The sequence below is a fragment of the Python bivittatus genome, unplaced genomic scaffold (assembly GCF_059951505.1).
Source record: "Python bivittatus isolate LINGU-HERP-01145 unplaced genomic scaffold, Pbiv_v1 ctg000020_np1212, whole genome shotgun sequence".
Lineage (NCBI taxonomy): Eukaryota > Metazoa > Chordata > Lepidosauria > Squamata > Pythonidae > Python > Python bivittatus.
Window position 1 is genome coordinate 50,010,143 of NW_028277030.1, and position 288,358 is coordinate 50,298,500.

The 288,358-nt window shown below is 39.4% G+C and overlaps 1 protein-coding gene and 1 long non-coding RNA gene across 5 annotated transcripts; one reads left to right on the forward strand and one right to left on the reverse strand.

Annotated features, from left to right (window-relative positions):
* Positions 1-14,823: 14,823 nt before the first annotated feature.
* BACH2 (BACH transcriptional regulator 2) lies at positions 14,824-202,141 on the reverse strand. 4 transcript variants are annotated; one of them, XM_088138550.1, is made up of 6 exons: positions 201,476-202,141; positions 98,639-98,781; positions 66,222-66,476; positions 34,710-36,257; positions 22,551-22,757; positions 14,824-21,900 (listed from the first exon to the last, which is right to left on the reverse strand). In XM_088138550.1, exons 3-6 carry the CDS (start codon positions 66,462-66,464, stop codon positions 21,421-21,423), a joined length of 2,478 nt encoding a protein of 825 aa, XP_087994676.1. In that variant the 5' UTR covers positions 66,465-66,476; positions 98,639-98,781; positions 201,476-202,141; the 3' UTR covers positions 14,824-21,420. The 4 variants fall into 4 exon arrangements, with proteins under 4 accessions (XP_087994676.1, XP_087994680.1, XP_087994670.1 ...); XM_088138554.1 differs by lacking the exon at positions 201,476-202,141 and adding an exon at positions 200,977-201,101; XM_088138544.1 differs by lacking the exon at positions 201,476-202,141 and adding an exon at positions 169,787-169,925.
* Positions 202,142-213,869: 11,728 nt separating this feature from the next.
* LOC112541677 (uncharacterized) lies at positions 213,870-220,408 on the forward strand. The gene is made up of 4 exons (XR_015797915.1): positions 213,870-214,023; positions 216,725-217,089; positions 217,326-217,556; positions 220,183-220,408. It is a non-coding gene; the product is annotated as an uncharacterized LOC112541677 (long non-coding RNA).
* Positions 220,409-288,358: the final 67,950 nt, after the last annotated feature.

The window sequence follows — 288,358 nt, forward strand, 5'->3', positions numbered from 1 at the left end:
AAAATTCCAAGTGAGCTCCATGGGTCCAAGAGCTGAAGACCCTTTAAACTAACCAGAATATTATGTTTGGCTGTGTTGGTTAGCAGGTAGCTTTGCACAGAGGAAATAATGCATGTAGAAACACTAGAATATAAATTTAATTTAAAAAGTATTGAGACTAGTGCTTGCATAGAAGAGAATAAATTGTATTTAGGAAGTAAGATAGTAGTAAGAGAGTCTGTAGTTACAGAGAGAAAACAAGTTAGGTGAGAACCAGAACTGCACAGGTCAGAGTCAGGAGGAGAAAACTGAATTGAGGAAGGAAGGAAGTGATGACAACCCTGGGAGTACCTGTCTAACCAAGAAGAGGCATATTACAAAGAGGCATGTAAAGGAAGACAAGGAAAGGAGATACAACTGGAGACTCCCTCTGCTAAATATCTCTACATCTATTACCCCTACTGGTCAAGAGGTTTACGGGCATAGAAAGTTGGTGTATTCAAAGTTGAATTCCAATGAGATTCATGAAATGTTCGTTTATACCAGGACATGGACTGCATCTAATCTTCAGTGCCCAAAGCTTGTTACCCCGTAGCTGCAGAAGAGGAAGAGAATGGATGCAAGTGTAGGACACAAAGGCTTGTCTCGGTTCATTCCTATAGCAATTGCACATTTTAGCTACATAGTTGAATCAGGCCCTAAAACTAAATACAATAAAACCAAGCATTTCTAGAGTATGACTGCTGTGTTTCATTGGGAGTGGGTTAGAAACAATTACATTTCAACCGGCTGTTTAGCCTTTCCCAGAATGATAGCATTAAAATGCATCAAATGACATTAGCAAGCCCATTTTGAGTTGGGGGAGCATAAAGCATGATTCAGCCCTAGTTAAGGGCTTTGTCTTTAATGCTTATAGATTTTAGTGGGAGAGTTATAAACATTTACCTAATGGTCCCATTGAAATCAATAGAGATGTGAAAGCATCTAGCTATGGATGAATTGTGTTCTGATTTTTTTTTTAATGCATGGCTGACCTATTAAATTTCCAGTCTGCAGAAGTAAGCTAATGTTCTAGCTAATTTTGTAAAACTATGCCATTTTTATAATACAGGAAGCTAGTTAAGATGGCCCCCATATACAAGGTAATAAGCAGAACATTCAGTTTGCTTTTGTGTTGGCTGAGCATCACAACAAGAATGCCAATTTGCTTTCAGGTACTGTACAAATAAGGTATGGATATTTCTGCATAGATCTATTATGTTCTGACCTTTTTGAGAAAATAAGTTCTGTTTTTCAAATAAGATTGAGTAAGCAATACTTAGGTTTGATTTGTGCAGCATGCTAAGTCAGAGAGCAGTTTACTTGGTTTTCCGTAGTGAGATGTGGGAACAAAGCAATTGTACAAGATAAACCACAATTTATAGCTTAGTGTTATGGAGAAATCAAGTCACTGTGACTTATTCAACAAACCACAATGAAATCCTATCCAATATAAGCAAACCCATGAAAATCATGAACTTTATTTAGATTGTCATGCTCTATGCTTCACCCACTTTCTATGTGAAAAGAATTCCTGGAGTTGCCTGTAAGCCAAGAATGCCTGGGCTACTGATTTTCTTCTCTAATTGAAGAAGTCGTGTAGTTTATCAGCTCAATTTGCTCAACTTGTTTAATCAGCCAGTGAGCAAACTATTGACTAGCATCACTACAACTGAAAAACCACTGATTGGGGACTGGAGCAGTACAAAGTTACTCAGAAATTCCCTACTTCTCTTTTAAACTATCATTATACAGTATATCAGCAGTCTTTGGTTCTTTCCACATAATTCTAGAACTCAGACTCATCCAACTAAACTCATCTGATGAACGATTCAATATTGATGAAAGCGCGTGTTATTAATAATTGCATGATTAATTTGTCAGAGCCACAAGATAGCAAATGGCCTCTAGCTTAGCTAGCTTCAAAAGGCAAGTTAACAACATCCTGGGATCCATCAACACCATGGATCAATTGTGACTCAACGGAACGATCATATACAGGTCCAAAACGTGACTGAGTACTGCTTGTTGGGAAGCAAACAGCAGGAGAGTGCCAGTACATGCATCTGGTCACTATGAGGAATAGGAAACTGAGCTAGAATAACCTTGGTTTGATCAAGCAGATTGCTTCATCTTCTAAGAAAGAAGAAAGGAAGACCAGTTTTTGCAAACGGGTAACTGACTAAAATAATCTTCAAAGCTATTTAGCTTTAACCACTGATTGCACTGGAGTTCGTGTTTGTCCTAGAAGCTGACTCAGGCTCTCCCTGTTTTCTCTTTCAGAATGTGCTCTTAGAACTCTCTTCCATCATGAAAAAGTGATAGTTTAACCACAATGTCACAGAACAGCAAGAATCTCTCTTGCCATTAGCACATCATTGCCAATATGAAGAAGCTGAGCATTTTATTTCCTTTTTCTCCTCCGCTCTGACAAGCAATCAGCTGAAGGCAGATACTTAAGAACTCAACAGCTACTGTTTTCTGGACAGTCTGTGCTTCAGTGCAACTGCTTGGCAGCCGGCAGTGAGCCATAACCGTCTCTTTCTAGCTGCACCGCTTTCTCTCCAGCATAAGTAGCAGAAGCTACCATTGCCACAAAAGAGCTTTCTTTCCTCGGTGAAGACCGTGGAAGGGAGGGATAGTTTGATTTATAGCACTGCCACTGCCTCGCTATCCAGCTCAATATGCAACTTCGAGGCTCCGCTAAGACACAAAACTTCGGTACAGATGGGGGAGGAAGAGGAGGCTGCTTCCTTTCTACCCACCACTGGAGCTGCTGAATAAAAAATGAAAGTGTCCTCACTAGATCTGTCCACCCCTGTGTTGCATGTTAACAAAGATGTCTAAATCCATCCTGGCTACGTGCAGCTGTCCTCTGTTTCCAGATCCTTCAATGTGCCAATCTTACAATTTTCAAAGGGCTGTTCGCATTACTTTGCTTCTTGGCAGCTTCCCAATATATAAATAAATATGGGTTGAACGGTTTTAATTTTTTTTTAAAGAGGAAATACTCCTTCTGATTGAGGGGAGGGGATGTTGTTTATTCCTCCTACAAGATTTCTGAAGCAGCAATTTAAACGTTTCTACTTTGGCCACTTCCGGGGTAAGCATTTTCACAGCCTTTTTTGCTGCTGCCTCCAAAATGATTGGGTTTCTAGGTGCCCAGGATGGTCCTGGTCCTTTCAACCCAGAGCTGTTCCTGTTCCCAGTAATGTATGGGAAAACAAGGCCGGAGGGTGGGGATAGCCTTGCAGTAAAATAAACTAACAAAAATGCACCCCAAGGGGAGGGATTAATTTCCTGGGGAGGGGGCTACCTTACACTGTAGGTAGTAGAGCTGCATTCCAGACAAGCAGAATTAAAGGCAAATAAATTCACAAAGTGACGTTGCAAAGGGGTGTTATATATATCCCTTCTTACTGGAAAGGTGAAAACGTTGCCGGCTAGGGAGGTAAACAGGAAGGCTGCTCCTAATAAGGGGCTAAGCCCAAATCACCTGAGGAGCATCACTTAAGGAAAGGGCCTCTAATGCCAGAAAGAAAACATTCCTTATAAGCTAGCCTTTTCCTTTATCTTACTGGCTTTCTTTTCTGTGCACCTCTTTTTTTTTTTTTTAACCATACTCTCCCTTTCCTGAATTCCCTTTCTCCTTCTCAGTGTTTGCTCCGTGGCACTCTTCTCTCTTCCCCTCAGGTATCTGCCCTCATCTTTTCCTCCAGTTTTTCCCTCAGTCTCTTACACGCTTATTTTCAGCCCCTAGCTCTAGCCTTTGTACCGAGTCTGATGCCTACAAGGCTACCAGGTAGTGTGGACGGTTGTGGGCTAGAAGACGACCTGGTAGACGGAAACTGCTATTGGGTACCTCTGAATCCAAGACCCTGACAAATGTCATGGGCTTTCACCAGGGTTCAAATATGGTCATGGAAAGAAAGGGAAAGGGAAAGGCAGCAAACTCAGAATTTCCCACAGGGTTAGGATCAGAGAGGCACAGAGGTGAGCAGTTACTCTTCTATGCCTTGGCTTGAGGAGCCTCCTTGAAAAACAAAGCATAAAACCTTGAAAGTAACTCTCCCTCTTTTAAATAAGTAGTTCTGAGGCCAGCCATGACCACAGTGCAACTAATTCTGAAGTGAAGGTCTTCATGCTGGCAGCCATGCCCACAAACAGAATTCATACTCATGTATCCAAATTATTTAGGTCCTCCTCTTCTGTCGTTTATACACCTATTGATTAGCTGAAGGCAGCCATATCTCTGTTTTCAATGTCTGCATTTTGTAACAGTATTTTTAATGCTTAAAAACCCCTCCTCACAATTAAGCTTACAGGACTGCAATTTTATGTCTGGTTACCTGGGATTAAGCTGATTTCCTGTATGTCAGGTTCGGTCAGCACGAGGCTTCAGGGAAGCACGGGGCTGCAGGGAAGCTCGCAGCCAGACCACGCGGAATCCACCGGCAGTAGCTAGCGGGGAAAAGAGGAACCGAAAGCGACGCTAATTAACGGGCCACCTGCGCCCAGCCAAACAGGAAAACCGCAGCGGAAGTTTTTAACTATAAACTGATAACGGCGCGAGCCAGCAAGGAACGGGGCCGCAGGCAGCGAAACAAGATCGCAACGCAGCACAGTACCCGCGGGCTTGCACGTAGCGGGGATGAACCAACCCAGCCGGAGGGGGACTGGAGATCAAGGACAATGGACTCTGACCGATCCTGCCATCATGAACAATCAAGGGGGATTATTGGGGGGCCAATAATCCGCAGCTGCAACGTAATCGCGGGGCGGGAAAAAGCGCGGGAAGGGGGGAATATAACAAGTGATGCAATTGTACTAAGCCAGTCCTGGCTTTGCTTGTGACTACTACGTTACGCATGAGTAAACCTTCTTTGTGAACCACACGTGTCACGAGAGTTTCTCTGTCGAACGGGGCAAACCTCACATAAAGCCAGGACTCACCGTTAGCGCTACCCGGTACCACCGAGGAGCGTTTCTTTTCTCAATACAGGCATGACCAGCGACGAGGAATCCGGGGGTCAACTGGAGCGCGAGGAACCCAGGCTCGAGGAGGGGCGGTCAGAGCCACCCGGGAGCGACGGGGCAGCAACCAGGGCCGGGCGTCCTCCATCCGAGCGGCGGTTGATGGGCGTGAACCAAGGGCCAGACGGTTCAGGTGTCACAATGACCCGAGGTTCCGGGTTCCGGAACTGCAAGTGGAGTGAGAAGTTGGCCCGACTAGAGGAGAGAGTCGAGCGGCGCCTAGACGCCATGGAAGCGATGCTCCAGACCCTGCTACAGAGAGTGGGACCACCGACGGTGAGCGATGGGGCGAGCAACAGGGGTGGCGGTCCGGCACCCCTGCCGGCACCACCCACGGCGCCCCGGTCGGAGGACCAACGGGCGGCAGATGCCCTGAGACTTCGAGGTATCACGGGGAAGTTCTCAGGGGACCCCGAACAGCTGCCGCACTTTCTGACGCACGTCAGGGGGTTCATGCAGAGGGGTGGTCACCTATTCGCTAGAGACGAGGACAGAGTATCCTACATGGCCGAGCTGCTAGATGGCCAAGCAGCTAGCTGGGTGATCGGACTGTACGATGCCAACGCAGCGGAGCTACGGAGTTTCCCGGACTTAATGCAGGCGCTCCGGGACAGATTCGAGGACACATTGAGCGCCAAGCGGGCGGAGGACGACATCCTGCAGTTCAGACAGCGGGGCAAATCGGTATCGGAGTATGCCCTGGAGTTCCGGAGATTGGCAGAGAAGCTCACGGACTGGCCGGAGTCCCTGAAGGTGAAGGCTCAACCCAGAGATCCTGGAGCGGGCACTGGGACGGGACGACCCGCCCACAGTGAAGGATTGGATCTGGCTGGCCGGAACGGCGGAATCGGCATGGCGGCAGATCCAACAGAGCGCGAGACGACGGGACCAGACGAGGGACCAGCCGAGGGAGAGAACCCCCGAGAAGAGGCGGAGCAGTCGGTGGCAGTCCACCGGGGGGCGAGAGGCGACCAGAGCCCCAAACCTGTGCTTCCGGTGCGGAGGCAGAGGCCACCGAGCGGCGCAGTGCCCGACGGAGCGGGAAGGAGCCCCACCACGGCCCGAAGTCAAGCCCCCGCGTGTGACCGGGAAAAGGACCGGCGACCGACCGCGGAAGGGGGCAGTGGCGGCAGTGACCGAGAAAGGACGCGGGGGGTGGTCGACCCCGGAGACGGCGTCCTCCGGAGAGGACTCGGAGCCGGCGGGAAACGAGGTGCGCTCGCACTGAACGGCGTCCCAGTGCAAGCAGGGGAGTCGAGACGCGCAGACCCAATAGGAGATGAGGACTGCCCACCGTTCCGGGTGAGAATACACATCCGGGGGGTGAGATCCGGAGGGGAGGCACAGCTGCGGGCGCTACTGGATTCAGGCTGCACCCACTGCTTGATGCACCCAGCGGTGGTCTCGGGGCTCGGACTACAGCTGAGGCGCCTCCGGGACCCCATTTCATTCAGCCAGCTAGATGGCACGCTGGCAGGGGGGGGGCCAGCTCAGTATTACACCGAGCCGGTCCAGATGACGATCGGGAGCCACCGGGAAGAACTGAGATTTGTGGTGGTCCCGGTGGCCGACTACACGGTGGTACTCGGCTTGGCGTGGCTGCGGCGGCGGAACCCACGAGTCGACTGGACGGCGGAGGCAGTGCGGTTCGGGGTCGACAGACCGGCGAGGTGCGAGAGCAGAGGGGACCGAGCCGTGGAGACGGAGGTGGCCGCAACCACCGGCGGGCAAGTGGAGGGTCCGGTACACCGGGAGACGGGGCGAGAGCAGATGGAGCCTGAGACCCGGGCGGCAACGGCAGCAGCGGCAGTGCCGGGACCCCGGAGACCCGCCACGATCCCGAGGCGTGGGGAGGCGGCGGCGACTGACGAGACGACCGCAAAGCGAGAGGCCGGGCCCGGGGAACCCACGACGGGCGGCGGAATCCCGAGGCAGTATCGAGACCTGGCGGCAGCGTTCGGGGAGAAGGAGTCCGACCAGCTCCCACCACACCGGCCCAGTGATTGCGCCATCGAGTTAGAGCCAGGAGCGACCCTGCCTAAGCCGAAAATGTACTCCCTGTCAAGGAGGGAGATGGGGGCCTTGCGGGAGTTCATAGACAAGAACCTAGCGCGGGGATTCATCCAACCCGCGAAGTCACCATTAGCGGCCCCGGTGCTATTCCGGGAGAAGAAGGATGGCTCGCTCCGAATGTGCGTGGACTACCGGGGGCTGAACGCAATCAGCACGGAATACAAATACCCCCTCCCCCTGATGAAGGACTTGATGTCGCATCTATCTAAGGGGAGGGTGTTCACAAAACTGGACTTGCGCGAAGCTTACTTCAGAGTCAGGATCCGCGCAAAAGATGAGTGGAAGACGGCGTTCAACACGCCGCTCGGAAGCTACCAGTTTTCTGTGATGCCATTCGGATTAAAAGGGGCCCCGGGGGTATTCATGCAGCTAATAAATGAGGTGCTGCACGACCTACTCTACCGGGGCGTCCTGGTCTACCTGGACGACATCCTCATCTACACCGAAACCCTGGCGGAGCACGTGAGCCTGGTGCGCACGGTGCTCCAGAGATTGCTGAAGGCACAGCTGTACGCAAAGCTATCGGAATGCGAGTTCCATCGAGAGCAACTAGACTACCTCGGCTACCGAATATCCAGCCGGGGAATCGAGATGGACCCGGCGAAAGTAAGGGATGTCCTGGGCTGGGAAGCGCCGCGAACCCGGAGGCAACTCCAAAGCTTCCTAGGGTTTGCGAACTTCTATAGACAGTTTATCCCGAACTTCGCCCAAATTGCCCTTCCCCTAACCGACCTGCTAAAAACCAAGGGCACTGGGAAACCCCCCAAGCCCAGCATGGCACTTGCGTGGACTGCAGAATGCCAGGGGGCGTTTGAGGAGCTAAAACGGCGGTTCACAGCGGAGCCGATCCTGCGCCATCCCGACCCGGACCGGCAGTTTATAATCCAAGTAGATGCGTCAGACGTGGCAACGGGGGCAGTCCTGCTCCAGCCCAGCCCGGAGGGGCCCATCCACCCATGCGCCTACGCCTCCCGCAAATTCACCGAGACGGAGAGGAGGTGGATGGTGTGGGAGAAAGAGGCGTACGCGGTCAAGTGGGCACTGGCCACGTGGAGGCATCTACTGGAGGGGGCAGCTGAACCGTTCGAGGTGTGGACGGACCATAAGAACCTCGAGGCCCTGAAGACCCCACGTAAGCTATCCCCCAAACAGGCGCGGTGGTCCCAATTCTTCGGGAGGTTCAGGTTCACCCTAAAACACATCCCCGGGAAGCGCAACTTCCTAGCAGATGGACTGTCTCGCATGCCCCAGCACGCCAGCCTACGGGAGGAGATCGTGGACTCCATCATCCCGGCCAGCAGACTGGCTGCAAAGGCGGTGACCCGAAGCCAGACCAAGGGGGAGCGACGGGACGCGGCGCCTGAAGTAAGGCAAGGGTTCGCGGAGGCGGTGGAGCGGGACGCTTGGCTCAAGCAGAACCGAGAGGCGCTAACCAGCCAAGAGGGGTTGTGGTGGTACGAAGGAAAGCTGTACGTGCCCGAGGGTTGCCGACGGGAGGTCATGGAAAGAGCCCACGACAGTCGGAGCGCGGGGCATTACGGCTTCGTGAAGACGCTCCACTTAATCCGGCGGCAGTTTTGGTGGCCCACACTCCGGAAGGACGTGGAGGCGTACTCGGGGGGTTGCCCGGTGTGCGCGACGGCGAAAGGGGCTAAAGGCAAACCTAGAGGGCTACTCCAGTCGGTAGCGGAACCCGACGGCCCATGGCAAGAGGTCGCCATGGACTTCATAGTGGAGCTCCCGGAGAGTAAGGGGAAGACCGCCATTTGGGTGGTTACAGACTTATTCTCCAAACAAGCGCACTTTGTAGCGTGCCGGCGAGTCCCCACGGCCGAGGGGTTGGCGAGACTGTTCGTGCAACATGTTTACCGACTACACGGCGCGCCCCGACGAATCGTCAGCGATTGGGGCGGCAACTTCATCGCGCGGTTCTGGAGGGAGTTCCTGAAGCGGGTGGGGACGAAACAAGCCCTTTCTTCCGCGGCGCATCCGCAGACGGACGGAGCCACGGAACGCCTGAACGGGGGGCTCGAACAGTACCTGCGCTGCTACGTGGGGCACCAACAGGACGATTGGGCGGAGCTACTACCATTCGCGGAAGTGGCATACAACAACGCCGTCCACAAGAGTACCGGGTTCTCTCCGTTCAAAGTAGCCACCGGGAGAGACTTCATCCCCATGCCGGAGTTGCCTCAGCCGGAATCCCAGATCAACTCCCTGGACGCCTGGTTCGCCCAAATCGACGTGACCCGGCGAGCGGCGCACGCGGCATTGCAAAGAGCCAAAGCCGACTACAAGAAACACGCGGACCGCAAGAGGCTCCCCGAGGAGAAATGGAAAGTGGGGGACCAGGTGTATCTGTCAACCAAAAACCTAAAGACGCACCAGGCATCGAAAAAACTCAGCCCGAGGTTTGTGGGGCCGTTCCCCATTGCAGAGATCATCAATCCGGTGACCGTCAGGCTGACGCTCCCGAAAAGCCTCGGGAAGATCCACCCGGTGTTCCATTGCAGCCTGCTAAAGCTGCACCAGCCGGGGAACGCCTGGCACAAGGCAGAGGGAGTGCCACCACCCATCATGGTCGGGGGGGAGCAGCACTTCGAGATCAACCAGATACTGGACGCCCGGAGGCACAAGGGGCAGACCCAGCTCCTAGTGCAATGGAAACATTTCCCCAAGTCCCACAGCGAATGGGTGAGTAAAACCCACATAAGGGCGCCGGACCTAGTGCGGGACTTTTACAATAAATACCCCGGGAAGCCGAAGTAGAGCCGGGGGGGGGGAGTTGTCTTCAGGGGGGCGGCATGTCAGGTTCGGTCAGCATGAGGCTTCAGGGAAGCACGGGGCTGCAGGGAAGCTCGCAGCCAGACCACGCAGAATCCACCGGCGGTAGCTAGCGGGGAAAAGAGGAACTGAAAGCGCCGCTAATTAACGGGCCACCTGCGCCCAGCCAAACAGGAAAACCGCAGCGGAAGTTTTTAACTATAAACTGATAACGGCGCGAGCCAGCAAGGAACGGGGCCGCAGGCAGCGAAACAAGATCGCAACGCAGCACAGTACCCGCGGGCTTGCACGTAGCGGGGATGAACCAACCCAGCCGGAGGGGGACTGGAGATCAAGGACAATGGACTCTGACCGATCCTGCCATCATGAACAATCAAGGGGGATTATTGGGGGGCCAATAATCCGCAGCTGCAACGTGATCGCGGGGCGGGAAAAAGTGCGGGAAGGGGGGAATATAACAAGTGATGCAATTGTACCAAGCCAGTCCTGGCTTTGCTTGTGACTACTACGTTACGCATGAGTAAACCTTCTTTGTGAACCACATGTGTCACGAGAGTTTCTCTGTCGAACGGGGCAAACCTCACACTGTAAACGATATCAAATTATTATGAAAGATTTTCAGCTGAAATGCAGCCTGCACCTTTTAATTAGAAGTTGTAAAGAAGTGTTACTTGTGAACTGCTCAGTAAAGTGGGAGGCATACCCTTCTGATTTTTCTCATTCTCTAAGTAATGTTATACTTAACAGGAAAACCTGAATGCCTGGTTATTCATACATTCAGTTGCCAGACCAAAGTCCCTCAATTATTTTGTATGCCAGCAGATAATAGCACTCTTACTACTGTAAAACAGGCCCCAGGATTCTCTTCCATTATGGTGTTGAGAATAATAGGTTAATTTTTTAAAAAATAGGAACTTGATTAATAAAATCAAGTCTGTTGAACTTTTTTATCAAGTAACTGCAATTCAAAAATCTACAGCAAAATGTATTGCCTGATTATCCACTATGGAGGAATGAAGGTTAGATGAGAAGCAGCGGAAGACCATTTTTGTTTAAACAATTTAGAAATCAGTATGCAGCTTGGTCCTATTAATATTTGCTTGAAAATAGTTCAGCGGGAATTACTTCCAAATGAAGTGTGCATAGAATCACAAAGTATTTGTTCTGTTTGCTAAAGTAATGTTAGAAAATAACACAATTCTATGACATAAAAAATAAAGTTTCCTTTGAAATGAACTCACCTCCTGAGCATGGAATTTTCTGGGCAGTATTAACTGAAGTTAATGCCATTGCCTTCTTTCTGACTTCCCAGTCTAGTTCCTCAGCCCTCGTTTTCCTAGGAGTGCCCTCATACAAGTACTATTCAGGGCCAACCCTAATTAGCTTCTCAGATCAGCTAAGATTGGCTAGGTACAGCCACCAATTGTGGCACAGAGCCTGTTCAAGATGAGTGCTGCCATAAGCTTAGCCCTACTCTTCGTAGGTGGTTGTTACAAACATCCTCTTTGGGGACACAGCAGCAAGGTGTGGAGGGAGAGATCTGTACTCAGGGCCATCTGCCCTACCAATGAAGTAGCCTGCTGCCTTTGGCTATGGTGAAAGACGTTATTCCCTTGCTGGTATTGCAGGAAAGGTCCATGTACCAATCTAGTTGGCTTTTGGGGTGTGGAATATTTCAAATTTGAATCCTTGAACATTCTATTTTGAATTGAAACAGGCTGTTTTGCAAGAGTTTTGAGCATGAAATACTTCCAAAAGGATCAAAACAGTTCATTTTGAATGTGAAACAGCTGATTCAAACTCAAAAACTTGAGGCTTCTTGGAGCCACACAGAGCAGCTCCCATAGCTGCTGGGATCCTGCTGGTGAGAAGAGGGGAGCTCCCAGGAGAATGAGCAGCAGAGCCTGGAGTCCTCACTGGCCTTGGAGATTGCTTTGGGCACTGGTACCAGAGTTGGCAGAGCTGCGAGCTGGCAGACCAGTGATATGCTAGTCACTGTGCTTAGAACAGCTGAAGTGTTCCTAGCCAGACTGCTGCAGCAGAGATCAGCAAGAGGTGGAGGATGCCATGGAGGTAGCTGGAGATGGCGTGGCCCCTGGACTGGCTGAATGGAGTGGGGCTGCTGATCAGTTTGGCAAGACTGACAGCTGGTGGGACTGGTGGCTAAGGAGGCAAAGCCAACTCTGGCAGGACTGGTAGCCAAGGAAGGCCTAGTATGGATAAGGACTCAGCAGCACCTCCTTTGGTGGAGGTGGATATAACTGGCATCTCCTGGGGTGCTTTTGACCTGAGGCTGAGGAGCTGGGAGATGTTGTTCCCATGACCCCTCAACCGTGGAGTGCCTCAGGGTCCATACGCTTGACTACCTGTCTACAGGTAGTCTTCAGGTTATGACCATTCATTCAGCAGTTGTTCAAAGTTACAACAGTGCTAAATGAGGGGGACCTACAACTGTTCCTTGGATTTCCAGCCGTTGCAGTATCCCTGTGGTCACATGATCGTGATCCAAGCACTTGGTGCCCAGCTCGCCATTACAATGTTGCAGCAAGCCGCAGTCACATGATTGTGATTTCTGATGTTCCCTGCTGGCTTCCCACAAGCGAAGTCAATGGGGAAGCCAGCAGGAAGTCGGAAGTCACTCCTGTTCCTGCCGCTTTTTCACCCACCCGTGCTCCGTAGCGCCTGCTCGTGGCACCCCACCACCCTGGGGCACCCGCACACCTGCCCGCACTCTGGAGCACCTGCCTGTGGCATCCCCCACTCACCTATCAGTAGCTCTCACCTGCCAGCCTGCTTGCCTGGGACTCCCACCTCTTCCACTTAATGATTCATGTGTTCCTGGGGTTATGATGGCAACCAGGACTGCAGGATTGCCATTGCTAAGAGATGTGGTCATGTGACATTGCATCTTATGCCTGCATTGCTTAGTGATGGAAATTCCAGTCCCAATTGCCATCGTAACCTGAGGAGTACCTGTACATGAAACCACTGAGGTCCTTCATCAATTCGGAATCCGGTATTAGTATGCTGATGATACCCAATTGTACATCTCAACTCCAGGCTGCACAGGTATAGCTGTCAATGTACTGATCCAGCATCTGCAGGCTATTTGGGTCTGAATGGGAAGGAAAAGACTCAGGCTCAGTTCTGACAAGGTTGAGTGGCTGTGGATGCTTGGGCCCTCTAGGTCTGGGACGTTTTCACCTTTGGTCTTGGGTGGGGTTGCACTTCCCCATTCAAGACTATTATGTGATTTGGAGATCAGGTGGCAATGTGAGCAGGAGAGCCTTTGCACAGGTTTATCTTGTGCACCAATTGCACTTTTTCACCCACTAGCAGGCCCTTCAGACAGTTACACCCTAATCATTTCATGTTGCAAAGCACTCTTTGTGGGCTGCCCTTGACAAAGATCTGGAAACAACAGCTTGTTCAAATGCAGTGCTGCAAACAGTAATGGGCACTTCCTCTCTGCACATTTGTCATTGCTGGTGTGGGTGCAATTCAAGTGTTGGGTAGAGTGAAGCTGGGGCCCAGTACAGCTGAATGTGGATGAGTGGGGCAGTGTTGCCTTTGGGGCACTGGGGATTTCTGTTATGGTTTTTTGTTTTTATTGTTGTTCTGTGAGCCACCCAGGGTTATGGTACATAAGATGGGTGGCTATATAAGTCTTTTAAATAAATAAAATAAAGGTGCTGTCACTTATAAAGCCCTACAGGGCATAGGGCCTGGTTATTTTGGGGACCGCCTGTCAATTGTTTCTGCCAGTCCTGCACAATAGAGCGGAGGGGGTGAGTTCTGGGTCCCTTAAGTACTGTCATCTTGCAGGACTGAGAAAGTGTTTTTTCTCTGTTGTGGCACCTGCCTTCTGCTACAGCATCCCCCACAAAGATACATACAGACCCCACCCTTCAAAAGTTCCGGAAGTCTAAAGACCTGGCTCCCTGGTGATTTTTTGGTAAATATTTGTGTAGTTCTGTTTGGGTGGTCTTTTTTTTTTTTTTAAAATGGAGTTGGGCAGCCTTGAAATCCAATAAATAAACAAACAAACAAAAACAAATAGCAAAAAAAAAAAATATTTTAAATGCAAAACAATTTGAACTTGGATTTTTTTTTTTTTGGCATCTCTCTCATTAGATATTAGTTTTATGGTATTGCATTAGGATGAAAAATAATTCATTTATTTTGTAGTCTTCCCTGCAATCTCTTGTGAAGTCAGAAAATGTTCAAAAGAATAAATTGGAATATCACTGGGGAAAAAAAAGTAACTTGATTTCTGTATTTGTCTGTAGGTTTTACACAAGGTGTGTGTGTGTGGGGAAGAGTGATAAAAGATGGCAATTTTGATTGCTTTTTTAACCCCTCCCATGCAGATGCTCCTGTGGGTCAGAGCTATCACAGATCATAGGCAAAGCTTTCATATTATGCTACATCTGAGACGATGTGTTTCAAAAGAGAAGTTTACTTGCTCATCACACTGTGACTTGTGGCTTAACAAAGTATACTCATGTGGGCACTTACCCACACAACTAACTGGAGAATATCTAAACTTACATGCTATCTTAAGAGTGTTAGGCAAGGAAAAATATTGCATGTTTCAGGTTGGTTGTTCTTCAAGCCAATATTTAGTCTCTATGAAGTCTCAGCAGGTGCCAATACCTTGCATGGGCTAAGCATGTTTTGGTCTGCTAAGTACTGGGATGGGAAACTACAAGGGATTAAATACCAGGGCTGAAAACTAGACTAGGAAAATTAGAAACATTGCAGAAAAAGGCAATAATAATAGCAAGCCATTTCCACATTACTGCCAACTATTACTGCATGGTTATGTCCATATAATTGCCAGGACATGACCTTGACTTGAGGCTGATTTTAATTTTTTCCAACAACATTAAATTCAGATGCCAGAGACACTGCTACAATACATATTGGTATGTCTTTATTTCATCAACAGAAATGGTGTCTAGACAAAATTCAGTTAACACTATCAATTCAAATGAATGGAAAATTTTTTTTTTGCACGATACTGTATTTACAATGAGTAACTGAAGTCTTAAATGTATTAGTTCATAGCAATGCTGTTTTTCCAAAAAGGTAAAAATTCTTAGTAACAAGGAATAAGCATCAACAGCCATTTCATTTATACAATAAAAATCACAAGAAACCACAGTCACCTAGAAAAAAATAATAATAGACAAGCTTAAGAACTAGTACAATAAAATGATGCATTGAATTAAGTTCCATTAATCACATAGAATCTGTGTAAAAAGTATATAGAAAAACACCTGATGCGACTTGTTACAGTCATTGACCAGTTATGAGAGGTACAGAAGATTATACAGGTAGATATGTGTGAGAACTGTCCATACTGTCTGACCTGGGGAGGAGGAGGAGGAGGAGGAGGAGGAGGAGAGGGGTTGCATCCCCTTGCATACACTGATAAAAACCCTGTTTTGAATATGGCCTCTGAAGTTTGTAAGGCATAGATAGTAGAGGTGCACTTGTATCCCACTGGTTCTGGAACAAACTCTTGGGGGTCTCTTCACCCTTGTAATCAAAGATGAGCCTTGAACTGAATGGCAAAAATCAGCATCCAAAGATCTCCAAAGTACTGGGTGTAATTTCTGCTGATTGGAGGAGTCCAGATATTTTTATTCATAACACAAGTATTAAGTATCAGTTTTTGAAGAAGGCCTTATCCTTTTCATAACTGTAAATGCACAAGAACTCATATACTCATTTTCAACAGAGCACTGAGTTCTAAGAGCGTGTGGAACAACACAGATATTCAGTCTGGCTCCTCAAATTTGAATTAACCTGTTAAGACAGAAAACAGGGAAATCCTAGGCTAAATTTCTAATCCCAACTGCCTTCAAAATTAAATGGATCACTGACTCCAAAATCACTTGAACCACTTCAAGTTTTGAGTGATGACAGAAATGGATTTTCGTCAAACTCTGAAGTTTTTTTTTTAATTATAAGGCTGCAATCCTATGCACACTTATCCGGGTAGAAGCTCCATTGAACTCAGTGAGACTTACTTTCGAGTAAACATGCATAGGGTCAAGCTGAACAAACTTTCATATAATTTATTTTATTACACTGCATAGGTGTTTAAACATTATGTAAACTGGACCTATATATAAAAGAGCTGATATTAGTGAGGCATCTGATAATAAAAAGTTATTATCTATTTTTTTTCAGTTTGAAGAAATTTGAATAATTACTCCCCACTAGAAAAAGTGGCTTTCATTACAACAATGGTAGAACCACATGAGCATTATAATTTAAAAACAAATACATATCACTAGTTTTATTTTGATATCTCTATACCTATCTATCTATCTATCTATATATAATATTGGTGGAGTGTAGGAAAATACTGTAATTCTTTTACACGGCAAGCAATGACATTCTAACTTCCAGAGAAAATTATAATAATTTATTAGTAGCCTACAATCCACCAAACTATAGATTTTTAATATACATAAAATTGTTCGAATGAATTTAACATATGTACAACTGTATTCTGCAGCATTATTTGATGCCTGTGTCACAAAATAATTCAATTATAAATATACATAATATAAACAAGCAAAATTACACATACTGATTTTATATTGTAGATAGAAATTAGCTACCACATTTTTTTTAGCAGAGCTTTCCTAAGGCTACATCAAGTAACATCCTTTCTTATCTTTCTTCACTAACTCAAACTTTTTAAATGTACACATTTAAAGAGATGGCAGTGAAATAAGAGATCAAACAAACACAAATCCTGATCTTCTGTGTGCGTGCGAAAACTGCCTCTTGGAGTCATTGGTCTGAGCTAGATTGTTGAGAATTTCATGCTTGCATAGGCTTGACAAAACTACTCACTAGGCCTGCTGCTCAAAGGATACCGTAGCCGTGTAGGCTAAACCTGTCTGTTAGTTGGTTTTGAAAGACGAACATACAAGAGTCATGGGTCACCAGTAAAAGAAAAAGACCCACCGGCTTCAGGATTAGATTAACCTATATTAAAGGCCATAAAGACTGACTGGCACGCCAAGGTTAAAAAACAAATTTAACCAGTTGCTGGGAGGGTTATCATATTCTATTTAGGGAAGAGATTAAGGAAGAAATCAATTTCCCTTGAGAGAGCTGGGAAAAAAACCACACCCCTGACATTCCACTCATGCAGCTTTTCACACCACAGTGATGCATAAATGGAAATAACTACAATGATTGAATATTGCAGTATTTCTGAGCTCTCAAAAACCTCTGAACACTTTTCTTTAGAACTTCCTATAATAATATTCTTTTAGATTTTGTGGAATTTTGTGATATTGCCCATTTTGCAGTAAGCCGAATGTAATATTCAGCCGCTATGTTGTCAGCAGCTGAATTGATTTTAAGCTTGCTTAGCTCCTACTCTCTTTTCCAGAGACAGAAATGGGAACACTGATCACAGTGGCTTGTGTAGTCCATTTTTTTTTTTCAATTTTTACTTCCTTGGGAATAAAAATAGATGGATTAGATCCAAAAAAAGTGCATCTTTAAAAAGCAGCATATATTTCTTAGAAAGACTTCAAATAATTTACTGTGTAATATATAAAATAATAGTTTTATACTACAGCATCAAAGTCTGATGCTTGAGTCATCGAATATTAGGCCTAGGACATAAATATTAGGATATCTTGTGAATCTGACTGAATCCTTTTTTAAAAACTAGCCTTTTGTTCCAGAATCAGGTTTCAACGAACTTCAACTTTATTCAAGGCACCCCCTAAAGAACGTAAATATTTTATGTAAGTGTAATACTCACCTGACAAAAGCATAATGTGCCTAAATGAAATGAGGTCTTCTGGCAATAGAAAGTACAGCAAAGACAAATAAAAAGGAGGAGAAGAGGCAGACTGGACAGGTCTAAATGCACACTCCTTGCACACTCCTTGCATCAGTGCAAAAGCAGCTGCTGACTAGCACGGGAACGTAAAGCCAAGACCTCACGTTAATTCTCTCATGACTTAACAGCCACCAACAGTATTGTTCTCTGCTGCTGAACAATGCACACTTACTTTTATCTAAAAACAGAATTTTTGGTCAGTTCTTTTTTTCTAATCTTCCTTTAGCCTAATGCAGTTCAAATGTGCCAATTTGTATCCAGTTCTGAAACTAATTCTCCTAATTGTCTCCCTTGAAGTTAACCAAGAGTCACATGTAGTTATGAAAAACCATACACAATAGAGAGTCCAATGAAGCCAATATACACATCGGTCACTTCTAAACGGTGAAGAGCCAAACATAAAGAATCTAAAAAGGTTGAAACAACAGAGCAGTGGATTTTAAAACAATTCAGAAAGGGAGGAGGAGCAGGAGGAGGTAGAGGAGGAGGAGGTAGAGAAGGAGAAGGAGAAGAAAAGGCTCCGAATCAGTGAGAGAGCCAGGTCAATACAATAACTGTAGAACATGTTTTGTCGGTTACACGTAAACCAATAGAATGAAGTCAAAAGTACCATTTGCACATGAGTTGGTATAATGGTAAATCTTCACATCAAGTGGTTAGAATCTAATGTGAGATGCTGCCAGATGAGGATTTTATTTTGCAATTATTTAGCCCTACTTATGAATTTTTATTTGAAGTAAGGGATCTATACAATCATGCTTTCCATTTCTTCCTTTTTCCCCTACCACTTTTTTCATTGTTCAGAAGGAAAATTAAAATAGCTAGATAATGATTGATAGTAAAAGGAGTTCTCCATCTGGAACATCCTGAATTGTATATCCACAAGAAACACAACTAGGAATAGGAGGTCACTTACAGATATTAAAACTGAAAAGTATTTGAACAATACTGCCAACTGGATAAAAATAAAATATTCTCACTTGCCTACTTGGCTGTGAAAATATAATGAAATTCACATGTTGCTTGAAATCCTAGCTTCCATCACTGACTGTATCGCTGAAGTTAAGTTCTCCGAGAAAGCAGCGAAGGGTTCTGCAACGTCAACTGATTACAAGGCACACCCTTCGTATCTACATAACCCCTCACCCCAAAGAATTTATTGGTCAGCTTCTAATATAAAGTTGTATTTTCAAAGTAAGTTAAGGACTTCCCACCTAAAACATCACTCTACAGTTTGAACTAGTATCCATATGACCTAGATAAATATATGGAGAGTTAGTAATAAGTATATTCATTTTACACATATGCTTAATATTTAAATAATATTTATTTAAAAATATAGTATTTCCATCCTACACAGGGATGCCCCTCCCTTTTCAGTCAATAAACGTGGCATGTGCAGTGTGTCTACTTCCTAGCTGGCAGGAAGGGTGCAGTGAATGTGGTGTCTACTGTGGAAACAGGACTGGTTAGTTGTCTGCATAACCCCCCATTTGAAAAAGATGCTGATTCCTCTAATAGAAAAACAAGGCTGCTTTGCTGAGCGCCGACTGCTCAATGTAAACATTATCATGGAGGAATGCATTGCCGTGGTTAGCAGAAAAGCTGTCTGCATCCACAATGTGTATGGTAACCCAATACAGTCTGATATACAGTAAAGGTAAATGGTACCAATCTGTAAATGATAAACGCCACCTTAAAATACAGCCCAGAGAATGTCATTGTAAAAGTAGAAAGTAACCTCTAGAAATTACAGAAGGACCGAATCCACCAGGAGGAAATATCCTGCATAAATCTTGTTAGCATGCATGAAAATTACGTAAAAGCTCCTTTCAGATAATTTCCATTTATAGTACTTCAGTAGGACAAATGTTTTTCTGAGTATGAATAGTAGTTATTATGTTTGGAAGTAATTTTGCATAATCATTGTAAGAGGCAAATCAGCTAGAGTTGAGTGAATTTTTTTATAGTTTCAAAGTTTTGTCTGTTCTATGCTGATCAGAATTTTGTGAACTAAGGGGAAATTACAGCATTCTATTTTGGACATGGGGGTATATTTTTAAAGATTTGTGATTGCACTAAATAAGGTTCTCTGTACACTGCTATTGTAGGTCTAGTTCTATGAATGGACACAGCTTTTAATTTCTCAGAGCAGCTGAATCAGCAGATTGAGCTGATGCCAGTATAGGTCAGAATAGTACATCCTCATATATCACTGCAATTAACACCTGTATTAAGGCAGTATTAAGTGGAATTATACAGTGAGACCAGTAGAACCATTGTAGAAGTTACAGACATTACTAATACAAATAAGATCTGGAGTGGAGACCTTAATTCAAACTTTACTGATAGATATGAAACCATGTTCACTGAATCTAACCATTTTTGCCTTACACCATCCTTCTCCAACTTGGTATCCTTCAGATGCATTGTGATACAACTTCCAGAATTCCCAATCACCATGTCCAACTTGGGGAAAGCTGCCTTAGTTCTCAGTGTTAGTAATATACACTGGCCAAGTTACCATTATGCTTAATTTGGAAAAAAAAAATTTTTTTTAAAAAAAGATAAAAAAGGATAAATACAGAAAATGCCCAATTCACACTATCAGAGGAATTCCATATTTGGCAAGACTAATAATTCATTACATAATCAACTCCTGAGGTTTCCCCTCCTCATTTTACTGAATTTTAAAAAATGAAAAAAACGATGAGTACAATATGTGAAATATACTGAAGTCACAACTTCATTTATGAAATGAGGTTTGATCCAAAACTCAGTGCAAGTGGCAAAGTTGACCATTGCTATACAGTATCTGTGAGAAAGATCAGAGTAAAATCCACTTTGCTCAAATGGGCATAAAAAGTTAGGTGTGCCCCAAACACTGTCCCACATTAAAATTTCAAATAAGTTTCCAACACTGAAACTTTATAAATAAAGTACAAACTAGATGATATTGCTGAACAGTGAACTGAGTGGCAGGGGAAAATATTAAAACATATACAAACTACTTCTAGCATAGACCAAGAAAGGAATGTTGGAATTTTTTATACAATAGAAATTTAAAATTCCAGTTGTTTTCATGAGAAAATTCCGAGCCATGCAGGTTTTTTTTTTGCATATGGATATATATTTTTATATATACTATATATATATATATATATATATATATATATGTACAGTTTAGCTATAAAACTTTGATGTGTAAAGAAGCTGTCTTCAATGAAAAATTGAACATTCAGAGGAAATTCCTGAGTTAGGGTTTTGTGACATGGGCCACTGAGAAAAAGCTGTGTTTGGGTCCTCAGAGGTGTTATGTCCATCCCTGTTGAATATTGAAATTAAAATACAGTAACAACAACAACAACAACAACAACAACAAAAACAATAAAAAAGAATCAGACAGTGTTGCCACTGCTTTGTTCCCCTGCCTGAGCAAGGGATAGCACCATAGTGAAGAAGTTAAACTCCTGCTTGTAGAGAGGATGGAATACTTAAAAACAGTATTGCTGCTAAGACCACTGTAGTGTGCACCAAGTATGTTCTTCAATATAGACAACAAATTATCGTGGCCACTGACTGACTGAAGAGACCTTGCTAGGTGTGATGTAAAAGGGATACCCACACTAGGTGTACTCCTTCCTAGGCTGCTCATCTGTGGTACACTTATCAGTCATTTCCTGACAGAAATCCACTGTCACTGCTTGGTTGCTCTGCTCTGGAGGGAGCTCCTGCTCAGAGTAAGTAACTTGGTCAGCTCCATCCAACCTTCTTGTGGTACATTTGTCAGAAATGTTGTTGGGCAGCCAATGGGCTCCCAGCTGCTGCACTGGGCTTTGTTCTGAACAGCACTGCAAGCCTTCTCCAATGCACTGGGATGTCACTACATTTTGTTCCACTCCACCTGGTGAAGGGTTGATACTAGCTGTTGTTGGAAGATCCATAGGCCTGAGCACAGGGCAGTATCGGTGAAGGTCTTGGATCTGTTCAGAGCTCTGCATATCTCTGCATACTTCTTGAGAAAGGCAGGAGAAATTATCTAATAACTCTCCCATGCATGCTTTCAGCTGGTTCCTTTCTGACAAAAGTTTCTCTTTCTCGCAAACCTGGAAAATACAGAAGAGTGTTAATTTTTAAAGAGAGAGTTGGCACATCAGGCTTCAGTTTTCAACATCAGGTCTTAGCTGACTGGCACATTATCCAGAATGAGATGCTAGAAGTCTGAATTGTACCATTAGCAAGGACAGAAAGAAGGCAGACACCTTCAAATTAATAGGAGAATTGTGGATTGGAAAAACTAACCCTGAACAAAATAAAGACCCACTGTTCTCTTGAGGCAACGATCAGCAAGCAGAAACACACATGTGATATGAGCAGATGATGCATGAGGATCAGGGAAACAGAAGAAGCCAAGACAACAGATAAGATTTTGGGGCATGGCGGAATTGTCTTTAGAAAAGCTATGGATTATTAGCAGAGAGAGGCTGAGATGGGAAGCATTTATCCATACAGTTTTAAGGGGCTGACCTTGACTCAATCACACTTAACTATGATCAGAAGGTAGTTGATGCATTTTGCTTAAGTTAAGCAGATCTAGCGTGTACCTGGCTAGAGCATGCTTAATAAGCCTTAGTATTTAGTATTCATTACAAAGGCAAGGCAAGATAAATAAATTGTATTAAATTTGGTTAATGACCAGTATAAGGTAAGATATTCAATGAATAAATAATAGTATTTAATATTTCTTTAGGCTTACCAATTTGCGGATTTCACATTCTAAATTCTGAATACAGTCCAGTTTTCTCTTGCGGCAGCGCTGTGCTGCAATTCTATTTTTACTGCGCCGCCGAACATCATGGATAAATTCCAATTGCTCTGAGGTTAATTTGTGCATCTTTATCATCATCTGGAAATCATTCCTTGGAAGATCTGTGATTTGATCTACAGGAAATGGAAGTTTCACCTGGGGTAAAACAAAGGAAGACTGTTTACTTAACAAAGTGTTTAACAGGTTCCTTGGGATAATACTCTTTTATTCAAATAACAATACTTCAATATTGTTCAAATATTAACTCCTGCATTGTAGGCAACTTTAAGAAGTAGCCACCCTAACAGTGTAAATGATACAATAAAATTAGCAATACTATCTCTAGCTTAGTGCAGATGAATGAGATTTTTCACATTCTCCTCAAAGTACAAGCTCCAATTCAAAGAACAGACAATATTTAAAAGTATAAAGAATAACACTTGGGCCATAAATACTAAAATAAAAACTATCTTCTTCTCTTAACTGAGGCTATATATCTGTCATGCAAACTGTTGAATTTAATTGCATTCCTTTCTACATCAATGAAACCATACATAATCCATTTTGACAGCCAGTAAGTAAATCCTCAGAATAAGATGTAAAGGGTTCCATGGCAGGTTCAGATGCTGGTGCAAATGCTCAGGATTTGTTTTGTTTAGGCAGTCATACTCTCCTTTGCTGTGATAAAATTTATTTATCTGGTTATTAACAAGATTTTTTCTACCGCCACAATCAGATGACTCTGGGTGGTAAGGAAGCTCAAGGCAGCTTCTACAATAAAAGAATGATTCATAAAAAAATTAAAAACCAAGCCTAATAAAATATTAAAATCTTATTTTATTGCTCTCATTGCTTTTCATAAAGGAGAAAATACTTTCTGTTGTTAGTAATACATGTTTTCATAAAGAAAATATGCTGCTATTACTCTGAAACAGCCTTATTGAAACTGGGTGCCCTGATACTTCAAAGGCTCAGATTTAGAGGAGCATTAAAAGCATTCAGAAGCAAGAACCTAAATATGTGATGGACACTTAGAAGATGGCAGATCAACACAACAGATATTTACGTTCTCTTAGAGATTGCTCTGGAAAAAAACGTTGGGAATATAGACAAATATCTGATTAAAAATGTCAGCTGAATGTGTAGTATTGATGAACAAGTAAATGACAAAATAGAACATTTTGAAAAAGGACATGAAATTAGGTGGCATTGTGGGAATACGTATTTGGAATACTGTTTATGCATTGGGTTACCCCACACCACAAAAATACGTGTAGGGAAAGAGAGAAAGATACAGAAAAGCCCAACTAGTATGATCAACAAAAGGTTGCAATCATTGCACTAGCTTACATACCAATCGGAGACATGTAAAGGTCTTAAAATAATGAGGTGAATCACCCTACAATGTCTGACCAACCAAGATAATTGACTGATAGCAATCTGAGGGTATAATTAAGTTTTATTACATGATATAATGATGGTTTATAGCTTAGATATTTTTTAAACAAAATAGAACTGGACAAATTCAGGGAGGAATAAGCTTCTTAATGGCGATCAACCATAACAATTGGCTTTTGAATACCTAACAGTAGAAAGTTATCTTGAAGCTTTATTTTTGAGATTCACAGAGGAATTTACTTTGCAAATGTTGTAGAAGGGACATTAGATTGGCATGACTTCGGTTTCAACCTTCAGGGCTGTTATTCTGGCCTCTGATCCTATTACAAAGAGCCAATTAATTTTCAGTGTCTCAGTATATCATAGGTACATGTTGTTGTTTGTATTGATGTGACCAGTAGGTGGCACCATGTGTTGCAAGATTCACACTGACAGAAGGACTATATTCAGATATGGCTCACACACGCCTTTGCTAATTCAGTTCCCAAGAGAAGACTCCTTTGATATATGGGAATAGATCCTGATACCTTGTACACAAGTCTGCCCCTTACACAGTGATGAAAATTATTGGTATATGACCAACTCTCACAACCAATAAAAAATCTTTTTGCCTGGTTTTGTGTAGTAAATAATGCACAAGGCCATCTAGCTTGGCATTCATTCATTCCCTTCTCCACACAAGAGTTATATTATTATGCTTCTTTGCCCATGATATATATGATTTCCATACTTCTCTAACCCACAATCCCATGAATATCTTACCTCTTTTCACACTGCCTTTCAGTGGACCTTTACCCTCTTGTCCCACCTGTGAAACTCAACTATATAAACACAAACACACACCACACAGGTCACCTTACTATGGCATGAATGACCAGAATAGGCTGTCCCCAAACTAAACAGCGTTTTGCTTAAATATACAAAGACTGACCTTAGATATGGTGATGTGGCCCATTACGCTTACAGGCTGCTATGAGAGGAAGACTGCCTGATTTCCTTCTCCATACATTTTAGACCCTGACTAACTACATGCCTGTTGAACATGACATGCTCCCTCCCAATCCTATGGTGATTTAGTGCAGAAATCATGTGCCATTGCATCTATGGTGTCACTTGGTTTCCTTCACAAGACCTCTGATATTTAGAAAAGTCTGTAGACAAGATGCTAATTAGTTTAAAATGTCAGGTAGGGGATTTCTACTGTAATCCCGTGAATGCTCAAGATGCAAGACTACTTTTACTAATTAAATAACTTCTATGAATAGTGAACATATTTCCAAGGACTGGTTATTATGTACCTCAAAGACTGTCATTTAGGCACAGGAAGGACTCATTGGCAGCCTTGGTTTTCAGTAGTACAAAATAGGACTCACACCCTGCAGCTCAAGTCAATCCTTTGTCTGTGTTAACAGGTCTAGCTAAGTGCAAACTTCAATGTTTATGCAGTTCGTTATGCTTTTATTACATATCAAAAACAGCTATGCCTGGGATTAATTTCTGAACAGACCAGCCACGTAATTCACTCTGATTTGGTAAATCGTAATATGGTTTGTTTTGGCCTAATCTTGGGGGAGCCCAGTTACTATGGCCTGTAAGCCACGGTATATGGTTTAGCAGGTTGTTTATGTATAGCCAGTTGTGGTTTATTCAACAAATCAAGGTTGTACAAACCATGGCTTAATGTAATATGTAGACAAGGTCACTAACTAGTGCAGGGTGGGTTATGTAGTTTACTGCAATGTTCTGGGATTCTTTAGAGAAATTAGAGCCTTACGCTGACCTGAAATTACATAGTTTTGGAACAGCCCAAAGCACGTGGATGGATGTTTGTATTTACATATTGCAGATTAGTTTTAAAAAGCAGTATGTAACAATGCCACATTATTATATCCCTCTTGCAGTCTTGAGGTGGGATGGGGTCTCTTCTGAGAGAGAGTAGCTTTCCATGCCCTTGTAATGCTGGTACTGCAGGTAAGAGTTGGGTCTTTGATTCCTTGTAAAAATTTCCATATGTCTCTGACTGAAATAAAGATCAAATTTTGTAACCTGCACCCTCCGTCTTATTTCCACACCAAATCCAGAAATCAGCTGATCGCAGAAGCCTCAAGCTACAGTAACTAGTTGCACTTTTGAATATCTGAACATTATGTACATTTCACACACAAGGTAAGAATCAAATAAGAGCAGATATGCTTTTCTTTTATGGTAATGTTTGTTTTTTCCAGTCCTATCAGTTATGAGCTCTGGTAACATATATATAGCACTACAGCATATGGGATTCTGCTTAAGAAATCCATTTCAATTATCTAGGATAGTATTAAATAACGCAAAGTGAATAAGAGAGCCATCTTGATGTAGTGGTTAAGGTACTAGGCTAGAAACTGGGAGACTATGAGTTCTAGTCGTCCCTTAGGCACAAAGCCAGCTGAGGGTGACCTTGGGCCAGTCCCTCTCGCTTAGCCCTAGGAAGCAGGCAATGGCAAACCACTTCTGAAAAACCTTGCCAAGAAAACTGCAGGGACTAGTGCAGGCAGTTGCCAGGAGCCAACAATGACTTGAAGGCATCAAATAAATAAAAGTGAATAAGGCCAATCATAAATTTGTAATAAAAAAGGAAAACTTATTTATTCCAAAGTTTGCATCCTATTCTTCTCTTAAAAAAGAAAAGCTTTGCACTCAGTTCAATTGTGTTTCTGCTGTTATATTTTGATCAGCAGTAGATCAATTCCTCTTGTTTGTACATGTTATTTATACAATCTGGCTTAATTTTGTATTTTAAAGAAGCTGTCAAACATTAAAAGACCTTGAAGTAAGGTGCATGTAATCTAAATAAAGAGCATGTTTGAAAAATAGAAAATAAACTTTGGTCAATTTGAGCAAGAGATTTGTGATGTGTCAAGCTGGAAAGTGGTGAGGGCTAAAAAAAGCAACAGATCTTCATGGCATGATAAGCACTACCAACGAATCAGAGAAAAGAGCTTTTTAAATGTTTTATATTTAAGCGTCTCCCTTTATATCCTTTTTAAGGAAGGCACAAAAGTATTTCCCAGATACATTATATTTTCAAATTCTCAGCTGCATGTACTCCTCCTTGGGAGAATGTTCCTAACCAATATTTCAAGTCAGGCAAGGTATTTTGTCTTCCTGCTTCTAGTATCACAGCTATTCACACTGCACAGTGGGTGACATACTACAATGACAAACAGCTAGCTAAACCTTTACAATCAATAGATTAAAAAATGAAATTGAATAGATACAAGATCTGGTGGTTTCCTCTCTTGGGACACTGCTATACAAGAGGTGGCCCAGAACTTTGTGAAATATATAAGTGGCATTTCCAAATAGCGATGAGCAGGATTCAACCACTCATTTGTTATGCAGGTGTCTTCCCTTAGCTCCCCAAACCAGATAGCCTTTGGGTGGCATCACCTCTAAAAACCAGCAATTCCTATTTCTTATTACTTAATTAGTTAATGCTACATAATGCATTACAAATGGTACCCTGAAATGTTGGATACAGGTTTAGCTTTGTGTAAGTCTGCTGATGGCCCTTCAGCTATTCTGAGAATAAGGGCTTTTGTCTTTAGATATTACAACATATATACAGGTGGCTAATTGTAATTCTAGTTGACACAAATGCCCTTGGATTGTCATTCAAGAGATCATGGTTGGTCTTCATTCTGACAGGCTAACTGAATGCTTTTGGAGTAGTCCCTTGGATCTCTTTTGTAAAAAAAAACTTTCCAGCCTCAGAGAAGCAAGTCCCTTGAATTTTAACAGTTTTTGGAGGACAATCTGCTAATGCTTTCTGCCGTTCCTTAAAGTTCTCTATAAAGCCTTTGCTTTTAAACTGTCTGAATTCACTACAGGGAATTTAATAAAAATATACCCCTCCCCTTTTGGTTGCTTTAAAGCTACAAAAAAGGCATTTAAGAGAAAAAAATAAAAAAGTGGGTAAGAAAAAAACAATTAATTCCCATTTTGCACTCATTTGTAACTAAACTTTTGTCTTCAAAGTATAAATTATTTTATTTTAAAAAAGTGGTTAAAGCATGTAACAAGTTGGATTGCTGAATCTGAAATTTAAAGTGTATTTTTCTTTTAACCTCTTATTCCTACTTGTATAGAAAGCCATGTTTAACTCAGATGACAAAAGTAAGTGCAATGTACACCCCTTTCCAAAATCTTTCGTCCTCTGAAGCTGTGGTTCTCATTTCCCAATTGCAAATATAATTAACAATTTGTTTTAACTGTTTTTTTTTTAATTGTGTGCAAATTTTGCTGTGAGGATCTGCTTTTCTTTATGTTCTAGAGAAGTTGAGTCTACTCATATACCATTATTTTACTGGATTTGGAGGAAAAGGTGGACTGTACAACAGCTCTGTATATACCTAAATTTACTCTATGGTCAATAAAAAGCTACATGGAAAAATAATCCTACAATTTTGTAAGTTTGTTTTATAACACAAACTCTGAAGAAAAACATTAAGAGTCTCGTTCATGTCTTTTGATATTGGTTATATACACCAGTTTTATGACATGTTTCTGTAGTGTGTTGATTCAGCATAAACTTTAAGCAAAAATGAAACCTTTCACCTATTTCACAATGTGCCAATTCACACAGCATCACCGTGCTCAGAAATGGGCAATGTTTACTGAGTACTACTAGTATCTGGGACTCAATCCAAAAATTTAAAAAGCTCAAAAATCAGGTTGTGTTATTTAAAAAAAGAGCTTTGTTTATTTTGTACTAGTGGGTGATAGTTATATTAGTATTAGTATCTAGTTAATTCCCCCCCTCAAGTCCTGCTGTGTTGCCTCATCGTGGCAGGGGGTATTCCTGGGAGGGATGAGTGAAGAAAGTCAGGAGTGCATGCCAAGAGTATATACCCCCAGCAGGGTCACTCAAGGTGCGAAGGTCATCCTAAAGCAAGCAGGCACCTAGATTGGGCAGCAGCGATACAGGAAGATGCTAGAAGCAGATGATCACTTTAGTGACAGTGGCAAAGGTATCAATTCATACTGCATAGGAGAAGGCAATGGTAAACCACTCCTGTATTTTTACCAAGAAAACCACATGAATAGAAAATATAAAATGATTGACAATAAAGTGCCAGATGATGGGCTCCTCAGGTCAGATGGCACTCAACATGCTACTGAGGAACAGCTGAAGGTCTTTTGAAGTATTAATGGTGTTTATGATGTGGCTAGATTAAAGATTAAATCCTGATGTCTAGTCGCTGATGCTGCCATACAGGAAAAGAAAATCCTAAGCTGCAAAGACAGAATTACAGTAGGAACGTGGAACGTAGGAAGCATGACCAAAGGAAAGCTCAACACAACGAAAGATGAATTGAAACAACTACATACTGATATCTTAGACATCAGCGAATTGAGATGGACTGGGAACTGACACTTTCAGTCAGAAGATCACACTGTTTATTGCACAGGGCATGAAAAACAAAGAAAAAACAGTGTTGCTTTTATAGTTAAGAAGGGTATAGCAAGAACAGTACAATGCAATCAATGACCAAATAATATCAATTAGCTTCGTGGACAACCCTTTAATATGACAATCATTCAGGTTTATGCTCCAACCACTGATGCAGAAGAAGAGGCGGTTGATGACTTCTGTGATCAAGTTCAATCTGAAATCAATGGAACATGCAAGCAAGATGTGCTGCTTGTGATTGGAGATTGGAATGCCTAAGTTGGAAACTGTTGGAATAAAATGCTTGCTTATCAGAAACTTGATTCAGGCTTCTGCAGTGTGGCCAGGCCAGTGGCTGACACACGAACCAGAAACCTAGGATGAGGGAAGGTACCATATAATAAAAGCACCTAAAAGCACGATAAGGCGATCACTGCTTGAAAAATACCTTGCTACGTAAGCAAGTAGGGAAACGTATAACCATGACAGGCTATACAGGAAACATAGAATAAACCAATAGTGTTGCTTAAAGCTGTTGCATGACTATAAAAGGCTATATGCCCCCACAACCTGCCCCCACCACCTGCTTCCTGATTTGTAATACCCAATAAAAGAGTAGTTCAGAACACGCTCTGGGCTCACTCACCTCGAGGAAAACCTGCGTGTTTGTCTTCACTCTCGCCTGTCGAGACCCCATGAGTGGCCCACCCTGATGCGGACAGCAAAACCGCAGGAAACATGTAAGAGGAAAATGTATTTGGACTATATGGCTTAGGAAACTGAAATGAAAAGACTGACTTATCAATTTCTGCCACTCCAATTATTTCTTCATAGCTAACACTGTCTTCAAACAACCAAAACGATGCCTCTGTACATGGACATCACCAGATGGAATATATAGAAATCAATTCGACTATATTATTGCTAAAAAGAGGTGAGAAGCTCAATTATAGCATCAAAGACATGGTCAGGTGCTGACTACAGAACAGATCATGAACTGTTCATGTGCAAGCTCCAAGTTAAGCTAAAGAAGAAGAAAACCAGTCAGTTTCCACAATATGATCTTGAACATATATCCACCATCTTCAATGAGAACATCAGGAATCGCTTTAAAGTCCTGAACTTCATTGACAGAGAACCAAAGGAATTATGGAATGAACTTAAAGAAGTTGTTAAGGATTAATGTGAAAAGAGACTGCCAAAAATGAAGAAAGAGAAGAAAGCAAACTGGCTGTCAGAACAAACTGTGAAAATTGCCAAGAACAGAAGAAAAGCCAAAGCCAAGAAAGACAAACATCTCAGAAAGGAAAGAGTTTCACAGAGCTGTTAAAATAGTCTAGAAGCAGTATTACAACAACATCTGTAAAGACACTGAAGATGGACAGAGACATGGAAAAACAAGGTAAGTCTTTCAAAAGATCTCTGAACTCAGGTGGTTACAACCTTGAATTGGTATGCTAAAGGATGCAATGGATAGTTACCAATTCAAAGGAGATCAAAGGAAGATGGGAGGAGTATACTGAAACACTGTACAGCAGAGATGTCAACTTCCAAGATTCTTTAGAAGATATTCCTTACTTATAAGAACCTCTACTAATAGAAGTTAGATCAGCAATCCAGTCATCACCAAGTCAGAAGTGATGGAATACCAAATGAAATATGGCAAACAACAGAAGAAGAATCAGTCAAAGTTCTAATCAAGCTATCCCAGCAAATCTGGAGAACACCACAGTGGCCAACTGATTGGAAGACGTCAATCTATGTTCCAATACCAAAAAAAGGAGACTTAACAGAGTGTGCAAACTATTGTACAATATCCTTAATTTCACATGTTAGAAATAATGCTTAAGATCATCCAACGCAGATTAGAGCCCTACATGGAAAAAGAGATGTCAGATGTTCAAGCTGGTTTTACAAAAGGCCAAGGAACACAAGACATTATTGCTGATGCCCACTGGATAATTGAGAAAGCCAAAGAATACCAAAAAGAAGTCAGCATGTGCTTCATCGATTATAGAAAAGCCTTCAATTGTGTTGATCACATCAAGCTATAGAAAGTGCTCAGAAAAATGGGAATCCCAGAATGCTTCATGTCCTCATGAAACTTATATATAAGTCAGGAAGCCACAGTATGGACAGAACATGGTGAAACAGACTGGCTTCAGGTTGGCAAAGGAGCATGGCAAGGCTGCATACTCTCCCTTTATTTATTCAATCTATATGCTGAATATATATTAAGGGAAGCTGGATTGGAAGAAGATGAACATGGTTTTAAAACTGGAGGAAGAAACTTCAGTAACTTGCACTATCCTGATTATACTACCCTGATAGCCAAAAGTGCAAAGGAGCTGCAAACCTTAAGTCAAAGAGCACAGTGAAAAAATGGGACTAAAATTAAATATAAAGAAGAGACCAAACTAATGTCAACAGGTAGAACAACCAACCTTAGAACTGACAATGAAGATATCTAAGTGGTAGATAGCTTCTGCCTTTTAGGATCAACCATCAGCAGCAAAGGAACAAGTAGTCAAGAAATATGCCACAGACTAGCACTTGGTAGAGCAGCCATGAAGCCCTTGGAAAAGATATTCAAATGGTGTGATATGTCTATATCTACAAAGATCAGAATCACGTAAGCCATGGTATTCCCTGTGACACTTTATAAAGTGAAAGTGGGCCTTTAAAGGGAAGAGTATTGATGCCTTTGAACTTTGGTATTGGAGAAGACTCCTGAAAATACTGTGGACAGCCAAGAAAACAAATTGATGGATCATTGAAGAAATTAACCCAGAGTTCTCACTCAAGGCACAGATGACCAGGCTCAAATTATCCTATTTTGGACACATTATATGAAGACCCAGGTCTCTGGAAAGGGCTATAATGCTGGGAAAGGTGGAAGGAAAGAGAAGAGGACAACCAGCAGCAAGGTGGCTGGACTGAGTTACAGTGGCAATGAGTGCACTGTTGGGAGACTTGAAAGAACAGGTTAGGGATAGATTATTATGGAGAAAATCTATCTATATGGTCGCTAGGAGTCAAAAACAACTTGATGGCACATAATCAATCAATCAATCTAGTTTATTTGTACCACACGCTAGAAAATTCATGTATGTGTATTGTGCTATGTTAAATCTTGCATAGATGAGCTCCACCATACGCCAGAGTGGTCATGACACATTTTCTCCAAGATTTTGATACTGCAAATTCTTATGGTTCCAAATTTTGCAAGTGAGATAAACAAAATCCTTCAATACCCACATATACTGTGCTTCATACATTCTAAAACATGTAAGTATATGATTGTTATTACCACTGCTACAGGAATTAGTTGGTGAGAAATAGAGGAACCACATATATAAAAATGCTACATTTTCTGAAGCCAAATTTGTAACAGTTTTGTATATTGTGATCAAAATGACATGGCAGACCAATAACTGTTTCATCAATTGAGCCCGCAAAGCAGATAATTAATGGTATCTAAATGTGCTTTACAGTATCAGCAGCATAAGTTCTAAAATATGCAATAATTCAAGTATACTTGAGGGAGATTCACTGTCTCACAATGAACGAGCAGTAACTGCACATTTATTCCTCAATGAATTGACTGAAAGAATGGGTTTCACGCTGATAAGAATAATAGCAGACTGGCTAACACATCTGTGCACATATTATCAGTTTTGTATCTGTCCCTTATGGCTTTTTTCCCACCCGACTCTCACTCAGTTTCTCTCTAGTGGCTTATTAACCCTTTTAAGAGCTTTTCACTGGTTGCAGTATCAAAGGTACTGATGAAAAGCTTAATTGGTTAACTGTTAGAGAATCATATGGCTTTAGGATACAACAGAGATCAAAGATATGATTTAATAAGGTGTAAGATCAATTCTTTGGGGATTTGGATTCATGTTCTATGTCTTACGTGACCTTTCTTTATTTAGTCTCATTTTCCTTTCTCTGAACAGACTCTACAGCAAAATACAGAGTAACACATGTAAAACAAAGATAACCATCAACTCAGATAAACATACTTCTTGTTGTACCCAGAGCAGAATACTGCTCTCTTTTCCCTTCCTTGCCTTGCACGGACATTCTCTTCTACAGTAATGGTATGTGGGAATAACCTTGGGAGACGGGGGGAAGGGAATGATGCAGGGGGAGCCCGAAGCTGCATAATTGGCAAAGAAAGAAACTCAGAAAAGATCCTCCCTAACTTATCAGGCTGTAAAAAGAGACAGCAGGAGATCTGTACTTTCAGACTTGCAAGATTATGTTAATGTAGCCTTACAATAAAGTAGAATTAGCTCAACTGGTCATGTTTTCTGTCTGGTCTACCTGGGAAGGCTGACATCTACTGATGTTTTGGGGTTCATTCTGATCAGTATTACTTTTGTTCCAACATTCTGCAAATTACAGCTAGTACAGGTAGTCCTTGCTTAATGACCACAATAGGGACCGAAAAATTCATTGTTAAACGGGGCAGTCATTAAGCAAAACATGTGACAGCATCTGATTCTATTACATTTTTTGCGGCGGTCATTAAGCAAATCACATAGTCATTAAGAGATCACATGGTTCCCCATTGATTTTGCTTGCCAGAAGCCTACTGGGAAGGTCACAAATGGCAATCACATGACCCTGGGACGCTGCAACCATCATAAATGTGAGCTGGTTGCCAAATGCCTGGATCACGATCATGTGACTGTGGGGGAGGAGCTGAGACAGTCATAAGTATGAGGACTGGTCGTAAGTAGATTTTTAAAGCACCGTCGTAACTTCGAACGGTTGCTAAGTGAATGGTTGTTAGGTGAGGACTACCTGTACCCAATCAGCATACTGAATTGGTTGATAAACTCGTTTGAATTAAATACTGTTAGCAAAAAAGTCAGTGCAATGCCTAATGCTAATGCTAATGACAATAGGTCCAAAACTGAAAGGGAGAGGGATATTTTCATGCCTCAATGGGATGGCGGGGGGCAGTGGAGGGGGGCAGGGAGAGAAGCAAACCTGCTATGAGGTATTCCCTATCTCTGCAATTACAGTTACAATTAAGAGATCAAGCAGCTTTAAGCCTGTCTGGAACCTTTTTATATGATGGCTTCTTATTCTCTCAGACATATTTCCGGTAATGTTTTTTCAATTAGCCTGACTCCATCATCAATAGAATACTGGACAAAAGTGACTATTCTCTGTATTTTGTATACAAAGAAGGCCATTAGGTTAATAATGACTTTCTGAATGGGTCACAAGAAGTGTTAGCAGGTGTACTTATCACAGTTCCCTACCTCATGTCCTCTGTCTTGCACAGGACATGACTCACTGTCTGCTTCAGAGAACGATCCAGACTCATCGCTAGAGTTTGTTCCATAGGATGGCTCACATTTTATCTGGGGTCTGACTTGGCTGTATATTCCATCTCCCATCATGCTCGGCTCCTGATGCTCAGTGGCCAGGAATCGAGCTCCTTGAGAACAGGGGGAAGATGAAAACTCACACAGAGGGAGGCTACAGGGAGAACCACCGCTGCCATCCTCTGCATAAGAGTAGGAGGAACATGAGCTGGAGGTCCTTGTTCTGGTTTCCAGAGGAGGAGACCGAGGACAAACTTTAATTGGCACTGGGCAGCTGGTGTTGGGCCGCATCCGTCCTGGGAAGTGGTCAGCTGTCTGTCCAATATGAGCATAGGTCTGGCAACTGGGAAGAGATTGGCTGCTTCCTGCCCACAGACCTTTTGGCACAGTCTCGGTGAGATCTTTATCCAAGCTGCTCATGCCAGAATATGAATGCACCGAAGGGTTTACTTGGTCACAAACATTTGAAGAGAATATAACAGTCCTCCTGTCCACCTCACCTTCCTGCTTACAGAGACCTTCAACAAAGCCAGGACCTCTGAGAGGCGATCCCACTGTAAAACTGGAAGCATCCTTCTGAACAGCTTGGGAGAGCCCATAACTGCCCGTGAAAGGGACATAATCAGCTTTATGGTCACCCTGAGTTGTCCCCTTGTCAAAAGGGCATGCTGGATTTCTGGCAAAGTGCTGTTGGGAAGTACTTGGGAAGCCATCTAAGTCTATGGTTTTTGTTCGGTTGAAGAAAGATCTTAGGCAGGAAGGAGAGGAACTGCTTTTAGACCTACCAGCTCCATTGGGACTTGGTTGCTTTCGGTCCATTTCAACATCTCCCTCTTTATCCCTGGCACCAGTCTCATCTCCAGAGAGGCAAAGTGTGATGTTTTCTTCATCATTTTCCTCATTCCTAGGCTCACTTTTAATTTGCCCGACAGCAAGTTCTGGTTTGAGGTCATCACTCGAAACTTTTTCATTGAATGTGCTTGTGAAACCTGAGGTACTAACATGTGATGCGTTGTAGACATTCTTGGTACAAGCCAGCTGGTACTTCTTATACCTGGGGTACCGTGTTACTACTTCTTTATCCAAACTATCCTTGCCATCATCTAGTATTTCTGAGTCTGGCAGCATCCCTTCCTCTTTACTGGCTCCAGAAGTGGCCGATTCAAAGTCAAAGGGCTCTGGGTGCATTCTCTCTCTTGAGCACGATATCTTTGAAGTCTCCGACTCCATAGTCTCTTCCTCTTCTCCCTCCGAGTTCTCATCTTCATGCATCCGCTGATAGGTGAGATCCTTTTTGCAAAGGAACAGGCCATCTTCGTTGTTTAGCAGCTGGGTCTGAAGGAAGCTGAAGCAGGAATCCTCCAGGTTGTGCATGCGTAGAAATTCTGCACAGTGGATGACCTCTTGTATGTTTTCTCTGCTGAGTAATAGCTTAGCAGTGTAGGCAAACTGCAACAACGGACCAAATCCCTTGGCAGTGACCTGCAATGAAAAACAAAACAAAAAATAGGGAAATTGCCAGCACTACCATCAGCATTGCTATTTTCCAAGCCCCTCTGCTATAGTAGTCAGCACTGGAAAATGCCTCCAATAATTAATTCTTTTGTTTTGTATTTTCATGTAGTAGGATGATCCAAACAATCCATCCAACAAATGATTCAAGGACAATGAGATCTCTAGCACTTGCCAAATGGTATTTGGTCTCTAGGAACCTCATGGATGTCAAGTGTTTAATGAGTGCATAACTCTACCAATTTTGCAATGTTTCTCTAAAGTAGACTTTGCAATTAGAATAAAGTATGTCAGCTATTAATAAATTTATTCTTTGAAAAACTATACTTTTTAATAGAAATTGTGTATACAATATTTAATGTTTATTCAGTTTAGCTGGGTCAAGATCTCCACTGCTGGAAAAACTTTTATTAAGTGGCACTTCAAAAAAGTAGAGATCCTTGGGAAGCATATGGAATTTAATCTGTAAGCAACTTATAATAATTCTCATTTTGCCTGTGGTATTTAATCATGTGTTTAAATAGATAATTTGGAGATCAATTTCTCCATCTGCAATATGACTAGCTGCCACAACCATTATTAAATAACTCTGAAGATACAGCAACCATTTAGCAGTCTGAATAAACTAGTCAAGTTTGTAATGTCAACTGCCCCTTGATAAAATTATTTCATTCGTGTTCCCTATGGAGTTTTATCTCCTGAGAATAAAAAATTGTCTTACACTTACAGAACATACCCACTAGGTGGAAGAACTGCAAAAGAAGTAAGCTGTCCTCTAACGTATTTTTAAACAGTACAGTACTTTCTCTTGATGAGGTCTACGCAAAATACATTTCACTGACTCAGAACATTCCACTGTACATTTTTGCTCAAGCTGAGTCAAGGCTTTCGGGCCCCCAAAACTGCAGCATTCCAGACATCTGCTACTCGTGTCTTGCTCCAGAGGCTTTTGCATACAATCTCTCTTGGAGGAACTGACACACCATCACAGACACAGTTGCTTGCTCTTACACGAGACAAAAATCTGGAGGGGGGGGGGAGTTGGGAGCTAATTCGCCTACAAGAGGCACTAGGTATGAATATTATTATTTTGAAGCCTTACAAGAGGAATATTTGCTGCAACAATTCTTTCTCTTCTTTATAAAAAGGACACGTTGGTGTAACCTTGGCATATGTGTGTGTGTGTGTGTGTGTGTGTGTGTGTATATATATATTTGCATTTTGTATTCTTAGTAGAAGATTTTAAAAATTGTCATGTACATTATCAGCTCTTTAGTAAAAGTGACAGACGGATGCGTCTGGCACTTCCAAATACAGGGCTGCTTATATGCAAACTTTATCAAGTAATTTTTGCAGATTCCAGTTAAATTGTTTGTTTTTAACAAACATGGGACGTTTATATCCAGAGGGAAAGAACACATGAAATTTATGAAGATGAAGAAGCTATTTAGGAAAGAATTTCTTCATTAGGATAGAACAGTTAATGTTAACTTTTAAATTATGTAACTCTAACTACATTAGCATCAGTCCCAGTATCTTTTGGCACAGAGTATGACCACCACTTTTTGCATACTTATAGATCACTTTCCTGAACCCATGCTCTCCAAGATTTGTTGGGACTGCAATTCCCAGAATTCCCATTAGCACTGGCCATGACAGTTGAGAATTCTGGGTGCTGCAATGCCAATACTTCTGGAATAGTTTGGGGAAGGTAAGTATGCTAAAATCAGTGATAAGAAGCACATCAAGCATGACCAAATCAACAGCATTTCTTTCTCCTAAATTCAGAGGACAGTAAGGTAGTCAGGGAAGTTAGGAAAGTCAGCAAGTCCAGATGGATCTCAAGGGCTTATACTTTGGAATAAGTTCATAGTACTGTTTTTTAACTTTTAATGCCTAAACAGCAGGAGGGCTGACTATCAGAAGGAATACATAATTTGATAAGAACTTTTCTGGGCATTAAAGATCTGAAATAACAGCCTGTTGGTTGGGTGCAGAGGAGGAAGCACCCAACCAACAGGCTGTTATTTCAGATCTTATGAAGTACAGCCCCTTTTGAGCCCCAAGCTTGCCTATCTTCAGAAACAAATGTCAAGACCTTCTTCAGGGAGGTTTTCTAAGCTGATTGGTAATATCTCCAGCTGCTTTTACTGGATTTAATGGTTTACATTTTAGATTTTACTAATAGCCACCTTAAGTACTCTGTAAGTAGAATGAAAGACAATAAACTGAAAAGTAAATGAATAAAGAAGTCTGCAGACTAATTTCTCATAATACACTCTTGCTTCCCCAGTGTGCTACTTTTCCTTTTCCTTTTCCTTCTGCTTAATTTAAATTCCAAGGACTGGAGCCCTTCTGTAATAAAATCTAAATAAATAATTTTCAAAGAAGCTAAGAATATTACGTAGATGGAGTAACAACCAAGATAAGAACTGTGATGCGTGTCACTTGCTATAAAGGAATATCCAATAGCTGGTCATGAATTTTACTAAGAACAATCCACTTAGTTGGTCCAACAGCTGCATATGTGCCACACTGGGAAGTATTGTGTATTAGCCAGGGTAAAACAGGACATTAGAACACTAGAAAATTCAATATAACAACAGTCATGTTGAGGGAAACTACAAATAAACAAACAAATTAACTTTTATTGGGTAACTATCCAGGTTCTCCCTATACACCCCTCAACATCTTGTGTAGATAGACCATTTGTTTTCATGTTAATCTTACTTTTATCAGCAAAGTTGTCTCAGTGGTTTATGTAAATACTTTGACAACTCATTGAAAAATGCATTGTTTTGTTGTGAAATTAGGTCTTCCAATGAAGAGTTCTCTAGTCAGTGTCTGCTGGAAAATGTTGCTTGAATAGTCTGGGTGATATAGATTTTGTGCTGAGTTTTAGGGAAAAAAACTACTCTTTGTATCATCCCTATCATAGCAAGCATATCAAACAGGGAGGTAAAAACAGAATAAATACAGAGATGATTAGGAAATGTGCACCTATGAAAACTTTACTGAAGATTTTAAAATAAACTTGTTCTTTTGATCTTAAGAATGTTATCAATGTTGAATTTAACATTTTAAACAGTGGCAGACATGCCCTGCTACTGTACTGTAACACAGAGAAGATTATTAAAAAGCTTATAAAACACAGCAACATTCCAAGCCCTGAGAAATTCATCTGGACTACAGAAATAAAATACTGTCAGAAAATGTTTTAATGTTTCACTTCACCAGATAACAAAGTGGTCAAAGTAATTAACTGGCTGTAACCTTATATAAATGATCTGCCTTCCTTCAGATCCTTCTATCATCTAAAGCAGAAATTATCAATAAATTCCAAATTCTATTTAACTTGGGGGAAAATGGGAAAATCAGATTTCTTAGCTACAAGCCCTCCCCAACCATGGATTTGGCATATATTGCCTTTTGCTCTTAGATTTCTTGCACTGATGTGGCTTGCTTTTCCATTTATTCTTGATAGGCACACCATCAGTACTGGGTTTTTGAGAAGGAGGGAGTTCTTTACATGGTGCATCTTAAACCAAGGACTAAATCCCAGAATGGCAGGTTAAGCAAAGGGAGTATTAGTTGACCAAAACATACTAGCACCCAATGGACCATTAGTCTCTTCTGTATTACGTGTTCCTGACACAGAATTAAATTTAGAGACAACTGACATTAAACTGATGGGTTAACATAGCAGCCTGCTTTCCCGATATATATGTGTATAGTTACTTATATCTTAAGAATAATTTTTAAAGGTTCTGTTAGTTTTAAGGCATTCTATAACCATTTGTAGAGAAGAACATTATAAAACATTGAGTGCCTTTGGCCAGTTATGTCTGGAGATACCACAACAAAATGCTAATGCCCCATTTGCATTTTTGTAGAACACGTTTTGCTGACCAGGCACTATATTCATGCTGTTAACTGTATACATACTGCAGAGACAAACAAATACAAAATTAAGCATGGTGAAACACACCAGTTGGATTTTAAGTTCATAGAAGGAGAATTACAGTGCATTTGGAAAGTATTCAGACCCCCTTCACTTTTTTCAATTTTGTTATGTTGCAGCCTGATACTACAATCGTTCAAATTCATTTTTTTCTCATTAGTCTACACTCAGTACCCCATAATGACAAAGTGAAAACAGAATTGTAGAAATGTCTGTAAATTTATTAAAAAGGAAAAACTGAAATATCACATTGGCATAAGTATTCAGACCCTTTGCAACAACGCTTGAAATTTAGCTCAGGTGCCTTCCATTTCTCTTGATCATTGCTGAGCTCTTTCTACACCTTGATTGGAGTCCACCTGTGATAAATTAAATTGATTGGACATGATTTGGAAAGGCATACACCTCTCTATAGAAGGCCTCACAGCTGGCAATGCATACTGTACCAAAGCAAAAGCCATGAGATCAAAGGAACTACCTGCAGAGCTCAGAGACAGGATTACTGCAAGGCACAGATCTGGGGAAGGCTACAAAAAAGTTCTGCTGCACTGAAGGTTCCCAAGAGCACAGTGGCCTCCATAATTCTCAAATGGCACAACCAGGACTCTTCCAAGAGCTGGTCACCCAGCCAAACTGAGCAATTGGGGGAGAAGAGCCATAGTAAGAGAGGTGACCAAGAACCCGATGGTCACTCTGACTGAGCTCCAGAGATCCTCTGTGGAGATGGGACAAAGGTCCAGAAGGACAGCCATCGCTGCAGCCCTCCACCAATCTGGGCTTTATGGCAGAGTGACTAGACGGAAGCCTCTCCTCAGTGCAAAACAAATGAAAACCTGCTTGGAGTTTGCAAAAAAACACCTGAAGGACTCTCAGACTGTGAGGAACAAGATTCTCTGGTCTGATGAAACCAAGATTGAACTGTTTGGCCTCAATTCTAAATGTTATGTCTGGAGGAAACCAGGTACTGCTCATCACCTGCCCAATACCATCTCAACAGTGAAGCATGGTGGTGGCAGCATCATGCTGTGGGGGTGTTTTTCAGCAGCAAGAACTGGGAGACTGGTCAGGGTTGAGGGAAAGCTGAATGGAGCAAAAGACAGAGATATCCTCAAGGAAAACCTGTTCCACAGCACTCAGGACCTCAGACTGGGCCAAAGGTTCACCTTCCAACATGACAATGATCCTAAGCACACAGCCAAGACAACACAGGAATGGCTTAGGGACAACTCTGTGAATGTCCTAGAGTGGCCCAGCCAGAGCCCTGACTTGAACCCTATTGAACTCTGGAGAGACCTGAAAATGGCTGTCCACCGACAGTCCCCATCCAACCTGATTGAGCTTGAGAGGATTTGCAAAGAAGGATGGCAGAAAATCCCCCAATCCAGGTGTGCAAAGCTTGTCGCATCAGACCGAAAAAGTCTCGAGGCTGTAATTACTGCCAAAGGTGCTTCAACAAAGTACTGAGTAAAGGGTCTGAATACTTATGCCAATGTGATATTTCAGTTTTTCCTTTTTAATAAATTTACAGGCATTTTTAAAATTCTGTTTTCACTTTGTCATTATGGGGTACTGAGTGTAGATTAATGAGAGAGAAAAAATGAATTTAAACGATTGGAGTATCAGGCTGCGACATAACAAAATTGAAAAAAGTGAAGGGGGTCTGAATACTTTCCGAATGCACTGTATACTTATAAAACCATGTTCTATTGAGAAGGGAAAAGTTCATTAGTAGAAGCAACTGTAAATAATATTAAAAAAAAAACCCTTTTATGAATTGAAGCTGTTTCTGTGCAGTAGGCAAAAGAGACTGTGGCATTGTGTAAAATGGTGTAAAATCAATCCATGTTGTATATGGATTTTACTCAAACTTGACCAATCATAATCAAGATCATCTGGATGCTTGGGGTTGAGGCAGGTCCAACCAAGGCCTTGGTTGCTGCTTGGAATGGGGAGGTGACTAGAGCTTTGGAATGGGTTGTGTCTGCACAGGTTCTCTCTGTTTGTGGATCCTGGTCTACAGAATGCTTCCAGAAGATGAAGTGGCAGAAGAAACGTTTAAAGTGTCGCTGGAAAAAGACAAAGAATGACTCTTGCCAAGCAAAGGGAAGAGCCTTTCTTAAGGATTATCTTGTGGCAAAAAGAGCAATGAAACACATGTGGACACAATAAATATGGTTTCTCCATACTTATTGTGTCTGCTGCCTGGTGGCCTTATTTAGGGTAAACTGGTCCCTCTTAGATAAGGAAAAGCTGAGGGAGCACTTACAGGGCTGTTGTGATGAATATTCTCAGTATCTGGTAGATAAAGGCACTTGGCTTCATACTGAGTTGGACCAGTTGGGCAGGTCCTATGGAGGTGAGTGAGGCAGAATCTGGCCCAGGTATCTGGGACGAATTTGAACCTGATGAAGTCAACAAGATCCCTGGGGATGTTGGAGTGACTACTTGTATGTTAGATCCAGGGCCCTCCTGGTTGGTTAGGAAGCCTCCAAGATTGGACTAGACTCTGCCTCATTTCCTTCTTTCCCATGTAGTTTGATCCAGGTGATAGTAAATTCATCCTTGAGGAAAGGGGCAGTCTGCCCCCTCCTCCAGAAACCATTGCTGGATCCAACTAAACTGGACAATTTTTGTTATGGTGCCTGCCTTATGGAAAGATCTCTCCCCCCACACCACCCCTACTTGACTGGCTCTGACCTTGTTAGACTTCAGGAAGATTTTGAAGACCTGGATGTTTCCTTAGTACTGGGGCCAGGATGTTAAGTGAGCTCATTCTGGAACACAGTACATACAGATGAAACTCGAAAAATTAGAATATCGTGCAAATGTTCATTTATGTCAGGCAACTCAAAAGGTGAAACCAATATATGAGATAGACGCATTACATGCAAAGCGAGATATGTCAAGCCTTACTTTGGTATAATTGTGATGATTATGGCGTACAGCTCATGAAAACCCCAAATTCACAATCTCAGAAAATTAGAATAGTGTGAAAAGGTTCAATATTCTAGGCTCAAAGTGTCCCACTCTAATCAGCTGATGAATCCATAACACCTGCAAAGGGTTCCTGAGCCTTTAAATGGTCTCTCAGGCTGGTTCAGTAGGAATCACAAGCATGGGAAAGACTGCTGACCTGACAGTTGTGCAGAAAACCATCATTGACACCCTCCATAAGGAGGGAAAGCCCCAAAAGGTAATTGCAAAAGAAGTTGGATGTTCCCAAAGTGCTGTATCAAAGCACATCAATAGAAGGTTATGTGGAAGGGAAAAGTGTGGTAGAAAAAGGTGCACAAGCAGCAGGGATGACCGCAGCCTGGAGAGGATTGTCAGGAAAAGGCCATTCAAAAGTGTTGGGGACTTTCACAAGGAGTGGACTGAGGCTGGAGTTAGTGCATCAAGAGCCACCACACACAGACGGATCCTGGACATGGGCTTCAAATGTCGTATTCCTCTTGTCAAGCCGCTCCTGAACAACAAACAACGTCAGAAGCGTCTTACCTGGGCTACAGAAAAAAAGAACTGGTCTGTTGCCCAGTGGTCCAAAGTCCTCTTTTCTGATGAGAGCAACTTTTGCATCTCATTTGGGAACCAAGGACCCAGAGTCTGGAGGAAGAATGGAGAGGCACACAATGCACGATGCTTGAAGTCCAGTGTGAAGTTTCCACAGTCTGTGTTGATTTGGGGAGCCATGTCATCTGCTAGTGTTGGTCCACTGTGCTTCATTAAGTCCAGGGTCAACGCAGCCGTCTACCAGGAGGTTTTGGAGGACTTCATGCTTCCTTCCGCAGACGAGCTTTATGGGGATGCTGACTTCATTTTCCAGCAGGACTTGGCACCTGCCCACACTGCCAAAAGTACCAAAACCTGGTTCAATGACCATGGGATTACTGTGCTTGATTGGCCAGCAAACTTGCCTGACCTGAACCCCATAGAGAATCTATGGGGCATTGCCAAGAGAAAGATGAGGGACATGAGACCGAACAATGCAGCGGAGCTGAAGGCCGCTACTGAAGCATCCTGGTCTTCCATAACACCTCAGCAGTGCCACAGGCTGATAGCATCCATGCCACGCTGCATTGCGGCAGTCATTGCCGCAAAAGGGGCCCAAACCAAGTACTGAGTACATATGCATGCTTATACTTTGCAGAGGTCCGATATTGTTCTATTTCCAATCCTTGTGTTATTGATGTCATGTAATATTCTAATTTTCTGAGATTGTGAATTTGGGGTTTTCATAAGCTGTACGCCATAATCATCACAATTATACCAAAGTAAGGCTTGACATGTCTCGCTTTGCATGTAATGCGACTATCTCATATATTGGTTTCACCTTTTGAGTTGCCTTACTGACATAAATGAACATTTGCACGATATTCTAATTTTTTGAGTTTCACCTGTACATGTAGTTCTCATTTAACAACCATAATTGGAACCTCAGTTTTTAAGTGAAGTGGTGGCTAAGTGAAACTATGACTGTGCTTATGATCTTACTTCAACTTTTCTTTGCTTTTCAGACCTGCAAAGGTCATAAATGCAAGGATTGGTCGCAAATTTACTTCTTTATCACCATCATAACTGCAAACAGTCACTGTATGAGGTAGTTGCTAAACAAGGACTACCTGTATTGGTGCACCCCAACGGTGGGTTTTGCTTTTGTTGGATTATTGTGATTTGTTTTTATGGTTTTATGATGTCCAGAGTCACATTTTTGTGAGTTGGGCAGCCATATAAATTTTTACATAAATAAATGTTCCTTGGGAAACCCTTTGCCTTTCATCTTGCATGTCAATGTATTTTTTAAATCTAATGTTCTTTAATCCTGACCTACTGGGTGGTAAACAGCTAAAAAGGATAAAAAGTACATAAGCAAACAAAAAACCCCCCAACAAAATACATCTAAAACTCACTGCCACTAGATTTATCTCTTGCATGGAAACATTCAGAAAGTTCTAGATCCTCCATTCGATTAATTCTAAATGTTAATTTTGTTTTTTATAATTCTATGATAGTACATTATACACAGTTAATAGCAACTGCATCATATTAAAGCATTAGCTGATTATTACTGGAAAGAGCATCATTTTGCTTTAGCTGAGTTTTGCATCAACCAAGTGAGACAATACCCAGGGCTCGCATCTGTGGAGATGGCTGGTGGGGTGATGGGTTCTGGCTCCCCCCCCCCCCGCATCTTGAAGGTGTTAGTGCTAAAATACACAGGGGGTTTTTAGGACATTTTTAATGTATGTTTGTATTTTAATTATTTACGGATTTTAGCCACTGTTGGAGGGATTGGTGTGTTTTTTCTTTTTTGTTATTGTGAGCTGCCCAGAGTCACCTGTTGGGGGAGATGGGTGGCATACAAGCTAAATAAATAAATAAATAAATAAATACATAAATAAATAAATACTGTTCTGATAAAGGGCAGCAAGTGTACAAGAATGTATGTGTGCGCAAACTCAGGCTTCATCTGCCTTGTGAAGACTGTGCCCATTTTGAATTTATATTTACAGTAGATTATTGCCACAGTACAGTGAATCTCAAAAAAAGGCTACAGTTCTGGCACCCAGCATCATTACAGCTGCTCATCCTATTAACAGCATAAATAAACTTTTAGAGACATTCAAGGAAAATAACTGCAATTAGTGCTGACTGAATGAAATAATGAACAACAAAATGTTATTCTGATTCATTTACTTCCATATGATAGAAACATAACCTTCGGCATGATGAATCATTTTATGTTTAGTAATTAGAAAATTAATATCATGATTTAGTGCCTCTTAAATAGGATGAGATCCTCATTTTGCAAATTTAATAGCTTCATAATTTATTTTCCTCTTACTTTCAAATACCCTTTATTTTCCAAAAAAAAAAAAAAAGAGTATGCATCAAGCTATATGTTCCCTGACACAGCAGGTGATGTCATGAAATATTTAAGTCATCCTCAGGAGAAAATTACTGCAAATCCAGTGAAAAAACATCCCGTCTGTATACACTCAGCTACATCTACAAACTAATTTCACCAGGCTAGATACACAGGGTAGGGAGAGAGAGAGATTCATGTCCAACTATTCAGTACTAGGTCACAGAGTACAGGCAATGCACATTTGACTTGCTGAGTATCCTTCTCTATTCCCTATAATCAAAGCCTTTCTGGTTAATTTTTCCCTGCTTCTTTGGCAAATAGCTAGCTCCTCTCTTAAGTGAGCATCTTTTTCCTTCCTAGACAGCTCCAGGAAAAATTGGCTCTTGTTTTTATGAACATAATTTATCATCTTGCTATTTATGTCAGAGGCAAGCATCATTTTTCTCCTTGTTTCTGTCATTCAGAGAAGAAAAAGAATCAAGAAAGGACTAAAATTTAACAAATATGTTTTCAAGCAGTCTTTCTATAGTGGTGCACAGAATCTGGACATGCAAGCTGAAGTAAATGCCAGGATGAGTTCACTTCATTTTTAAGAACTTCTGAGGATTCTGGTAAGCCACACGAAACTCAATAATTTAACTAAAGTTAATTTTTATCCTCTCTCATAGTTTTAATAAACATTGTTCACATAAAATTCGTTAAATGCTTGTATGGGGGAATATTTTGGTGGCATGGTAATTGAAGCAGCAAAATGTAGGGGGATCTTGAATCGTGGTTCATGAAACAAGTTGGTTCATTTTAAATTTAGATGTTTGCTTTTTTAACAGAGATAATATGAGTCCCGGGGTATTTACCCCTGGACTGAATCTGAAAAGGAAAACAAACTCTTTATTGAACAACGGCTGACCTGTGTGGAAGTGCAGGCTGTTGAGGAACAATTGCAGGCCCCTGGGCTGCCTCCCTCCCCTCCTGTTTGAGCCTTCTCCCCAGCGTCAGCATGGCAGAGCTGCTTATAAAACTTGCAACCTTGAAACAGGTGAGGGAGGAGGCGTGTGTGTTTTGGAAGGGCAGCCACCGCCAGAGAAAAAAGAAGAGGCACAGCCAAGCCCAATGTTGGAAAGGTGCAAGTGCTTTACATGCTGCCCATTAAGGAAGAAGAAAACATAATAGAAGAAATCCAAGAGAGAGAGAGAGGAAGGGAGAGAGGGAGGGAGGGAGGGAGGATTTAAAGACAGACCAGGGTCTGTAAGAGGAAAACACTGTTGTATACTAGTAAGAGTAGTAGTATAATAGCAATAGTAATAGTGTAATAGTAATAATATAGCATAGAAACAGAAGTAATAGTATATAGTATAGTAACAGTAGTAGAATATAGTATAGAGAAAATTGTATAGTATCATTAGTAATAGAAATAGAGTGTAGGATAAGATAATAGCCATAGAAAGAATTCACACATATATGTTTGTATATTTCACTTTTGTATCTTGGATAGTTTTTTTCAAAATAAAACATCTCCCCAACCCTTATAGGGAGATATAAAAATCCAACAGTCTAGGGTCCAGTGCTTTGGTGGATCTTTTGAGGCTGAATCAATCAAACTGGGTATACAGGTAGTCTCTGAGGTTAAGGATGCCTGGTTTACAGAACACCCATAGTTAAGAACGGAGCCTACTGTAGCAAAATTTGAGTTAAATACACAATGATTTGAGTACGATACACAATGGCTTGAGTTCATTACACAATACAACTTATACAGCATTATACAATAATACTGTTCCAGCTTTCATACAAATTCGACTTAAGGACAGACCTTGGGAACAGAACTCGTTCTTAAACTGGGAACTACAGTGGTACCTCGGGATACGAACTTAATGCATTCCGTGACTCTGGGCGTATCCCGAGTTGGTCGTAACCCGACGCAAATTTCCCCATAGGGTTCAATGTAAACCCGGTTAATCTGTTCCACCCTCCGAATTTGGTCACACCCTGAAGCAAATTTTCCCATAAGATTCAATGTAATTACCGTTAATCCGTTCTGGCGTCCGCGGACCACACGTCAGGGGCGGGAGAATGGCCCGGCCCGGCGTGGCGTGAGAACGGCTGGGCGTGGCGCGGTGCGGCAGGAGAACGGCCGGGCGCGGCGCAGCGGGAGAACGGCTGGGTGCAGCGTGGCGGGAGAACGGCCACGGACCACGTGTCAGGGGCGGAAAAATGGCCGCGGACCACGTGTCAGGGCGGAAAAATGACCGTACCCCGAGGCGGAGTTCGCACATCGAGGTAAATTTTTCCGGCCGGAGCTGGACGTAACCCGAAAAGTTCGTTAGTAGAGGCGTTCGTATCCCGAGGTACCACTGTACCTGTAGTTTAAAAAGAACTCATGACAATGTGATACATGTTTGATGAGCAAAACCAGATATAACTCTTTTAAAATGTGATCACAGAAAGCTTAGGTTATTTTAGACACTGACAACAGATCAGTGGGGATAGCAACTTGAGGTGCTTCCAGACTGACAGTCTCTAGCACTATCAAAATAAAGCCATTCTTCGGCTATTTACCCCCCTGCTTTTCTTTACCAGAAAAGTCAGAAGAAGAAATGGGAAAAACACAGGAATCTCTCCTCCCTGCTGCCCCCAATTCTGTGAAAGACACATGATGATGTTATATGAGACTTCACTGAAAACATCCTTAGGCTGGAGAAATTAGTTATATTCCCTCTAAATACTTGTGAAAACCTATCAGTGCCATGCTTCAGAGAAATTACACTTAACCAGAACCATTCAACTTCCAGACAATGTGAGGCACCACAGAACAAAAAGTTTTCCAAAATAGTGACCGAAAGCAGCAAAATGCATGCAGAGCTGACTTAACCTTTTTTTCTTCTTAAAAGTCCTCCCCCCATTTGCTCTATTGTTTTCTCACAATTCCTTCCTCTTATTTAAGACAGTGAATTCTCCTCTCCTCTACTGCTTTTGCCATTTTTTTTTTTTTTTTACAATTGTTGTACCTTCCTGTCTAATCCCAAATTAGGGATTGAAAAAATCTCTAGTTTTTTCCACCACATGCTTATAAAAGACCATGATGAAGATGATATAATCTGAGAAAAAAGGCCAAAATAGACTTTAATTTAGTTGGCCCAGGCTGATTATACGGTAATATTTCATTGTGAATTAGGATGAAAGTCAACTTCTTTTAAACTCTCACTGCTGAAATGTAGCATTTTCTGCACAGAAAGCCACTGAATTTTCCACAATCCATGTGAATGTCACTTTTTTTTTTTTAAACTCCCTTCACTTTCAATCTCTTTGTCAGCATAAGTAGGTCAGATATAGCTCATTCTGAAGAGCTCATTGTTCCAGAGTCATACTTGGGTTCAGCTCCAGCTCTGTGGCTTGCAGTTTTATTCCATGTGAGAAGTGACTATGTCACCAGTATAGATATTTCTAACTTTAGAATGCTAAAATGCACTGCAGGTATATTTCTATTGGAAATGCAATGTATTTTCAACGTGAATACAGAGGAACTCTAAAGTTATCTTTTTTCTCCATCATAGTCATTTCACCTGAGACCTTCTGCATGTGGAGTAGAAGCTAAGGTCTTTCCTCAAATCTGGGAAGAATTTTTTTTTAAAGGCCAAAAGAGGCAGAATTTTAGAAATTGCAAACATTTATTTCTATCATGATTCCTTTCCTTTCTTTTTGCCTGTGGTTTCATTATAACCATTGATCTTGTCATGTGAAAGATGATACTATAAAACCAAAATGAATGGAATTCAAATGTTTAAGTGATAATTCACTTAACAGTGATAATTCTGTGCTGCAGTGAGGGCTGATGCACCAAATTCTATGCAACATCCTTTCATGTTTGAATGCTAGGCTAGCTACTTTCAATGGCATCTCCCTCTCCATGGAATCGTTCAGGCCCAGGTACGCAAGGATAACCTCCCAGCAGGAGAAATACTTTCAGAAGTGCTGCAAAAGCACCCAAAGGAATGGCTTGCAATGCGAGCACTTCCAGCCGCAATTTTGCATAGCTAATCCAATCTCAGCAAAGCAGATCTATCAGAATTACAGTAGTTCATAGCGTTCAGACAAGAATGTTTATGCATCCTGGAAGTCAGATCCAGAGATCTAACTTCCATTTCCTCTCTGAAAGAATGTGTATAATGAGTTACTTTTAAAAGTATATTTATTCATAACCTTACTTGTTCTACATGCATTATCAAGGCAACGGAAACAGTTAACCTCACCACTTTCCAGTATGTAGTGAAAAAAACCCTGTACAAAAAAAAGGAAAACAATATGCACTTCCTTTAATGATTAAACAAGATGAGGTGGGAAGGAGTCCAGCAGTTATTTCAAAAAATTAAAAATAGAGACAAGAGCATGGGGAGGGGGCAGGGGGAAAAATAAACCGAGGTGACTATGGCGCTGTACAAGCCTTTCAATTTGAATTTTTTTCCTTGACAGAAATCACACTCAGAGATTCTATGGGAGAAAACATATAGGTAGTATTAGCATACAGGTATCTGGAGATACCATCACAAAAAAAGATACTAACAAAATACTTTATTTAAGAAAGGCTCTAGACAACTTCTGCTTGGGAACAGGATAGATGTTTACATGGAAGGAAAGATAACACGAGTGTAGGCTGGGCCAGATCATTTGATAGTACATTAATGCAGTTTAAATCTACTGGAATGAATTTCTAATCAAATAATGTCCGATGTGAAAAGCAGAATGAGAGAAGCTGTATTGACTTAAGAAAGAGCTGGGGAGAAACTAGAGTTCATTTTAAATCAGCATACTGTGTCCAAATGCTGCCTTACAAATAGAACAACTGCATTTAAACTTAAATCTGCCTAGTTCCACTTGTTCAAATGGAGCCTGTCATTTCTTTACTTAATAAATCAGGGTGGTATTACAACTGTGCTAGGTGAAGCCACTCCTTTGGTATGAACAGAAGGAGCAAATAATTTTAAAAAATCACACAGCGGTCAGTATATAGAGCAAAGTCATTGCTCTGAAAGACAAAAAGTCTTCTTACTAAATGAGAATCCAAGCTGTCTAACACCAAGACTGTTACCAATAAATAAAAGACCTTTGGGAAGAGTGCTGAGCATATACCAGATCTATTTTCAGCCTGCATCAGCAGCTGCTACCCCTGGATCACATCTTTATTCATACCCCAACACTATACGTAATCATTCGAGTGCTGCAACCAGTAAGATAATGAAAGAGCCCAGCATAAATCTGTTCTTGAGTGGAATGCTAAATGAGAAAAATAATACAAAAGGGGGGGAAATAAACCACATTTTCAAGTCATTAAGAAGAAAGACTTTGACATATGAAGTGTTGCAGCCATTAATAGCACTTATCATATAGAGTGGAGACAAAGAGACAAATTAATCAAACTGACAGAACCGGGACATTTTATGCTAATGTGGTCTCCTGGGTTTTTGTCTGTATTCCTCTGTGCCAGAAAAACTGATACCATTACAGGGGAGGAAACTGCAAAACCAACATGCAACAGATCATAAAAATTCATATGACCCATAACAGTACTAAAAGTACTGAAAAAGCAAGGTCAGGGACCAGGGAAGAGGAACCCCCTAGTGCTAATGGACACAAATAGGGTCAGGAATACTTCCTGTTCATGCATAACAACCAGTTACTGTCATTCCACGTCTGAACCCCTGAAAGGGCAAAGGAAGCCTAGGGGTTTGCTGGTCAAACAAGATTTACTGGGAGGAAGGGATAAGACAATTTTGCTTATATCTATCATCACATACTGTATAATAAAGGAAACTTGTTAAAGAGTTTTGTTGTTGTTGTTTTGAGAGCTGAAGAAGGCCACGACCGAGAGGGAAAGCATTTCCTTTGCGTACAAGAAGTGCCAAGCTCCAGTCCCACTGTCTTGGAATCTAGTAAAGACTTCTGCCAAAAATCTCAGAAAGTGGCTGTCAGAAAGAGCCAACAACACCAAGCTAGCTGAATCAATAATTTGATTTTGCATAAGGCAGCTTTCTCTGTAGTTTGTAGTTCAAAAGACAAGAAAGGAAGTAAAAAGCAGAGCCAACAACTATCTGATATCACAGAGTAATAGTATCTGAAACAGTCAATTTACTGTCCTCTAAAACTTTTGGACTGCAATCCCCATAATCCCTTGTCATTGTCCAAGTTGGTGAGGGGACACTGGGAACTGAATTCTAAAATATCTTGAGGGGAACAGATTGCTCCCACTTGACCACATCAGTGTGACTTTAGACCATGTATTCCATTTGCTTTTTTAAAAAAAGGTATAGTTGGACTTACTTTTGGGCAACAAAATCAGCAATATTGACACTCATGGGCCCCTACTGATTTCTGTTGCATGTCATACTTATTTGAGAATTGGACAAAACAAAATATACACCTTCAGAGAGTTGAGCTTTATTGCTTTCACCTGAAGTATTGATGGAGGCAAACGCAAAGGGGAAGGCAAGTAAAAGCAAGAACAAGCACCTGTCAAGTTAGTAGTAGTGCAAACAATTTGTGAGGATCTCAGTGAGCAACTGCTGCAGGCACGTGATGAAATTATATTCTGTTAAGTCTATAAACTCAGCATCTAGCTGTAGCCAGTAACTACAGTAAGCTACCTAAATGAGTGAACTGTGGCCTCAAGACCCATGTGGCTTCCAGCTCTCTGGACTATATAAGTGTATTTGTTCTGATCACAGGCAAAAATAGGTGACATAATTCCCCACTATGGAGAGATGGAAAGTACATGAAATTTGTACTGTAAATCCTATAATAATTTAGCATACTTTAAAAAAAAAATCTCCCAAAACTAATTCCAGACACTTTGCATCATGGCCCTCATATGGGTTCTTCACAAAACATGTGTTTGTAGAATATGAATATAGCAAAACATGTTTTCCCAATCATGCTTTGCATGTTCAGGATTCAAATGCTGGAATTAAAAAGATTTTAAAGAATACAGAGCAATGAGACTCAGGAAAGTCACTGCCAATCAGAGTACATAATACTTCTGTGTAGAAAGAGAATGAAGTTCTTATGTCCTGTTTAGCTTTACTGTAAAAAATGTATCTGAGACTATGCTATAGGGCTTCCTAATTTACATTTAGCCTTCTGCCTTCCCCATTTTCCTAACGTTTCCTGTCTTCCAGTGCATTTCTAATATCTTGAAATTAGGATTCATAGCTGCCCTATGGACAATTGATTTGCTTTAATTCAGTTAGCAGCTGAGTCAAAGCAGCTTAAGCTGAGCTGGCAGCTTAAGTGCAGTCTTTTCTATCACTGCATTCTCACACTGACAACATCTTTATCTAAGGACTGCTAATGCTTGTAACAGAAATTGAGCTGTTATTTCTCTTTCCCAAGCATGTTTCATCTCTGCCCTGGATATAAGTTGTGTTTCCCTGCGTGTATATCACAGGGAGTCTTGCTGAAGTATGGAAAGAAGAGTGGATATGAGTGGACAGATTAGATATACCAGGTTGGTGAGCATTGTTCAGCATCAGCTGGTATATTATTAGTTCTTAAGGCTTGGTACTTTAAATGAGTAGGCGGAACTGTGGCAGACCATGCAGATTTCCATCTTGTCCAGACTGTGGAAATCCATAGAATATGAAAACTAAAACCTGTTCCTTTGATTGCTGTCCAGTGTGTGATACTGAGAGACATGCCTTGTAATTCACAATGAAACACTCAGTTTGTGGAAAAAGTACTTTTTCTATCCTGAATCAAATGTCAATTAATTTCACAGAATGAATATGAGCCTGATGATGAAAGAGATTAGAGGGAGTGAATGTTGTGATTCAGAGCAGGATTTAGCAAAGAATTTGGCAGAATTGCTTCACATCACTATCTAAAGACCAGAGCTGGAAAAGGTGGGACATTCCCTTAGCATCATCAAATGCAAAGTCTAAAATTAGTGAATTGCACTAAAACCATTGAATACACAGTCTCAAGCAGCCTTCCCCAAGCTTGGGGCCCCTTCACATGTATGGACTCCATCTCTCTGGATTGTCAGTAATGGCCCTGCTGGGTGGCTGAGGGGTTCTACACTACACTGCTACATTTTTCCTATCTCATGCACGATTATAAACCTGTACTCTATTGTAACCCCCAAACTGTGTTATTTTCTAAATCAAATAGCTTTTCCCAATAGATGAACTCCAACACTGTGATTATTATATTGATAAACCACTATTTTAATATATATTATTTTGGTTTTCATATGCTGAATTCCTAGCTTTCATGAAGCTGAACTTCTGCCTGCTATGACGTTCTTAAATGAAGAATGGAACTGTGAAACTATGCATGACAATTCTGTTTAAAATAATGTCTTATAGAGAGACTAGTGCATTCTGCCTTTGATTTTTTTCCCGCATCAAATCATATTTTGCTGGCTAAAAAGATATATTTCCTCTCTTAGGTCAATAGGTGATATGAATGGTTAACATTATACTATAATAGGTTACATTACCAGTTAACATTAATAGCTGCAAGGATTTCTCATTGCTACTACTTAAAAAAGATAATGATACTGCCTTTATTTCATCCTACCATGCTGCTTAATGGATGAGCTTCCAAACTTATGCAAAACATTTTTCTATCAGGCACTCCGCCATGCACAAATATTACACATGCTAAAGAAGAAAATACACAAACCAATACGGAAAAAAGGAGTGTACTGGGAACCAAGAGTTATCAAACAAAGGTGGTATATTTCATAATGGGTCTCAAATTAATATTGGATTAAATTTATATCCTGCAAAATCTAAAACAGAGTAAAACACCATTCAAAACATTAAAAAGAAGACTATAGCCAAGCAATTAAAAACAGAATTAGCAGTTAATTCAGGCAGATATGCACCCAAAGATCTGCCTGAACAAACTGTTGCCTGGTGACAGAAGTAGTAGCTCGGCCCTTGTTGGCAGGAAGTTCCAAAACAGCCACAGAGCAGTCGAGGACTTTCACATGTGAGGAATATCCTGTTTCTGGGGCAGATCAACTCCAGGAATCTCTGGCTATTGCTCACTGTAAGCCAATCCCTGGCAACCTGCACTTACATGCATGTCTCTAGCTGTTGTTTTCTCCTGAAAGAGTAACTCGTTGCCATGTTTCTTCCCTTTCAACTTACAGATTGAAAGCTAAAGCAACATTCTCTATTTGATATGTCTTGCAAACCTATTGATTTTCAAGTGAAAGGGATCCCTACGTAAGCTTCTCACCAAATGTGTATCCATTTCTAGTGGACTGAGAAAGGCCTTCTCTTGCATGTCATAGAACCTTTGTAGGCTTTTAAAGGAGAATATAGTCTTTTAGATGTCACAGCAGGTAACATCACTTAGCTAACTTTGGCTGATCTTGAAAAAGCTAAACAGGGTCAGACATGGATATTATTTGGAGGGGAGACTATCAGAAAATCCCAGTGTTGTATATTACAGTTGGACAATCCCTGAGAGAAGACAATGGCAAATAATTTCTATCATTTCTGTATTGTTGCCAAGAAAAATAATCAAACCCATTGATTATATCCATGAAGATATAATCACCTCTTATATGGCCGTTCAGGTAATAGCGGCCCAGAACGATAGTAAAGTGCATAGGTGGTATATGGTGCATTCACTCTATATTTAAGCATCAGCACAGAAGACAAATATATTAGAAACATTAAGATGTTGAAAGAAAGAAAGATGACTCCTGTAAAGGGAAACCTATCATTTAACATAATTTAAGGCTAGTCAGGCTGGTTCAGACAAAAATAACTATATTTATTTCAGCATTTTGTTTCCTCCGCATTTATCCTAATAGGTTGTTTAAACCTGATAATGCCCCCTTCTTCCACACTTCAGAAGCTGAATTGGCAATTTAAATTCATTACAACCCTGGTGACAAAACAGTGTTGACTACCACAACTTAGAAAAGAGGAAATAGAGTACTCTAGGAGACGTATCTCTGTCCTCCGGGACTTTACTACCTTTCCTGAAATCTCTGACATTGCCTGCCTGAGAAGTTGCCTCACTCTGTGTGATGCGGTCAACCTTGGATCTGCTAGGAAGGGCAATCTAGGGCAAGCCCATAAATGGCACAGAGCGGCAATTTCTTGCTTGCATTTTCCAGCATCTAGTATTGGGCTGCATAATACCTATGATACGGAGCTGTATAAGCTCAGTATCTATACTACCTATGATTTAGAGCTGTATGGTAAGTGGTCATTATCTAAAACCTTGTAAAAGACAAGAACAGTAATAGCATATTCTATGGCAGCATGTCTAAACTGTATTCTGCAGAATACAAGTGTCCCCCAAACAACTGCAAACTGATCTTCTGCAAACTGGTTCCAAGATCTAAGAAAAGGATTTTGGATCCATTCACTTCATTAGCCAAATAATTACCCTGTCAGTGAATGAAGAAGAGATGTTGACAGCTCTCTTCTCAATTGCTACATTAAAACAAATACAAAGAAGATCACTAGAAGACTGTTAAATGACAGTTCACAGAGAAAATGAAGTTTTAAGTGAAAAGGCATGGGTAGTCTCACCACCTTTTTTTCAACATATCTTAGTGAAAGTTGATTTTCAGTACCCACAAACAAGACTAAATATCAACACTGAATGATACAACCTAAGACTTTATTTAAAAAATGTCACTCCAAACACTGTTGAAATACACCATAATGTGCAATTCATTCATCCCACTGATTTATAATTAATGTACTAAAAAGGGACATAAAGCAAACTGACATGTTTTAGAGGTAGTCTTGCTTACTGACTGCCTCATTTAATGACCGTTCAATGTTACAACAGTCTTAAAAAAAAAAGCTTTGCGACTAATCCTCACATTTACAACTGTTGCAGCATCCTGTGGTCATGTGATCACCATTCAGGCATTTTGCAACAGGTGCACATTTATGATTTGTTGCAGTTCCTGTGGTCATGTGATCACCATTTGTGTGCTTCACAACCAGCTTCTGAGAAGCAGAGTTAATGGAGAATGCATAAATAAAATCACAAGTCGTGGTCACATGATCTTCGCTTAATGACTGACAGGGAAATGAGGTCGTAAGCCCATTACGGTCACATGATTTTCTGCTTATTGACCATGGTCCCAATTGTGGTAGCTAAGCAAGGACTACATGTATTTAAATATTCCTGTATTTCTTGTTTTAAAATGTTGCTTGGTGTTCCATGGTATAATATAGTGTGCTATGGAGTACTGACTTTTGTCTGTTCTGAATCTCTCACAATTCAGTTTCACTGAATGATTGTGGATTTATTTTTTTTATAATAATAATAATAATAATAATAATAATTGTTTGCTGCCCATCTCCACCCAGCAGGAGACTCTGGGCGGCTCACAATTAAAATCAGAAACCCCATCAACAATTAAAAATCCCCCCATAAACAGTTAAATAAATAATCCATTAAAAATCAAATCTAAACAACAAACCATGTACATAAATACTAAAAATATTCAAGATGACGGGCAGGGGGCAAGGTCAATCACCCCACAAGCCACCTCCTCTGGTGTGAGCCCCCATCCGGCCCGCAGGCCTTCTGGCATAGCCAGGATTTCACCCCTTTCCTGAAGGCCATGAGAGTGGGGGCACACCAGACCTCGGGAGGCAGATTGTTCCATGGGGGGGAGCACAGCAGAAAAGGCCCTCTGCCTAGACCCCACCAGTCGAAATTCCTTGACCGGTGGGGTCTGCAACATGCCCTTTCTGCTGGACCGAGTGGGTGGGCTGAAATAACTGGGGTGAGATGGCTCCTCAGATAACCTGGTCCTGTGCCATAAAGGGCTTTAAAGGTGATGACCAACACCTTGAACTGGACCTGGAAACAGACTGGCAACCAATGCAGCTCGCGTAACAGCGGTGTTATATGTGCCCTCCTAGGGGCATTCAGAACTGTCTGCGCCACTGCATTCTGCACCAGCTGTAGCCTCTGGATACTCTTCAAGGGTAGCCCCACGTAGAGCGTGTTACAGTAATCCAACCGGGAGGTGACCAGGGCATGAGTGACCATGCAGAGGGCCTGATTGAGGAAGGGGTGTAACTGCCATACAACACGAAGTTGCGCAAAGGCCAATTATTACATTGAGAAGAGACAGAACTCCTTGTTTTCTTTATCATGCCCTGAAGTACTTACTTTTTGCTAATCTAAAATCCCCAATAATTGTAACTATTACAATTATAGTTAATTGTAACTATTCCTTAAAAGACAGCTTTAACTACTCTCTCCTGCATCTTTTCTAGTTGTATAATACTGGTTTTGATGCAGAATTACCAGAATGTCTAAAACGAATTGACAATTTAAAAATAAATAAATAAATCCCCAGGTCCAGACAATATAGGATTCTTAAAGAATCAAAATCTGAAACTACTGTTCTTCTAACAAAAGAGTGCAACTTTTCTTTAAGGTAGGGATCTGTTCCAAAGACTGGATTGGAAATAGTCTACATGACTTCGTTTTTAAAAAAAGTAATTGAGGGAGGATAGAGGAAATTACACCATTCCTGGTAAAATGTTCGATATTAGAATAATTGAATATATAAAACAAGTTAGTGAAAAGGAAATAATCTGATTTATGCACTCACTTCGCTAATCTTCAAAACTTTTTAGAGTGTCAATAGGCATAGAGTGATCCAATAAATGCTATATATTTGGACTTTTATAAAGTCTATCAAAAAGCCCTTCACTGTAGACTTTTGAGCAAATTCAGCACATACTGTATAAGAAAAGAGGACAGGCATTCTTGTAGACTGATAACTAGCTAACAAATAGGAAACAGGAATAAATGGACAATTTCATATTGGAGAGATGTTCACAGTGGAATCCCTCAGACACAGGTACTGATATTTTTTAAATTTATTCGTAAACTATCTGTAAATATGAGTAAGCAGTAAAGAATAGCCAAGTTTCAGATTGGTAAACTCAAAAAGAAATTGTGAAGTGCTTGAAAAGGATTTCTGCAAACTGGCTGAGAAGATGTCATAATGGCAAATGCAGTCCAAGTGCACAATGGTGCATGATGTCAGGAAAAAAAAATCTCAAAGTTAATGTAACTATTAATGTTTGATCAGGATCTATTAATGCATATCTATTTCCTGCTTGATCAGGACTACAGTGTCTAAGGTCTTAATGCTTGGAACAAAGGCAGGTAATACTGTATGAGATATGACAGAAGTATATACAGTTGGACATGGAATTTCATATATGAAGGAAGAGTTTTTCTTCCTTTCTCACAATATTAGAACTCTGGGTCAATCATTAAACTAAAGGTGGGATGATTCAGGTCTGATTTAAAAAATAGGTAAATTATGGAACTGACTGTAATTAGATGTGGTGATGACCACCAATTTAGACTTTTTCAAAAGGCAATTGGACAAATTCAGCCTATGAATGGCTATTTGTTTTGACTGCTTTTTAAATATCTTTAGGATCACATGCATATTTTAAATACCAGTGCTAGGAAACAATGAAATGACTTATGACTCTCTTGTCCATGTTTGTAAAATCCAAAATGGATTGGGTTGACCATTGTGGAACACATGCTACGGTACATAAACTGTTAATCTGATCCAACAGGCATTCATGTTTAGAATTCTATTATGTAGCAGATTTATATAAAGACATTAAGACGTTCTATTTTCATTTTCCCCTAAAGATCCTCAGCACAAAACATGATTTTTTTAAAACCTCAGATGCATCCTAGTTCAATTAGTATTTTCATGAAGTTTTCTATCAATGTCCCAAGGTTCCATTGATGATGCATCACTATCAGCTCAGCCCTTGCAGTATATATCTGTAGACAGGATGTTTTGCCCAAATTCTTCTTACTTTACATTCACTGTCATATTGCCTCTTGCTTCTTCCTGAAGTTAAAAATATCTAACTCATTCAACTTTTCCACAGAGCAGATGATTATCCAGGTCTCTCATCATCTGTGTCATCATCACCTTTGGGTAATTTCGAGCTGTCTGATATCCTTCTCAAATTGCAGCAACTCTAACTGGATGCACTACTCTAGGTGAGGTCTGACTGAGGCAGAATCAAGGGGAATTATCACCGTCTTCAGGTACTATAATGATATGGCCCTGCCTGCATTCAGGAGAAGGGACAAGTGCCTAAGCTTTCCTTGTGTCATCCTCATACAGAGTGAATGACTCACTCTAGAGGAATGCTTCTTTGATTGACAAAGGCTCTTCAAGAGACAATGATGGAAAATCAAGGTTCTTAACTTCATGAAGAGCCTTCGAGGATCAAGTTCTCCACTGCAGACAGTTTGGCAAGGCAAAAAGATAGTGGTTAGTGCTTATCATAAGTATCACTACAATTGAATAGGGTTTATTACTTCTCATTATCTGGACTCTATATGTCTGCTGACACAATCTAAAGCAGACATTTACTAAACCTCCTGGAACTTTTTTCTCATTCACTATTGTCAAGCCAGGGGTCATTCATCCTGTATTAATGTGATTGAGTTTTCCTCCTAAATGCACTTCCATCTGATAGGGTTTATATTGTTTCATTTGGGCATTTTTCCATACTGTCAAGTTTATTTGGAATCTGACTTTTATTATGTATAGGGACCACATACTGTACGCACACCTTAAACTCTCACAAAGTAGTCTGAAACTGATTTATCATCCTCACTTCTGTAGATCTGAAATCACCAAGATGCAAAGAACACCAAAAGCCAGTTAGTGTTTCCTCTATATGCCTCACAGGGAGAGCACAAAGGATGCTATTTAATCAGTTTTCCTGCTCCAAACTACCGTAGATCCTAAAGCAACAAAAATTCTCTCAACCTCCAGCTCGATACAAAAAGGAAGTAGATTCTATTTTATAGTGGCTTATCTACAGTATGTGTTTGGTACACGTTTTATACATTTATCTGGTCCCTTGCAAAACAAAACAAAACAAAAACTCCTGATTGGGCACCATGAGGGGAAGCAAAACTGCTGGTATGCAATTATTTCACCATTACAGCTTGCATGAAATTTTAAATGCAGAAGGAATGTAGTGGCACGCCAGCAGTTTTGCAACCAGATGCTTCTCCCAATACGTGTAACCCTGATTACATATTGTGCAATGACTGAAGTAGGATAGGGAGCAGATGCATCCCAAACAACGCCTATAAACTGGCATTAGGAACAGTGAAGTCCTATATCAGGAGAGGGAAAAATAATAGTGGCTGTCTTGAGTCCAGGAGCAAGAGTTCTCAGCAGTAGGAAAATGGACTTTACAAAGCTTTGCATTTCAAAGAAAACAGCAGCTTTGTTTTGATTTGAAATAAACCTCAGCAGAGCTCCTGCCCCCCCCAAAATTTCAGCTCCCAAATTCAGCTGATAATTTGCTATTAGATAAGTTGAGAGCTGGCACAAATGCCTTAAGCAGAGATGAATAATCTCACCTAGTAGGAAATGGTTGAAGTGTTTCAGCAGCCTGCCCCAGAGATGTTTGAACCGTTATACTATCATCCTTATTGTTCTTGAAGAGCCATGAGACATGGGTCTTCAGAAGGGCATCTGGGGACAGATGATCATAATATCCTGAATGGGTTGGTTGTAATTAGCTGTTATTTAATTCTTAGGAAGTTGTATACTGCTCAGTTACTTGACTGGAGCAACATATAAATCTAAGTAAGTATATAAATAAATACACATGAAAAGGTCCCTGAAAACTTCAGGATTATCCCTTCCATTCCTTTACCTGAGCTTTTTATAAATATACTGAACAATGAAAACTGAGCCAAAATCCTATGATCCATTTGTCACTTGGGATACAGATTATTAGTCAGTTTCAGTTCCACTTAACAGCAGCATAAACTATAATGCCTTGTAATTTTAATTATCATCAATTATCTTGGAAGTTACTTAATATTTGTTTAGGATACATTATTAAATTGTTCTATTATATTTTAATTGGTATTTATCTTTTCTGTAAACCGCCCAGAGTCGTTTTTTAATGAGATGGGCGGTGACAAATTTGATATCTAAATAAATAAATAACCAACAAGATCAAGCTTTATCATGGTATCACTTATTTGGCTTGCTCATCATCCTACAGGTATCTTAAATGCAATCTGGATCTCCTCTCCTGGCCCCTGGTCAACCTTACCATCTATGGCTCTAATCTGTGTTCTTTTGTGGTGAAAAGTCAAATGGGAGGTAAGTATATGATAGTGCTTTCTCTTGACAACAGACACACTGGAGAGAAAGAGATTGTCAAGCCGCTGGTGTTTTGGGCTGCCTGCAATAAGCTGTTGCCAGATTGCAGGCAGTGGTGTGAGAGATGGATATAACTCCCGAAATAGATATGAGGTAGAGTTCCCCTGCATGTGGTAGGCCGCACTGTAAGGGATTCTATGAAAAAAAAACCTTGTGAAATCTCAGGATGACATGTCATGTTAGTTCTTAGGAAGTGGTGCTTTCCCTCCCAAATGCTTATAGAGCAACTGCTTCATAATTCCTTTCTAGAACCATGCTTGGTAGCCATAGCCTCTGGTTAATTAGCAGCTCCTTTTTTCCCCGCTTTCTGAAATCAGGAGGTCTGCCTTCTTCCAGTCTCAGAGCACTTCATTTCTGCTCCTCTACAATGAGCCACTTTTATGCAGACAGTGGTTTATTAGCCTGATGCTGAATGGCCCAAGACTATTACTTGCAATCGAACTAATTCCTTTTGTTCAAATCTGTCAAGAGCAGGGGGAAATAAACTCAGTGTTTTCCTTCCACTCAGCTTTCAGCTTCAGATATGACTAATGCAGCTTTGCTTTAATTGGCAAAGGGAAGGCAATCCTATGACTCAGACACCACTATAAACAGTACTGACTATTTCTAAAGTAAAAGTACCACGGCACCACAAATGACTCAATCATTTCCTAAGAGTTATTACTTATAGTGATGAAGCCACGTTAATTAGATAATGGCTGGCTGCCAGCTAATATTGGCATGACCTACTATACCCTTGGCTCACAGCCATGCATATCTTTCTGTCACATTTTTTCCCCTTTAGTAATCTAGATGGGAAGTGGGAAATATTCCCAATTGCTATTTAAATTCTTATCATGAATTAAAAGATTAATTAAAATGTCTTGTCAAAAAGGACTGGGTTTTACAAGTAAATAAAGAAAAGTGAAAAGGAATATAGATCAAACCAAGCCTATAATTTTAACCTCTTTCTTGGAAAATAACCGATTTGAATTTAACAGGGCCCGTTTTCAACATGTATTTAGAAAAGGATTCCTCTTTTTCCATGTGTACAATGTGTCGTAAAGCCTGAATCCAATTCAGGAGAAGGAAATAGACCAAAACACCCACCACGTATTTTTAATATACAAGATTAGGATTTGTGAGAGTCTTAGGTTGCAATCCTATCCACGCTTCCATGCAAATCCCATAGAATTAAATGCTTTATAGAATAGCTGCATTTGATATGCATCCTATAGTGTAACTGAGTCAGCATTTAACTAGCAAGACTAGCATAAAATGCTACTGATATTAATTTATTGCATGTCCTTAAGGATTAATGCATTTAGTATCTCTTACCACTTTTGTATTACAACAGTCTTATGACTTTCAGTTTTATTCTGTAGCTGAGACAGTAAATCTTGTCAAGAAATGTCAAGGAGTTGAATTCATTGACTGAGATCATCTTTATCAACTTGAAGGGGACATGGCTTTGCTAGTAATAATACTTCTGATTACCAGTTTATGACTTGTTTAAAGTGACAATTCATATCTTAACTGGGATATGAAAAGGGTACAACTCCCACCAATCCAGTTTCATTGGCTAGGACTCAAAGGAGCTCTACTGAAAACATTTTGAAGTCACCAAAAAAATGAGCTTCCTACCCATTATGATCATAAAAGGCAAAGTAACAGAGGACTATTAGCTGAATAAGAAAGGAAAAACAAGGGATGAATTTAAAAAAATGAGAAGAACAAAACAATCCATACATGCTCCAAACCCTAATCACTGGAAGCCTTGCTGAATGCCTTCTCCTCTTTTCTAGGCCTTCTAGAAGGAAATGCCTACACTGTCACCGACAGCAGGTGTAGACTGTTTGCACCCTTCTAACTCCAGGTCATATTGCCAAAATTCAGAAGATGCCATTATGGAAATGCATTTTTTAAAATTAGTAAAATAGATATGGCAAATCTTATGCTAAATAACTTTAGTACCATTTATTATAATATTATGCATGTCCACAAATGCACACAGAGAGAGGCTTCCCTTACTTTATGCTAAGATTACATTCCCTGAAAACTTCACAGGAAGCAAATCTGCAGAGACACTGAAACAAGGGAAAAAAGGGGGATGGCAGAATATGGTGTTAAATTCTGTAACACAAATGTATCGACAAATGTGCTCGTAAATGTTTAAAGCCTAACTGTAAAGCACTACATTATTTAAACATGTTTTGTTCTTTGTTTCATGTTCTATGTATAGTGAAGGCATTTTTCTCCATCTTTTCTATAGTTGGATTTTTAATGCATGTGGTGTCATGGCAGAGAAAGAAGTACATAGAATGGATCATGGCATCACACATTTTATTGCACAAAGTAGATTTCCCCCCGGTTAAAACTCATCTTAGGGCTGAGGATCTTTCACCAGTTTTTGTGTGACATAATATGTCCAACTTTGATTCTAGAATTAGAGAGGTCCTTTTTGACTTTGGGCAAGATGCGATTTTGACCCTATAGTAACAGTAGTAACTATTGCAAGTACAGAACTAAGTGGGAGGCAGGAGGTACAATGCATGACTGAGGACAGAAAGGAGTTATGGTGGGAAAATGGTCAGGTGGTTTTGGTGGAAAGAAATCTTGTCATATTTCAAGATCTTTAGTATAAATCGACTATGTTGACACAAATTGCATAATAACATTTTTTTCCGCATAAAGCAAATTCTTGGATAAACATAATCAATTGCATAATACTGAGCTTACATAATTTACGTATATGGTGACACCCTATTATGTGTACAATTTTAAAAATTAGATGCAATGTATATCATGACATAAAACACATTCTTAATTAATTGGGGGTTTGATAATATACTGATCTTTAGTGTGCCGGGCCTGTTTAATTACTGAATCTGTCAACACTTTAAGCTTATTTGGAGGCATATAAAAGATACCTTACATTATGTACTTTTCAAGCAAAGAAGCTTAAGCGAATGCTCTTTCAAATATTTTCAAGTATTACGCAATTACTTATAGCCGTGCAAAAGTGTCCTAATGACCCTCTCTTAACCTGGCAAATCTGGGCTTGGAAGCTGTTTTCCTTGACAAAGTACCGAACTTGGAAAAAGATTTGCTGAGCACCCTGCTCTCTTTGGTGTTTTATGTTAAATGTATTCCCTTTTTCCTGATTCATTTTCTCCAGTCTGGGAAGTTACTTTTCAATGCGGAATTTACAAAGCAGTGGACGCTTTCACTTGCACAATAGCCAATTCCAACCCCAAATTCCAGCTAGTCACCTCTTCTTTTCTGTAGCAATGCACCCAGGTATAAAAAACATCCCAAGGAATCCCAGCACTTTGCTAGGGTAAAAGCGGAGGTGTTTTCGTGTGTTTAAGTCCCACTGAGGTCTTTTGAACAAAACCTGAACTAGCGAAGCAGAATTAATCATCCCGCTTCTGGTTTAGCTTTGAGATGTTTACTTCTCTAAAGTGCACTGCAATTTGGCTTAGGGTGGTCATGTTTTTACAAGTTCTTTTTAAAGCACTGGATGAGGGATTCACTAGGTCCATTGTGCTGTTAGGACCCCTTCCTGCTTTTCCTCTTCCTTCCTTCTCATTTGATGCTTCCTTGCTCCCGGCAGGCTGTTTCCTTTGCATTTGCTCTCTAACCCTGCAGATCAGAGGGTGCCTGTTTCAGCATCACATCCTACTATCATTCTCAGGATTAACACACCCTCCAGCAGAGTCTGATCTGAGAACATGCAGAGCTTTGGGAATTACATTTAAAACCTTCAGGTTTATCTGATTCCTAAGCAGTTGGGCACAAAAAGAGAGGAGATTGTTTTCTTTCCTAGCTGCCATGTTTGAAAGGCTGCTTTTTAAGTGGCACGTGAACAATGGCATACTATACCTCTTCTGGCAGGCTGACAACCAGGTCATTTTCTGTCTGCCCGACTAACACCTGCAAGAAGTATTCGCTGCATGCAGCCAGCACAGCCCGGTGGGCTCGGAACTCTTTGCCCTCCACAATCAAAGTCACGTCACAGAGAATATCCTGCTTCCGCTGGTCATTGAGGCATAGGAGGATATTGGTACAATGGACTGTTGACTCATACACATACATGGGGGATTCAGTCTTCTCATCCACAGACATTCCGTTCACACCCTAAAATAGAAGCAACAAACAATAAGGGAGAGATAGAGGGCCAAAGAGAGTTATTACAGTGCTTGCAAAAAAAGGAAGATTACATCATGATTTCTGCACCCTGCATAGTTTAGCCAGCTCTCTGCAGAACTGCTGATCAGCACTTTAATTCTTAGCTACAACAAAGAATTCAAGAAATCTCTCTCTCTGGAAAGACAACTGCACTATAAGCTTTTTACTCAACCCACTTAGTTGGCTTTTTCTTCTCCACAATGCTGAATGAGAGGGATGGATTTTAAGAAATGTTGAAGGCTATTATTAAACACTGTTTTAATAGTATAAGCTGCCTGGAGAAAAGGGGATAGAATAAAATATTTGAGACAATCTTTGTAAAACGGACTATTCAACCTATGGTTTTTAGGTATTTTAGAATTACTGGTGCTTATTGGCACTACAGGGAACTGTAGTTGACATTCTCAATATTACTGTAGGTCTCCAATTTCAAGGACAAGTTCTTATCCTTATTGGCTGAGGATTTTTACATGCAAGGCACATATTATATCACTTTAAAATGACACATGAGCAGCGTATATCTTACTATACTGGTTTAGATATTATGATAGCAGAAGCCAGCAGAATTATGACATAGCTATGCTTAAAATCCTAAAACAGAACTTGCAAAGATTGTCTCAGTTATCTTATATAAAATCTGAAAAGTAGAGCTGCAATTACTCAGTGGGGCTAATGGAGGAGGCCTGAAGGTTAGTGGTTTGCCGAACTACATCTTGAAAGTTCATAGGAGATGGAACTTGAATTAGGAACTACCTGGCCCAGAGCTAATGCACTTAGGCACTGCACTGAAACACATACTGACATGGAAATAAGTTTCCCTGGAATTCTATGAGATTTAGGTTGAGGTAGACCTGAAATGTACTTCTAAATGCAGTGCTTTACTTTCTTCAATAGAAATAAATACCAGTAATTGAATACAAACTTATAAGTATGATATGACAAGGGAACAAAATAACAGGAGACAGACCCTAAGAAGGAGACAAGACTGTAGTATAGCAACATACTTAACATTTAAAAGCTTCGCAAAACTCAAAAGAAATACAGCAAAGGAATTAATAATTCAAGTACATGTATCAGGAATCACCTAATGCGGTAAAATGTTACATTTAAAAAATGGTGAAAACAAAATGTGGGCATCTGCCAGGGGAGTGAATAAATGTGTCATGATACAATCTCTACCCTTTTAATACTTGCATTGTGACACTACATGCACACACATAAGAACTGGAGCTCGCATTACATCATTTCACACAATGAAATCTCAGTTTGCTGTGGACACCTGTGAAACACAATTGTGTTCTTGAATGTATAATTGCACTTTGTCTATGCAAAATAATATAAGGTAAGAAGGTTTTCCCCAAAGAAACATTAGACAGAAAAATGGAACAGAACCTCTTTACTGCATTCTTAACTCCTGTCCTCCCATCCCCGTTTTAAAAATGAATTATTTGGAGAAAGAAGTCTTTATGAAGCTGATACCAACTAGGCCAAAGATCTTACCCTAACTGAAGAAGCAAAGGTAAGATGTCAGAGAAACTACTATTTGTTTAAATTAAAAACTACAAATTGGATACAGACTGGAAAAACTAGGCTTATTTTTTATTACTCTTATTGCTCCATTTGCCTTTTATACAATGGTATTAAAATGTATCCTGCCTTTAAAAATGGAGTAAGACTTAAAAACGATTGCCTCATCCTTGTGATTGTTTTCTTCAGTGTCTCTGAAGAAAAATAAACAAACATTAGACTTTCAAGTTTCCAAGCTTTCTGGGCTGGGTGATACATTTGGAGTATTTTGCACCCCAGCAAAATGATTGTGGTGGAAGGAAGCTTGCCCATTTGCGAGATGAAAGACAGAACCAGTTACAAGTAATGCTTTACCAGAATGCTACTGACACCTCTTCTAATTGTCCTTCTTTCTTGCAGGAAACTCCGAACTCCCTGCTTCCTAGCTTTGTCTTTTTCCTGGGAAGATAGCCTGGAAAATATCAGGCTGCAGCTATTCATCATTTTTATTTTCAAAGAAATAATTTAGGGCCCATACCATTCTTAGAAGTAAAAGTAATGCTGAAGGCTAGCAACATGCTAGCTTCCTTAAAAAAAAAAAAAAAGATTAATGGCTTGGATAAAGAAGTGGAAGGAATGCTTATCAAACTTGCAGATGATATAAAACTGGGTAGGATAGCAAATACCTTAGAAAACAGAAGTAACGTTCAAAACTGTTAGAAAAATGGGCTGAAAGTAACAGAATGAAATTTAGTTGAGACAGATGGGAAGTCCTTAACTTGTGAAATAAAACACAAATGTGTATAATAGGGATTTGGCTTTGTAATAGCAAGGTCCTGGACTTGTAGTTGATTGCAAATTAAATATAAGACAATCAAGTGATAATTTTAGGCCTCAATCAACAGAGGTATAATTTCCAAATCTGAGAAAAATAATCATTCCACCTTATTTTACTTTGGTCAAACTTCATGCTAAGAATGGTGTTCAGAAACTGGCAGTTTCAGAGAAAGTAACAAGAGGAGGTTTGGGGATTAGAAGCTGGGTCCTATGAAGAGAGATGGATAGAGCTGGTTTTCAGCCTTGATTAAAGACTACTGGTGGTGGACATGACAGCACTCTTCAAACATCTGAAAGGATGTCACCATCTTTAAGAGCTGTTTATTTTTGTTCTAGAAGACAGGATAAAGAATGGATTTTAGTTATGGAAAGGCAGATTCTGACTGTCAGAAAGTTCCCAACAGTAAGAGGAGTGTGAGAATGAATCCATTTACCATTTACCTCTCTTTAATTAGATATACTCAAGAGGAGAATAGGCTGCCATTCCTGCACTAATCAGGGGGTTGGATTCAGTCGCTTAAATGACTCCTTCCAAACTGCTGATTCTATGATTCTAATAGGAAGACAACTTAAATGCATCATTTGGATTTATTCATGCTTTTCAAGCCATATAAAATTAGATACAGAACTAAAAGATGTAACTCAAAAAAGGCAGTGAAAGTTATTACAAATTGACAGGATGAAGACTGACTACCAAAGAGGAATATGCTCTAAGAAGAACAATAAGATATGACATCATTCTATAACTAATAGATAACACTGGAAATGTCCTTTTTCAGTGAATGAAAAGCTGCTCCCTTCTTTGAAAGTAAACAGTAAGAAAATGGGCACAAGGGTTAAAATCAAGGACTCATGATATGTAGTTGTCACAGCACCAAAGATATCTATTTCTCAGGTCATCTTCTAGTCCCCTATCTAATTCCACCTCTTGCTAAGAAGTGTTATTGTGGCTGTTTCCAAAATATCCAGGGGATCCAAACTGGGCAATGCTTCAGAGCAACAGTGAGGGCTTCCAGAAAGCAGCACATTGAACAAAAGACATCTCCATATTTCTGGCTGTCACCAAGACTGAAACACAGATATCAGGCAGCACCTCATTTGTCTCCATAGCGAGGCTGCCCTAAGAACTTTGAAGTGCAACCAGAGAAGAAGAATCTACCCTTCTCTGTGCTAATGACAGTGGGTTCTGGGTAGGTCAGGGGCAATGGCAACCACATATAAATGTTTGATTAGTAATGCAAGCTGAAATCTATGGACCAAAGGGATTGTGGGAAATTAAAACACAGCCTCCCTTCCCATGGGAAGGCCTAAGCAAAGGAGTATGCTGAAACACTGACAAGCTGGCTCAGAATGCCAAGTGCTGATAGTACCTGAACCAGAGCACCATATCAGGATGCATTAGCTAGCAGGCCCTGTTGGCATGAAGCCTGATCAGATAACAGCACCAGGCTGACTTTGGCTACCTCAAAAAAGCTCTGCAGGGTGGACCTGGTTAGTGCTTGGATGGGGACCCCAGGAAATCCTGGGCTGCCAGGAAAACATCCCAGAAGGCAGCTGTTGCAAATTACTTCTGTACCTTCCACAAAACTAGCCAGATGTGTCCAGGTAGTTGACAGGAGTAGTTGAGAGACTTGTTCACTTCACTGTTCACTTACATACTGGCACAGGAGAGTCAGTATATAATGGGATATAAATGGAGAGAGTGAATGAGGGGACATTTACTTATGGTGGCTGTAGAAAGACCTTCCATACAAAACAGCTGGAGATTGAAGAACATGTTAGAGGAATGTCATACATGATATCATGAATTAAATAGTATGTTCTGTGAAATACTTCTGTCACAGTTATGTATGTTTATATAGATTATTTTTAAAGGAAATATTAAGCCTATAAAATAGGTATTGGAGAAATAAGGGTTTATCTAATATACAAAGGAACTATATTTTTCTAATTCCATAATATGTTAACTTTGCAGCTCTGTTAATGTCTTTAAGGCAGAAACAGGACAGTGGAAATAACCAAGGATAACGCAATCTCTAATCAGATTCATTCATTTATATTGCTGCCCCACAACCTACTAAAAGCATGTAAATAATCTAATTGCAGGAAAAAAGTTCCCACAATTAGAGCTATTCACACACAGGTCAGTATATTAATCTGTTTCAAAAGTCTAAATTATAAGCAGACTCCACTGCAGAATCAACACAGTTAGCTTCTCAAATATAAATGGAATTAAGAATCACTAAAGTTTGTTACATAGCTAACTAGTTAAGCAGAGTTCCTCCTCTCAAAGCTATAAAATCTCCTATATAAAATATACTAATGCTGCCATATTCATTTATTTACTTACTTAATTTGCATATATACAGTGCTTCCCTGTATATAAATCTGAGTTAACTTACATATTTTTTAACTGATTTGTAATAGAGAATTTTTTTTAATAATATTTTATTGAAATTTTAAAGTTACAAAGTTAAAAGTTAGAAATGAAAAAGAAAATTGGAAATACAAATTATAAAGAAAAGGAAGAGAAAAAGTGAGATAAAGTAAAAGAAAAAGAAAAAAGATATGAAAAATAGATAACTTCCAATCTATCTCTGGTCTTAGGAATAATAAGACTATCATAGGTGCTAGTTTTTAATACATTAAGTAGGAATAATTCTTTGTCAAAACATATCCCATTACATTTATAATCTAATCTTCAAATCCCCATGTAAGCTTCACACCCCACCTGCCTTTTGCAAATAGTCCATCAATGGTTTCCATTCTTTAAGGTAATAGTTATTTGAGTTTTCTTTTAATAAGCAAGTCAGTTTATCATTTTCTGCCATTTCCTTCAGTTTTAACAACCATTCTTGTATTGTTGGTAGTGTCTGGGTTTTCCAAAATTGTGCTTAAAGAAGTCTTGCTGCGGTAATCATGTATTGAGTAATTCTAATAATAGAGAAATTTTTAAAGGCTTAAAATCTTTTAAAATCTAGACAGCTATGTGCAAATAGTGGTGGTGGGGAGCCATGGGGAGATCCAGGCAAAGCAAGCTATAGTTTTAATCATAACAAGACTATCAGTACTGTAGTTCCTGGCAAATCTTAGTCATATACCAAAATGCTTACATTGAGCAATTTTGTTCCTATCTTCAGAAAAGGAAATTGTAAATTTGAAAACGATCTTTTTCTGTTGCTTTTTAAAAATCAGTAATTCCTGTGGGACAGAAGCATCCACTTGACTACAAGAATGTGATTTAAAGTTACAATTGTTCAGAGATATGCTCTGGCTCAGCCTTCTCCAGCTACAGAGGTGTTAGGATTGAAAAGCAGGATTCTTGGGTTGGAAAAGGTTGTCCCAGTTAATTTGTCCTGTACCATACCATTGGGGCGTCCTTCTGTTTTCCAGAGGCTTCTCACCTCATTTATTGTGTGGTACTGTCCTGAAATTCATTACAAGCCAAGTAACATGAAGATTAAGTAGGGTGCTGAAAATCACTAAATGTTGAACCACAATGTAATTTATAACCATGTGAATATTTGGGAGTACTAAAAGCAAAAACAAAATGAATTACCGATTACAACATCCAAAAACACAAACAAAAAGATAGAAATAATGAAATGTAATCATATATTATTATGATTCCTTAGCTGTTGCAAATATACAAGAATGATCTAGATTAATAATTCATTCAGCAATAAAGTATCAGAAAGAGATAATTATATAGTACCACAATTCTCACGCTGATTTCTGTAATTACAGATTACAACAGTATTAGCAATTTAAAAAAAGGTTAGGGAGTGGCAGTAATTTGCCATGTCATCCTCAGCTGCATAAATCACTCTTGCCTGGAGAACAAGGGATAACTGGAAATACAGTAATTGGCCAAGGAGGACTGTATGGCCGTCATTTTATGTTTACTGGCAAATGCATGCAGACATACATTAGCAGCCAGCAGTCATAATCCATTCAAGCTGTTTACCTAACTTTTATAGGCTGCATCAATGATGAGTATCAGTGGGATTAAAGATAAGGGAAATATTAGGAATAAAGAGATTCTAACTCAAAAGGACAATTGGACATGATAGCCATCACTGAAACTTGGTGGGATGATACTCATGATTAGCACATCTCAATTAATGGTTACAACTTGTTCGAAAGGAACAGCCTCAACAGAAACAGTGGAGATTTTGCACTCTAAATACATAAAGAAAAAAAAAGATAATTGGACAGAACAGGAATTGAAGCATGGAAATCCTATTCAAAGTATATGGATAAGTATAAAAGAGAACAAAAGGGATGTCACTGTGGGAGTTTATTACAGACTGGTCAGAAAGATGCAGTTGAGGACTTTCAGTGTCAGGTGACCGAAGTTTCAAAGAGGCATGCAAAAGTGTTAATGGGAGATTCCAATTATTTTGACATCTGCCTAGAGTCAGAGATCCAACACGTTCTTGTCTTCTCTTGCTGACAAGTTCATTTGATCAGAAGGTAGAAGAAAGAATTAAAGAGTTTGCTATACTAGACATAAATCTTACCAACAGGGAGGAATGGGTTGAAGAAGTCAGGGTAACTAATACTTTTGAGAGAAAAGAGATCATGTTATTCTTGAATTCATGATATCCAGCAGAAGATGAACTGAGAAAAATCAGATCTGCATGCTAGACTTCAGAAGAGTGGATTCTGATTAACTCTGAGGGAGGACAGGATCCAATGATCTGAAATCTTAAAGGAGAAAAGTGTCCTATGAAATGAAATAGAATAGGAAACAATTCCTCCAAGAAAGAAAAATGGGAAATATTTGAAAATACCAAAATGAATATACACAGGGTTCTCTAAAATGCTGAAGAGCAAAATGAAATGTTATAGAAAATGGAATGAAGGACTCATGAACATAGAATACAAGGATCTCCAGAAACTGTAGGAACTGTGTCAGAAAAGCTAAAGCTCTTATTGACCTGAGGCTTGCAAGAGATATCAAAAACAACAACAGCAAAAAGGTTATTTGGGTATATTAGAAACAAAACAAAAGCCAAAGAGAGTATAGGTCCATTAAGTGGAGAAAGTGGTGAATAGCTAATGGATGATGGGAAAAGGTAAATCTTTTTGCTGCCTATTCTGCATCTGTCTTGTCTCAGAAGAGAGACGTTAGCTACTTTAAGTGAATTCAATCCTCCAGGATGAGATGGATTACATCCTTAATACTGACAAAACTAGTAGAGATGATTATAGAAACACTCTTGATTGTATCTGAGAACTCCTGGTGGACTGGTGATGTCCTAGAAGGCTAGAGGAGAGCAAATGTCATTCTCATCTTCAAAAAAAGGAGCGTGGAGGACTTTGGAAATTACAGACCTTGACATCTCTAATTCTGAAACAGATTATTAAACAGCATGTTTGTGAGCACTTGGATAGGCATACTACAATTAAGAGGAGCTACCATGGGCTTATTGAATAGATCATAGCAGGCTAACCTTTAACTTTGTGACTGGGGGGAATGACACATATATAGTATACCAAGATCTCAGCAATGCCTCCAACAAAATTTCTCACAAAATTTTCATTAATAAAATGGTAAAATAAAGGCTAGAAAATACTACTGTTAGACTGACTCTCAGTTCTGCACCAAAGAGTGCTCATTAATGACTGTGCTTCAGTTTGGAGGGAACTGTCAAGTAGAATATCATGGGGTTAGTTTAGATGACCCCAAAGATCAATTCCAACCCTGTGATTCTGTGATAACTAAAATAATAATGATTCAAAACAGAGATAAAATGGTTCTATTAATTTAATTGTTCTGATTGAAGCCTATGCTTAATTCTTCACTGAAATCAAAAGGACATAGTTCTCTTTTTCCTTGCACTCTGCTTTCCATGCCTTCTCTTGTATGCTAGAGCATAGTGTGGAGAACACAAGGAGAGAGTGAATCAAGTACACAAAGAGATGTAATATTACATAGTGGAAATATTATTAGGGAATTCCTAATTGCACAACCCTAGTATACTTTTTAACCAACACAACTTTACATAGTTTTTAACCAGCGCAACTTTACATGAAAATTAACAGAATCAATAACGACAACAAGCAAAAAGAACCAATGTGGTGTAGGGACAGTAATAATTAAACCTTGGCATCATGAGCTTCTCTATCCTTGGAACTTCCAAAGAAATGGGGATATCATGGATCAGTTCACAAGGCAAATCGTAGTTTAAGATGTTCTCTGAAAAATGGAAAGTCAAAGGCTGGTCATGATACCTCAAATGGAAGAGGTGTCTTCCAGATTCTCTACTCTACACCAGCAAGCGTTATTTTTTTAACAGTAATTTTATTAAAAATTACATTTAAAACAATAAACTAATACAACCAAAAAAGAAAAAAGAAAAAGAAAAAATAGGTGCAGTAAAGAAAAAAAGAAACAAAAATAGAAAAGAAAGAAAAATAAGAATATAATAAAGAAAAAAAAAGAAATATATAAAGAAATGATTCCCCCCAATACAATAAATTATCTCTTCTTCCTAAATCCCATCTGTTATCTATAAACAAATCTATAAAATTTCATTTCAGTCCTAATGTCAGCAAAAGTCCATTAAGGGTACCAGAGATAACAACATATCTATTTTAACCTTGATCAAATAAACCAACTTTACATTCCTTCCTTCTACTTCTAAGAATCTTGATCTTTAGTCCCTTCAAATAATGACCTAGAACTTGATTTCTTTTCATTTTTTCTTTGTCCCTTCTCACAAAATTCTTCAAAACTTTAACAAGCCTATTGTCAGGTTCAGCCCAAAGAACTCCACGAGACAGTACAAATACAGTTCTATTGCATTTATTAGCTTCCACCTCAAAGACAGAATCTCTCCAGACTGAATCTAAACTTCCCAAGCCAGCAAGCCAAAACACCGTGAATTCCTTAGGGTGGTGCCAGTCTCATCTTCTTAACCTTCCCACACTCCTGCTGGCGGCTAAGGAAATGCTTATCTCCCTGAGTGCGGCCTTCATCAAACCATTCCATCCCATCTATTTTGTAAATCAATATAGGAAAATTATCCAGGTCATTCTCTTGGTTTGTTATTTGCTTATCCTTTTTAATTATTAAGACATCAGCCAGTTTCTTTTGTATGTCCAGTGTAACATATTTTTCCATGTCATTCTTGTAGCCTGTCATTTTTAAATCCACTTTCAAATCAGTCTCAATCTTGTCAGGTAATACTTGTTCCTCTTCCACAACATCTTTTAACACAGTCTATCTATAGAGGCAGATACTCTTAAAATTAACTTCTGGGTCCATTGTTAAAATATTCATGCCCAATGTTAAAATATTTTGCTTCATTCTGTACTTGTAAGTCGAGTTTGAGTGTTCTTCTCCTTTAATTGCAATCCTTAGTTCCTTCTGGTTCCCTCTAGTGTCCAATTTTTTAAATCTTTTTTTTTTAATTCAAAACGAAAGCATTTTCCCATGGGAAGGATCCTTTATAATTAATTCCAAAAACTTATTTCAAATTTATCTGGATCCTTAGACCATTTGTAACTTTCTAAAATCAAAGTTTTAATCACCTTTTTGCTGTTTATTCCCAAAGAAAAAAATTTAAGTCCTTAAACTTGGATTTAAAACTTCTTTTGCTAAGGGTTGGAAGAAACTCACCCAGTTCTGTAAAACTTGTCAATCCAAAGGTTTCTAATAGCTGAAAAGCAGTTAACAAGCAATTTCTGAAAGTGATTAGAAAAGGAAGTATGCCAGTGTTCTTTCAAAGGCGCTGACCGTGGTTTGAACAATATGGCTATTCTCTCATCTCCCAGAGTTCTAAACCTGCTGGAGACTGTCTTGCAGTCTCCTCATGAGGAGCAACTGTCTGGAGCGTTTGTGGGGTGATCTCAAGTCTTCTCCTTGTTGGGAGAGGAATTATTGAAGAGCTGGTCTACTTGCTGGCTCTTCATTCTGCCACAGTCATCAGCTCTGCTTTTTGCAGAACCATCTTCAGTCCGCCATTTCTTCTTGAAAGTCCACCAGCAAAACTATTTGGCGGAGCTGGGATGGGGGTGGTGAATCCATCCTAGTGGTCCTTCACCTCTCAGCAGCTTTCACTACTGCTGATCATGGTGTCTTTTTGGACCGGCTGTGGGGATCAGGAGTGGAGGGCAACAGGTTACGGTGGTTCTCCTTTTTCTGTGGTTAATTCCAGTTGGCATTGACAAGGGAAGAGATCTTGCCCACATCCCTCACTTGTGGGGTGCCTCAGGACTCAACACACTTATCCATTCTATTTAACAAGTACATGGGTAAGGTCATCCATCAGTTCAGGGTCCAGTATCATCAATATGCTGATGATAACTAATTGTACAATTGTGGCCAAGAGGGCATTCTCACAGATATATCTAGGGTGCCAGCATCACCCATTCCTTGATCAAGAAGTCCTTCAGTCACTCATGCTCTAATCATCTAATGATTGGACTACTGTGATATACTCTACATGGGTCTATCCTTGAAGACCACCAAGAAGCTACCACTGGTCCAGAATGTGGCAACACAGGCAGTAATGGGCATGCTGCAGTATGCTAGTGTGATACATTTGCTCCATGGGCTGTACTGATTGCCAGTTGGCTTCTGGATGCAATTCCAGGTGCTGGTTATGATCTATAAGCCCTTCATGGCACAAGGTATGGCTGTTCAGGGACTACCTATTTTTGATAGCATCTGCTTGTCCTGTAAGATCAGGCAGAATGGGTGTATGCCAAGTCCTTTTGATCAAACAGTGTCATCTATCAGGACCTAGGAAGCAAGCCTTTTCTGTCATGTCATCTGTACTCTGGAACAGCATCCCTCAGAGATCCCTATGGCTCCCACCCTGACGGCATTCAGAAAATCACTGAAGACCTGGTTATTCTACTAGGTTTTAGGCTAGAGTGTGTGGTGAGCCCCTGCAAGATTTTTTTTAAAAAAACAGTTATGTATTGATTCCTTCTGGATGGGTATGGTATTTACTGTTGTTTTATTATTTCTTGTTTTTAAAGTTGTAAACTGCCCACGGTCATGTGGAATCAGGTGGCCCCTAAATTGTATTTAGTATATAAATACACTGTATCCCTGAGTGTCTCTAACAGAAAGCAAGTAAATTGACTGATTGATTATGGAAATAAAGCCTTATGGTGGAGGTAATTTACTTTTACTGGATTTTGATTCCCAACATCCTTGTCCATTGGCTGCATTGTCTTGGAACTAACTGGAGTTAGAGTCCAAAAGTAACTAGAGAATCCATCTCTGCAAGGTATACTCTTGAAAATAAGGTAGAAAATCTATATAACATGCCATGCTCTGTAATATGAGACAACAACTTGACAACAAAGCAAAACCACTTTTCTAAAAGATCTGTTTCAGGGATTTAGAAAATTCCATTACAGTTCAGCAAGAAAAAAACAGACTTTTTTCACTCATAGAACAGAAATAAACCTAGTGTTTGAATTTTCATTCTGAAAAGGTGCAATGACCATCTTCCCATAAAGGCAACTTTTCAAGTAAAAATATGAGGCTGGCTGTAAATACATGAGCACACTATTACCGTTCTTACTATTACCTTATTACAATGACATCCAGCTCTAAAAATGTCTGCCACGTGAACACTGCTAATTATTTAATACTTCATAAACTTCAGTTGCTTGACAAAGCAATGGATATCTTTGTTAAACATAACTCATGAACTCTACATATTTTTATTAATGTTCTTTCACAGTAAGATGTGCAATTAATCACCTGCCTTTTTCACTATCTTTTAACTCTGACAGCTGGAAAATGCATATTTGGGCTTCTGTGCAGCTATTTTCAATTACTATTTAGTGTTTTGGAAATCTGAAGCAGCCAGCATAAAACGCTTTCTAGCTAGAATGAGGCACTGGATCACATTATCAGACAGAGGACAGAATGCTGCTGCTATGGTTAATATGACAAGATTTATTCACGAGGGAAGCAAGTTAATATAGCTGCTTAAAAATGTATTGATCTCTGCTATTCAGAGCAAATACTTCGGCTGTTTTTTTTTCTTTTTTTTGAAAAGAGAAGGTTCACCATTCCATGCTCATGATGGCAACTGTAAAGATGAGAGGATATTTGTTTTTCTGTAAGCAGGAGAGGACCATGCTTCCCACGTTAATGCTTTTGGAGGACCATGGTTCCCATTTTGAACAAAATAGGTTAGAGGACTTTATATGGTAGCAGTGAAAAGCCTCAATAATCACATTATAATAGAACTACCTATTTGTTTATTTACCAAACTTACATCAGCTGCAATCACCAGACTCTAGGCCATTTACAAATGGATCTCTTTTATTTGAATATGCCCAAAGCCTTGCCCAATTCCTTTCACAACTATTTTCCCATGAGGCTCAAGCTTGTTTGGATGAACTTCCTTTGTTTACACTCACTCTTTGAATCCAATCCTTTCTCTCTAAGCCCAACACCCATCTGTGTTTCTCTTTGCTGCTGCCTGTTTTCTAATGAAGTAAATACTATTTTAAATAGTCATTTTTGGTTCCAGATTGTGTCTTGGGGGTTGTAAGCTGGTTACGCAGCTCAGATAGTTTCTGTAAACTATCAGTCGGTGGGTTTAAATTGCCCTTGATGTTTTCTTTTCTTAGTAGAAAGAGGAAGGGATTTCCCTTCTTTAAGTCTTGCTCCTATCTTCCTGGTAGGAGGGGAAGAAAGAAGGTGATGAAAGTGAGCACCAGTGAAAGCAATTACTACTACATTCACTGGGCTGTCCTTCTTGGGTGGAGTAGGCCTAGTGGTAAGATGAGTAACAGCTCCCTTACAAAGGTTTTGAATGTAGCTCACAAGAACCCATTTAAAATGCAGTGATAACAAGTACAGGTAGTCCTTGCTTACCAACAGTAATTGGGACCAGGAACTCTGTTGCTAAGTGACATGGTCATAAGGTGCGGCGTCATGTGACCACACCAACTTATGACGGCAGTTCTGGCAGTCCCAGATGCTGTTGTTAGGTGAATCCTGCGCAGTCACAGCATCCTGCGGTCACGTGATCACCATTTGTGACCTGCCAGCTTCTCCAATGACTTTGTTTGTTGGAAGTTGGCAGTGAAGGTCACAAATGGCAATCACGTGACTGTGGGATGCTGCGACATTGTAATTGCGAGCCAGTTGCCAAGTGCCCAAATTGTGATCACTTGACTGTGGGGATGCTGCAACAGCTGCAACTACGAGGGCCGGTCTTAAGTCCCCCTTGTTCAGCGCCATTGTAACTTCAAACAGTTGTTGAATGAGTGAAAGTTAAATGAAGACTACCTGCATGTTTTAACCGCTAGCTTCATAGAATTAAGATATCGTTTAAAAAACAGAAATGCTCTCAGTTCCTAATAGCAGCTGATGGGCTTCTGGCCAGGGATAGAACGCCAAATGCCTTCCTTTATGACAACCTACTGCATTTGACAATTGCCAAAAACTGTATGGGATCACATTTTTAAAAACAGCACCAGGGTTCTTGTTTTTAGGGCTAAGGAGGAATGTCCTTGCAACACTGCTGCAGTGTCATAATTCTAAAACCTATGTGGAAACAGCTGGCAAAACAAGTTTTATGATGCAGTCATTAATATGTAAAACGCTGTCATCTATTCTGCCCTCAACAGCCAACTTAAGGGCATTTTTCTGACATTATCCTAGGCTGGGAAGTTTGTGGCCCTCCAGACTTTTCTGAACTACAATTCCCAGGAGTCTCATTTACCTGGGATATGGCAAGCTGCTGTTGAATACCTGGGGATTTACAAGTTCCTCACCCTTACATTATGCCACTCCAACTTACACACGTTTCAAAACGAATGTCAAAAAGCAGTGAGAAAATAAATAAGACAACTTGGTAACTATGGGATGATCATACGGCTAAGTAAAATAGGGAAACATTTGTGAGACTAACATGATGCTCATTACTGTGGGATTAAAGATATTAAATCTGATCATGCCCATAGGCACATCTTACTGAAGAGAAATATAAAGAATATAGGTTATCCAAATGGTACAATTCTGCTGCAACAAGTGTAGAAAAAATATGATTTAAAATATATTATTTAGAATGTTTTAATCTGGCTTCAAGCCTGGGTGAAGCAATTAACATTTTAGCTGCCCTGACTGATAACCTTTATCAGGAAAGAGATAAGGGAGTAGTACCAGGTTGATTCTCCTGGATTTCAGTGGTTTTTGACATCAGTAATTGCTAAAATGGCCCAGTGAGCTGGGAACTGGAGATCTTGAGTTACAGATATTCCATTGCTACCACCACTGGACAGTGGCAATGGGAGATTTTAGTTCAGCTCCACAGTTTTGTTTTTGTTTTTTTGCTGTGGTGTCCCACTGGTTTTATTCTTTCTTCTCAGTTGCTGAATAATTACACCAAGCTATTGTAGCTATGAGGAATCTGCTTCATTATGAACTCTCTCCTCTCCTGCAGAGATGCCCGGAAGGAATGAGGTAGTGGATGAGGGTTGATAAACTGAAGTGAGTCCACATAAGATGAGGTGTTGTGGGAAGGTGGTTCTCAGGCCCAGGAATTAGGAAGGTGGTCTGTACCAGGCCTGTGTGATGCAGCTTTGATTGGCTTTAATGTGGTGATGCAATTTGCCCTGAGGCAGCATACAGCATTGCCACACTGCCTCCTTGTAACACTGGCCAGCACTGGCAGAAGCTAGAAGATGGTTCTGCATGAGATGAAGTGAAGGAGCCACACCACTTCTCAAAGCAGACTTAAGGAGGTGCTTTGCTCAAGATTTTACTGAAACAAAACACCCTCTCAATGATCTGCACAGCCCCTTACTGGTCACACTTCTTTTGATAGTATTTTATTAATAAGTTTTAACATGGCTGCATACAGGAATAGTTGCTCTTCTTTCCTGTCAAGTAGTAACAGGAGTAATTTTAGTTATCGTACACTAATAACAGACATAGGATAATACAACTAATACCACAATCAGTTATAACATCACAATCTAAATTAAAAGATCAATCTCATTCTGTAGAAGCAATCTTGGTATCATTCTGGAAAGTGAAGTCTGGCTTCAGTGATCCATGCCGCAATAACCTCATGATTAGATTAGTGCCATGTGAACTCTGAGTGCTCTTTGAAGACCGTGTGGAAGCTACAACTGGTGCATGACTGAACCTAAGGACATAATGCTAATTCTTAAATCAGTGCCAGCTTACTGGCTCTAATTCATGAGGTTGACTTTAGTCTATAAAAACTAAAATGACTTTTGACTGAACAACTCAATATATCACTACTTTCAATCCAAGCATTCAGATCAGCTGGAGAGGCTCTCTATGTGCTCCCAACTTTGGGTTTTGCTCATAGTATGGTGACCAGGAATACAGCTTTTTTGGTAGTGGTGCCTTGATGACAGAACTCTCTTCAAGTACAGCTGGACTCTATTATTTTTAAACAAGATAAAATGTATTTGTTCAACCAGGCAGCAGGCTAGAAACTGGGAGGCCGTGAGTTCTAGTCCTGCCTCAGGCACAAAGCCAGCTGGGTGGTCTTGGGCCAGTCACTCGCTCTCAGCCCTGGAAGCCAGCAAGGGCAGACCACTTCCAAAAAAAACTTGGCAAGAAAACTGCAGGAACTTGTCCAGGCAGCGACTTGAAGGCACCCTAACCAAACCAAACCAAGCCAAACCAAACCAAACAACCCTGCTCCAGGACCAGATTTCTTTTTAAAGAGGTTCTGTGCTGTGATTCAACTACATATTGTGCTTTTACTGTTTCTTAGTGTCTAGGCTTATAATTTTTTCTGCACAATGCTTCAGATTCTTCTGGAATAAAGATAAAATAAGCAATTATAACAGTCATATTCTAAAACATTACAATATATTCAAACTATACAAACTTTGGAGGAAATAAAATATAGTTTCTTATGTACTAATGGAGGCATGTTAATTAAATTATAAGAAGTTAGGTCTTTACTAAAGGAAATAGCTAACAATTCATAATCTTCAAAAATAAAAATATGTAAACAACATAGTTACAGGATCAGCAATTTCAATCCCTCATTTGAATTGGTGTAAAGGAATGAGAGAACAAACCTGTTAAAGTTATTTAGCACTCTCATGTGAGTATTAAATTCATGAAGGACAAGATCAAGAATACTAGAAAAACTGGGATAAATGCCACTGAGCAGAATTACAGTATAGTCTTTTAGCCACAGAAAGCTATTTATTTGGAAACTATTCTCATTTCCTGTTGCAAGCAATTCTGAATCAACTCATAAACCTGATTTAATTATAATTTCATTTCTAGAAACTGGGAAATTGAGCCTGAGACATAGCAAGTTGCTTGGAGCAATTTATAATAAACATGGAGCCCTGGCCTGAAATTAGAGGTTATCTCAAGGACTGATCAAACACTTTTCAAATTTTACAGGTCACTTAGAGACTTTGTGCTCTTGCTTCCCCTTCCTATTTAATATATCTTTCTTATAAAGCTTGACAGGAGAGAAAAGATACAATTCCTAATTGCAGTCATGTTAAGTCTTATTAAGAAAGTAAAACTGAAGTAGCTTGGTCACCAAATGCCAGCCATAGCAGTTTCTTTAGACAAGTGCTTTAGTAAGAGTAGTTTACATTAATGGATTTTTAAAGGTAGACACTGATGTAGGGGAAAATGTTATTCTCCCCCTTCTAAGATGGAAATGGAAAAAATATTGTTAAAGAGTGTTTTGGAAAATTAAATACAACAGTAAGTTTTGTATACCAATATCAGTTTAACAATACAATAATAATTCAATATTTACCAACCCCCCCCCAAAAAACCCATGATATAATGGTATACAGGTAGTCTCCAGTTTAAGAACGAGTTCTGTTCCCAAGATCCGTCCTTAAGTTGAATTTGTATGTAAGCTGGAACAGTATTATTGTATAATACTGTATAAGTAGTATTGTGTAATGAACTCAAACCAGTGTGTATTTAACTCAAATCATTGTGTATCATACTCAAGTCACTGTGTATTTAACTCAGATTTTGCTATAATAGGCTCCGTTCTTAACCATGGGTCATCCATAAATTGGACATTCTTAACCTCAGAGACTACCTGTCTACCCAATTTGACTGATTCAGCCTCAAAAGAGCCACCAAAAGCACCGGACTCTAGATACTTGGATTTTTATCTCTCTCTATAAGGGTAAGTGTTCATCCTATTTTCAATTCTTTTTTGGGTTCTTGTAACGTCACTTAAAACTATGTGACGATGTCTTGTGCCTAAAAAGGTTGCTGATCTGTGATTTAATTAATTATTTTACATTTCATTCAGGTTGCCTAAATATACCGGCAATAGTTAGCATTTGTGCACACACTTGGAAAAATAAAATGTTACACATAGGAAAAAAATTGAAATTATTTTCTTAGCCAAATGTTGTGATGTTAGATCTGGAGTAATTATAGCCCACTGTGCATGGAGCTTCTGATCCCCTTTCATTCGTGTTAAACATAATGGCACTGTAACACCACCTCAGGGCTTCACATCATGCAAAACTAGTAATATTATTGGAATGCCCCTTGTGAAGACTGGGGAGAAATCAACAATTCCTTTAAGTCAAAGAAGTTGTCTAGCTCTGCCTTACAGAGTACAGTTTTATCAAATGTGCTGGAAATAGTTTGGTGTGACATGTTCATTCAAGACAGTGTAGGCACAAAGAGACAACTGAGAGAACAACATTTCTCACCCAAGTGGAAAATAGCCCCTCCCCACAGCATTCCAGTAGACCTCCCATAGAAGCCTCTGTAAAATTCTGTTATTCCATCTTTCCTAAAGCATTTTACCCACCCAAATTCCCTCCCTCATTAATATCCCTACTTTTGTTCCCATCTTAATAATTCAGACTGTGTTGATCTCAAAACAACTATTATGGCTTCAGCAGCATTTCTCAAGTAAGCAAACACTCCACAAAAAGGAAAAGATACCATGGACATTTTTATTTTAGCACTGTAATGCTGATAAGGATTTTCTTGGGATCCCTTAGTATGCTAAGTTCAAAAATGTGTATATTGCAATGGCTAAAAAAAATAAAACAGGAAGTCCCTGGTTCAGTCGTACCTTTGCATTGCTCTTCCCCTTACGGCAATATCAAACACAAGACTCAGAATGGGGGAAAACCTCACTCATCCCTGCCCAAAATGAGTCCTAACAAATGAATGCTCAATATGATTAAAACAATGAGACATAGCAGGCACCACAGTGGGTTCCTAGACTTCCGTAACACCTACATTTGATAGATTAAAACTTCCCAATTAATTCAAGTGATATAAGCATTAAAAATATTACAGTAAAGAGAGAATACTATAATAGGCTCTATCCAGTGAAGAGTTTGCACTAGGAGAATGCAGTTCCAATCAAGAAAGGTAGGACACCTCCCATCCCCACTAAGTCCTTTTGTATATAAAGCTACATGTGATAGGAGACTGTAGAGCATGACACACAGCTATTTTGGGGGCAAGTGCCACACTTAGCTTTTGAATGCTAAGGCAGGGGCCATATTCCCCAAAGTAGGCAGTGCATAACACAACTTATTAATTGATTTAATATAACTTACATTTAAATTAAGTTGAAATTCAATAAATATTATTACAACTCACATATTTCACATATTTAAAAATTTCAAAGTTAAAAATTACAATTTAGTGGGAAATTTGGAGCAACTCTCAGGATTGCACTCAAGACTTTTAAGAGCCAAATGACGATCTGGTGCTTCAAACTGTGCATCACTTCAACACAATGTATAGCCCCAAAGATTATGGTAGGCAGATGATAAAAGCTGTGTTGTCTTGCTCACACAAGGGAAGGTTAGTTTCATTAAGGCAAAGCAGTAACTGGATGCAACTTTATGTCATCTCTGTATCTCCCATGAGAAAGAGAAAACTTTTGGGTAATTAGGCAGGCCTCTGATAAGAATCTCCAATGGGCAAGTTTTCTACCTTCCTTACCTTAACCTCTCACAATGTGGGGAAAACTTTTAAATGGCATTGCCTTGCATTTTATTTATCGAATTTATTTATCGAATTTGTCACTGCTCATTTCGTTGAACGAACGTAAGAAATTTTATTCTTACATCTGCAGGTACTCTGAATACTAAAGGATGATGCCATCATTTGTGCCACTGTTTGGTTGGAAAACAGCATACTTTATTTATTTATCTATCTATCTATCTATCTATCTATCTATCTATCTATCTATCTATCTATCTATCTATCTATCTCCACCCATCTCCTCTTAATGGGGGACTCTGGGCAGCTCACACAATCCATTAAAACAATAAATATATATAAAATCACAAACAACATAAAAACTATACAAAGTATTACCAAAAAAGAAAAAGTCCAAGAGGCTGATGGTTTCCAGAGCTGCAGACAAAAGGCTTCTAAGGGACTAGCCATCCCCACACTTGTTGTCTTCCCTCCCCACCCCAGCCCAAGTGGCAGAGCCAGGGCTTCAAATCCCTCTGGAAGGCCAGGAGCGAAGGGGCCAATCTCAGCTCCGGGGGCAGATATTCCAAAGGGCGGGGGCTACAGCAGAGAAGGTCCGCCTTCTGGACCCCACTAATCTGAGCTCTTTTACCAAGGGGGTACAAAGCATGCCCTCCCTGTGTGATCGGGTGGGACGGGTTGAAGTCATGGGGAAGAGGCGGTCCCTTAGGTAACCTGGTCCAATGCCATGTAGGGCTTTAAAGGTGATAACCAACACCTTGAATTGGACCCGGAAGCAAACTGGTACCTAATGCAGCTCGCGGAGCAATGGTGTTACATGGGAACTTCTTGGGGCTCCAAAAATAGCCTGCGCGGCTGCATTCTGGACCAGCTGTAGCTTCCGGATACTCTTCAAGGGTAGCCCCATGCAGAGCGCATTGCAGTAGTCTATCTGGGAGATAAGGGCATGAATGACTGTTCGAAGGGCATCCCATATTTGAGAGTAGAAGACTTTTAGGAAAAAGATGACAAGATTTAGGGCAGGTAGGTGGGATGGATATGAGAAGGCAGGGAAGACTGCAGGTGAATGAAAATGAAGGAAGGAAATGGAACCAAAGAAAGAACCCCTTCTGCCTCCATTGTAATTTCCTGTTGGTTTCCAGTTGTGTATTTGGGACCTTACTAATTTTGATAAAACCAAAATATAGATAAACATCTAGCACAAAATTCTCCCTCTTTTAATCTGGATTTAACAAAATGGTATGCACTGGCATCTATACTTTATATGGATGAAAATAAATAATTATTTGTAATTGAAACAATTAAATGGAATATGACACATGCAAATTCCACCCATAAAAAAAAAATCCTGCGTAGAATCCCCTAAAAAGCCTTAACATGATTAACCTTAGCAATACATGCAGTTCTCAACCCTACAGCCAGTTGTTCTGAAATAATTTCTGGTTTATGCTGACAAATTCTTTTTTGCCCCCTCCGCTCATTCACACACAATACCTTCAGGTCTGCCTAAGTAATGTAATTCAGTGGAGTGGAATTCCCTTGATAGCTGCTGTACTCAGTGACAATATCATTTATACTCTACACTGTCATGCCATGACACTGATACATTGGCTTTCATCCTTCATTCGCTGAAGAGTGTGCAGTTTCACCTTCCACTGTGCCCTTTTGCAGCACATGTGTACACATTTACTCCATTCATCCCCAATTACAGAGCTCTGTTGAAATGCCCTTGTTCCATTTATATTCCAAATTCCAAATGTCAGCCTTATTTGAGAATTCCAATTATGTGCAAGATGCATCTATTAGCAATAAGTGCTACACAGCATTCCTCAAATGAACATCCTACTAGGCAACAAGAAATACACAGCAAAATGCATTGTTAAATTGTACGGCTAGGGATAAATGCTGTATATTATTCAGTTTGAGCCACAATGACTGTCTTGAGCTACAAACATCAAGTGTTATTCTGAGATTAGGTCATCTCCCATAAGTAGGCTGCATTTATAAGCCCATGCAGTTCTGCATACTGATGTGTGAAAGGACTGCAAATGTAATATAATCTTTTGCTGCCTCTTTCTGTTATTGTCCTTCATAGATTCTAAACTGACATACAGTCATGTGAAAAAGAAAGTACATCCTCTTTGAGTTCTATGGTTTTACGTATCAGGACATAATAAAATTCATCTGCTCCTTAGCAGTTCTCAGAAGTAGGTAAATACAACCTTAGATGAACAACAACACGATATATTACACCATGTCATCATTTATTTTACAAAAAGAAAACCAAAATGGAGAAGCCATGTGTGAAAAACTAAGTACACCCTTACCGTTTCCATAGGTATGAAGAGGCTAAGTAGCAACCGGGTGATGCTAATCAAATGCCCTTGGTCAACTGATCATCAGCAAGTGTGACTACCTCTATAAAAGCCAACGTTTTAGGAGTTTGCTGGTCTCAAGCATTGAGGTATGTGTTAACACAATGCCAAAGAGTAATGACATCAGCAATGCTCTTAGAGAAGCAATTGTTGCTGCCCATCAATCTGGGAAGGGTTATAAGGCCATTTCCAAACAATTTAAAGTCCATCATTCTACAGTGAGGAAGATTATTCACAAGTGGAAAACATTCAAGACAGTTGCCAATCTTCCCAGGAGTGGACGTCCCAGCAAATTCACCCCAAGGTCAGACTGTGCAATGGTCAGAGAAATTGCAAAAAATCCAAGAGTTACATATCAGACTCTACAGGCCTTAGCATGTTAAATGTTAAAGTTCATGACAGTACAATTAGAAAAAGACTGAACAAATATGGTTTGTTTGGAAGGGTTGCCAGGAGAAAACCTCTTCTCTCTAAAAAGAACATGGCAGCGCAGCTTAGGTTTGCAAAGTTGCATCTGAACCAATCACAAGACTTCTGGAACACTGTCCTTTGGACAGACGAGACCAAAGTGGAGATGTCTGGCCATAATGCACAGCACGACGTTTGGGGAAAATCAAACATAGCATATCAGTACAAACATCTCATACCAACCGTCAAGCACGGTGGTGGAGGGGTGATGATTTGAGCTTGTTTTGCAGCCACAGGACCTGGGCACCTTGCAGCCATTGAGTCAACCATGAACTCCTCTGTATACCAAAGTATTCTAGAGTCAAATGTGAGGCCATCTGCCCAACAGCTAAAGCTTGGCTGACATTGGGTCATGCAACAGGACAATGATCCCAAGCACACCAGCAAATCTACAACAGAACGGCTGAAAAAGAAAAGAATCAAGGTGTTGCAATGGCCCAGTCAAAGTCCAGACCTCAACCCGATTAAAATGCTGTGGCGGGACCTCAAGAGAGCTGTGCATAAACAAATGCCTGCAAACCTCAATGAACTGAAACAAAGTTGTTTAGAAGAGTGTGCCAAAATTCCTCCACAACATGTGAGAGACTGATAAAGTCATACAGAAAATGATTACTTCAAGTTATTGCTGCTAAAGGTGGTTCTACAAGCTATTGAATCATAAGGTGTACTTAGTTTTTCACACATGGCTTCTCCATTTTGGCTTTCTTTTTGTAAAATAAATGATGACATGGTGTAATATGTCATGTGTTGTTGTTCATCTGAGGTTATATTTACCTACTTTTGAGAACTGCTAAGGAGCAGATGATTTTTATTATGTCCTGATACATAAAACGATAGAACTCAAAGAGGGTGTACTTTCTTTTTCACACGACTGTATATTTTATGTTGTGTACTGCCTAGAATAATTCAAGAGATAAAGCAGAAAGGAAGGGCATAAGTTTCTTAAATAAGAAGAGACTAAGTTGTAATCATGTATATGCTGTTATCTCCTTTGTGTCTCTCCATCTCATTGGATAAATACAGTGGTACCTCGGTTCACGAACTTAATTCGTTCCGTGACTCTGGTCGTGACCCGAATTGGTCGCGACCCGAATCAAATTTTCCCATAAGGTTCAATGTAATTATGGTTAATCCGTTCTGAACCATATGTATTTTTTTTTTTAAACCACAAAAATATGACACAAAGTACAGTACGAAGAGAGAGAACGCTAACCTTACTCGACGCGACTTCTGGCGTGGAGGACAGGAAGGAGGGTGGGGAGGCGGTTACTGCTTGGAGGGAGAGTCCCCCTCCCTACAGGAAGCCACGACCACGTGTCATGGGAGGGAAAATGGCCACGGTTCCTGTTCGTCACCCGATCCGGTGTTCGCGAACGGAAGCAAAATTTTGTGAACGGTGCTGTTCGTGACTCGAATTGGTCGTGAACAGAAGCGTTCATGACCCGAGGTACCACTGTACTTGGCACAGTATTGTATTAATCTGGACCCCAATGGAACTTTCCTAACTTGGCTGTCATTGGATAAATACACAGATGAACCTACTATTGCATTAGACCAGGTGATTCATTAGCCAGAAATGTAAGGTTCTCCACTTAGGTAGAAAAAAACAAATGCACAGATAGAAGACAGTCAGTACTCAGCTTGGCAATGTGACTTATGAAAAGGATCTGGGTGTCCTAGTAGACCATACTTTAAACGTGAGCCAGCAGTGTGCTGCACCTGTCAACACAGCCAATACAATCTTGGCATGCATCAACAGAAGTAAATTGTGGAGATTATACGTAACTGTGATACCTGCCCTCTGAAACAGTATCACCCCAGATACTCCCACCCTGATGATGTTCTGAGAGGCAATGAAACCTTGGCTATTCTCCCACTCTTGAGGTAGCTGGTAAACCCTTATAAGATTTTGCATTGTTTTGACTCCCCCCCCCCCGATATATATATAATCTCCCTCTCTATTGTATTGTTCTGGAGTAAGGAATTCTTTAAATCTATGTAAATAAATACATAATACATACTAAGCTCTATGTTGCACTGATAACACTACGACTGCAATACTATGTCTACTTCTGGTCACCACAATACAAGAAGAATGCTGAAGAACTGAAAACAGTGCAGAAAAGAGTGAGATCCTATAAAGAACATTAAAAGAAGTGGATATGCTTAACTTAAAGAAGAGAAGGCCAAGGGGAGACATGTAGCAGTGTGGATTTATTTTCCATCATGCCCCTTCCAACTCTATGAGTCTATGATTCTTAGGGAAGATCTGATACAAGGAAGCATGTCAGTTCAACATTAGTTTAATCCAATTCGGAAAAGAATACCTTGACTAAGTCCATATTAATTCCAAATAAATGGCACAACAATATTCAATTACAGCTGTACCCAGAAGTAAAATCTGTATATGTATTATGCATATGTGTGTAAAGAGAAAAAGAGGATGATTAGCAGTAAGGTGGATGGACTCAACTACGGTGATGAGGGTGCACTGTTGGAAGACCTGAAAGACCAGGTTAGGGACAGATTGTCATGGAGAAAATCTATCTATGTGGTTAAGAGTCAGCACTGACATGATGGCACAGAATCATAATCAATCATCAGGTATGGAACTAACAGCCAGAATTATGGTGTGGCCACTCAAAAAAGCCAGAATTTGTAATACAATAAACCAGTATGCAGCACTTTCAGGGAACTTTTGTCTTAGGGATGAATGTGCCTGTCATGCAAGCACAGGGATGGGATTAAAAATTATCACCAATATTATTACACAGAAATGTCAAGATCTTCAGAATAGCTTGTTCTGTTCACACAACTATACAGTAATATTTTAACCAAGCCATACATAAAATACTACACCTAATTCTGTGTTGGGTCCAAAACTGGTTTTATTTAAGAACTATTAGCGTGATTTCCTGAATGTCTTGATCAGACAAGGAGATAAATGCAGGAATGAGGTGAAAAACATTTACTTACACAATTCAATGCCAAACAAACCAAACCAAAACATATCCAACACATATTTGAATTCACTATTTTCTATTTTAACAGACTGCCCATTTCACATAAGTGAAACTGCCTTACAAGTCTTCTTTTTCTTAGTCAACTCATCCGTCAAAACTTTCTGTCACCCAACTCAAATCTCTTTCACCTTCACCTATTGTGAAAGTTTCTCTTATCCCCCACCCCATCCCTTTGGCAATGATGTTCTCTCCGTTTATAGCTCCCCATGACCCATTCATTCAGTCCTGTCTTTCTCTCCTAGTCTTGGCATTCCTCTCTTTCCTGCTGCACTCTGCATCTTCTCTCTATTTCTATTTCTTCAAACAAAACACAAGCACAGCTCAGCTTTTATCATCAACCAATCCAAGGGCCAAAGCTGACCAACAAGAGCAGACTGAACATATGCATGGAAGGCCCAGCAGCAAGAGAAGGCTACTGCATCCATGGGTAAGTTTAGCATACATAAACAATTCTGGGAACAATGCAACATTCCTAGTCAGCTTTCTCCTATAAGAAAGATCTTAATTCCTTTTTGCCAATGGAAATTCACACTGTACTATACAAGATTGCAATGGTAGCCTAATTTGCTTCAAATATGACAGTGAGAAACAAGTAAGCTCTGATAAAAAATTAGGCTTTTCTTTTACAAATCCTCAAATATGTAAACATCTGAAACAAAATTAAGAAGACAGAGCTTCTGATAGGAGCTTCCATACTAGTTTGGAGCATTTCCTAGCCCTCTGAAACATTTTTTTTTAAGGTAAAGAGGATATTGGACTGATATGGTAAAGCAACATTTCTCTCCAAATCCATGTTTCAGCATAATGATGTTTTGAGATGACAGATCTTTTACTAATTTTTAAGCGAGATTCCCCCCCAACAAAAACCTGTTAATTGTAACAAGTTACTTACAATGGACACAATTTCCTTTTTCCAATTTTCAACAAGTTCCAGTATTTTGTTTTATACAGGGTTATTCATTTGACATCTTCTTCCTATTTTTTTTTAAAATAACTTCCACAATAGGTTCCAAATCCCAAACAGATCTTACCAGACCAACAGAAGGAAGACTAGAGAGCAATGAAAACTGGCTGTGCTTCGTCTGTAGCCCTAGATTATATGAGTATTAATTTTCAGTTGTATAAGAAAGGGCAATAGATGGAAAGTCTTATTAACACTATTTTTTTTCTTGTACGCCTACACTCCCAACATCTACAAATGCAAAGGTTACAGACAGAAAAAAAAAAATCCCAGAATGATAGTTCATTCTAATTCAAACCTGCAAAAGCCTTTTCCTCTCTTGCTGCCTTCACCACCCCAAACGTTTTGTTTTTTGAGGAATGCATGCAGAAAAAGAAAGTGTGTAGAACTCAAATTGGAACTGCATACAGTCTTGAAACTAACTTGGCAAGAGAGGGCCATGAATGAACAAGGCAGAATCTATTGATTCCTGGGCTTTGTCTCTTGGGAATTTCTCCTCCTGGGCTCTTTTCTCCATCTCCAGTAGCAAAACAAGAAGGGAATCCCACTGAATTCTGCATTTTTTCACTTGCACACTTCTTTTGTTCCTTATATTAGATCTCCGTCTCCCTCTCTTATTGCTGTGGTCAACTCTGATTAAATCAATCTGATCTGCTTCTTCTATGTGAATCAGAATGCAGTTAACATTTTGGAGTTCAGTGTTCTAGGAGTTTTACTATTCTGTCCCTTATAAAGTGATCTATATAAAATGTATTTAACAATAAACTATCAGATAGTCCTCGTTTAGTGACCACAATTGGTACTGGCAACTTGGTTGTTAAGTGAAGTGGCTATACTTAAGATCTTACTTCAGCTTTCCTTTGCTTTACAGACCTGTGAAGGTTATAAATGTGAGGACTGGTCATAATGTTACTTTTGCATTACTGTTGTAACTGTGAACTGTCGCTAAATGAGGACTATCTGTACTTACAAAAGCATATTCTGAGATTCAAATCGCTCAAGATGCCTATTTATCACAGATTAATACAAAAAAGAGGATGGAACAAATACACATAAATCTAACACAGACAGGACATTTCCACTGGTTAGCTGAAAAAGTCTTTCAGCCCTAATATGCTCAGACTCAAAGTAAGTACAGCATCATCAAGCCAAATCTATGCAAAATTAAATAGAGAATCATCAAAATTAACTGTAATGAACATCAGTGGCTGTAATTTAAGGACACACTTAATGTTACCACTACAATTAACAGGATGTCAAAGTGCCTATTTCTGGCTATATCATGCACAGATTAAGTAATTAATGAAGGAGTTGCCCCTTCAAGTCACTGCTGGCTGGGATTAATTATGGGAAATTATACGAACATTCTATCCAGAAAAAGGCAGACAAAAATGCCTTATAGATATAGGCTGGCTGCTTCTCCATCTAAGCAGTTTGACAAAACTCTGCAGTTTCAGACAAGTATATTTCCCGTTATCTACTACCTAATCCTTTTTCTCTGCAATTGAACCTATGACCTTATGTAAGTAAAATGGGTGCTGTACCTTGAGCAGTCACCCCTTCCATGAAGTTGGCTACAATGAAAAGAAAAATTCCACCAGTCATAATCATTTCATAAGATACCAAAACAATGTACAGTCAAGCATGATACAGGGACTCAACATTGCACTTCGGAAATTGCTTGGCCAATTAGTCTGATTTTCTTATATATCTACATGTGACACACCACTCTTTCCCCACATACTGGGCTCATGCATACCTAATTTTTTTTCTTTCCGTAAAACCATACATGCATTTTAGAGCAATGGTATTTTAATCTACACATGACTAACTCCAAATCCACCTTGAGATTAATGACACAGCTGTCCAGAAAACCAGCTTCCTCTTTTCATTAAAGCTATTTTTGAAATTCCTATAGTTAGGCCATTAACAGAACATGGCATCCCATGTAAGTCCAACATAAGAGCGCTTAGCAAGAAAACTGGGATTTGGAAATGATGGAGAAAGGGGTCGAAGTTTTATCAGGCACACCTAGAGTACATCAGCGGCTGTTTTCCTGAGTGTTTTTTCTTCAGTGCTTGTTTTTGTAACAGTGAGGTAAAGAATATCACTGCTTTCCTTTTCTTCCACATTCTGCCTTTTGTCAGTGCATTGGCTTTAGGGGGTGGGTACCCACACTATCCTACCAAGATAGGAGCTGTTGCAATGCCATGGTTTCTTGAGATGCAAGGATAATGGAAAAACCCTGAATAAGATATCAGAAGCCCTATTATGGTTCTTCTTTCCTTTAAGATAAAGTCTCCTTCAAGTTGAGGTTGATCCTGGGCAATTTTTTTGGCAACAATACAGAAGTAATTTGCTGTTGCTTCCTTATGGAAGTTTCTTCAACTTCCCAGCCTGCAGTCCTTGTATTTCCAGTTGGTTTCCCATTCAAGTACCATTCAGGTCTTAATCTTCTTAGTTAGGCCTTCTCTGCATTAGGACCAAATTATCTAAAAACTGAGATAAGAAGGAGAAGTGGGGAAGAACAAATCTCACAGATTTCTCCTTACATGGCCAGGGTTGAGTCATCCTAGAGGTAGAAGGAAAAGTAGTGCCTCTGAAGTTCACCCACTATTAGAAAGACTTTCAGAAACATTGCTTCTCCATATGTTTTCCGTACTGCTTCTATCTATTTCTTGGGCTCTGCCTTCCAGATTTTATTTATTGATTGCATTTATACCCTGCCACAATCCAATTACCTCTCAGCAGTCAACTTTGCAGATCTTCAGTTTTTCCATCAGAATTCTAGAGTTGGAAGAGGCCCTTCAAGCCACTGACTGCAACTCAGAGCTCACATATCTGAATTAATGCATCTCCAACAGATGTCTGTCTGAACATATCCAATGAGGGGAAGCCCATCATCTCTCTAGATAATTGCTTCAACTATATGCCTGCCTTACTGTTAGGAAGGGTTTTTAAAAATACTCATTTGAAATCTTCCTTCCTTCCTGTCACTTAAACTCATTTTGCTGTATCCTGGATTCCGCAATAATAGAGAAGAGGTCTTCACCTTCTTGACCCCCTCCCTCCAGTTTTTATCAACCTACCAGATTTAGATGGACAGAAAGCAGAGAGAACATCTCTCTTTTTCTCTCCTTATCTATAAAAAAGAACTAAAATGCCTTCTCATCATATGGATTCTGCTGAAGGGTAGGATGAGGGGAATAACAAAACTATTATTGTGAAAGTCCTTAAAAAGAAAAACAACATTTTTTTAAAAGATGATTTGCAAAAATTCTAAATTATTTGGCCTTTGAAGCTTGTAAAAAGGCGCTATGAAATATGGGACACGTACTACTCAGTTGCAACCACAATGCCCTCAGATCAGTTACTAAATGACTGTACATTATGGGCTAGCACAGACAGAAGTACTGAAACTGAAGTAAAACTAAAACTTATGTGGTAAGAAGAATTTTAGTTTCACTGGCTAAGGTTAGGGAAAGTGGATTTCACTAATACTGTCATTTGAGTAATCTGACTTTGGTATCTTGAAATAAATGACTAGCACTTGGCACATGAAATATTCTATTGGAAACTTTATGGTCTGTAAAAGATGGCGACTGACTTAGAGGGAAATATATGTTATCAGGGTGTAACTTCCCCTTATGAGAACTATCTCTGGTGAGGCACAAAACAAGCCAGCTCCATGAAACAATTTAAAAATGTATTTTACTTTTTTGCTGTGGCATTTTAACCTTGACGATAGTAAGGGCTGGGTTTTGCTATAACTCTTGGCTCCTTCTGTCTCCCCTTTATGCTTTGCATGCCTCTTCCCAATAATGAAAAATCAAATGACTCTCCTGTTAGCTGCCCCTTAATTTTGTGGAATATAAAATAATGGTTTCTGAATGTGGATTCAAATGCTGGCACAAATTATGTGTTAAAGTTAGGCTATGACTTATTTAGCTTCAAGCAAAAGTTGTATTTACTCTACTAGTTAATGTTATAAAAGGCATCTGTAAATCTGAATACAACTGACCATTAAAACAACCTACAGTGAGAAGTTGAGTCTGATGTGCAAGAAGCACATTTGCTCCAAAATCAGACACCGACTGTTAGGTATTCAGAATCTTGAATCAACAGTACCTCCTTTTTATCTATACTATAGTTCAGATTTTGTACCTGCAACAACTTCAAAATTGCCTTAAAATGATAAATGGCAGGTTATAGAACCCTTGATGTGCCTTTTCTTTTAAAAAGAAAAAGCGAAGTTACAAAACAAGAAAGGAGTTTTTGACATGTTTCCACTAAATGGAAAATGATCAGATTTTTAAAAGGAAATTTAATAAACCCTCAAAGTACTTGGAGGTGATAAAAACTCAAATGTAAAAGTAATGTTTTAATATAAAAATGTTTTGATTTATACCTCTGAAAATAGAAATATAACATTTTGCAATTTTTGGTACATGTGTGTCTGTATACACTATAGTTATAGTGTGTATATGCATGTGTGCGTGTGTGTAAATGTAAATGTAACCTTGAAGCAATCTTCAAAGAAATTATCCATTAAACACTTCCTGAGCCAGGTAATCAAAGGCAAAATGCATTATGTGAAGTTTTGTAGCTTCCATTCTTGGGACTTTTACATTTATTTTCTATCCAGCTAATAATCTGAGTTTTTCATCTACAAGCATTATCAATTGTGTTACACTCCTACAATAAAGCACAATAACCAAGCTATAGTGTTCATTACAGTATTTTGATGGCTTGATTTGATATAAAGCAGGTTCAACATATTCACTGTTTAGAAATTACTCTTGGCTGGTGATAGCAGAAAACATCTAAGGCCATATAATTTGGGGATAAACAGGGACACATTCTCATCCAATCTGACTGTAAAAGCTTTAAAAAATCCTAATTATATTAAGACAGTTGAGTTAGATGAGATGGCTATAGTTCCACAACCTGAAGAAAAATCAAAAGTGCTTGTAAAGACCAGTTGCAAGCAATGAAGATGTCACTAGAAGAAGGTTTTTGCATTTTGTTTTGTTTTGTTTTCCCTCTACCTATTTCCTATCCAGTTGGGGACATTCTTATATTGGAACTATGGATGACATGTCTGATGGTCCCTGTCATTTCATTAAATGAAACATTCATCCTTCACATTTTGGGGGGCACCCAAGGCCAGCTAGATTGAGGACTTTCCTTTGTGAATTGACAGCTTCAGATCCTCCTGTGATATTCCAAGAAATAATAAAGGGGGATATAAATCTAACAAATGAAGTCTCAATGTGGGGGGGGGGGGGAGACTCCCACTTGAATTTTAAAATGAGGTTATTTATCCAAATATATTAAGGATGCAACCCATTAAAGATGTTTTCCTTTTTTTAAAACATACATGAATTCATGTTTTAAAACACATGAATGTCTGCCAAATAATAGCCAAAAATGTAATCTAATAAGCTCTTAGTTACCATGCTGTTGAAAAATTCAAAACCTGATTTTCTTAAAATGCTAATGACTTAAGGACTCCACTGTTGATGAAACTGTAAGAAACATCGTCCTCTGAACCAACGAAATCTATAACCTAATGTGGAAAAGTTTATAAAGAAATATATTGGACAAGCTAAGAATTCCATATCTGACTATGCCACATTAAAAAAAAATCTCTACAGTAATTTAGCATGTTTTTTAGAAACATATTTAGTGCTGTTAATAAAGTTCCTTGTTCTAAGCTTTGCTGTCAGAAAAATAAAAGTACTCAGGAACCTCACAAAATGACAAAATTACTCCATTTTGTCTTCACTCTATTTCAAAGAGACAGTAATAGTACTTCAGGATCAATTTATTCAAGGCTTAATGCTAACTGATAAATTACAGCTTTCAGAATGCTTTCACAGGAACTACAAAGATTATTGAGTTCCCTTCCCCCCGCCCTCCAAGAAAAAGAAACCTCTTTTTATAACCCTTTTCTTTGTAATGAAACAGAAATCAAAAGCAGGACTTACATGTAACTTTCCCAGAATCTGTGCTGGCTAATACTCTCACGAAACAGAGAAGTGGATGTATGGAGAAATTAATTGATTACAGCAATCCATGAAGATACGAACACCGAAAGATTCACAGGGTAATCTTCTGGCTGCTCAGCAATCTAAAATACAACACAACATCACAGTATTGAGAAAAATGAGTTTTCTCTGGCTTTACTTTCCCCAGAGTCATATTAAATTAATATCCTATAATGAGTTAAAACTAAACTTTGTATTCACACTTGTAGTTTCATTAAAGAGATTATTCAGTGAACTTCCATTTACAGGATATGTTAATGGGAGCAAAAGCTAGTCTTTTCAATAAAATGCTCAAGAATTCCTAACTTATCTTTAATAAAGAAATGGGTTGCCTGTTAGCCATGTGTGATCTGCAAAAGCTGAGTCTGTAGTTTAGCAATAGCAGATTCTAAAATGCTGCTCTGTACAGGCACAGAACATAAAGGTAAAAACGGAGAGACACCATGAAAAAAATTAAATAGCCAGGCTGCCTTTTGATATCCTGTCCAAGCATCTCATAGTGATGTTTACAAGTATATGGAAACATACATAGATTTTAACATACTTTGAAATATATTTCAATAACCTTAATAATATATTATTATTAATAATATATTTCAACATATCTAATTCACATAACTATTTTTTCCATGTCACTGTTGGCCATCTAACTACTGGAAAACTCGGGATGCACTGATGTAGCACATCTTATCCACATTATGATTTCTCATTATGCAATGTTTACCAAATGAATTGTGAATTGAAGTCTATTGAAAATCTTAATAGTTAAGGTGCAATTGACGCTTTCTCTGTTACAACTCATTCATACATAATATTGTTACTTGAAGCTACAGAATCAGCAGACACATGTTCATGAACCACCACAGCATTCAGTGTCTTACGTATAGCTTAGATATAAGAATATTCTGGTAGAAGATTGCTGTGAATCTGTATGACAAGAAGAGAAACCTTGGGTTCAGCTTAATATTTTAAAACCAAATAATCATATTTGAGCTGAAATTACTTGGCATTTTTCAGAAAATATTTATGAACAATAACTCTCTTGTTCTCAATTTTTTTTTATTTCATTGAGAAATTATTCACCTTTCATTCCCATTTCTTTTCAGCTGATTTCACCTTTTTCTTTGCTCTCACCATGTAAGTAAACCTGAATTGCTGGATATTATCCCCCTTCACTTAGTTCACCATAATCAGCCAGGATCACTCATGAAAGGAGCAGCGGTCAGAGGATGGAAAGTGACAGAGAAATAACCAAGGAGCAATAGAGTGAGCATCTGTAGGGAGGCTGGATTTAAGGATAGAAAGGATATGTTTGTCATAATGCAAATGAATAATTTTTATGCTTGCATCAAATTTTGTGATGCAAGCATTACGTCTTTTGCATGATGACAACCTGATATGTGTGTGGTCATTCTGACATCACTGTGGCTTGTTACAGATGCTGTTGAGCAGTGGAACTGAACAGAAAGAGAAAAAAAATGTGATTGAGAGAAAAATAATTCTACAGCAGCAAAACCATTACGTTTGTCTAAAAAATTAAGACTGGGAAATATTAAATAGAATCATTTCTATGAAAAGCACAGCTTGGTTTTGTCCTTCCAAGAATGAATGCCTGTTTAATTTACAAATAAATTATAGGAAAAGAAGCTGGACATGGAATAGGAAAATTCTGCCATAAAGAGGAATGGGGATAGGGATAACAGAAATAAAGGCTGCAGAAACTGCTTTGGAAAGAGTTCTGTCTGTATAGCTCTTCTAACAATGGTAAAAACAACACATCTGCAAAATATTAAGTATTTTGTTAAAAAAAAAAGACATCTAAAATGTTTAATTAAATGTTTAAAAAAAGGACTAGGAGATTTTAAACACAGCTCCATTTGTTTTCAGCAGTAAAAATAAAGCTTCTAAGGACTAACAATTGTTCCAAAATGTTGAAAGAATGAAAGAGGGGAGGTAATTAGGAAGTGATAAGCATCTACAGTATAGCAGCATTGGGCTAAAACTCCCAGCCAGCACTGGGCATACTGACTGTGAATTCTGGAAGCTGCTGTTCCACACATCTGGAAGGCATCAGGCCAGGGAAGGCTTGTCCACCGCATGGTAGTCACAGATGTGGTGAGCCTGCATCCTAACTGTACACATGCAGCCAAGTTCATATGCACAGACATACTGTCTAGTAGTTTGAGGCCACTGTCATTTTTTTCCTCTCTAAAAATCAAGCCATACATGGGGATTTTGATTGTAATGCAGATAGAAAATGAAAAACAACAACAACCTTCTATTACCGTAACTGTGTTCAATTAAGAACGAGCCTTTAAAAAAAAAAAATCTGTTCAACTGTGCCCAATTCTCAGAGACAGCCCTACACAAGTCCCTGCAGTTTTCTTGGCAAGATTTTTTTTTTTCCAGAAGTGGTTTGCCATTGTCTCCTTCCTAGGGCTGAGAGAGAGTGACTGGCCCAAGGTCACCCAGCTGGCTTTGTGCCTAGGTGGGACTAGAACTCACAGTCTCCTGGTCTCTAGCATGATGCCTTAACCACTACACCAAACTGGCTCTCAAGAGTGAGCCTACCACATTCCTATGCAGACCACCAGGAGGCACTAAAAAAACCTCACAGGATATATATTGTGGATATATATACTGTGTAACAATAGAGAAATTCTCCCCTCCTCCCTCCAAGAGAGGTGATGGAAGTCAGGTAAAACCTTGTACACAGGGTTATGACATAATGTAACTTCTGTATCTGAGAGCTTAAGGGAAGGTAGGCTATATGTACCATTTTGATACAGCAGATCTGTGGTTACCTGTTCAAAAGACTTAGTTATATGTTATGCAGCCTCTAAATGCCATGGAGAGAGAGATTCAAGCCATGCTTCTCTCTATTCCATGGATTGCCCCTTTCTCTTTTTTATAAAACAGGAGACCATTTTACAACATGAGACAGATAATATGAAGCGGGAGGTTTACCACCTGAGAACTAACCCTACAATGTTCTTGGAAGGAGTGATTGATGTTCACTGGTGTAAGGCCTGAGATTGAATCCCAAACATTGCATTCCCTTTTTGCAAATGTTTCACTGTCTAGTTCTCTCCCTGTATCCCCTAGATATCTTTGCACTGCACTGAGTAAGCCAATGCATATCAAATTTAACACATGATCAATAAAATGGAAGCTGGAATTCTCTGCTCAAGAGGTCACGCTAGGGTAAATTGTAACTTAACCAAGCCCTAATGCATAGCTCAACAGTGGTGTCTCCTCTAAGCTGATTCCATGTTTCTATTTTATACAGTTATTCTTATTCTGAAATGTGAGAATAACTGATATAAAACACTTCTTTATCATGGTAAAAATAAAGTACCAATTACAGAATGCAGAATACAGAATATTTTAATGGCCAAGTATAAAATATATACAAGGAATTTGTCTTCGGTGCCGAACAGCAAGAGCAACAGCGCATTTGGATAGCAGCAGAAAAAGGAATGTAATAAACAATAACACTACACAGTAAAATAACTTTTTCAAAGGGAGAAGCCACTGTCCAGCACATATCGTTATATTATTATGAGAATATAGTTCCAGTACTGTGAGAAATATAATTCTGGCCAAGTGCAAACCTGTCAATACAAGTGAAAAATGCTATCTATCAGACAAACACTCATGGAAAGCAGTTCCTTACTTCACATTTCAAGAGAAAGAGACTATGGAAGAGGTCAGCTTTCTGCAAAAGTCTATGACTTCCTTAAAATCAACAGTTCCCAATCAGGTGCCCAGCAAATATATTTGAAACACAGCACAAAACGAAGGTAAGCTGGGGTGACAGTCAAGTGAAAGTAGTAGAGACAGCTTCACCAATTTTCTTTTTATAAAATGGGGAGTTTGTGATCGGACAGCCTGATTTTGTGAAAAATAATCCCATCATATGGCAGCCATTGCCTGACAGCATTCATGACAAAACTCTCAATGCATCCACCTGTTCATAAAGGTTGCCTATACATTTCCTTCTCAGGTTAGAAAGAGTTTCATTAATATTGGAAGGCTGCTCCTGTTGGGGGGAACTTTTCTTGGTCAAAATCCACCTATGTTATGCCCAGATTCTCCACATTTTGAAAAATGGGTACAATCATAGTAGCTTCTGTTTTTCTTCCCTCCGTCTCTAATCTTTAAAGAATTGCAGCTGCACTGAACTAGCCCACAGGGCAGATTTTCAAGTAGTTTTTGAGTTTTAGAAGTATGAAATCTGTGCAATCCCTATACTTTGGCTGAGTTTTTGTGTAATTACTTTATAATGCATGCTATGAGCTGTCTCTTAGACCATGGTGAGTAACAGCTCTTCCCTATCACTACTCATAGCTCTACTTGTATTACACAGGATAGCAGAAAGCATTTGTTTATAAATGGATCCTTTTTAGTTTAACTGGGTGACCTAGGATCTGCATGCAACCCAAATCCTGTTCGTGCTCCCCAGAATACTCAGGACTATGGAACAATTCAGTGGGAAATCACTAAATGTTAATAATGTGATTTCTGGAAGGAAAACAAAATTGAAAGCCTCTTAAGCCTCGGATAGGCTTGAGCAGCTTCAGCTGCCAATGCTCACCAAATTGCCTACCCACTAGCATCACATCACTCAAATACCAAAAATTGGGGGGCAGGGGGGTGGGATTCACTCTCTTGCCATAAAATTTTACCTGCTCATGGCTAATTGTTTCCTGAGCTTCATCAAACAAGTTTAAGGATTGAAAAGATCTCTTTCCCATCAAGACTTTAAAACTTCCCCAAGCTGCTCCCTATAGGCAAAAGTGTTAAAATTAGCCTACAGAACTAGTCCTGCAGTTCCCAAAGTTCTTCAGAACTTTAAGAACAACTTCTAGTAGGATTTATTTAAACTATAACTGATGCTCAGGCTTAGATGAGCAGCAAATAAAATTTATTACACAATCACTGACTAATGATCCTCTGGTACAAACATGCCAATTTCAACAGGACAAAGCGAAGGAAACCCTATCTCTGTTCTGTTCCTTTCAGGGTTTAATAGAGGAGTTTCTTTGAAATCGCTCCCTCTGCGTAATGCAGTACTGCAAGTCACAGGGGTTTTACTACTGCATGTAATATTTAGAAGAGTGGATAAAGGCATGTTTATAGCAGACCATTATGTATCTCTACATTTATTTAAAGAGAATTCTCACATAGGGTTTAGATAACAGGAAAATGTTTTAGCAACATACCTAACGGGATCTTGCTAAGAACTTAATAATTTAATTTCAATCAATTTTATGGTAATACCTCCATGTTTGGTACATAGCATTTCTTTGTTCAATCACACCTGACAAAGGAACATTAAAAACAGAATGAATAACTTACTAGTCATGACTGTAAAGAGGTTAAAAAACTGTAGGTTAAGCATAGCTATGCTATTGTCATTCTGTGGAATCATGCTATTTCAACATTCCTATATTAGGAAATATTATCTGACAATTATTCTGAATGTTAACAGAAATGGATTAGTCTTTTACGTTTCACAACCTGAACATTTAAGTTACCCTTTCAAAGAACTGGTATCTCCACCTGTTGAATCCAGTTAAAAACCAAATAATGTACAATAATCCCTTTAAGGTGCTTAAAGAAAAAATGGCTTACTTCATTCATAAAATATGAAGTTGCTTCAGAAATAACAGGATTAGCTGCTAAGTAATGTTTCACAAAAATATCCCAGCATACCTGTAACATCCTGCTATACATGTGACACACTGGTCATCAGCAGATTTGTGTTAACAAGCAAAGACGTTTTTAATGTTCTTCAGTTTCCCAACATTTCTACTTGAGTATTAATGCAGTAATTTTTTCCACACCATTTGGCAATACGTTTATATACAATCTTTTGGTATATTGGCTCAATGGGAACAAATAAAATTTATCATATTGTTCTAATTAAAAACATTAACTGGATTGTATTTGTTAATTCATACACCCCCTCCTCCATTCTTACCAATATATAATAAATCTTCACAATGCAAATTTTAGGGAGATGAAGCAGAGTATCAAATACTAGTATAACAGAAGATGATTACAAATATTGCCCACAAATATATTGTGTATTTATATAACATCTCACAGGAGAACCATACAGTATTGAAAACTGAAGATCCATTTGACAAACAGAAAAGTTCCTTTTCCAAAATGAAACAACAAAAACCCTTTACCCAAGCTGTACAACTTGACAGATCTGTGCAAGCAGGGCTTGAGCTGAACTTCTAGATGGATCTCATGGAACTACCATCCCTGGTCAGGATACCCTTCAGATATTTGGATTTCATCTCTCAAGTTTCTCGGCAATGGCGATACTGACTGGGAATGGTAGGAATTGTCGTCCACTTAACTGAAAAGCTCTCAGATTAGGAAACGGGCTTGTAGAAACTTGGTTGAACTTTGATATTAGTTCTTGCCCAACATCCTTTCGCTGATATACTATGTTTCTTAGTTAATGGCTTTCAAAGTATATTTCTGGTTGTCCTTATTACATCTTCATGTGGCATAACCTGATTTGCTTTGCAACTTCTATAAGGAAGTATTCCTTGCTATGAAGAGCTGGGGGACACATCTTGAGAACAAAACCCAGTTCTTAAATTCTAGCACTATTAGATGTCATCTGTACTGTATGTTTCATTTTAGAAACACTCTTTTCAGGATTGCTTTCACATACTTTAGAGGAATTTCATACACTTGGCTTAAATGCATACTTGGGACTCTACAGGTATCTTCTGCAATACTATGTTTCTATTTTTCTTTAAAATGAATATGTTTTATAAACATGATGAATCAAAACCTTAGAGTGGCTAGATCTTTTCTTTATTCCTAGTTTTGTGTGAAAGCTGCTTTAAATAGTAGCAGAGAGATGCTGCACTTGTGAGAGATCCACAGCACTTCTTCTGAATCATTTTCAAAGTATATATAGTCCTAATATTTAGTTGTTATGGATGACATCAACTTTTTTCACAGCTGTGCTACTTTGATTATGCAAATACTGTTCCTACTAGTAGCTCTGCCGGCAAATACCATGATTTTGAAATGGTTCCAGTGCTGATGAAGCAGACTTCCTGTAGTTATAGATACTGTAAATCAAATTCTGACTTTAAGCAAAAAACTCTCAGTGGCAGGGGTATTGAAGTTTCCAAATGCTTTGTTGGAGACATTTATGTAAACTTGTCTATTTTTTTTTGAGGGCAGGTTGCTGCAGCTAAGTAAGGGGCATCCAAGAGACTCTTCACGTAGCAGGTAAAAATATAAAACAACAGAAATGGAGTTTCAATCATCTTTAGAGCTATATGGAAAGCTGGAGGAGATAGCCCTTGAATGAAACCCAGGATGTGTTAACCATACTGATATGATTGGCCGGATTAATGCTTTGGGGGATTTGATGATAAAGCTGGCTTAGCAACCCAGCCAATAATGGAGGCTCAGCCTGGAGGAAGGGGCACATGCTCTGTTACCCCCTCCCTGAAGTTAGCACTATGACTGAAGAAGGCTTCTACCAATGCTTGGCTTGACTTTCAATCACTGAATTCAATAAAATGAATACAAAACATACTTTTGAAAACAAAAATTGTATTAAGTGTAGCAATATCTGGCCTTTGGTAACATTTTCAACAAATTCCATAAAATGTCATGATTGAATTATACAGCACTACAGATTGTAAAATCATTAATTAGGAATCTGTTTTTCACTCCAAAAATTAGAGGCACGAGACAGATACAACTTACTTTATATGTAGTCAGTGGACAGAATGATTTTTTTCACAAGCAATTTTGAATTCCCAGGTAAGTTTTAGACTATCAATTAAATAAAATTATCTGTAACCTGTTTTCCTGAATTTTGTTTTTCTCTGTGATTCAAAACATTATTTTGCATTCTGGCTTGACTTACCTGCCTGGAATAATTAAGATAGGAAAGTGGTAAATGTCTGACTCATATGTTTCCTTTGTAGTGTGACAGAGAGGAATGCAAATTTAATTTTTTTCAGTTAAACTGTACAGGGAAAGATACATTACTTAATAGTGATGTCCTTTGTGTTAGATTGTTCTATTAGTAAACTCTGACTGAAGTTTATGCTTAAGCTACTGGTGCTTTTCTGACTGAACAGTGATGCAGAAAACAAATCTAACTTTATCAAATAAAAACTATTCCTAAAAAGAAGCTAACATGAAACTGAAATTCAAAAGCTGCCACAGCATTAAGCATCTGAGTCATCAATTACTTTTTCCCACTAATAATTATCACTGAATCAGTCAGGTTGAGTCATCTAATGATTTTATTTTATTTTTTTCCCCTTTTGCTACTGCTTTATGTAAATGTTTTATATAATTTTGCAGATATTTCCAAGTCTGCTTGGCTAAAAAGAATGTACCACAGAGACAGAATTTTCTAGCTACTCTAACACACAGTGAATTATAATGTATAAATAAACACACCTAAAATGTTTTATAAATAAATATTTGATAAATAATATTGTATAAATAAAACAATATACACGAATAAATGAAATGCCTAGAGACTAGTTCTAGAAACTAAGTCTGACTTCCTAGGAAAGGTTAACCAACATCCCACCCATCCCCATAAAATGTTACTATCTTCCTTTCTGAAGTTTTCTTAAAAGAGGAACCTTGAACATATCCATCAATCTCCATATGCAAGTGGCACTTAAGAATCAAATATTTCCCCAAAGAGCATTTGATCAGTGCAGTCAAGATTGGAAAAGTAAGGAATGCTGGGCTGTTTTTGTTTTGGATTTTTTTTGTCCGTGTCCCTCCATAATCTCCCAAAATGGTCAGCTGCAAGGAAGATTTGCTACATGGTAGCACACATTCTCAGTGCACACCCAGGAAAATAAAGCCATGCAAGCCTGACATACATCCCAAATATTTATTCTAGAATTATTTTGTAAAATGTTCTGCAATGTGCAGGAGAAGTCTACACATCATAAATTGGAACATTGGAAGCCCACTTGTGTTGGATGCATGGATTTAATCAAATTTAAAAAATCAATACACAGGCAGCTTTATGTTCTGTGATAGGGAGTTGTTTATCTGTGTATAAGACCTAAGTAGCAGGGCAATGTGGTTGCAAATATGTGCCCTTACGGGTCTCTTTATGGGGCAGTCTAATTAATTAATCTAATGTCATGATGGAATATCTTAAGTAGTTGAAGGGGGAAAAAGGAATAGTAGACAGACTAGAAAGAGCAATGTGGCTTTATCTTGTTGCAGCTGGAAGAAAGTAGCCCAACAAAGCTTTGCAGACGTAAGGAATGCATGAGATTAGACCTGGGGCAAAGTACTGAGATGGAAAGATGGCTGTGGAAAAGGAATAGCATTTTTCATCTCAGCTGTACGTTTTCTCCTAAATGGAAAGGAAGCAACTACTTGACTAGTGTCTGCACATCTCTCAAGGATTTAAATAATTAACAGAAAATAATGGAATTGATATTGTCTGTCATTAATTTTAAAGCAGTAAAAACGCAGTATTTGCCAAAATTTGGATATCAGTGTAACATTTAATTAACTCCTCTGATTGATAGAACTGCTTCTCTCAGGAGAATGGGGAGGAAGCAATTTTACCCTTTTTTGTAACCTTTTACACGTGTTCACAACTTGACACAGACTTTGGGAAAATTAGTTGTGCAAAGGTTGGAGAGAAGATTTTGTGTGCAAGTTCAATTCTCTTTGGACCTCACTGGATTTTACCTTGGAAAACCAGAATGTGAGGCAACTATCACGAATGGGGTTTATGTAAGAGAATTAAAGAACCATCTTGAAAGAGAAAAATGAAATGAAAATGAAAATTTCCAGAGATCTTCTCAAGCATGGCTTCCATACATGAGACTGAACGAGGCAATTATACTGAACCCTGAGAAAAGCCATGATGAATCTAAGAAACCTTTGAACAATACCTGAGAGGCTGGACTGATATTTAATGTTGTGATGTTTATACAGAAACTGAATAAAAGTGGTACTAACATACAAATTGATTTGATTTAAAAAGCAAAACACCCCAAAAATTGAAAGTATGTGCATCCTGAAAGGGATTTGTCATTGTCTGCTGAATTAGATCAGATGATCACATGACTTCTAAAATTTACAGAATCTCACTGAAAATTTGAAATCTGTCATTTTAAACAAACAGAAGCTAAGAAAATATCAACAACTTGCTTTTTCTATTATATCTTTAAAACATGTAAACAAATTCATTCAGAAAGGAAAGAAAAAAAAAAGCAGGAAGAAGGCAGGACTCCCAAAAGTTAAGGGGAAAAAAGAACTACTTTGCTATCCATTTGGAGCCCAGCAATGTTGATTGCTGAGAAACAATGACCCAAAACAACAAAAACTTCATAGCATTAACTTCTGTGTTTAAACCATATGCAAATATTCTACCACTGCTAGAGTTTTAATAAGTAAGATGTGTATCATATAGCGGCTACTAAAATTCCAGTACTTCATTTTGCAACATTTCTTAAAAGGATGAAATCAAAAGTCAGTGGAAGTTTTGAATTAGCACAAGAGAAAGGGAAGGGAGTTAGTATTATTTATCTTTGCTTGCAAAGAAAAACAAAAATTTGGTTTCTTTTTAAGAATTATTTTTAAAAGGAAAATTGGCTTCTAATATTTGAAATAATTGTTTTTTCCTAAAGCAAATGCCTGTTACTTTTCAGAAATCTCTCTCCTGTTTTTCATAGCTACCCTACCAATGCTGTTGAGAACATTAACTGATGTTATTTAAGTAACAGTTATTGAACTGTAACAACCCTTATACCAAAATATTGCCCAATATTTTTTGTACAGCAGTTAAATTTCATAATATTTTTAATCTTTATGGTCAAATAACCATTGGTAATATTGCTAGTAATCCTCAAAACCAATTTGCAAGAATATAATTAAATACATACCTCATGACCAAGGCCCTGGTTGCCACCTGGAATAAGGTTGGCAGGGGCTTTGGATCAGATTGTGCCCATGTGGCTTCTCTCCTACCATGGATCCCGTCATTCGCCTTGGTTTACCAAGGAGTTGAGGAAGATGAAATGAGTAAAGAGGTGCCACTGAAGAGCAGTGAGTGAATCCGACCAAATACAAGTTAGAGACACTACAGTGGGGCAAAAAAGTATTTAGTCAGCCACCAATTGTGCAAGTTCTCCCACTTAAAAAGATGAGAGAGGCCTGTAATTTTCATCATAGGTATACCTCAACTATAAGAGACAAAATGAGAAAAAAAATCCAGAAAATCACATTATCTGATTTTTAAAGAATTTATTTGCAAATCATGGTGGAAAATAAGTATTTGGTCACCTACAAACAAGCAAGATGTCTGGCTCTCACAGACCTGTAACTACTTCTTTAAGAGGCTCCTCTGTCCTCCACTCATTACCTGTAGTAATGGCACCTGTTTGACCTTGTTATCAGTATAAAAGACACCTGTCCACAACCTCAAACAGTCACACTTCAAACTCTACTATGGTCAAGACCAAAGAGCTGTTGAAGGACACCAGAAACAAAATTGTAGACCTGCACCAGGCTGGGAAGACTGAATCTGCAATAGGCAAGCAGCTTGGTGTGAAGAAATCAACTGTGGGAGCAATAATTAGAAAATGGAAGACATACAAGATCACTGATAATCTCCCTTGATCTGGGGCTCCATGCAAGATCTCACCCCGTGGAGTCAAAATGATCACAAGAACGGTGAGCAAAAATCCCAGAACCACATGGGGGGACCTAGTGAATGACCTGCAGAGAGCTGGGACCAAAGTAACAAAGGCTACCATCAGTAACACACTATGCTGCCAGGGACTCAAATCCTGCAGTGCCAGACATGTCCCCCTGCTTATGCCAGTACATGTCTGGGCCTGTCTGAAGTTTGCTAGAGAGCATTTGGATGATCCAGAAGAGGATTGGGAGAATGTCATATGGTCAGATGAAACCAAAGTAGAATGTTTTGGTCTAAACTCAACTCGTTGTGTTTGGAGGAGAGAGAATGCTGAGTTGCATCCAAAGAACACCATACCTACTGTGAAGCATGGGGGTGGAAACATCATGCTTTGGGGCTGTTTTTCTGCAAAGGGACCAGGATGACTGATCCGTGTAAAGGAAAGAATGAATGGGGCCATGTATCGTGAGATTTTGAGTGAACACCTCCTTCCATCAGCAAGGGCATTGAAGATGAAACGTGGCTGGGTCTTTCAGCATGACAATGATCCCAAACACACTGCCCGGGCAATGAAGGAGTGGCTTCGTAAGAAGCATTTCAAGGTCCTGGAATGGCCTAGCCAGTCTCCAGATCTCAACCCCATGAAAAACCTTTGGAGGGAGTTGAAAGTCCGTGTTGCCCAGCGACAGCCCCAAAACATCACTGCTCTAGAGGAGATCTGCATGGAGGAATGGTCCAAAATACCAGCAACAGTGTGTGAAAACCTTGTGAAGACTTACAGAAAACGTTTGACCTCTGTCATTGCCAACAAAGGATATATAACAAAGTATTGAGATGAACTTTTGATATTGACCAAATACTTATTTTCCACCATGATTTGCAAATAAATTCTTTAAAAATCAGACAATGTGATTTTCTGAATTTTTTCCCCCATTTTGTCTCTCATAGTTGAGATATACCTATGATGAAAATTACAGGCCTCTCTCATCTTTTTAAGTGGGAGAACTTGCACAATTGGTGGATGACTAAATACTTTTTTGCCCCACTGTATGTCACAGCAGTAAGGATAGTGAAACATCAGTATTTTTCTGCTGTTATTGGGTCTGTGGATAGACATCCGCCAGCTTGTTTCGGGTGACCTGAGCAATCCTGGGTAAAGCGGGATCAGAGGTCTACCTGCAAGGCCATTTGGAGGAATATGCTGAACATAAGTCAGACAAAATCGCTCAGATCTACTTCCAGTTAGACTCCAGTCTTGGAGCAGGACCAACGGAGGTGACTGGGGCACAGTCTTGCTTAATCATCTACAAGGAGTTTGTTGGACCTGAGGAAGTGGACACAATCCTCATGACTATGAGCTCAACCATCTGTATATTACATCCATGTCCGTCCTGTTGGCTAATTTTTGTGACATGTGGCTGGGTACTGGTGAAATCTTTGAGAGAAGGGGTTGTCCCACCTCCTCTTAAAGAGGTGGTGGTTTGCCTCTCCTCAAGAAGCAATTGCTAGACCCAACTGTGCAGGACCACTTTGGTCCAGTTTCCAACCTTCCCTTTTTAGGGAAGGGTGTCGAGAAGGTGGTCACACAGCAGCTTCAGAGTATCCTGGGTGAAGCCGATATCTGGAGCTCTTTCAGTCTGGATTCAGGCCTGGGTATAGTACTCCAAGTCTTGTCAACCAGGGAGTGTTGTCTGACAGGGCCCAGGAAGACAGCCTTTTCTGTTGTGGCACCTGCCCTGTGGAACATCATCCCCCCAAAGATCAGATTGCCCCTGACCCTGCTGGCCTTTCACAAGGCCCTGAAAATGTGAAAACTGCCAATGGGCATGGGGACCTGGGAGTGTGGTAGAGGCTGTGCACTGACTGCATTGATTGTTATTAAGGGATGTGACTTATTAGTTTTATTATTTTTAATCTTAATCTATATTGTTTTTATTGTTTTAAATTGTATTGTTTTGCTGTTTTATATTGTTTTTGATTGTTTGTGAGCCACCCAGAGTCATATATGTAAGACTGGCAGCTATATAAATTGGAATAATAAACAAACAAATTTAAAAGTAAATGAAAGCATTTAATCCCTGCCAACAACTATCTACAGTTATAGGTGAGCCATTTCCTTTTTTCTTCTTACGGAAGTAAGAAAAACTGCAGTACCAAATGACTCATCTTCTATGAGTCATTAGGCTGGGAGAATATCACCAACAACCAATGGAGCATCCCCAGGCCCTCTGAAAACAAATAAATGAAGGCAACACAAACATTAATTCTTGACTTAATACCAAGTAAGAATTTGACTGGCAGTGGCTCTCCAGGGTTTTGGAAATAAATCTTTTCTCAGCAACTGAATATGGAATTTTTGCACATGCGCCAGGGACTTTTACATTAGATTATGTCCTTCTTCTGTGTGGTGTAATTTATTGCTTGCAAGTTAAGTTTCCCATTGGGAAGAGGTTACAGTTCAATGGTAGAGAGCAGAGCTTAAATCCTTACAATTACCAATTAAGATGGGTCATAGGATATATCTAAATCTGGGGTTCTAGAAAGCTGTTATCAAGCATAGTAGACAATGCAGGCACTCCCTGGGTTACTTAAGACTGACTTTATGCAAATGTTACTGAAAGTCACATCTAAAATTTTCAAAGGTAGGCAGCATCTTTTGCAAGATGGTTTTCCTACCAAAGTGCTTTCTTCAGATACTGTTAATGTATCATAATACAAATTTAGGAGGCAGTTTGTCCAGCTGTGACTTACACAAATTTTCAGTTATATGAGCTTTTACAGGATATGAGCTTTTATTATGTAGGTTGGTGAGCACCTGTACTGGACTGAATGAAAAAATAGCCTGTTACAGTGTAAGGTAGCTTACTAGGTTTGCAGTAGATCAAACACACTACCTATTTTAAAGAAACAGTCAATGCTAAATGTATATTCAGAACCCACAAGTATATACGTGAAAATACAAATGTCTGCATATAATAATTTACATTAATAAATATAAATATTTACAATGAATAATATGCATAGAAATATACCCTTTGAACACTTAAGGATCAATTATTATTTTGTGCATCAAATACTTTAAAAATATTACAACAATGGAGTTGTAATATTGTTGTAATATTTTTAGCTCCTGTATACAACACACTGGATATTCTGTTAGTAATTTTTAAAAAGCAGTTTTAAACCAGGTAAGTATTTGGGAAGATTTCTGAATGTGTATCACCATTTTTAATGTGGCACCATTAGACCCATAGTAATATTGTTCTTACCTGCCAACAGAGTATGATCAAGGCAGAAATCCTACAATTATGGATTTTTGGGTCATTATCAGAACAGTTTGATCATGAATGGAAAAACAAAGACTACTCTATCTGCAAAAGGGAGAGCCAAGGGCTGTTGGAACGGAAATCTATAATTCTCCAACTTGGCTGAGAAGCACAATTTCTCTTTGCAATACATGACAAGAACAACAAATGAGACCTATTCAGGAATGCATAGAAAACCAAATCCAAGAAAAAGAAATTGTATCAATTCAAAGGAGCCTGTGTCTCACACATCTGGTATTGTAAAAGTGTCAAAATAAGGACATGTACTCATCTCTGAGTGTTTGCTAGTTATCCTTTATGTACTACTCAATTTGTTACATCTATATATTTACTGTAATATTTTACTTGACTGCTGAAAGTTCTTAAAATATCTGCATACTAATTTTTAACCACACAGAATTTGCCTGTTACCAAAAAAAAAAAAAAAAAGTACTGTATTGCTTAAACAGCAATTAACACTTCCCTGAAGTTTTCTCTTTATTGAGCCTAAATATAAATATTCTGAAACACATTATTGTAGTTTAGAAAAAGGTACACTAGAACACTGTAATACAGTAATTCCCAACCTGGTGTTCTCTAGACGTGTTGAGGAACTGCTACTTGCAGAACTTCCAGCAACCATGGCCATGTGTATGATTCTTTCTCTCTCATTTTATCTTCCTAACAATCATGTAAAGTGACTTAGACTGACACAGTAAATGGCACAAACTTACCCAAAGAGACTCACCAAAAAGAAGTGATCTGAATCAGGCCTGAGCAACATATGAGGCCATTCCTATGGAAACTTACTAAACTTTATTTATTTTAATGACACGAGGATGACATCTGTACTCATTTTCTGATAACTCTACAAAGAAAGATTAGGAAAGCAGATATGTCCCATGTGTCCTTTGATATGAGAACATACTTTGCGCTCTCTGTTCTATCTAGTTTAGTACAGCTACCAAAAGTAGCGGATAGGACTGCAATGGAATCCCTGTGTTAGAAGAAAAAGCCTTGAAAAGTAGCTGGGGCTATAATCGGGATGGCACTATTAATGGGACAGACAGGGCCTTCTTTTCCTAGCTTTCTGCACATTTCCCCCTCTTTTTTAACAACAGAAATGCAGCGTGAAAGTTATTTTAACAAAAGAACTGCACTGTTCTCTTGCTGAATTTCAAAAATATAGTCAGAACCAGCTGTGGTGGTAGGGAGCAATTTAGGATCAAAACTGGCAGCTACAATTAAAAGGGCTGCAGGTTATTGCATGAAGGAGATGGCACTTCTTTTTGGGGTTATTCTCAACCTACAGCCCAGATACAATACAGCATTCACCTTACACTTTCCCTCTGGTCATCCATAATATCAAATTTTAAATAATAAAATTCTGGCTTTTGTTCAGGCTGAAGGAATATAAAGATATTCTCAGCAGAAAACAAAAGAATCTGCTGCGGGTTCTTTTTTCCCATTTTAGTTGTCGGAAAGAGAATGATGAAATCAAGATAGATAGTTTCTATGGCAGATTTTCCCTAATGTGAACAACTGTTACACATTATTTCAATAATACAAACCACATTTTATGCCTGTTGATAAATAATTAAATGCAAATGCATGTTAACAATTGTGCAAATCACACCAAGACAAATGTCCAATACTCAGGATTGGTTTCTATTCTCCCACACATGTGCATAAAATCAGAAACATATGTTCCCCACTGCTCCATATCATATAAAAGAGACACTGAAGATTAGATAGTTGAAACAATGAAAAATCAACTCATCTACCCTTTCCAGTTTAATTCAAAAATTCTACGATTCTTAAAAAAAAAAGTTGCTGTCACTGAATTATTTTGAAATAGCCATTACAACGATCAAAAGCCCAGACCAGTACATGTAGGTATCCCAACAACAAATTAAGAAATGTTGCAAAACATTTCCTTCTGGGGACATGGAGGAACAAGGAAAGAGGACTTCATTCTGACAGTTTGTGGTTTCTGCTGTGGCAACTGGAAAAGAAAAGTCAGGCAGGAAAATGCAGGATATAATATGTTTACATTTGTCAAGACAAGTTTTCTGGAGATTGTGAGGTTTACTGGTGCTGAGCTGTCAGTTGTACTATTAAACTGCTGTCTCATTCAATTGCGAGGTCACTGGCTGACCTACATTTCTGAGAGCAGATTCATTGGAAGTTCTGTAAACACTCACTTTTAAAGGGCCACTTCGACACGAACACATTCATCTGATTCATGTGAAGTTCTTACTGATCCTCCCAGTCTTAGCCTTCATATTCTCCAGTAACTTTTAAATGATTTATGAAAATTATGTACATTCATACGCGTTCCCACCTCTGCCATTTCACAGAAGTCTACCAGTACTGCTATTATTGCTACTGTACCAAAGGGGGCGGGGGGGCGGGATCCTTTCCTGGGATCTTCCCAACTTTAAATAAAATCCTGAGACTCTCCCTCTCTCTCCTCCCACTATCCAAAAGCACTTTACCAACATTTTATATTATGGGGATGGATATTTAATGAATACAAATACGCTGATGAAACACCTTTCCCCTGACAACATACTAAACTCCATAGTCAGCTTCCAAACATAATGTTAGGTGATAATCTGAAACTCCCCTATTTCTTTCCTCTACCCAACACACACTAAGAAGCTTTAACATTTTCCAAAGATGGAACAGCAAAAAGAGCTGCACAAAGAAAGAAGTATTTCATTATTCTGAATGGCGTTTTTTTTTTTTTGTAATAGTCTACAGAAGAAAATATTTTCCTGATAAGAAACTGAAATGTTCATTAAGGTACACCACAGAGCTTCCCAGGCAAGTCAGACTGCCCATACCGGAAGCATCTACTTTGACACAGAGGCTAGTTTGTTCTGCATGTCAAAAGCCAGAAAACTTTTCACTGACGTCTTAGCTCTTCGTGGGTAGGAAAAGACTAACGTGAAGTTAGTAGCAAAGGATTTCCCCATAACCTCAATTGTACATATCTCCCTTGATTTTCAAAATTCTGCAGAACTTCCGTGGAGCTTTTTTTGCCTTTGTTTATACCACAGCTGCAAACTTCACCTTTTAACTGGGCACTCTCTTTCCCCCAATTTTGTGCAGAGCAGACAAATCATCTTAAGAAAGTTTCTCACCACAATATTACCATGGATGTGGTAAGAATTCATGCATCTTGAGGTTGTTGGGTGTTATTTTAAGCTCATGTTAATATTTATACATAATGCGTAATTATCCAATCACCGGTACTTTTTCAGGCTGGTTTACCAGGGAAAATGAACTATGAAAACCAGAGAATTATTGTTTGTCATTTTACAATAATGGCTCAAATTAATTTTACATTAATTGCTTGAATGCAGCTAGTGGCTGTAGTTTTCTAAAACAATGTAAGCAACAGCTGTGGGGAAGCCAAAGAAGCACTGGAGGTTCAGAAGTCAGGGAGAAATAGGTTAACCACTAGCCCCTGCTATTATTCTGATGAAAACTCCACTTCATATAGTATTTACATCAGGTGGGAACTTAGCTAAAAGAATTATTATCTCATTTATTTAAAGGAACAATAGAACCCCAGAGGTAGAAGTGCTCTTGGAAATAATCTAATCCAACCCACCCAGCTCAGAGTTAGATCCACTGCAGCATATCTGAGAGGTGTCCATCCAGTCTCTGAAGATCTTGCATGAAAAAGAACTAACCACTTTGTATGGCAGCTTGTACCACTGGATGACAACTTGTGCAGTGAGGAAGTTCTTCCTGACATTTAGCCAGAACCTTCCTCCTTGTAGTTTTAACCCACTGGTTCTATTCCTGCCCTCTGGGGCAACAGAAAATAAGCACATTTCTTCTATGTGACTAATCTTCATCTGAAGACTGCTCTCATCCCTCATCACTTGTCATTTTTGAAGGCTAAATATATCCGGATCTTTTCCCCATTCCTCACATGGCTTAGCTTCCCAACTCCTCACCACCTTGGTATTCTACTCTGAACTTTCTCTAATTTGTCACTGTTTTTTGAACTGTTGTGCCAGAAATGGACACTATTCCAAATGGAGTCCAACCAGGGCATAACAGAATGGATCTGGACTCTTATGCTCTTAATGCACCTGAACATAACATTTGCATCACAGCGCTGGCAATGCTTAACTGGTGGTCCACAAGTACTCAGACCTTTTCCATATCTACTACTGTCAAGCCAAGACTTCCTCATCTTATCTTTGCACCTTTCATTTTTCCTACCCAGATCCAGAACTTTGCACTTCTCTCTGTTAAATTTCATCCTATTCATTTCAACATTCTGCTGAAACTGTCTAGATCTTTTTGAATCTTTTCTCTCTCTTCTAAGTATTAGTTACTTCTCCCAGCTTTGTATTATCTGCAGACTTGATAAGCATCCCCTCAACTTCTTCATCCAAGTCACTGAAAGGAATAATGAACACCAAAAATATACTTAGATACTTCCATCCAAGCTGAAGTGCAGCCACTAATAAGGACACTTTGGTAGCAGTCATACAGACAACTATTAGTTTATCTAACAGTAGATCATCTAGTGCTTATGTTACCATTTTATTAATGAAAATTTCATGAGAGATTTTGTTGAAGGCTTTGCTGCGGTCCAGGTACACTATGTCTATGGCATTTCCCTGAACTACTAAGTTAGTAACTTTACCAAAGAAGGAGATAAGATTAGTCTGGCATGATTTGCTTATGATAAACGCATGCTGGTTCCTGTTAATTGTAGCATGCCTATCCAAATGTACATACACATGCTGTTTAGTCATCTGTTTGATGACCTTGCCCCATACAGACATCAAGCTGACAGTTCTCCAGGAGTCCTCAAAGATTTCTGGGGATGTGTCCATGGTCACCTCCACCGGTTCTTTCAATATCCTAGGACGTAATCTGTTTGGCCAAGGAGACTGGAATTCACTTAAGCTAAGGAATTAACTTAAAGTTCTCTCTTGCCCCCTTCTTCTATCCTAACCTGCAGTTTCCCCATTCCCTTAGTAGCATAATGATGACCAGCTAGGGGCCCATTATTTATTGATTTAATTTAAAGTGCCACTTGACTTCAGCCTGACCCTGGCTCATAGTATAAACAAGACAAAGTTAAAATATAAGATAAAAATATAAAAAATAGAGAACAAGATGGTGGACCTGGCCAACAACACAAACATATACAAACATATAGCCCAAATCCTGGAGTATGCTATCAGGGTAGGAATGACACAGATATCAGAAGGAACCTCATTCCAGAGGGCATTACACATCTGAGAGAAGACATATGAAAAATAGAAGTAAAGATGTTCTGCAATGGACCAACATTCTCTTTGTTTCTTTTTGTTTCTAATATACCTAACAAACTCTTCTGTTTCTTTTCCATCTACCTAACAAGCCTCAGCTCATTCTGAGCTTGAGAAAGTGATCTTGAATTTAATGCAAGCCCCTAAAGGAAAAATAGATAAATACAAATCCTGAACAGTGCTCAGGTTCTCCACATTGGCAAGCTAGGCTTGCCAATTCCAGCTGAAATCAACCCTGGAAATAAATATGTGCAGGCCATGCATGTTTATGTACATATATGGTGCCTCTGCTTACATACTTATCCAATTTTTAAAATTAATTTTCCCCCATCTGCATATATAAACCATTCTCTCTTTCACATACAAACACTCTCAAGTAGAGAAACATGTAATGAGAGAGAGAAGAGAAGGGGAGAGAGGGAATAAAAATGGTTGGAGATGACATAAGGAGAAGAAGCAATGAAATCAAGAAACAGAGAGAAAGAGAAGCCATGTTTAGACATTATAAAATATCAACATTCAGCAGGCAAGCTGGAGTGAGGACTTTTTGTCTGCAGTCATTTGGACTTCATTCTTCAAGAGAATCTTCTATTATTTTCCACAAATGTAAATGGGCTAAATGGACTCATTCCACACATTTATAGGTAATGTACTTTTCCTCCAGTAAGTAAGGCAAGTGGTAAGGGTATAGCTTCATAAACAGGGCACATTTATTTATAAATCAAATTTATAGGTTGCCCTCACAAACAACTCGGTGGCACACAAGTTAAAAACAACATGCAACTCACACACACAAAAAGGGGGGGGGAATGATAGCCTGTTGGCTAAAACACCCACATCGTGATAAAATTCCTGCAAAGGTGCCTACAGATAGTTCTTGGGCTACGATGGCAATTGGGACTGGATTTTCCATCACTAAGTGATGCGGTCATAAAGCGTGACATCATATGACTGCATCGCTTAGCAACAGCAATCTCAGCAGTCCCAGTTGCCATCGTAACCTGAGGATAGCGGGGTCATCAAGCGAGGCCCTCACTTGACCACAATGTGGAAGAGGCAGGAATCCAGGGAAGCAGGCCGGTGGATGAGAGTTATGGGTGGGTGGGCACTATGGAGTGTAGGTGAGGTGTCTCTTGTGGGTGCTACAGAGTGTGGGTGGAGGGTGGGTGCCACAGGCAGGTGCTATGGAGTGTGGGTGGGCAGGTGGGTGAAAAAGTGGCAGGAGTGGGAGCGACATGCAGCTTCCTGTTGGCTTCCCCATTGACTTTGCTTGTGGGAAGCTGGTAGGGAAGACTGCAGGGGGTGGCTGTTGAGAGAGTCTAGCCCATACACTGTGCAGGTGTTCCTGTACACAATGCCAGCTACTTGGTTATGCCATTCAGTGCATGCTGTTCCTGCCTGCATCTTACACCCTGCCACCATGTGTTGGACTGTCTCTGAGGCTTCTCTGCATACACACACACACACACACACGCATATTGGATGTTATTGGTATATTTTGATATGATATACTGAGATATAGTGATTTAAGTGTTTAAGGATAGAGATGACCTCACGCAACAAAAAACCATGGCTTGTTTCTTCATACCTGCAGCCTTTGAGAGAAATCAAAGTGCAAGCTAAAATCAGTACTAGATCTGACAGAGCCTACTTTGCATGTCTGCAACTCATTCCCATGGGTAACTAAAATCAGGTTCATGACTTAGAACAGTGAAAGAAAAGCACTGAGTAAAAAGGCTTATAATTTGCCTGATGAAGTTCTGAGAAGTTGAAATCTTACACCCTATTTTGTAACCTTGAATTGGTCTAATAAACTGCCATAATATAATTCAGCAAATTCCTGTTGACGTGCTTATCTATTCATCTTTCTTAATGTACCCACTGATGTTTAATGAATTGTCATTCTGAACATTAAATGAGTTATATATAGGGACAAAAAGTTGGTTCCTGAGAAATACTAAGTCCTGTATTCACTTAGGATCAAGGACAGAGGCTACCTCTTATACCAACTGATGCCTGAATGCAAATATTCAATAAAAAATTAAAATCCTCCAATGTTTTCTGCTGTTTTCCACTGCCAGGGAAAAACAGCGAAAGTGGAATACATAATTTTAGCTTGACGTTTATTCAAAAATATGGAAAGAATCCCAAATACTCTTCAAAATTGCTAATTATAGAAATGAAATGTGTGTCCTATAATATTGACACAAAAAACATTCTGCAAATAATATTTGCTTAATTTACATATAATTTATTTGATATACACTTGGTTCATTTTTATGCAAATCAAAATGACCCACTGCTTAGACGATGAAAGAATTCTATACTCACTCGTTTGGGAGTGACTCCTACTGAACTCAGTGTGTATAGTGTTGTCCAAAAACAATGACAATCTAAAACTTTTTAAAATGTTTATCAATTTTTAAAAATTGCATTATATATCCTACCTTTCCTCCAGGAATTCAAATCAATGAACATAAAATTCCCCTTCCAATCTATGTACAGTAATTAATGGAACTATATTGTTATATCATTCTATTATTTTTCTTCATAAATTAGTATCATAGGTATTTAAATAAGTAAAATGGAAATGTATAAATAGGCAGATATGCTATAGCATGAATGCAAACTACTCAGAGTTTGGAAAATATAACATAGACATACAGAATAGTATTGGGAATTCAGCCAAAGAGAGATGCAATAAAGAGAGTGATACTTAAAAATTGACTATCATACTTCAGACATTGCTAAAATGACGTGGAGATGAGGCTGAATCCAATAGTCCTCAAACTGAAGTAAACAAGGGAAAAAATACTGTAGTACTTCCGCGAACCTTTTTAAAAATAAAGACAAGGATATTCTAAAGATCATATTCTCATCTGTATTTCATGCATGCCAGACCATTTTTAGTCAATTATATTCTCACATAAGATTAATAATACATAATAATTTCAAACTCATGTACTATATATTGACCTTGCCATTATCATTCAATAGCTTGTAACACATATCGTAACTACTAAACAAAAAACTGAGTTTAGATCTCCAGGAGTAGATGAACTTCATCCTATGGTATAGAAGGAACTAACAGATGGTCTGGCCAGTATCTTATGTATTTATCTTTGAGAAAACTAGAAGCACCGGAAGACTGGAGGACAGTAAATGTTGCTATCTTCAAAATGGGGAAAAAGATAGATCCTGGAAATTACAAATGAGTAATGGCTTCCAGGAGAGGAATGGCAAGCTAACACATCTCTGAATGAGCAAAGATGATGTTGTGGTCATGATTGAAGGACTGGTGAGTAGACCAGTCCTATAGAACCTCTCTGGAAAAGGAGAGGATGGGAGATTGCCCACTTGTGCTCCAGTCAGCTACTCCTTGCAAGGAGACTGCAGGACAGCGGTTTCCTGCAGGTTTGAGCATCAGGAGATGAAGGGAAGCCATCAAGCTCTCAACTGCAGTGGAGCCTTTTTAAGGACACTGGGTTGGTTAGCCTTACTTTCTAATTACTTTCAGAAATTAACTATTTAATTATCTTAAGGATATTAGAGATCTTCAAAATGACAAGTTTGCAAAGCTGCCTGTTAAGTTTACCTTCATTCTAAGATAAAAGAAAAATTAACTATAAGCTTAAGAATTTAAAGAATTTGAAATAATCAGCAAAAAGCTAAATAAGACTTTAACTCAAGAAAGTTATAAACAAATTAAGAGACAAGACAAATTTGGGCTATTAGGACTTTTGCTATAAGATTTTGAAAATAATTATATAAATAAATAGCACCTTCGTGCGAAGTAAATTATTTAGTCTATCTTAAGTCACAAATGAAATTCAAGACTTTATGATTTCAGAAATTGGACAGATTCCAGGCAAAAAAGGAAAAAGAGGAAAAAAGAGACAAAGAAAGACTTGCATTTTGTTTTTGGTCAGTACTGGGACAAAATGACAGAAAATGGAATGATATGTGAAACACTTCAGAAGATCTTTGAAGAATGGGGTCAGAAAATAGCAGCTACAATGTCAGCAATGATGTCTGCTTCTATGGATAGATTATTTGCAAAAGATGTTAAAGAAGAAATGTGAAAGAGAATGCTTTGGAAAATCTACAGGATAAAGAGCTAAAACAAACCTCACCTGATGCAGAAATATTAGAATATAAAGAAATTGTTGAAACATTGGGAAAAAAAATAATAAAACAGAGATGATAGTTAAAGTGGAAATACAAATGATAAGCTAAGAGAATGACCTGGATAATGGCTCCTTACTGGATTTACAAAGGAGGTTTGCTAAAGCCTCAAAGATTCCTTTGAGATGGGAAAAAGAAAATTTGGAGAGAGGTCAAATCCTATGACAACATCTGAATGAATTAAAGACCAAGACTGTTAGAAGTAAAAGGAAGGAGTACAAAGTTGGTTTGTTTGACCAAGTTTAAAACAAGACATGTTTCTATAAAAGTCTGGGAACTCTTTATGGACATTCTGCTGACACCAAGACTGAAATGTTAATGATTTGCACATGAATGAGGGATGGGTTACAGGAAGAAGAGATACTTGCATGTAACCTTATAGGGGATGAAGAATTACTAAGTTTGTTTCTACTTGTTGTGATGAAGATCAGAAGTCATTTCTTTAAATGTTTTTCTCTTTTTATTTCTTCCTCTTCCTTCTTTTTTTCTTTGCACTTTTTAGTCACTCTTTATTCTTCCTTTCTTTTCTGAGTTTAGTTTGCATTGTCTTTTACTATTGTTATTACAATTTTCAATAAAAATTATTTTAAAAAATTACAAATGAATAATCAGTCTGACACTGATACCTGATACTAGAGAAGATCACAAAAGGATTGATTTTTAAGCACCTTAAAAATAATATTGTAATTATTAACAATTAGTATGGGTTTGTAAAGATCTTGCTAGACTAATTTCTAATTTTATCTATTTTTTAAAAATCAGATAACTTCTTTACTAGATTGTGGAAATGGTGCATATATAATATAGCTTGACTTGAGCAAAGCATTAAACAAAGTACTGCATGATATACTGATTACCAAGCAGGATGTGGGCTGGATAGCATGATAATTAAGTGGATAAGTCACTGACTTGAAAATCATATTCAAAGGGTGCTAATGAATGGTTCCTCATTAAACTGAAGATCAGAATCAAGATCAGAATCTACTTCATAAGAATAATTCTAGATTCTCTCCTTTTCAATATTTGTATTAATGACTTGGATGAAAAGGTTAAAGGAATGTTATAAATTTGCAGATGACATGAAGTTTTATAGCTAATACCCTGGAAGACAGAAATATAGTTTAAAATGATATTGATAAGTTAAAGAAATGGCCTGAAAATAATGAATGAAATTTAGCAGTGTCAAGGGCAAAGTTCTTCACTAAGGAAATAAAAATCAAATGCACTGACACCGAATTGGAGATATCTTTCCTGGTAAGAGCACTTACACAAAAGTACTTGGAACTGTAGTAGACTGCAAACTGAAATGAACCACCAGGATGAATTGGCTGCAAAAAAATCAAATACAGTTTTAAGCTGCAGCTACAGTGGTACAATTTCCTAAATCATCAATAATCGTTCATTCTGCTTTATTTTGCTTTGGTCAGACTCCATTTTAAATACATTTCCATTTCTGGGCACCAAATTTTAAGAAGGTTTCAGAGACACTGGAATAGGTTCAGAAAAGGGCAACAAGAATAATCAGGGAATTAGAAACCAAGTCCTAAGAAATGAGACTGAAGGGGTTGGGTACGTTTAACCTTGGGGAAAGGCAATTGAGAGGGGATATACCAGCACTCAAATACCCGAAAGGATGGCTCTTTCATTCCAGAATGGAAAACAGAGTAACAAGTTAAATGGTAAAAAATATTTCTTATTAATAATAAACAATTCAACAGTAGCACTGATTACTCAAGGAAATGGTGGGTTCCTCATAGATGTCTTCAAGCATAGGCTAGATGGTCATTTGTTTGGGTTGCTTTAATTTGATTATTGCAGAGTATGGGTTTGGACTAATGGCACAAATGGTCCGTGTACGATTATAGAATTTTTAATTATTTATTATTACTATGATTATATCCTGCTCAAATCCAAAAAGTCTATCAGTAGTATATTAATGCCATCTGATTCACAAATGAGGACTCCTCACATATGAATGAAATACCCCAGAGCATTTGAGTTAAGATCTGTAACTTAACTGTTAAATGTATATCAACTAAAACCCAAACAATTCTTGTATCACTGAACCACACTTTCACTATCTCATGCCCAGAACAGTCCACTAATAGCAAGTTGATGTAAACATGGGGATCAGGTTGCAAAGGCATCCCTGAGGTTATCATTTATTTTAGCACATTTCTTTCTCTCTCTCTGCACAGTTTGTAAGTTCTACATATAGTGGGAACTTCATCTAAGCAATAAAATTAATGAAACCAAATTTGTGGGTCTCTGCCTTTTCACCAGCACTTTATTAGGTTCCTTAGGTGACAGATCCATATTCAATTTACATATATTCCTTCAATTCAATAGATTAATTTTTGTTTGTCATTTTTTTATCCAACCTCCATTATTCTAATGTGGTCCAACCCATTTTTTTTAAAAGAGAAAAGTATTGGTGATAGGATTGTTTCAATGTGATTGTTAACATATGCACAAACTGACTAACTAGCCAGAATGAAACTATCAGTAATTTGCATTGGATTTAGTTACTCAGAAGATTTATCATTTCTGCTTTTAACAGAAGGATGCTTTTATAGTGAATTACTTAAATGAAACCATATAAAAGATGAACAAATTGCTGAGCACACAATTTGTATCTCAAATAATTAAGCAATTAATGACATTTCATCTAGAGCACTTTCCTTCTGCAAAAGTTGAATCTCTTAGAAACTGCTTGGTCAGCTTGAAATTAATGCACAATAAATCTCTTTCCTTCATACAGATTCAATTTTCCATGATAAAGAGACAAAAGGTAATCCTGTAGTCTCTCTTTACCACCACATAATTTTATCCTGTGCAACACAGTAATTTATTCCTAGGTGGATAAAGAATGAAATCTTGAATACAATTAAACTATTTAAACCCTGTTCAATTCAGTAAGGTTTAAGATAACCCAAAGATGTACAGGGTTGCAGCCTGTCTCTTGCTGTCTTCCTTCATTATTTCCTTAACTGTCCCCCCCATCCCCCTGCACACAGCATCTATTAGCTAAAGGAAGAACAGTATACAGTCTGAAACCTATGTAGTTTGGCAATTGAAATAAAAAATATTGTCACTACAAGTAGATCCCCCCCAGCTCTGCTATTTGAGGGTACAAAATTTCAGCTGTGAGAAGCATGCTTACCACATTTATAACACATGTGATAAATACATCCTTCTTGCTCAGGTTTTTACATTGTCAGTGAACCATCTGTTGTGTTAATTACAATGCTTCTCAAAGCAGGTCACTGATGTGGTGCCTTTATATCAATCATGAAGCTCCTTCCTCCATTCCATAGCAGATTTGAAACTGCTAAGAAAAAGGGAAGTTATATTTGTTTTTATTTCTGTACACCACATTATATTATCTAGTTTATTCTGTGATTCGCCACTCATTTGTTACTGATAAACATCTATTAGGTCATTTAATTTACTTTTTTGAATATATAAATATAGGGTTTTTTATTTTAACTTGTTTTTTTTTCTTTCTTTTTTTTTTCTGCCTTCCCATTTTGACTCAGTGTGAGTCATTCAATATTAACAAATATTAAACTAGAACAAAGCACCCACTGAATCACACACTGGGGAAGATGAAGAGAATCTACCCTATGATCCATTTGGAAACTATTCTGATTCTATGTATAATAGGATAGGTTTAAGTAACTGCTATAACATCTATATCGATTCATCCCAGGGATTATGGGACTGTGAATGACTAATATATAAGATTATTGCAAGTAGTTGGGGCTAGATGAATACCAACAGAATAGTTTCTGGTGGGAATGTTAAAACCTTTTGAGATTTGGAAATCTTTAAAGATTTCAGTCATGTAGGATTTTTGAAAAATTGAATTAAATACAATTTGGAGGTCCCATGGATACCACCAGGGAGACATCTATGCCTCGGTCCCTACAGATGCACCATAGCCAACCCCTGGCTTGCATGGTGATCTCAGACTTGAAAAGACAATAGAATAGACACTGGAGTGAGAAACAGATTGGAAACCACAGATGTATATTAAAAATAGGAAATGTGGCACATCTGCCCTATCAGCTGTCTTCTGATGCCTGGAATAGATAAACTAGAAATGCAGACAGTAAAGAACAGCAGTGTAGTATATTCTGCAGTGGTGTTCTTTTACAAGGTAGGCAGTCTGGGCTCCCCTGAGGTGTTTGCTAGAACTTCAACTCCCATGATCTCTAGCTTGCATGGTTAATGGCCAGCGTCAGTATGAGTTTAATGTTAACTGCTTTTCATCATCTGTCATACAGATAATAAGATTGGTACAGACTTCTTAGCACCCTTGTGCTGTGGTTTGTGGAATCATGAGAGTCCCTCTTCAAAATTTGCAAAGAAGAAACAAAACAAGGAAAAAGGTACAGTCAATCTGCTCTTTGAAAAGGTGCTGTAAAAGTTTAGAAAGCTATTTGTCTTTTCTCATCATCCCCAGTGCTAGAAAAGATAACAAATGGGAACACTACTTAACCAACTTCTATGTCCTGGTCTTACAGAATATATAACTAGTGCTTTTCTGTGCTGTTTTTTGATGTTTAAGTATTAAAATGGGGTTAAAATGCTGTAAACAAAATACACGCACAGGCCTCATTTCCCTCTTTTACTCCTCGTCCTAAGTATTAATGATCCTTGGCCCGTATTTGTCCTTCTGCATATAGTTCAGTTTTTTTCCCCAGGGCTTATTGCTTTGAAATTTTCTTTGGCATTTTTTTTTCGTTCTTTCATTTTTAATAAGATCATGAAATTCTCGCCCCATTGGTGATTCATTAAAAGTACTAGTTTGGGTTCCATTATTTTCCCAAGGCATTCCCTTCCACAGCATAATTTCCTTTCCTTCTGACAGCTGTGTCTTATTTTCCCTTTCACACAGTTTGTCTACTCAGCTACATTATTGTGGGGTTTCATTAAATATATCTGATCAGGAAGAATTAACACTTTTTTAAATTATAGTCACCATGTTTGTGAATGTTATTAACAGCTCCAAGCCTATACATACAGTTTACTTCTAGGGATCTACAAGTGAAATCAGGAGAACTTATTTCTAAATTTAAAAAGTTACACAAGATTGGATTCTTAAAAGTATTTGGGAGTCAGAGCATAATGGTCTACTTGCGCCAGCCCTTCCATGCAACTACAAGGATTTGTAAAACAACTCTAAGAGGCAGGACAGTCCTGCTACCCTCATATTTCAGATGGAAGGTTGCGCTTGAAATCATCCACGGCTACTTAGTAAGCTAATGGGCAATTTGGGATTTAAGCTAAATAATTTGTGGTTTATGCTTCATGCTCCTAACCTCTCTATTAAGTTTCAGTGTAGAGCCCATTCCAAGCATTGCAAGCATCTAGAAGATATCCTAAAACGTGTATCAATAAATGGTAACTACCTTGAGAGAAATGTATTCCAGTACATAATGTACAGACAAGCAAAGCATGCACTTGAGAATAACTTGTTCAGATATTCTAGCTATTCTTTACTGATAAAATAATCCCACAGAAACTCTAGCTCCTCTGTTTGCCTTCTAAGAAGTTTATATTTGGTATAGAGATACTAGAGATTAGGAAAGAACCAGTCACAGAAGAGCATTTTGATAAGAAGTTATTCAAACATCTGTTCCCTTCTCCCCCCAAATGTAAGCTCTGGAAAGGAATTTACAGTTCAAAAGTGTTAAAGTTTAAACAATTAAAAATATTTGTCAAGTGACATATTACTGCAAAATTCCTTATACGCCATTGTGCATCCATGTAAAAGAATCATAAAAATCTAAAAAACACTGATACGATTTAAATTCTGGAAATCCTCAGGAGCCCACAGATTTGCAGTGTAACTTTTTTGATTTTTTAAAAAATGTTTTAAAATGTTTTATAAGACTTAAAAAATGCAAATTTCAGAATTAACACAATGCAAATGCCCAACCATTCAAAGTTCTGAAGCATAATTAACATATAAGAATGGGAATTAAACACTTGCTAAAACCAACAACTGAACGTTCTGCTTACTATTTTAAAATTACTTTAAAAGTAGTCTATTTTGATTCTAGGAACAAAAGAGAGCTTGGTGAACATTCTGGGAAGCTAATTCCATAAAGCTAAGTCTCAGTGGAAAGGAAAAAAAGACAAAAATAAGCAGGAGAAAGAAAAAAAACCCCATTTCCTAGTATCATAAAGGAAGAAATCTGGACAGATTGGATAGGGGAGAATGAAAGGAATGGATAAAAACTTTATATCTGACCAGGGCCCAACTACGGTTACTTCTACACCATGATTTTTGCTACCCAAATTCTCAGAAGCAGTTTGGTTGTAATCTGTGATCATTCTTCAGTTTTCTCAACTTGAAATGCTGAACAGAGTAAAAAATCACTGCTCAATTCCAGGCTGCAACAAAATCACACTCCAGACCAAAAGGCCAGGGAAAAAAGTAACCTGGAGGAAGGATAAAGGGCAAATGGACCAAGTACCTGTCAATTTCAACCTTGCTCATGACTATCTGAGAAACTGCAAAGGCTTCATGTTTGCACCTGCATGCCTCTTACAAGCAGCTGGAAAAGCAGGGTGAAACCAAAGTTCTCCCCAATGGAGAACATGAGCCACAGGGTCTCTAAACAAATAAATATATAAAGCAAGCAAGCCCCCTCCCCTCCAAATCACTGCCTGCACCAATACTCTCTCAGCCTGCTCATCTCAGGCTATAAAGCAACAGAATTATATTTCTTTTATTTTGGCTTGCTTAATTTTGTTTGATTATGTACCATGGGTCATGTAAGTTGATTAAAAGACAATTGTTTTAATTGTTTCGATTTTATTTTAATTTTGTTTGCCACCCAGAGTCACTTGTTCAGATGGGCAGCTATACAAATTAAATAGACAGATAAAGTAAGTCTTGTATGGGGATTCTGAAGCAAAGCCTTCTTGTGTTTAATCAAAAGAAAACACATTTTGCCTTCAAACAACCAGGAATGAAAATTTAACATAAAGACATACTGCCTTCAAACAACCAGTTAAATGAAATTTAACATAAGGCCAATACATTGCATTTGTGCAGGGTAACTATATCATGGCATATTCAAAATAGGCCTTGGTTTGGAGATGGTATACAATTGCATCTAGAAAGTTAGGCTATCCCATTTTCAATGCCAACAGTCAAGGAACACTACACTACAAATTTTGCATTCCAACACAGCTCCACTGCACTAAATGGTGCACAAGAGGCAGTCATTCATTAGATGAAACTTCTCCTATAGCTGCATGTTGGGAAAACTGCATTTATTACATTTCTGCTGTCATGCAACTATTAAGAACAAAACATCTGTCAGGAAAAAAAATAGCAACTTTACAGGAAATATGAAACTTATTTTGGTTACTTATGGCCCAACTGACAGCCCATTTTGTGTAGTGGTTAAGACACCAGACTACAAACCAGGAATTCTAATTCTGCTTAAGCACAAAGCCAGCTGGGTGAGTTTGAACCAGTCACTCTCTTTCAGCCGTAGGAAGGAGGCAAGGGCAAACCACTTCCAAAAATCTTGCTAATAAAATTGGAGGGACTCATCCAGGCAATCACCAGCAGTCAACACTGACTCAAAGGTGCACACATGCATGTACACATATGCACACACAGGCCCAACTACTATACTTCCATTTCGACTAAAAATATTTCAAAATTCTCTTTCTGAGCCTTCCTTCCCCCGTATTAATGGGGGAAAAAAAACACTGTTCTACTCATAAAGTATTTTCCAATGATTGAGAAATATGAAAATGTTTCCAAAAAAATATTGTTTTAATGTATGTAGTAGGGCACATGAATTAAAATGCCCAATTGATCCAGTAATGGATGGTTATTTGCTCCCAATACAACTTCTTTAACATGCCTGTGTCTGTTGAGGCAGCAAACCACATCCTATGCATTGGTGTTTCACATAGGGATGTAATTTGGTACCCTTTGGGCCTTCTCTACTGCCTGCATTCATACACTCTCTTATGCTTGTTCAAGCTATGTAGGAGATGTTTTTGGGAAGATGCCCCCATTGTCAAGAGGCCCGTCCTTCTGGCATGTGGGAAAGGGCTTCTGTCTGAATTCCTCTAAACTATGGAATGCATTTCTCTCAGCAATTATGCTCGGTCCCTCCAACCCTCACATTTAGAATACTGTATTTGTAAGGTTGCATCCTCTTTACCAAAATTCAAATTAATTAATTTTAATTAATGTTTTTCTAAAATGTGTTAGATCCTTTCAATACTCATTAGAGTAGGAAGACAGAAGACAAATAGAATAAAATAAATCAAACTGTACCAACAAGATCTCTTGAGTCTATAAGATGACACATCTGCCTTGTCCAGTGAGAAAATCCATTTCACTTACCTACATTCTATTTCACTGCTTTTCTTTAATTTGTCTCTGAAGCCCATCCCAAAAAGGCTTAAGCTCTTTTCTCCAGAGTCCTGATCTTGTATAGCCATGACATTACAGAACTGTGTTTCTCAGCCTTGGCCTCTTGAAGATGTGTGGACTTCAACTCCCAGAATTCCCCAGCCAGCATACTGGCTGGGGAATTCTGGGAATTGAAGTCCACACATCTTCAAGAGGCCAAGGCTGAGAAGCATTTCTATAGAAGGTCTCAGAACATAATATTAAAACTGTAAGTCAGTTCCTTTCCACATTTTGTAGAATGTAGGAATTCTCCAGCAACATACAATGGAGAAACAACAGCCAGCAACCAACTCAGAGTAACTCATCAGACCAGTTTCCCATTAGTTTTTTTTCTCTCATTATAGAAGGTGAAAGGATAAATTTCTGAAAATTAAATTATCGTAAAATATAAGGAACACAATGAGTCAAAAATCTCACTTCTAGAAATAGATTTATCACTAAGTCATTGTGGTTTCTATGGTAGATGTGACCTATTTATGTCCTTATTTATTCATCTAGGTAACAAACTATTTAATACTTAGCAGCAACTGGAGGTAATGTGGGATTTAATTTAATTAGTATTTATGAAGCATTTAATGGTATAGACAATTATGCAAGAAAACAAATATTTTGTTTTATTTGCTTATATTGACAAGAATGTTGAAGCTGGAAGTGTTTTTCCTACAAGAAAAAAGAAAAGAAAAGAAAAGGCCTTAGAAACAGATACTTAGATATAGTAGTTTTGCTGATTTCCCCACCTGACACCTTCTAGATAGGATAGGACTCTATCTTCTGGAATCTCCAGTTCATATGGCCACACAAGGTGGCAATTCTGGAAAATGTAATTTCAACTGTTCTGAAACCAGGAAGTTGAGGAAGGCTGCCCTGTTAGTAAAGGATTATCTTAATTAAATTTTGCATTAAAGATGATTTCTGGAATTTTCAGAGCCTAAAGGTTGTATAACGGACAATGAAATTTCAGTTAATGGCTCCCCATTTAGTTGACCTCATGTTTGTCTGATCACCCCCCGCCCCCAGTAATAGAGCCCTCTGCATCTCAAGAAGTCCAGACAAGGCAATTAAATTTATGTTAATGTTACGTTAATTTTATGGCATCCATGGTAATTTACGTCATTTGTGGAGGAAAGAGGAGGAAGGCATCAATAAAAACTATTTTATAACCGAGGTCATAGAATCAGTCACATATTAAATTGCAGTCACACTGAGATTGTTTTTAACAATGAAAATGTAGGATATAATTATAACAGACCTTTCACTAATGGGAGAGATAGGCCTACTTATGTTTCCCTGTACAACCCCCAAAAGACTTTGGAATGATTAGAGAACTCAGGAGGTTTTATCAGCCCAAGCTGTGTACCCTGATATTTAACTTCTCTTTTATCAAAAAGCTTAAATGTTGTATTATGTTACAGAGGTTAAATTAATATTCCTGTACCACCACTAAAAATTATTTCTATGAATAGCCACTGTCTACTAATAATAATATAACTATTACTATTTGTAGTTTTCCTTTTCCTTTTCTTTTATCTTCACTTTTAATTGTTTTCCTCCCTTCCTACCCCTAAATATATAGTTTAGGACAATGCTTCCACAAATCTTGAAGGTATGCATACAAAGCCCTCTGGGAGTGGTGGGAGTTTGCACTTCCCAGTTCCAAGAAGATAGTTTCATCAATGGAAACAGATAAATTGGTTCAGATTTGTTTTACTGCCACAGGTTAACGTGGCTATATAGCTATTAAACTAGTGGCCTAAGATCAGCACCATAACACTGGAATTAGCATATCACACTTAAAATTGGGAAGGATCCCAAAGTGCTGTTCTGCTATCATGATTCCTTCCATGTAAGTATATCACTAATATAATGGAAGAGAATTATTTTTGATAAATGGCAAATCCAGAAAAAAACCCATTTGTTAAAAATAGCACATATATTTTAAATGCCTGCTATAGAATATTCATACTACTTATATTTCTATAGTCATTGCTTCTTATTCTCTAACGCAACGTCCTCAAGAAAAAGCATGAATGCAGAATGTCCTCCTGTTGGTAATTTATTGGATCAATGCTACTATAATAAAATTCAAGGTTTGCCTTATTCATGTTCACATTTTCTTCAGTGTGCAAAGTGAGTGAGAAATGCATTTGTCTCCACTTACATCATCAACATCACTGTTATAGTCATTGTCATCATCATAAACTTTTTTATACAGGTAGTCCTTGGGTTACGACGGCAAACTGGGACTGAAATTTCCATTGCTAAGTCATGCTGTTGTAAAGCACGATATCATGCGACTGCATCGCTTAGTGACAGCAATTCTAGCAATCCTGGTTGTCATCATAACCCCAGGAACGTGCAGATCATTAAGTGGGAAGAGGCAGGAGGGGGGGGTGAGTGAGTGTTGCAGGCAAGCACTAGGGAGTGTGGCTGGATGAGTGCTGCAGGTGGGTGCTAGGGAGCTGCAGGCAGGTGGCCATAAATGTGGGCTGGACCAAATTTTAATCACATGACCATGTGGGCACTGCGATGGCCAGAACTTTGAGGACCAGTTGTAAGTCCATTTTTTCAGTGCCATCATAACTTTGAACGGTTGCTGAATGAATGGACATAACCCAAGGACTACCTGTATGCCTTTACCAAGGTGTGGTACAAATCAGAAAATTAAGCAGCATGATTGCTTTCTCTTTCCCCTTCCATTGCATCTCCAGATGCTTGAGCAATCAGATCACAATCTTTAATTCTGCATGCTATATTTTCTTCTGCATTAAGTGAACCCCCACCCCAATATTTCCTCATTCTGCTTTTACTGCTGTTAAAATATCAGCTTGGAAGCCTTCTTTTTCAGTCTTTGCAGCAGCAGCCCAAACCTCTTTACTTTCCCTTTCATTCTTCATACATTTTCATACATACCCCTAACCCTTGCTACAGCAAGGATTCTTCTGTTTTTCTTTTAAGACTTTCTGCTCTTTTTCCAACATATTAAGTAACCTTTGATGCTCAACAACAAACAGTTCTTCAAACTTTTGTGCCTAGTTCTCTAGTCATAACTAAGCCCCAATTTGGAGTTCTAAATCTTTAAATCCTTGGATTCTACATGCCCCAAGGACTGTAAGCTCCCTATTGCCCCACCGTGATCTTACATCAAGAAAAGGCATTTATGTGATTACTTGGAAACATTTGCTCTGAAACTTCTGAAGTTCCTAAGATCTTCACATCTGACCAACCATGGGGCAAACTAGGTCACATGACAGACATCAATCAGGCAGTATATTGGAAACAGGTTCCTTTCTCTTCAAACAATAACAGGCACTCATTATGATTACTCCATGCTTACTATCAGCCCTTTGAGGTAGTCCAGACAGGAAACCAAAACCTTGAGTACTAACACTACCTTTATTGTAAGGTTACAGTAACAGAATCTTGCAAGTCTGAAAGCACTTCTCCCATCCCCTGCCTTTACTTTCCAGAAAGCTTGGGTGGGTCCCTTCTGAGAGGCTTCGTTTACCCCCATTCCATCTGGGGGCTGATACATCTCTTGTCAGACTATTCTCACAGCCCATTACACCTACTCAGAAATAAGCTCCACTGAGTACAAGATGGCTTACTCTTAAGTAGGGCTGTAGCTTAAGTTAAAACAAAGTATAAAACATACTTTGATCTCTAAATTGCTTGCAAATAATACTATTTAAAGAATAAAAGATGCAGAATTACATCTTCAGAAGTGGAAATGCCATGTTAAGAACAATTTATAAAGGAAAACAACTAAAAATGATAAAAATGCACCTTTAAATTTTAAAGATACTTTAAATTAACAATTGGCCAATGGTATTTGGTGCTGTGGTGGGTGAAGGTATCTGGGTTCCAGTAAAGCTACAACTTACAGTTCAAACCCATTTGAGGAGAGCCTATAACACCTATAATTCTAACTACAGCAGAAGTCATCTTAAAATGTTTAACATAATACTGAAAAAGTGGTCTCTGGCTATTATTTAGCATTGATTATTTAATGCCACCTTCTCTATGTTTACAGAGAATTCTGATAAGCTGCACTTTCAACATATTTGGAGGAAAACAGATTGGGAAGAGGCTGTTTAAGGGTCTTAGGAAATACTGAATCATACATTGGAAGGATCGATAATGAAGCTCAAGCTCAGATATTTTGGTCACCTAATGCGAAGAGAGATCTGATGCTGGGAAAGATTGAAGGCAAAAGGAGAAAAGGACGGCAGAGGATGAGATGGTTAGATAGCATCACTGAAGCAATGAGCATGAAACTGAGCAAACTCAGGGAGGCAGTGAAGGACAGGAAGGCCTGGCGCAATATGGTTCATGGGGTCACGAAGAGTCGGACACGACTTAACGACTAAACAACAACAACAACATGGATAAAAATCACTTCATATATACTTGTTATACAAACAATATATGACTGACACCAGAGTTCTAGTTTAATTATTTTGCTGTAATAGGATGCACATTAGGATGTTATAATATTTGCAATCTACTCTAAATAGAATGGAAATACTCAGATTGGGATTCTAATTTTTTAAGTCTACCAAAAGATCCACTGAAATTAAATGCCTTAAGGAGGCTACAAATAGTGGAATAATTGAGAGGTTATAGCCACAATTTTCCCATATTCAGATCAAGTTTTTAAACAGGGTTAAAAAAATAAAATTTAATGCTGATCAGATCAGATGCCTGAGCCTACACAGAAAGAATCTATCTGCATTTATGCATCATGTTGTGGTAGGGTTTTTTTCCAGTGTGGGAGATAATCAAATTTCTATAAGTATAGACTCTAGACAAATCTAAAAACTATTATGAAAAAGAAACACAGAAAAATATTTAGCCTGACTTTAACTAAACTGTGGTTTAAATTGTTGTGCATGCTAGATATCATATTTCTTGGTCTAAACTAGCTGAACCAAGCTGCAACAGTCCAGACATGATATGACTAAGTTCATGAATTACCATTACATGCCTCCTGGTCCAGAAATGGTCACAACTGGCATAGAAGATTGGTCATGGCTTCCACCTGCTGTTTAAGCAAAAGTCAGACCTCCAGTTGGCAAAGCAGTTCCATCCATGCAAGTGATTTCCACCCAGAGAAAGCGATGGACTTTCTTTGGAATCAGTCAGCTTTCAAAGCCACAGCAACTCCATCTTGCTAGCATTCAGTCCAGGTTCTCCCATTTAGGCCCTAAGAACTGTCAGACACTGGGAGAGAGCTTCCACTGCATCACTTGCTGGGCCAGGGATGATGCTGTATAACATGGTATCAGCATACTGTATATTTGGGTATCAGCACTCTACTGGCAGTTGACCTCTCCCAGTGGCTTCAAGTAAATGTTAAATAGTAGAAGGGAAGGGCTGAGCCCTGGGGCACCCCACAACAGAGCATCTGAAGGTTCAATCTTTCTTCCCCAATCAGGACTGAACCAACCACTCAGGAAGGAGAAAACATACCACAGAACAACGTTCCCTACTTCCAAGCCTCATAGTTGTTCTAGTTCTGGGGTTCCTAAACTTTTTGCTATCATATCTCCCTTTAGTGTAATCTTGATGTACACACCTCCCCTAAAAATCCAACCACCAAAATGAACACAAATGAACAATGAAAACAATACAACCAAATTTGAAGGATGGATTTATTGTAACAATTTAACTAAAAGGTGCTTCACATCTCCCCAGGACGGTATAACTCCTCAAGAGGCAAATCCTGATCTAGATGAATACCACAGTATCAAAGGCAGCTGTTCAAAGGCAACTGTACTTCTCTTACCCCAGTCCTGCCACAGGTCATCCACAAAAGCGACCATGTGGTTTCAGTTCCCTGTTTGAACCCCAACTGAAGTGGGTTAGGATCATCCACTTCATCCAGTTTTGGAATACTTAGAAGGCCAGCACAGGAATGGAGTAATACCAAGTGAAGTCTTTTTACTGTAATAAAAGCATAAAATGAACAACATGAGAGTGGCATAGCTGAATCAAATTATAGGAAGATTAGGCTTATACAGAAGAGGTAATAATCACTGATCAGGAAATTGGCAAAGAAAGAAGGAGAGGTACAAAAATATAAGCAAAGATCAAACTATGCAATGGAGCAAAGCAGTTCTAAAATACAGGTAGTCCTCGCTTAACGACCACAATTGGGACCATCGCTAAGTGACAGTTATTAAGCGAAACATCACATGACCATGCTCAACTTACAACCTCACTTCCGCCACGATCATTAAGCAAATCACTTGCAGTTGCTAAGCAAGACATCATGCGACTGCAGCTTGCAATTTTACTGCCGGCTTTCCATTGACTCTGCTTGTGACTGCAGGACACTGTAACAGTCATAAGTGGAAGGACCAGTTGCAAAGTTACTTTTTCAGCACCGTGGTAACTTTGAATGATCACTAAACAGGGCAGTCATTAAGTGAGGACCACCTGTGAACGGAACATCTCTGATGCTTCTGCCTATATATTTCCTAACAAATGTATCCTACTGGTTCCAGAACTTCGGATAAGAAGGCTTGATTCCACATCAGTAAGGAAAATGGCTCCTAATATCTTTGTCTATCTAAGGACTTGTGGTGTTGACTGGTTATAAAGAAAATTCTATCTGCCTCTTTTAGTGTGAATCCTACTCCTCCCTCTCACTGGAAGAGGACAGTGCCTTTACAGAGCTATAGAATACCTAGCATTGCTAGTTAGCCCATAGGCCTCTTAAATGATTACATGGAACAAAGAAAAAGCAGACATTGATATATAAGACCAAATGTATGGGAGAAGGGCAAATAAATTTGATTACTGCACCCCACCGTAGTATCTTGCCAATGGCAACTGGTAGCACTGAAAAGTGAAGATTTAAAGCCTTTATATCAATAATACTTTGCTTCTCTAGATGCAGTAATGGTTGCTAATATTTTATACATTGCATTTATCTGAAAGGATGATGAGTCTGAATTTAAAACAACTCCCACTCTTGAAAGGAAGATTAGACAGGAAAAAAAATACCCTTATTTGCCTCCATTACCATATTCTCAGCAAATTTAAGATAACATAAAGGTAAATTATTTGGGGGAAGAATAATCTTCTGTTCAAGTAAATGCATTATCAGAAAGTTAAAGGATGAAGAAGAGAATACCACTGAAATGGGGGATTAATTACTTTCAACTCTTCTTAATCCTTACTTATTTAGGTCTATCCTAGGTTATGTTCTTTGGTACACTTGTGTATGTAGATTAAGATGTAGCTTTGGATAAAAAGATGCTTGTTCACTACTTAGGCATTAAGCAAGGATATAAGCTTTGAATATTCATGAATTTAGAAAAACAAAAACACATTTTCTTGCAGCGACAAACCATGGACTGATTAATAAAAATCATATGAGTTCCTGAGAAAATCAAGTTATTACAATGGATTATAGCATTTATATACACAGACACAATGGAAAAACAGCCAGGAATTTACATGAATAATGCAATTTTCAGGTCAAAGATACCAAGAGTTTTAAAGAATTATGTGGACTGTGTTTTGATGATAGAGATTAGGAAAGTAGCATATTTGGGGCAAAGGAAAGATATAATCATGATATTTCCAAATTAAAGGCAGACTCTTCACAGTTACTTATTCTTATTCCATAATTATTTTGAATACAATGGATTTCTTTCAACCTATTTTCTCCAACGGGGTGGGAAGCAACACTCCCCCCACAAAAAACTTGCAACCGCTTTGGGGAGTGCTTTTAGAATTATTATTATTATTATTATTATTATTTGTCTGCGCTCAGTCATTGCTGACCCTGCAGTGACTGCTTGGACGAGTCCTTGCAGTTTTCAAGGCAATTGTTTTTCGGAAGTGGTTTGCCAGAGCCTCCTTCCTAGAGCAGAGCCCAGCTGGCGAGCGCAGGAGGCAGGGTTTCCGTTGCTTCGCGCCCTTTTCGGGCGCGCACGGTTTTTCGCAACTGTTCCCAACTCCTTTTTGGAAGGCGCCGCCAGCATTTTTCCTCCCACCGGAGTGAGAGTACCCATTTATCTACTCACGTAAGTTTTCAAACTGTTGGGTTGACAGGAACTGGGGAGGAAACAGGAGCTCACCCTGCTAACGTGAAGGCTGGACTCGAACCGCTGAAGCGTCGACCATTTCTGGCTGGCAACTTTCAGCATCATTAAGCCGCTGCGCCACCGCGTCCCCCTTAGAATTATGCTTTGCTACTATGTTTAAACAATGCTTAGTGGTAAAATCTCCAGGGCTTTTTTCCAGTCCTAGTAGAAGAATCTATTAAGCCAAAGGGGCATTCTTACCTTATTGTATTTAAACAGGAACACAATGGACCTGACTGTGCTTACGCTAGATCTGTGCGAATTTACATATCCAGCATTTACCAGCTCTTTTCCAGCACATATGTGAGCAACCCATGACATCTAGACTGCATTTTGTCCATCCTGCAACAAGGTGGCATGGAACAGAACTATTTCTCCATGGCAAATGACAAGATGATTGGGGAGGATGGAGAAAAATCTTGTCCCCCACTGCCCCAGCCAGCTTGCTCCAGACTGTTGCTTGTCTGCCACTAATTCTATGCCATCTGCATAAAAGCCCCAGGATTTGTCACATTATTCATATTGCTGATGCAAGAAATTACCAAGTTTGAAAGAAAAATAAAATGGGAAGGGGTCTTCCAAAAACAAACAAAACAAAAAAACTATGTTAATGCAAATGAATGAGAGAAAGCAAGCTTGGTGCTACTGAAAAGTCACCACATTCTGAATTGTTACTATATAGCACATAACAGTAAAGCAGGGCCGTTACAAGTGTAATTATTCTAGATGCCAGAATCTAGGGGAAAACCCTATATTCAAGAATACCCACACAGCTTTTTTAAAAAAAAATTCTGTGGAAAAAAGAGACTGAGGTTTTAGTAACCTTTCAGAGAAAAATAAAATCTGTATTACCAAAGTCTCACACCATGATTTTCCGTTTAGAAAGGAAAAAGTTATGAATATATGTATATATTGTTCATCCACTTCTTTCCCCCACTCAGAAAAAGATACCATGTGGTGGTGGTGGTGATAATAATAATAATAATAATAATAATAATAATAATAATAATAAAACGTTTAGACAGCTGGCACTCCTGCTTTCCACCATCCTATCCTTTCTGATGTCTCCTCTCTTGTGCCACACAAGTAGCACCGACATGATTCTTTGAATCTAGGCTGTTATAAAGCTTCTTATACAATCTTGTTTTATTTTTTAGTTTAAAAGTGTAAGTGCTGCCTTTTTTCCCAACTCTCCTGAGGTGCATAAACTGCAACTGAAGATTTGAATGACAGACCAAGCTGGAACCTGTGATTCAGCAGATTCTAATAGCTGAGCTCAGAAGTGCAGCATTCCACACACGAAGGAGAGGTAGAAGCAGTCCATTACTTGTATTGATTTGCACTACTTTGTCAGCACTAATGATGTTATCTTATTAAAAGAGATAAATGGGGCAGCTACTATAAATGCAGCTCGAGCTAAAATCCAAAGCAAACCTTTAGAAGTTAGTTAGTTGCTCTCTACTTTTTTTCCCCTCCTCTTTTTAATTGGGCTACACTTTTCCTTAATGTTATCTCAGCTAAAGACATTGTGTGGGCAGGCTACAGTAGAGCAGGGAACGTGGGGGAGGAATGGAAAGCTTAAAGAAACAATTAAAAGAGAAACTTTGCAAATAAAAAACGGTGTCATTGGCAATTTCAGAACAGTGTTATTAGCTAACTCTTGAATGCAAAGTAAACTGTATGGTAGCATTTGTCATTGGAATATGTGACATTTTAAACAGTAACAATTATTCAGCTGCTTCCTATGTAGCAATACTACTATACACAATGCAAAATGATGTTTCTACTTGTTTAGTAATAAAAAATAGTAATTTACTATAATGAACGTTTTATGCATAATTTCTTTTGGTGTGGGCTCTGAAACACCCATTATTAAAAGGTCTCTATTTACTAGCATTACTAATGCTCCTCTAGATAAGCCTCTACATTAAAAAACAACATGAGCCTTTAAATTCCAGTGGTTTACTATTTGCTCTCTTTTCCCACTTAGGTGTTAGATCTGATTGTCCCAATACCGTAACAACATACAGAAACAGGATTCTGCAAGTATTATGTAGTCTGGTAGAAGGGGAAATATAGCCAACGCTCAGTAATTGGAAAACATATCTAGAATCTCCAATAATATGCCATTCAGGTCTTTATTCAGAATCCTGTTGCTACAAAGATCCTTCATTGTTTAGAGACTGTGGTCATTTGGATAAGAGGGTATATTCTCCCTGTTTGAGCAGTATAGAAGAATTATCCTGGTCATAATTAAAATGAAGTATAAAATAGCAATATATGTTGTACAGTAGTACATTCAGTTTGCCAAATCAACCCATAGATTATGAATAATTAAAGCACATTTTCTAGACTATTTTGATCTAGTGCAGTCCGTAAGTGTTAGAGTTATCACAAATAAGACATTTAAGTGTTTCTATCCACCAAGCACTGAAACCACTAAAAGCACATCTTGATATCTCAACACAAGATTCTCCTCAGAAATGCATTAGATGTTTATATATACATACATATGCATACACCCAATGCACTTCTGAGGAGAATCATGGCTTCCTGTCAGTTGTTTTACATCTACTAAGAATGAACCACAATCTTCCCATGAACCACAGTATGAAATGCTATATCAATACAGTACTGTACATCTTTATATAATACAGAATGTGAAAATGTTTGATATAAAGTTGCAAATCAAAGTTGACATTAGGACTGTGCAAGGCATTTGAGAAAAGTGCTTTGCAAACAAGTGCAAAGCACCACGCCTTGAAGCATGAAAGCAGCCACATCCTTTAGAAGGCTTACACGGCTGCTTTAAAGGCTGGCTTTGGTTGTTTATGTGTGCATATACACAAATAATACTTCCATTCAGACACCAGAGAAACAGGTGACATACAAAGCTAGAAAAAGTGAACTTTCCCAATTAAACTTGTTTTATATTATGCCCTTTCCAATCACAAGAATGCCTTATGGTCATCAACTAAACTAAACTAAAAAAGAAACAACTAATAGACTAGTAACTCCTACTTATTGTAAATCCTTTGGATACTGCTGCATGATCAAAATATCCAGGGTTGATACCTTTGTCATATACTACTGATTTCTTCTTTACAGCTTCTGATGTCCAACATAATTGACACTGTAATCAGTACTATAACACAGTTACAAATGATAAAATGCATTAAGCTTGGTTTGTGATTTATGTTAAGGCAGCATATACCAATGGATCATATTCCCTGCACACATAGAGACTTACTGTGTTCATAGGAGCCCTGGACAGTTCAAAATATTATACTTTAACCAATAGTGTCTCTAACTAAATATTGTCTATACTGGGTTTCAGAGGGAACCTTTTCCAGGCCATGGTATCATGCTGTAATTAAGACAAAAAAAAAAAAAGCAGAATTGGTGTGTAGGTACACCATGCCACATACATGCACCTTGGACAACCAAGAAAACAAACCGATGGATCATCAAATAAATCAACCCAGTTTTCACTTGAGACATAAATGACCAGGCTCAAATTATCCTACTTTGGACACATCAAAGACCCAGCTCTCTGGAGAAGGCTCTAATGCTGGAAAAGGTAGAAGAAAAGAGAAGAAGAGGACGACCAGCAGCAAGGTGGATGGACTAAGTAACAGTGGTGATGAGTGCAGCACTGGAAGACTTGAAAGAACAGGTTAGGGATAGATCGTTACAGAGAAGATCTATCTATGTGGTCACTAGAAGTCAAGAACTACTTGATGGCAAATATCTATCTATCTATCTCTCAATCAATCAAAATAAAATAATCTAAGATGTAGGCATCCACTCCTAACCACCATTACACCAAAATGACAGAATGTGCATTGCAACATCATGATGCAAACTTGCTTTTTTGTACTTTTGTATGCAAATAAGAGGTAGAAGTTGTGTCACAATGTTGTGATACACATTCTGTTACTTGCCCCCCTTACCATCCCCAAGAGACACCTATGATCTGGGCTACTGGGCTATTTCAAAATGACCAAAACAAGCCCACTGTGCACACAGTAGTAGGGATTATCTACAATACAGACAATAAATGCCTTGCTTGTTTTCTTAAGGAGAAGAAGGTGGCTACTTATGATAAAATGTGTCAATGCAAAATGTTCTTCTGCTCGTATGATCAGAATATGGAGGCGTGTGAATCAGGATGATTGACATGAAGGCAACAGTGTTAGGGAACTCAATGGAAAGAAAAGTGTTTTGGGAGCATACAAAAGATCAAACAAATATACACATATCTATCTCGCCATTCCAATTTCCCTCCTAAAGTTTTCCCCTATATTTGACTGTTGTTGTTTTTTCCTCTCTCTTTCACACACAATGTACAGTAGGGGTTTCAAATTTTTTCAGGCCAAGGTACCTGTTGGCTTAAAAAAAAAAACACTGTAACCACTGATCAAGAGGCAAATCTCTAGTGGTAGAAAAATTAGCTAAATTAGAGTGAAGGTGGTTTTTTTTTTTGCCCTTGATGTCTCATGGACCCCCATCAATTCACATGGAATCCTACAGTTCTGCAGAGTACAGTTTGAAAAACTATGCTATACAGTGTGTGTGTGTGTGTGTGTATGTTAATGTATTTATATTTCAGTATAATTGATGGTTAGGATCTTAGAAAGATATAATGCTTTTTACAAGGTTCCGATAGGACTACGGCCTAATTCTCACGAAGGTGTACTGTTTAAGAGAAAACTAGGATCTCGCATATTGTAATACTTCCCTATGTGAAAGTGTATGTTTCCTCCTGACATGGCTGTTTTCTGTGTGAAGAGATTTGCAAGTTTTTTTTATCAATAAGAAATCAGAGAAGATAGAAAGCAGGCTTAAAAATACCTGTACAATAAGTATCTCCTATTTAAATAAGCTAGCATTTAAAAATATTTCAGTTTTGCATTTCAATAACCAAGCACAATATCTCTAGATATAGCTTGACTTCTATTTTATACTTTTTCTCTTGCAGTATGTTTTAAGTCTCCCAATTTTTCCCAACTTAAGTTTGCAAAGATCAAAAATCCTCAACTTGGCATCCTCCAGATGTTTGCGACTGTAACTCTTAGAGTTGTAGGAAGGCAAGCACAGAACAGAAACTGGTCTAAAGCTGTAACTACATCAGTGCACATGTTAATGCACACACACATATCTACACTATATTGCAAACTGTTCTTCACTGCAATGAGAAATTCTAATTCCCCTCCCTCTCCCAATTCTGTTTTGCTGCTTGCAACAACAAACAAATCCACACCCACCATTTGGAACATAAATGCAACTCGCTCAGTCATTCACACCATGTGCCTGCTTGTGAGTACAAAATCAAATCCTTCACTTTCAGTTGTGCCATGATCATTCTGCGCAAATGGGGTGGACTAACGTTCCAACTGCTTCCCCATTCCTGGCTGCCCTTTTAAATAATATGTGGAAAGCATACACCACCCACCACCCACCCACCCACCATGCTCACGTTTGCATTCCAGCCCTTTCTACTACCCCCATCCTCCATATACCAGTCATGCTGGCGTCAAGACAAAGCAAACTCCTTTTGCATCAGACAGTGATTTTTTCCCCCCTCCCTTGAACACAAGAGATATTTTTGGTTCAAAAATACACAGTCCTGCCCAGTAGTTTGACTGTTACCCATTTGTCAAGGGAGCCGCACCCCCTACCCCCACAGAGGCACACGCTGTGGCTTTCATTGTAAGTGAATAATCTGTTTTCAAGTGTTCCCTCTGCCATGGCTCCACCCTCTACTGTAAACTAGACATTACCTTAAAGAAGGCTGAATCTGCTGCATTCCTGTCTAGCTGCTTCAACAGAAGATTTTCTACGCTCGCCAGCAGAGTCAACAGCACTGCACGCTCCCCCACCCACCCACTCCCTCACTTACTTCTCCTCCTCATTTAACTCCCCCTTCCCACACCCCACACTTCTCCCCTCCCCCCTGTTCACTGCCTCACTGTGTTTTTGTGTAAATGATCTCACATGACTCAACAAATCCATCTGCCTCAAGCAGGCCAAGTTTGGAAGCTTCCCAGGAGGGAGGCAGGGAAGAATCGCTTTGTGGAAGAGACCTGGAGCCTTGCCCTTTCTCTGGCTCAAATTACCCGCTTGTCAGGCTTGACGGATCTGGCTAAAAATAAAAGGAAACGGGCCATGAAAAGCAATGAATGAGCACAGCAGTTCCTTAGATAACATGGGGCCAACCGTTGCCCTGAGCCTCCAAAACAGGAACTTCAAATGGCGAATCTGTAAGTGCAGTTCTACAATCCAGGTAACCCTTTGGTTTGTTAGAAAATTATCCTGGAAAGAAATGGACTAAGCCAAGCTAGGGACAGACATTCAGGGAAAACAGAAAATGCTGGGTCTCAGCTCGTAAAATATGCAATTCTATCTTGTTGTAGAAAGAGAGGGGGAAGCAGAGTGGCATTTTTAAAGATGCCTATTACATCAATTTCGTGCTTTGTGCCAGCAAAGAGCTGAAAGTCGTTTGTGCAAGAGTGTTCTCGGAGCCCACAGTGGGTATTAAGCACTTAGCTTGGCAATGTAATGACACACTGTAACAATCTGTAATGTGAGGCAGTCAGCAAAGCTCTGGCCCCAAAAGCTATTTCTCCTAACTATTAACCATATGTTTGGCTCCTTAGCTATCTGAGCGGGTGTCCCAGCTTACCATCTGCTTCCCATCCGCACAAGCAACTGTAAAGCACAGAGTATTTCCCTCTGAAGCTGCACGCGTCTTTCTATATCTGGTTAAAAAAAACACTGGGAGCAAGAATTTCTTCCCATTCACTGGGCTGGGAACACAAGAGCGCTGCTGTATTATGCACAAGGCAGAGAGAGGCACTCCTGCTTGTACGTGGGATCACAAGGGTATGCACCCCTAGATATTTGCACACTTGCTCACAGACAAGTATGAGAACTGGCAATGGCAACACTTGAGACAACATGTTAAAAATAGCGTGCATTCTCAATATGGAGCCCTTCATATACGCTCAGATTACTTAGAAATAAGTTTATTTACACATACACACAAACAGACACACATGGGGAGTATATTCTGGCAATCTGTAGGCTGAGTAGAGGAGCAATCATTAAAATTGGTGAATGACAAATATCTGAGGTAGATAATATGGACAGGAGATGCATATGTTTAAAATTTAAAATTACGCTTACTCGTCTTTTGTCTGCTTTTTAAAACAGTATAATCCTCTCCAGTTAGTATAAAAGTTTAGTTTAGGATAAAGCAAATTTAGGATAAGCAGCAAAAGCCCTTCAGCTCGTGCAGCATAATCTGTGGCCCTAGCATTTACTGATGCAAACAGCTGCCTCCTCGGTTTCTACAACTAATACAGTCTAAGAGATTCTCAAACTGTGGGCTGTGACCTGGGGGGGGTTGTAAACATGGGGGGGGACAATTATTTATAAAACCTAAACAGGGATGTATACACTGTTAAAACTTAATCTGGACCCTGCTTCTCCTGCACAAACCTGTCAAGTTTGAGAACTCCTGTGATACAAACACTAACATTCATTTGCTGAATTTTCCACCTCAAGTAGTTAACAACAGTATACAAGAATACAGCAAAGAAAATCAATTTAATTAAAAATTTAAAGATCAATAGCATCTAAATAAAATGCAACAAAGCACAGTAGCCAATCATTAATACAGACAGTATCATTTCATTCTCCACATATTCCGTGGAAGAGTTTTCAACAACTTGGGGGCCAGTCTAATTTCTAGAGGGAAGCTAGTACAGGCTTGGTGTTCCTACTGATTGGATGGGTTGATTCCAACTGGAGAAAGCAGTCCTGGAGGTACCCAGGTGCCAAGCCATTATTATAGTCATATATTTATTTCTTGCCCAACTTTAACTGCAACAAAGTCATTAGTTTTAGTTGTGGAAAGATTGCACCAATTCTTCTGTCATGATAGGGACTTATAGTAAGGCAGGATTTGAGAGCCTCTGTCTATAGATCTTTTTTCCAGTCAAGACTTCCTCAGCAGGCAACGTTAAATACATCCATTAAGTGAACTGTAAACTTACTGAGATAGATCTAGACACTTCTCTGGGAGACCATTCCACACCCACCGATGTACGCATACACATCCGTGCTCTAAAAGTCAGAGCTCATTACAGATCACTGAATCGTGTATTTTCTAGGTTTTACATGGAGACTAGGGAGTAAACTTGCTTCCTCCACCATGGTGTAGGAGAGATGTACCAAGAGAAGTGAGCCCAAACCTGGAGCTACAGAGAGAGGCAAACTACTAGGCATCCGCCCACATCCCCCACTTTGGCTTGGAGCTGGATATGGGAAATAAAGCTGCTTGTGTTTCTATTCCACCCTGCAAAAAGAGACTTATGCAACCCCACTTCCAGAACAATGTTGTCTAAGGGTTTTTGCTGCATGTCTGTACTCCAGAATTTTTAAATGTACACCACCAACAGATTAAACAACAAGATTAAAAAATCTGGAGGTTGAGTCATGGCAACTGGACTTCTCTTCTTTTGGTTTGATATGTTTCGCTGCTTGGACAAGCAGCGAAACGTATCAAACCAGAAGAAAAGAAGTCCAGTTGCTATGACTCAACCTCCAGATAATTCCACCTGGATGACTGAGAATCTTCATCAACAAGATTAAAAAATGCACTCTCAAATAGCCTAATCGGAAAGGGGTGGGGCTCCACTATATTATTGAGAGCTACTATAACCCTGTGATGGTTGTCTGAACCTGTAGTGTTTTACTATAGAATCAAAGCCTTCTAGTACTAACAAGAATCTTTTATGAAACTTATGATACTTAGTTATATGACAGTTATAAAATATAGCATTAGCTATGATACGAAACTTTATCATGAGAGAAACATGGTAAAAGCCTATGGATCAGAAATTCTCAAAACTTCACACGTATTAGCAAAACCATAATTATTTAGTTATGCTTTGGGCTCAATATTATGAGTCCTGTACTCATTACAGCTTAAAGTTATGGGTGAACCAAGTTATTCTGGTTTATGTAGCAAACTTGGTTAAATCCAAGTTTATCATGTGTGAATGCAAAGACAGAATGGATAGATCTATCATTTACAACTTTTGAAAACTATTTCATTTTTATGAAGAAGCACTATAGCACATTTGCCAAATGACATGTTCAGAATCCTTTTTTTTTTGCTTTCTATAAAAAATGTAAAACATAAAATAGAAAATTACTTAAAAATCAGAAAAATCAATAAAATACTTGATGAAATATTAAGATTTCCAGATCTATTTGAAATCCTCAGTAGAGGAAGCTGAACAAATGTTTTCAGAAGAGGAAATTTTCACAGAAATTTTCACCTGCTGAAAAGTCTCTACGAGTAGTCCTCAACTTATGTCCATTCATTTAGCGACTGTTCAAAGTTACAATGGTGCTGAAAAAAGTGATTTACAACTGGTCCTTGCACTTACGACTGTCACAGCATTCCTCACGGTCACATGATTGTGATTCGGGTGCTTGGCAACTATTGTGCATTTATGACAGTTGCAGCATCCTGTGGTCACGTGATTGCCATCTGTGACCTTCCCAGCCAGCTTCTGACAAGCAAAGCCAATGGGGAAGCTGGCAGGGAAGGTTGCAAGTTACAGTCATGTGATGTCTTGCTTAACGAATGTGATTTGCTTAATGACCACTGCAAAAAAGGTCGTAAAATTGGATGTGGTCATGTGATGCCTCACTTAACAACTGCACTGCTTAACAGTGAATTTTCTGGTCCCTATTGTGGTTGTAAGTGAAGGACTACCTGTACACCTGATTGCTACAGAACCTATTGGCCTTTATAGGAAGTCTGAGAAGAAGGACTTTGAAACTAGTTTTAGTGTCTCAGGTTCACATACCATGTGATGGGGGTGGATAGGTCACAAGTTGCTATTCATTTCTACCATGCTCAGTACTAATACAGATAATAAATTTCTGGAAAATTGTAGTTGAATGGGAGGAATATTTGCCTACAAAGCTTGGCTAACGTGTTTTCTTTGTACACAAAATATAAAACGCATATATGCATACATGTTCGATCTTTGCTTCTCTGTCAAATGCCACCTATATTTGAAACCCCATATCAATCATGAATATATTTATAGTGTTGCTGTAAACAATAACCTCTTTCATTCTATACATTCATTTGAGGAAACAGAATGGGTTATCATGGGACAATTAGGTAATATCAGCTGAAACATATCACTAGATGAAAGGTGGAACTCTTAAATGTTGCACAAAGCACAGAAATGGAGGAGAATCTCAAAAAACCTTGTTACTAGCCCTTAATGCATGTGTGTGTGTGTGTGTGTTTAAAACAACAATCTTATTAAGTTTTCTGAATGAAACAAAAGAAGACTCAGAAGCTGTTGTTTCTGAAGAATTAAATGTTCTAGAGATGCAACATTTCCCCACAAACTAAAGTGCCAAGGGTAAAAATTCAGCTCTCCAAAGTTCCTAGACAGACCCCAGAGGAAATTTATCATAGCTGAAAAATCTGATTCTAGCAAACAAGAGAAGAAGATTGATATCAATTCTTATCATGACAGGCAGACGTATGAATGGCCATAGTTCTGAAGGTGACTGATTCTCATCCCACTACTGAAATAGAACATATGAAGTTGTTTTATACTAACACAATTGTTGAGTGATTTAGTTCTGCACTGTTTCTGCTAACTTGCCTTTTCCAGCCTTTGCTACCAGGAATCCTTTTAGGAGGAGACAGAACCCAAGATTACTTGGCATGCCAAGTACTGAGCACTCTCCCAGAAATGGAATATCTTTATAAGAAGATCCAATGGTATTAGCAACTCTGAAGGAGATGCAGGAGCACAAGGTCAACTCACAGGAGAGAAGAATCAAACCTCAGATATAGAGTAATGTAAGTTTTTGTACCTATATACGCCTGACATGCCTAGTTAAGTCCTTTGCTCAGAAGCATGTTTGAAAAGGAAGAAAAAAAGATGGTCACAGCTTCTGATGCCAATATTGTAGAAGTTCTATAAAACATTTTTTGGGGGGGGGGAAAGAGTGCCTTTCATATTAACTCTTAGTGACATGCTAGACTGCACAGTAAATGCATGATTCTGTGACTTCTGCAGCTGATTGGATGTGAAGTCCTATATGTGAGGCTCGGTGGCAGGAACAAGCTGAGGGTATTGCTGGTGTACTACTTCCCTGCCCAGCGAGCTCCCTTCCTGAACTCTTTCATCTCATCACCACGCTGGTGGAAGATTTCCCTAGATTTTGTATCCTGGGGGATTTGAGGGTGGCTTGGGAATTCATGGCTGCAATGACACTGTGGGCTTGTCCCAAGTCATCATGATTCTAACTTACAAAGGGGGCCACACACTGGATTGGTCTTTACTTCAGAGAAATTAGGAGATCATCTGAAAGTGGAGGACATTAAGATCTGTCCATTGTCATGACTGGATCACAATCTGGTCTCCTTGAAGCTGATAGCCACAACCAGGCTCTGTAAGGGGGGGTGGATGCACCTATTAAGATGGTCTGTCTGAGGCACTTATGGATCCAGTTGATTTCTAACGGGAACCTAGGGAGTTTTCCAGTGACCTGACAAGCAGCTTGATATGGTTCTTTAATTGAGGTATGGAGACAGCAAAGGTGATAGGATTATTCCTGAACTGCCAACCTGGATGTGCTGGAATTTTATTAAGGAGCTCTGGGAAATGTAGCATCTTAGGAGATTCCTGGGGTGATCCTGGTAAAAAAACAAGGAACGAGGGTGACCAGAGGCAGGTATGAACTCAAGTTCAAGCCTACCTTTTGGTGATAAGGGCAGCGAAGCATCAACCCTTCTTTGCCTCTGTGGAATATAAACTGATAGCATTATTTAGGATGACGTGCTCCCTTTGGGAGAATGTGGGCCAGGATAATCTTCTGTTGTAAACAGCATGCCAGGCATTCTGAGGATAAAATCTCTCACATTCATTCTGAATTGGACATCAGATGTATGAAGTCTAACAAACGGCAGAAATAATTTCTTGCAAGTCTGTAATTCCTGAGAAAGTGGACAGGGACCTCTGTAGAATGAGTTCAGCCACCTGCAAGTTAGATATATACAGCCAGGCAGATCATGACAGCAGATCATGACAGCATGGGTACAAGAGGTAATAAACATGTCTCAGAGAGAGGGGGTGATGCTGGTCTTGAAGAAGACAGAGGGGTGCTCCCCCCTTCATAATTTTACCTGGCCATCTTATCAACGGGTTTTCAACCAGCCTGTTTTAGGCAAGACTGGTTGAACTATAACTACAATGTGCCCTGAAGAAATCAATTATATGGATCCTTTCCAGTTTGGGTTCAGGTCCAGACATGAATGGAAACTGCATAGGTCACTCTTCTAGATGAGTGGTAGTGGGATCTGGAAGAGGGTAACACTCTCTTCCTAGTGCTATCAGATCACAGCAGCATTCTATATCATCAGCCACGTTATCCTTTTGGACTGTCTGGAAATCTGGAGATTGAGACCCCTGTTTGCAGTGGTTCTGCTCTTTCCTGAGTGGGCAGTCAACTAGTAGTAGTGGGAAAGGGAGGTCAAGCCCTTAGGAATAGTAGTATGGGGTGTCTCAGGGCTTGGCCCCCTCCCTGATTCTTAACATCTACATGAAGCCAGTATCTACCATGAATACACTGATGATACCCAGCTGTATATGTACAGAGGATACAAAGATGGCCTTGAAGAAGATAGTCAACAGCTATTACATAAACACCAGCTTAGCTTGGGAATGGAAGAGGGTGTGAGAAAGAAACTCAAGACTGCCTGCTTCAATTCTCTTTAATATTGGGGTGGGGGAGTGGGGGAAGAGAATCTCTGTCAGGCTTTCAAGATTCTGTTATTATATGTTGTAACAGTAGAATTTAAGTCGTGCTAGTGGAGTCTATCTCCTCACCTGGCCTATGTCAAAGGAGTGACAATATGTCTACTCTGGAAGTCTTATCATTGTGACCATGAGGGACTGGATGGGGTAGAACACACTCAGACTGAATCTCAGCAAGTAGCTGTTGAAACAGAGGCCTTATAGCTCCATGGTTGTTTTATCTACTGCTCTTAATGGGATGGTGCTTTTGTTGCAGGAGCAGGTACGTAATCCAAGCACTCATAGTTCCCACTAAAGAGGCAGGTGGAGGATGTGGCTAGGAGAGTCTTTGCCCAGCTTGTTTCTGAAATGCAAATTTTCTGAACTGAAGGTGCTCTTATCATCTTGCAGTTAAACTACTACAATCTGTTCTATGGGGCTGCCTTTTAATAAAACCTGAAACAAAGCTCCAGTGGGCACAAAATGTGACTGCCACCTATTGACTGGTACTAACTGGTTTAACAGAATAGCTATTTTGTGGAAACTACACTGGTTGCCAGTAGGCTTTTAGGCTCAATTCAAGGTGATCACCTATAAAACCCTATATGACTTGGACCCTTGTTAATTTCAGGACTGTCTGCTTCAAATGGAATCTCCATCTAGTCAGGATGGAGCACTACAGATACCCCACCCCCAAGGTGTCAAGGGGGCAGATGTCCCTAAGCTAGCCTTCTCCGCAGTCTGCTTATTGTAAAATACTCCCCCCCTTTTTTGTCATTTGTTTTTTAGATTTTTTTTATCCCACCTTTATTATTTTCATAAATAACTCAAGGCGGTGAATATACATACTACTCCTTCCTCCTCCTGTTTTCCTCACAACCACCTTGTGAGGTGAGTTGGGCTGACCGAAAGGGACTGGCCCAAAGTCACCCAGACGGCTTTCATGCCTAAGGCAGGACTAGAACTCACAGTCTCCTGGTTTCTAGCCTGGTGCCTTAACCACTAGATCAAACTGTCTCATCCATTTAGGAAGCAGGTGAAAACAATATTTTTTTTGCAGGGCCTTTGGAACGGAGTGTCCTTAGTAGTTGGCAGCAATGAAAGAAGATGTGGTTGTTTTTTATTGTATTGTATGTACTGTATTTTCGTGTTTTTAGTATGGTAAGCTGCCTAGAGTCCAGTCAGTGCGCAGCATACAAATTGCTGTAATGAAAAAAATGTTTATTTTTTCATAGAGATAGAATATATGCATTCAATTGGAAACTACAGTTGCTTTTGTTCTTTTGCCTTATCTGACATTGGTTTTCCAGATAGGCTGGACTAGTTGGAACACACATCAACCTGGTTTCCACAGATATTAAAGGGAGATCTGGAAAACGGAGCTGCATTTTCCCTTGATGTAAGACAAAGTTAGGATACAGGGAGTCCCCAGGTTAAGAACGCTCCCATAGTTAAGAACAGCTCGAGTTAAATACACAATGGTTTGAGTTAAATACACAATGGTTCGAGTTCATTGTACAATACTACTTATACAGTATTATACAATAATACTGTTCTGGCTTACATACAAATTTGACTTAAGGGCAGATCTTGGGAATGGAACTTGTTCTTAAACTTATATATTATAAATTTGATAATTAATTAATTAACAAACTGGAGACTACCTGTATCTGTGTTTAGGGTTATTATCACATTGGCATATCTCAGAAATATTCAATACTCAAACTGCAGATCATTATATGTTATTGAGAAGTTGGCTCTCTAATGTCACGATTAGATGAACCAATGATTGATTACCAGGAAAAGGACATTCTCTGTGACACCCTCCAATATGCTGAATATCCCTAACGGTAAATGTGTAACACTCTATCTGCAGACTTTAAGAGCTATAATCACTTTATTCCAATTCTGAGTAATTTTACAGTACTGCATTTTAATAATGGTTTTATCTGTTGCTATTGTACATATTAATTTATTGTTTTAATCATTTTAACATAGTCATATTGTTAAAATTCTCAGTCTCATGAGACATCTTTTTCTGCTAACCATCCTCAAAGCTAATAGTTGTTTCATAAGGACTTTTCATACAGTATTTTTTCTCAATCAATATGCATATGAATGTACAAATAATAGTAAAGCTAAGCAAGCAGTGGTTTAGCACTACATCCAAACACTCCCTGTCCCAAAATACAATATGAAGCCATGCTCTAAAATGTGACTTAAAAATCTTATCTTACATTAACTTCAAATTATCATTATACTCAAGATTACTATATATATTTGAATTTTGATTATAATTGTAAAATCTAATCAAACTAAACTTAAAGAAAAGAGAATAGGAGTAAAAAGTGCAAGAAAAAAGAAAAAAGAGAAAAGAATAAAGAATAAAGAAAAAGAAATATATAAAGAAATTACTTCCAACCTTCATCACAACATGTATAAACAAATTTAGTGACTCTTTACCCCCTCTAAGGTTACAAACATTTATCTCTTCATCCCATATCCCATCTCTTTATCTATAAATAAATCCATAAAACATCATCTTTTCAGTCCTGGTGTCAGCAGAAAGTCCATAAAGGGCTGCCAGAAGTAACAACACTTGTTTTAACCTTGACGAAATAAACCAACTTTATATTCCTTCCTTTTACTTCTAACAGTCTTAATCTTTAGTTTTTTCAAATACAGTGTTGTTGTGAGATTTGATTTCTCTTCATTTCTTCTTTGTCCCACTGCACAGAATTCTTCAGGGCTTTAACAAGCCTCTTTTGTAAATCCAATAGGAAAAAAGTATCCCAGATCATGTTCTTGGTTTGTCGTTTGTATTTCTCTTTTAAATTTTAAAACCTCAATCAGTTTCTTTTGTAGATCCAGTGAAACATCCTTTTCTAAATCATTCTCTTGCCCTGTCAGTTGTAAATCCACTTTCAATACCATCTCTATCTTGTTAGATAAAATTTGTTCTACATCTGTCATTTCTTCAATAACATCTTTTGGACATACACTATCCATAGAAGCAGACATCATTACTGACATTGTTGATATTGTAGCTATTATTTTCTGACTCCATTCTTCAGAAGTCTCCTTCAGTATTTTTGTTCTTATAATGTTTTGCAACATTTTACTCTATTTAAAAACTTCAGTCCCCTCTAGTGTGCAGTTTTTGAAATCATGAAATTGCTTGTCTTTGTTATGACTTCTGTTTGGTAAAAACCAAAACAGAATCTATTTCCCACGAGAAGCTGTTGGTTCTTTATAATTAATTCCAAAATTTTATTGTAAAAGTTTCAATATTCCAATTTTATCAGGACCCTTAGTCTATTTATAACTTTCTAAGTTCAAAAACTTATTTAGCTTTTTGCTGTTTATTTCAGACTCTTTAAATTCTTAAACTTATGATTAAAATTTTCTATCCTTTAGGATTGAAGGCAGACTCACCCGGCATTTTCAAACTTGTTGTTCCAAAGGTCTCTAATAGCTTAAAAGTAGTTAATCGGCAGTTTGCAAAAGTGATTAGAAAGTAAGGTTTGTGAACTTAATGTCCTTTAAAAGTCTCTGTCATGGTTGTGAGCAAGATGGCTAATCCCTTCTTCTCCTGATACTCAAACTTGTGGAAAACCGCCATCCTGTGGTATCCTCGTGAGGAGCAGCATCCAGAGCACATGTGGCTGATCTCCCATCCTCTCCTTATCCGGAGAGGTTCCTAGAAACTGGTCTGCTCACCAGTTCCTTGGTCTTTGCCGCAGTTGTCAGTTTACCATACCTCCCCCACAAGTTCCATTATACTGAAGATTACTAACCTGGCATAATCCTAATTTATTTTATCACTCAGCCCCAGCAACCTGCTATAAACACACTTAATAAAATAGAATAGCTAAGTAAGTCTCACTGGAAATTTACAGATTTCCCCTGGTTTACTAGTTCTGTCTGGTGCAAATTCCATTTTTGTCATTCTCTTGTTGAAAAATTCTTTATCTTTAGCCTACCTACTTTATTTTTATAGCACTCTTGGAAAAAGAAAATGTAACAGGATTAAAGATGATGACAATATTTGCCTGGAACACTGGTTACCAAACCTGGGTCTCCAGATGCTAGAGTATTAATCTTGATTGGGGATAATGGGGGTCATTGTCCACCAACATGCAGGGACCCAGTATTGGTAATATTGATCTAGGAATATTTGAAAGCACAATTTTGGGCTTGGAGCCTGATCTGAGTGGGCTGCATTTTCAATAAGGAATTTTCACTCATCCCTTTCCTGGTCATCAGTCATCTTTTTCAACTGCTGGTAAATTTTGTAAGAAGGCTTAATGACAGCAAGGAGAAATAGAAAGGGATCAAAAATAATGGTAACAATCTCAATGAACTTGTCTAGATATGGAACAAAGGAGGAAAGTTTATATTACAGCCATAACAAGAGAGACCAATGATCTCTGAAGAAAAGAGTGTTCTCCATCCTGTTTCTAAAGCCAAAGGGTAATGTGGGGACGTAATGCCAGTCTTTAATCACTGCAAAGACATCTGGTGTGGGACCTGAGTATTAGCAAAAGAGGTAGGGAAACAAGCCAACTGGAGGTGAAATAAGCCACCATTCCTTTGCCTATTTGTGAGCTAGATTCCAGTTTGTTTAATTTAGGGTTCTATCTGAACACAGCTATTGTGCTCCTGACATTCAGGAAGAAACCCAAATATTTTTCTTCAAGGTTTTTGTTGAGGAAAAAATGCACATTATTCAAGACTCAATTTGTAACTGAGAAAATACTCCCATACATCTCATCAGCCAGCAACTAACAGCAGCAAGCACTATGAAGAACAAGCTTTTCTGCCTCATCCATTTGTACAGACCATCAGCAGCACGGATGATGCAACATAACTCTTTTTCTCTATTTGCAGGCCTTCACTGCATCATCTCTTATACAATTTATAAGTGGTCACAGCCAGTTAAGGCTAGATCCTCCTGTGCCAGTTTTTTTTTTTTTTTGATAAACTTTCAGAATTTCCTTTCTTAAATATTTGTTTTGATGCAATGCATTTCTTTTTTGTAACAGTGGACACCTTGAGTTGTCTTAAGGGAAAAAGCTCCTTTACATTTATGCTTCTCATCATCCTTGCCATTGTTTCAATCCATCCAGTTAGTCTGGATATGTCCTAGAACAAGCGTCACAATGAAGCATCATAACAACAGAAAAGCTGTATATGAATACACATAGTAATATGGCTTATTTCACCAGTACATATAGTGGCTGCTTAGTTTTTGGCTTAGCATGGTGTGTAAACCAATCCCACAGGAAACCCCCCACCCACAATGGTTGATAAACTCAGTGCATCAGTTTGCACAACACAGTAAGCCAAAACCAAGCCAACTGTGGCTTACTCCTGTGTGTAAAATTATATGTATATAATATACATATATGTATTTTTAATTATCTGGAATGCACTACAGAAAATACATGGGCAAGATAAACAAAATTACTCTAGCTACATTTTTTGCACATTTCTACAATATGCTGGAAAAATTTGTGGTGTAGAGTTGAGTGATGAGGATTGCCTCCAAAACAGCTGGGTTTACACCGCACCAATATATGGGTGTTGGACCACAACTTTGAGGTAAACCACAAGTTTCAACTAACCCTTAGTTAAAGTGTGAAACACTCAAGCCAATAACATCTGGAGGGCAACCATTTTTATGATGCCCTCAAGAAAACTTTTAACTATCTTTGTATTCTATAATAAAACGTTCTCAGTCACTCGATACAAAACACTACATCAATGAAATCTGCATTTTTAAAAAAGATATTTCTTAATCCATTTCCCTTTCTAATCATCTATTATCTTTTTCTCCTAAACAAAAACATTTCTGTTAAAGCTTAAAATATGAATTATGTTTGGCACCCACAAAAATAAGAAATTTAAAAATTTAACGCAAAAATTCAAAAAGTCAGTGTTGGCTAGACATGCTTCAGTATTTGTTACCATAGAAACTAGACAGCAGATTTAGGTTTTGTTATCCACAGCTATAAAATATTAAAACTTCTTAAATGTCTTTGCATGTGCATATCACAGCAAGTCATTCTCTAGAACAGCTAAAATGGTTCAGCTTTTAAAATGGAATCTGACTGAAATTCTTCCTTTTCTTTCTTCCTTAAATTAAACAGAAATCAATGAGGACAGATATTAAGGGCACACTTAGTGGAAGAATAAAGCAGCATTCTCATAAGTTTTATGTATGGGTACTAGAATCAGATTTAAAACCTCTGAATTTCTAACCCACTCTAGACTCAAGGACTTGAGGCCACCTTGTTAAAATAATGTAATAAGTGGGACTCAGTCATTCCATTGTTATGCAGTGATAAGCTGTACAACTTTTCCAAACTTTTTGTTAAAAATACATTTTTGTAAACATAGAAAATTAACGTTTCATCTTATCTAAAATGTGGAGTAGCAACACAAATCATCCTTCCTTTATTCAGTAAGTTAGAAAATATGCTGATTTACTCCCATGAGGAATAGGAGCATTGATTTTTATGATTTTGAGCATAAAAACAAAGAGAAAACAGTAAAGGGTCTGTTCCTACAGTATTCTTCCACCTCCCCCCACCCCCCCGCCAGTAAGTTTGCATCTCAGCTGTAATAAATATTCATTTATTTAGCAAATTTATATAGCCACACATTCTACCCAAGTAATTCTGGGCAACTTAAAAAACACTTATGTAAAAGCCATAAGGCAACACCCATTTAAAAATAATTGAGGCATCTCACATAATTGTTTAATAGCATGAGGACAAAACACATATGAGGCTCCACTAACATCCTGACCCGTGGCCTATAAGGCAAAAACCAACAGGGTCAAGGTCATCCAGTTCTTTGAAGGATGTTGTTCCACAGGGCAGATTCCACAACACGGAAAGCACAACTCCCAGGTCCCACTAAATAACACTGTTTCACAGAGAAGACCTGGAGCATGTCTGTACTGCCAGATCTGGTAAAAAGGGTAGACACCACCAAAGCCATGTGGTCCTGTAAATAACCTAGCCCTGTGCCATGCAGGGCTTCAAAGGTTATAGCCAGAACCTTGAATTGCACCCAGAACCCTATTGGGAACCAGTACAGCTGACACCCAGCAATATGACGTGGGCTTACTGTGGTGCACCCAAAACTGCATGTGCTGCTGCATTCTGGACACATTCCAAGTGCTTTTCATGGGCAGCCCCACGTAGAGTGCTTTGCAATAGACCAGCCAGAAAGTGACTAAGCCATGAATGAGCAGGGCCTCCCAATCCAGAAATGGGCACAACTAGCGTACAAGATGAATTTGTACAAATTCCGTCCATGACTTCCACCTTTTCCTTGCACTAAAAATGGGGAACAATTGGGATCTCCTGGACTCATGGCTCCTGCTCAATTGCTTACTCACTCTGTGCTGATGACTGATCTCACCTAGTGGCTTCATGAAGATCCTAAATAGGAGTGGGGAGAATTGAGCCCTACAAAATAGGGTCCCTCTCCCCCTCCATGCCAACTAGAACTGATCTTGCAGGAAGGAAAGCCATTGTAAAACCATGCCCCCTACTCCATCCCCTTAAAATGGTACCCAGGATACCTTGATTGTTGGTATTGAAAGCCACTGAGAGATCCAGCTGAGCTAGGACATATATATTAACCCCATTCTGAGTCCACTGGATGACATCCACAAATGCAATCAATGTTGTTTCAGTACAGGTAGTCCTCGTTCAGCAACCACTCATTCAGCAACCTTTCAAAGTTGTGGCGATGCTGAACAAGTGGTACTTATGACCAGTCCTCAAAATTCCAGCTGTCACACCACTCCTGCGGTCATGGTGCTTGGCAACTGGCTCACACTTACAACAGTTGCAGCACCCCATGGTCATGTGATCACCATTTGCAACCTTCCCTGGCGGTTTCTCAGAAGCAAAGTCAATGGGGAAGCTGGCAGGGAAAGTTGCAAGTCACTCTGATAAGTCTCCCCCACCTGGCAGCAGCCACCCTCAGCCCTGCTGCGCTCCTGCTGCACTGGCTACCCATGCACCCTCCCCGATCTGACAGCAGCCACCCCCAGGCCCAAAATCACTCATGTGGCACCACTGCAGCTGCCTGTGCACACTCTGTCACCTGGCAGCAGCCACTTGCTTGCTTGCTGGCCTGTTGGCAAGCCACCTGGGATTTGGAACTTCCTGCCAGCTTACTCACTGACTTTGGTTGTTGGAAGCAGGCAAAAAGTTGTGAGGAGGTCCTCGCTTAACAACCTGCAATCATCACTTAACGACAGCAACAGGTTCTGCTGATATTGCTGTCACTAAATGATGTGGTCACATGACATCGCACTTCACGACCGCATCATTTAGCAATGGAAATTCTGGTCCCAATTACTACTGTTATGTGAGGACTACCTGTACTATTACCTGGCCTGAAGTCCAAATAAAAGGGGTGCAAGCCTACTGCCTTTTCAATAACCTTGCCTAAAAAGAAAATGTTGGAAACTGGCAAAATTGTCCAGTACTGTTGGATCCAACAAAGGCCTCTTGAGGAGAGGGTGAAGTACTGCTTCTTTTAAAGGAGGTGGAACTGTCTCCTCCTGCAAGAAAGCATTCACCATTGCTTGGATCCAACCATTATGTTGTCTACTGAGAGCCTTAACCAACCAGGAGGGGCACTTATCAAAATACAAGTGGCAGGACTCAAAGCCCCAAGGACTCTTTCCACTTTCTCAGGACCTACAGGTTAAAACTCTCCCCCAATAACTGAGCAAGACGGTACTTTAGTCAGTTCCGCTGGAACTTTACAGTTAGAATCTGTGTGAATCTAAGCTACTTTATCCAAATGCTTGGCATAGTCTTCCTAGCAATCCTACAAAGATTCTCCTGGCCCTTTCTTGCTCAGAAAAGATCAGGTTTCCTGAAAAAGGCCCCTGGCTGACTATTTCTGGACACAGTAAGAGTGGAGAAATATGACCACATCACTTAGCAATGGCAATTCCGGTCCCAACTGCTGTCATAAACCGAGGACTACCTATATGCAACAATCAACTTTACTTGAATATCAATTGCATCCAGTGCATCTTCAGCTGTCCCACAAGTCTACCCATGCCATTTTAAGGATTTTAATCTTGATTTCCTCATCATCCTATTTATTATCTTGTGTTAAGGAAAGTTGTTCTTTTTTGGTGCATTTCTCATTATTTTGAAGTAAAAGGAATTATTATATTCACTTGTATCTTTAATTCAATATGTGGGGCAGAGTATGTTTCAGATGCTTCCAATCAGACAGTCAATTTTAGACTGATCTCAGTCCTCCTCCTTACAAATTCTAGATTTTGTAAGTCTAACTATTGTGTTTCAGTTCAATCCAAGCAAGGAGTAGAGAGAGAGGCGTGGGGATTGTTTGTTTTCCAGTGGTAGTGGAAACCTTATAGATTTAAGAACTTTCAGTCATATTTTTCTTGAAGCCATCTAGTTTAGCTCTACATTTGAAGTAAGCTATCCTTATCTTATATTTTAGTTGCCTTGGAGGTGGCCAACCTTGTCTAGATTCAACTGCTAAGGAGGGGGGGGGGGGTTCAGTCTGGTTAGTACCAGAAAATGCGAGGGTTGTCTTAGAAGTAAAATCATCATCATCAACATCATCATCATCATCATCCCAGAGGGAAAGCAATGGGAAACCACTTTCTTACTGTTGTCAAGAAAACTACATGTCCAAATCCATGAAGTTACTAGCAGCTAAGTCAAGATTTTGCCTTTTGTCAGTCATTTAATTAGCTTTTCCATCCAAAAAATAAAAACCTCATTATAAATTTCTAGAAACTTTTGCATATTAGATTAATAAATCCCAGGAGTTTAGCTGAATATAATAACATGTTTAATTCTGTAACACATTTAATTCCATTTCACCAAATAGTGAAAGAAAACCAACCCGTCTTGCTGATTCCATCTTTATTTACTATTTGTTTATATTTTTCCCACTTAACCATTTTAGAATGCTTACATTTATCATAAATTTTTGACAAAATATAATTATAATGGTAGCAAATGGTCAAACTCTCCCATCACATTTGCTACCTGCCAGCACCTCAGGTGAGACACCAAGAGACTGGCTCAGATGCAGCCTATATACAACCTCACTAGATTCAGGAATGACTTGGACACCTAGGCAGAAAAAGATTCCCCCCTCTCCCCCAGCCCTTCTGCTCTGATAAAAATGTCTTTTTCTTCTTTGGAATGGAAGGCAGATCTCCTGGGAAAATGAAAGGAGTAGCAAGCTGGTCCTGGAGCAAAGAAAAGGAGCTAAGGAAAAAACAAAACAAACAAAAAACAGCTCCAGAGTCTCTAATTAAAGGTGGCAACGAGAAAGGACTCTGGAGAAATAAAGATGATTCCATTGTTTCAGGAGCACCAGCTACAATATAGATGAAAATTTTAGCTAAGAATTTGCAATCAGATCTTTGATTTACTGTGTGTGCTGCTTACATTTGTCTCTAATAACTTGTCTCTATTATGGATTCTATACAAGTCCCTGTATGTTTGATGCAAACTGGCATTTCTTCACATCACAGTGCTTTCAAAGGGGAGCAAACTGGCATTGTTTTAGCATTTGTTCAGCGTCTTAGATGGTTCTGTATATTTTTTTCTGTAGGACATCATTTTTTAAAGTCACCACCTGTGGTTTGGATCAACTCTTTTTACCCACTGAGGTTTTTTGCATGGAACTACCTAAAATCAAGACAGAAACTTTACATTTTCTTATTTCTTACTTTTAAATGAACTATAATTTTAAATTATAATCTTGTGTTACTAACCACACTCCCCACAAGGAAGGGGGCTACTCAAAACTACAAGGATCAAGAGGTTGCACTTGTTTCACTTTTTCATCTTTTCCCCTTTTTACTCACATGTAATAACATAGGTTATGCGGTTCCATCCACCTCACACCCTGGTTATGTGAGAGGGTGCAAAGTAAAGGCAACACCAAAGAAATATGGAGTGGCAGTAGCAACTACCAAACAATTATGCCAAGGCCGGAAATGGGTCAGAGGACATCACCCACTTTTTACCCTATAGGCTAAGCCCTGATACTACAGCTATACTTTTTCAAAATACAAAATACATCTGAAATCCGATATACGTGGAATGCCTTTCTATAAGATCTTGAGGTCTTTCTTCCTCAGGGAAAATGTTGTAAGAGTGTATATGGGGAAGAAGTAAGGGAGCTAAAAAATTAGGCAAGATATTATTTACAATGATAAAGTTTGCAAGTCATTCCAAACTGTATTGTGATCAGGGCATCCAGGAACAACAACGAAACAACAAAAATTTCTTGCTACTGGTGAAGTACTCAGACTTCAGGTACAGCAGGGAACAAAGTTAAACAAACAACACAACCAGCAAATCCAGAGAGTAATTTTTGGTGTTCCACTACAAAGAGAGTCAAGTAGGTCAAACTATGTTATATTATCCAGCATTTGCAGGGAACTGAACCCTCTATAAGTACACTCAGTATGTTTTCAGGTTATAAAAAAAAAAATCTAAATATATTACTCTGTCTTCAAAATTCCAACACAACACCCTCTTCTCAATGGAAATGTGCTATTCCAGGAATAATTGCAATTCAGAAGATGGTCAATGACATCACATCTCTTCAATTTAATATTAAACTGAGGTAAATAACCATTATTTTATCTGATTACATAATACTTCCAAATTGTGAAAAAAAAAAAGCTGCTGCTTGCAATAGTTCACTTACACCCGACTAGGCGTAGCTTTTGGGTTTCTTGATGAGGAAGGAGCACCTGGAACAACTCATGGGTATCCAACATAAATGACAGTTTCCCTTCAAACTATACCTAACAGAAATATTTGTTGAATTTCCTCCATACCAATTTTATTTTATCTGGTTAATGGAAAATAGCAGAATCAACGTTATTAAATTCTACCTTATAGAAGAGGCCATTTTCAATTCTTTCTCTAATTAATGCAAAGTTTGTGTAATATTACAATTCTACTCTTATTACATTACGAGTTTAAAAGTTGGGGTTTTAAACTCATATAATCCCAACTGTAGATTATATCTTGTTTATCATCAGAAAACCTGGCAGCTGCATAAAAGGAACTATACATACACTTTCCAAAGAAATTAATACAGACACAATTAATTTTAACTGCAAAGAAAATTATGCTATCTTTATTGTTGTTTCATGTCATTGTCCTTTATTTGCTTTCATGTCATTGTGCTTTACCTGCAATCTTAATATATGTTCACAAAATGACCACAGATGTCTTAACTTGATGCCCTTGGTCTAATTTGTAAGGCTTGTCTAATTGCACAATCTGTGCAAAGGGTAAGGAAGAAAGGAAGGGGGAAAAAAGAAGTAAAAAAAAAATCTTAACCATGCAAACCTAGGAAAAAAAAGAAGCAGTTCCTTCAAAAAGATGGCTTTGTATGCACTCCCGTGAATTCTGAAGCACTTATTTTGAAAGATGTGCATGCTACCTTGCATGCCTTTATTATTATTATCTTTCAAGATCCAATCCTATGCTGCCTAAGAAGATACCTCAGGAATTGAATATTATTTAATGAAGGTTATTTAATAGAGTTGAATTGCATAAATTACAATGATTAACCATATAAACAAGGAAGATCTATTTTGTTCTTATAAATTGAATTCAAATTGCCTATTTGTTTAAAACTGGAAATGCCAGAATATTACCAAATTATTTAAGTGTGTCTTGGGCTATGTCCATTCAAACTAACAAGAGCTAGAATAATGAGCTAGTCTGTCCTAATCTAACCTCAACCAAGACAAATGGTGTTAGATGAATTTCAAAGCATAAGATAACTGATGAAATAGGAAACGAGACTCTGTTTCAAACTCTTCCGCTAACAAAAACATGTGCAACTTTAACCTATTTTTATTTTTCTAAATAATTTGTACCTTTTTTTAGCTCTGAAAGAGGAACTCCCATAGAATCCAATTAAGCTAAAAAAATGCTTATTACTGAACTCATTCCCCAAATTTCTGTTTATTTCAACAGTCAAGGTGGCTCACAACAATTAAAAAATATAGAATATAACAGAAAACAAAATTAATACAATTAAAATCAAAATTAAAACCAATCTTTAAAAAAAAAATTAAAGGCTTGGTGAAGGAGATGTATCTCAGAGACAGTGAAATGCATTTCCTTAAGGAGCATTTTCAACAGCCTGGGAGCCATTTGTTAGGGTTGCTTTAATTTGGATTCCTGCAGTGAGAAGGGGGCTAGCTTTGCTGGCCTAAATGTCTCCTTCCAACTTTATGATTCTAGTACAAGATAAAATGCAACCAGATAAGCTGAGCCCAATGAAACTGGATTGAGAAGAAAAATAATTTATGAGGACCAATTTGGAGCAAAGCAGACTGCTTTTCCAATTATATTCAATTATATTATCACTTAAGGTCCAAAGCTGTTCCCAAAATTGGGGCAGGGGAAGAGCACTGTCTTAATCCATCCAAAACATGCAGGATATTAGCCTAACATACCACTATATATATCATCTTAATGTGATGTCTCAAATTGCTACACCTTCTGTCATTTTTCAAGATTGTGTATTAGAGAAAATAAATATGAAGATTACATTATGAGTAATGTTCACAAAAAATGCACACATTTAATGTAATTCCTCCCTCTCCAACTGATGTGGAAATTGTACCAATCAAAATTTACATTAGAAAAATGAGTAAATAAAATCAACAGATTCATCTATTCCTAGAAAAACATCCCAAAAGTCTCCATATGCCTATTCTACAGCCATTGTTTAAGTTGTTATTAATGTAATCTGGCCATCTGCTGATATTTGTTTCAAAATCAAGTGCATCAAGAATTCATTTGATAAGAAACTTCTTTCCTGTTTATGCATAAAAATCTGTTTTAACATGGAGATAGAATATAATCCAAAAGCAGCAGCTTAAAACTTCTACTTATTTTAACATCTTTTGAACTTTAACAAAAAATAAAATGCATTCATTTAATCTACCATCAAACCAAAAGTTAGCATGAACAAGTCAAATGAGCCAGTCATTCTCAGCCCAACCTACCTGTTGGACTATTGTTATGGAAAAAGAATAGTTTCTTTTTCATTTGCAAATGAAAAAATATCAATTTTCAGATAGCAGTAGCTGAATTCAGCTACTGCAGCAAAAGCAGTTATGTGCCATCTTGACACATACACATATTATCATATATATTATGTATTTTCAGGGCTTGGGGATCATTTTACCAGACACACTGAATGTGATCCTCTTGCACTGTGTAAAGGGGAAAAATGGTGTTACTGTTAATTGGTGCTGTGACAATTCAAGCAGAACTGAAATATATACAGAGAAAGCCTCTATGCAGCAGTTTATTAGTGTAACGTTGTGTTACTCAGCAAATTAACACACGTAGCATATTAAACCATTATCTCTATATTGACTCAACCAAATAGAACTGAACTTTATAATATGGACAACACTTCTAACATCTGGGATGCCTATAAAGTCCATCACTTGTAGAGTAACAATTAACTCTCAAAAACAAAAGGCCAAATGATAAAACAATTCACGGAATGCACAGAAGTCTACCAAAAGCTCTCATGGTAACAGATAATGGAAGAATAAGCATTTCAAGCTTGTCCTTCTTTATTACAACATTCTTTGCAATACCTGCCACATGGTTTCAGAAATTTTCCCAACCTTTCCAAGCAATTTTTCAGAAGGCTCTAGAGGAAAAGACTGATCAGTGAAAATCACCTCCTCCCATTTCTGCCCATACAAAAATATCAAAAGAGAATTTTTCTTCTATATAATGGTACAGTACCTTTCAAAACTAGTTATTTGTGGCAAAAATCAAGGCAATTCTTTAAAAAAACAAATACAACAGTATGTTGTAATCACTTTCTCCCCAACAACTGGGAGTAAGGCAGAGAAGGAGGACACTGTTACTTACAGGTAGTCCTCGCTTAATGACCCTAAGCAATGTGGTCGTTAGGCAAAATACAACATGAATGCACTGCCTAGCAACAGCAGTTTCAGTAGTCCAAGTTGTGGTCATAAAGCCAGGACCACAGCATCGTTAGGTGAGGACCTCACACTTCTCTTGCCCTGCCGCCCTCACCTCTGCTTCAATTCCCCCCACCTGTCTCCCCCATCTCTGCCTTTTTGGCTGCCCTGCACTCGGCCGCTCTGTGCTCTGTTGCCCTGCACTCTGCTGCCCTGTGCTCCACCCTGCACCCCTGCCATTCTGCACTCCGCTGTCCCTGCCACCCTGCATTCCATCCCATCCCACACTCTGTTGCCCCTGCCACCGCCAGGTGACCTTCACCATCTTCTTTCTCCTGCTGCTGCAGAGGCGTGCCCCAGCCTGGCCCTTTGCAAGGCAGCAGCTGCCCACACGCCTTGTCAGCAGATGCCTCATTAGCAGCAGGAGGAAGAAAATGGCGAAGGTCAGCTGGAGCAGCAGGGGCAGCAGAGTTTGGGGCAGCAGGGCAGAGCAGAAGCGTAGACCAGCAGGGGTGGCGGAGTGCAGGGCAGTTGGGGGTAGCAGAGGGCAGAGTGGAGCAGAGGGCAGCAAGGGAGACAGGGGCAGCAGAGTGTGGATACTAAGGCAATGCTACTTTGAATCCCAGCCAATAAAGTTGCTTTAATAATTTGCTTCATCACAATATTAAATTACATTACCCTAGCACAGTTGAATATAGAAGCTCCGTTAGCAATTCAAATTGTGGGTTACAAAGATACTAGTTTCCTTCAACTATTAATATGATCTGCATCTATGAACAACTGATTTAAATGCAATTAGCCCCACAGTAATCATAAGCAGGCAATCATGCAAATTTGTAGCTTATTGGTTTAAAGTATAAAGTTAAATAAGCAAGAGAAATCAAATAAAAATGGCTTGATATTAGAACATATTCACAGTAATATAGGGATGTTCTAAATGTAGCATAATCTTATTTTAAGTTTTACAAATATTTAGATACATTAATCTTGTTAAAAGGTTTTTCAAAATTTCATTCTGTAACATAGCAAGATCCACTGTGTGGATTTCTACTTTCAAGACCAAAGTATCTTAATAATGGATTCATTTCAAATCATAGTCCAGCAATAAAGGAAAACAACACATTTGTGTTCTAAAACTGCCAAGATAGACTGACATGTTTCAATGTTACCCATTTTTAGAATCTAACAACCATTCTGAAAACACTATCTCATGCTTTTCTCTTTCTCTTTTTAGTTTTCCAAAGAATAAAACAGTACAATAGAGGATGAATCTAATGTAAGACACAGGTTAAGAATATTTCTATTCTCAGAAAGTTCTCAACTGAGCTATGAACTGACCCATGAGACTTTTAGCAATCTTTCAAGATGTTGGAATTGTTCAGAACAAAGTAGTAAATGACCAGAAATCACCAATTCATATTAGAATATGACAAACAATTCACTTACTGCCAATATATAAGAGTACCTAATTATTTTTAAAAAACACATACTACATTATGATGCTTATTTGATGAGCAACCTTTTGCACTACCTTGTATAAGAGACAAAGAGGTAGGTTTTATGCTGTATCTATCCTTAGACTTGGTATGTTTCATGAATCTTTCCAGTGACATTTTAAAACCATATACCTTCTATGTATTTCAATAAATCCAAGAAGCAGCAAAGGAAATGTCTGTAATCTACTTGGCATTCTACTGTACAAAAGTAATAAATGATACAATAATCTACTATTAGACTACCTCCATCTCCACACAAAATTTAAGCAATATATACCTTGGAAGCTTTCAGAGGCACATTTCAATAAGAAAAGTTATTGAAATGCAGGGTTTACAAATACTTGGGTGATTCCTCCTTAACCCTCAATTTCCAGTAAATAAATCTATCTCTGATCCTCACCATAGTCAACATTCCATACTCTGGCAAACAACTCCAAAGATTAAAAAGGGGGGTGAGGGGCAAGCAGGGAATCCATAAATCTCATGAGGCTGGTAATAAGAAACCAAATACATTAGTTGTTAGATCATACCACTGAGCCTATTAAATACCAAACGACATTTGGAGAGAATTTCACAGGCCTGTTAAAACCATTCACTGTCATGTTTTCAGAAGCTTAAATTTCTGAAGAACATAACTTCAGATATAAATATATAAATACACACACACTCATACATACAAGCAATAGAAGTAAGAATACTAAGAATCCTCAATCCAAACGCCAGCTTCAAGATAGCAACACCTCTATAGATTAAGTTCTTCCCACAAAAAAACTTGGAATCAGGGAAGAGTCCAAAAGCTTATGAGCTGAGTTGCTGAGCTATTTTGAGAGAAGTAAACTAGAGGAATTCCCAATTTAGCTACACAGAGATTTCCTAGCCAATAACACTCTAGTGTCTGGAATGGAGCACTATCACCAGTTTTAGAATGAAAGTATGGCCTGGCTGGCATCTGAGATGATGTTTGGAAGTCAGAGACGTGTGTATTACCAAATAAGTCTATTTCAGCAAGGGCAATTTCTTAGAGCCCAGGTTTCAGTTTTCTAGAGAATGCAGAGAAGGACTTATTTATTTCTTAACTTATAAAACTACTTCCTACAAAGTATTTTCCCCCCCTTCTTGTGGTGCAGTGTGGATCAGCAAATAATATACAGAAGACAGTGGAAGACTCTGGAATGAAATTCTTCCTAAGACAACAAAGAGAAAATGAAGAATAGATATAGGAGGGGTTTTTTTCCCCTTTTTCTTTTGGCAAGGATTTATGACTTGTGGATGGAATAAAGAATGAAGGGCAGTCTGGAAACAAATCAATTAATATTATTTTGAAGATATAAGATAGGAATTAAAATTGAAAAACAAATCATTTTATAGGACTTTTACTAAAATGATTGGCCATGAGCTTCATATCTTTTTCTTTCCTCACTTGTGAAGAAATTATTTCCTTATTTGAGCAGCTTATGCATAAACCTTGAGGATAAATAACTAAGCCATGCCTGGAGAATGTCTTCCATATGTGGCTAACAATCTACTTCATTTATATGATTTCTTTTTCTGTACATTTCTCACTTAATTTTTTTATAACTAGCACTCTCCATACCATATTAATTGTCTGTTGGACACAAACATTGACAATACTTGAGTGAGAAAACGAGAGACTATTTGTTGTTTAATTCCAACAAAAGAACAGGAAATCATCCAATTCTAGATTAGATCACACTGCTCTTGAAAAATCCAGTGTAATTTACAGCTGTAACTGTAAATGGCAGCTCTGACTAGGAATAGCTTTACTTTGTTTTGGCTACATGTATTCCTGGAATAATCAACCCTGGGGCATGTTCACACCTATATTACATTCACCTGGGCCTTTGGTGAGGGAGAATGAGGCACTTCGCTTCATCGTACTTGTCATCTTTTATCTTTTATTGATTTAATTATAATTTCTTTGATTGTTGTGAGCCGCCCAGAGTCATTGGGAGTTGGGCAGCACACAACTTTAATAAATTATTATTACTATTGTTGTTACTATTAATTATGATGAGATTATTAGTGGTTCTTGAAAGTTACTCAATTTTCTGTTGGCACAAGTACTCTTAAAATTTAGACTAGAACTAAATCACACAGGCCTTTGCTGCAACACCAGTGCTGCCAACTGGTTTATTAGCACAATTCAAAGTGCTAGTCATATTCCTAAATTGCTTGGACAAAACTGTTTAACCATCTCTTCCTATGTGATCTATTTCATACAAATCCACTGATCCTTTTGAAGTTTACTTACAGGATATACATGATATACAATTTCAACAGTAATGACCATATACAAATTTAGATAATTTCTATGGCTATTGTCTCAAATATCTTTTGATTTTGTTGTTATAACTTGGACTCCTAGATCTTTTTAATACGGCTATCTTGAGATGCATATTACCTTTTATTTGAGATTCATTAAATCAGAATATCACTTTGAATGACTCCAATGACTGGGAAAGCTCCACAGAGATTCTAGTATAACTATTGGGGTATGACTAAAATACGATTTCAACCAACATACTTCAGTTTCAAGCTCTGCTCAGCGCTGGAAGTATATGCTATTCAATGAAATTCTGGCTAAGTAAAGGTACAATGAAAACAAATAGCTACACTGAAATTGTTACTTGATAGAACAGCTGTTTCTGAAGCTCACCAATCCCACTACACTAAATAGTAAGCAGAAACGAAAATGATATAGAAATGTTGGGTGTTACTTTTTTTCAGTATTATTAGCTTGATTCCATGAACTTTGTTATCAAGCTAAGTAGAAAAAGTCTTCCTCCTAAGTAAGTTGTAAGTTATAGAGCTTAAAATTAAATACAACTCTGGAAACAATTTCTTTCTTTATACACATACAACTGCTAAATATTTCCAATAATTTAATTTGAACTGTTGACAAGAAAACATTAAACTATAGGTTAGTAACAAAAACAAAGAGTGAAAGGGACTCTTCTTTGAAGCTACCACAATACATAGTCTTCTTTATACAAAAAAGAATGCAATGAAAGGCAAGCAACTGAACAAACTGAAAATGTCAAGTATATCAATGTCCATATGGTATGATGTTGCTGAAATAAACATTTTGCAAGATGGGACTATCATTTAACTTTAAAATATGCCTCAAGCAAGCATAGTCAGAAACCTATTAAAGAAGAGAAGTAAATATGCCCCGGAATGCATTATTTCAGCCTTACAGAAAACCACATATTCAACACAACACTAATAACAACTGATGCTATTACAGAGGAAATTGCATTTTTCACTATTTTAGGAGCTTTTTAAGGAGTTTTCCAGCAAAAATAGATTTAACAATAAGAAGTATTTGTATTTCAGTTTACTGAGAAATTGGTTATGTAGAAAGAAAGAGGGAGACTGAGTCAATTTTTTGAAAGAAAATTTATAGAAATGTAAAGATGTTTTGCAAAACATAAGACCCAACAAGATTTTCCAAGAAAATATTGGAACAAAAGAAGAGGCTGTCTGACCACAGCAAAGAGAGAGAGAAAAAGGGATTCTGATCCATTCCACGCACACTCCACACACATGTTCATCACACCCTTGAATAGCAAACTCAGGCCTCCTGGCTTGAAAGCAAAGGGGCTACTGAAAAATAAAGCAGCTGTTTCTACACATTTTCCTTTGATATGGGAAAGACTATAAGTTCCTTTCCACTGCTGTCATCAACAAATTTGCTCAAGAACAATAGAGAGGTACAGAAGGATACGTATGTTCCTGCAACAAGAAAAGCACAATAGAGAAGTACTTTGTTTTGAGAATTGTAGAATTTTTGAGCAGAAGGTTTGTGACAAAATTGCACATGCAAGACATCTGAAAAGGAAGAAGAGCTGAAATTTCTAGAAAACTATGGCTGGCATTACGTCAAGCAACAGGTTTTGGATGTCATGAAAAAATAATGATAATAACTATAATGATGGTGATGATGATAATGATAATAATATAATAGCACTGTTTTTCCTTGAGTGCCAAAACGACTTTATTGGCCTTGGATTTGGGCCAGTCACTCTTTCTCAGGTTGTTGTGATTAAGAAAAAGCAGAGGGAGTGCCAGGAATGCTCCTCTGAATTCCTTGGCTTGGTTTCTTTCCACACCCATCTTCAGATTCCAATATTGTCAGCTTGGAATTGCTCACTGGAACTTTTTTGGATGGCCTTTAAAAAAAACATAATAATTTATAGGGTACTGTATTTCTCTTATCAAGGGTGTGTGTGAGAACAACTACTATATTTTTCAGGAGCCCCTTTGCTGTCATTTGTTGTTCTGCTGCCCAGGTAGCAACATCTTGAGTGGGCTCTGTGGAATACCCTTCTAAGGTCTTGGGGTTTCTCATCTTCAGAGAACCACAAAGTGCAACTTTCTTTTAAAAAAATCTTTGTGAACCCCTAAATAAAGTATCAGTCTTACATTTACACTGACTAAGGAAAAAGTGCCATCCACCTGCTATATTTGTAATTTCTTCCTTTAAAAAACCCTACACCCTGTTGATTTGGTCTAACAATATGCATTACTTCAAATTACTATTAATCATGGATCTGACAACAATTTCAGTCCCATGGAGAAACAGATCTTAATAAATCTTGTTCCAAGAGCAGAAATGTAAAAATGAGGAATGGAAGGTCTCACAGTGTATATACTCTCCTTCTCCTCTATTAACATTTGGAACCCTCCCTCAAACCGCACACAAAGTTCGCTCTACATGCAACCTTGAAAATGAATATTTATATTCTATTTTTCAAATTAGTAGTTCAAGGCCACATACATGGTTTATTCCCATTTCATCTGACAAACCTACTGTGGTCGCGCAAGATTGGCATCAAGCTAATGAGTCTTAATATTCCAGAAGAGATCAATCTTTGTTAACTTTATGAACAACAATAGTCTTAGTACAGTAATACCTCAGTTCACGAACGCTTCTGTTTGCGAACAATTCGGTTCGCGAATAGTGTTCACAAAATTTGCTTCCGTTCGCAAACTCCGCATCGGGTGACGAACACGACCTGTAGCCATCTTCCCTGATTTGACATGTGGCTTCCTCTAGGCGAGATCGCGGTCGCAGACAGACACTTGCTGTGAAGCTTTCTGGTGTCGCCTCAACCAAGGTTAGTGTTCTCTTTCTTCATACTGTACTGTACTATACTTTGTTTCATATTTTTGTGGTTAAAAAAAAATACATATGGTTCAGAATGGATTAACCTTATTTACAATGAACCTTATGGGAAAATTTGATTCGGTTGGCAACCAATTCGGTTGGTGACCACGTTTGTAGGGGTCAGAATGGATTAACCTTATTTACATTGAACCTTATGGGAAAATTTGATTCAGTTCACGACCAATTCGGTTCGCGACCAGAATCATGGAACGAATTAAGTTCATGAACCGAGGTACTACTGTATTCTGAGTAAAGCCAGGACAAACTGCCATTCTAATTTTCCATGGCATAGCATATTATATGGAGCTATAGAATACCTAAATAATACTGAGGATACTGTTTGGAAAGCTACTTGTAAGAAGAAAATCTAAGGACATATTGTCTCCAACACAGAGCCAACCCTGATTTTGCAAAGTAGATGAAAACTACGTTTCAGAATAAAAGGGGATTTGAATGAAAGGATTTATATTAAAAGGTGCACAAGCAGATCACCACATATTTGTTGACACCTCTTTCCCTTGAATCTTCTGTGGCCCTACAAGATATTCCTGCAGTCAAGGACCCCTTCAGAGTAGCAGAATATGATACAGAAGGTTACAAACTCAGCAGGAATCAGGTCCAACTTTGCTCAGTCAGAATTGAAGTCTTCTAGTATAAGATAAAGCACTTCTGAATCTTTACTGTATTTGAATTCCAAGCAACTTCATAAATATTTAACTAACTTAAAGAAGGGTGTACATTATTTTAAAACCAAAACCTCAGGTAGAACCAAAGTAGTTCACAGTGAAAGCAAAATGCAGATCAAAGTTGCTGTAGCACAAAACACATGACAGTAAACAGCAGCAATTCTTACAATGTATGCCAAAGGATGTGGGTGTCATACCTCTCCCACAGCTTCTCCTCCCTTCACCCCACCCACATCTGGCCACCTGTAACTGTCTCAGAGGAAGCCAACTGTCTCCTACGTAATTTCCAGCTGCTGCAGCAACCACAGAATATGCACACAACTAGGAGGTCTGTATAAAGAGTAAATGTATATAAAGTGTCTGTCCAAAGGATAAATTAATGTACCAATATTATCTTGCTATTATGTATTAAACTGGTTGCAATAACAGAAATTAAAATGAAGTTTAAGTAGAACAGACCTAACTTCTCTAAGCTGTAGTACTGCAGTAGTTGCAAAGAATTAAACATTCAACATATACAACCACAGGAAAGAAATATTGCTATTCTGACAAGTCTTTTCCACTTTTGAACAAACCACACTAAGCTGGATGATGATGAGAAATAACTTCCTTTTGACCTTCTGGTATCACTATGATTCACAATACTTTTTCCCTCTTCAGTAAGTTAGGGTACTCCTAGGCATCTCTCGCAACCACTTTCATAACAAAATTCTAACAGCAGTCACAGGAATAAACAGTTGAGCTTTTTATGTATGCTTCTCCTCACTCTTTCTTTTTGTAAAAAAACTCTCTTGTTCAGCCCCATATCAGAATTAGTCATAATAGCGTGTCCATGTGTTTACTTGTTTTATTCATTCATTCCTCCAGGAGTACAAGGAGATTTACATGAGACTTTCCCTTTATCCCCACAACATTTCAATGTGGTGGGCTGAAAGAGTGTGCCTAGCCCACAGTGAGTCATGGCTTAGGGTAGGGTGGATCTGGGTTTCCCTCTGTTGTAAGTAACAAACTTTACATGAATTATTTCAAATTTAGAATCACCATAATTTCGAAGTTACAGTTAATTACAACACCAGATAAATTCTCAAATAACTTCCTGTTTATCAAATATTTTCCTTCCCAAGCGAGACTAGTCCTTGTCTTCCAGTAATGTGGATTTTGATGAGCAGATATCTAGAGTTACAAATGAACCAATCAGTGAGAAAACACAGACTGGCTGTTGGTAGATCAAACATTCTTTGATCTATCAGTTACCAATAGTTCAATTTTTTGGATAAACAAGTAAAATTTATTATTGATTCTCATTAGTGATAAGACTTTATGTCACCAAGATTTTGTTTCTACAACACTACCTTTACCAAAATTCCACTCTTCTGTATAAAATGTCCAAAGGACAATTATTGTAATGTACATCTCCAATGTAAACTATTTGACTGTATTTGTTACATTGGTGCCTCACCTTTCTTCCAAGGATCCTGGAGAAACATCTGAACCCTAAAATAATAATCTGAGCTAGACTGAGCTAACTAATAGTGATTGCTTAAGCAAGCTGAAGTTCAATACAGGAAAAAACAAACAAACCTGAATCTGAATTCCCATGGTCTAAGCACAACATTTTAGCTACTACAGAAACATGGAAAATAATTCTCAAGGTGCTCCCTCTTGAGAATTAACTATTACAGGAGGTCCTCATTTAGTGATCACAATTGGGACTGGCAACTTGTCATTAAGTGAAATGGTTGCTAAGTGAAACTGCGACTGTGCTAATAATCTTACTTCAGCTTTCCTTTGCTTTGCAAAAGTCACAAATGTAAGGATTGGTTGTAAAGTTACTTTTTCATCACTGTTTTAACTGTGGTTGCTAAATGAGGCAGTCACTAAATTAGGACTACCTATATAACCAAGGCTTAAATTCAGGCACCTTTCCACCAAAGACAATGATCAATAAGGCTAGCAAGTGTCATAGAGATAAAATCACAAAAATTTAAATGTTAATTCTTAACTAACAGTCTGTAGAAAGACTGTTAAATCAATTCACATAAATTATGATTTAGGCAAACTGAAATATATAGAGAGCGTTTACACAATCTATGTCTAATAGTATGCCTAAAATGCTCTCTTTTTCAAGTCCCAATCTGCTGCTTTCTTTTTCCCTCCCCACCCTTCCCAGTATGAGCGACTGACACTAAAGAAAAAGAAAGAGATTGTGAGTTAAAAAAAGGAAAGCAAACATTTAAATGCCATTTTTAACTGCAATGCTTCACTTGAATGACTATTTAAAGTAGTGGTTTACTTAACTGAATTGAAATGCACCTGCATAGTGAATCACTGACAAGGCTGCCAAAAAGGATTTTCATCTGAATGCTTCATACAATAGATTCAGCTACAATTTAGATTTTAAAAAACACACACAAGGACATTCACATTTCTGTTAGGAACCCTTCCAAACTTTCCAAGCTTAGATCCAAGTGAAATGAAAGATGCCTCAGCCAAGAAATTGCCTCTTCACAGGGTTTTATTGCAGCACTATCTCAGAAATTGCGGTTGTAATTTGGAAAGTATACTAGCAATCAGGGGATGACCTAAATCTTTTTTGTATTATTTCATTTCAAAAAGTGCTTGTTACCATTATGTTCAATGAGCTCCATTTTATAGTTTATCCTCTCGATACACAGAAATTGTACACACTAACTATGCAGTTCAAGGATTAAAGTCCTAAAAATGCTTTTGAAAAATAAGGTTCTTTTCCAAGGTGTTGCCCTAACTTGGAGGTACACTGGGCATGATCCAATCCAAGACAAACTCTCAGACACATCAAGAACCAAGAACAATTAATCCAGCAATTTCTAGAATAACTGCTTGTAATACATCTCAAACATGGAGACCTAGTGGCTATGCATGTCCTGCCAATATCCAATCTTCCCTGACTGGCCAGACTGGCTGAACTAATTGGAGATGGAATACAATAATATCTCAAGGTTCACTCCTGTAAAGGAAGGCACTTATTTCCTTATAAAGTGCCTTGAAAAGTAAGAGCAACACACCCTTACACTATAGATAAAAAGAATATCTTTTTATCTACCCAGCAAGTTTTCTTCTTGGATAAAAAACTCAATAGCCTTTTAGCATGTCACTGGTTCCTGAAACAATAAATTTAAATTTTGCAGGATGTTCAAAGTTTCTGTGTCTCTTGAGTTCAATGATTATGGGAGATATACTGAAAATAAATTACAGCATCTAACTGCAGTGGGTTAGACACAGATTTGTTATCAGCACTCTACTCACACTTGCCAGCAGAAGGTGGGGGAGAAATGCCGTTTTGCCAGGATTAGGATATTCTGTTGAACAGTGAAAAGATGTGACAAGAAAGTCTGCCTAGAAATCTACATAATTGCTCATTGTCAGTATGAGTCTTTGCAGAATCAAAGTCTCCATGAATCATAAGAGCCATTTCTCTGAACGTACTTCTGGAACCATCCTTTATCATCTCCCCCAAATATTAAATTATTATTATTAGGTAATGATCACAGGCTTAGGAAACATCACAGGTTTATACTATACCAGAATTCTAGATCACTTCCTAATCAGCTCTGGATTTTTTCTGATTTATTTTTCCAGTTAATACATTTCTGCATGAGGTTCACTGTGGGATAGAAAGGATGGAAAGATACCTATTGTGATTCCCCCCCCCCCAGAACTATTATAATCACAACTGCCTCAATTCTGAAATATGCAAACATATGGAATTATAAATGCTCTCAAATTAAAAAAAAATTATAAAAGAGAGAGTGCACTGGTTTAAGACAGAAGTCAATCAGTTACACTACAAATCTCCTTAAGATATTTCTGGTTTTTTAAATCTGCTTTTGTACCAGTTACTAGTGTTCTTGAAGAAAATGCAAAGAGAATAGAGAAAGAAAGGTAAAAAGAGCAGAGGAGATTGCAAAGGGAAGCAAAAAGTTTATGTGGCTTCATAGATTATACTTGTTTAATCATGATTTATTAAACAAACTACATGGTTCAATTCGTACAACATACTAAGTCAAAAACAAATAAATCACATTAGCATGCTTAGCATACAGTATGAACCTGGTCTGTGTTTGCTGGTCATCTCTTACTTTTTCTTTTTTTGAATATAACTGTTCTTGTTCCTTCACTGCTCGCACCACCAGTAATACCTAGTTGATAACTGGTGAACAGTCAACCAAAAATGTCCAGACAGTTCCAGCATTCTATATTTGTGCCTAAGCAGTTTGCTCTGTCTTTTCAAAGGAACTTCAAAATTCTCAGCTCCTTCATTTAAACTAACAAAAATAAGAAAATTAATGTGTGACTAATTTTCATTATGAAATAACTAGCAGATGGCATTTTTGCAAATATTGCAGTTTACCCGTTATATGCTTATAGGTTGAAAGATTTGATTCCCCTTTTGGGTTGTTCAAATTAGTTTTAACTGTAACACTAATAGCAATGTGTAATACTCTATTTTGCAAGCTGCATTGGCTTCCTATAGGCTTCTGGGTGCAAATTAAGGGGCTGGTTGCCACCTATAAAGCCCTTCTTTCATGGATGGGACGTGAAGCATGCCCACTCTGTCAGATCTTGTGGAATGGGTAGACACAATTGGATATGGGTGATTAATCCTTGAATCTCCGATTGCGTCTGCCCATTCCACAAGATCTGACAGAGTGGGCATGCTTCACGTCCCATCCATGAAAAAATGCCATCTAATGGGACCCAAGAGGGAAGACTTCTCTGTTGTGCTGGCTGCTGTTTATAAAGCATACCCCCTCCGCCCCCTGAGATTCTAATGGCCCCAACCTTGCTAGTCTTCTGTAAGGCTTAAAAAAGATTCTGGATGAGCCTGCTTGGAAAACTGGTGTAGCATTTTGAATATATTGTGGTTTTGGTCTCTGTTTCTGCTACTTTGTACTGGTTCATTTATATTTATTGTTCATTTTATTTTTAATCCTATGATAGCCACGCGAAGTCGCGTTTTTTAGTTGGGGAGCCATACAAATTCTTTAAATAATAAATAAATAAACAGAACATCAAGCAGCTCATCAAATGTGTTCAATCAATCCACATTCTTTCACTTACAGCTTTCTTCCTTGAAGAAACTGAAGGTTCTGCACAAAGCTGCTCAAGGATCTGCCATCCTGTAATTAACTAGACCCCAACGTACTTCAACATAATTGCTGCATCATGTGCCTTTATGCTACGCCTTAGAACAATTCTTTACGTTCATAATTAGCTGGTGAAAAGATATTCTTTTTTCCCAGGCAGCTAAGAATACCGTAAGAAACGAGGGCCCTATGCCTGCATCTTCACTGTTAAACCACTTCCATACCTCTTAGCAACTGCTCTCTTTCTGCAACAGCCTATTTGACGGCTGTCTGGTAGACAGAGGCAGAAAGAGCACTCGGGCCTATGAAAAAGCACCTCCTGTATACCTTGTTGAGGGAACACCACATTATATTTAAAAGTGCAAAACGTATTATTTAAAAAGCTAATTTCGAAAGATGCCCAGAACTACAACCAATGGGCAAGTTGTATCTCTCAGTCATGGCATGGGGCCAGGCTACCTGAGGGACTGCCTCTCCCCAGTTTCATCTGCCCGTCCTACCAGATCCAGCAGAGAGGGCATGTTACGGGTTGCATCACTTAAGGAGCTACATTTGGCAGGCCCCGGGTGGCGGGCCTTTTCTGCTGTGGTGCCTGCACTGTGGAATCTTCTCCCTCCTGAGGTGAGGTTGGCCTCGTCATTGTTGAGTTTCCAGAGGCCCCATAAGACTTGGTTATGCCAGCAGGCCTGGGGACCCCAGGGGTTGGGGGAATTAGTGAGGTTGCGCCCTTATTTTTATCCTTTTATTCTCTGCTCTATTTTGATTTTTATATTTTTAATGTATCTATTGATTGTTTTTAACTTTGTTGTATGCTGCCCAGAGTTGCCTGTGGTGAGATGGTCAGCTATATAAATTGGTTTAATGAACAAACAAACAAACAAATAAATATTTTCATAAAGAAATAAACCAGCTCCTAGTCTAGGGCCTGGGGCAAGACCAATTTTCTTATTTTGCACCCACGTTCTATGGACTATGGAATCTCTATAAAAAATGATGATTCTGGCAACAGCCCTGACAAGTCTTGATGTTACAATGTAAGAATTCTACTTTCCCATGCCTTTCTACAGACTGGATTTAGCGGGTGATATTTTAAAATTTGAACATGTAGCTTCATAGGGATAACTGATTAGTGAAACTAAGTCTTCTGCAGTGTGGAAGAGCAGGCTGCTTAAAAAAATTGCAGGCACCTGTGCTGCCTTCATCCCCTCCTATTTCTGCCTTTTCACCAGCAGAGTTGGTTATAAAAGCTGCAACCTTGAAACAGGTGGGGAAGAGGGGATGGGTGGAGAAGAGAGATGTTTGTGTTTTGGAGGAGCAGCAGCTGTATAAAAGAAGGCATTTTTCCTTCATGGAGACTGAATAGTCCAGAGGAAAGGAAGTATAGAGGCAGAGCAAGGAAAAGTACAATGTGGAAAGCTGCAGGTACTCTACATGCTGGTCAGTATCAGAGAAGAAAAAAAAGCAGAAGAAATTCCAGAGAGAGGAATTAAGGCAGAACAGTGTAAGAAGAAAACAATGTTATATAATACTTATACAACAGAGTATAGTATAGAGGAAATATTGTAATAGTAATTGAATTGTACTAGAGTATAGTAATTATTATTGTTATAGTAATAAGCATAGTAATACAGAAATAATATTATATAATAGAATATAGGATAGAGGCAATAGAAATGCTCACATATAAATTTGTAAGTTTCATATTTCACTTTTGTATCTTGTTTTTTTCAAAATAAAACATCTCCCCAACCCTTATAGGGAGAAATAAAAAACACCTGTCTGTAGTTTGGTGGTTTTGGTGGATCTTTTGAGTCTGAGTCAACCAAATTGGGTGCAGTTTAAAAAGAACCTGTGACATGCAGAATCAGCTAAAAGAGGAGATATGTGCAAGGAAAAAACCAGAAATATTGAAAGTGAACAAATAATTAGAAAGTAAACTATTTTTCTTACCTCTAGATATCTGGTGGTCAAGATTTTCAATTCTTTTGCTTCTAAGCATTCTTTCCTATGCTTTTTATTTTAATTTTTTAAAATATCTTTTTACTGAATTCTCCTTTTTGGAATCTACAAAATTCTTGAATGCACTATTTAGGCCATTTTATTAATTTGATTATTCTAAGTTAAATCACTTATGTGCTAACGAAAAATATATACAATAACAGAAAACAAAACTGTTGGAGTTGTAAAATAGAATTTAAAGGAGGTTGATAAATACCCATGATGAAGTTTGCATAAACTTCCATATACTAGCATATACCTTCACCTGTTGTATTAATCATCAGGGCTAAAGAATATTTTTTGTTTTCTTGATACTTGTACCTCTCCACTAAGAGCTTTGTGGTTAAATTTAAATATTAACCATTAGATTCCACCAGGTAGAAGGAAACCTCAACTGGCAGATAAACAATTATTTGAGAAAGACAAATTAATGTGTCACAGATCCTACTTGAATACAACTCACAGGATATAGAATTGGGAGAGGCAGAAGGAAAGTAAAGACAGAACTGTGATTCTCTCAATTTGCAACAGCCTGGCACCCTTCCAGAGATGCATGGCTCTAGCTGGCTGGAAATTCTAGAAGCTGTAGTTCAACTTAACTGAAGGATGCTAGATTAGATGAGGAAGAGCAATGCAAAAGAATTACTCTTTGTAGGATTTTTGTATTCACATACTGCATTACAAGGATATATAAACACCAGGAATCTGATGTCTGATCCCACTCATCTAGAAAATCCCCCCTTCTGGTGAGTTACATGGGACAAAGGTGAGAGAGCAGTCATTCTCAATGTTAGCCCCCCCCCCGGGGAATACTATGACCTCTGAGATAGTTCCCACCCTTTTATTGACATTCTGAAAACAACTTAAACTTACATTGTTTCACCAAGACTTGGCCCAGCTGATTGATTGACGGTGCCTATCTTGGTTTTATCTTTTGTTTCTCATGGGGTTTTACTGTGATGTTGGTAATTTTTTTTCCTTTTCCTTTCTTCTCTGTATTTATTGTACACCACCCAGAATCCTTCAGGATTGGGGTGAATTAAAAGTATTTTCAATTAAATAAATAAATATTCTGAATCACACCTCCAGTGAACAAAGTGAAAAGAAAGCAGAATGCTGTAAGGTGACTTGTGAAATGCAGACACATCATTTCTTTTGCATGAGGCTTCCTAATTAAAAATGTAGACTTCAGTGCATCTCCATAACAAGTTTACAACATTCCAAATAAATGCTATAAACTCAAGCTATGTTGTTTCAGGAAGGAGGAAGAACCTGCTTTCCTTTGGTTCCCTTCATCATGCTTTTTTAGTTATTCCTCCAATTATTATCTTACTTGTATAATACAGGTGGGCCTCATTTAGTGACCACAACTGGAACCAGCAACTTGGTTGTTAAATGAAGCAGTCACTAAGTGAAACATCATAATTTTATGGTCTTACATCAGCTTTCCTTTGCCTCCAGAACTGCAAAGGTTGTAAATGGAGGATTGGCCATAAAGTTATTTTCATCACTGTCATAACTCTGAATGGTCACTAAACAAGGCGGTCACTAAATGAGGATTACCTGAACATCAGTCATCTGTATTACAGATAAATAAACCCATCCTTTTTCCTCCAATAAAAAGCCTTGAACTTCATCAAGTTTGCTTCCACATTGACTCTGGGTTATACTGTGGGTCACTGCAGCCTGTCACTTCTCATTCACTCACAGGTAAATATGAACATGGTGAGGCCTGTTGTACTTATGTATGTATGTATGAATGAATATTTATATACCGCTGACTTCACAAGGACTGTGGGCAATTTGTAAAATTCAAATAAATGCATAAGATACATAACAACAAATCATGGTATATAAATTCCATCCCAGAATCTGTAATGTAATTGCATCCTAAATATTAACAGCTCTGTGGAAGAACTCTGCTTAACCACCCTCCTAAAGACTATCAATGTGAGTGCTATGCAAACTTACAGGGGGACCAACAAGCATCATGTCCTGGCCTTCCATCTCATGAATGCTGGGGAGGCTTCACCTTTTAAATCAGGAGCAGCAAATAATTAAGGTATTTAAAATAATACGTATCTTTCATCTCCACTAAGATTAATACTTAGTTCTAACTTCTACACTCTCTTTATTTTTAGGCTTAGAAAACTCATGTGCAGACTTACTGATTTCTCCTAGATTTGCTTCCTTCAAAGTATGATATAGACTGGACCCAAACTGTCCTAGGTCCTGTCCTAAGTCTTGTTATAATCCACTAGGAGACAATTAAAGGTTAGGAAATTATTCTTCTGCTCTATGTATATACCTGATCTGATTATTTAAACGTTGAAAAGTATACTGCATGAAGTTCACTGTTAAAAAGATGGTCCACTGATCTGAAGAATATATACCCTGTTTAAACAATGGTTTTAGAATTTAACTTAGACTGTAATCTAAACTTTCACCCTTCTGGATCAACCATTATATTTCTACTAATATTTTAATATGATTGTGTAACTTTGCCAGAGGTGTATATAAAAGAGAATTTTAGATCTCTCAACTTTATTATTTTGCCTTTAAAAAAAATCAGTTTTTGATGTCACATTGACCCAGATCTTTGCAGTTTTTAACTACTGTTTGTGTCTAATTTCCATCACTAGCAGCTTATGAGTAGTAACTCTGAAAAATTCTATGAAGCAATAATAAGACCTGCTGTAATTTTTTAATGTTAGATATGACTTTTTCAAATAAATCCCTTTCCCTTATTTCAGCAAGTTTACCATAATGTTGAGATTAAAAAAACCAAACATACTTGAATATGGTGATTTCCACAGTTAATAGTTGAAACAACAAGCACCAGTAGTTTGTTGCAGAATCTTTAGTAAACAAAACAACAAAACAAAACAAAAATTACACCTGGACAATTATTTCACCCATTTTGAGAAAACAAAGCAACTTTTGCATCTGAAACATTGCCCCAAAGCGAATAAAAATATTCATAAATCATTCTACTATTCTTTGTTTTAAAACATTACAATTAAATAACCCTGACTACTATTCAATGCATCCTATTATGCCTAGAATTATATCCAGACTTTCCCATACTTAAGGTACACAGAAATCAGTAGCTTTTATTGCTAAATAATATACTTGGCTGCATTCTGCCCATTTCATAACTTTACAGATTTCATTTATACCCTATTTCCCTTTACAAGTTCAGAGTAGCACACATAGTTCTCAACTTCTCATTTTCATTCCAGTAACCAACTTGTGATGTAAATTAGGCTAAGATAATGACTAGTCCTGTCATCCAGTAAACTTCATGACTAAGTAAGAACTTGAATCTGGGTCTCACCAATCTAAATCAAGATTTGATTTATTATTCTATACTGGTCTCCCTTAAAAGATACAAAGTCTAAACATGCTGAAAAACGTGGCTGATCATACAGAAGAATTTTGAAAAACACTGCATGACCAATATAAAAACATGTAAAATATAATGGAACACAATTATGTTAAATTAAGTGATTTTATTTTGCTCACACTCATTTTGGTGTGATAGTCTCCATGAAACACACTACTTCAAAAGTTTCACACATGAAGAAGAAATCATTATGAATTAAGGAAACAAGGACTTCAACTTCAGTGACACTATATCAATATATAATGATTTATCTCAGGGTATTAGTTTAAATAAACTGATATATCAAAATAGTAAAAAGCATTTTCCAATCCTAACCAATCCTAAAGTGCCTTGTTTATATTGTGTTCTAACAGACTATGTCGGATACACAGTACAGAAAGCACTAACTAGTTAAGGTACATAACTGTTAATCCACATGTTGTCAGTACGTGTACAACCAGATCACATGTAATCTAGACAACACAGAAATAAAATGCACAAGAGATACAAAGCACACTATATGTTAAAATAATAATAATCTGAAGGACCACTTGAAGACTATCAGCATTGACAAAATCACCATCAGTCAATTGCAAAAGGCAGCTTTACTTGGAACAGCTTACATCCTGCAACGATACCTTTAACACCATCCAACAACATCATCTGCCTATCCCAGGTCCTTGGGAAGGACTCGACAGGTGGATAAAAATGCCAAATCCAGTCTAAACAACTGGGTGACCAACGGCGGTGGTTATGAATGTCATAGTATGCTGCTTTAGGACTAGTTGTCTACTACAAGTAAACATGACCCATCTGATTCAATCTTCCTAGGAGAAGTTGCTTCATTTATTCTGTAAAGTAAGGAGGCCTGAGGCCTGGATTCATTACTTCTCAGCAGAAGCACCTATCCTCTGAAACAGTTCCCACTGGAGATCAGATTTGCCCATCTTTGATTGCCTTTCAGAAGCTACTGAAAACAGGGCAAACCCAGACAGCATTTGTAGAATATGAAGATGCCATCTGTGTTTTGTTCGCTAGGTAACATTGTTTTTGCTATTACCCTATGTTACGTATTCATATTTTGTATGAATTTTATTATCTTATTAATCCTGTTGAATTCACTTTCTTAAGGCACACATTTTAGTGGCAAAATAAATTGGACTAGATAGCCAGGTTGGTCTAGTGGGCTAGAAACTGGGAGAGTGTGAGTTCTAGTCCTGCCTTAGGCATGAAGCCAGTTGGCTGACCTTGGAGTGGTCACTTCTTCTCAGCCCTAGGAAGAAGGCAGTGGCAAACCACTTCTGAAACAGTTGTCAAGAAAACTATGGATTTACCTGAGGAACTGTCTTTTCCTGATAGTTTCTACCCGCCTAATTTGATCCAGCAGGTTGGGCATGCTGCAGGTCCCGTCAGCCACAGAATGTCGGCTGGCAGGGACCAGGAGACGTGCCTTCTCTGCTGTAGACCCTGATCTTTGGAATATCTTCCCTTCAGAGATTAGGGTGGTCCCAACCCTGTGGGCCTTTCATAAGGCTTTAAAGACCTGGCTATGTGCTTGGGCCTGGAGCCCCAAATGTGTTAAGGGCCCTGTCTCTTGGCTATACTGACAATTATTATAATTTTCTTAGCTGCTATATATATTTATTTTTGTACTGTTTTTAATTGTAATTATTGTTTTAGAATTGTTCACTGCCTAGAATCACTTGGTTGAGATGGGCAGCTATAGAAATTAAATAAATAAATAAAATCTGTACAAGTAGTCACCAGGAGTCAAGACTGACTCAAAGGCATGCATACACAAAGACACACATCTAGTGTGGGGGACTAAGGAGACTTAATGGGTCAAATATGGCTCTCTACTGCCTTGAAAATGGGCTTGAAACAAACGGAATATTTTGGCTTATTTCTTTCCTGTCCTCAAACAGTATACACTGTATTTTCTTCAGCTCCCATTTATAACAAACAGAAAAGGGACCTAAGAAAGGGTGGATGGGGAAAATGGTATATGATCAATTAAGGTTGTAAATGCCATGGAAGAGACCTATTCACCTACACAATGGAGAGATCGCTGAATGCTTTGTTTCAAAGAGCTTTGTATCATGTTTTCCAACCTTTCACTATGAGTTTTTACCACAGATTCTGAAAATCTTGCATAGATTTATTATTAGAAGTAGAAAACCTCCTGAAACCAATGAGTCATATGTATCAGCGGAAACCAAGAACACCCTTTTCTTTCACATCTTCCACAATTCTCAATAGTTATTTTCCCTTCCATTCATTAATAGGCAGGGAGTTTATCAGAACAGATTAGTAACAAGAAAGATTCCCTCTGCTTCCTTGGATCGACCAATTTTGTTGACTAACCCACAAAGTAAAGCTTACCAAAGGTAAAAGGACTGGGCAGTGATCTGGATTTGAAGGGCAAAATGTGATTTGGAGCATATTGACACATACAGAGCACCTACTGGGAACATCTTAAAGCAGCTTTGTGTCTTCTCCTGGGCTGGCACAGCTGCCCTCCACAGTAAATATGTAATGGCAGGAAAAGACATGCTTGTTTTAAGGTGTTCCTGACAGGTGCTATATACATCTCAGATATGCTCCAAATCATATTTTGCCCTTCAAATCCAGTTTTATATGTCATATGCCACCTGATGTGTGAAACTGCTATTTATTCATTATAGAGTATGTCTGTATTTATAGACAATAAACAAAATAGACTTTCAGTTTCCTGCTGGTTGTTTAGTAGACAGAGTTAACCCACTGTAGAATCTAGTTAACTGACCAATCCTATCTTAAGCAACAAATTCTTCAAAAAGAAACAGCACACTTATAAATCAGAAGAATTAGTAAAATGTGATGAAACTTCAATTATGCTATTAGATTCCATTTTCAGTCGTTGGTGAAGCAAAATCAATATGACAAAAAGAAAATTCGTTCATTTCCCTTCAGTTATGTAAGTTGGCAACTACACCACAAACTCTAAACATTATGCTGATATTTGTATGTATATCATATAAACCCCATGTATTAAGATGTACCTGTCTCAGTTACCTAAGTATGGCACACATCATGCTAGTTAGTCTGAAAATAAAATAAAACCCAAGAACCGATTCTGAGCTTATCAACTTATAGCTTTATAATTAAGAGTAAGCTTTGCAAACTTTTCATAAGATTATATGAAAAAAGACTGCTATAGGGCCACTGAAGCAAGCTGAATCCACATGGGCATAATGGGACTTGCAGTTTTAATCTACTGCAGTCACTTAGAATTAACCCTACAGTGTTGATTACGGCCTACCTATGCCTGCTAGAAGCAGAAGAATCTTGCAGCACATCTGTTTCCTGCAGGCCACATTTACTTTACTATTATTTTATTTATTTCAACATTTTGTATCCTGTCTTCAAAAGTGTTTTCTCACACACTCACAAATCTAAAGGCTCACCATTGTGGAATCAGTGGCTAACCTGCCCCCCCCCCAGCAATTTTCAAATCCTGTTTCAAGTACGTGAATAGACAAACGTTAGGAATAAAACTGCATTCAGAAGTACAATTCTGCATTTAGAATAAATATCAGGACCCACTATTGTAACAAATGAAGAATACATCTAAGAACAAAGGGGGGAGATGGGGCAAGAGGGAAAAGAGCAGCGACAATCTATAATTATCTTGTAGGTATAAGCTTGTAAATTAAATTTTTGCAAATCCATCAATTCTGTTCCACTACTATATACTGTTTCACACTGAATGTGTATCATGTATGTGCGTGTTTAAATCCAAAACTGTTGCCTGCCTTTACACTTTATTAGTTAGTTTAGCATAATAAAATTGTAAGAAAGTGTGCCCCCAACACATCTGCAATTTTGAAGTGTAAATAAGATAAATATGTTTGAAAGAGGTCCACTCTAAGAGGTAATATTCACTTTAGCTCTCTGCCAATTGTGTATTCCTGGTCAAATTTGGGAGAGCTGTCACAGAATGCCCCCTATATAGACAAATGTAAACCTCCATTTTATGAAATTTGACTACAAATGACATTTCAGCAGAAGCACAGATTTTTGCTCCAAACATGCAGCCCAACAGCAACCCGAAAAGGGAAAAATAAAGAACAAAACAAGGCTAAAAGATGTACAGCATTATTCAATGAGGAAGGAAGCCGCAACAGCATAAAGAACTTCTTTCAGCAGCAAAGCATTTCTCTCACAATCTTCAAGTGGATACTCTCCTACTGCAGATGACTTAAATTAAGGTAGGCTGTGCTGCAGTAGACATGTGAGTCAGCAAGAGCTGCCTGTAGGAAACTGCTGACATTTTTAGAAGCCTCACAAACAAAAGTGTGTGTGCATGTATGCTCACACGCACACACATGCACATACAAGTTTCTACTCAGGAAGTGTGGGCACATATACACTAACATGCAAAAAACCAGTATCACAGAGTTTCCCATTTCCTTATTCACATGTCCAATTCAAAGAAATCACCTCTGAATATTAGCTATAATTAGAAGCTGCATTTGGTCTTCAGAATCCATTTGTTTAAACATATCAAACAGCTCAAACTAAGGGTTTGAGTTACTTCTCTTTTTTAAAAGTGAAAATCTGTCCTGCATAAGGACAGGAAAGCAATATGCACTTTTTCTTTTTAATGAGTGGGAAGCTTACTTTGAATTAGAACACTCAAAGTATTTAACACTTCAGCTGGGAAATTATTTTATAAGCAGAGGTTTAAGGTTAATTTCTAGAAAGATTGATGCTGAGATACAATCTCTCTTTATAATAAAGTCTTGTGACCTGAAGACCCATATCTAATGAAAAATGGAAGGGAAGTCACATTGACTCACTAATACAGAAAATACAATCTGTACTTGAAGATTATTACGTCATTCAAAGGCTTCCAATTCTAGATTTCAGATTTGCCAAAAAGGCAAGTGACGACAGGAATATTGCAGACTATAGCTCTCTAAGATCTCATCATAAGAACTTCACTTTAGAACACTTACAGTTTCAATATATACCACAACAGATAGGGCCACTCTTGTATTATTTGAAAAGACATAAATTTATGAAAGAACTACAGGGACTGAAAAGGGCATCCTACCATCCATAGGAGAATGGGTGTAGCATAATGGATATAAAAAAGATGGAGTAGAGAGGAAGATCTTTCAGAAAAACATGTTCATAATCTTTTTTTAAACTAAAAATGCACTGTTTATAAGACTAATAATATAACAGTGAATTACTACATCTGTTAAATTCAGCAATTTCAGTGTTGCAAATAACCTGCCTCTAGGAAAAATATGTAACTTACACATGTAAGTACATAAACATCTAATATCAACTCCTGAATCAGAGAAGACCACTGGAAATTTTTTCCTATTTAATTGTTTTGTCTGGAAATGTTTGTTCTGGTGGATAGGGTGTTCAATATGGTCGAGGAAATGTAAATGTAATCCTCACTAACAAAACCCATTGGATGATCTTGGACAAGCAGTTATCTTTCTCTGCCTAAATTTAAAATATAGGATTGGTTCCTGGCTTAATCATTCTTTGAACAGAGTTATGGAAACCAATAGGGCAATTTTATAATAAATTACTAGATCTTAGTAGCTCTACTCTAAGTATGAGTTAAGGTCAGACCCAACCCTCACAGCTGCAGATTAGTTTTCCCCCCAACAGATTGGCATTCAACTACTCTGAGCTCCTCACAGAAGGGCAGGACTGAAGTAGAACAAATAATCATGAGACACCTTACACTGTGGACCCTACAGAAGCATAATCAGATAATGATAAAATGGCTTTAAGCCATCTGAGCCTACAAGGTAAGACAGGCCATAAAACAGAATACATACAAAAGAATGTACACCTGCTGATTTCTACAATTGCTTAAATGTCCCTTGGAATAAATAGCTTGAACTGTCCATTTCTACACTCTTAATTAAAATGTATGATAAAATATCAAAACCAGAATGTAACATACAAGTTTAAGCACAAAGGGTTGATATCTCCAATACATGAATTTCATTGGTTCATGAATACCAATGGAAATTCTCTAATGATTTCAGTCTAGATATGGATAGGAGAGGCCTTAGTTTCATTTACACTTATGTAATTAACAATTACATAACCAGTTTGGGTTTTTTTTTCTTTTTAGAAAGACAAATACTGCAATCCTAAATGCATATTTAATAAAGCGGGGTTTATTTTAGAGAAAATAAGGGTAGGATTGTATTGTAACTTGGAAAGCATTTACAGAATGTAGAAGAACAGCAACAACACTGTGAAAAGCAGGCTACCTAAATCTCCAAACAGGGAGAGGAAAATTATCTATTTTAAAACCTTTCACAGAAAATTGCCAACATTATATTCAACTCATATAAAGCACAGATTTAGGCTTTATTTTTTAAATTATTTTTCCTTTGATGAATGTGCACCATTCATTCTCTTTGTAAAGCTGGTAAGTGTTCTTACTTAGCTTCAATTTAAGCTCATTATTGATCACAACAAAATGTATATGCATTCCTCTGCTTGCTTGCTTGCTTGAAAATGGTAATTTCTGCTCCAGCAGTGGCAGGCTAAGTATGATGCTTTTCAACACACCACAAAGATGCTTCACTCTAACTAGAAAGCAGAATGAGCATGCTGCAACTCAGCTGGCTAAGCTCATGAATTTTCCATTTTTTCTGAAGCAAGCTTCAATATGGATATTTAGTTCATGCAGCTGCCATGGGAGGAGGAGGATGCTCAGTATACAAGAAACAGCGGCCGAGTTTTGCAAATGCTGAGTAGACACCATTACCTCAGATGTGGCAAACTTTATTCAGATTTTAGAATGGGAAGATGGGAAATTTAAATAATCCAGAATAATCTGTTACTGTGTCTGATATAAACTAATAGGAAAAATATCAATATTGCTAGCATATTAGCTTTAGCTACTGAAACACCCATAATCAGTTTCCTAGAGAAACTCATTGTACTATTTACTATTACAGGTTACCCCAAGATTTTTTCTTTCTTCCTTCCTTTCTTTTCCTTCTGTCTCCTTTCCTTTCCTTCCTTCTTTCCTTCAATCATATTTGTATAGCCACCCATCTCACAAGGAAGTGACCCTGTGAGGCGTACAACATCAGTTAAAAAGAAAACCAATAAATACATATAAAACAGTCATTATTAAAACTATAAAAACTATAAAAAAGCACACGGAACAAGAGAGGATGATGTTAACCACAGTAAGGGAGCCACTGCAAAATCTCCCTGGTTCCATTATATCTGACTTGGTTGATCAGAAGACATACCAGCAGATTCACAATGTTGCACCCAAACACACTAAGGGATATTATTACATGTTGAGACATTATCTTCAAACATTACTTAGTATGAGATAGCAAAACTAATTTTAAAAATCTTTCAATAATGCCAGACAAACTGATGTGGTGCTTGGGATTAAAATAAAGTCTGCCTGGAATCCTGGTGGGAACAAATGAGAGCATTTTGCTCCTATGAGGATTTTGAGCAGAATAAATTTGGGCTAGCATCTGTCTGTCAAACAAAAAATTATGGTGTGAGTAAGAGACAAATCTGACTTACATTGTAAGTTTTAAGAAATGTCTTTCTCCTGTGTTTTTCAAATGTTCCATATTTCTAAGAAAAGAAGACAGTTCATTTAGGCAGCCAGGCAACAGCTATAAGTAGATGAAGGCTTTAATGTTATTTTTTAAAAAAGGGAAAGACACGTCTCAGTCACCACTTAAACCTTTTAAATAAGCCAACTGCTTTTAAATCAAACCAGTGAGTTTCTGAAAGTGAAGGAATAAAGAGTGGGCTTACCTCCACTAATTCTTAATCCCTGTATTTACATTTACGGGGCATCCTGAAAGTATAATTTGAAGCTTTAAAACTTTTGGGATGTCCTGTATATGTATGCATAAGAGTGAGTGAGTGAGTGAGTGAGTGAGCGAGCGAGTGTCTCTGTGTGTGTGTGTGTGTGTGTGTGTGTGCATCCTGCAAATTCTGCATATGTCTAATAGAAGAATTGGGGAAAACTAAGTTTTGCATGCTAAATAAATCACTTATTTGCAATGAATCACTTATGTCTAAAAACACCCAATCTCATATTTAACTCATATCCCAGCAAATTTTATTTTTCCTTGGAACATTTTTATTAGAGGTCTCAAAATGCATAATTCATCCATTTTCTGACCCTTTTTAGGTGACTTTAATACTATCAATATTGGATAGGATATTATAGTTACTCTACTGAACAGTTAGCCCTTGCAGAGATTCCACATTCAGACATGAGATGGGATTTTCAGCAAACACACCCACTTAGGACTACTGATTCTACACCGCTGGGAAATAGGTGTCTGAGGCTTGTTTTAAGGCTACTGTGTTGCCCATGGGGTACTCCTGGGTGCAATTAATCAGAAACATCCCCCAGGAAAATATACTAGAAGACAGTTTAAAAAGTTATATGTAAGTTTACGATCTAATAACACTTCAATTGAAAAAGGAAAAAAATATTTGTTTGATTTATATGAGATATTATCTGGCCTTATCTTGGAGGCTTAATCTTTCCCATCCTTTATTATTAACTTTTAACAGATGTGCATTAGGAAATATTAACACACAAACCCCCAAATGAAATTAAACCAGAGTGACAAATCCATTTTCTATACAGACATTTGCCAAGTTATAATTGTATGTCCATATTGTCCATAATCTATAGAAAGCAGTTGTGTTTAGTTATAACAACTACTTCAAACATAGCATCTGAACACATGGTCTAATACTCACCCCTTCCCACTCACGTTTTGATTCATATTAATCTAGAATGCTTAGCAAGTTTCCTATTACAGAACCAAATGTTTGTAAGTTTGTGAAAATAAATAATGTGATGCATCTGAATATCTAATACTATATCTAATCAGTGATCTACATTATTTTTATGAAGCCATATGATGCTGCTCTGCATATTTTTTAGATTTTTTTTAATCCCGTCTTTATTATTTTCATAAATAAGGTGGCCAACTTACCTATTCCTCCTTCCTTCTCCCATTTTCCTCACAACAACAACCCTGTGAGGTGAGTTGGGCTGAGAGAGAGTGATTGGCCCAAAGTCACCCAGATGGCTTTCATGCCTAAGGTGGGACTAGAATTCACAGACTCCTCCTTTCTAGCCTGGTGCCTTAACCACTAGACCAAACTGGCCCAAACTAGCTCTTTTTAAAAAAAATTATATTATATGTGTTTATGTATAAATATAAAATATTATTTATATTATATTATATTATTATATTACAATATGTTTTAATAATATTAATAATATATTATTAATAATATGAACGAATGGTCATTAACTGAGAACTACCTGTACACTCAGAGGATAATTGTTCAATTTTAAAGCAGAAGGTTTCTTTGTTGTATATTTAAAAATCAGAATAATGCCATTTAATTGAAATTGAGACTTTTTAAACAAGCCAGAACTATCCTTGCTAAATTTCAAAACCATAATTTAAGTCTGGGATAAAACTCTGCAGTTCCCAAGTGGCATGCAGTGCTGTGATGTAGCGCTTTGCAGGTGTTCGTATCTGCCTGTTATTAATTATATATATATATATATAACATATTATATATTACATATTATGTTTATATAATTTATTATATTAATATTAAATTATTTATATTTATTTCTATTGAGGTGTAAGGACAAGCGAGGATCAAATATACAGGGACAATTTAATAACAAATATAACACCAGGAGGTCTCTCTCTCCTAGCATTCCATAAGCTAGTTAAAACAACTCTTCCACTGTGCTTTCAGCCTGAGCTGTTTTGTAATGTACATCTGGGGTGGGGGGTGGGGTGGAGGGGGGCTTTTTCTTCTTTAATATGGTTTTAGTTTTTTTTCTCTCTTAGAATATTCTTATACTTGCTATTATATACCACCCAGTGTCTATTGGGATTTAATTTAGTTAATTATACAAACTCACAAACAAACAAACAAATAAATAATGAGAAAGAGTGACCACTGCTGCTCATATTAACAGTGAGAGAGACTGCTGTTAGCTATGCTCTTGAAGTGTCCACTGGTTTCTCCCATGGCCTTCAGTTTCCCCAGAGCTAGCTGGAAAAAATAGCAGGTTGAGAAAGCACTGATCAGGTTCTTGATCCTTGGTACCAAAATTTTCAGGCATCAAGTTCCTAAGGCTTCAGAATCCTCATGACTCTGAAGTCTGGAAAGCCAATTTTCTTTGGATCCTGCAGCCAACTAAGTTATGAGAAAGAGGAGGTGGCTATACGGGTGGTGGACAGAGCTAATCACAAATCAACTTTGAATATCAAAGAATTTGGGCTTACAGTTCCAAAATTGGAAAGTTCAGCTCTAAACTCTGCTGCCTAATTGAGCAGCCTAAATGTGAGAAATACCAGTGCAGCTGAAGCAGGAATATCAAATATATATTTTAGGCACACAGAAGTACTAAGGTTCATGCACACACCCACAGCCATATCAGTAACTTTTTTTTAATTAATCCTCACAGTTAAAAAATCTATTTTTGCCATGAGATACTGGATAGGCAGCAATATTTAAGAAAGGCACTCCCCCAACTTTGGACATGGTAGGATTTTTAGCCAATATCTGAAGTATAATATCTAGTTATATTTATTTCTGAGTTCATATGCATTATTTCAAGATATTACAAATTTAACATTGAAACAGTTGAAAACTCTTACAGAAACAGCTGCTGTTCACTTGAAATGAAAAAGCAACAACTATTCTATTTGCACTCATTACTCTCCACCCTAAGAAAAAGCTTAGTTCACATACTTTCCTATTTTAGATTACTGTGATTTTATAACACTTTTCTGGAAGTGAGTAAGCGTGCACTGGATTGCACTGTAAATTTCCCACACATTTATCTAGTGACAAGCAGCAGCATGGGAGTCATTCTTCCACTCCTCAACCTGTCTCTCCTGCCTATAAATACACACTTTCCAAGTGTTAATTAGGGCTAGATTTTTATCACAAATGCTGTTTGCATTTCTACACTGCAGCTTATCAATGGAACTCTTAACTAAACTGAAAACACCCAACATCTCCACATCATTGCTGAAGGCACTATTTGTGCAGCTTGAGAAAAAGAAGCATGTCACAAAACAAGTTATCCTCAAAACTCAGGATACAAACAATCAATCCAAATTCTTATTCCCACGCTTATAATGCAACAGGTTCGTTTTTTTTTTTTAAAAAAAACACCCTTCTTTATAACAGTATTGATATTAAGTGTCCAAAATTTCCAATGCAATATCTGATTTCTGGTTATACTAAGAGGAGGTTTTTTAAATGTGAGGCAGTTGTAATGCCTTTTAGGAATGTCAGCACTCTTTAAAAAAAAAAAAAAAAACTAAGTGTATTGCCATACTGTATTCCACTGCTATAGGCAAAAGTATCCTAGCATTTTTATAATAAAGACCAGTTCTCTTAAAATCCATACATGGAGGAATGCAGGTGAATATAACTATTCAAAATGCTATAATATCAATTCTCATATGCATCAATTATATTCCCATATCAAAAAGATACATGAATGAGTTTCAAATGGTGAACATTAAATCTTCCATTTTAAAACTAATCAAGAAAAGTGTTAAAACAGTGGATTTAACAAGGGATTCAAGATAAGACAAAAGGAATTCAAAATATTTATTTCAAAGTTTAAACTACAATTTATGTTTAAATTCAGGCTGGGTAGATCTTTTGATCTTAAGGGTCACAGCCAGTGCTTTGTTAGGACCATGGGCGAATACTGATTCATTCATACATGTTTGCACACAAAGTTGAGAATACTAGGCAGAGAATGATAAAGTCTCTCCTTACTTACTCCTAACTCTCTGCCTGATCCTGACTTACAAAATTTGCAGCTGCTCTCAGCAGTCATGCCTTCAAAGGGTTTTATGGCTGCTAAATTTTGGGGACAGCTGATTTCGTAAAAGGTCTTGTTCTTGTAAGCCCTTATGACTACACAGTACTCTGAGTTATAGATCCCTGACCAGCAGACACTCTAGCGCAAATGATTCTATGATGTTGGAGGTGGGGGGGGGGGCTTTCAGGAACTGGGCCTTTCAGAAATGTCAATAACTAAGCAGAGGGAAACAAAGTGGCAAAATTAACAGGGGGATATGGACACCTGCAAAGTGCTATATCAAAACACTGCATGCCACTTCAGAACTGCAAATTTTTATCCCAGACTTAAATTAAGGTTTTGAAATTAAGCAAGGATAGTTCTGGCTTGTTTAAAAAATTTCAATTTCAATTAAATGGCATTATTCTGATTTTTAAATATATAACAAAAAAACCCTTCTGCTTTAAAATTGAACAACTATCCCTTGAGTGTACAGGTAGTCCTCAGTTAACGGCCATTTGTTCACCGACCATTCAAAGTTAGAGAGTGCTGAACAAGGAGATAATTATGATGGTGCTGAACGAGAAGTTGCGGCCTTCACAGCATCCTGCAGTTGTGTGATTGCCATTTGCAACCTTCACTGCCGGCTTCCTACAAGCAAAGACAATGCAGAAGGCAGCAGGAGGTCACAAATGGCAGTCACATGACATCGGGCCTAACAACCATTTGGGATTTGCCTAATAACTGCAACTGGAACTGAAGGAACTGCCAGTCATCTGACATCACACTTTACAAATGTGTTGCTTAGTGAGGGAGTTACCAGTCCCAATTACTCTTGTTAACCAAGGGGAGAGGACAATTGTTGTCATTAACTAAAGAAAGGGAGAGGACATATGCATTATGTTCAGCTAACTCATGGATATAATGCTAATCAAGGTCTAGCATTACTCTGAAAGGTCCTATGGCTTACCTAGGAGCAGATGAAAAAAAAATCCAGCTAATCAGTATCTCAGTTTCTTCAGCACTGTATTACATTGGAAATATATCTGTCTTTTATTAAGTATATTCTATATAAGTATTAAGTATATTCTATATTAAGTATATTCTATAAGTCTATATTAAGTTCTATATTTTTTCATAGAGCAACAAAGAAAAATACAGATTTGGAGCTTAGGATCTTTATAGTCCAGTATAATATTTACTCAGAAGTAAGTCCTATTGTGCTAAACAGATTCAGCCTCAGGCAAATACACAAGGATTGTGCATTCAGGAGACATTAAAAAACATTACATAATAAGGCAAAAGTAGGTAATGTGGTGGCTGTAGGAATCAATTTATTTATTAGAGAAATGTATATGACACCCGATTCACCACACCAACACTGCCTGATTTATTCAACAGTGCATTCATAGACATCTCATTTAGTACCCACCAAGCTTTTCCATCTTTCAAAACCTTACAATAAAAATAAAGAGCAAGCTGGCATGATGCAAAATGAAATCTCCGCTTCTGGCATCACATCTAGTTATAAGAATGCCTCTGCACCTCACACAGATCTACAGACATTTGAACAAGATTCAAATGCTGGGCGACTGCAGCCTCAGGTTTTGTTAGCAAGCAAATCCCCAAAGAAAAAGTTGGCAGTGGTAGAGAGCATCACTGGAGCACAGAGGGAATAAGGAAAAGCTAGCCTAATTTGTTTTTTGGTAAATTCGTGTTCTGTGACTGTCTATGCAAGCCTTTCCATGGCAGCAATTTTGTAAGAGTTTCCACAAAATTCCTAATATATCTTTCTTGTTGTTCAGTTACTTCCACTTCCTTGGGACCCAATGTATATCATTTCACCAAGACTGTTTGTCAGTAATTGTGTTTTTTGAATACTTGTGTCATCAGTCCTAATATCCAGCCACCTTGTCCTCTCTTGTCCCCTTTTATGTCCCCTGCCTTTGTTTTTTCCACGCATCAGGGTCTCTTCCAATGATTCTTGCCTTCACATTCTATGTCCCAAAGACTGAAGCTAATCTTCATTATTAGTGCTTCCATTTTAGCTTCTAGCTTTACTAGCCTTCTAGTACAACCTACTAGTAAAGCCAACCCAGGTATCTACTAGTCCAAAAAGATTACCTAAACTGGGGGCATTAAATTTACTGAACTCTATGAGTCTTTCCTCTGAGTAAATATGCATAAGATTTCCATGTGCTGTCCAGCGTATGGACTTTAACCTGTCTTTAAATGCTATGTTAGCTTGCAAACATTGCAGTTCACGATTATTTTTAAATACAATTTTCTAAAATGGTGTTTCTAAACCGCAACTGTTACTACAGTTTAAAAGTTTATTCCAGATTTGCCTGGACTTCGGTCATTGAAAGCCTGATGATCTCTTTTTAAATGAGGTGTTTTAAAAAAGACAGCCACTATATTATGAAAATAACCTGTTCTACAAAAGAAGAATGATTTCACACCTAGCTTACTTTATGACAGCCTTTGCACTTAGCTGTGTGGTTTATATGTTACATTTTTAATAATCTGGGAAAATCACTGCAGTTAACATCTCTCACCTTATACCTGAGCCAGTGGGGGAAATGCAGAGTCTTTCATTAGGCATTATCTTCTTCAAGCATCCCATGAGGCAAGGAGGATATTGCAGTGGGGAGTAATTACCCTTTGCCGTGCAACTCAACAGATTAAGGTGATAGAGAAGCCACAGTTAAAAACGAAAGACTGCCCATCGTAAGACAAGAAGCATCCACCAATTCTCTTCACAAAGATGCTTCTACTAATTAAATCACTTTGCAGCTCAGTCTGTATAACTAATCAATACATCAAAAACTTAGCAATCAGTGGTGATGTCTCAAGTAGGCACCCTTGCACACACCCACCCAAGTTGTTTTTCCCTACAACTGTACTTGCCAAGGGAAAGATTTCACTCGAAGGCAATCCAGAGAATAATAAATACAGCAAGCTCCAAAAACAAGCTGTCTTTAATTGCACAGGGAGGTGAATCCTAACCTCGCCTGCACATGGGGGGGGGGGGGGGAGCTCCGCATTGACCAGACTGACATCACAATGCACCTCAGAATGTGAATAGGAAAACCGAACAGGAGAACTGGGATAGAATAATGAGGCCAGCTTTATGTGCCTTGCCCGTGCAGGATAGCGTTAATGGGTTATCTGGCAGGAAGCATTTAGCCACCCTGACTGAACAAACACACACTCTCACCCATCCTTCCTTCCCCCCACCCCGTTATGCTAGTCAACGCGAAAAGGAACCTAAGCAGTCCCCTTGCTCCCCTTAGCGACCAGCCTCTTCCTTTATTACAACTTGTCTTAAGGCAGGGTGAGCTTTTCCCACCCCTTTCGAGAACCACCACGCCGCTATCGCTGAAGTCCTCTAGAAGGCACCAAAACTAGAAGGCACCAACAAGGCACGGGTGAGTAGGGTTGTAAAACGAAGGGGACATCTGCTTGCATGGGAGCTAGCTTCCCCTTCCTCCCTCCCGGCTGGATAAAAGGGCTTGCAAACTGACAGCTGCTGGGGGGGAGGGAGCGGTCTCTCTGACCCCCCATCCCTTCTGATGCCAGACTTACTATTCTGAGCTCCTCCTTCTGCAGCGCCTTCAAAACAGCCATCCCTCGGCTTCCACTAGTCGCTCATCACTTTTACTTCAGCGCGGTGGGACAGAAGCTTTAATACAATTAAAACTGACCCGCTGTAAGCCGCTCTACCCCTCCCACTCCACACACCCACACACCCACCCACCCCTCCGCTTTGCTCCTCCCCAATCCCCTATAAAAGCCACCCTTCCGCAGGTTCGCTAGTAAAACTAAATCGGTGCCGGTCGCGCCGTCCGCAGCGGGGCCGGAGAACGCGCCGCACCAGCCAAGCGTCGGAGCATTTCCAAGCCGTGTCCCGCAACGCAGGCTTGCTCCTCTCTTGCTCGCGACCCAGGCATATCTCCCGACAAACCAAACCAGGGGATTCCCGTCAGAAAAGCTAAACCAGCAACGCAGGACATCAAACTTCACCTCCAGCCTTCGGGGGGAGGAAACCGGGAAATAGGGGCGAGAGGGAGGGGAGGTGGCTCACCTCTAGCACCGTAACTTTCGAGGGCTCCGCGTGTTTTCCGCAAGTGTTTGAAAGGGGCGAGGTGGCGAATCCGACCCAAACCTTCTTGAGGGCTCTTGTTGCTGAGGTGGTCTGGCGAAAATGTGCATCGAAAGGTCACAAGCCGACTGCTTTTAAACAAACCAGCAGGAGCAGTAGCGACCAAAAACAAACCCAGCTGCTTCCCGAAGCAAAGTCTTGCAGAGAAAAGGGGGAAAGGGAGGGGGGAAAGTAACACATATGCATATAAAAGGGAGGGGGCGGGGAGGTGGAAGAGGGAAACTAGAGGAGGAGGCGGAGGCTGCAGCAAGAAGGGTGAGGGGAGAGAGGGGGAAGGGGAGCCAGGCAGAAACTGCTCTGCCGCGGGAGCGCTCGGGGGCTGTCTGCGCAGGCGGCGGCTCGTTGCTGCTCCTGCGGCCCCCGGTCTGTTGGTTACAGTGACTCTCCCCGTGGCTCGCGCTCTTCCCAAAGGAACGCCGCCTACTCGCTTCAATCGCTACATTGTTGACATTCGCAGGCTGACATCATCCTCCTCTCGCCGCTGCCGCCACCACTACCGCCACACGCGCACACACATACGCAGAGTAGGCGCACCCCGCCTTCCCCCATTCACAACAACGGTGCGCAAAACGCGCAGGGCCTGCTCCTAACGCGGTGGGGATGTGCCAAGGCCGGCGTAACCCTTTTTGAGAATAGCGGCTCCTGCGTGAACATTCTCTCCAAGGGTTCCTGTCGCATGCGCACACCCTCTCCAGTGTCTCCGGCGCGGCTCTTCATCGTTCCCAGCTCCCTCCTCCTTTTGTGTTCGTGCAACTTTTGAGAGGCATACTGGGAATTGTAGTCCTCCTCCCCTCATTGCTGTATGTGATAGAAGGAAAGCTCAGTTGTGATGCTCTGGCAGACAATAGCGGAAAGGTCATTGTTACTGCCTGTTTGGTATTGTAATTAGTTTTCTTTGATCCTTTGAAGTAGAGGTAGGCGATGTTATGCTCGTGGGCATTAATGCTCCCTCAGATACCTCCTTTGTTGCTTGGGAGGCTCCTTGTCCCCACTGACATTTTAATTTTTTTTTAATTAAAAACTTAAATAGAAACCTGACATATTGTAAAATAAAGCACCGCCTTGTAGCATCAGGTTTATTTGCAGGAATATTTCTGGGTTCCACAAAGGTCTTACTAGGATGGTTGAGATCTTTCTGAGCCTTTGGGCAAATTCACCTGGTGTATGTGTGTGTGTGTGTGTGTGTGTGTATCTATCTATCTATCTATCTATCTATCTATCTATCTATCTATCTATCTATCTATCTATTTTAATGACCAGCCATGACCACAATAGCAATCATTCTGTGAGTGTGCCAATAACATGGTCTCAACATTTTAAATGTGCATTTTGCCCCAAATGACTGCTTACCTGTGAATTAAAAAAAAGAAGCATGACTTAATAGTCTTCACCATCAGTTAAAGTGCATTTAATAAAAATGAGTCAGCTCAAAATAACCTAAAAAAGTGATAATTGGTAATAAGTGGTATGTCTTGGTGAATCATAAAGGCCCATATAAGTTGAGAAGGCTTAGGATAATAAACATCAATCAATGGCATGAATACACATTTTTCCTGGCTATTTTGTAAGGACTTATTCTAAATGAATAAAAAAAAATTCCAAATAATAATAAATCATTTGTATTATTAGCAAAAAAGAGGACTAAGCCAATAGCAAGATGGAGGTGCTCCAAATGATGTTGGACTCCAACTGCCATCAGTCCCATTAACTAGAGGTAGTAGATTTCTGGCCCATCAGAATCTGGATTTTCATACTTGTCATAAAATTCTTTAATTTATAAATTAGATGCCTTTTATTACATTATTGATCACAATTGGTTCTTTAATTTAAAAGAGGGAAATGTTTTATTTAGTTAGTTCTATACCACCCAATACCAGAAGTTTGTTTTTAAGATAATATTAACATCATGGCTAGTAGGCATTCCTTCACTTGAAAGGGAAGACCTCTTTTGCTGCAACACATATGCATCATCATACAATGCCACCAGATGGCAGACATCATCTTAAAAGAGGTATTCCTACCCATTCTGCCCATATAAATCCTTTTATTTTAGATCCTGCTTTTATTGTGATGACACAATAATTTGTCCTCTTTATTTCACCATTAGCTGTCCACAACTAGTATTCTGTAACCGAGAGTGCGCTTCTAAAAGTCATAATGTATATACACTTGTGGTTTTATATAAATATCTATACACACACACACACACACAGAGAGAAATGTAAACAGTGAAGCCAAGATTATGATGAGCAAAGTCCAATAAATTTAACTGTAGGAAGGATTAGATATGACCAATTCACTACAGCTATGAAAACTGGCCACAGAAGTTAAATTAGTTTAGCATAGAGCCAAGAAGATATTGACCAGGTTTGCAGATTATACTCAACCACAGTTTATTTAATATTTATTGAATAAGCCACAGGTGCCTGGGTTCATAGAATGTGCTAGACAGAGCCAATCAAACCACCTTTGGATGTAGCACAAAGGGTGAACCCAGTCAGACTCACCAGTTACTGCTATTTTGACTAGACCACAGTTTACATTGAACTTTGCATAGCAATGCTGCAGTCCTTCCAATGGAAGACGCGAACCAGGACAGAGGGATGCTGCTTGGATGGGGAAAGAGGGTCCTTCCAGAGGTAGAGGTTGAAAACCATAAAGAAGACATTTTATGAACAGTCCATGAGTGTGGGAACTGGCAGATTTGGGGTACTGGTGGACCCCTAATTCCCTACAGAAAGGCTTGATCCTCAGATCGGGCAAGATCTGCCTTACTGCATTTTGGACTTTTGAGGAGAAATGAATGGAATTATATTATGCATCAATTTGGAAACACTGCAGCTTAGAAAACAGAGTTTATCTGTAAAGATGTTACTTTCAAGCACTCTGGCTAACATGCTTCATTTTTGTTAAATACACATGCACGAAGATCTTCTTAAAGGATGGCTTACATGTGTGTTAAAATGGAATTTACAATCAAAAAGCATGTTTATTCCACTCTGTACTAGAAGGGATTATAGACAAGAGATTTCAAATATGTTCAGATTTAACAGAAACTCCAGCCCAAATTATTTAAAGGAAAAGTGTAATGAATTAAGGCTAACAACATTTGAGTGGAATTAGGACAGAAACCATATATGCATCTACTTGTGAATCTATGCCAGTGGAGACACTGAAATCTTCCTTCTGAGCAGATTTGAGTATACAGTGTCTTAAAATTGTACTCTTAGGCATCTGCAAAGAATTTTCAGTTCAAAATTATTCTTTCTGCATTTTAATTCAGCAAAACCTTTGCATTCAATTTGTTCTTCCTGCAATTTCACAGGAGAGCAGATAATTTGCTGAACTTTGGTTTGGGTTTCCCCTTCCTTCCTTCCTTCCTTCCTTCCTTCCTTCCTTCCTTCCTTCCTTCCTTCCTTCCATCCATCCATCCATCCATCCATCCATCATTATGATTTCAATGATGAGTCATACAACTGTAGCAGATGGGAGAAAATTATTTGCAAAGATATGAAGATATTAATGAGGCTGAGGCAAAAGATTGGTGTAACGAGGCTGAGTGAGTAAAAGTCAAGAAATGATGTAGGTCAATGAAAAGAGGAAATTGATCAGTTATAATATGATTTAATTTGTGCTGACAAGTTCAGAGAAGAAAGAAACACAATAAAGGGAAGGAAGGAAGGAAGGAAGGAAGGAAGGAAGGAAGGAAGGAAGGAAGGAAGGAAGGAAGGAAGGAAGGAAGGAAGGAAGGAAGGAAGGATATCTGTACCAGCCAGAACAAGTTAAAACATTAATAAAGTCAAGGGACCTGAGCTGCTTACAGATCAAACATAATATTACAATTATGAATGACAGTAAGAAAATAGGTTAATACTAATAGTAAAAGTATAGGCTTGATTTTATATTTTATATTTTTGTGCAGAATTCCCTTACCTTTGTTGTGCCGCACCAGAAATCAGGTAGGAAGGGGAGAGTCAGTAGGCCTATACCTATTTTCTATATCGTTCATCTGGATTTGAGCAGAAGGGATTATTGTACTTCCCTAATCATCAACCTCTCTCCTCCTCTCTACTGCTACGGTTTGGAACTCTTTGTCAGATTTCTGGCTTCCATTCCACACCTGACAACACATCCCTGCCTAGGTACCCCATGGAGGGTAAGCAGCCCCAGCTCAAGGTATATGGTGCCCCAGTCTATGTTGACTGATGGTACCATCTCCCTCCGATGTAAATATTTACATTTTTAGAATGGTTCCGAAAGGGGGGGCATTGGTACCCCCTAAGCTTTGGCATTCTGGGCCAATGCCTACTAAGCCCAAAGTTGGCCTGATAGTAAGACTAAATACATTCCCCTTTTGTCCCTATTGGTCACAGTCAATCCACAGACTGAAAAAAAGCGAGAGTGTAACAACAGAAGGAAGAGGCCTTCAATCTAGGAAAGCTTTTTTTTGCTGCCTCTTACAGTGCTTTTACAAATGTGTAATGGCTCTTAAAGTATATGAATATAATATGAATAATTTCTTATAAATTAGATGAGCATATATATGAGCACACACACACACAAACACACACAGTGGTATACTGTGATCTTACTATTTATAATCCCCCTGGTAACCATGGATGTGTTCCTATCCCTGAAAAATACTTCACACATCTGATGAAATGGGTTTATTCCATGAATGCTTTATGCCATAATAACTTGGCTAGTCTGTAAGGTATCATAATAGTCTTCACTGTTTTTCAGGTGCACATTGATGGACTGTTAGGTGCAACTTCTTGAACATGCATTTTTGGATCATTACTGTTTATCTAATAAAAGGACACACATAAAATCCTAAAAACCTATGTTCTGAATCACTGCAGTACTAATAAGTAATTGTCTTCAAGAAAGAATTTAAATGCTGGTCATGTGTATTGGAAGGGGTTTTTTTTCATTCTTTAATTATTTTAATGCAAACCAACTTGAAATGTAAATATTTTTATTAGAAATGTCAGCTTTCTCTGGTGGCAACCTATTTCTCACTACGTTTCTCTGGAATTTGAACCATTATCCTGTGTTTGTGACATGGAGGCACTCTGATCCGTGCTAGAAAGACTTAAACATGAAACTGGGCTGTGAGCTGTATCTACTAGCAGTGTCAGCATTGAAATTAAGTGACCAGCATCTGAAGAATAACAAGCGTTGTTCTGTAAACCTTCTCTCTCTGTCTCTGTCTCATGCCTCATCAGCACTTTTTAATCTGAGCGTATTTCAGAAATTACTTGTGATAATTAAAAAAATTGGATTTGTACAAGCTCAGTGAATGAAGCAGCTTTTTGAATGAAAAGATCACACATAATACAATGAAAATATGTATCTAAAGAAAACAGTGTTGAGACTCTCAATCCTATGATAATGTCAAAATACCTGTCATCTTTTTTGTCATATTTGCCAGAAGGATGTTGACTTTTCCTGTTGATTTTATTTGTTACCTGCACACTCTGTGACAATTCTTATAAAAGTGATGCCGAACAGCAATTAGTATGCTATTACTATGCAGCAGAACTCTATTTCACTGCAAAGTGACCTCACAGTACATTCCTCCCCCTCCTTGTGTGTATATATGCATAATCATGTATATGTATGTACATCTAAGGCAGCATTGCTCTACAAATATAATCCTGAACAGCATACTGCATGCTTTGCAAAACAAGGTTTTCACATTTTGTTCAACCTGATGCAAGTTTTTCTTTTTTTTTTTTAAGGGATGGGGAAACTTTGTGCTAAAAGAAGAATGATATTCTCTCCAATGTATAATGGAATAAGTCTCAGAACGTTGCTGAGTACACTTAGAGAACTAAATATGCCTTATTCTGTGCAGATGGATATGTTATGATTTGATAACAATTTTAAATAGTTTCCATGTAAAAATCTTGGGGATCCATGCCACAGATCCACATGTTTGAATTATGGTATCAGAAGAAATGTTAGATCCACAAATGTTATGGTTCATTCTACGGAGATGAATGAGCCAATGTTATGTGCGGGTTGGATCCCCATCACTTGTGTTGCTGTGGATGTGTGTGTGTAAATTAGTGTGTGATAGCAGACAAATGTTACTGTGATTTGATGATAATTTTCTGAAAACCTTAAGAACTCATACGGATATAACTCAAATCCCCTTCTTTCTCATATACAAAAGTCCATGTACATGTCATTCTTTCATATTAAACATTATCTTGTACATATATTATGTGGGGGTGGGGGAGGGGGAAAACTTTCATCCCATCACTGGCACCAACTGCTATTGGGCAAGAATCAGGCTGGCAAGCTACATGGATACAATATATGCATGCATGCATAATACTCATAGACTGTCAGGAATAGACCATATTGTCTAGAGTTGGGATAGACAAACCTGAACACTGTCAGTGTACATGTGATAATTGAACTGGGGAAACAAAGTCAGACAGCCCAGCAGAAGATGTATAAAGAAAGTAAGAAGGGACCAAGTAGTGAACCCTGAAGAACCCTCACTAGTAATGAGTTAGAACAGTTCCACAAAACTGAGAGCATCCAGTGAGACAGATAATATTTCATTGTTACATTGTTGAGTATTAATTTTAATCTCAATACTCTTTTGGGGGTCTGTAAACTGCTTAGAGTCAAACATGATTGGAGCAGCGATTATTAAACATATTATATTTTCTTTTATAAATTTCTCATGTCTCTCATTATGAGGATCTCATCAACTCCATTCAACTATGGCTTTCTTATCTTTTACTTTCTTTTGGCCTATTCACTCTTTCTTCATAGATATGTTTTGTGATTTGGTCCTCAGTCATTCTCCCTATTGACAAGAACATCTCAGTGTACTTCTTTTGTAGTAGCTGCTCAACCTTTTTATTCAACCCACATTCATTCAGGACGAATTCACTTTTTACCCAATCTCTTCTTGTTTGCCACACACTCTTCTTAAGTACCCCATTCCCAGTGCATTCAACTTATTTTTACCCAACACTCACTTCCATATAGCTAAGTGAGAAGAAGCAGGCCTTTATACACAGACATTTTTGCTGGCTTGCTTGTTTGTTAGATTCATATCCCACTTCTTGTTCAAGAGCTCAAAGCTGTGTACCACTGCTGTCTCTTCCCACTTTTCCTCACAACAACTGGCCCAAAGTAACTCAGTGTGTCTCCATGGTTGAGGGTGAATTAGAACCTGGGCCTCCTCAGTGCCAGTTCAGTACCTTAACCACTTTACCACACTGGCTCTCTGACAAACATCCATGCTACCCATTACCTTTCTACTGACACTGGCCCATCTAAAAATTTTTCCATCTATTTCCCCATCTTTAGTAAATAGTCTACCAAGGTACACAAATTAATTTATACACTCTAGTTTTTCACCATTTGTGTATGACTTGCAACTCTTCACTTCAGTTTCCCAGTCAAACGCTACCTTAGTCTTTGTTACATTGCTTTTCAGATCCATGCTTCTTGTTGCATCATTTACAGCCTAGCATTCATTGCAGATTGTTTGGGTTCTCAGCCCAACACTATACAGTGTTGGCTACATAGAAAAGTACTTGTACCTACATGCTCCCAGCCAACACTATGAACATACCTTATACATTTTCCCACAAATCTGTTAGGGGAGATCAGATGCTTTATTTCCACCATATAATGTTCTTACCACATTCAGTACCCAACAACTCCATATTATTGAAAACTAATATGTAATTCAGATCTATTAATTTTATCATATAGTTTCTCTAAATCAACAAATGTATACTATCCTTTTTTCCCCATATTCATGAGTTTCTCAAGGCCTGCTAAAGAGCAAAAATCTAATCTTATCTGGTGTAAAGAACTTCCCAAATTTTGCTCGTTGTTTCTTCTTGTACCTTTTCAATCAGCATTCTGCCAAACAGTTTCTCAGGAACACTTTAGTTTATAGATGTACTTCTGCAGTCTTTTCCTTTGTATAGGGAAACAGAAATGACATTCTTCCAATTGTCAAGCATGGATGCTGTCTTCACACACATATTCAACATATTGCAAAGTCATTCCATTAGCAAACCACATCCATATTTTAATATTTCTCCAGTTACACCATCTATATCTGACCATTTTTAAAAACACCTTCACAACATCTATGTCTTCCTTTTTATCATTTTTTCCTTAGATATTAACGTTTAATCATTTCTTTCAATTGCACTCTTTGACATATCACTGTCATTCCCATACAAAATCTTCAAAATACTCCTTCCAAGCATTCCTTCCTTCACTTCAGTTTCATCCCAAATCATTTCATCACTTTTATTTTTAATTTCATTTATTCTGCTGGAGTCTGCTCATTTATCCCTCTTCACCTACTTTCAAAACATTTTTGTTTTATCTTCACCGAAATTGCATTTTCTGAGCCTCTTTTAACCACTCCTTGCTTTCTTTGGCTATCTTTTTGCAATTATTTTTCTCTCTATTTACATATTATGCAATATATTTTCTCATTTGTTGCAGCAATCATTCTCTTATATGCCCTTCTTTCCTCATGCAGAATCTCTTTTACTTCATCATTCCATCAAGCATCCTTTTTCATAACTTCTCATGCTTCTGTGGCACTTTGTAGCATAATTCTTTTCACTCTATTTCAAGCAGCTTCTACATCCTCTTTCTTTATGTCCCCTTTCCTCCATCCTGTTGGTGGATCAATCTCTCTTCTAACGTTTTTTATTTTATTTTTCTCCCCATGGAGGAATTGTACTTTCTTCCTGCAGTCATTCTATTGTCACTCATTCATCTCTGGTTAGAACTGAAAATAATGCTTGGAACAGAGGAACAAAAAAATAACAGACAAACATAATTAGGACTAATGAAATTAAAGGGTACTTGGAAGCTAGTATTCTTGATTCTATAACCTGAGGTTTTCCTTCAAATAATGTGATTAAGCTTGTAGAACACTTCATTCCAAGGCTCTGCTAACAAAGAGGCAGGAAGAATATTTATGGTAATAACTTCATTGATTAATCTAAACAAAATACACAAGATTACTGCCTTCATCCATATGGGTTTATACTGAGCTGACATGGGCACAGCTACTTTATATTATATGGAACTCACAGATGCTCCAAATTGTTGTTCTTGCTGCTGCTGCTGCTTTTATTGTTGTCAGGATCTTCTCACTCAGGAAAAAAATGGGCAAAATATATTCCATATTTCAACAAGAAACTGAGAATTTGCCTAGCACAGTGACAGTTTTTTCAGTCAACTAGCAAGATATTTCTGTATAATAAATGAAGTACATTTTATTGCATTTATTTATTCAAATAACCATATTTAGTAATGTGCTATATAAAAAGCCAGCCCACCTGCCGCTTGCTTGCTTGCTTGCTTGCTTGCTTGCTTTCTTTCTTTCTTTCTTTCTTTCTTTCTTTCTTTCTTTCTTTCTTTCTTTCTTTCTTTCTTTCTTTCTTTCTTTCTTTCTTTCAGTTTAAGATCAATCAAACCAAAAAGAGAAGGAAGCAAATTTGATGGATGGATTTTCTTGGGATTTTAATCTTTGAAAAAAATTGTTGGGTGGCAACAAAAAAATTAAATCAGAGAAATGGTTAGATAGGGAATAGATGGGATAAGAAGAGGTACTTGTCCCTAAATGTCTACTTGTATTATACAATGTGAAGCTGCTGCTGCATTTGCACTTCCCCATGCAAAACTCCTACACAATCTGGGGTCCTCCTGCTTGAAGAGCAGGGAGAAACTGTGGCCAAGAGGGTCTTTGCACAGGTTCATCTGGTACACCAGTTGCATCTGTTCCTGGACTAAGAGGCCATTCAGACAGTCTCTAATGACTCTCAATTGAACTATTGTAAAGCACTCTACATGGGGCTGCCTTTAAAGATCACCTGGAAACTACAGTTAGTCCAGAATGTAGCAGCATGGCAGTGATGGGGTGTAGTGGAATGCGCACATGTCTCTGTTCCTTTGTGAGCTTCATTGGCTGCCAGTTGGCTTCTGGGTGCAATTCAAGGTACTGGTTATCACCCATAAAGCCCTTCATGGCATATGGCCTGGCAGGACTGCTTGTCTCCATATGTTTCCACCCATCTGTTGAGGTCAAGTAGAATAGGCACGCTCTGGGTCCCATTGATTAAGTAGTGACAGCTTGCAGGACCCAGGAAGTGTGCCTTCTCAGTGATGGCTCCTACCCTGTAGAATGACAGCATCCTAGAAATCCATACTATTCCCACGTTTTTTATTTTTTACAAATTGCTAAAAAGCTGGTGGTTCTCCCAGGTTTTGGATTAAGATGGAGGTTGAGCCCCTTTGTTTTTTAATCCTACTTTCTGGTCAGCTGTATTCTTCTTCTTTGATATATGTTGTTTTCTTTTTAATTTTGAAATTGTAAGCCACCTGAGTCACTGTGGAGTCAGGTGACCTCAAATTTGAAATAATACATACTTTATATGCCTCTGTAGGTTCCAGGCAGCCTAGGACTTTATATATCAATTCCATGCCAGCATCACTTAGCTTTCTTATTGGTGAGTAACTATAGCTCAGCATGCTGGGGGTCTTTTGGCCAATCTCAGGCATTACTATTTTAAAAACAGGCCAGGTGATAATACATATTCCAATGATTAGAAGAGCAGTGCCAGTCAGCATAGTAAACACTGGACTAGACTGACTATGTTTGATCTATGTAAAGCCCTGTAATGTAAGAGTGGGTTCCTGCATTACTAAAATTACATTTAGTAATTTACAAAACTACATTTACACCCTTGCAATCCAGTTGTCCCAAAAGTAAAACTGTGTGTCCCAATCCAGTGCTTTCCAGATTTATTGGGACTCCAACTCCTTAAAATAAATGCAGTCCACTCTAGTGGGTGGAAAATGTTAAAGCATCTCCTAATCAAGGTGACCAATAAATTATGTTTATTGCTACCCTTCAAGCCAACCAATCAATGACTGTCTTTCCAGCGGTCTGTGAGTGCCTATCCCATGGCAGATGAACATGCATAGATTCCGCAACTGGTAAAGAAACTCATTCACGTTGCTCTCTCAACAGAAGAAGAAAGAGAAAAGACTTGCTAGTAATTTTATTCCCCTTTCCTTCTGTTTCCCAACCTCCTTTGTCCTGTTGCATTGCAAATAAAACACAAGAATGTTGGAAAGCATCCCAGTGTTTTAAAGCTGCCATCTGAACAAGGTGAAGGCAAAGAAGATCAACTAATTGAGTCCATTAACTATAATATGAGCCCTTTGGAACTTGGACAATAAACAGGTATTTTGATCAAACAAGTTCACGAACTGTAAATGGAATCCCTTGAAAGTTTACACACAGTCTAGAGTTCATGGAGGGTAGAAATCACAGAGCAGATGCATAGTGAACCTGAAAAAGGAAGAGGCTGGTGAAAAAACACTCCACCAGAAAAAAAACAATCATGGAGAAACTGCTGCTAAGGGTTGGAGGAATTGTATGATATTTGCAGTGGGCTCGGTTTCTGAGGAACAATTGCCCTTGTGCAGTGAAGAAAGACATAGGAGAAGAATGTGCTAATATTTGGTTGCATACTGTATCAGCAGGATAATCAATACATTCTGCATAAAGAGAGCATCTGCCTGGCTCAATAAAGTGATTATTCAGAAGGCCTCATTGTCTGTCCTAATGTAGTACAATCTAGTAAGATACAGGGAAATAGGAAGTGAAGAGAAGAAGTTAGAATGGAGAAATATCTAAAGAAGTAACATGGCAGTAGTAGAAATAATAGTAGCTGTAACAACCGCTTATGTGTAAACCAGAACTTCTTCATTTAGTGATGAGAACAGGGCCTCTTTTTTAAAAAATTTATAACTATCTATCTATCTATCTATCTATCTATCTATCTATCTATCTATCTATCTATCTATCTATCAAATTTGACACTGCCCCTCTCACTGCAGAGCAACTCTGGGTGGTTTACAGTAAAAAGAATAAATATGAATTAAAATAGAATAAATATGAATTAAAATACATTGCAAGAATTACAATGTCATCTTATATGCCAAGATTTAACACTGAAATCTCAAAATCATAAACAACTAGCAAGTGTTTCTGTTTAGCTGGCAAACTTTTTGCAATTGCTTCAGCTTTACAAACTAGAGCTCTTGGTCGTGGAGAAGGGAACATCCTACCATGCCAGGAACGTGACTCCTAATATGAGCTGTTCAAACGTAAAATTATACCTTTACTCAGAAGAAATAATTTGCATGATTAACCTTGTTGCAGATAAAACAAAGCAAACAGGGCAGAAATTATTATAAGCAAATTCCGAGGTGATTGAATGAAACCTTTGAGCCTCCTATGAATGCATGTTTTAACAACCTTTCCAGCACTGATAAGAACTAAGCTGGTTATAAAAGGCAAAGAAGGAACAGCATTATTAAAGGGGGCCTTTGATCATTGCTGGATGTGGGAAGATGTCAGATGGATGTGTCACCATTTAAAAGACCAGGTAAAAAAGTTGTTTCCTTTTACCCTGAGAGGGAAAAAGAAATCTTTATTGAAATGATCTCTTTTGTTGTATCCTGATAAAATATCATTAGGACAGCATTCAGAAAGGGCTGGATGAAAACCAGAGGAACTTCAGAGCTGAGTATTCATGCACTGGCAAGTTCAGTGTTGTTATGAAATGTGCTAGCGCCAATCAGCTCACTTGGTATCTTTGAAGTCCAAGGATGTGACATAAGTTAGTATTTCATACACAAATATATACAGATGTACGTACAGATGTCTATGTATTCAGTTCAACACATATCCTGAACAGACATGCTGCAATTTAGCAGCAAATGGAGAATAAGCTAGATCTAGACAGTCTAGTCCTTTCTGTTTAATTAACTAAGGAAGTTAATTAAGCAACAAATTCTGAATTGCATCCTGAGTCTCAGATATGCCTATAATAAATATTTGAAGGTATCCAAGGAGTTGGTAGGATATTATGAAGATTCTCTGACTCTCATATCTATGGAATTCAGGCATTCCAGACTTAGGCATATAGAAAAACAGAATACAAAGAAGGTTTTCTCCTTCTTTCATGATATTATAGTAGAACCTGGTGTAATTCATTAAAGCTATCAAATTCAGGGCTGAGAAAAGAAAGTACTTTCTTACCTATTATCTAGAAACAGTGACAATTGCAGTGGTCAGATGTGACTCTTCATGACTACTAATAGAGGGAGAGCTAAGATGGCAATGGAATAGCAGCTTCCCTGCTGAACTCCTTGTGATATTTTATTTGTTCTATCCATTTTATAAACAGCCTAGCTACACATCTTAATTTGTACCTAGCTTTATTTCATGTATCTAGAATTCTCTGCAAGAGATATTCTAAAACTGAACACCAAGTTCTTACAACATCATACAGGCTTCAGTTATGATGCGTCGACACTGAAACAATGAGGAAGAACAAGGAGTGCAACAGGACAAGCCCACGCTCTCAGACTCTACCCAAACCAACAAAACATCCAAAAATTGATGACTACATGATGGGCAAAAAAACTGTGAAGAAAAATAATAATAAAGCAAATCCTCTATATTCCATCCCTACCTCCAATAGCTATGATTTACTGAAGTGGGATTTGGAAAAAGAAATTGGAAAACAACAATTATTAGAGCTGTCCTCTACTTTGCATGTGGAATCAAACCATCTGATTGAACCCCTGCCTTTACTATCCTCCCCCGTTCTTAAAACATCTCTGACGGGGAAGAGCAAGTCAAGCAATCACCAAAGGAATTCACAACAGGTTTTGCTGCCAGACTATGCTTATTAACTGCACAAACTGTGATTTCAATGTTTAAACATTTAACCTCTATAAACACAAAGGTGGACTGTTTAAAAACAGCCTTTTAAACTTTTGTGCAAAGTTATGCAGATAAGCTAGCAGCTTTAACAGTAACTCAAAACATTGGCATCAATTCTGATCTATTTATGGACATCCAAAGGAAACAAAATTGCTCAGAAGAAGAAATTAAGAGTAGAAAGGACAACCAAATACAGGCAGAGCTTACAGCCTCATTTCCGACCAAAGAGATAAACCCAACAAGCACAACTGCACACTTCAAACAAATTAAGTTGCTCTAAGAATTACACTCAGCAGATTTAACATTGGACACTGGCCTACCAGAAGAGCTATCATTCTATCACTTAGCTCCCTTCTTCACTGCCAACGTCATATGATTGGTCTAAGTGCTGTTGAATGGCTTTCTAACGTAACAGGACATAAACGAATTCTATTGACTTTTAACCATCCAACCATCCCCTGCAGGCTGTTCAGAATGAAATCTTTTCTTTCCACTTTTCAGATATACCCACTGCACATTTTCCTAGACAAAAAAAGGACTGCACTCTTTGGTTTAACATCTCAAGCAGATACTCCCCTGCCTCATGCCATGGGCAGCGTGCCAGATGATTAAAACCACAGCAACTTAGCACCTGTAGCATCCTTGACAAGACACTGCTCAAATAACCATACTGAGATGATGCAAGAAAAAATGGTCACTGATCAAGTTCTAGAAACAGGATTAATGAACTCTTTTGAAGCCTTACCAAACTGCGAACAAGAAGCAATACTGAGATGATTGTATTAATTGAAACAAACACTGCTGCTAAGCCAAGCAGCAGCCAAACCTTTAATTGACTATCTTTGGACCTCTCATCTGACAGCAACTCCACAGAAAATTATTATAAGCTCCCTGAATCCTGTAATCAAACAACTCCGTCAAAGAAGGAAAATAATCCCAGCAAACCTACATGCCCTTCTATTCTAAAACAGCCCAAATTGATTCCATCTTGTTCCGTTTCAGATAATGACAATTTGTTTCATTCTGTACTATCTGAGGGCTTAGATCAGAAAAAAGGACAAAAGGAAGTTGCTGTATCAACAGTATATCCTAACCAAGATCTCCAGCTCGCAAATCCAGCCATGCCTAGAGACAGAAAACTAATCGATAGTCCAAAGTTGCTGCCTGCTAATGATTCCCATTCTTGCACCCAGACAAGAACATAACAGTTTGACTGCCACCAGTTGACTCACTCCTAAGGCTCCAGGTTACATAAAAGCCATTTCTTGGAATATTGCTGGGTGGAACAATAAATTGGTGGATACCTGTTTTGAACAGTACAGTTCCTGTCAGAATTTAACATAATTTTATTGCAGGAGACATGGTGCCTGGATATTTCTCCTTTCTTGCCAGGATTTTGCTCATATAACATCCCTGCCACTAAACTGGGTTTGTATGGAAGAGCCAAGTGGTGAGTTATCAATTTTGGTCTCAGATGACATGAAAAGAACTATACAACAAAGGCATTGGTCAGATAGTGATTATATCCAGGCAGTCCAGATAGATAGCAAATATTTTGGGTTAATTCTTTGCATGAATGTCTATCTTCCAACAGGATAGAAGCCAGATCCGTGGCTCAAGGTCTGGTACTCCCTGCAAACCCTTTTGGAGAGAACTGAACAAACATTACAAAATGCAAATATCCTACTGGCTGGTGATTTTAACACCAGAATTGGCAAAGGTATCAGCAGTTATGTTAGGAAGATGTGGTTTAGTCCAGAGGATGAATGGTATTTGCCCTGGTCCTCCATGGACAAATTACTTAACAAATAAGGGGTTTCCTTATTAAATCTGGCCTTTAAGTATAGGCTGTACAGTTTCCATGGCTCCAGTTTTAATGGGTGTTATACTTTACTAAGCTCATTTGGAGCCAGTATGATCAATTACATCTTGATTTCTCCTGCATTCCTTTCCCAGGTTAGCTCCTTTGATGTCCACAATAGAACAGAGAGTGATCATCTACCCTTGGTTTTGACTCTTTTGGTTTATAAGTCCCCCTCCCTCCATGAGGCACCATAACCTTGATGGCATCACCCAGGTTAAATATTGTCGCAGATGGAGCCCTAATCTCAGCGAAAAAGTCACTGCTTTTAAAATACCCCACCGATGCTGAATCAAAGGTATCTGGCACTGCAATCCAACTCCAAGGTATATCATATTTTTTGTTCAGTTAATAGTGTGCTAAGCTCCCAGCTTACCACTACCTGTCATCCTAGAAGGAATAATACAAGGAAGGGATGGTACGACCAAGATTGTAGAAAAAAAGACAAGCTCTGAGAAAACTATAGAGGAGAGTTAGAGAGGAAAGGACAGATTCCTTGATTTAGTTATGGATCCAATTTTGATCCCAATATAAGGAATTGTTAAAGACTAAGAAGTTATCCTATTATAGAGATCTATGTGGAAACGTGGCCTCAGCTTAATTCAAAAAAATGAGAAAATTTTTGGGAATTGATGGTTAATGGTACCTCCACACACAGCGCTATGCCCCATGCATGTATCTCAGCACAAAGTTGGACCCAATATTTTTCCTCCATTTATAGCTGCCCATATATTGAGCCAACAACAATCTCTATTGAACTAAGCATACTATCTGAGTGGCTAGCTGTCTCAAAATCTGAGTGTAAGCAGCTGATTTCAACCTTGGCCCTTGGAAAAGCTTCTGGAGAGGATATGATTCCTCCAAAGGTATATAAGATGAACAATTCCTGGTGGGTCCCCATCCTGACTAGACTCTTCTCAGATATAGATAAAACATGTGTTGTACCTCCCCACCGGAAACAAAGTATAATATACCCAATCTTTATAAAGGACGACTGACAGGAACCTGTCAATTATCACCCAATTAGTCTGCTAGATATTTCTTCTAAGCTGTATGCCAGGCATCTTCTGAATAAATTAGAAGATTGGGAAGAAAAAACAAAACTCTTTCATCCAGAACAGGCTGGGTTTCGAAAAGGACATAGCATAGTAGATCACCGTGCTACTTTGAAGGTCCTTATTCAGAAATATACTAATGGGTGTACAAAACAACTCTACGTCGCTTTTATTGACCTTTCCTCTGCCTTTGATTCCATTGACAGATCTTGACTATGGGAGAAACTAGCTAGGACAGATATCGATAAGCACTTTCTTAAACAAATTATTGAACCACATACTGACATTACAGCTAGAGTAAGAATGGGCCCACAAGAGTCCTTGTCAGACCCTATCTAACTGGAGAGAGAAGTGAAACAGGGCTGTTTACTTGCTGCCTTCTTATTTAACTTCTATATTAATGATATTGTAATGGACATGAAGTCACAAAGTTTTTTTCTCTCCCTCACTCAATGGACAGAAAATTTCAATGTTAATGTATGCTGATGACATGGCACTTATTTCCTGTACTGAGATTAGCCTTAGATGATTACTGACCAGATTAGCTGCTTAGTGTAAAAGGGAAAAACTGAAGATAAATTATAATAATTATAATAAAGCAAAGATAGTTTCTGGCAAAAGTAATATTAAACACAGACAATTAATGCCCAACAAATAGAGCAATGTCCCTCTTTTAAATACCTGGGCATTACCTTTCATAAGTCCCTTTTATGGAAAGCACATTTATCTGCTGTCTTGGCAACTGCCCAGCATACAGTAGGTGTTATTTTGACATTTTTTTATTCTAAAGGAGGGCAATTGGTAGCCCCTGCACTTAAAATATTCCAAGGCAAGGTGATAGTCCAGCTGCTGTATAGAGCTGAGATTGGGGGTTGGATGAGAAGGTCATTGCCCAATTGGAAGTAGTCCAAAAAAACCCAAAAACCAACCCTTCATAAGGAAGATCTTGAGCCTCCTCCAGGGCACCCCCTTTGCCAATTTAAGGATGGGGGTAGGGCTACTTCCATCACTCTTAGAATACATCTTGCGTTGTTGGGGCACTATAAGAAACGAGAAAGCCTTCAAGAATCCCATCTGGCCGAACTCTGTTTTTTCCATCACCCAGCTGGGAATCAATGGACCAAACTTTTGTCACCCATTCTACAAATGTATTCCTTACCACCTTTGGGAGAACTTAGATCTTGGAATAGAAGAAATATTAGAGACTGGCTTTTTGAGAGGGATGCTAATAAAGATGCCACTGCAGTGCAATCATCTAAATTTTCATCTTGGTATCATCATTATAAAAAACACAGAAACTTCTCCCAGTACCTGGTTAACATAACCAGTGCTTCACTGAGAAGAGCTTTAACGTCCCTTTGCCTGCTGCCCATACCTTCTGCATATCTCAAAGGGAGATTTTGTAAGCTCCCTGTCAAACAACGCCTCTGTCCTTGTGTTGGATGAGTGGAGGACGTTATCCATTATGTCCTCCGCTGCCCCATTTACAATGAGATCAGGGCCAAATTATTAATGGCAGATGAACTCAAGGGCTCTTGAAAAATTGAACTATCTTCTTGCAGATGTGTTTCCAGATGTCAGCAACCAAGTTGCTACTTTTGTTCTGCTGTCATTTAAACTTAGAAAGAAATACTTACATTCTTAATTGTAGCTTTGGCTTTATTTTGTTGTAGCCTTTTTACATTTAATACTTCTTCTATTACTCTATTTTATAATTTTACTATTTTATTGTATTTTATGGTATTCCTATGTTAAGACCTGTGGTTACAACAATACTTATTCACTTACTTACTACTAATATGGGGCAGCATGTCCCCAATACTGGTTGCTATCTGGTCTTGTCTTTGGGCTTCCTGATGGATCCAGCTGAACTAGATATTCCTGTGATCTTGTCTAGCAGGGCTCCTGTGATGGAATGGAATTATGAAGGCCAAGCTCAGGGAGATAAACATTTTCTTAGCTCACCAGAACCGTGTGGGAGGAACAAGAGGATGAGACTGGCACCTCCCTGAGGAATTCACACTGTTGTGGCTGGAGGACTTTGGGAACTGGGGTTTTAGTCTGGGAAGATTCTTGCTAGAGGTTGTAGCTAATAAACATAGCTGGACTGAATTGGCATTGTCTCTTGGAGTTCCTTGGGCTAGGCCTGACAGCTCCCTCTGCAACCATAAGCATATTTGTCCATATTGTAAGCATACCTGCAATAGTTATATTTCCCCTAAAAGTGAATGGTTGTCCCTTGCTTGTATGGGAGATGGAGTGAGGTGGGAAGAAAGAAAGCTGTTAAGGACAACAGCCTTGGAGAATTTTGCTAAATTACTTGTTAATAGCTGGCACAGTCATTTGCTTGAGATGTTTGCTAGGTGAGGATCTTAGAACAAAAAAGACTGAGCAATTGTAGCTATCCCTTTTGCCATCCTGCTTTTCACTTTTTCTATACTGTTAAAATGCCAGCTTGGAAAAGTTATTGAATAGACTTTGCCCTTAATTGCTATTCTGTACTGTACCAGCTGCAGGTTTAACAACAAGATTAGTAAGTGTTAGTTAGTACATACGTTAAGCCAATTTTTTAAGCTTTCCATAAGAGGAAGCAGATTGTAGATGGTTTGCAATGTTTATGGTATATTTTACTCTGTCTATTGTTACAGAGCCACATCACCACCTATATGATTAGTTCCATCTGCTTTCATGGTATGCGTATGTGAGTGAGCAAGTGAGATAGAATAGTTGCTATTGGTTTGAAGCTTCTGGCAGGAATTTAAAATGGTGAAGAAGAAAAGAAAGGGAAGGAGCAGAGACATTTTGCTTCCCGAAGTGAATAACAAGATGTCTCTCACCCTCCCTTCGCTTGCAGAAGCTGAACAGACTGTTACACGTTGCTTCAGTGCCCAACAACCTGCTGCTTCTTCTTACTTGCTGATGCTTGAGAGGGCTGCCTACCTCTGCCAGTGCTTGGAGGGGGAACTAGGATGTAGGAAACACCCAGCTAAATCCCAAAGCTGATAAAGGGTGGAGATCACCAGGAAGAAATCAGTCTGCCAAAATCTGCACAGGAAGGGGGATGTCCTTATGGCAAAAGCCGTAGTTGGAAGTACAGTTGCCTTCGGGGAGTTTTATTGCCACATGTGAGGTTGCTGGCATTTTAGGTGCAGTACGTGCAATCTCACAGACATCAGGTATTGGCTCTGAAACGCAGATAGTACCACTCTCAACCATTCCACACACACTCTGCTGGGTTGCATCAAAAAAGCCTGTGCAAAAAAGGGCTGTACAAATCCTTCCAAAGAGGGGCTTCCCAATGCATGGGATGGGTATGAAGCACCTCTCCTTGAAACTCTAAGGCATCCTTGTCTTTCTCAGAGTTGCACAGCTGCTTTTCAGAGCCACTCCTGGCAGTTTTCTGCAGGACTGTGCATGGCGCCCAGTGATGTTCGCAGAGAGGGCAGAAGGATGAGAGCATTATTGCACCCTTGTGATGCAAGTCCCTCCCCCTGTGACATCATGACTTCTCACACAAGGACAAAAGGGGCAGAGCTTGTGGCACGAGGCTGTTTTCATGTTTTGGCAAAAGCAGTAAGCTTCAGTGAAGGCCCGTGATCGCGTATACGCGCACAGCCGCTTGCTTTGCTGGGCAAAGAGCAGGTGGAAGCAGCCGACAGCAGCCATATGAGCCCAGAAAATAGGGTTGCTTTAACGATTTGCAGACAGGAGCTTTTGTTTGTGTTCTTGAACGTTGTGAAACACCTCTTTTCAAGGCTCTGCAACATTACAAAGTTGCCCACCAACAGGGCCGCATTAAGACACTTGCAGGCCCTCACTGCAATAATAATCTGGCTGCTTAGGGTTGTAAATGTATTCCCCGGCCCTATAATCTTCAGTAAGTCACGGTAAGCATATGCATAGTAAAGTAGCAGTAATATCTTAAATTTATTTAATTTTAGGATAATGAGTTTTGATTTTCCCGTGACTTTCCCTATTTTCATAATTGTTTAAAAGCAAAAACATTTTCATAGGCCCCCAAAGTTTCCTTGGCCCTAGACACTGTGCCTATTGCACCTAAGGGATAATATGGGAACACCCACCGGATCTGAAAGCGTGAGGATGCCTGACTCAGAATCAGTCCCTCTATGCCAAGAAGCTCTCTCTCTCTCTCTCTCTCTCTCTCTCCCTGCCTCTTAAAAAAATACTCTCCATTACTTCCTGGAAGAAGACAGTGATGAGAAGACATACTGTATCCTAACAGGTATACAGCATTTAAAAAAATAAGAAAGACAACAATGCAATAATGTTGGAGGAGGGAAGACATCAACCCTCAGCTTCTACTAAGAAAAGGGTAAAGTTGTCCGACTGCCTCTTCAGCACCGTGAACAAAGCAATCCAGTATATTGTGTTCCACTCCAGTATATAAATCACAACCCAAAGTGCAAGGCAGGGAAGATGTCACAGCTCGCTCCATTGTTCCAGCACCCCCAGTGCTACTCTGTGCTGATGGGGGCTGGCTTTGTGTGTGCGCAGCTGAAGCTATCAGCAGATGTTGGTTTATTTAATAAAGCTTGTGTGCCACTCCAGTCACACAAACAATTCCTAATACTGGCTCAAAATGGCAGCCTAATGCTAAATTTGTGACCCTTTGGAAATAGTTCAAACAGAGTTTCACTTTTTGTTCACTTCTGAACAGATTTGAACTAATGATTTGACTTAGATTTGAATTAGAATTATTTGTAAAGTACAAAAGAAATAAGATACTGTTCTGGGAAGTAGAAGGTTCCTTGTTTTAAGGTTAAAAATATATGTGAAATGTGTTGGAAAATAAGAATCTGATTTAAAAAATATTTTCAGTAGGATTTGCTTAAAATGAAGGGCGGGTTTGATCATGAGAAGGGATGCCTGCATTTAAAGCCATTTTTAATTTATACATCGGTGACATTCTATTTTTTAAAAGCTTTGAATGAAAAGAGGATTCTCCCTACTTTTTTTTAAAAAAGAAGCACTTGTTGATGGCAGCCAAGATATATCTTTGCAAGAGAAAACCATCTAAAGTAAACTTGGGGCAAATTTAGAAAATGCTGCAGACTTAGGGGGTAGGAGTGTGGAAGAAAGTAATTTAAGCATTAACAGTACTTTCTTCTATTTTGTATGAGTAAAACATTTTAACAAATCCTAATGCAAGGGATTTGGGGGTCTTTCCCCCCATCTTTCCCTCCATCTTTCCCCCCCTTTTTGTAATAACATAATTTATATATTTATCAAATGCTACATAATGCTAATACATTTTAAAAAAGATGCCCACCCCCTAAATTATACAATTGTACAATACAGCTTTTCTTTCATTTAGAGATGACAGAGACTCTTCTTTTAACTTGTTAATTCTATTCCCTCCTCCACAGCCCAGGTTCATGTGTGGTTGAACAATATTAGAAGGCTGATGTTGAGAATTTCCTGAAGAAATTTCATGCTTCATTACCTCCTTTTATGAGAGCAGCAAAATAAATTGCTGTAATGTCAGCTAATGTGATGAAAAGTATTCACATTTTTAATAAAGAAAAACCATGCTCTAATTTGCCAAACTCTTCCAAAAAGATTTTTGCAATCACCTGTCAACCTCTCTCCTTGAAGAGAATATTATTCTCTTGGGTAAGGAAACGGGTGTCTTTCCAACACGAGATGTCTTAAGAGCAACCTTCATTCGGGGGAATCGCACCTTACAGAGCTCCTCTCAGGAGTAGATGGAATATGGTTAAGTTACATGCAGGGAGGTTCAAAAAAAAGTCATGATGGTGATCACAATCACATGATCAGATCCTCACCCCCTTTTTGTATGTGTTGTACCTGTGATGCAAAAAAAGGGGCAGGGCTTTGAACATGCAGGTGTGGCCACTATCTTGATTTTTTTTTTTTTGAATCCCCTCCTTCCCAGATGCCCCAGATTACATGATTGCTTGGCCAGTGGCCCCTTCATGGATCACTGCCTTGTCGTGGCGAAGGGGCTTGCGTAACTCAGTGAAGCCATGAGCTATACCGTGTAGGGCCACCTAAGACGGACAGGTCATGACAAAGAGTTCTGACAAAATGTGGTCCACTGGAGAAGGAAATGGCAACCCCCTCCAGTATCCTTGCCAAGAAAACCCCATGGACAGTGTTAAAAGTCTAAAAGATATGACGCCGGAAGATAAGCCCCTCAGGTCGGAAGGTATCCAATATGCTACTGGGGAAGAGCGGAGGGCAATTCCAAGTAGCTCCAGAAAGAGTGAAGCGGCTGGGCCAAAGCCGAAAGGACGTTCAGCTGTGATGTATCTGGAAGCGAAAAGAAGGTCCGATGCTGTAAAGAACAATATTGTATAGGTACCTGGAATGTAAGATCTATGAACCAAGGCAAGCTGGATGTGGTCAAACATGAGATGACAAGATTGAACATCGACATCTTGGGAATCAGCGAATTGAAATGGACGGGAATGGGTGAATTTAATTCGGGTGACCATTATATCTACTACTGTGGGCAAGAAACCCTTAGAAGAAATGGAGTAGCACTCATAGTCAATAAGAGAGTGGGAAAGGCAGTAATGGGGTACAACCTCAAAAACGACAGAATGATCTCAGTGCGTATCCAAGGCAAACCATTCAGCGTCACAGTAATCCAAGTCTATGCCCCAATCACTGATGCCGAAGAAGCTGAACTTGACCGCTTCTATGAAGACCTACAACACCTTCTAGAACTAGCACCAAAAAAAGATGTTCTTTTGATCATAGGGGATTGGAATGCTAAAGTAGGAAGTCAAGGAGTAATCGGAATAACAGGTAAGTTTGGCCTTGGAGTACGAAATGAAACAGGGCAAAGGCTAATAGAGTTCTGTCAAGAGAACAAGCTAATCATAGCAAACACTCTTTTCCAACAACACAAGAGACGACTCTACACATGGACATCACCAGATGGTCAATACCGAAACCAGATTGATTATATACTTTGCAGCCAAAGATGCAGAAGCTCTATATAGACAGCAAAAACAAGACCAAGAGCTGACTGTGGCTCAGATCATGAGCTTCTTACTGCAAAATTTAGGCTTAAATTGAAGAATGTAGGGAAAACCACTAGACCACTCAGGTATGACTTAGATCATATTCCTTGTGAGTACACAGTGAAGGTGATGAATAGATTTAGAGGATTAGATTTGGTAGACAGAGTGCCTGAAGAACTATGGACGGAGGTCCGTAACATTGTACAGGAGGCAGCAACTAAAACCATCCCAAAGAAAAAGAAATGCAAGAAAGCAAAATGGCTGTCTGATGAGGCTTTACAAATAGCTGTGGAAAGAAGGAATGCGAAAAGCAAGGGTGAAAGGGAAAGATATAAGCAACTGAATGCAGATTTCCAGAGAATAGCAAGGAGAGATAAGAAGGCCTTCTTAAATGAACAATGCAAAGAAATTGAGGAAAACAATAGAATGGGGAAGACTAGAGATCTCTTCAAGAAAATTGGAGATATGAAAGGAATGTTTAGTGCAAAGATGGTCATGATAAAGGACAAAAAAGGCAGGGACCTAACAGAAGCAGAAGAGATTAAGAAGAGGTGGCAAGAATACACAGAAGAACTATACAAGAAAGATCTTAATGTCCCTGATGTCCACACTGGTGTGATCATTGACCTTGAGCCAGACATCCTAGAGAGTGAAGTCAAGTGGGCCTTAGGAAGCATTGCTAACAACAAAGCTAGTGGAGATGACAGTATTCCAGCTGAGTTATTTAAAATACTAAAAGACGATGGTGTTAAAGTGCTACACTCAATATGCCAGCAAGTTTGGAAAACGCAACAGTGGCCACGGGATTGGAAAAGGTCAGTTTATGTTCCAATTCCAAAGAAGGGCAATGCCAAGGAATGCTCAAACTATCGCACAATTGCACTCATTTCACATGCTAGCAAGGTTATGCTCAAAATCCTACAAGCTAGGCTTCAGCAATACATGAACCGAGAACTACCGGATGTACAAGCTGGGTTTCGAAGAGGCAGAGGACCTAGAGATCAAATCGCCAACATTTGCTGGATCATGGAGAAAGCACGAGAGTTCCAGAAAAATATCTACTTTTGCTTCATTGACTATGCAAAAGCCTTTGATTGTGTGGATCACAACAAACTGTGGCAAATTCTTAAAGAGATGGGAGTACCAGACCACCTTACCTGTCTCCTGAGAAATCTGTATGCGGGCCAAGAAGCAACAGTTAGAACTGGTCATGGAACAACCGATTGGTTCAAAATAGGGAAATGTGTACGACAAGGCTGTATACTGTCACCCTGCTTATTTAACCTATATGCAGAGTACATTATGAGAAATGCCAGGCTGGAAGAATCACAAGCCGGAATTAAGATTGCAGGGAGAATCATCAACAACCTCAGATATGCAGACAATACCACCCTATTGGCAGAAAGTGAAGAAGAACTAAAGAGCCTCTTGATGAGGGTGAAAGAGGAGAGTGCGAAAGCTGGCTTGAAACTCAACATTAAAAAAACTCAGATCATGGCATCTGGACCCATCAATTCCTGGCAAATAGAAGAGGTAGAAATGGAAGCAGTAACAGACTTCATTTATTTGGGCTCCAAGATCACCGCAGACGGAGACTGCAGCCATGAAATTAAAAGATGGTTGCTCCTTGGGAGGAAAGCTATGGCAAACCTAGATAGCATATTAAAAAGCAGAGACGTCACCTTGCCGACAAAGATCCGCATAGTCAAAGCTATGGTTTTTCCAGTAGTAATGTATGGCTGTGAGAGCTGGACCATCAAGAAGGCTGAGCGCCAAAGAATTGATGCCTTTGAACTGTGGTGCTGAAGAAGACTCTTGAGAGTCCCCTGGACTGCTAGGAGGTCAAACCAGTCAATCTTAAAGGAAATCAACCCTGATTGCTCATTGGAAGGATTGATAATGAAGCTCAAGCTCAGATACTTTGGTCACCTAATGCGAAGAGAGATCTCTTTGGAGAAGACCCTGATGCTGGGAAAGATTGAAGGCAAAAGGAGAAGAGGACGGCAGAGGATGAGATGGTTAGATAGCATCACTGAAGCAATGAGCATGAAACTGAGCAAACTCAGGGAGGCAGTGAAGGACAGGAAGGCCTGGCGCAATATGGTTCATGGGGTCACGAAGAGTCGGACACGACTTAACGACTAAACAACAACTTGGCCAGTGGGCCTGCTATGATGGTCCCATGGTGTGATGGAATGGTTTGGTGAAGGCCGCACTCGGGGGGGGGGGGGTAAGCATTTCCTTAGCCCCCAGAAAGAGCGTGGGAAGGTGAAGAGGATGAGACTGGCACCACCCTAAGGAATTCGCAGTGTTTGCTTGCTGGCTTGGGGAGTTTAGATTCAGTCTGGCGAGATTTCTGTCTTGTAGGTGAAAGCTAATAAATGCTATAGAACTACATCTGTACTGTCTTGTGGGCTGAACCTGACACCTGGTCTTGGATAGAGTGAATCAGTTGAGCTCAAGTTTCTAAATACCAGTGGACTTTGAACCCTATCACACATGTTATTTTCATTTCTGTGATTGGTGTCACACATTGGTCTAAGACAGAATGTGGGTACCAGGTTTGTGACTTAGCATTTGTGTGAGCCAGGCTAGTGCAGTTTCTAAACCATGGTTTGTGTCTTAGTGAGATGGTAAAAGTCATCCAACTGCAGTCTATTCACTTAGACAGGAGGTTTCAAACTTTTTCAGGCTGAAGAACTGATTAGTTAAAAAACAGATTTCCCACAGCCTCTAAACAAGGGGCAAACTAGAGTGATAGAAGATTGGCTGCATTTGAATAAGGTCCTTAGTCTTTTATGGAACCCCAAGTCCTCATGCCATCTTAGGGTTCCATGGAACACAGTTGAAAAACCCTACACTAAGAAACTCTGGTTAATAAAACAGTGGTTTAGTGCAATATTGTGTCACAGGAGGTAACTCTATCACTTCCTTGAGTCTTTTTCAAATAAATTTCAGATTTCAATTCTGCTGGCAGCTTAGATTCCGGAATTTGGTTTAACTGCTGTTATAACAGATGTCACTAAATAAATATAAAGAATAAAGTATGGTAGAAGGATTGGGACTATTCAGATTTTAGGCTATACCCACCAGATGGCAGCACTGACCTTGACTGATTTTGAAAAGCTAAGCAGGTTTGGACCTGGTTAATACTTGGATGGGAGACTATCAGGAAGCCCTAGGGCTATATGTAAGACTGGGAGGTTAAAAATACTGGAAGAAGGCAATACCAAACTACTTGTTGCCAAGAACCCAACATGGCCCAACTAGTTCCCAAGAGTTGAGTTTTACTCAAGGGACACTCTTCTTTTATTAAGGATGTCACTAAATAAATATAAAGACAAATACTGCTTCAAAAGTTGTTTAGCAACACCTTAGTGTGCATTTTGAAACCTTACTGTTGCAGTTACTGTTATTACTATTGTTAAGGTTGTCATTAAATGTAAAGACAGCTACAGAAGCAAATGATTAATGACTGTGCATTTAGCGGGCTCTGTTGAAGACCTCAGTAATGTAGGTTTACATGGACAATGTACTCAGGTATTCTTGCTTCATGGAAATAATTTTAAACAGAGAATTACTTACTAAAAGCATGGCTCATGCTTGAAGATAAGTCTCCCATAGCCTGAATTTACCAAGTGGAACACATGTTTAATCGTGGATTATGTGGACAGTATGGGAGGAGAGCCATGTTAGTCTATGGTAGCTAAAAATCAAAAGTCTGGTAGCACCTTTTCCAACTTACAAATTTTATTAAAAGACATAAGCTGCCTTTTAATAAAATTTGTTAGTTGGAAAAAGTGCTACCAGAATCCTGATTTTCTGGATAATATGATTTCACTTGAGGCTGAAGCTCCAGATTCTGTTGGCAAAGTTGGACAGTATTTATTTTTATTCATTTATGAAACAGCCCACCTGTATATAGAAAGTAATATTTAATTGACTGGTTTTATTTATATACACCATTGTGATACAATATATAATATGTTGGACCTGTACCAGAGAGGCATTTCTTTAAATTGCCACTGAGTCATAAAGTTTACTGAGTAATTTTTCTCAGCCTAGCCTATCTCATTCTGAGGATAAAAACAGGGCTGGCATCTGTATCCTTTATTAAGAATTTTAGAAATATTTTTTGTCTTGCTACATGTGCATGTGTGCATGCACACACGTACAATTGGAGATTTTAGTTAATACATAATGAAAACATGGGGTAGATAGGAGTAGATTAATCATGTCACTACTAGAACTTGCAAACCATTCCGAAAGGGCCACTAGTAGCTGCACAGTCCTTGTAATAACCCCATCTTATCCTGTTGAAGTAAGTTAATACAATTCTAATATATCTTTTGTATGCTTATAATGGCAGAGCTTGGCACAATTTTTAAACTCAACAGTTGTGATCAGGGGTATATCCAGAAAATTTATCTTGATGAAGCTCAGTGAATTGTGGTGGGGCAAATGGTGTGTGAACTAGAAGTGCGCATATATGTGAATATGCCCAGACATGTAATATGGGGAGAAATTTGAAAGGGGTTTGAGACAGCCTTCCTTACTGGATGGGCATTATGGGAGTTATAACTCCACCGCTTGAGGAAGGTGTCTGACTGGGCAATAGACTGTCACGGCCTTAGTGTTTCCCACCTTGGCAACTTTAAGTTGTATGGACTTCAACTCCCAGAATTCCCCAGTTAGCATGCTGGCTGAGGAATTCTGGGAGTTGCAGTCCATATAGCTTAAAGTCGCCAAGGTTGAAAAACACTGGTCTAAGGCAAAGCTGATGTCCCTAAGGTCTTCCTCACTGAATCTGCAGTGCCAAACCCATTTTCCTCACTACTCAGGAAGGCTTTGTAAAGGGAAACATTGAACTGCAAAATGGCACATGGTTTTAGTTTCCACACATACTGTACACCATTAGAATACATCTTTGCATTTCCTTTGTGTGCTTGTGTGTATGTACTTTGTTGCTTATTATCAGTTCAACAATATTGAGAAAGCTGCACAAAGTGGCAATGAATCAGCTGGGTATTTGATAGCCTCCTTGCATAAAAAGATTACCTTGAGCTTCTCACAAGTAGTATCATGAACTCCAATAAAACTTGATTTGAAGCATGCATAGTTCATAGCTCTGAAATTTTAAAAATGATTGCAAGCATTGAAATGTGATTGCTGTACAAGTGAAGACAGGTTTATGCCTCCTCCCACAGCATCAAACTAGGTAATTCTTCCTCCACAGGAGCTATTAGATTTAGGAATAGGCCCTGCTTGGAGACTTGAGAGAAGAAAATCACATATAGATTTCTTTGCTATATGGATTCCATGAAGGTCTTTGTGAATGTGCTCAGGTGAAACCCAGAGGTAAATTCTAAGAAGTGGAAGGAAACCTAACCCTGAAGATATGATTGTATAATGATGCAGGGAATATTAAGACTGTGTTGTATATACACAAATGGCCAAGAGAGGACTTCTTGTTCCAGGCAAAGCGACACTTACTGGTTGGTTAGGTGTCCACGAAGTGCAAATTCCGCTTGGCAGGTGGTTCACTGCAGGCACTGTAGACTTGCAAAGAAGTAAACGTATCTACTCCAGTAGTATCTTGGTAACCTTAGACAGAATACCTACTCAAGCCTGCTTTGTATTAATTGTGAAATTAGACAACTTGACTGCTGGGCTGATTTTCTAAAAGCAATGCTTTCCACTGCAACGAAAATCAGTCTGTATGTGGGGTTTTGTGAAATCTGCAGGACAAAACCCCACCCAGAAATATGTATGGGGGTTATGTTTTTGGCATTATCTATAGCTTTTCTTTGCCTTTGTTCAGCATTGTTTGGAGAATGTTTCTGTAGTAGCTGCTTTGATTGTTTAAAACTTACTAGAAATGTAACCAGCTGGCTTCTGGGTGCATTTCAAAGTGCAGGTTGTCACCTTGAAAGTCCTGTATGGCTTGGGACTGGGTTGGTATGAGACCACCTACTCTCAGTGGCATCTGCCTGTTCAATAAAATCTAGAAAGAAAGGGCCCATTGGGTCTCTACTGCAAGGGGATGTTATTATCATGGACCATGGGTGGCCCTTCTCTGTGGCTTCCTCACTTTGGTGAAAAGGCATTCCCCCTGAGATCAGGTTGGTCCCAACCCTGTTAGGCATTGGGTAAGCCATTAAGCCTGCCTGTTCCAGAAGGTCCCTGGGGGTAGATATGAATGGAGATGCCTCTTGTAATGGGGTTGTGTTTTCTGACAGTTGTGTTTTTGGACTATTGCTCTATGGTATGTCTTTCTGTGGGTGGATGTATTCTGTTACATTTATTGGTTTTTAATCTTTGTTAAAAGATTAATTTGGAAGTGTAAGACAGAGTTATATTCAATTGAAACAGCATATAACTCTCTATATATACATACATGCATACACTTTGCAATGCAGCACACCATTTTGTATCGTTTTCTTTGTCCAGATCATCTATGTTCAATTTTTTTTAAAAAAACTCAAGAATCATAATATAAAAGCTCAATAACTGGAATTGTCAAGGCAACATTAAAAAAAAAAGTAGGGAGAAGGAAAACACTTATAGCATTCACATAGGAAAGGCCTGAATGAAGAGATTTTGTGAGTTCTGGAATGGCAAGGAGAAATTCTCTTTATCTGCAGTGGTAAAAGCAATTTCTAAGAAGCAGCAACATTAATGTCTTAAGTGCATATCTCTTATTCTAATGCAGCTCTGATATCACATCTCACGCTCTCTCTTAATCATGTTCAGATGCTCCATGTACCATTAAATATTTCATATGAATAATTAACTGCTTACTGGCTGTCAGAGCCAGATTCAAATGGATGGATGGATGGAAGGGAGAGTGGGTCACCTTCCTTAGCACCAGGAAACATAATGAGAGCCAACTTTTCCATCATGGCTGAAAAATGACATTGGATCAGAATGAAGGATGAGGGGCTATGTATCTTAAGAGCAACCCCTGTTTTATTGGATGGTATCATTCATTTTTTCCCAGCTATTCAATTTTAGTTATATATTTATAATTCAGCCTAATGACAATAAATACAGATGAAGAGCTTTGTCCTTTTTTCTTCCATTATGCCACATGTTGCCAACAACTTGCTAGCATCAAAATGGAAACTTTACCACTCGTCGTCCTTAACTATTTATTGTAGTGGGTGCTATGGAACAAGAAAACCAAATGAATCCTGGGATCTACAGAAAACAACAACAAGGAAGACGTTTAAATCCAGGGGAGTACCATGAACATCATCAGACCCACTCAGAAGGGAGATTGTGACAGTTGAGAATGTAAAGGAATGCCATTTAAGTAGGATTCCAAAACCCAACAAATTGGTATTCACTTCTCGGGCCATCCTCCTTTACCCAGATTCCACTTTCTCCTTCTGATTTGGCCTTAGGAGCTGAGCTTCTACAGTCTATGTCAGAGCTTCCTTCTACTTGGCATGTCTGATCAGCCAAAATAAACTATGGAATTTCTAATATGGAGCTTTTGGCCATCAAGAAAGCATTTCAGCACTGGTGCCATCTCTTCACAGGTACCCTGCAGATGTTCAAATGGGCCATAAGAATATGGAACATGTAAAAGCTTCTTACAAGCGTATACAATGCTTGGTCACGTGGGTGCTATTATCTTCTGTCATGTTATCTTTTAAATTTTTTACATTCCTATCTTGCAGAACAAGCAGGCTGATTATTTATCACATAACAGAATATTTCTTACCTTAGGAATCCCCTTCAGCCTCCATTCTATTCCCAGAAAATTTTAGTTTCTTTCTTCCCACACCTGGCCTTCCTTGCCCCTTACACACTTTTGTCCCACCCCAGCTCTCTGAGGTGGGAAGGGTCAAGAATCAAGCACAGCAGGGATTGCAGCAATGTTATATATTGTAATAAAGAAGAACAACAATCCTGAACGCTTGTTAAAGTTTCTCTCTGCCCCATCTTACAAAATTAAGGAAGGGTTGTTTTGACTTTCTTTTTCACTCTTTCCTCTTTCTCAGGACTGTGTAAATTTTTCTGAATCGCTTGCTCATCCCTCTCCTGTCCCCACAGTCAGCTCTACTGTATATTCCTTTACATTTGCAGGTTTTAGATTGATGGCCATGTGCAGAGATTCATAATGTGTTGTGGACAGCTAGCTAATATACATACACATATGTATTAGAAACGTGAGTCAGACTTATTCACCTTAACAATTTAGCCAAAGCTCTTTTATTCTTCTTAACAAATTAGCAAAAGGGGAACAAAGAAAGGAAGAAGGAAATTTGTTTAGAACAGAAGCAGGAGCATCAGACATTCTGGCTACTATATGGGAAGGCTTCTATTGTCACTGGGCCATCCACAACAAAATTAATTTTCTAGAATATCCTTACAAATGTAGTCTGTTATCACAGATCCTATTTGGTACAGAATCTAGAATGTTAGATGAGATGGCTTCTACACTGTGATGACTGCAGTTGCAGAAATGGGACTTTCAGAGGTATCTGCAGTTCTGGCAGTGATTACAATTATAGAAGAGAAGGCATGTTGGGGTGGGGGACAAGCTCCACCAAAGGCTCTGGAAGCCTTTATGTGGTCAAGGAACCATGGATTCTCAGCCCTCCTAGAATCAATTGTATGTTGAGCTCCCCTTGAAAATGCATCAGTGTGAGAAGGCAGGGAGAAGTGAGGGCCTCAAACGAACCATGTTTGCTAGGGGAGAGCGCTGTGCACCATGGGGCAGCCTTGGGGGGACGGCAGGAGGGAGGATGGGCAGAAGGCACACTCGCATCAGAGTGGAGAAGGACGGCAGGAGGGAGGAAAGACTGCAGGCAAGAGGCACGTTCGCTCCAGAGTGAAGAGAAACGGCAGGGGGCGGCTGTCGGGTCAAGTGGGGATTGGAATGTGTATTGCGCTGATTGGATTCGGAAAGTGGAATGTCTGCGGTTTTGCGGTTAATTAGCGGCGCTCCGGGGCGGTAAAAAAGGTGAGATTGTGAGCCAAGCCCTCGTAGGAGGGGGAGGACAGATAGGGGGTATAAAAACCTGTCAGACCTTGCTTCGGGGTTCCTCCATTGCTGCGGGAGGGACCCACCTTTGCAAACGTGCCCAATAAAAACTTCTGTCTACTGGATAACCGAACCCGTGTCTGTCGTTTTCTGACAATCAGGAACCACAGTCAAAGAGTTCTGAATGCTTTGGTTATGTGAAACCACACTGCATCCATTTCTGATCAAGTCAAGATGCCGTCTTGACACTGGTCAAGACAATGTCAACACCAGTCAAGATGCTGGTGTTTACTTTTCAAGCTTTAAATAACTGACCATTAAATTATTCCTGTGAGGCATTTTTCAAGTATGGTCAGCCAATGAGGTATATTACATATGTACAAAGAAAAGGACTTTTTTGTAACGGCACCCCAATTCTACTAAACTTTCCCTGAGGAAGCATGACTGGCGCCACTAGCACAATACAGTCTGCCATGTGAAGTTCTATGGGCTTTACTGTTTCCTTCTTTCATTACATTTGTTACCTGTCACAATCAAAAGACTCTCTTGTGTCTGTTTTCTAATAGACTTATTTCCTGCTTCATGTTTATTTATAACTTCATTTATATTCTGTTCCCCCCCGAATAGTATTCAAAATGGATAAAATAAAAAAATTGTAATTAAAATGTGAAAATAAATCAAAGGCACGTCTAAAAAAAGAATTTTACTGTCACTGAAGGGATTTTACTAATTATTATATTGTATTATTTTAATTGCATACCATTCCTAAAATATGTCAAAACGAAGGGCAGGTTAGAAAAACTGAAAAGCAATAAAATAAGCCTGCAAGCTGGAATAATATTATGCTCCAGAGAATCTATGCCATTTGTGCTCATTGAGGACAAATGAAAATCCAGAGCATAGAAAGTTGTGTAGCACGTTGTTTTCTCCAACAAACATGCCTAAGTGGCCTAATGGAGAATCTTACACATACAGGCTTATACACAGGCTATTTACACATACAAAAATATATTGGAGAATTATCCAGCGATAGCAGTTAAACTCAATGTTTTTGTGATCTTGACGAAAAGAAAAGAAAAGAAAAGAAAAGAAAAGAAAAGAAAAGAACTTGCTAGACAGGTAGATATTTTCCCTCAAGCTTTCTCAAACTTAATTAAGCATTCTTCGTGTAAAATCAATTTGATCTGTGTAGAACTAGCTGGGCTACTTCTAAACATAGTTTTGGTGTATAAGTCAAAATATATAGTCCTAAGGGAAGGGAAAATACATTTAGCAGCTAGATTCCCTCTTGCTGTTTTATCCCTCTTAACAACTTAGCAAAAGTGAAAAATGGAAAGGAGGAAGGAGAGTTCAAGTAAGAGTTGAATCTCCATGTGCTACTACTTTCTTGACTGATGCTAGCTAAAAGTTTGGCCCTTTTTGCATGTTGAATTTAGTCAAGCTTTAAATAAAATGGATAAAAGGCTAAGAATGCAAATGTGATGAGTGCTATAAGTCAAGCACAATGTGTCTGGAAAACTTCAAAATTGTGCTATCCTTTGTACAGGTAGTTCCCAGTTTAAGAACGAGTTCCGTTCCCAAGGTCTGTCCTTAAGTCGAATTTGTATGTAAGCTGGAATGTATTATTGTATAATATTGTATAAGTATTATTGTGTAATGAACTTGAACCATTGTGTATTTAACTTGAATCTTGGTGTATTTAACTTGAATTTTGCTACAATAGGCTCCATTCTTAACTATGGGTTGTCTGTAAACCAGGCAGTCTTAACCCAGAGACTACCTGTATTTGAAATTATGATAGGCATATTGAAAGTAAACATGCCTACAAATAAATATGCTAATCTTGAAATAAATTCCTTCACTGCTGCATTTTACAAATTGTTTATATCTTATATAGAAGTGATTAAAAATTAAAACATTACACAGAGTTTATAGAGATCCTGCATTGTTATTGAAGAAATTATTCAATTTTTATTCTGTCTTTCAGTTTCTTAACAATCAAATCAGTTTATGATAACAAATATACAAAATACAAACTAAAATGACATTAATGCAACTAAAACCAGAATTAAAACTAAACACGGTAATAAATTAACAATTAAAAGCTTAGCAGATGAGATGCGTGTTTACCATTTTCCTGAATGCTGGGAAAGCAGGAGTCAGCTGTTCCTCAGCCTGGGAGTCACAAAGGAGAAGAATCTTTTCTGTGGACCAGAAAGGAGCCTGAGGGATCATCAGAAGGGCTTCTCCTGGTTAATCTAAGTAACTGGGCAGGTCCATGAAAAGAGTTTGTCCACCCAGCTTAGCCTGAAAAAGAATACAAAAGGATACCTGGAAAGCCATTCAGGCAGGATATTGATTTCTTAAGTTGCTGGTTTCCTATATTTGAATTTGGAGCAAACTCTGAATCCAGAGTGGATCATTGGCAATTTGGGGGAGTTTCTGTTAAGTAACTCTCCCCATCCCAGTTCAAAATCCTCAGCAAGGCTCGTCCTCCAATATGTAGTTTGGGAACTCTACCACACCATGTCAAAAAAGGGGAAAATAAAAATATTCTAGTTATGTTCAAGTTAAAACACCACTGTGGGGAAGGAGAATATTGGATTCAATGATCAATAGATCTGTTTCTTAACTCTGGGTTATCCTTGTATCATATCACCATCTGGTACTCCAAGTGCTTCCTTTTATATGTGTGTGTGTGTGTGTGTGTAATATGCATGTTTTGTATTTCATCATCTTCATTTCCATACTGGCTTCATCTACTTTTGCTTGATTTTCCTCCCTTTCCATTCCCTTCACTGTATAACAATCATAAGTTTGTCTATCTATTATACTCAATAAATATGCACCTATATTCCAATCTTTTATCTTTAAAGATATTAAGCATAATTATTCTCAAAGGTGCTTTGAGTTTGTTCTCCCTACTTATTCGTCCCTTAAGCTTCTTTTTTTACTATATAAAATAATTGTAAATATTTGTGTGTTTCCTCCTCCTCCTATTTTCTTTTTTCCTTTTGTTCTTGCCAGTTACGTAAGGAATCGATGGAAGAACCTTTTTCTCCTCCCTCCCGTGGAGCTCTGCTTTTTTCAGGTCACGCTCCCAGCTAACTCAGAGGCGACTCAAGTTAGATTGGGTTTCTTCCAGAATTCAGGATCTGGTCTCAGTGCAGAAGGGTGGCCCATGTTCATCCACAGTTGTGAGTAAGCTCCACAGTACATAGTGGGACTGGCTTTGAGCTAATTTGTGCAGTATTGCTTAATTACACACACATAAAAACCAGATATACTGTACATGATATGCAAACTACAATTTTTATGCAGGCTTCTCCAAAGGCTGCAGCATGGCCTTTAGAGCCCCTCAAAAATTGCTGCTGAGTTGCGGTGGCATTCCAGCATAGCACTGATTTGCACTGCTCTGCACTACAGAAATAAATAACTTAACTCAGTGATTTTAAGGAGAGGAGGCTAGAAGAGAGTGGGCTCAGTCAGTCCCAGAGTCACGGCTGGCTATCCAGGCAAGATGCTGGGCAACGGTTGAACACAATGGCAAATGGAGGAGCTGAGCAGGTCTCCTTATCTTCCCTTGATGGGTAGAAAATCCAGAGAGAAAATGTTCATCAGTGATGGGTAGGAAGGATCATTTAGCCAGCTTAAGAACTATATGGTTGACAACAAAAAAATGCAAATCATGCAATGCCTGTTTATTCTACCATTTTCTTTAAATCATGTTGCAATGTCTATTTTGCTGCTCATAGATGCAAAGATGACATCTGGCCCTGGTTGTTACTCCTTGCTGGTTCTAAGGTATCCTATTTGTTGCATCCTGTTATGGATGAGTGGCTTGTCAAAATGCAAAGGAGTCATGAGTGTATTTTTTTAAACTCCAAGTCCTAGCTGAGATTGTTTTGAAGTATGCTGTCCTTTGTGAAGGATGCTCCAGTTTCCATTCCCTCGAAGTGGGGCATTACTGAAAGCTGTCTTCTGGCATGTCCTCAAATGAATTTAGTGAAAGTTATCAACTAACCCACTTCTTCTCACCCTGGAAAAAGTCAAAGAGTTAATGCTATGGTAGCTAAGAACAATTATTTTATTTTGTGGCTTCCAACAATTAAAAGCCACAAAATGAAAGTGAAATGCCACAAAGCATAATGTATGCATTCATCATTGTTGAGTTTACAATACACTTTATTTCTGAGATCCAGAGGAATGCAAAGCTGTGAAGATTACGCAGAATATGACTGATACGATTTAAGCTAAAGCTCTCTGTGTGAGATTTGCCCCGTTCGACAGAGAAACTCTCGTGACACGTGTGGTTCACAAAGAAGGTTTACTCATGCGTAACGTAGTAGTCACAAGCAAAGCCAGGACTGGCTTGGTACAATTGCATCACTTGTTATATTCCCCCCTTCCCGCGCTTTTTCCCGCCTCGTGATCGCGTTGCGGCTGTGGGCTATTAGGCCCCCCAATGTCCCCCCTGATCGTTCATGATGGCAGGGTCGGTCAGAGTCCATTGTCCTTGATTGCCAGTCCCCCTCCGGCTGGGTTGGCCCCTCCCTGCTACGTGCAGACCGCGGGTTCTGTGCTGCGTTGCGATCTTGTTTCGCTGCCCTGCGGCCCCGTTCCTTGCTTGCTCGCGCCGTTATCAGTTCGTAATTAAAAGCTTCCGCTGCGGTTTTCCTGTTTAGCTGGCCGCAGGTGGCTCGTTAATTAGCGGCGCTTTCGGTTCCTCTTTTCCCCGCTAGCTACCGCCGGTGGATTCCGCGTGGTCTGGTTGCGAGCTTCCCTGCAGCCCCGTGCTTCCCTGAAACCTCGTGCTGACCGAACCTGACATGCCGCCCCCCTGACGACAACTCCCCCCCTCGGTCCTATTTCGGCTTCCCGGGGTATTTACTGTAAAAGTCCCGCACTAGGTCCGGCGCCCTCATGTGGGTTTTACTCACCCATTCGCTGTGGGACTTGGGGAAATGTTTCCATTGCACTAGGAGCTGGGTCTGCCCCTTGTGCCTCCGGGCGTCCAGTATCCGGTTGATTTCGAAATGCTGCTCCCCCCCGACCATGATGGGTGGTGGTACTCCCTCCGCCTTGTGCCAGGCGTTCCCCGGCTGGTGCAACTTTAGCAGGCTGCAATGGAACACCGGGTGGATCTTCCCGAGGCTTTTCGGGAGCGTCAGCCTGACGGTCACCGGATTGATGATCTCCGAAATGGGGAACGGCCCCACAAACCTCGGGCTGAGTTTTTTCGATGCCTGGTGCGTCTTTAGGTTTTTGGTTGACAGATACACCTGGTCCCCCACTTTCCACTTTTCCTCGGGGAGCCTCTTGCGGTCCGCGTGCTTCTTGTAGTCGGCTTTGGCTCTTTGCAATGCCGCGTGCGCCGCTCGCCGGGTCTCGTCGATTTGGGCGAACCAGGCGTCCAGGGAGTTGATCTGGGATTCCGGCTGAGGCAGCTCCGGCATGGGGACGAATTCTCTCCCGGTGGCTACTTTGAACGGAGAGAACCCGGTGCTCTTGTGGACGGCGTTGTTGTATGCCACCTCCGCGAATGGTAGTAGCTCCGCCCAATCGTCCTGTTGGTGCCCCACGTAGCAGCGCAGGTACTGTTCGAGCCCCCCGTTCAGGCGTTCCGTGGCTCCGTCCGTCTGCGGGTGCGCCGCGGAGGATAGGGCTTGTTTCGTCCCCACCCGCTTCAGGAACTCCCGCCAGAACCGCGCGATGAAGTTGCCGCCCCGATCGCTGACGATACGTCGAGGTGCGCCGTGGAGTCGGTAGACATGTTGCACGAACAGTTTCGCCAGCCCCTCGGCCGTGGGGACTCGCCGGCACGCTACAAAGTGCGCTTGTTTGGAGAATAAGTCCGTGACCACCCAAATGGCGGTCTTCCCCTTACTCTCCGGGAGCTCCACTATGAAGTCCATGGCGACCTCTTGCCAAGGGCCGTCGGGTTCCGCTACCGGCTGGAGTAGGCCTCTAGGTTTGCCTTTGGCTCCTTTCGCTGTTGTGCACACCGGGCAACCCCCCGAGTACGCCTCCACGTCCTTCCGGAGCGTGGGCCACCAAAACTGCCGCCGGATTAAGTGGAGTGTCTTTACGAAGCCGTAATGCCCCGCGCTCCGGCTGTCGTGGGCTCTCTCCATGACCTCCCGTCGGCAACCCTCGGGCACGTACAGCTTTCCTTCGTGCCACCACAACCCCTCTTGGCCGGTTAGCGCCTCTCGGTTCTGCTTGAGCCAACCGTCCCGCTCCGCTGCCTCCGCGAACCCTTGCCTTACTTCAGACGCCGCGTCCCGTCGCTCCCCCTTGGTCTGGCTTCGGGTCACCGCCTTTGCAGCCAGCCTGCTGGCGGGGATGACGGAGTCCACGATCTCCTCCCGTAGGCTGGCGTGTTGGGGCATGCGAGACAGTCCATCCGCTAAGAAGTTGCGCTTCCCGGGGATGTGTTTCAGTGTGAACCTGAACCTCCCGAAGTATTGGGACCACCGTGCCTGTTTGGGGGATAGCTTACGCGGGGTCTTCAGGGCCTCGAGGTTCTTATGGTCCGTCCACACCTCGAACGGTTCAGTTGCCCCCTCCAGTAGATGCCTCCACGTGGCCAGCGCCCACTTGACCGCGTACGCCTCTTTCTCCCACACCATCCACCTCCTCTCCGTCTCGGTGAATTTGCGGGAGGCGTAGGCGCACGGGTGGATGGCCCCCTCCGGGCTGGGTTGGAGCAGGACTGCTCCCGTTGCCACCTCTGATGCATCCACTTGGATTATAAACGGCCGGTCTGGGTCGGGATGGCGCAGGATCGGCTCCGCGGTGAACCGCTGTTTTAGTTCCTCAAACGCCCCCTGGCATTCTGCAGTCCACGCGAGTGCCATGCTGGGCTTGGGGGGTTTCCCAGTGCCCTTGGTTTTTAGCAGGTCGGTTAGGGGAAGGGCGATTTGGGCGAAGTTCGGGATGAACTGACGATAGAAGTTCGCAAACCCTAGGAAGCTTTGGAGTTGCCTCCGGGTTTGCGGCACTTCCCAGCCCAGGACATCCCTTACTTTCGCCGGGTCCATCTCAATTCCCCGGCTGGATATTCGGTAGCCGAGGTAGTCTAGTTGCTCTCGATGGAACTCGCATTTCGAGAGCTTTGCATACAGCTGTGCCTTCAGCAGTCTCTGGAGCACCGTGCGCACCAGGCTCACGTGCTCCGCCAGGGTCTTGGTGTAGATGAGGATGTCGTCCAGGTAGACCAGGACGCCCCGGTAGAGTAGGTCGTGCAGCACCTCATTAATTAGCTGCATAAATACCCCCGGGGCCCCTTTTAATCCGAACGGCATCACGGAAAACTGGTAGCTTCCGAGCAGGGTGTTGAACGCCGTCTTCCACTCATCTTTTGCGCGGATCCTAACTCTGAAGTAGGCTTCGCGCAAGTCCAGTTTTGTGAACACCCTCCCCTTCGACAGATGCGACATCAAGTCCTTCATCAGGGGGAGGGGGTATTTGTACTCCGTGCTGATTGCGTTCAGCCCCCGGTAGTCTACGCACATACGGAGCGAGCCGTCCTTCTTCTCCCGGAATAACACCGGGGCCGCTAATGGTGACTTCGCGGGTTGGATGAATCCCCGTGCTAGGTTCTTGTCTATGAACTCGCGCAGGGCTCCCATCTCCCTCCTCGACAGGGAGTACATTTTTGGCTTAGGCAGGGTCGCTCCTGGCTCTAGCTCGATGGCGCAATCACTGGGCCGGTGTGGTGGGAGCTGGTCAGACTCCTTCTCCCCGAACGCTGCCGCCAGGTCTTGATACTGCCTCGGGATTCCGCCGCCCGTCGGGGGTTCCCCGGGTCCGGCCCCTCGCTTTGCGGTTGCCTCGCCAGTCGCCGCTGCCTCCCCTCGCCTCGGGATCGTGGCGGGTCTCCGGGGTCCCGGCGCTGCTGCTGCTGCTGTTGCTGTTGCCGCCCGGGTCTCGGGCCCCATCTGCTCTCGCCCCGTCTCCCGGTGTCCCGGACCCTCCGCTTGTCCGCCGGTGGTTGCGGCTGCCTCCGTCTCCACGGCTCGGTCCCCTCTGCTCTCGCCCCTCGCCGGTCTGTCGACCCCGAACCGCACTGCCTCCGCCGTCCAGTCGACTCGTGGGTTCCGCCGCCGCAGCCACGCCAAGCCGAGTACCACCGCGTAGTCGGCCACCGGGACCACCACGAACCTCAGTTCTTCCCGGTGACTCCCGATCGTCATCTGGACCGGCTCGGTGTAATACTGAGCTGGCCCCCCTGCCAGCGTGCCATCTAACTGGCTGAATGAAATGGGCTCCCGGAGGCGCCTCAGCTGTAGCCCGAGCCCCGAGACCACCGCTGGGTGCATCAAGCAGTGGGTGCAGCCCGAGTCCAGTAGCGCCCGTAGCTGCGCCTCCCCTCCGGATCTCACCCCCGGACGTGTATCCTCACCCGGAACGGTGGGCAGTCCTCGTCTCCTATTGGGTCCGCGCGCCTCGACTCCCCTGCTCGCACTGGGACGCCGTTCAGTGCGAGCGCGCCTCGTTTCCCGCCGGCTCCGAGTCCTCTCCGGAGGATGCTGTCTCCGGGGTCGACCACCCCCCGCGTCCTTTCTCGGTCACCGCCGCCACTGCCCCCTTCCGCGGTCGGTCACCGGTCCTTTTCCCGTTCGCACGCGGGGTTTTGACTTCGGGCCGTGGTGGGGCGCCTTCCCGCTCCGTTGGGCACTGCGCCGCTCGGTGGCCTCTGCCTCCGCATCGGAAGCACAGATTCGGGGCTCTGGTCGCCTCTCGCCTCCCAGTGGACTGCCGTCGACCGCTCCGTCTCTCCTCGGGGGTCCTCTCCCTCGGCCGGTCCCTCGTCTGGTCCCGTCGTCTTGTGCTCTGTTGGATCTGCCGCCACACCGATTCCGCCGTTCCGGCCAGCCAGATCCAATCCTTCACTGTGGCCGGGTCGTCCCGCCCCAGTGCCCGTTCCAGGATCTCTGGGTTGAGTCCCCTCTTAAAATACTTCACCTTCAGGGACTCCGGCCAGTCCGCGAGCTTCTCGGCCAACCTCCGGAACTCCAGGGCATATTCCGATACCGATTTGCCCCGCTGCCTGAATTGTAGGATGTCGTCCTCCGCCCGCTTGGCGCTCAATGTGTCCTCGAATCTGTCCCGGAGCGCCTGCATGAAGTCCGGGAAACTCCGTAGTTCCGCCGCGTTGGCATCGTACAGCCCGATCACCCAGCTGGCGGCTTGGCCATCTAGCAGCTCGGCCACGTAGGATACCCTGTCCTCGTCTCTAGCGAATAGGTGACCACCCCTCTGCATGAACCCCCTGACGTGCGTCAGAAAGTGCGGCAGCTGTTCGGGGTCCCCTGAGAACTTCCCAGTGATACCTCGAAGTCTCAGGGCGTCTGCCGCCCGTTGGTCCTCCGACCGGGGCGCCGTGGGTGGTGCCGGCGGGGGTGTCGGACCGCCCCCCCTGTCGCTCGCCTCCTCGTTCACCGCCGGTAGCCCCACTCTCTGTAGTAGGGTCTGGAGCATCGCCTCCACGGCGTCTAGGCGTCGCTCGACTCTCTCCTCTAGTCGGGCGAATTTCTCGCTCCACTCACGGTTCCGGAACCCCGAACCCCGGGTCATTGTAACGCCCGAATCGTTTGGTCCTTGATTCACGCCCATCGACCACCGTTCGGATGGAGTGCGCCCGGCCCTGGCCGCTGCCCCGTCGCTCCCGGGCGGCTCCGACCGCCCTTCCGCGAGCCTGGATCCCTCGCGCTCCAGCTGACCCACGGATTCCTCGTCGCTGGTCATGCCTGTATTGAGAAAGAAAACGCTCCTCGGTGGTACCGGGTAGCGCTGACGGTGAGTCCTGGCTTTATGTGAGATTTGCCCCGTTCGACAGAGAAACTCTCATGACACGTGTGGTTCACAAAGAAGGTTTACTCATGCGTAACGTAGTAGTCACAAGCAAAGCCAGGACTGGCTTGGTACAATTGCATCACTTGTTATATTCCCCCCTTCCCGCGCTTTTTCCCGCCTCGTGATCACGTTGCGGCTGTGGGCTATTAGGCCCCCCAATGTCCCCCCTGATCGTTCATGATGGCAGGGTCGGTCAGAGTCCATTGTCCTTGATTGCCAGTCCCCCTCCGGCTGGGTTGGCCCCTCCCTGCTACATGCAGACCGCGGGTTCTGTGCTGCGTTGCGATCTTGTTTCGCTGCCCTGCGGCCCCGTTCCTTGCTTGCTCGCGCCGTTATCAGTTCGTAATTAAAAGCTTCCGCTGCGGTTTTCCTGTTTAGCTGGCCGCAGGTGGCTCGTTAATTAGCGGCGCTTTCGGTTCCTCTTTTCCCCGCTAGCTACCGCCGGTGGATTCCGCGTGGTCTGGTTGCGAGCTTCCCTGCAGCCCCGTGCTTCCCTGAAGCCTCGTGCTGACCGAACCTGACACTCTGTACAATGTGCAGCTGAATATGGGCTGAGCTTCCAAATAAATCTATGTAAGGATGGTCAGAATGTAACATTTTAATAGTAAGGCAAGCTGAGAAATGTATGCCAAACTGTAATAAATAAATAAATAAATAAATAAATAAATAAAAGATCAAAATATCCAGTGGGCATAGGATACGTATGTGGAAACTACATTATGAACAAACAAAACAAAACAAAACACAGATTGCTTATAGGGATCTGTGTAAAATATTTGGGTTTACACATTGTGGGAAGCCAACATGATCATGGTTATGCCTTAACCATGATTTGTTAAATAAGCTACAATTGATGGGTTTCTATTGTTGTTGTTCAGTCGTTAAGTCATGTCCGACTCTTCGTGACCCCATGAACCATATCGTGCCAGGCCTTCCTGTCCTTCACTGCCTCCCTGAGTTTGCTCAGTTTCATGCTCATTGCTTCAGTGATGCTATCTAACCATCTCATCCTCTGCCGTCCTCTTCTCCTTTTGCCTTCAATCTTTCCCAGCATCAGGGTCTTTTCCAAACAGTCCTCTCTTTGCATTAGGTGACCAAAGTATCTGAGGTTGAGTTTCATTATCAATCCTTCCAATGAGCAGTCAGAGTTGATTTCCTTTAAGAGTGATGGGTTTGACCTCCTAGCAGTCCAGGGGACTCTAGTCTTCTCCAGCACCACAGTTCAAAGGCATCAATTCTTTGGCGCTTAGCCTTCTTTATGGTCCAGCTCTCACAGCCATACATTACTACTGGAAAAACCATAGCTTTGATTATGCGGATCTTTGTCAGCAAAGTGATGTCTCTGCTTTTTAATATGCTGTCTAGGTTTGCCATAGCTTTCCTCCCAAGGAGCAAGTGTCTTTTAATTTCATGGCTGCAGTCTCCGACTGCAGTGCTTGGAGCCCAAATAAATGAAGTCTGTTACTGCTTCTATTTCTACCCCTTCTATTTGCCAGGAATTAATGGGTCCAGATGCCATGATCTTAGTTTTTTTAATGTTGAGTTTCAAGCCAGCTTTTGCACTCTCCTCTTTCACCCTCATCAAGAAGCTCTTTAGTTCTTCTTCACTTTCTGCCATTAGGGTGGTATCATCTGCATATCTGGTTGTTGATGTTTCTCCCTGCAATACTGCGTATAAGTTAAATAAGCAGGGTGACAGTATACAGCCTTGTTGTACTCTTTTCCCTATTTTGAACCAATTGGTTGTTCCATGACCAGTTCTAACTGTTGCTTCTTGGCCCACATACAGTTTTCTCAGGAGACAGGTAAGGTGGTCTGGTACCCCCATCTCTTTAAGAATTTGCCACAGTTTGTTGTGATCCACACAATTGAAGGCTTTTGCATAGTCAATGAAGCAGAAGTAGATGTTTTTCTGGAACTCTCGTGCTTTCTCCATGATCCAGCGAGTGTTGGCAATTTGATCTCTAGTTCCTCTGCCTCTTTGAAACCCAGCTGGTACATCCGGTAGTTCTCGGTTCATGTATTGCTGAAGCCTAGCTTGTAGGATTTTGAGCATAACCTTGCTAGCATGTGAAATGAGCACAATTGTGCGGTAGTTTGAGCATTCTTTGGCATTGCCCTTCTTTGGAATTGGAACGTAAACTGACCTTTTCCAATCCCGTGGCCACTGTTGTGTTTTCCAAACTTGCTGGCATATTGAGTGCAGCACTTTAACAGCATCATCTTTATAGCTCAGCTGGAACACTGTCATCTCCGCTAGCTTTGTTGTTAGTAATGCTTCCTAAGGCCCACTTGACTTCACTCTCTAGGATGTCCAGCTCAAGGTCAGTGACCACACCAGCATGGACATCAGGGACATTAAGATCTTTCTTGTATTCTTGCCACCTCTTCTTAATCTCTTCTGCTTCTGTTAAGTCCCTGCTTTTTTTTGTCCTTTATCATGCCCATCTTTGCACTAAGCGTTCCTTTGATATCTCCAATTTTCTTGAAGAGATCTCTAGTCTTCCCCATTCTATTGTTTTCCTCAATTTCTTTACATTGTTCATTTAAGAAGGCCTTATCTTTCCTTGCTATTCTCTGGAAATCTGCATTCAGTTGCTTATATCTTTCCCTTTCACCCTTGCTTTTCGCATTCCTTCTTTCCACAGCTATTTGTAAAGCCTCATCAGACAGCCACTCCAAGGCCAAAATGCATTTCTTTTTCTTTGGGATGGTTTTAGTTGCTGCTTCCTATACAATGTTACAAACCTCTGTCCATAGTTCTTCAGGCACTCTGTCTACCAAACCTAATCCCCTAAATCTATTCATTACCTTCACTGTGTACTCACAAGGAATATGATCTAAGTCATACCTGAGTGGTCTAGTAGTTTTCCCTAAGTTATTCAGTTTAAGCCTAAATTTTGCAGTAAGAAGCTCATGATCTGAGCCACAGTCAGCTCCTGGTCTTGTTTTTGCTGTCTATATAGAGCTTCTCCATCTTTGGCTGCAAAGTATATAATCAGTCTGGTTTCGGTATTGACCATCTGGTGATATCCATGTGTAGAGTTGTCTCTTGTATTGTTGGAAAAGAGTGTTTGCTATGACCAGCTTATTCTCTTCACAGAACTCTATTAGCCTTTGCCCTGCTTCATTTTGTACTCCAAGGCCAAACTTGCCTGTTATTCTGATTATTTCTTGACTTCTTACTTTAGCATTCCAATCCCCTATGATCAAAAGGACATCTTTTTTTTTGGTGCTAGTTCTAGAAGGTGTTGTAGGTCTTCATAGAAGCGGTCAAGTTCAGCTTCTTCGGCATCAGTGATTGGGGCATAGACTTGGATTACTGTGACGCTGAATGGTTTCCCTTGGATTTGCACTGAGATCATTCTGTCGTTTTTGAGGTTGTACCCCATTACTGCCTTTCCCACTCTCTTATTGACTATGAGGGCTACTCCATTTCTTCTAAGGGTTTCTTGCCCACAGTAGTAGATATAATGGTCACCCGAATTAAATTCACCCATTCCCGTCCATTTCAATTCGCTGATTCCCAAGATGTCGATGTTCAATCTTGTCATCTCATGTTTGACCACATCCAGCTTGCCTTGGTTCATAGATTTTACATTCCAGGTTCCTATACAATATTGTTCTTTACAGCATTGGACCTTCTTTGCACTTCCAGATACATCCATAGCTGAATGTCCTTTCGGCTTTGGCCCAGCCGCTTTACTCTTTCTGGAGCTACTTGGAATTGCCCTCTGCTCTTCCCCAGTAGCATATTGGACACCTTCTGACCTGAGGGGCTCATCATCCAGCATCATATCTTTTAGCCTTTTGACATTGTCCACGGGGTTTCCTTGGCAAGGGTATGGGAGTGGGTTGCTATTTCCTTCTCCAGTGGACCACATTTTGTCAGATCTCACTGTCATGACCTGTCTGTCTTGGGTGGCCCTCCATGGCATAGTTCATGGCTTCATTGAGTTATGCAAGCCCCTTCGCCACGACAAGGCAGTGATCCATGAAGGCGGGGGGGGGGGGGAGGTTTCTATAGGTTATTTACAAAACACTGCATATTACAAATGCATGAAGGTAGGAGAAGGAAATGTGCAATACATTTTATCACTGTTAACCACCTTGAGTCATTGAAATAGGACAATATATAAATATTGCAAATAAACACAGAAATAACATGTGGAATTTACCTGTCCATGAAAGGTACTGATTGTTGTGAATTTAGGCTTTATTCAAGCACTAATCTAGGTAGAAGTTAACTATAGAAGAGTAGCCAGTGCACTTTCCTCTAGAATCTATAAATTCAAAGGCTTAGTGTTCACAGAGTTGTGCACACAGGCTATTACAAGGATCTGGGATCCTTCATTGGAAGCTTTTATGTATTTAAACATCTCTATGGGAGCTCTGCACATTGAGGCCTATGGTGGCATTAAGACAGTTTTGAACATTTTACTTTGTGATTGGGGTAGCACATCACCATAAAACATGGTTTGCTTGATTATGTTTTATTGAATGAATCACAATTATCAGGGTTTGCACAATGTGCTCCAATAGAAAACACAGTTTACTGGATAAGATGACCAGATTCATACAACATATTAAGCCAAAACCAGACTACTTTATGCCTTAATGTAATATATGAATCCTGCACCCATTGTATTGTTGGTACAATCTTACACAACTCAGACTTTATACATGTTGAGACTGATAGGGAGGACAGTTGCCATGACTGTGGTTCAGGATGTTTATCAGAAGGCATGTTACTAAAACATTTTATTATGAAAATAAGATACAAAAATGTATTATATGGGGGGAAATGGCCCCACCCAATTGCATAATTCTATTTGGAAACCAGCACAGAGAAATATTGTATTAGGAAAAATGTGTCCAGAAAAGAATATAAACTTTACTGTACTACTAATTTAAAAAAAGCCAAACTGATATAGAAATTGGATTAATTAAAATTTGCACATTGAGAGATTTTGGATAGATTAGGCAATGCTTAGTCTTTGTTCAGGTGCTGCCCTTGGCTCAAGAAACCATGAATTCTAGATAATAAATTAGGATCCATTTTTCAGATACAAGATCACCTCCACTCTCCAGGTCTGAGACATGGGAATGCTTTGATGCAAGTTCCATTAGCTTAACCTAACTCAGGTTTCCTTAACTCCAGATGTATCTTGGAGAGTTTCTCATTCTCCAGATAGGAACCCCTTTCTACTGACACTTCCAGTGAATTTTTGCAAAGTGCAGGAAGCAAGCTGACACTGGTCTAGGAATTAGATAATCTAAAGCAATGATTCATCCAGCAGCTATGTAACATTTGTGGTTCAAAAGTCCTTGCCAGAAGATGACTAAAAAATGTTGGCAGAAGTTTTAAATGAATCATGACTGGGCCTAAACAAGAGTCAGCATAAGCAAGTTCTCTATTTAATTGGAGGAGAGTTAGGAATGGAAAAAAATGTTTCTGTTTATGTCGATTCCTAAAGCACTGATGCTGCCTCGGGGGCCTTTCCAACCACTGCTTTCAGCAGGCCAAGTTCTGACTGAAATTCCCTTGTTCAGGCTTGACTGTGTGATTCTACTTAGAAGGCTTCAGATGGCAGTGCCTAGATGGCTGAAGGGCATTCATTCTTGACTTAGCTTTTCAGCACACACGAGGAAGAACGTTTTTCAGCCCTGAGCAACGCCTCCCCCTTTTCCTTTCCAGAGAATGAACAAAAACAGAAAGACTGGCTTTTTCTTCTAAGTCTAGACTGAAAGTTATTTGGAGTTAACTTGGGACCTGTTTCCCTTTTGTTCTAGTTCCTTTTACCTCTCGCAAACATTTCAGCATCTTTAGCAGACCATTCATATTCTTCAAAAAGCTTGTATTTCTATAGAGCTGTCCTTCTGGCTGGGCAACTCAAATGAGGTCTCACAAATGCGTGAATGAGGGCAGGAAAAGAAAATAGACAAGATGAATATATTTTCAATAGACATTGGCAATAGACAATGTCAATAGACAATGAACGCATGGAATTCACTTATGCAAAAGAGGCAGTGCAGTGGCAAACATCAGCCTTTTTCAATCATTTATCTAGGTTGAAAGATAGCCTTTAGGATCCACAAACCTGAGAATTTAGTGTGCACAGAGCTACGAACAGATACTTAAAGGCACATTGGCTCCTGTGAGGGATCCGGATCTGGGATTATTTGCAGCATTTATCAGAACTTTTACTATATTTAAAAAAATGACTATAGGCTCTATCACCTGGGACATACTGAGGTCCATGACCAAATCAATAGGAAAAATTCTGATTGACCTACTCTATATCACTGGATTGACACATCATGCTAAGCCAACTATAACAACCACACTTGGCTGGATACAGCCATGAGAAACCATGGTTTACAAATACCAGGGGCTGGATACACTCAAAACACTAACCCAAGATCAAACAAACCACCCTATGGCATTAGCAACTTTAAAAACCTTTGGACAAATCCATAGTGATTAGGTATAAAATAGCTATTCGCTATAATATAATGGTATCTCCATGTATAAAAGGAAACTATTATGGTGCACTATAGTGGTTAAGGCACTGGAGTAGGAGTGGGGAGACTCAGATTGTAGACCTCCCTTAGGTCTGGAACCCAGCAGTGTGATCTAGGGCCAGTCACTCCCTCTCAGCCCTAAATAGCATCAGGCTCTGCAACAAGCTGGCTGAAAAATAAAACTACTTGTTGCATCATTCATAAACAGCTTTGTTATGTGAACTAAAAGAGCTACAGTGCAACACATGAGGATCCTGTACCTAAACCAGACAAACACCAGGAGACAACAACTCCACATATAAAGGTAATATACCTCCTGACCAGTCTTTTCCATGCTGGCTGGAAATTCTGAGAATTGCAGTCACAGCACAAGAATTCCTGTTTGAGGAGGATTCAAGAAGTTTATTGTCTCAATGACTGAGTTCACATTACACACTCTATCCCATACTGTGGTTCGGTTGGCTTTGGTTTAATTACAGCACCCTATGAACCTAGCTATTCTGGATTTTAAACCATGTCGTTTACTTTAACATGTTATGTGAACCCAGTCAGCTGATTTGTTCAGTAAAGCACAGTTAAGCATAACGCATGAACCAAGCCTATATGTGGAAACTGAGTAATGTGTTGTGGTCAACAGCCGGAGAGGGCTGTCCTTAATGCTCAGCTCATAGCATTTTGGAGGCAGCTGACTTCTAAGCATTGGATGAAGGCTGTGAGCGTTGCCATATTGCAGTTGACTCTACTGTTGAGGTTTTAACAGTTGGTTGACAGACCAGTCATAGAAGTAAGGTTGTTATCTGTATACTGTGAAAAACTCTGCTGAAGTCTGATTAAGTTGTTCAGAGAATACGAACAGGCCATTTGGCATTTGGCCAATAAGTCAGCTCTTATAGTTTGAAGAAAAGACGTTTGTTAAACCACTGAGAAAACAAGGAATTTGTTCAGCATTGCCACTGCTTAGGTTTCATGTGGCTTGCTAGCTTTTTTTGATCAGCTCTGAAATCATAAAGAACAAATAAGAAACCTTATAACAGTCATGCCTGTTTTAGGAAAAGGCTGGGGAACCAAGTGATAAGAGGTAATGCAGAGTAAAAGAAATCCTCTGCAGAAAGGCTGTGGCTTGGTCCTATGATCTGCAGTATCGCATCACAAATCTTCCCGTCTTTGATTTGAGAGAAGAGAAAACAAGGAGCTGTTGGGCTGAAATTTATAACAGTGAAGTCCTTATGTACTGTACTTCTCAGATATAATTCATATTGTATTAAATCAAAATTTCTCCCAACTAAATCTATCAGCCATATGGATAATCTTTGATGTCTGAAGGTTGAGCTTGATGGTTTGTGGAGACATGGAAAGATAGGACCAGAATTTTCTCTTTTTTTTTTTCTGTGTGGGACAAGTAGATATTAACTTCAAGTTTTGTTTTGTTTTTTAAATCTTGGGTATATATAACTAAGATTTTGTATGTATGAACTCAACATGGCAGGTAATCTAATAGCCCGGTATTTCTCCAGTCATGGTTCGAGACCACCAAGAGGTCATGAAACTGTTAATGGAGAATCACTAGAATTCTTTCAAGTTCTTTCGGAGTTGGCTCGTGAGTTTGATGTAAAGCTGTACTGAATGCAAAGGAAGACATTTCCAGAGCCTTATATGAAGCCTGAGTGTTCTCCTTGCTTTTTTAACATGCCAAATTTGCTTTTCAAAGCAGGAATAATCATGCCTAGAGGACCTAAAGCTTCTGTGCAAAGCTCTGCCCATCCAACCTGCCGCTTACGCTGCAGAGGGAATTACTGTGGAAAGATCCTCTCGCAGTGGGGAAAAATTGCAAGAGTGGTGGGAGGGAAAGAAGATGGGTTGTGATGGTAAACTTAGTGCAGCTGGGCTAGGAGAGAGTGCACCAGAAGCAACTTACAGCTTGGCAGTTTTGCAAGTGGTAGCATTTTAAGAGCCATTTAAGAAAAACATGTCTCAGGCAAGCAAACACCCTTGTTTTCCCTTTCTGGGATGAATAAGGGTGGCTGTCTTCAGAACGCAATCCAAATGTCAGAAATTATGCAAAAGTAAGCAAGCTTGTGCTTGCCGTTAATATACGGTTCTAAATTTTGTGTTTTTTTTCTTTTTTGCTTTGCAAGAATTTGATTTTGTAAAATTGTACAATTCTGTTGTCGTTTTATTTGATATACAGATTAAAATGTAATTATTAAAAGCAAGTGGTATACAGGTAGGTTGTGATTAGTGTGAGTTCGAATAATGCAATATTCGATTTAGTGCAAATTGTAATTGATACCAGGTTGCGTTTAATGGGCCCCAAAATTCAGTTAATGTGAGGTTAGTGCATGTGCAACTGAGGCTAGGGCATGTGGAGTTGCGGTTGAGGCCTTAGATACTGCTAATCTTCATTGTGCAAAATGGAGGAAGTTCCCGTCAGAGGAAAATTGTACAAGTTTAAAAAAGAAGAGGCTCGTTATTACATTAGAGCAAAAATTTGATGTAATTGAATGACATGAACATGGTCATAGCAATGCTAAAACAGAACAAGATGCTGGAATGCCTGAATCTACAGTGGAATATTTTTGTTTTTATTTTGTTTTCTATAACTTCTCTGTGACTTAGTTTACTATGAATTTAAATTATAGGTATATTCTTTTTATCTTTTACTGTAATATTTCATTAATATACATATACAAATTTGTGTTTAAAAGTTTTCATCGCCTACTTCTGTCAAGATCAAGCCAATTACTATATTTTCCATAGAAATATCACTTCAAATAGTGCAAATTTGAATAATGTGTCCATTTCATGGAATTCATTAACTGCACTAATTAAGATCTACCTGTATTTATTTCTTGCCCAGTTCTAACCCTAATAAAATCGTTGTCTTACCTAGGGGGTGGAGGGCAGTCATACAAATTCATTTTATCATTTTAGGATGTCAAAATTTTGCAGAGTTTGAGAACTCTTGTAATAACCAGTTTTTGGCAATTACACAGTGTCAAAATTTGGTATGGGACTAGGTAGGTTGGGTGCAGCTTTGTCTGAGAGGTGCTTCATGCCTCTTTGCAGGAGGGAATAGTGTGATCTGCCTTGAAGAAGGCTGTGATATGCCTCCTCTTGATCCAGCTGTATTGGACAGCTTTCACTCAATCTCTAACCTCAGCCTCCAACCGTTTTTTGGAAAAGCTGTTGGAGAAGGTGGTAGGGCTTCTTCCAGAGAGGATCCTAGAGGAATCAGATGGTCCAGATTCAGGCTTGGGTAGAAACAGCACTGGTCACAGTTTTGTGACCTGGGTTGTGCAAACTGAATTGTAGCAGTGTACCTCTTGTCCTATTAGATCTCTCAGTGGCATTTAATACCATCTACTGTGGTATCTCTTTGGACCACCTGTGAGGGATGGGGGTGAGAGCAATATTTTGCAGCAGTTCCTTGGTCTCCTAACTGGGTGGTTCCAGTCAGCATGCCTGAGGGTGGAATAGGCAAGCCCTTGGTTACTCCAGTAAGGGGTGCCACATGGCTCAACCCTCTCACTCAATGTCAGCCCAACAAGACAGACCAGACTAAGAAACCTATCCCGTATAGGTCAGGACTACTTTTATTGTAACAGCTATAGTGATAGAATCTTGCAAGTCTGAATGTCCTTCCCCTCCCTCATTTTATCTTCATGTGAACTAGGGAGGAGATTGTATGAGATGTTTTCTCAAGTTAATTTCTTGGGCCAGGCTAAAGCCCCGCTTATCTGTTACCTTAGTAGTGGCTCTTCCTCCTGTCCTTCAAGGCCATTCCCTATGTGCTTTACATCCATGCTGTTCAATATCTAAATGAAACCACTGAGGGAAACCTACCACTGCTGAGCTAGAGATGCTGCAGAGGTTCTGATCCAATTCCTGGAGGCTGTGTAGGTCTGCCTGGGTCAAACAACCTGAAGTTAAAGTCCTGAAAGATGGAGTTGCTGGTCATAGGTGATCAACCTGGCTTAATGTACCAGGTGTGGGCCTATCTGATCCAGGAACAAAAGTGACTTGTGGAATCATTGTCTCATCTTTAGACGATTGTACCTTGCTGTACCCAGAGCTGCTCTTGAAACAGCAGTTGGTTCAGAATGTAGTGGCCAGACTGCTAACAGAGTCAGATTAGTAGCATGACATCATCACTCTGGTTACTTCATTGGCTGTTTATAGGCTTCTGGGTCCAGTTCAGGGTGTTTTTTTTTTAAATTATAAAGTCTTATGTGGCTTGGCACCAATGTACCTGAGCTCTTCTGCTCAAATTCAGCCCTAAGAGGAGTTGGGTGCTAAAAGGAATGGAGGCTTGGAGGCATGCCTTCTTAGTAGCAGCTCCCATGTTATAAAACACCTTGTAACTGTTTAATTTTAAGCATTTGCATTATAAACCACTCTGAGTCCTTGGAAGGATGGTGGTATATAAACATCTGTGTGGTGTATATCAATCACTCAATAAAAGCTACAAAGCAATACATACTGCAGGAAGCAAGTAAAGGAAGGAAGGGTTCTTTAAGCAGGTTTGCACTGCAAGGTCAAAAGCAAACAAGCAAGCAAGCATTTCGCTGAGTTGGGGTTTCAAAATGAGGAGGAAGGGAAGGCTGATTCTTGGCCGTGGAAGAAAAAGGATGGAGGGTGTTAGGGGTAGAAAAGAGGTTTCCTAGGAAACTAGTTTCCAGAGAAAGTACTTCACAGAAAATAAATTATAATTGCAGAGTGTGTCTCATTACTTTACATATGTGTGTGTGTGTCTGTGTCTGAAGTGCTAAATTTTATTACAAAGAAATCTCAGCATTCTCTGTAGGGCTTCAGACTGTGTTTTCATGTAGAACAATTAGAACTAATTAGGTCAATTTGGGTCAAACTGCCCAAGTTCTGAAGCAACCTTAGAATTTTAAAAAATATATTTGGAATATGAATTCCTCCAATTACTTGCAGAGAGTTTGGGATTTTGGATGCACAGGGAGAGTACTAAGCTAAAGGTACTCCATATCCTCTTGAGATGAATGCTCCCCTTTCCATTTCCATCACTCAGTTCATTTTTTATTGTCCTACTGTGAATCCTCCATTCATTTGGTCACTGTAGTCAATAATCCTCAGGTCTTAGTTGCAACAGCTTCTGTACTGTAAAAAGTTAGGTGCCAGAAATGTACTGAATAGCTCGTGGCTGCTGCTGCAGCTGACATGCATTAGGGAGACTAAATGATAGAAAACAAAAGGTGTGAATGACATTCTCCTTGTAAATTGGGGTGAAGTCAAATGAACATGTACCAGTGTGATTTGTAATAAAAGCATCAGAACAGTCCTGCTGGATTAATCCAATGGCTTAGCTTCAAGCATCCTGTTTTCTACATGAACAACTAGATTCCCCAAGAAGGAGAAAAACAGTAGAGTTGTCTCACCATACTTTCATTTTCCAAGTCATGGAAATTGTTAGTTGATATTTCAGCATCCTATGTTTGGCAGTGCAGTAGAATAATTGTGTTTTCCATTGTCTTGCAGAGGCAGCTTTTTCCTGCTCTTACAGTTGGGGTCTCTGGATGCATATTGATTTTTCTGTGTATCTCAGACTGTGCCATCATTCATTTTATATTACTGGAGAAACCATTAGCAATTAAAAAAAAAAAAGACAAGAGGTAGTGTTCCCATTAGTTTATGCATATGAGAGGAGGGGGTGAAACAATTAAAAGAACATCAGCTTATAAACCTGCTGATACAGTTATTAGTAGACCAGATAAAATACCAAGAGACACAAAGTCCTTCCTTGCTTCTTTCTTCCTTTGCCTGTAAGTGAAAAGAGGAATCTAGTATGCCATAACACGGCAGAATGCAAGTAGCGATGGCACTTTCTCTCTCACACACATAGAAATGATAAAAGGCCGGAGCATCGCATGATAGCAATTCAGCTACCAATTCATGCATGTATGAATGCTACAACCATACTGGAGAAGCATGTGGCTGGCTACTTGTAAAAGAAAGGAATGACGCTTTAGCTCCAAAAGGAATTTGATAACAGCCAAAGAAATTGAGCCCTTCTGGTCGATGGGGAGGCAGTTGCTGTTGAGTTAATCTGGAACAATATTTATCTAACTATTTCCAGGTATGATGTGTGTGATGAGAAGAAGGTCTGAGACAGGTAATCCCCAAGCTCAGATCCCACCTCTCTCATTCAGTGATTTCAGTCTGACCAAAAGGACAGAATGAGGTACCTTATTTGAATATTCAGTTAAAAAACAATCAAACATTATTTAGATTTTAATTATATTTCCTCAATTTCTTCCTATTTTTGTTTTCTTCCTGAAGCCTGAAAAATCAAGCTGCGTCTCTCTTTCCCAAACTACTGACTCGAAAAGCCATGATTTTGTTAATCATGTTTGGTGGTAAACCACGGTTGCTATTCATGCAACCAGGGTTAACAAATTATAATGGTGGGTTCACAGAACATGCTATGCTATGAATGAGCAGTGTCTGGGGTCTCACATTGTTCTAGCCCAGAATGTGGTTTATTTGGCATTGAAAATGTTATGTGAACTTAATATCTTAAAATGTAAGATATGCTTTAGAAAAATGTTATATAAATAGCATTTAGTATTTGTATTATTGTTGGTAATAATATTAATTGTCTAAAAGCTGGTGTATGTAAAAACATTCCAATCACACAGCTTTTCCTTTTTCTTTACTGTGCAGGGTTTGGAATGAAAGAAGAAGCAGCGGGAGGTGGGTGGGGGACAACCAAACAAGCAGGTGCCATTTCTGAAGCTGTAATGGATTTCACAGAACATACAGAGTGAGGGAGACATGTTATGCCCAGATGCAGAAATTCACTAGAAAATCTGATGGTCTTCCATGTATGTATTTTGAGGAGGGCAGGCAGGCAGGCAGGAGGAAGCAGAAACAACGCCAGCAACGAGCCCAAAATGCAGAGATTACACTACTTATAATTCATCATTCACACATCAATCTCAGATTCTGCAAACTAATCAGAAAGAACTGCCTGTCTTGGAGAGATACTGGTCCTTCCAGGCCATGCTGATGGAACTTGGCTAGAAAGTCCAGTCTTTTGATTCTATCTTAAGTATTTTCTTATGTTCCCTTTAAACATTCAAAATAAATGAATATATTTGTGTGTGTGTGTGTGTGTGTGTGTATGATTGAGAAAGACAGAGAGGATCACTGTATTCACATATTATATTAACCACCAAATGGGTTGTTTAGTTTTGATTTGATCTGTTGTCTGAACCTTACCACTGTGGCTTACAAACTATGAGTAATAACTTAGTGCAGATTGTGAATTCAGCCAGAGTGGCTTATTAAACTAGCCATGGCTTAGTGCAAGAATCTATTCTCTGTGGCTATTGAAACTCTTTTTGTGCGCCTCCCCATCACTACTGCCACCTGAGACCTGGCTAATCATATTGCTGAAATTTGGTGGCACAGTTTCTTATCAGGAGCAGAAACATGTGGGAATTGTAGTGTAAGCTGTAAGCTTCACATCAGTTAAAAAATAAACAAAGATTCCTGCATATTCCCTCCATGGGTTTCCACATGCACATGGGCAGATAATTTAACATGCATAATGAGATCATGATGCAAACCACCGTATTTATGTTATGATGTTACCACGTGTGTCATCCTCATGGCATCCTCATGGTTTTATGCAAACATCACAGTCCCCCTCCCGTCATCCCCAATTATAAAATCCCTGTACTTGCTGGGCCCCACCATTTTGCATCATTGTCTGGCCCAATGCACTTCCTTTGAAGGAGAAATGTGGCTTCCCCCACTCACTGCAAAAGTTTCTACCTCCTGGCATTGCCTAGTATGTGACGGCAACTCAAAAGATAAGAACTGAAGTGGGGAGGAGGAGAAACTCTGCCATGGAATGGCTTGTATGTAGATGTCAGAGTTCAGAATTGCTTATAGAAAGCCATCCACTTGTACAGTTTTATATGGTGGGGGGGAGGGCAAGACAGAGAAGAAGACAGTCTGCTATTGATCTCTGCTCTTATTGTGGCCACTGGCTTTTTGTAGCATACCCATGAAGCTCTCATTTGAGCAGCTTCAATCGCTGCTACAGGTTCCTTTTGTTGAAATGCTGTAAGGTGTTCTCTATCCTTGAGTCAGCAGAAAATTCTGCAAATGGGAACTTTGCTGTTCCCATTGCTGATACTTATCCTGCCTCTGTTCCCAGTCCCTCCATGCTAATGGGTAACATAGCCAACAGATTTTAGATGTCTTAAGGCTGCCCATGGATGGGGTTAGAATAAAGGGAAAAATATGACCTTAACATCGGTACAGCTAAGAACAGCTAAAATCTGTCTCACTCATTGGCTGGAGATGAAATGAAGACAAGGGGGAAATTGCTGCTAAGGAATTATTCTTCTGTGGTTAGGAGCAAGTGGGGACATGGCCTTAGGGAAAGGGCAGCAAAATAACAACAACAGGAAGAGATGATTCTGCACCGGTCCTTCGTGACTGGCTCTCAAGTGTTAACTCAAGTGCTTTTTGACTCTGCAAACAAGTGTCTGTGGTTTACCTGCTGACTGGTAAGTGTGTGAGTGAAGTGCCTCCTTGCTATCTTCTTTGATCAAGATTTTTTACAGTCACCGAGAAAAGGATGCACCCATCAGCACAAAGCTGCTGAAGCTGGCAATGAGCGAGCCTGTCTTTTTTTGCAATCCCCTTGCAGAAGAGGGCTGCCTAGTGATGTTCCATTAGCTCATCTCCCTGCACTGCGGCAACCCTCAGCTCAGTAATTTTTCCTTTATTTCCTATCAATATAATTACAGGCATCTAAAATGCAGATCCAGCTACCATATCATGTCCACTCAGAGCATTCAGAAAGAAATCAGATTAATGAATGTTGTTGTCAATAGACTGTTATCTCATTTCTCATGAATAACTGCCGAGACCCTTTTAGTCACTCCAAAGGCTAATATAACTTTATGAAACAGTGTGCACTGTTGAGAGCTTCCATAAGTTCAAATTGAGAACTGCTTCACAGCCCGAAGTCCTCATCACAAGGTTGCAATCCCACCTGTATTTTTAGACTTTATGATAATAGTAAATCTGGATTTTATTAATACTTGCTCCTTGGATCTACAGAGACAGTGTGGTATAGAGGATAAGGTGTGTTGGAATAGACCAGGGAGACCCAGGTTCAAGTTCATTCCTAGCCAGGGAGACTCACTGGATGATTTAGGACCAGTTAGTCACTTCTAGCTCAATCTATCCCACAGGATTGTGGTTGTGGGGATAAAATGAAGGGAGATCCCATGTAAGCTACTATGGGTTCTTGGGAAAAAAGGAGGGATATACATCTAACAAATACATAAACCTCAGCAATTATATGTCCTGCAGGCCTTCGGGGCCTATTCATGAAATGAAAACAACAACCTGATGATGGCTTAACCTGAAGCAAGGAAGAAAGAATAATTTCATGATTCTACAAGGACTAAGCAATCATCCCTCTGCATACCTGGCTTTGGAAGAAAGAGGAAGATGGTATGTTGACTGAGGACTTTATAACTGATAGATAACTTCTCTTGGAAAGAGAAGAACACTGATTTGGAGTTCAATTCAGTTTGTGAATGTATATACTTGCTTCAGATACATGAAAACAGATTTACAATGGCAAGTTCAGAACCCAGCATATTGGAACAAATTACAGATTTGAAAGAATCTATCATTACTGATGCTGGTATAGTTAGCTATAGGCAGCTAACAATGTCTACAGTTCCCCAGAATGCCTCTGGGTCCTAACTTAGATCCCAGAAGTTTCATTAATTTGCAGGAGTGGAATACGGAAAGGAAGCAGAGGACACCAGCGGGGCCTGCCTCTCGTAAAACATGGTGCTGGTCTGATATAATGGACTCACAGTTTATCCATACTAAAAATTAAAAATAAAGTGATGCAAACTATTTCTAAGACAATAACAAATCAAAGCATGTGAAATATAGTGAAATGTCAAAAGCTGATTCAGTTAAAGTATTCAGGGAGCATATAAAAGAGTACAACAAGGAATGATAAAAGACATCCGACTTCTGTTTCTCACCTGACTTTAACTTGTTGTTGTTGTTCAGTCGTTAAGTCGTGTCCAACTCTTCATGACCCCATGAACCATATTGTGCCAGGCCTTCCTCTCCTTCAGTCTCTTTAACTAGATACTTGTAAATGTTTCAGTTGTTGTGGGGAAAATTGGCTGAAACATGATGTACGCTGCCTTGAGTTGTACAAAATAAAGGCAGAATGTAAATCTAATAAATAAATAATAAACAAACTGCAAGGAACCTTCCTTAGATTTCTCAACCTTGAATTGAATTGAATATAATTTTAAATTTCCTGTTTAGTTTCAAAAGGCTTGTGCTCTGTGGGAATATGTTTTTAAATAGTTCTCTTTCTGTTAGGGACCAAAGGTGAACGAGCAGCCCTAGAAAAGGCATGACAGGCCCCTCCACCAGAGGTGCTACCCCTCCCTGGACACCCCATACACCCCACTGAATCCTTTTTACCCAGCCTGAAATCGACTGTACAATAAAACAGGATTGGGATTTTGCCATTCTCCTAGCCTCCATTCTCTGTATCCTCTTCTTTCTGTGCAGATAGAGCCTTGGGTTATATAGGGAATCACTGAATCCATGGAGGTTAGGTACTTGGATGGGGGCCACCTAAAAATTCCAGGATTGTTCACTAGACTGCACAATTTAAAAACAAAAACATCCTGGAGGAATACAATACAGGAATGGCAAACTGCTTCCTTAAAAGTGCTAAGAAAACTGCATGGAGGCCATCACTAGGAGTCAAGCTTCTCTCGAAGGCATTTTTTTCTTTACCACTGTAGAGAGCCAGCTGTACAGAGTTCAGCAGGAATTACTTCTGAAGAAGCCTGCTTGGGACTGCATTGTGAAAATAGTACACAAAGGCTGGCTGGGATTAGAAAATCAATATTGACGCAGATGCACATAAAACTTCAAGGCTTGGGGCTGCAGTCTTAAACACACTTTACTGGGAGAAGCTCTAATTGAATTCTCTGAGACTAAGTTCTGAGTAGATAGGCTTAAGACTGGATGGAGATTCCTCCCCACTTTCTGACCACTGAATACCCTCCCCAGGTGCTTTACTATTTATTTATTTATTTATTTATTTATATATGGCCGCCCAACTCACTCATGGTGGCTCTGGATGGCTTTCAGAGATACAAAACCTACTACACTCCCTCCAGCCCCTGGCCACAACAACACATTTACACTAGTCATTTAATGGGCACTGTATCAACCTGGGATCCCCAGGCCCGCTGGCAAAAACACATCTTCAGGGCCTTGCAGAAGAGTATCAAGGTGGGGCCAGTCTTAGCTCCCAAAATTTCATAAGATATTCACCTTCAAATTTATCTTTGCTGACCTAAGTTTTAAACATGCTCCTTTTTAAGCTGTTCTGAGATGAAAATATATCAGATTTTTTGACTGTTGACTCCAGTCCTAATTCCTTCTTGCTGATCATTTAACTTAGACTTCTAATAAACCATCCAAAAGAAAAACTAATTACCCCTATATACCCAGTTCAATTAACATCCCAGTCCGATGCAGGAGGAGAAAGCCAGGTCTTTAAGGCCCTAAGGAAGGCTAACCGGGTCCAATCCATCTGAAGCTGGGTGTGGCATGCATTTTCATAGGGTGGTGCCACACCCGTGAAAGTATGGTTCCTGGGCCTTGCTAGATAACCTTTTTTCAGAGGAGTACCTGGAGCATGCTTTCTCTGCCAGTTTAGGGGCAACGAGCAGAAACAATTGGCCCTGAGCCATGCAGGGCTTTATAGGTGATAACCACCACCTTGGAAGGCACCTGGAAGCCAGTTCAGCCTTCTACCCAGTGGTGCTATGTGGGCATACCCTGGGGCACCCAAAACTTGCACGTGCTGCTGCATTTCATTATTTGAATAGGTATGGTGCAATTTATAGCTCTGAAAGCGTTGAACATATACAAAGTATTACTATTAAATACTGTCCAGGTACTGCATCAGGGACACTGATGTCAGTTCAAGATTATTAGGATTAGGACAGTATAAAATGATGTAGGGGGACATACGCATCCTGCATATAGAATGCAATTTTAGGAAGAGGACGGAACTTCAAGGAAGTCCTACCTTTCCCTTAAAAAAAAATCATTTCTCCTTTAAGGTTAAAAGTGTGTGGAGAACAACTGCTGAACTCTCATAAGATCACGGGTGTTGACAAGGGTGTCTGCTGGGTGAAAAAAAGTCACGATGGTGGCTCCAGTGTTGTGACTGAAGTTCTGCCTGTTTTTTATGTGCTTTATTAGGGTAGCTCTGGATAGGCATTTTTTTCTTAGTGTCATCCTCCTCTAAATGCAGTATGGCAATATTAATGCCCTATATTGTTCAGCCAAGTAAGGCCAGCTGTGATTCTGGAAATGAAGAATCCTGAACATTTAAAACATATTATATAAACCGCCCTTCCCAAACGTGGTGTTTCCAAATCAGCTTTCAGGTTACAAAATCCCATGGTTGGGAAAGGACATCACAACCCTAGACCAAACTGACTCTCAAACAAAATGAGCAATCAGTGGATAGAGAGGCGGTTTAGACAGTCTTGTTTAACTTATAACAAGTAGGTGAAAATGGTGGGCCTTGAATGTGTAAATGGCTGGCAGAAGGTGTTTTGCAAGGAAAGCACATGAACTATGAAGCCGGACCTTTTTCACTTGTCTTGTTTGCCTTCGATCAACGTCTGTTATTCTTCTCTTGATATCTCATGCAGAATCTAGTAATTGCTTCCTCCAGCTTATTTTGGTGCGTCGATTGATCAAACATCAAGATTGCTCTGAATGTGGCAAACTGAGCTGTGAAACATTTATGCTATCAGAACCAGGCAGGTAAATAAACTCCAGCTAAGGATAAAGTTGTGGCCTGTGCAGATTTACTATTAGGAGCAAGTCCCATGTACTTTGAGTAAAGAATCATGGAATTGGAGTGAACTTTAATTTAAGGTATGCAACAGAGGTTTTGCTTCAAATAAAAGACCATATCCAATTCTTCTTAGTACACAGAGGGCTGCTGCTAGACTTCCAGAAAGCAGAGAAAGAAAAACTTAAGAAATAAAGGGATAATCCACAGTTATCTGATAATCAACCAAATTTTCTCTAATACTTTCAGCAAGCTAGAATGGCTGCATCTATGCTTTGCTTTTGAATGATAACATCCAAACCATATTCTAAGTTCATAAGTCACACTAAATCATACTTTTTAAAATTTTTGACTTAGGGTGTTTTATGAACCCCTCATTTATGGCTTATTTATCAAGCCATGATTAAACAAAACTACGGTGTAGCACTATGGGTGAACTCAGCTAAAGCTAGCCAGCTGAATTTCTGAAAATAAGAAGGAAAATGTTGCAAGATTACAGAATTTGTTATACAGCGTGCTACTCACCCTAGATCCAGCTTAAGTATTAAAGATAGGGAGGCAATATTGTTATCAGTAAAGCTTTCTAGAAGCGTGCAGATAAAGATAGTTTAAAAGTGCTAACCATGTCCTTGCTGCAGACTGCTTATGCTACCTTCCCAAGAAAAATTGCTTTCTGACCTCATATTTGATCATCCTGATTAGCTCATGGAGACGCCTGAATGAATAATTCATTGGGTATAAGATGACCTAAATGAATAATGGGCAACAAATAATTTATCCATTGAAGGAAAACACCTGGTTCTTGTGATATGTGTCTAAACATAGGGCTTTAGTTCCAATCCTTTTCATCCGTTCTCAAACAACCCTGTACCTTAAATCATCCAGTTATCTCTTATTGAAGAATTTGTGGCACTCTTAGGTTGTCTGCTTCATACCCCTTTTTCCCCTTGGCTCTCTGAACAGAACATGATTTAGATGACTATAAACAATCCTAAGAGACTTAAGTCTAATCCTGCACTTAATCATGGAAACGCAGAACAGTTAAGAGACAAAAAGAGGTTTGGTTTTAACCTGGACTTCTAAAAATCATTTTTCAAATATGAACTCTTTATAGATGGACCTATATCATTTATATAAAGCAATTTTGCTTTGCCTTACAGCCATAATTCTGAGACAGTTCATATAACATAGATTAAACCTGCAGCATATAAGGGGATAAAATATAAAAGGTTAAAACAAATATTAAGGTAAAGTTTCCCTTGAGTCAAACTCCTGGTAACTTCATGGACAGATTTGCATAATTTTCTGGGCACCAATATGAAAACGGTTTGCCTTTCTCTTTAGAATGGCTAGTTTGGAAGTTCTCAGCACTGTCTTATGTAGAATGTGTTAGAGTGCACTTACTGAAATGTTATCAGGGCATAAATGGCTATACCTAGATTTCATGTTTTTTCCCCCAAGAAAGATAGCTGGTCAAAAATGCTAAAAGCCCTAAATAACCCTGCTGAACATCATCCACATCAAACTGCATTGCAAGTGGAAGTCGTAAAAAATAAACTCACCACCCCATTTCTCTTTTTCATATCTTTCCCTCCCTTTGTTTGATTTTAACTCTACATTTGTATCAAGAAACCACTTAATTTGTAAAGTTGCACACATGCAATGATAGAAATAACAAGATTAGTATCACCATAAAAGTAGACTTTGTAACGGTCAGCTACTTAGGCATACACTAAATGCATTCATGCGGTTTTGAAAATAAATACTATAACTGAAATAGAAATAACAATACATTTTACCAGAGCGGGACGGCAGCATTCAGAGATAAGCTAAGTACTGTCTCAACTACAACTTCTGAGACCCAAGTTCAAGACCTCTGCTTTCCCTCTCTCAGTTTTTTAATCTTTAAACTGGACTTGGGTAGACTGCCCTGCCCTGCCCTGCCCTGCCCTGCCCTGCCCTGCCCTGCCCTGCCCTGCCCTGCCCATACAGGAAGGCCATCTTTAGGGTAGGATGCACAACTATCCTAACTGGTAAAAAATCTTGAGTTTCAACAAAGACGACATTGTTTATGGTTATCACAATGTTCAGATGCATTTAGATACCCCTGTTTTTGTTTTTGTTTATTTGGATTTTTTATCCCTCTTTATTATTTTTATAAATAACTCAAAGCAGCGAACAAACCTAATACTTCTTCCTCCCGCTATTTTCCCCACAACAACAACCCTGTGAGGTGACTTGGGCTGAGAGAGAGGGACTGGTCCAAAGTCACCCACTGGCTTCATGCCTAAGGCAGGACTAGAACTCCCGGTCTCCTGTTTTCTAGCCTGGGGCCTTAACCACTAGACCAAACTGGCTCTCAGTGTATTGCGTATTCTATTATATGTATTGATGAATACGTCAATACATATAATATTGTATTGTATTATATTATAAAAATATTGTATTACATGTATTGGTGAATGTATTTCAACATTTTGTAAGCAGGTAAGATGGAAGTGCAAAACTGAGAAAAATGTTCGTTGCAGAAAATGTAGGTATCACATCTACAGACTTTCAAATTTAAAATGTTACTTTCAATAAATACACTGGCTAGAGAAAAAAGGACAGGAATGAATCTGGAATTCAAGTATCAAAGACAAGCAAAATTCCAGCTCCTCCATGGGAAAGCCATTTGATCAAACCTGCAACTCCATACTTATCTAGTGATATTCCAAATTGGTTCCTGACTGGTCCTTTTTTGCCACTCTAGTTCAAGTGGAAAATAGTTGGCTAAGGAGGTGGGATTCTGGAGTACATATATTTTTGATTGGTGGGAGCCCTACTGTTTTTCTATCTTAAACAAAATCAGCCTCCTGCATGCAGAGCTTTTTATTTTTTTAAAAAAATTCAACCCCCACTTCTCTAGTAGACCACAGTGACTTTGATGAATTTCAGATCTATAACCTCAGAAATAATCGGTCAAAAACAGGACTTTCTGCAGTGCTCTTCCTGATGTGATCATTTACTGCACTTAGGGCAATTTTATGTGAGGGAGTGGGACCATTAAAAACATACATACATAAATGTCTGCACAATTCCATCCTGAAGTACAGTTCAGAACCATCCATTTAAGGCCATTATCCCACATCACACCACTCTCTTCAATATCTCATTAAAGGTTACTGAGTTGTCTTACTCCTTACCAAAAGCACTCTTCACCAAGGTCTTGTGATGTTTTATGTTTGAGCTTTTCATCAGAACATGGAGAGGGGGAAAGGACGAATTGCTCTTTTCTTTGAAAGAGGTTTCTTTGACATGACAGACTGATTAGATTCTATAAACTTCACAAATCTCTGATTCAACCTTAAGTTTATATTCAAAGAGTAATATTCTTCAGAAACATGATGAAGATTGGAAGAAGCACAAATTGCTTTCAAATACTACTACATAGTCAAAAGCCATACAAGAAATTCTGAGAAGAAACCCAAGCCAATCACGGTTATCATCATCATCACCAATACCTCCTCCTCCATATGTACATATTCAGCTCCATCTTTTCTGCTTCAGTATAATTTTTATTTTCTTCTTCTGTTAGATTGAGCTAGGAGCAAAGATTCCATATCTCTCCCTCTGGTCCACAGTCTTGCAATTGTAATTATACAAACCATTAGTAGCACCATTGTACCCACCTCCATCACTACTACCATCATATCCATCCAGGGAAGCAGGAATGTTGCATGAAGGAATGGAGAGAGAAAGGGCAATTTATAAATCACTCCACTGAACCATAGTGATGTGATATTCTGCCAAAGAGCCTATTAAAGAGAAACCATGTTCTGGAATATGTTCAACTTGGGATTTCTGACAATGTCTTTAAATCCAGTGATTGTGTGCTTCTGTCTCTGGATGGAGGTGGCTATGTTTGCTTTTATGACACTGGGCTTATTTGTTCCCAATCCCAGATCCTTCAGCCTAATCCAAAAGTCAAGCTAACAATTAACAATCATTGCAGGAAAATAGATTGCTGGTGTTATAAATATTTAAAAAGTCTTGAGAATGCAGTGGCTTCTCATTTAAGAGGCATCCTAGGCATCTCACTATTGGAGCCATGTTGGCAAAATTCAGTTCTGGGGCCACTGGCAGGCCTGAGTCAATCTCATGAGCAAGGAATGTCCAAAAGAATGTCCAGAGGAGTGGAATTCCCAAGTATGCCCATGACCCCTTGCAGGAAGACCTCATAAAAAATTCAGACAGACCAGAGTGAAGCTGGAGCCAGCTTAACAGAGCACACATTCAGCTCCACATCCCTAAACAACTCAGCTGATCAGGCAAAGTATCAGAGAACAGGCAGGATAAGCACCAGATTAAAAAGATCCTTCAGGATGGGTCCTGAATCTAATGACTTATTGTAGAGGTTCAAGCTCCTAATGCAAAGACAGACTCTTTTTTTTCTGGGAGATTTGCCAAATTGTCCCAGGAGCTAGCCAGTCTGCGATGAATTGGCTAGCAGTTTAAAATCCTGTTCAGCTGTGAAGGATATGGGGACCCTAGATCTGACAGCAGCTCTTCATGGGCTCACTACAACATGTCAAAAGGGGTGAGCAGCCCTTCCTTGTCCCAGGTACACTGATGAGATAAATGAAGAGATGGTCTCCATACTTACAGCACTGTTCTCTGCAGTGGGCAACTTGTGCAAAAAACAACTTTGTAGAGCTAGGCTTCCTGCTGCAGACAATCATGCTGTCAGATGGAGACTGCTCTTCTTTTATATTACCAACAGGACTAGAAGAAAATAGATGCTGTTTCCTGAACGTGGGATGTTAACAAGACCAGCTTAATGTATTGTGGAAGGTAATCATGAATAGAAGATGCTATGAGGTGTTTTCTAGATGCAAAGACTGCAAAGGTTAAACCTCTGCTCTTTGAACCAAAGGATGCTTTAGACTTGGCCTCAGATTTAGTCCATTTTTACCTTTTAGTTATTTTGTTTATGAAGAAGGCTAAATGAATAGCACCTTGCTTTTTTATAGAGAAGCAAGTTTGGATGGATGGATGGATGGATGGATGGATGGATGGATGGATGGATGGATGGATGATAGATAGATAGATAGATAGATAGATAGATAGATAGATAGATAGATAGATAGAATGTGGGTAGATGAAAGGGGGAAAGTGCCAGAGTCATCCATAACATAACATGGCTGTGTTCTTTAAACTAGAAGCAATTGCAGTCTGAGATTGTAAGGGACAGCCAAAGCACGTTTATAAGATCCTTCAGTAAGCAGAGCAATTTTAGGACTCAGACCAAAATTGTAGACAAATCAATGCCATGTGTGCAAAATCACACACTGTGACGATGATGGGAACCATGTTAACAGCCTAGATTGTTAGACAACCAGATGGCATTAGTTACAGATTGGAACAACAGCCCTGCCCGATGAAGTTATTTCTGTTTCACAGCCTGCTTTTGATTATTCTTGCTGCAAAAGCTTCACATAGAGGTCTTCGGGCTTCATTTTTAATTAGCAACACTTCAGGGATAGTGATTGCCGGTGGATTCAATGTAACAAACAGGGTAACACGTTTCCCACGTGATTCCAGTTCAGGCACTCAAAATAGTAATAGGCAGAATGTGAAGCTTTTCAATCTTTGCTGAAAGGTGCTACAAACATATGCATAACGCACCTATCTTCTGTACCAGACATAGTTTGGTTTGCCAGAAGCTGTAATTTTTTTTTTCTTATTAGTGAAACATGAAATGTTGTGGCTTCTCTCTGCTAGGAGATTTTCTTTAGTAAAAAGAAACTGCTGCCTTCAGTTTAAAGAAACAGGTTGGAAACCTTCTTTTCTAAGGATTTTCTATGGGTGTTTACTCCACAGAATCTTTTCCTAATAATGATCATTTGCTGATCCCTGGTTCTTCATTACTTTTTGAAATGATTAATGGAAGACAAATGTGTAAAGCTATATCCTGTAGAATCAGTATTTTAAGTAATTATCTCTCAATTAACCATCAAAGCACTGTCCCCCACTGTGATTGTATATTTTAAATATCCAGATTTGGCTCATAAATGTCAGACTGAATTTTGGGGTGACTCCACAAAACTATTCTTATTAAATTATACATAATTCAGTATGCCTTAGTAGCATATCTACATAGTCATATCAGTACAACTCTTACTAGAATCCCAAATAATTCTCTATACCTGGTTTTTTTGACAAACATATTACAGATTTGTACAGTCTTGGGATGTGAGATCTGTTTCCAAGCACATCAGGAGCTTATTCAGTTAATACAGGTAGTCCTTGCTTACCAACTGCCTTGTTTAATGACTGTTCAAAGTTATGATGGTGTTTAAAAAATAGCTTTGTGACCAATCCTCACATTTACAAGCATTGCTGTGTCCTGCAGTCATGTGATTGCCATTTGTGTGCTTTGCAACTGGCTTGCAACAAGCAGTTAATAGAGAAGGCGGAAGTAAAATTGTAAGTTGCGGTCACATGTTTCACTTAGTGACCATGGTGATTCACTTAACAACCAAAGGGGAAGTGAGGTTATAAGCCCCTTTGCAGTCACGTGCTGTTTTGCTTAGTGACTGTGGTGCTCAGTGATGAAGTTGCTGGTCCCAATTGTGGTCGCTAAGTGAGGACTGTAAGGTTTGCCCCGTTCGACAGAGAAACTCTCGTGACACGTGTGGTTCACAAAGAAGGTTTACTCATGCGTAACGTAGTAGTCACAAGCAAAGCCAGGACTGGCTTGGTACAATTGCATCACTTGTTATATTCCCCCCTTCCCGCGCTTTTTTCCCGCCCCGCGATCACGTTGCAGCTGCGGATTATGGGCCCCCAATAATCCCCCTTGATTGCTCATGATGGCAGGATCGGTCAGGGTCTATTGTCCTTGATTGCCAGTCCCCCTCCGGCTGGGTTGGTTCCTCCCCGTTACGTGCAAGCCCGTGGGTTCTGTGCTGCGTTGCGATCTTGTTTCGCTGCCTGCGGCCCCGTTCATTGCTGGCTCGCGCCATTATCAGTTTATAGTTAAAAGCTTCCGCTGCGGTTTTCCTGTTTGGCTGGGCGCAGGTGGCCCGTTAACTAGCGGCGCTTTCAGTTCCTCTTTTCCCCGCTAGCTACCGTCGGTGGATTCCGCGTGGTCTGGCTGCGAGCTTCCCTGAAGCCCCGTGCTGACCGAACCTGACAAGGACTACCTGTACTCACCTGATTACTAATGTATGGCTCTTATAGGGTAAAGTGAAATAACTTGAAATGTTTAAGTGGATTTCATCTGATCCTTTCCCCTTATTGTTCTTGATGATCCTTTTGTTTTATAAGGCCTACAGCTTTGCAGATTGAAAAATTGTCAGCAAATAATAGACAAGGATCAACAGTTTTAGGTCAGAAGCTCTGTTTTGGGATTGGGATATTTTAAAATGGATTGTATTTCTGCCCAGGGGTTGAGGAAAGAGATGGATGTATACATACTGTCATTATAATCATTGTCACCCAGGATTTCTTTCTGTCTGGTTGCATGTTTGAAGTGGTACTTTTTTTTGCAAGCAAACATCTCTGGTTTATTTTTTCATCATCCTCATTTTATTTTCTGATTGAACCTTCTTCAATTAGTTCTTTATCCATTGCTTTCTTTCCTGCCCCATCCTGTCTTTTCTCAATACTGTAGGTCCCATTCCCTTATTTTGTTCATATGTACTTTTTTTTATTCTTCCTTTGGTCATTCATTTACCCCTCCTCCAAATAATTTCAAATGGTATTATTTCCTGCATTTTTAAAAACTGTGTGAACTGTTTTGTGTCTTCCTCCTGTTCTTTGTTCTCCTAAATTCTTCTCATCTGATTTTGGCTGCACTAATAGGTGTATTCATACATTAAACAAATTGAGAACAGGCAGTGGGACAGATCCCAAGCTGTGTTGAAAAATGATTACTGGGAACACTGCAGAAGTCATCTGAGCAAGCAGTTTCTACAGTCAAAACAACTTGTAACTTACAAACTTCAGTACTGATTTCTATACAGTTTAGAATGCATACTTCAACACACCCCCCTCCAATGGTCTGGCTTTCCAATGACTGTCATTTTATTATGTTAGAAAGCAAACAGTTATGGGCATTTCAGTAACCGAGATTATAAAAGAGAGTAACTCAAATCCCCTGGACTAATTTCTATAAAATTTGGTAGAATCCATCCCTGAGTCATGGTCTCACCTTCTTGTAAATTCCATTTATGATTTTCCCATGCTAGACAATGGGAGCATGGAATTCCAGTTTTCTCCAGATGCAAAAAGGGGTTGGGACAAACAGCACCTTGGAACAACAAGGCGGGTTGGCCTACTTTCTCAGATGAGGCTCCTGGAAGTTCTTGCACAATCCTAATAAAAAGCAGCTATATTTTCTGCAGCACAAGACTTTCCTTGGAACTGGAAAAAAGAACAGTAAAAGGACCTAGTTATATCATTGCTTGATTCTTTACTTGGTTCAATTAAGGAACAGATTGGAATCTTGTGAAAGCCAATTCATATTGAGTTACGGCTACTATATCCAGGTTATAAAAATCCTGACAATTACCTGACAGGAGCAAAGGTAGGGAATGCCTCCTCCAGCCCATATTGGCGTGACTGGTTAGATCTATTACAGAGAAACGGTTACAAATCCCTCACTTCTGGAAGGCTCAGGGGGCTGAAGAAAGGAGGTGTTCCTTTCTGTGACATTGTTGGTGTGTGCAATAACCTCCCTCTGGGGATTAGACTGGGCCCTTTGCTGAAAACTTGAAAACTTCTGAAACTTCTGAAACTTGAAAACTTCTGAAAATGAAATTGCTTGGGAGAGCCTTCTCCTGCTGTTGTGTTGCCCTCTTTATTTTTTATTTACTACTTTAACGGTATTACTTCTATTGTTCCTATTTATGAATGTTGAGTTTTTAGATTGGACTGTGGTTGTTTTAACAATGCAAGCTGCCAAGAGTCTTTATTATTATTTTTTTTAATTATGGCGGGATAGAAATAGATTTATTAAATTAAAAAAAATGGTGAATGGGCCTGAGAAGTCATATTAATGAGCTGTAAAAGAAGTATATAAATGCTTAACAATTAGGCTTTCCCACTTGATTCTAAACCTTAAATGAGCTAAGAAAAAAGAATGTTTAGAAATCTTTTTCAACAATACCTGGGCTTTCCTGAGAGAATGAGGTGAGTCATCCAAGCAGATTGGCCATGAGAGAGACAATAATCTGATACAACATAAACATTTACAAGCTGCATAACCCTTCTTTCCTTTCCACTAAGCTTTAAAAAGCCACCTAAGGCCAAGGATCAAAGCAATGAAACTGCAGAATGTGCTTTGCTAAAACAATAACAAACTCAACTTCCTCAGACGTCAATGGGGCAAGTTTATAGAACGGATATATTTATTATCATTACTATTTTGCAGCCGTTGAAGGGGAACTCATGTAATCACCCGCTCTGCAAACTGAAAGCTGAACTTAAATGCCACCGAGTCTTATCACCATCGTCATGCACAATATGATTACAAGGGTCACTAGAAAGTGTCAGAGGCAGAATAGGATTAAGGTGGTAGTGAGTGCAGACCAGAAATGAATAGCCACTTTATGCTTATCAGAAGCAATAAAAAGGGGAAATTTGTTATATTTGGGTTCAAGATATGTGTGTTATCATATCTGGAGTTGAATTCGGATGATGCTTCTGCTAATACACAAGGCATTTCTCTACCTCTTCTCTCCTTGCAGCCTTTACTCTAAGACAGAAATCACATATTGCTAAGCCTAGTTTTAACCATGGTTTAGGCAATACACTTCAATTGGTTGGGTTCACACCAATCCACTAGGTCCCAAATCATGATTTGCAAACCACAATGGATTGGGTTTGGACAAGATGAAAACCTAGTAAGCCAATTTATTGTCTGGCTGAGGTTTCAGAACACAGCTGAAGGCTGAGATGCTTTTTATGCTTGGTAACTCTCTGCAGAATCTCCCAGCTAAATCTCACATTTTCTATTTGTCACTTGAGTATTAAAATCTGTGGAATATAAACCCTGATGTATTTTTAAATCCTGCTTCTTAAAAGAAAGTCCTCACCATCCTATAATTTACGGTTACGTGAACGTAGAATTCAAAATAAGTTCAACAAGCCTTGGCTAACACTCTACTGAAGAGACTAGAAGAGACAAGTTGTGATCAAAAGTCCATGGCAGTGTCAGCAAAACCTGGCTGTATTTGCATAGTGGATGAACCAAACCACAATAACAAGCTAACCAGAAGAGGAACATCACAAGCACAACCAGGCCACACCTTCCTAAGTCAAGACATCAAACTATAGAGAGACAGAGCTGAGGAGGCAGAACTTTCTCATCACCATCGTCTCAATTTAAAATGCATCAAACTAAGCATAACCTTGGAAAGGAACCGTGAACCCACCACAAGCCTTCTGTTTGCTCCTTGACAGCATTTATCATAGTCAGGTATTTTTTGTTTCTGTCAAATCTTGAGATCAAGAATCTGGCTGCAGCTTGCAGTACATTCATAATTTCATAAATCTGCTCACTCTATGAATACCGTCACTGTTTTACGCTGCACTGCTTTCCCCCTTTTCCTGTGATAAGCATTAAACTGTCACATATTTCTCTCAGAAACAGCTAGTGGAGCAAGTAAATGGAGGTGGAGTGAATTGAATTTTCTTAATATAAGCCAAAACTAGGTTTACATCAGAATTGCAAGCATTGTCTATGTATCTGTCAAGCTTATCAGGCCTATGGATAGAACCAAGTTTCTTTCACAGTTATTGACTGAATAAATCATTCTGGGATAACGTTACATCATGGATATCTTTGCTGTTGTTATTCAGTTGTTTTTATCTCTTCATAGATATCTCTACATCCGTAGAACTTGCAAAAGCAGACCTACCAGAATATGATGCAAATATTTCTGTATTTTGCTTTTCACTTCTTTAATATATTTCTCTATTCTAGTTCTCCCTCCTTCTATTAAAAGTGTAAATTACTACCCCCCCCCGATTTATTTACTACTTCCATGCAATTTCCTCCATGGCATTAAACTTTGTTTTGTAATGTTGTATGTAACACATTAAGTTTGCTGTCCCATGGTTGCTTGGGGCTTATCCCAGAAGGATATCCCTCCTCAAGAGTGGAGAGAGAGACAGAGGAGGAAAGAGGTCCACTCTGGGAAGGGAAGGAAGATAAAAGCCCAGTTGCTGCAGAAATGTCAGCGGTGGTTCTTATGTCAGAAAAGAGGAAAATGAGATGTGCTGGGCATGGGTTATGCTCAAATCCTTAAGATGTAGTATGGTGAAACCCTTCTTCTTCAAGTCCAGATGTAAATTAATCACTTGCAGGAAATTAAACAAATGAAAAATTTGCTGATGCTAAGCACTTGGAGCAGAGCATTTTGAACTATCAAAGAGTGTGGGAATATCCTCCTTCCTCATGAATTCCCTACTACTGAGCTCAAATATCTTCAGCAGGACACTGCCCCGATTATGCTCACTGTTCCTTCAACCTGACCATTGGGGTCTTTGGCTTCTCTGCCTATTTGGTCCATTGTGTGGAAAGTAAAGTTTCCTTCAAGTCCATCTTGGCTCTTGGTGACTTCATGGATGCATCTATGCAGTTTCCTTGGCAACAGAAGAGAAGTGGTTTTTCTAGGATTTTTTAAACTTCTTGGTCTAGCCTACACTAAACAGGTAGTCTTTCATCCAACTACTCCCAGGCTCAACTCTACTTAGTTTTTCAAGATAAGTCAACTCAGATAAATCAACTTTTCAAGATATTGCCACCTACTGAGATCCATCTTACATATTTTCCCAATAAAGACTAACTTACTCCTCACCTTGAGTTTCCTCTATGGACAACCTCCAGAATAGATAATTCAAGGAACTACACAGACAGAGCATTAATAGTTGGGATTCAGGGTGGAAATAAAAGCCGCTGCTTTGTTTCTTCTAGCTGCTGGAGCAGGTCTTTTTTTTTAATTCCTCAAGGTTTTTTTCTTGAACAACAAATGTACATTCATTTCATTTTATAATAGAAAGTGGAAGTGGGGGGTGGGGGGAGTTTGAAGCCAGACTTAATACTGTTCTGTATCTTTGAAGAGGGAAGGAGGCCAACTAATGCCTTCATAAATGTGTAATAAATAAGAGTTTATCTGGAAGATCAAGTGGAAGAGAAGGCCTGGGGATAGGGTACTCATGGAGCCCCTGTTGTGTTTTATTGGTATGGTTGGTTTTAGTCTGGACTGCCATGATTTTTTTCATGTTTTTTTTTCTAACTGTTTTTAATTGTATATTTGGCTACTGACCAGAAAGTGGGCAGCCATAATAAATTTAATAACAACAGGTTTTCATCTACTTTGAGTACTTCCATAAATTTAATTTCTTGGCTCATCTGCCAACTGTGTCTTTTCCAGGGTTGTGCAGTCTACAGCCAACACTGTTTACATTTTTTTTTTTTTTTTTTTGCATTTTGGGGGTCACAGGACGTGTTTTAAGAGGTGAAATGGATGCCTTGAATCTTGCAACCTAGCCTATAGACTGTAAAGTAATCAATAACTCTTTTTCTTCCTTGGCATCTGGTCCTGCCCAGCTGTCTCAACAAACAGGAAGGCCTTAAAGAATCAGAAATTATTTACTTGGCAACCCCAGATTGAGAGGAAGAGAAAGAAAGAAAAAGTGAGGATATATACCCCCAAAATGTGGTTTCTGATGTCTTCATACTGTTACTGCATGTGTTATGTGAATTAGTATTTTGTATGTAAAAAGCTAGAAGATCTCAGCTTAAGGTTGAGGTCAAGTGAAGCATTCAAATACTAAAAGAAATATGAAAAGCAGTATGTAGAAATGCAACACATTGTGTTTCTATATTAAGCAAAATAACTTAAAAGAAGAATATTTTTTGCCATGCCCTCCTCAGCTAGTGCTGTTGCTATAGTCACAGTTTTTGAGGGCAAATTGCATGATAGATAATTATTTATATTATGATTTAGTATACACAGCTTTTAATCAGCACAATGATGCTATTGATTGAATAACTCTCAAATTTTGGACTTTATTTCCGTTTATTTATACCACTGGAAACATGGGGACCCCCAATCTAGATGATTTCCTCAATTTCTTATTTAGAATTTTTTTTTTCTTTTATCCATAAGAGTGTGGGTGCCAATGGTTTTCTTCTAAACCTCTATTATCATCCAAGAGAGTGGGAGTAATTTCTTTTTTTTAAAAACAAGGGACTGGAATGAAGTATTAGACTTCCTACTATTTAAACATAATTGTTCTAATCTGGACTGTGCAACTGTCATGGAGGTATGTACACTGTTTCTAATTCAACTTGGTTGAAGCTTGAGACACTCCATTTTGAGTCTGAAACAAGTTGATACACCTTTATGGAGACCTTTCTGAGTTCTAATGCTTTTCCAGCCATTTAAAGGACTGTTCCAAGTTCAAGATGGCCCTGTTCTAAATTCAAAACAAGTGATATTTTTTTAAGCTTAGAACTCTGCTGGTAAGATTAGAAAAGCTGCTTCAAAAATATTTTGCATACTTGAGAGACAGTTTGATATAGTGGTTTAAGGTACCAAGGTAGAAACCAGGAGGCTGTGAGTTCTAGTTCCATCTCAGGCACAAAGCCAACTGGGTAACCTTGGGCCAATCCCTCTCTCTCAGCCCTAGGAAGCAGGCAATGGCAAACCACTTCTGAAATCTTGCCAAGAAAACTGTAGGGACTTGACCAGATAGTCATCAGGAGCCAACACTGACTTGAAGGCATAATAATAATAGTAATTATTATTATAATAGAAGAGAAGAGAAAGAACTGGAGAAAATCACAAAATATAAAGACCTGCAAATAGAAGTAGAACAACTGTGGCAAAAGAAAGCAAAGATAGTACCAATAGTAATAGGTGCCTTGGGTGCAATGCCAAAACATCTGGAGCACCACTTGAAGACCATCAGCACTGACAAAATCACCATCAGTCAATTGCAAAAGGCAGCTTTACTTGGAACAGCTTACATCCTACGACGATACCTTTAACACCATCAAACAACATCTGCCTATCCCAGGTCCTCGATAAGTGGATAAAAATGCCAAATCCAGTCTAAACATCTGGGTGACTGTGCAACCAACAATAATAATAATAATTCACATGCTTACACTAAATAAGAAAGTTATATGATACATAGTTTATACATCATGTAGTTGGGCTTTCAGAACGCTGCTTTGAAAATGAACAAGACAGATGATAAACCTAAAAGCAGGGAACACATGATGAAAATGAGGACAGATCATCCTTTAGGTTATAACCTGATTAAGACAGCTACCTTACTTGCATAACAGGACAGCAGCTCTTTCCTGTCCAAGCCTTCCAGTTATGCTTCTATTTGCCATACTTGCTTTCATTTTCTTTTTTCCTTTGTCTTCAGCATCCTAGTTTTCCCCTCAGGTGCATGGTTTTTCTCTACCATTCATCTTTTTTTTCACTTGTATCCAAACTTACGGCCACTTCTCTCTCAGATGAATGTGAAGGCCCAAAGGAAACTTCGATGCTATCCAGATAATCCTCCCATTGTCTTCAGCATCCTACAGTTTTCCCCTCACATGTATGCCCATTGAGTTCCTGCTAAACTCCATGATTGCACAATCAATCCTTTTTCACCCACATATGGTGGTTTTTGTTTGTTTAGCAGTGAACTTAAGCAAACTAGTATGCTTTTAAGCCTTATTATAAAGCATTAGATAACTTCACAGATATGGATTGTTTCTTGAACATATAGAGTTCAACATATGTCCCAACAGATAATTTGACCTTTATCACTGAGAAAACAGATATGCCCAAGTTGTCTGTCTATCCAAATACAGTAAAAATATGTTGAATGTAGCCCATACTTTTCCACATTTCCAATGCAAATGTGCAAGAATATGCAAAGAATTAATTTTAAATGGATGTTCTTTCATTAATTCCCTGGCACTTAAATAATAATTATAATCTTTAAGTCAATGCTGTCTTTGTTCTTTAATTTTCCCTTAAATTGCAGATTTCATTAACTGCTCTCAGTTGGTTTTGTAGCAAACTTGATAGGAATTATCTCTCCTTAAGCAACATTTATCATGTCTGGACTGTATGTTACTCTACATCACCAAAATCCTTCTTGTATTGATGATGGTGTATTTTGCATTTTAAATCCTCAAAATATCTTATTCTTGATATACCAATAAGACTGTCAGTTGTTTGTTATGCTCTCAGTCATCCTGCTAAAGTATAAAAAGAAATCTAGGCAATTCAGGCTTTTTACTCAACAGTTTTGCTTATGCTCATGAACACCTACTTGGGTTTTATCAGGCTCCATGCCCCACCTGCATTTTTACCTATAAGAAATTATCTTAATTTAAAAAAAATCCCAAAACTTCCAACAGTAGAAAGCAACGCCCTACAGTTTCTTTATCTTCTTTATTTCTAAGAATCCCTCTCAGCCTCAAATGATGGGTGCCTGTAGATCAGTATTTTGTTTGGAAGTGTGCCTGCCTGCCCAGAAAAAGAACAAGGTAAGCAAGGCTAGTAGAGTCATGGAGAAGAAGGGCCTAGAGCATTTCAAGTAGGAATCTGGCCAATCAGTGTTTTATAACTGGCTGTGATCTTCAAGACAACAGTGTTATGACTGGGCAATCTGCTGCTCAATATTGAACAGGGCCTCACAATTCTAAATGTGGCTACACAACCAAAAATGTTGCAGTTTTCTGAACTAGCCAGTGGGCAACTCCATAACAGGACTTGCTTTTAAGTGTCCACCAAAATTCAAACTAGCATGAAATGCTCTCAGGGTAATTTTATAGATGGGTTTGATGTTGTACAAACCATATACAATTAAGTATATGTGGTTTTTTCATAGCATCTTCCCTGCTTTTCTGCCTTTATTCCCTTTGCTGTCACCTACGGCTACCAGATCTGAGTTGCAAAAATCTGGGCAACCACTAGATACAGAAAATATTAATTCACTGCAGCTATCTAAGAGTGCCTGGATTTGGGAGCTGAGATGTGATAGCAATACAAAAGGAGGAAATATAGGAAGGCTATATTAAGCTCTTATGTCAACTTACCCAATAGTTTTCTGGTTGGTTGAAACTACTTCATTTTTGTTGTGTTATTCTCTGAACACCAGAAAATTCCATGAGCCTAGGTGTACTTATCTGACTTCACAGGCAGAAAAAGCCATTACAGAACAAAATGTTGCACTGTACTTTGGGCCCATGTTATCATATTTTGCAAAAGATAGCGTCATACCTGGCAAGCCATTGAGGAAGTAAAAAAAGTTAATAATTATGAGGCAAATTGCATTTCAGAGGTAACAGACTGGTATTTAGCAAAAATCTATAAAAAACTCATTCATATCCTGGCCTGCCATACCTATGCTGCTAATATTGAATTGATCAATAGATGGTAGCAAGGAGAAAAAAAAAAAGAGATTTTTGTAACCGAGATATGAGCCCTCCTTATATTCATATTTTAAAATGATACTAATATCCTAAAATGAGAATCCTTAAACAATCCTAAATAAACATAGGAAGCAATGAGATTGAGACTGTTGATATTCCTTTGCTCTACTTGGCAGGTGCATGAATATACAATAAGCTTTTGAACTGATCTTTATTCAGAATTGCAAATGACATTAGGTTGCCCAGATGTCAAGCATAATTGCACCTGTGCACCTTTAAGAGTTATTAGAATAGCACGTTTCTCATGCCAAGCTATTCAAGATACTGCAACCCATCTACTTTGTAGGACAAGGAACTTCTCTTTGACAAGCTGCCAGGGGCTACTGGGGCTGGGAGGGTTGGCCGTGGTGGGCAGAAATAGCTCTTTACCCATGAGTTCTCAAATCCTGCAGAGCTGTTCTGTGCAATTGGAGATCTGCTGAGTATCGGGGGAGAACCCAATTTGAAAGAAGCAGGGTCCCCCACTGTTACAAGGAGAATGGCTCTGGAGAACAATGCTCAGGGACGAGAGGTGAGGGGCCTGCCCTTGACAGCCAAAAGTGACCAATAGGAGCTAGACAGATCTCCCTTCCTGACCACATAAGTAACCACATCATCAGTGGAATATACTAGATCATGTCTATTGGGTGTGTCAGTGGAAGAGGGAAAACACTGCTTGAAACTGTTTCAAAGACAGATATAAGTTGCCCCCAAGGTTGATTGGGAATGAGACAAAAACAAGATAGTGAGAAGATATCTTTTAAAGAACGATTATCAGGACAACTTCCTGCTGTGGTTAAGGGGTTGTTAGGATGAGGCATTCATGAAAGAGCTGACTCATTTACTTTGGTTTTTGGGGATCCTACTGTAATAGCTTTATGACTGGGAGAATTACCTCAGGTGATACAAGGAAACAGAATGATTTCTTTTTTTCTATTAGAATTTTGTTTCTTATGCATTTGTTCAATGGCACTGGAGCCATGCTAGAAAAATAATGTTAGCAACTAAAACACTCCCTAGCTGGCTTCTCTTGTCTTCCATTGCCAAGGATTTGTTCATCTCACGAAAGATTTTTTAAAAAGGCTTGACTTTTAACAGCTGGAGTTTATATTTCCCAAAATTAAGAGTTCAAAAAACTTTTAATTTTTTTTAAAAAATGTTTTTGCCCAAAAGCTATAGGAGAACAGATGTAAACTAGTATGATCTCTGCACTTGATAAGACTAATTTTGCATTTCTGGAGACTCTCTCTCATTGCATCTAAGAATGTATCTTAGTGTAAAATGTGGTTTAATGATCAACTTGAAATTAAAAATGTTGCAGTTGTTTTTGCAAACCTTCTGTTGGCCTAAAAAGTAGTACCTGTATTATTTTGAATATTAAGAATCAGATATTCCTGAATGGACAACATCCAAAATAAGACATGCAGGTTTCTCTCCCATGAACAAAATCAGCTCCAGACCTGCAGGGCATATTAGGGGAATGCAAATGGTGGAATTCATCATGTTGGTTGAGGACTTACTGTCAAAGAACAAACACAGTCAGATAGAAACCAATATATTTTAAGTGACTTGAAATAATGGTATTTTTTAATGAATTTGTGTGTATGTGTTTGTGTGTACTTATTCATTCATTATTGGCCTAAATCAATCCAATGCAGGATGAAGATCCATCAGCTGAGTTCCAGCTGCTTCAGGATGCAACAACTCATTTCCTGTTAACACTCTTGAGTGTTACATCACCTGCTCAGTGTTTCTTTGGACATTTTGGGAGTCTTTTAAGGTCACCTGGTATCCAACCAAGGACTGTTGTCTAGTGCTGATATATTCAATGCTGGACAATATATTGTGATATATTGTGCAATATGGCTAGCCCATTTCCATTTTTGTGAAGCTACCCATTTGATTATGTCACATTCTCCTGACTGTTGGTGGTAGATGCATATTTTCTTGTTTGGTCATATTGTGTTAAACATTTGCTGTTCCATGCTTGTTTGTATGACTTCTGTACTGCTTTTGCATTTAATGTCCAAGTTTTGTGACTATATGTCAACACATGTCAGGCTCAGCCCAAAGAACTCCAAGAGACAATGCAAATACAGTTCTGTTGCGTTTATTAGCTTCAACCCCAGGACAGAAATCTCACTAGACTGAACCCTAGTTCCCAAGCCAGCCAGCCAGCCAGCCAGCCAGCCAGCCAGCCAGCCAGCCAGCCAGCCACAACACTGTGAATTCCTTAGAGAGGTGCCAGCCTCATCTTCTTGAACTTCCCACGCTCCTGTTGGGGGCTATGAACACGCTTATCTCCCTGAGCCTGGCCTTCATAAGTCCATTCCATCACAACACATGTAGTAAGTATTCTTCAGCCCTTTGAGGTACGTCAGGTCAGGAAATAGACACCACAAGGACTACAGAAATGTAACTTATTGTTGTAGGTATAATAACAGAAATTTGAAAGCCTGCCAAAGCTTCTCCCTGCCCCTCTTACTCTGATTGTAAATAGAACCAATGTGGGGTTATTTTGAGTTTCTTTCTCATGCCTTCCCTTTTGTCAGGACTGAGTTGTCTTTTATTTTCCCTTAACGGCTCCTGTAAATGTCAAATTTATGTCCATGTTCCTGTACATATACATTGTTTAAACCATTTCTTCTTTAATCAAATTGGCATGTTGCTTTTGAATACAGCACAAAATCCAACCTAGTTTAATCCAGTTCAACATTTCTTCTATGGTATCACTCTGCATGGTAATCTTTTGATCAAAGTAGATGCAACTGTTGACATCCAGTTCATAATTTTCAATTTTTATTGGCCATACGTTGGGAATAGTTGTTGAACATGATTTGTGTTTTCTTCTTCAAGTTCCTTTTCAAGCCTGATAACTTGCTGCTGTCATTTAATTCTGTTATTGATTTTTGGAGGTTTTCAGCATTGTTGGAGAAAAGGACGATGTCATTGGCAAAATGTTGGTAGTTAAGATATTCACTGTTGACTATTTCAGGTTGCTAGAATGGACCAATTCAATCATTTTAATATCTCTGCTAGGCTTGCTGAGAATAGTTTGGCGAAATTGTCAGACTTCCTTTTGTATATTGATAGCGGCAATCTTTTCATTTATGTGGATTCTGTATACTGATTTCAAAAGGCTTCTGTAGGGTTTTTCCACACCTTATCTCTGTAGGGCTTTGAATATTGCACTCAGTTTAATGAAGACAGCTGTTTTTTCAAAGTTGATGAGGGCTAGATAAAATGATAACTGGTAATGATTCCAAGTTTTGATAATCTGCTAAACCATTTGTATATAATCTAAATCCATTCCTGAAACAAGCTTGTTTTCTTGACTGGGCAAAGTCCAGTGTTGTTTCAATCCTTTTGGAAATCATGTGTGTGAATAATGTGTACAGAACCAAAAGAAAGCTTATTGTTTTGTAGTTTTTAAAAGTGTCTTCTTGATTATCTTGTGTATTATAAAGACATTGGCATCTTTCCATGATGGTGGGATTTATTTATTTATTTTTGGTAAGCAGCAGGTACATAATTTTGCTAATATTTTGTGTGTTTCTCTACCATATGATTTGAGATCATATGGTGATTCCATCCTGGCCAATTGTTCTGCTATGTTTAAGGTTGTGAATAGCATCTTCTACTTCTGCTGGAATTGTATCAGGGATGTCAGCATTTGGATAATTGATGGTATTCAGTTGTTCTACATTGTCAGCATGTAATTTAGAGTAGAAGTCTTTGATGCACTCTAAGACTTCTTGCTGATATGTTGTGATTGAGTCATCCTATTTCTTGATCTTGAAGAGCTGTTTCTGTCCAGCTATAGTTCTTGCTTTATTTTCTGAAGTCTTTTGTTCTTTTTAATGAGTGTCTGTATAAGCTGACAGTTGTATTTTCTAATATCGTCTTTCAATTGCTTTCAAATGGTCTTGTTTAGTTCAGTATATTCTACAGTGTTTCTAGTTGACTGTTTATGTTTCCATTGTCACTGTCTCTTCATCTTTTAATCTGTTCTGATACTTTGCTTTTTGGGGTGTTTCTTGGTACCACCAGTTTCAGTGCTGTTTGACAACAGAATTTCAGTTATACAGCAAGTGGCTTCAGCTAAGTTCTCATTCAAATAATCGAGTGTGCAGAAACAATTTGAAAATTTCACCTGGAACTCATCCTTGTAACTCTTGAGTATCTGATAATTGATGCAAGCTGCTGCATTTTGCAGCAATTTTCTCCTCTCCTGTTCAACATTGATTTTTAATGTTGTGCATACTAATCAATAATCACTGCCAATACTGAATTAGCTGAGAATGGAACAGTCCATAAAAATGGATTGATTATTGGACAAAATATAATCTACTTTACTAGTACTGCTATTTGGGTTTTTTCAAGTCCACTTGGACTGTACTATTCTTGGAATACTAATTTATGATGAAAATATGTTTTCTGGAAATTCTATGAATCTTGATTCATGTCTATCTCAGTTACCAAATCCAAAATTGCTGATGATTGTGTTGTGTGGTTGTTTTTCTCCTATCCCTGCATTCATATAATCCATAATGATTTCAAAATGATGTTTCTTCTGGCTCATTTGATGTATAATCATTTCAGAGAATTCTTCAATTTATCACTGTGATTGGTTGTTGGTGGGTACATCTGTATAAGTTGAAGAGTGTAGTATTGTGATAACTTAACTGTTACGTAGGCTACACAGTTTACCTGTTGAATTCAATTATGCTTTCCTTAACTTCTTATTTATAATGAATGCAACTTAATCTACCACTGCTTATTTTATGGTAATAAAATAAATGGCCATATTTGCTCTCAAGCAGTCTCACATCTTTACATCTAATCGCACATATTCCAATTATACCCCACATAGTTTGTTCCAGCTCATGTATAAGTCTTTGCAATTTTGATTCATTTCAAAGGAATCTAACATTTAGCATATTTTGCAGTTGCGAATTATTGAAATTTGTAGACCATAACCTCCCACACTGGTCCAATGCAGGTTGGTAGATTTCTACCAGTGATTCATAGCTCATTATTCATCATACTAACATATGGTTCAATGGTCATAGTAGCAATAAATTGCTCTCTGTAATGGGGAATTCCTCCATCTACTATCTATATCTCTTTGTGTGATTGTGTATATAGCAGTTCTTGGTTAACAACAGTAATCGGGACCAGAATTTCTATCACTAAGCAATGTGGACATAAAGTACAACATCACATGATTGCATTGCTTAGCAACGGAAATCCTGGCAGTCCCCATTGCCATTGTTAATCAAATCCCACCGGTCACTGGGCGAGGACCCACCCCAATCCAAACCATTCCCTGCTTGGTCCCTCCCATCCCAAGCGTCAGTAAGGTAAGGGACTGCCATTTCTTGAACTCCCTCCATCTGCCTATCTCCCCCACCTCTTCCTTTTTGGCCACCCTTCACAGTGACACCCCTTGGTGGTGATGGCAGTAGCAGTGGCGGTGCTGGGGCTGAAGTAGAGGCCTGGGGGCTTCAGCAGTCTCAGCCGGCCGCTGCTACCCCTGGGCCTCTACTTCAGCCCCAGCACCACTAGTGCTGCCACTGCTGCCAAGGAGTGCTGCCTCAAGTCCTGCACTGTGGCCAACCACCCCAGCACCATAGCGTAAAGCCACAGCTGCCACTGCCACCCTGCACTCCATTGTCCCTGCCATGCCCCTGTAGTCGTATGTGTTGCCAAGTGCATGAATTTTGATTACGTGACTACAGGGGTTCTGCAACAGCTGTAACTTTGGGAACTGGGCATAAGTATCATTCCGTCAGTGGTGCCATAACTTTGAATGGACGCTGAATGAATGGTCACTAAGCAAGGACTACCTGTATATGTTCCTAATTGAATTTTGGGATCTTTTCTCTGATTTTGTAGAATAATTTCATTCCTATATTGCCATCTAGTGTTCAAAATATTTAAAGATAAAGTGTATTGTAGGAGGATTAGCTTTTTGAATAGCTAAGAAAATTAATATAAACTTTAATAATAGCCCTGCTGACTGTGAAAAAGTCCAAAATCACAAATTGAAAAAAATATCTCTTTTAAGGCAGCTGAATTTTTGTAATCTTCCCCAGCTTTGGGGTTTCTCAGAAGTCTTTATCGATTATAATGGTTTAAAATCAGAAAAATAGTGGCAGAGACAGGAAAATGGCTGGTGTTGAGCTATGTCTATTGCAAGGTACCTTTTCTAATGAAATGACAGAGCCTTCAGGCATACAGAATGACTTTGCTCCACTACAGAGCAGTTTCCAATTGGGAAGATTCAATCTCCTTCAAAAGAGTGAAGGAGCTGGGTATGTTTAGCCTTATGAAAAGAAGATAGAGGTGGCAAGGATATGACAGTATTCTTCGAATACCTGGGAGGATGGCACACAGAAGAACAAGATTTATTTATTTATTTGTTACACTGATATCCCACCTTTCCTCAGGAGTTGAAGACTGTGTACATAGTACTCCTCCAATTTTCTCCCATAACATCATTCCTGTGAGGTAAGCGGGGCTGAGAGATTGATTGGCTCAGTTCAGTCAGAGAACCTCTATGGCTGAATGTGGACTTGAACCTGGGTGTCCCTGGTTCTGGTCCATCACCTTAACCACCACAGCCCACTGATTGTTTTCAATCATTCCAGAGTGCAGGATACAGAATCCTAGCTTTATGTGATGTGGAAGTGGATTCCAACTGAATATTAGAACCCCCCGCCCCATCATAATAGTAAAAGTAGTTCAACAATTACCCAAAGAGGTGGTGGGCTCCTCTTCTTTGGATGCATTCAAGTGGAGGCTAGACAACCATCTGTCTGGGATGCTTTCATTTGAATTCCTGCTCTAAGAAGGGAGTTGGACTTGATGACCTTCCAACATCTGGTGTGTGAATGTAATGAATCATGTAAAATGAATTGTGCAAATGAGATGCATATTTATCATCCATCTTCAGAAACCACTGAATTGGGAATTAAGACCACATTCCTATTTACACATACCTGGGAGTAAATTCTATTGACTTCAGTGGGAATTAGTCCTACATAGACATATATAACATTGCCCTAACAATGTGGCAATAAATGCGCTGGTTTTTAGGACATTAATGAAGACCTTATCTGAGCTGTCTAAACTGGAAACAAAAATAGGCATCTGCCTGGTATCACTGATGGACTGTCACAGTGCAAATCTGGCATGAAAGGTCACTTAAAACTGGCATGCCAATGGCACTGCATCAATGATACCGGTAAATAGGGCTGTGCTATTTGAAGGCAAAAAGGTCCATGTGGCAATGCACCTCTTAGCAATTCCTGCAACCAAGCAGATCTTTTCCTGGCACCTGCCTTCTATTTTTAATATATGCTCCTATAATAAGGACTGCTCCTTTTATTTCAATGCTGTATCTTTCTATTTCTTTGCCCGAGTGGAAGTGCAAAGTGAATATGGGGGAGTGGAAGGCAGTCTCTTATCCCCTAAGCTGGTTGTTTTTCATTGGAAGTCTTTGAGATGTTCATAACTTTGGATCACAGTTCCTGTTTTTGCAAGGTGTCAACAAGGACTTTAGGCTTCATTAGCTCTTGGAAGGGAGCTCATGTTGCAGAAGGTGAGCCAAAGAAACCATGCTGAATGCTTAGCTAAGAGCCTGGCTTGTGTGAGAGATACTATTGCTTCCTGCAGGGCCAGATGTAGCTAGTGTTTTACCCTTTCTTCCTTCAAATAGCAGTGTTTGGGGTGAGGGTGGGGGGAAGAGGAGGTAAACTTTACTTAACCTAATTAATTTTAATCACAGCTTTCCAATCTCATACTGTGTAAAGAATTACAAATTGGAACGCATTAATAGAGGCTATGACTTGCGCTGCAAGATCATTTTGACTTGTGCATTTATATTTTCTACATGAGTTTGCAACGATCGTTAGAATTTAAAATAAAGCAGTTTTGCCCTTTCTAAATTACAGAAATTAAAAAAAAAAAAAAACCCATTGAGATCAGTCCATTGGTTAAAGTAAGTGACTTGAAATCAGCTTTCATTTCAAAGAACTGCATGAATCTCAATGAATGCACAACCCCAGAAAACCATTTCCAGTTGTTTAGAGCTAATGTACTCTTAGGCGTTCTTGTTGTTTAAACAGTTTTTAAAACTGATTATGCCCTCAGGGTTTTCCACCTACTGGAGCACAAAGTTTTTGCAATAAGAACATGTAAGCATTTATACAACAGTTATAGAGAATTTATATTCAGAGCATTCCATAACTCATAAGAATGTCAGATGAT

Excerpts from the sequence above, each read along its gene's own strand:
- BACH2 (XM_088138550.1), bottom strand. The coding sequence starts at position 66,464 with ATGTCTGTGGATGAGAAGACTGAATCCCCCATGTATGTGTATGAGTCA. Across the intron at positions 36,258-66,221 it reads TTGTCAGCCTGCCAGAAGAG|GTCACTGCCAAGGGATTTGG; the intron begins GTATAGTATGCC and ends TTTTCATTGCAG. Across the intron at positions 22,758-34,709 it reads TGCAAGACAGAGGACATGAG|GTGAAACTTCCATTTCCTGT; the intron begins GTAGGGAACTGT and ends GTTTTACCCCAG.